Genomic DNA, 288,358 nt, shown 5'->3' on the forward strand with positions numbered 1-288,358 from the left:
AATGCTTGCATGTGATCAGTTTTGATTATTTTGATTTCTCCTTATTTAAAACACTCACAGAAGTCTGATCATGTCAGAGGCTAATCAGAACACAGGGATTTATTTTGTCCACCATATCAAGATTAGCCAAACATAAGGAAGAACCTACCCAGATTAATTTTTATGCCTAACAGAGGCATAAATATCCAGGAAGCATCCCTGCACCTTCAGCAGCTGAGCTGTTCTGTACAATCAATGACATGCATTTATTTTCTTTGTTTTTAACTCAGTGACAGAAAATCTGTCCAAACAAGGCATAGTAAGTATGTTTGGTGGGAGAGTTGGTGGGGTTTTTTTTGAGTTTGTTTTTTAGAGTGAAGGTGTTGTGGGTTTTGCGTGGTATTTTTCGGAAAGAAAGCAGAACCAACAGGAGATGCAAGTAATGAAGGTACTGGGCTGAGTTTGTTATGCCATAAAGCATAAATTACTCTGGATTTAGCTTTAAATATTCATTGGATTTGCTCATTCACTGCTGTCCATAAAAACCCATCACATTGTTTAGCACAATTAGGCCTGATTGTTTAAAGAGTCTGGACTGAAATAGCATTAATTAGCGATGTCATGCTATTATTCACTGTCCATAAACTTGCTGTTACCATTCAGATCATGCTTGGATTTACTGGCAGAGCAGAACCTGGAAAAACACAGTAGACTTTATAAAGCTGTTTTATTTTTTGCTGATTCAGTTTTCTGAGGGAGGACTTATTGCAATAATAGGAAAATGTCTTTAAACTTAAAATGGAGAGAGAGATGGAGATGGGAGTTTTATGTCTTTGTTAAAATGTAGTTTCATAATTAGGAAGCCTTTCTATTTTTCCTTTTTTAGAAGTCCATATTAAAATTTCAAGCTTGACTTTCTGGGTGCACAGAGTTGGTTGTTGCCTTTTCCAAAGATCCCATAGCAGCAATTTACAGGCACAAGATTGACTTTGCTTCTCACAGATGTTTTACATTCACTTTTCCTTTTTAGCCCTTAAAATGAGACCATATACTTAAACAACACAAAATACCTCAAATACCCAAAGATTTTAGCAGTTCATTTAAAGCAACACAAATTTAAACACACAGGAACAAGTGTGCCATGCTGTGATTCAAGCCACTTTACAAAAACCAAAGCTGAACAAAAATGCAAACATTCATTTTTATTTACAAGAACAAGTGCCTGTTTGTGTGCAGTATGCTGGGGATTTTTGAAAATTTAAATAAGAGGCAATTTTCTAGTTGTAAACCCCAGGCATTATCAGATCCCTTCTCTCATCTGATGGTAATATCTCTTTGTGCTTGGATGGAGCACCAGCTCGCTCCTTTGGTGTGAGCAATTACTGTCATAAGCCATAAATCTGCCTCAAGAAGTGACAGTTAAAGCTCAGGATTCTTAATGCTGGCTCTCTTAGAATAATGGTTGCTTAACATAACACTTGGAGCATTACCCATGTGGATCAAAAAGAGGGTTTTGAGTGAAAAAAATTGTCTTCCAGATGAGCCTTTGGCATTATGCTGCTTATAAACTGCATTTATTTCACTCAATACTGAAACTTCTACTGAGCTCACATCAGGACTTCATTTTAAGACACCAAGAGGACAAGAAAGAAGGTATGTTTGTAGTTTAAGGCAGTCTTCTCTCTCAAAATGTTTTAATATATAAAAAACAATGGAGAGGCATAATGGTAACCAGTACATTCCTCCTTTAAGAAATTAGCCTTTTGCGTTTGCTGGGAAAGCTTTCTTGTGTTGATATATTTTAAGGATGCATTAATTTCTGCTGGATTTCTCTAGTATTTCTTGAAAAAATTCAGAGGAGCCCAGTTAAAAAGCAGGCATCATTGAGAAACTTCATCAGTCCTTATGTAGATCTCAGAGCAAGGGCACATGGAGTGTTTACCGCTCTGGTTTTCTGCCAGGACTCTGGGATATGCAGATTTTTATGTAACTGTCATTATTGAATCCTGTGGAAATTCCCAGCTGACATAGTCCTCAAATTCTAGCCCCAGTTTGTTTTTTGACTTTCTGATAAGCCTGGCAACCTTCACTGTCCTTCCCTAATCACAAAGGAGAAATATTGGCCTCTTGAGAAGCTGATGGAATTAATGCCTGATGATTTCACGATTAAAGTAATCTTTATGCAGCAATTTCCACTGTTGTCCAATATCCACGATGAACCTCTTCACAGCAGCCATGAAATATGTTAGAGAAATTGTAACTTAGTGGAGAGCACGCGATACACATCTAATCAGAACTTTCTGAATGTAAATCATATTCATGCAAGGCAGGCAGATTTTATTGGTAGAAGTCAATAACACTAACGAGGAAAAATTCATTCTGTTGAACTTGTTGTACTTTTAATGTGCCCAATTTTTGCTGGGTGCTCTTAGGCTGCCTTTTCAATTTAGATTTCCAGACACTTCTAAACCACATCCTGGATGCAAACCCTACCACAGCCATATGTAATTTTAAATCAGAAAAATCCCTCACAACCATAAAGGGCTGCAAGGAGATCTTTCTTTCATTTCCCCTCAATACTATTGACATCCAACTAAGTCTCAGCAAATGTGGTTTAGTCAATAATTCCTACTGGCATTACTGGTGTGATTTAGAAGGGAGAGTGAGTCACCTACCCAACATAATGACTGTGTTAGGAAGGATGCTGTTTGTCACACTGGGCTTTGCCTGCCTACACAGCAGGAGATGAGAAGGTAACTTGCCTGATTTTTGGGATTTTTTTCCCTTCTTTTCTCTGATTTCTCTAAATCTAATTCTACTGAAGGCAGTGGAAACACTCTACTCTTCACACAGTCTTCACTTTTCACAGTTTTCTATTTTATTTCTGTATCTAAGACTTCTCTTCATTCAGGAATCTCAGAAAATATTATAAAATCGTTGGAATTTGAACTAATTTTTAAAGGAAATCCTCCAGCATCTCAAAAGCCTTCAAAGCCTGTAATTAGTATCTTAATATTATGAAGCAGACATCTCAGAAGGAGATTTTTGAAAACCTAGATCAGGACAAGGCTCAAATATTGTAAGCTTTTGTTAAGGCTGATAGGAAGAATGTGTTACTTCCTCCTCTCCACAGTTGTCCTTGCTAGTTTGGTGTGGATTAGTTTGTGCAGGCTGGCATATGAACCCACAGCTTCACCTCATTGGGAGTTAATTTTTTTATATCTCTAGGATAATTTTAAATTGGAATTCTCTAGGGTAATTTAAAATTAGAAATCAACTCTGTGCTCAAAGTCTTTTGCCCTATTTGTGCTTAAATATTCCAAATCAACCAAAAACTCTTGCTTTGGTGAATTATCCTTCACCACCTTGATGCTGGAATATAGGATGGGGTGAGATAAACAATGGATGAGCTGCCACGTTTCCACAGCTGAACATCAGTAAGATGGAGGATTTCCTGCCTCAAGGTCTCAGCATTAGCTAAAAAATAAATTTTCTTTAAAGTCACAGAGGAGTTAGAGCAGTATAAACAGTGAGGCTGCCAATTCATTGCTCTAGACTTCTGTCAGGAATCTGAGTGAGCTTGGTACTTGGTTTTGACATGCATGTTTATTTTACACCACAAGGTTTGCTTTTTCCAATCATACTTCTCCTCGGGGTTTATTTAGTTTTGCCAATACTAACAAAACTATTTGTGTGGTACCTGCTGAAATATTATTGAAGACATGTAGCAAGTCATTCTACACCCTCTTCTTAACATATTTTTAACTCTACTGCATAAACAGTTAACTTATTCCTGAAGGAACTGCCTTCCATATCTCAAGCCAATTAAGCATTCTCTGATTATGTGCTTGCTGGATGTCACTTGCTAAATTCTGTGTTCTCAACATTATTTGAGCAAAATGCTCTGGCTATCAGAACATAATAGAGGTGTTTCATGTACTGCAGTCATCCTACACTTGTCTGGGCCTTTCATCCTTCTGGCACTGCTTTTCCTTGTCAAAATGTTGGTTGAAGGCAGTCATTTGCTAAACATTTCATTTGGTAATTACATTTTTGGGATGGGGTGTGAGAGGTTGGTAATTGGCTGCTAACTTTAAAACTGAGAACTCCTGAGATGGGTAAGCAGGATGTTGTTTCTGTTGGATAAAGCAGAAACACCAGTTCAATTTGGAGGGTTGCTTCATGTTCTTTCTGCTTTAGGGTGCTCTAAATTTACCAGATCTGGAAGTTAATCTCATTTTGAGCTTAATATTCTTAACAGCTTCTACTCCCTCTGCTTTGTTTTCTTCTGGCTATCATTGGTCAGTGCTGAAAATTCCTGTAGACCCTTGTGTGCTTCAGCATTTTTCTGCCACAACTGTTGCTATGCATTGTGTTTTCCGGGGACAGATTTCACATGGGATTGGTGAATCAATGTTTTCTGCCAAATTTCATGAGTGTTTGGCAAAGTGACAGTATTAATTGAAAAAGACCTGCTGGTGGTTCAAGCCTGTTTATGTTAACAGGGGCACTTTTTCTTTCCAGCCATGTATCCCAGTAATTTTGGGGTGGGATTTTAGTTCCTGGCCACTTAAAAGCTCTCATTCTGAATGTCAGCTAAGTCTTTTTCAGGAAGAATATTAGCTCCATTCCAGGTGAAAGCATTAATCTGAAAGAGGCCAGCAGAAGTTATCACCCTTCTCAAAAAGACTCCTCTTGATTTGGGAGGAGTCTTGGAGAAAGGAGAACAGCTAAGTTTTCCCTTGAGGCAAAGTATTCTCAGGAGACTCAAGTAATTGAGGAGATAGATAATTTTTCATTACAAAAATTTCCAGATTTTTGTATTTGCATTCCAGGGTCATCTGCTTAGAGACAAGTACAGGTCTATAAAACATTTCAGGCTTAAGTGCTTTATGAGCTGTATGATAGAAAACTGTGGGTAAAATTCACTTGAGTGAGTGAAAATGGAGCCTATCTTTAAGCTGAGAAACAGGCTTCTGCTGTAAGGCTGTGCTGGTTTTTTCATGTTTTTATTTTTTCCTATTGGATAAAATATTTAAATTCAGGTTTGAAAACATCAGATGACCATTTATTGTGAGGAGCCCTGACCTTCACTCAAGAGTATTTAATTGAGATTCTGTGTAACCACTGCTGTATCTCGTTCTCATCTGTTTGCTGGGACACATATGCAGCTCCAATGGGGTTTTTCTGTCCTCTGCAGTTCTAGGAAGAAGGAATCAGATCTGGGATGAGCCCAGAATTTCCTTTTTTACCTGCTTAGGCTCTGATAACCTAAGGCCCCGATGCTTGGACTCTGTCCTCCAGCTGAGTTGGCCTCCTTGTGTTGAGCTGCAGCATTTAAATCTAAGCCACCTGGTCAGAATATTTTAATATTTAGCACTGAAAAGCTATTTCTAGTTCAGGCCATGCTTCTAATTTAAAGTAGCCCTGCTGGTTTTGATGGGACATGGCAAACACTGAAGTCCTGCATCAGTCCAGTCAGTCCAATATCAGCAAGGAGGTTCCAGCCAGAACTCATCAGGATAATTATCTGTGTATTTATTTATGTGGTGGTGGTTTATTTCCTTTTCTCTTGCCAATACCTGAGCTAAGTACCTTCAATTTATCCATGTAAGGACACCTTTGCTGCAGTCATGCTGCTGACTCTGGTGTAGGCATAGCCTGGGTCTCATTTTACATAGGAAAAAGCAAGTTTTCCTGGCATAAATAGGGTAAAAACTAATGGCTGCATCCACTTTTCTTCATTATCTTCATCATTTTGCTGCTGCTGCTCTTAGGCAACATGTCAGCATTTATTCATAAACATCTCTGTAAAAAATGTATGCTGGCGAGCATCACATTATAGTGCAAGTACACATCACATTTCTGAGCAGGCTTTTTTTGTTTTTTCCATGACTGCAGGATTTTTCATATGGGTGACATTACTTACTGATCTCTATTCTTGCTCTTTTCCAGTTTGGGCCCCTGCTTTAGAAGTAAATCAATCTGCTCAAATTTCTTTTGGGTGTAAATAGAGGGGGTGGCTGGTAAAGAAAGCTACTGTTTGTGAACTCATGTGCTCAAAAAGAAAGAAACACAAAGCTGGTGTTTTGGCTTTTTGATGGAAATAAATGTGAATACAAGTTTTCCTAAGAAAAAAGGAGGATCACAAGACTTGTCTTGTTTGTATGAAATCCCTATTTGTGGAAAAATTTTCAAAAATTTGATCCTTTTTAATTAAGCTGCAACTTGGCAATTGAAGGGGAAAAGAATGCTTTGGACTAAATTGATTAAAAACATAGAAAGGGCTCTTATGGAATTTTCCCTGAATTTAAGCCTCTTGATGTATTTGAGTCAAGTCATTATGTGCCACATTCACAATTTATACCAGCTGACTTTAAGGGTACTTCATTAGTGCAATGCCAGTGAGAATTTTCCACTTAGTGAAAACCTAATGAATGCAGGAGATTTAACAACCTTTGAAACCCCATTAATCTAAAACACGAAGAATCAAAAATAACAATGATTTTTTTCACTTATAATACAATTTATCATGTTAGTGAACACACAGGCTAGAATCATTGCATCTTTTTTGATATCTTGGAAAGAGTTAATGAAGAAAATTTATATGTAGTACCTTCCCTGCTGTAAGTAGCTATTAGTTATTGCGCACGTACTGGAATTGATCCTAAAAACAACAGCAAATTTATCTCAAATAAAATCTAGTTCTTCAATGCCTCTTTCCTTCAGGTGAGTTTTGCATGAGCTTGAATTAAATTTTGATTTATAGAGGCATGGTGTCTTTTTTAGGTAATGCTTGTAGTCAGTTGTTCTTCTGTTAAATGTGAATGGAGTCTGAGTTTTTGCCTTATTGCTGGCTCTGGTAACGAATTGTTTGTTAATGGGAGCAGTTGTGAGACTTCTCAAGCTGAAATTCTTGAGCTGGAAATTTATTTTTAACATTCCTAGATAAATGATTGTATTCTGATCTCCTACTTTTTTGTTCTTGAGTGACTCCAGTGCTCCTGCCTTGGTTTTTATGCCATCTCAAGTCATGACTTGGCTTAATGGAGAACCAAAGACCTCAAGTTTAAATAATTAGCACTAGCTGAGCTTTCTTTGGGGATCTGTAATATTTCAATTTTGTTAATCTTTATATCCAATTACTTCCATTCTACTAGGAACCTCCATGACTGCAGGAGTTGTAGTAATGCTGTTATGTGTCTGCATCCCAAGTTTAAAGCCAAGTTTAAAATCAATTCCTGTCTGCAACTTTTTTAGCAGTCAGACTGAGTTAAGATGGTTGAATAAACCCACAAATGTCAGTAAGTAATGACAGCTTACCATAATTTCTTGAAAAATCCTAATGTTGCCTATAAGGAAAGTCACATGCTGTGGACACAGAAATCACAGAAATTTGTGTACTCTTCTAAAAGCATCCCAAGTTTCTGTGTGGCTCTCACACTACAGGTCCATGAATATGTAATGCAGTTTTTCATTAACATAAATCTTTATGTATTATGATGTCAAATGAGTGAAGGTTCCAGCACAAAAATTTTAAGCATTTTGGAAGGAGAGTGATTTAAAAAGAGATGACAGAGATGGGAATCTCAGCCTCCAGTCTATGCTCCATTAATCTTAGGCAGTAAAATAATATAAATATAGTGACAGGGAGAGCCAAATTTGGATTTTAGCTCCATGAAGGAATATTGAGAATGCTTTCTGTCATAAGCTAGGCTAAAATGTAGGCGTTTTTGAGTCTACTGTGTTTGTAGAATATTGTATTGGTTTCCAATTTGTATCATTACTGATTTTGTATATATATAGGTACACACTTCAAAAAAACAAGTAGATTTTAGGGAGTGATTCAGCTGTCAAACCACACTGATTTGACATTCCTTTAGTAGCATTCAGTTGCTGCTCTGGAAGTGTGGAGTTCTGTTGAGCACCTTGGGAGCATCTAAAACAGCTTTCAATTCATTTATTTAGGCAGCTGAGCGCCATTGTGGTAATCATATGCATAACATTATTTCTATTGCTTTCCATTTGTATCTCATGTAAAGAATAAATTTTCAAGCTGTAAAATTAATTCTGTGAAGAACTTAATGAAGTAGAGCATTTAATTATTTTACTCAGTTACTTTGACTTTGTTAGCTATAGAAAATTTCTTAATTTTTAGTAGCTCTTTGTAAGATATCTAAGACAAAGAGCTTAGATATTTTACAATAAATATTTCCTATGGCAGAAAGGATACCAAGTTAGGTGGTTTAAATTGCTGGGCATGTTAATACAAGGAGTAGTTAAAGAAATTAAATTCAGACTCAGCGAGAAAAACTCATGCTTAACTGTTTTCAGATATAATTTTTAGTGCTGTAAAAAGGATACTCTGCACTGAGCAGGTAAGGTACACAGACATTTAGTTTCAAATAGGCAGGAAAATGAGGATGCTGGTGAAGAAAACTAGCCCTGAAAATTAGTAAAAATGATTAAAATGCAGTAAGTGAAAAAGATTTAGTGGAGCTGTGTTCCTAGTCCTACAAAGAAGGAAGTGTGATAAACCCTGAGGAAACCCAAGGAAGACAATCAGAACTGGTTCTCCACTGCAAGGAAGAGAAATAGTGACAGGAGGAGGTGTGGCAGCATGGCCAAGTCAGCAGTTAGCAGCCATGAGTCAAGGTATTTTCCTTAATATTTTGGGCACTAGTTTGCCCAGTTTCCTTAGTTAAAGCATTAAAACTAGAATAGAGTAAATGCAGAGCAGGTAATTGTTTGGGTATGTGTAATTGCTGTGTTTTCTCTTTGACATGGAGAACACATTCTGGTAATATTTTTGTTGAGCATTACTGACAGAAGCTGAGGCAGACAAAGCCAATAAATTTAACATGCAAATTGAGGCTCTCCTGAGTCAGCCCAGTGTCCTGTTTGCCAGTGAAGGGGAAATACAGTATGGGAGACACAAAAAATCAATGCAGCTGCAACACCTTAACCACTCAGAGATCCTAAAGGTCAGACCAGTCCCGGTTTTCTGCATTCTCTTCTGCTACAGTCCTCCCTGATGGGGTTGTCTAAAAAAAAAAGAAAATTCCTTAAATTTATATGATTTTAATTTTGCAATACTGCAGTTTATGGCAGCTCAATAAATAACTTTTCTTCAGAAATAAGTGAAGATGATTATCTCAGAGAAATTTTACCATGGGCAAGGGCATTTGGAAAGGAAGATCATGCTGCTCTAGAAAAGAGAGCCGAAGAAATGTGATGATAGCTTCCAGTTCATGTATGAGACTGGTTCCATAATGGAAAATCAGAGGAACTTTGGCTGGGAGGGACCTGTGGAGGTCCTACCATATGCTCAGTGCAGGACTGTCTCCAATGGGCAGATTAGCTCAGCTGTGGATTTTTCTAATCTCAAAAACATCTGAGATGGTTCCAACATCTTTCTGGACAGAAAAATGAAGAAAAAAGTTTTCCCATAAATGAAGCTGAAGCCAGGTTATGGGCTGCTCCTCATCAGCCATTTCTTTGTGCAGACCTGAGACAACACAGAGTTAAAAGTGATAATTTCTTTATTCTGTTTAATTTTCACAGATATGCAGATCCATATTATGTTGCTGAAGAGCTGCATTATTTCAGCACAGCCCCACTTCTTCACTGACTGATTTATCTACAGCAGCAAAAGGCACTGTCAATAAACCGCAGGTACAATTTGGGTGAGCAGGGGAAATTTTGGTAGAGAGTAATCCTTTATGCACTAAACTGCTATTTTTCAGGAAGGATTATTTTCATACCCAGCTGCACAGAGTAGATGTCAATATAGAGAAGAGAAATATGCCCATTTCCTTAACAAATGAGATTTTCCTTGTACTTTTCATCTGGACAGCAGACCTGAAGGAGCTGAGTACAGCAGGGTGTGTTCCCTATTGCAGCACTGCTGGATCACTTCCTTCTTTCTCAGTTATCTGGGTGGGTGAACCTGTGCTGGGAGTGCAGCACTAAGGTTTCAGTGATTGATGCTGTTGGGAAAAAGCTAAATGTGTCAGTTTTCTCCACACCTGCTGCAAAATAGATGCGGCATGAATGCCTCTACAGAATTTTCTTGAGGCCTTCAAAAATTGGAGTGTGAGGGATAGAATAGGAATGTGGGAAGCTATAATGTCATAAAGGAGGTATTTTCCAATCCTATGATTGCTTTTCTCTCTTGGCTTGCACAAGTCAAGCACTTGCACAAGTCAAGCACTTGCACAAACAAGCACATGCTTGTTTCTGTTTGCTGTTTCTGAATGCTGTGGGATTTTGCTGCAGAACAAGAGAGTTCATTTAAATGGTGGTTAATATTTCTGAGTAGTTGACTGCAGATTTAAAGAGCTACATGGATGCTGATTTCACATCATTGCTGTGATATGTGTGCAGTAAAAAGGTGAAGCAAAGTATTTTCATGGCTGTAAAGCAGGGTTGTTGAATCAAGTTGGTAAAGCTGAAGATTCCTGTTGTGTGAACTTTGCTTTACTTTTGTTAACTTGGAAAAATTCTTAGCCAGATGTGCATTTTGATGTTGACTAGAACAGAAACCACCTAATTTCCATAGGATTAGGATGATACACAAAGCAGGAGACCAAATTATCACTAAAATATTCAAATTCCCCCAAATTGGGGCTTCTGTGCCATTATGTATTGCAGACACTGCTAAACAAACCACTGTAATATTTAGTAGCAATCTTGCTAAAATCTGGATAAAATCATCACCAGATTATTTTAAGTTTTCTCCAATTTCTAAGTTTGTCAATACTCTCAAGACAGTTGTAAGAGGCCAGGAGAATTACTGAGTTAATGATGCTATGAACAGTAAGAAACCCCAAAATAAACAACGATTTAAAAAACCCTCCGTGTCCATGAAGGAATAAAAAATATTAATTCTGCTTTTTAGCATTTGTGTAATGTTTGGGGGTATCACAGGACATAAAAATGAGAATGCTCTGCTTTGTGGTAGTCAAGGCATCCTCGTCCCAGAGATGGAAAAAGTACAGAAGCTGCAACTTTGAACTATATTTGGGGTTTTTTAATAGCAAAGATTCAAGTCATAAGTGTATTTTGGAATTCCATTTTCAACATTTCTGGAGCTGCCTGTTTACAGTCCAAGTTATCCCTTGGTGCTTGCAAAAAGAAGGGAAAATATGTAAATGTGAGGGAATACTCACATCCCCAACTGCTTACTGACCGAAGAATTTTTAAAGAAATGTACTTTATGCAATAAAAGCTGGTGTCATTTTTACAGAATTGCTACTCTAGAGTAGTTTGAAAGTGGTAATCTATCACTGGAGTGATATTCCCAAGTTGCTTCATATTTGTCTTTGTTAATAGGATTTTCTAGAAGTGAATACTTAGAGCCCAGCCCTGTGTTTGCTTCAGGTTGGACTGAAAGTTTCACATGAAAGGAACTGGATCTTCTCATGTTTTTTTTGGGAAAAAAGAAGGCATGGTTTTGCTTCATCTGGTTGCACTTAAGTTCATTAAGCTGAAAATGAAATCTGTCAAAGAGAGTCATGTGTAGCTTTGTTTGTTTATTTGTCTTTTTCCCAAAAATGCCTGTAGCAGGAGTTTGTATTCATCTGCAACCCTCTCCAAACTGGGGTTTCTCTACAAAAGTGTGCAGAAGTTGTGGTTTTTTTCTTTCTTAGTTTTAGTTCTTCAGATTTTGCAGTGTTCTGTCTGTTTGAATAGCTGAATAGCAAAGCAGTAAGTCAGCCCTTTATAGCATGTAATCAAGCTTTTTATATGCTGAGCATTTTTCATTAGTGTAGGTGAAAATTTTTTGCTTCCTTTGCATGGTGTTTTGACAGTAAATGCAGTGAATACATTTCTTTCATTACTCCAGGCAGACTTTTGTGAAACCAACACTTGAAACAGAGATTTGCCTTTCTTTGCAAAGGATATGGGTGAAGTATAACAGAGAATTAGAGGTGTTCTCTGATGCAAGGGACGTAACCAAGATCACATTTTCCTTGCAGAAGCCGGTGTGTGACAATTTTTGACAATCAGTGCAAACCAAGCACCGTGCACCACACTGAGCCTGGAATCAGCATTCACCACAAAACCCTCAGGAGAGAAAGAGGTGCTGCTGGTGGGGATGGAAACTGATGTGAATGCAAACTCTGAAAAGGAGAAAAATAGATCCCCTGATGACAAAATCACACCTGGTGTTAAAGCCTAGGCTCTCATTAAGTAATGATTATTGCCTGCTGTGTATAAAAATAGCCAACACAAATAGCAGAGCTTAGCAGTGCTAATTTAATAGCTGACTATGCTTACGGGTGTTCAGTGGAGCAGAGAGAATAATCTGCTGAGAGTTGTATATTGAGTGATTTCAGTCCCTCTTTTCTGCTTCTGGAGTAACCCCAAACAGATCACAATTTCCTGGAGTTCATATCTTCAAATATCTTTTATTAACAACTTTTGCCAGATACAATTGACTGGGTTGATTGATCATGAATATTCTCAATTCAAACTGCTGTGTATGCTTGTGGTTAATCTGATAAGTCACATTTTATCATTTTTGTTGACTGGCTGGGTAAATTCACAACAGCTTTCAGGGAGCTGAACCCAGCCATGTGTTAAAGGAAGCAAATCTACAGAAACCCACATACATCTAAAGTATATTTATCAAAACACATTTTCATTAGTTATGTTCAAATTTGATAGAAAAAGGTCATAACAGTGTGCGTTAACTAACAGGAGAATGGGACCTGTAGATTTACACTTCATGAAAAGTTACATTTTGCTATTGCAGATGTGTATTCTAGTGGATAATGTGTATGTTATATTTCCTCCACAATTTAAGATGAAATAAAACCCATCCACTGCCTTTTCAGTGTTGGAAGGAAATGTCATGCTGGAAAGGTATAGAAGACTTAAATACTATATCTTAAAATGTTAAATGATAACCAGCTGATGCCACCAAAATATAGCACAGTCTGGGATTTTACTGATCACTCTAATGCCCTCATGTGATTTATGTATGGTCTGCATCACAGAGGAGCAAGAATTTTTAACATTTATTTTCCAGTGCTTGGACCAACTGGGAGGTGTTATCTTGTTGCAAATCCAATGTACCTCAAATATAATTGACTTGCATCTAAGCACTGATGAATTTTATCTTTTACAGCTGCTAAAACTAAAATTCAAAACTCATCAGATTCTGTGATTCTATAGGTTATCCTGTGATCATGCATTCATTTGTGGCTGCTGGAAGAAAACAAAGATGAACTAGTAAGTGAAAATAATTTGGAACATAGCTGGTATTGATTGTCTCATTTAGTCTTTTCCCAAATCTTTCTATACCTAGAAGTTGCTTTTTCCTTACAAAAAAAACTAGGAGTCAAATTAGCAATAGTTTGGAAACAGTATATGAGAAGGATTCTTGAAAAAAGAAAGGATCAGAATTTAAATACTAGTTTGTAAAACTGGTCATTCCTACTCTGAAATGAAGCTAAACACCTTTATATGGGAGCAATTTTTTATTGATAGCATTTACTTTTGCTTTTGTCTATTTGCTTTCCCTTTCTCCTTTTAAAAAGAAAACCAAAATAGATAAAATATTGCAAAAGAGCAGATGAATTTGCTGATTCAGTTTGCTGAGGCGGTAACTGTCAGCCCAAGCCCAGAACAAGCAGGAGGTAATTCTTCTGCTGGCTTAAAGTTGTTCATCAATCTTTCTCCCAAATCCATGAAACCGCAGCTCTACACCTCTGCTGTGAGGTAGCATAAGAAAGAGCACCATCAAATGAGTAATTGTGACAAAAATTGGATTTTTATACCCAGAGGTGCTAAGTGTTTTCTTCACTTGGTGATTCACTGACAAGCGTCTGCATTCCATGCTGCCTAATCCCAGGCTGCTTTTATTTGCATGTTTAAATTTCAAATTAACATTAATTTGGCTGCAGAACTAAAAATTTACCCCCAAATAGGTCTTCAGTTCCAATTATGGCAAGTGTGTCTTTAAAATGCATCTAATCAGGGCCTTCATGGCTTGGAGATTTAGTACATCAACTTTATCTTGTTGATTTAGGGAACTGATATGGTTTTCAAAATATGGATAACAAGGCATGGACACAGCTGACTTTGCTGTGACAGAAATGAAAGAGTCTTCATGTTTTTTTCTGTGTCTAAGGTAGTGTTTGATGTAAATAATAATATTCTGAGTTAAATAACAATCAGAATTACTGTATGGCCTAAAATATAACCAGAGGTAAGCCTCTGTCTCAGTGAGCTCAGTTATATTCATGCACCATCTTTTTTTTTCAGATGTCCTCCAGTAGTTCCCAGCTGGGTCTCCTTCAGCCAAAGCTGCTGGGAACTTGAGGAGTGAACTGAAAAATGCTCTTTGCTATCCACCTTAAGTGGACATGATTCAAACCTGTTTTATTCAGCACAACGCGCTCTCTCCTTTACCCCTAGGAGGAGCATGTTTCCTAAGGATGGGTGTTGGGTGACATCACTTATTTCCTGGCTTTGGTGAGATTTTTACTTTGTTTACATGGCTTTCCTTTAAAGCAGAAACACATCCAGGGCTAGGTGAGTGCCTTTCTAAGTGACTTTTGCAGAGGCAGATATTTAACACAACTGGTCCTGACTGAATTTTTTCCACTTGCTGTTTTTTCCTTGTCCTTTATACACTCCTAACATGTCCTCTACTTCACAGGTACTAAATCACCTTACTTAGTAAAATCCTAGCTCTTATCTGTCTCAGCTTTGTCTTGGCTCTTGGGACTCACATTTACCTCTGAATCTGCTGTGTTCATTGAAGACCAGAACAAACCTGCCTGATTTTCTGAACTGCACCTGTTGGCTTTATATAGGTTATGTAGATTTTACTTCTATCTTCAAATCTATTGAAGCAGTGGATTTATCCAGCAGAGTTTGTGTCTAATTCATGTACTCCTTCCACAGGAAGACAGCATCAAGGTTAAAGAGACATCTTTTAAGACTTAATTACAAGTATCAGGAGGAAGACAGAATGATCCTGCCTTGCATCTTGCCAAGTCACAGGTAAGCTGTGATATATGACAAATATTGGAGCCAGAGATGACACACAGTTAACTGAGGAAGACTTAAACATTGTAGGGTGATGTAAACACAAATGAATGTTTTCTAGATCCACAGGGGTTATTTATGAGATCTATGATTTCTAAATAAAGAAATGAGGATTTTTCATGGAAAGCTGTCTCTCTCTAATTGAGTGACAAATGGAAAGAGAGAGGTCCCCTGTCACCACAGGTAGGGGCTTGCCTGAACTTTTGCTCTGTGGACATTTAAAAAATTCCCAAACCCCTTTAATAATCTCTTAGAGTGCTTTATGGTACACTAATTATATCACTACTATTGAATTTTCCTGAGGGGAGAGATCATTGGTGAAGTTCTAAACCTCTGCTTTGTTATGTTTTCTAATTATCTATGTAGATAGCTGCTGTTATTGGCTAAAAATGAATTTTAGTATATGTTGAGGAATAATATTAACAGGAAAAAAATGGTTTTTAAGTTATAAAATTTATAGATTGGCTCAAGTGAATTAAGAAAAAAAAAATCTGAAAATAGAGCTTTCACTCATTTTATCTGATCTGAAATTATCAGTTCATCCTGCTAGGTAGACCTTTTATAATTTGACCTTGAGTGAAAGAGCTTTCATTCCTGATGGAAGCTAATTCTATGTGTGGTGTTCAGACCATAGTGTTGAAATTAAATTAGGACTGCACAGGAGGGGATCATACAAGGAAAAACACACTGTCTTAATGGGCTATAAACCTGAGTGAAGCACTGTTTTCAAACCAATGAAATAGCTATAAAGTCATCTTTGCTCTTTATGATTCAAATATACCCCTGAAAGATTATAATTTATACCTTAAATAGATAAACCACGGAGAGTGAAAAACTGCATGTTTCAGAAGCATGACAATAAGCCCTCAGCTGAGTTTTTTACCAAATATTTATGCTGAGAGTTGAAGTGAAAAGTTTTCTATATGTTCTTTGAAGGGAAGTCAGATTTCATTATATTAGAATGAGCCTTTGAGCTGTGCTTCTCTTTTTTAGGAGCACGTGTTTTAAATTAATGTGGTTTCCATCTCCCTTTTTTTGCAGCGCGCTTCACTTTCACAGTGCGCACAGAGATCTGATCTCAGCTTGTTTGCTCTGAAGATAATGTAAGTTTTGCCAGTGACTTTGACAAAGAAAAGCACTTTGCCCAGTAATTGCTTGTAATATGCAGATATAACTAGCTATAATAACACATGCTGTATTTTAAAAATGGAAGGAACAAGATATGTAAAGCCATAATATTGAAGAATTCTGGGGCATCACTATACCCTCCTTTTATACTGGTGACCTCTGGCAATGTACAGCACTCTTGAAATGGTGTAATTATGAATTTGGGTCATTTCAAGGTTGCTTTACAAAATGCAAAGAAGCCTTTGCATATCAGGGAGTTGTGCTTTGGGTATTGTCTTCAAACTCTCTTCTTTTGTAAAGAGCAATATGATATTGGCGACTCCTCCAGAAGAAACACAGCTTGTGGTTGAGGCAGTGAGTCTGTTTTTGCATCAGGCTGGCATGGTCTGTGCTGGTGTGCAATGAGCACCATGACCAACCTCATCCTCCTGTGTTTGAGCTGGGTGTCATCCTGGACAGTGCTCAATGTCAACTGATGATAAATATCTTCATAAACCACTGGAAAGAGTCTGCAAACTGAAATTCTTGTTCATTAAACCTCATCAATGAGTATGAAAGCCTTCCTTCGTGTAGACTTGGGACTAAGAACCTAAACTGATATGATCTTTGTCTTCTCCTTCCTCTGTTTTAGAAATGTTCTTCAACAGGTGAAACTTCATCATTGGAAGGTGCAGAAGCTTGTGCTTCTGGAAACAAATTTATCTGTGCAGGGTGAAGGCAGCTTTCTAGAAATGCTGAAATTCAGTCATTTCTGCTATTCTGCCTCCAAAGACATTTAGAAAGACACAAGAATTATGCCTGCTGCCCCTCCTGGGATACACATTTAGTGGGAATTCACACCCCACACACCCATTTAAAGCCACATTTCTGAGCCTGCTTGTTAAGTGGAAAAGTCTCAGCTTTTATTTAACTAAACTTCTGCCATGAGATAGAATGGTAAGCATAAAATCAAACTGAAGGGAAGAAAAACAAACTTCCTGTCTTGGCCTTTTGTGTAGTTTAGTGAAGGAGGCAATCTGCTCACCACTGATTGGTTTGGATGCCCTTTTACTTTAATCAGGTAAAATGCATTTGTTTTCTGAGAGTAAAAAAGCACACAAAGTAAACGAAAGCACTTATGCCATGACTTAAGGATATCCATGTTCACTTACAGCCGCTTTTTTAAATCAATAAAGCAGATCAGGATCCTCTTCTACTCTTGTAGTGTAATTTTGATGTTGCAAATGTATCTAAGAAAGAGCTTTGAATTAGCTTTGCTTATCAAAAAAGTCCCGATCCTGCAAATTCTTGTGAATGAACAATCACCTGATCTTCTTGGGTTTTTTATGGCTGGGTAAACGGAGTAAAAAAGGCTAGACCCACCTTAAAATCTTTGGGTTTTAACATGTTTTTAATGTATACCTTCTCATTCCTTTGGTTTTTATAGTTGAGGGGATTGCTAGAGTGATTTTGATGAAAGCTGTAAAATATTACTATTATCATACAGCATCTAACAGAAAAAATGTTACTGGAGTACAAACTGTACCCATTCACACCTCTGGCCTCTCATTTCTATTTTATTCCTTGTCAACAGAACAAAATGGGTTTGGCATCTTTGTTTGATGTTCACACCTCTTAAACTGCTGCTGTGGCTCTTTGCAGCAGGTGCTGGAGTTATGCTCCAGTGAAATTAAAGGAATTTCATTTGCCTCTGTCTTTGGCACCTGAACAAGGGAGTTGATAAGAGTTTTTGCCAGTGGTCTCCCAGCTCAGCAGTGATGCAAGGTACTGTCTGTGAGGTGCGGCTGTGAATCAGGAAATGATAGAATAGATTCTATTTGTCTGCATTAGAGGAAAACAATTTTTCATAAATTTAGTAAAATTATACAGGCCCTACTGGACAAAAATTCAATTCCATTTCTGTGTTTTTTCTGTCAGTTTACAGTGGAATGGCTGCTTTTTAGCAGTGACTAATAACTGCACAAGACAAATTCAGCGAACATAATGATATTAGCTTTCTCTTTTATTTCTCTAAAAGCAAGGCCTATTTCTTTAACTTACAGAAGCAAAAGCATCACTGTCAGTAACCAAATCATTTACATCAAAAGCCATATTTTGAAATGCCAGAAAAATCAAGCATTCTTTGTTTCAGATTGAAGGTTTTCTTGACTTTCAAAGTGCTGTAAACTGTTGTTAACTCCAGTGGGATCTGAAGATAAATTTTTGCTGTTGGTTCCTGTTTGAGAGTGTTTGAAGTGAACTGTGATCAGTGTTCATGTTGAGAGGAAAGTTGGCTGGAAGTAAGGATGTGACTGAACCACTGTATTTTCAGAATAAGTTGGGTTTTTTCCATGGTAAGTCCTGGAAGTATGTAATATTTAGTTACGTGTAAGAAATATTTTCACTTGTTCATCAGATAAGGACTACTGTGGAACCATTTAGGGGCTTGAAAAATAATATTGGCAATTTACAAAAAATATCCTTCAGGAAGCATTTGGCAAAACCCCAATCCTATTCCTTAAAAAACAAATGAGCTACAAATATTGGGTTTGATGTAAATTGACAAATCACTCCACAAGATCTGAGCATGAATACTGGTGTGGACAAACAGCTTGGCTGGATAAAAATGAAAGTGTGCATATTTTCAATTTATAATGAGGTCTAGAGAATATAGATACCCTCCAGACTGAAGTGCACGGGATGAAATCTGAAACACATTTATGGAAAAATGCAAATATTTTGCGCATGAATTATAATGTGGCTGCAACCTCGTTGTTTATAACTGAGAAGGAAGATACACAATATACCCAAAGTGAAAACACTTGTGAGTTAATGGCAAGATTTTCTTCCTTCTGCAAAAATTTAACATAAATCCTGACAGTCCTTGAATTTCCAATCCATGCCCAGAGCCATTGGCCCAATTCAGGTTTCACTGATCTGTTGTACCCTGAGCAAGGGCCATGCAAAAAGTCCTTTCCAACAAAGGTTCCCATTGTATGGCTTCAGACCAAGGGTAATGAATTGCAGCACCAAAATTAGTGATGATTTTAGTAGGATCAAATCAATTGTACTTGAATTTAAAGGTGGGATTGATGCAGCAGAGAATTCAAGTCCTGTTATTTTACACAGTTAATTTTGAAGTAGTTGAAACCTGAGGGTGGTAGCACTTTCTCAGAGACCCACAAATTGCAATGCACAGAGACGTTTTCTCCTTTTTGCTCAAACAGTGCTCTTGGCTAGAAATCTTAAAAAGAGCAGGTCTACACTTTTAACACTGTTTTTTGATTTTTTTGTTTGTTTGTTTGTGATCTGAGGCTAATCTGACCTCTAGATTGGCTTCGTGCTTTTCTATGGGCAATGTGTGATGAGAGGGGAACAGTATCTACATGATATGAGGAAAAGCAGCAAGACATCATAATAAACCACATTTATCCGCGTCAGAGAAGTAGCAATTATAATTGGCACAATGTTAACTCAGTTTCAGAGTGTAACTCAGCACATATTTTGTCTCTGTTCTTGAAGGAACAGAAAATCCTCACCAGTATTAATTTAGCACATTATGAACTTTTAGGCAGGGAAACATGTCCAGAACTTGGTGAGAGTCCTCAAAAGGGAAGTATTCATGGCAGTTCCAATTTTTTTTTTATTTAATCCTATTATGTCAAAGTGAGAGATTGCTGGAAACATTTTCCCTCTAAGAGGAAAAAATTGTAGTCACTTTCCTTTGCAGATGGGAGGTATCAGGGAAGCAGCTTTAACCATGGAAAGGGAATAGTTTTGCTGCAAGGAATAATATAAATCAGATGCATCTTCAAAATTAATTCCACTCCTTTTTTTTTTTTGCCACTAGTTTCAGAATCTAGGGAAAATAACACATAAATAAATGAAAATGTGGCTGCTTTCTACCTTAGGGATATAGAATGGATTAATTTAATTTAATTAGATGAATGTGCTGCTTAAGTGGAAAACATTTCCTTGGTGGAGTAAACACACAAGAAGGCTGAACTTCTGAAACTCTGTTAAAGTTCAAGTTAAGCTCCCTAGAATAAGTTTCCCTTTGATTCTTTTAGAAAGAAGAAGAAAACCCCAAACAACAAAAGATATTATTCATTATCAGAAATGAAGGGGTTTTTCCTAATTGTATAGAGCTGTTTCCCTGTCAGATCTTTTTGTTTTCAAGTTCAGATTGTATCCAGTTTTAGAATTGATTTTTTTCCCCCATCACAATCTCATCAACTGTTTACTCTCCTTCTTTCCAGTAAAAAACATGCAAGATGGTGATCAGTGTCATTAATGCCAATACTTCAAGTTTTTCAGAGAGGAGAAAATTCTATCACAATGTCTATTATACCCAGATCATAAAATTAGTAGTTTTTGACAAAAGCAGATGGGCAGAAATGTGAATTTACTAACAAAGACGTTGCTTTCAGTTTGTGTGGAACCTTTCTCTTCGCAAAACCTAAGTATTTCTTATTTCTGAAGTTAAGGCATCATCCAGACTCAAAGTCCCAGTTTGGCTGTGATTGTGTGGGATTGTGATTTTAAATTTCATGTTCTTTTAGTACTAATGAAAAACAAATGACAAAAAAAGTTGTGTTCTCTCACAAGCAAACAAAAAGATTTTAGCTCTGAAATAAGAATTAGGATGATATTCATTCTCTTACCTACTTTATATGTTTGGTTTGTTTATGTAGTTGATTTTTGGCTGCTCAAAGCAGCTCTAAAACAAACTTACTGTGTTCTGCTTTCCCAGTTAAATCTGGCACAGGGGATGGAATCAGTGCTGGGAAAGGTAATTTCTTGCAGGAATAATGAAGCAATAGGAACATTGCTGCTCTTTTTTTTCCTCCCCTCTTAGAGTGGATTTGGTTATACCCAGTGGTTTGAAAAATCGGTCTCTGTAATATCCCATGGGGAATGACATGCCTGTTCTTGGATTTATTTGTAAATGCAAGCTCAAGTTCTTTAGTTCAGTCTGTGGATAAGAAATCTCATCAAAGAGTAATTCCACTCAGGGCAGCAGCAACTGTCCACACCTGACTCGCTGCAGGCAACAGGAGTCACAAAAGAGAAAAGACAGGCAGAGATTCAGACTTATAATTTAGGGGTATTGATGGTACTGCCTTCTCAGGAAGAAGTTTTGAAATTTTTTTCTGAGAATCATTTCCGGTGTAGTATTCCTTGATAAATTATTCACTGTATTAGTCACAGTTTCACTCCTCTTCCTGAGTCCATTATTTAACTTCTCTTTCCCCAGTTTTTCCTCCTGTAGTTCTCTGAGCAAGTATCTCTTGGACTTGACTGTTCTAGGGAGAGTTAATTTATGTTCACAATAATTATGTGGTTATACAAGTTTATTTTAAATCACACCTGCCAAAGCCCTACCACCTCTGGCAGGGCTTACAGTTACCTGGATCTGCTTGAGGCTTTGCAGACCTCTACCCAAGACCTTATTGTGTAATTAAAAGTTACTTCTAAATTGATTATCACAGACGAGAAAGCATTGTCACTGTGGGAATGTGCAGCTCATCTGTTCTTCTGACCAAAGTGTCTAGTGGGCACAAATTGTAAATCTGAAATCAGTTATTGACCAGCTCTAGGTGACTTGCTGCCCTGTGAACCCTTCACCAGAGTTGTTAGATCATCATTATTCTAAGCTATAGGACTTATGTGGGGTTTCTGTGGTATCAGAAATGGTAATTAAATAATATTGTGATAACCTTTGCAAATGGGCTCATTTGGATTCACAGAGCAAATAGCACCACTGCAGACAGTGTTTGCATCTCACATGGCTGGTGCTTTTTCAGACTGAACCACACAGATTATCAAAATTCACTGTTTATTATACTTTGCTCAATAATTCCAAGTGGTTTTTTGTATTTATTCAAGTTAAAATTCTTGAAGTGAATTTATATTGAAAAAAAAAATTATTGATGGGAAGAAGTCTGGATACTCATGTTTGTATTTCCAGATGTGAAAAAACCCAGAGAGAGGTGTAGCAAGCTTCCACTTTTATTTATGGAAAAATTGAAAATTAGCTAAGGAGACTGTTGAACTTTTGGAAGGCGTCACTGTGGTTCAGTGAGGAACAAACCTTGCAGTTGTACAAAGCAGACAAGAAATTTTGCAAATTTGTTTAAAAAAAAGAGCAGAGTTGTACCACATAAAAAGTGTTTGATTTCTGCCTCAGAACAAAGTGAGACTTTGATTCTTCATGGTCTTCTTTGTTGGTACTATTTGGATTAAGGCAATTTTAGGAGAAGAAAGTTCCTTGGCTACTCTGTTCCTGCTCTGCATGGTGTAAAGAAGTCAGAGCTAATAACAAATGTGGTGGCTCTCTGGCAGACTCTAGGTGTGACATGTAAAATGTGGGACATAATTACCTATAGATCTCCTAAGCATATGTTTAGGATTAAAAATTAAGCATATGTTTAGAATTAAAAGGCCAAGCAGTTTGTCAGCAAGTCAGGATAAATATGACAACTCTGCCTGATTGTTTGGAGGTTAGAACTGCTCAGAGTTGCTGTTGTACTGAGCAGCAGATAGAAGAATAAGCGCAGTTGGGGGTTTGATACCTGCCTGTTCTGTCTGGGAAATGTCACAGCAGCAAAGAAGCACAGGGAGGACACTGCAGGAGCATGAAGGAGAGGCAGAAGAAGCAGAGGACCTGATAACTGGTAACTAAAGAGCCTGGCAACTGCAGATAAGCAGATGCTTATTACTTAATCTGTGAAGAAGTATCATGAGACAGGTAGTGGGGCTGACATGGTACAGAATTTATTTAATGTGTCCTTTTTTGTTTTGCTTCTCATTCCTCTTTGGAGCTTAGGGCTGTGCTTTTCCCGTTGGTACAGGAATGCACTGATTTAAGTGCAATGGTCCTACAAAGCTTCCAGACTTTAGAGTTAGTGGGTTCTGTAATATCTGCAAATCAAACTGAAGGCACAAATGCTGGTTTTTTTGGATGCTGAGCCACTACTCATGGTCCTTGTTGAACAGATGTCAAGGATGAAATTCCACTCATTTCTGCAAACCTGACATTTTTCAGGACAGCTGCAATGCGAGCTGAAATAGAAATATTTGTGCCATAAAGCCGGAATATAATGTTTTCAAAAAAGTCTCTTACAAAATCTGCTGCTCTTTAATAAATATAGTGATAACAATAAAAAAGCTTGATGTAATTATACTTGGTTCAGGTCAAAACTTCTTTCTGTTGACAGAAGCATGAAGGTCTTGGTAGCTGTAAGACTGCAGATCTTTAGAGGAGAAAGATTCAAAGACTGCAGAGAGAGAGAAGTAAGTAAATAGAAAGGAGAACACATTACACATTTCAACCACAGAAGACACACTGGAGTATTCAGCCCCAGGAAATTCTAAGAAGGGGGTATTTACTGCAAATTTAAGAACAATGTGGTTACACTGTAGTTTATATCTTGTGGCATTCAAGAAAAGTGGGTAGAAATTGTCTATTCTGTGCTTAATGAGAAAAAAAGGTTTTGCTTTGTGCTTTGTAATGTTGAAAGCATTAGGATCCATAAACAACAGCATAGTTTAATCAAGTTTTACCATTAACTCCTAGAATTATTCCATAAGTTCCCAGCGTTCTGGCAAAGTTTTCCCTCTGTCATCTGCACCCAAAATCTTCAGTTCTCATCTGATGCTCACAAGGAGTCACCAGAGAGATTGTCAATTCCCTGATCATAGTTCTGCACAGAAACTGCTTTTTAGTATGAACCAGTCTCAGCTACAGCCTTTTGATACCATCATCATTGCCCTAAAGTAGATCTGGGATGGTGTCTTTTAAACTTCTTGTAATCTTGAAATCATCCTTGTTTCTGCCTTTTATGTTTTAATTGTAAAGACAATTTGTGTTTCATATAGAAACATGCAACATTTTATTCCAGTACAGCTTATTCTCAAAATATCCACATCCTGAGGTTTGTAGTTCAGTTTAGTCATGCTTTCATTTGTTCAGTTATCTTTATCATACAGCATCTCAAGGGAGTACCTCTTCTGGAACCTTCTCAGGTAATTTAGAAATTTTGTTTGCATAATCATCAAAAGTACTATGCTAAAGAAATGCCATTTCACTCGTGAAGTGCTGACAACTGCCCAAGATGTTGATGATAATCTGTATTTTACTGATTTTATTTTTTTGGGGGGGGGAAAAATTTTCCATATATAAGTAAAAAACAGGAATGCTGGGGAGCTCACTGTCTGACTTGCAGCATTTCCTGGAACACCACAGTATCGAGGTTTGAAAAAAGTCAGTTCTGAATTCTTTATCAAAGTTCCGACGGTCCATGTAAAATTATTTGCATGTCTTTCTTGGCTGCATGATTTGATGTTTTACATTTACACATAAAACACGTATTTCTAGTTTTAAAATTTCCTGAAGATTTTGTCTACCAAAACAAACAAAAGTGGGGGGAAAAAAATAATTGTGTATTTTAAAGTAGAAAGGTTTTTTTTTTCCCCCCTCAGTGTTTGCTCTATAAAATCTCTGGTCTAGAGCAGGTGTTGTGAGAGAGTTTAATTCTTTGCTGAATGAGGATAGTAGTTATCTGCTCAACCATAGCTTTAATTTTGCTGTGAGCACTGTAGTTAAATGCTTCTTAAATGTTTTCATTCAGGGAGCAATTTAAATATTATTGTTAAAATTAGTAATTGCTTAATGTTCTTAATAGCATTATTTTTTGTATTCCTGTTTTGAAGCAGTGAATATGAGAAGATAATTTTGGACCTGACCAAGAAGTTGTATTTTATACACAGGGTCAGAATAAGTTTGCTTTTGTATTAATTCTGGGGTAGTTTCTTGGCTGGAGAGATTAAAACAAATATGATATTAAGTTATAGGAACAAAGGTTTCTAAATCAGATTACTTTAGCATATGTGTTCTTTTCATATAAAAGGGAAAATATCTGAAAATGTCATTATCCAAAACACACAGAGAAAGTTTGGATGCCTTCATTGCATCAAGCCCTTATATCTATGTCAGTGCATCCAGGAACTCCTTTCTTCCCAAATGAGCTTCCAGGCACCAGAACAAAGCAGCAAAAGCCTCCCTCTCATCTTTCTTCTTGCCCCCACTGTTTTTAATAATGTCTGTCTGACATGCCAACAATCAGGCACATGCTCTGCTGCTGCTGCTGTCACCTCTCAGCTGCCTGAGAGGGATGAGGAGTGGAATTGCACATCAAGGATCTCTTTTGTTGGTGGAGCAACCAGGAGAGCGTTTCCAATTTGCAGTTTGGCACCGGCGCTTCAGAAGTACCACGGATGTTTGATACCCTCTTGGTTGCCTGCCACCAAACTTGGGGATCAATCACTCTGTTGTGACAGGATGCAGAAGGAAAAAAAAATCCCCAAAGCACACATGCACATAAAACAAACAAAAAAAAAACATGAAAAGGAAAAAATAAAGCAGGAGAAACCTGATTTTTGTTTTGAAAATAGTAGGACATCTTACAGATTGAGAATTTTATTGTGAAATGTGAAGGCGGAGCAAGTTTGTCTGTGAGTGTGAACATACATGTCTGTATTTCTTTCATAGCATCTCACAGACAAAATATTTCATAATTTGATTCCACTGACAGTTTTTGAGTTAAACCAGGGATTGCACTGAGCCATTTTTAGGCAACCACTTCCAAGTTAGTCCAGGACTTCTTGTGGCAGATGTGCATTCTTCTTAATCACTTGCAGTCAATCAGGTTTTAATTTGTCTTTGTCTTCAGCCCTGCGAAGTTTGGGCCTGAAATTTTTTCTGCTTCAAGGATCAAAGAGTGTTTTCCCTGTGTGTGTCAGGCACACTTATGGAATGCTCTCGTATGTTTATTTAGCTTCATAATTATTCCATATTAACAAAAGCAGATTGTTTCAGGAATGTTTTTCAGAAGAGCCTGTTTGAAATCAGGCTTTGTTGGAATTATTGCACCTCCAATTCTGCAATTTTCCTTTTGAAATGCATTGTAGGAATTCACTAGAAAATCTATAATAACCCTATTCAGGGATGAATGGCTTATTCTGCTTCTTATCTTGTTAATCAATATTGTTAACTAGCTGTGATGGACATAATTAATGGAATGACCCTAGCCCCTCCTAATTAGAGATAATTGCCTTGTTCAGTCACATTCACTTTCCAAAATATGTGTGTGAGCGTAAATGTCATAATTTATTTTAGATTCTGCCATGATCATTATGTATTCTGTTTTCTTGTTAACAACTCATTTTAATTCTTGCTCACCCAACAAAGTTGAAAGCCATGAAAGGGCCCTCTTACCTCTCTGAGCTCGATGGCCAAATAACACATTATGATATTGCACACTTACAGTCAGGAGGGTAGAATGAGGAGGGTAAAACCACTGCAGAATTCCACTGCTTGGCTCTGGCTTCTATCCATTTCCCAACAGCTTTTCAGGATGAGAGATGTCTTAGCTTGAAGTTAAATGGGACTTGGATCAGAAAAAAACCTGGATTTTGGTATGCATTTCAAGTATCCTTTTATCAGCTTTATTATTTATTATGCTTTTGCTGAGCTTCCTTGAAGAAGAACAAAAGGGTACACTTATTATGCAGCTATTTCATGAGAGCTATTTAAAATAACATTTGAGGAGGAAAAAACAAATCAAAATGAATAAAAGCCTGGCAAACACATGATGAAACAGAATGAATATCAGAGCTATTAAATTAATAAGCTTGCAAAGCATTATTTATGGTATCTCAGTGGAAGTTTAGAAATTGATAGTGACTTCTCCAAATTAATGGAGTACCTTTGTTGTATTTCAGGAATACATATTCAAACTCACCGTGCCCGTTCCTTGTGGGGAAGATTGTTCCACCTGCCAAAAAACCTCAGGAGTTTAATCTGGTTTTCATCTTCTCAAGGTAAACAGTGGAGGTATTGACTCAGGATGCCATTCATTCAGCAAAGCTGTGCAGTCTCAGATTGTCTGCACACAGTTGTCCTTGCTGCCACAAGCTGCCCATTAAAGTGTTTGAAGCAGCAGCCTGAAACAGATTTGACCTCTCCATGGCCATATCTGCACCAGTGCAGACACAGAATTTGGTTTTAAGGACTGACATGTTCACAATGGGCTCAAAGCTCCTGCCAGAGGAGTTAGTCCTCTGGGGAGCATCTCAAATCCTTGGGGCTGGGGGACATCCCTCAGCTGTGTCCCTAGAGCCCTGCAGACCAGCCCAGGGTCAGGCACATCTGCACACCAGTTGGTAGGAATGGAGGGGCAGAGGATGGAATGAGTACAGATTTTTTGGCTGTTACCTTTGCTGTGTTGATCAATATTCACTGGTGCAAGTTGATTAGTATTCTGTCGTGCGAATCAGATGGAGGTCAACTTCTCCAAATAAGGGTGTCAACAGACCAGAGGTACCTGCTCAGAACAAGCTGGCTGCTTCCTGATGGCTTTGAATTGTGGTGAGTGGCTGAATTTTTTTTCCTTTTTTGCTGTGGCTGGGAATTCTCCCTGAGTGCCCACGTTTCACCATTAAAAGTACATCTGCTAATTCTTCCAGGATTAACTATTTCTGTACAACACAAGCTTTCTCCAGATTTAATAAACTTGGTTATTTCTGTTATAGCTTCTCATGGAGAAATGACAGCTGGGAAGTGAACAAGGGAGATGGAGGAGCACTGCCAGCAAGAATCCCACCCCTGACATGGTTTCACTTTGCTGTTCCATTTCTCTTCCCTCATTTTTGCTTCCCCTTTTCTCTGATCACGTTTTTCCTGGAGTTTAATTTTTTTTTCAGTGACAGCTTTTATTTTTCTTTTTCACAACAATTCTCCTCTGTTAAAAAATTTGTCTAAGCAATGTTTCCCAAGTCCCTAACAGCAAAAATTTTACAGTAAGATAAAAGTTCTATGTATAATGTGGTGAAGGTTTTAACTTTGTATTGTTTGGCTTATTATAAGGGTCCTTCTCTTGTAGTGTTCAGCTGGTGTGATTTTGCAGAGAACCAGGTCCCCCCAATGTGAGCTTTAAACAAGATATTGGATGAGAGCTCATGATTTCCAGAAAATATTCAGTGATATGGAAAAGAAGCACTAGATTGGATTGAATAATAGCAGAGGAACAAGCAGTTCGGTATTAAGTCGTTCTTGCAAATCTACTTCTGCAGGTATATTTTCAATTCTGCCAATTGCTGCAAATGATCTTTGCCAGTACCAAGCATCAGTTCATGGTAAGCAGTAAAAGTTCATCAAGCAGTTTTTTTGCCTCAGTGTCCCACTTAGGATACTGATATCTTACCAAGAAAAAGTAACATTTCCAATCAGAATTTTGAAGCTCTTCTTCTTTAGCTGGCTGTCATCACCTGCCAGGTGTTTCACACCACACAGTGAGCAAAAATTGACATCCCCCCATGTCCCCCCTGCTCAACTGCAGAACCTTGTGGGACCCTGCTATAGATAACTACCAAAGCTTTGGGCCTCATTCTTTTCTTCTGAGGTATTATCAAAGCACTGTTTTCCTTTTTTATATTGCCTGTGTTGGCATTTTTGTTTCCATTGAAACCTTGAGCTTCTGAGATGAGCACGTGTTTCATCTGTTTAGGGTTGTTCTCAGTAAGGGTGAAAGACCCAGTGATTTCTTGGGCTGAAAGAAGGGATTTTTCCTGATCCAGTTTCTATCTGTACATTAGGTTTTGCTTCTCTTGAATTCCTTGCATATCTTATTTGCTTAATACCAAGGACTTTATAGCTCAGGACTGTATTGTCATAGAGATTTAAAGGACATTGTTCTTGGCTGGTATTTCCAGACACTGTTATAATGCAAAACTAAAAAACCAAAAAGAAAAGCAAAAAAGAGTAAGATTATATGTGCTGTTTATATTCATGTTTGTACCTGTAGGGATGGGTTGATGGGGAGGTGTGGTGAAATGATAAAAATGTTATGAAAGACAGTTATTCCTTCCTGTGAAATCAGGAACTCCTAAAGGCACCACTTTAATTCTGAGAGTGAAGTGAAAAGGACCAGGATGAGGCAAAGGTAGCACAAAAAAAGGAATTGAAAAATTATAATGGAAAAATCTATATTTCAAGCACTGACAGGAATATATTTATGCATGGAGAGTATTCTGTGATTGATCTGCAATAAAACTGAGTGAGACACAGAAACAACACGGAAATGGTTGTGTCACTCTGCAACCTCCACTGGAGATACATGTGAAATACACTCATATTTCTTGGGAGATCTATTGTAAGCCTTCCTCCTTCCAATGTGCCCTTAACTTCAGTAGTGGATTTGTAACAAATTGCTTGCTTCTGATGGAGTCATGTTCATCTTCTTGACGCATGAAATGGCTTGAGAGTTCTGTCCTCAATATTTAAATGGTTACCTTAAACCAAAAAGCCTACAGTTCCCAAAATACATGATGAGAGACAAGAGTCCTGATTTCACTCAGTCAAATCTCTTTATCCCCTATTTTCTGTTACACAGAAAAACCATCTGTCACGTTGTCATTAAACTTATTTTTCTATTAACCACAAAGTAGAAAAATGCCCAGTAAATTGAAGTTGCCTCAGTCTTTCACTGAGTTTATTATTTTTTAAAATAATTGGACTTGGTGATGTTAAAGGTACTTTCCAACCTTAATGGTTCTGTGAGTGCTGGAGGAGAGGCGATGGAGAGGATTTATATATTCTCATTATTAAGGGACTTTGATTTGAATGCACAAAGAATTGACTGGAAAGAAGTACTGGAAAATATATTAAGCAAAACCACAAGGTTTCGGAAATGCAGAAACCAACAGCCAGAGCTACCATTGTGCCTCCTGAGTCTGAAACACCAAAGTCACAATCCTGGCATCAAATTTTGCATCATCTACCTTGAATTTGACATCCTATGTTACTTTAGGGAACTCTTTAAATATATTTCTTGATACAGATTTGAACTCTATATTGTTTAATTACAGTTGTTCTGACTTGCTATGAAAAAAATTTAAAAAATAATTTGAAGATATTATTTTGCTAAATTGAATTGTCTGTTCAGGCTAAGGTGGATAAGGTCCAGAAATGAGACACAGGTCAAAGAGAACTTTGCATCTCCTAATTTTCAGGGCCTTACAGTATTCTTTAGTGGGAAGAAATTAGGATAATTTTCAGCACCTGGAACAGAGAGGAGATTAAAAACCAGGAAAGAAATCTTTCCCTCCCATCTTTTGTGGCTATCTGATATATCCATAGTTCAGTAATACCAGTATTTTCTTTTTTATTTCAGAGACTATAAAAAATTAATTTAAAAACACCACAACAGAAGTGGCCAGGGGAGTTCAAGTGGGACTTGATATTTACACACAAGATTGAAAGTCCAAAATGAAGAGCTGTGTTAGGTAGTAAATGGTATCCATGATTCATTGCCCAAAATAACACCTTGCAAAGGAGATGATGTCTGAGATCCCTCAGAGATAAAAGGAAAATCTTCTGTGATATGATTGGCCTCTGCCTCTAGAAAACAGCATGATTTATAAAGTATTTTTTGCATTAAGGCAAGTGATGGAGGAATCAGGTGAAACAGTGGTAAGGCTTTATGATAGAAATCTTATTTTCTGTCCTGGCTTTTGAGATTAAGCCTCAAATTTGGTAACACTTGTGTCACAGCACCCTATAAAAACTTTCAGAGAAAACTGAGTATTTGGCAATGCGGAAGGCAAACTGAATTCCCTTCTGAGAATATGCACAAGTCATTGAGGTGTCTGCAGGCTGATAGACACAGTGAGGAGAGTCTTCAGAATGAAGAATTAGTTAAAACCCTTACATTTATTGCATCATATTCTCTAAGATTCACAGATTTGTTCAGCATTTGGAGGGAAAAAAAATCACAAATGAGATAATTGTCCTGCAATTATTGACAGAATGGGATGCTCAGCAGTAGGAAAACTAATCTGGAATTCAAGTCAGGGTAAGGGAAAGTCATTAGCTATGCTGTGTAAAGCAGACATATACAATCAATGTGTGAATGTCATGTTTGTCAGGCCAAAGTGATGGGAAAAGACTTCTACTAAAAGAGAGAAAATTGAACACATCTATAACAGTGCAGGGTAGTTCATATCCTGTTGTAATTGCAGTGCACTTTGAGCAGAATGTGAGAATAGCAAGGGGGTGAAAAAAAACCTCTCCTGAGCTTTACAGCAGCACAGGAACGTGTGACAAAGGTAAGGGCTTGGAAGGTGATGTTGTGAAGAAACCTGAGGGAAGCCAAAGAAGATCAGGAAGATGGTGTGGGGGAAGAATGCAAAGAAAATAAGCAAAAAACCAAAGCTGAATTGAGCTTTAGGCAGCCAGGGAGAAAGTATCTGTAAAAGAACCCCAGATGGTGCCAGAACGAACTGATGGTTCTGTTCCTTCTGTCTGTTAAAATGTGTCAAGTGTGCAAGATCAAAGTGCACATGGTGATTTGATGGCAAACAGAGGCATGTTAAAAAATGAAACTACTCTGGGAATTGGGATATGCATAATTGATAGGTGTTTATTGGGTAAGATAGTTAAATATTGCATATTCAGTACTGCTGCTCGGTCTGATCGTGTGAGGTGACTGATGTGCCACCAAGGGTAATCCTTCATGGAGGAAAAAGCTGAGAAAATCCTTAAAACTGAAAATGGAAATAATATTACCTCATTACCAAGCCAGGAATCCCAGATTTATTTCAGGCTGTGTCAGGTAAAAAGTCTGAAACTTCTGAGAGTGCACAGAAGAAGGAAGAAGTTTGAAGGTGTGAAATAGTTCTTGCTTGAATTCCTGAGGTATTCTAGGTGCTGCAGTCATTGTCAAAGATCCCATTATACAGTAGTAATAATGATGATAAACAAAAATTGTGAAATAAAACTCCAAATCACCAGATCACTGCATATAAGACAAGGGGGATAGCAGGTACAGTCTTGCCAGCACTGTGCAGGGCTTTTTGAGGGGACAGAGGTGGGGACAGTTTGCTCCAGTGCCACATTTCAGGCTGCTGTCCCCTCCGTCTCTGGTGCTGCTGAGGGTTAATCTAAATGCTAGAGGAGCTGGGAAGTGGTGCCAGAGAGAGGAGAATTCTGCATTCCTCTCCCTTCCATCTCACAGGGCACTCCAGAAACACAAGCAGCAGCAGCAGCTTCTGTGCGTTAAAGGGATTGAAACAGTAAATTTTACAGCACAATTCATCAGTGGCGTCAGATTTAAGAGAGAGAGAGCAGGTTTTAGCAAAGCTGTACAGATTGCTGTAGCTGAGGTCAACAGCAAGCTCCTGGTGCTTTTAAAAATTGATTTTACTGAAATCTTACTCAATTTTCTTAGTAATAAAGGCCTCCAAGGATTTAAACTGCTGTAAGCAAGAGCAATGTTTGGCTCTGTTCTCTAAGTAGGTGTGGCTTAGCTCCATTACAACTCCAACTCAAATAATAACATCCTTTAAAAATGGAGTGCCCTTCCTAACATTTTAGTGAGCGATTTTTTTTTTCTCTTGTAAAAGCTGGGAGGTCATATGCTTAAACGCCCGAAGTCTCCAAGAAACCTATTTACCTCCTTTGCAAAAAGGCTAACATGAAATCAGACAACATATGTGGAAGGAATATAAATATATTTGCTTATCTAACAAACCCAGTGCAGATTGCTTAATTAAAAAAAACCCAACAAAACAACAAAAAACCCCAAAAAATAAAAACTTGGCAAAATCAGCATGGCTTGGTTATTTAATTCCAGACAAAACATTTGAGACTGTATAAAATAATAGAAAATGCTGCCTTTATTATTCTAGAACTCACAAGAATCTTTTGTAGTCTTCTTAAGGAAAACTAAAGGGCAGGTGGCCAAGCATGATTAGGTCTGAAATTGATATAAAACTTAATCATTTAAAAGTAGGTGATAACTTGGATTTTAATTTAAAAATGAAAAAAACAGAAACAAAAATTAAAAAAACCTCACCCAAACAGCAAACAAACAAAGAACTCTCCCAACCAACCCAACAATCAGGACCCATAATATAAAAGATCTGACTCTTTTCTGCCTTCTCTGGGTCACAGAGCTCAGGCTTTTGCACTTTACTCAAGGTGTTTACAAGGTTCTCCATCCTTAAGCAGGGATGGAGGTTCTGTTCCTCCTTCCACTTCCTGTGATTTATCTCAGGGTTCTTACTTCTATAAATGCTGCAGTTTTTGTTCTCTCCTGAGCAGGGGTAATAATTCACTCAGCTGCCATCTCAAAGCAAAGTATTATTTAAAACAAAGTCCCATTAAAGGGAGCACATCCATAAACCCAGCAGAGTACCCTGGGTTTCACAGCTTGGGTTTCAGCAAAGCCGTTCCTTCCACACCCCTGACAAGCCTCTGAATTTCTTTCACAGATCCATTGCAAGGCATTTCCTTTTCTTCAGTTTTTGTAAAGGTCTCATTTTATGTCGCTTTTGATGAGTGTCCTCTTTTCTCAAGAAATGCGCTTTGATTCTAGTGAGTTTTGGATTTTTAGTTTTGTAGCTTGCCAGTAGTGTTAGTTCATTTTAGGAACTGAATGGGGACTATTTTCTACTAATGTTTTCCAGCTTTTCCAATAATTTGGGGACCTTTTTGGTTTTGTTTTATTATGGGTCTTTTTTTCTATGCATTTTCTACAGTTGCCTTTTGAGCTAGAACCTTGCATTCATTTAGCAAAATCCTGCAAACCTTTGTAATTAATTTCCTCCACCATACTGTACAAATTATTTGTTACTTCTTTCTTTTAATCCCGCTGCTACTTCCCAGTTCCAAAGCTGATGCATCCAAAGGAAATGATTGAGTACTCACTGGCTGATTTCTCTCATTAAAATCTCTAGAGAGATGACTCATTTCAATGCTGGTAAACCTTTTCCAGCAACTTTAGTTTGGTAACGCAAATGATAGAGACTTTCTTCATTTCTGGTATAAAAAAAGTAACTCACACATTCTTCCAGGTTTTGGTGACAGCTCAAAGAAATGACAGAATTTCTTTAAGAAAATGTTAAAGCCAACATTTAAGTCATGAACTGTCTGTCTCATGAAAAATAACCCCGATGAATAAAGAAGTTTTAAAGATTGAAAATTTAGTTCAGATAAACCAAATCTGATATTGCAGTGGAAAAACCTTTTTTTCATGTTCAGGAGGACAAGAAATCTTTGTAATACATTCTACTGACATAAGCAGCACATCTCCAGCTCGGAATAGGAAATGTTTGCATTTCCAACCCTCTTTGGTGAGTTAGAAAGGTTAAGGAGCTCCATCCTTCACTGCAGAGCTGCAGCTGACTGTAGGACTGGAGGGGAAAGCCTAAAATATCATAAAATATCATAAAATATCCCATTTAATGGATAAGGGCTGCTTGACCCAAGGTTGACAGAATGTCCTGCTATGGGTCAGTTGGGCTACAAGAATACTAATGAGCCAAAATTATTTATTGCATGTGTTGTCTAATAATTATAAAGAATAATATTTAGATAATGTTAGCTTAGCCTTCTGCAGAAACTGCAATTCTTCATTGCCCAAGTGGCCGAGGGGATTAATAAAAAAGCCACCTCGTGCTTTCTGGCAAAGTAATTAACTCATTACAATCAAGACGAAAACACTGGGACGCACAGGGTGTTCTCAGCACGCACAGGGTGTGCTGGGGTGATGGGTCAGGAGGATGGGGACGTTTCACAGAAGCTGAGCTCATCCAGCAGCACAGGTGTGACTGCTGAGAACTTGTTCTGGCTGCAGCTGGGGGAAAGGATGCTTTGGGGGGGCTCTAATTAGGGGCTACTTTGGCTTTTCTGGTGTATTTTTGCTGTATTGTGGTTAGAGGCTGAGAAATGTTGGTACAATGTGGGCACATGAGGAACTTGTCTGTGGAGGAACTTCTGAAGCACCTGTGTACCCTGACAAATTCTGAGCCTATATAGCTAATAGCTGATTATTATAGAGCTAATAGCTAATTATATAGCTATTATATAGCTAATTATTGCATATGATGCTGTCTTCAGTTCCCAAGCTCCCCCCAGTCCTGAAGGAAGCAGCTTTTGAAGCAAACAGGAAATTTCTGTCTCCATGCAGGTACCAGAATTGGGAACAAGCTTTTGGAACATGGTTGTCCCCTTTTGAAATCTGATTTTCCTCTTGGGTGAAAGCATTTAGTTAGGAATTAGTAACCACATGTACTACAGCCTGCAATTAAATACCCCCCTTGCCATTATGAGCAATAGTCATGAATGTAGTATGTATATTATTAGTATGAAATGATTTCATTCTTTGATGCTGGATGTGAAATTGAGGATTCTAAGATAATTCCACTTTATGGTCTTTCCCCCATCTTATTCTGTCCCCTGATGCTTCCTTGGATGTGGACAGAAGTGGTGCTGCCAGTTCCATGGGATAGAAGAGGAGGAAACTTTGGATACCAGGGAGGAGATGAGGTGATTTGAGGAAAAAGCAGCAAATGACAGAGGTTTCATTTGAAGAATCTCTTCAAATGAACAATCTCTTCATCATTTGAAGAATCCCAGGTATTCTTTACCGAGGCAAAAAAAAGAAAAAAGAAGATAATCAACAAATAAATGCAAAAAGTTCCCTGTGGAAATGAAACTGTTAAGGAGTTCTCACATGTTGTGAACACAGACTCTTCAGAGTGTTTGCATTCTGCTGTTTAAAATTGCAGTTGGCCATGAGTGTTTCTCTCTGTTTTTTAGCTGGCAAAAATAGACGACCTATTTTGCTGTCAGTGTGCAAGCCTGGCTCTGCAAAGACAAGGGAATTCTTCCAATCCAGCTCAACCAGATTACAGAATTTTGCCCGTGTGCTCTCCAAGTGCATTCCCCAGATTGGATGTTGATCCCTGGTATTACAAGTACTATCATATTTATTTTAAAATGTGTCTGCCTATTTTGTGTCCAACCCTGCCTTGCACTGAGAATAAATAATTTCAATTCTTGCTTGTCTTTTTTTCCTGGACTTACAAAAGAAATTTCTGAACATTCTTTGTGACCTGCAAGAAGAAAAGGAAACTGATCAAACTTATCATTAGGCACCTTATTGGAGGTCTGCCAGTGTCTCCATAATACAGTCTGGTTTTGCAGGATTCATGGATTTCTACTGTAAGTGCTCCATCCTAGAGCTAAAATTTGGCAAGCTCTTTCATGGTAGCAATACTCTCTCCTGCACATAAATGTTGCTTTTCTTTGAAAACTGGCAGTAACGCTGGTGAGGCTTTTCTTTTATGGCTTCTATAGATTTTTGTTTACAGATAGGTAAATTCAGTCTAAGTGCTTGGACTGTCACCTTTTTATTGCATATTTAACAAACGATTCAGGCTTTATGGGGAAAACTTGCAGCTCAAATGCATTTGCATTTTGCTTTTCTGCCCTTTTCCATCTCCACACTTTTTTTCATTATGGGATTGGTGTGCAGTTGTTTCATAATTACAAGTTCAGCTTTGTTGCTGCTCAAAGCTGAGTTTTTTATGCTGTATAGTTAATCCATTTGTCTGGATTTTCACATAATTATTATGTAAGTATTGATTGGAAAGGGCTATAGCTTAGCTTTACATGACTTATTTAAAGTAACTTTTCACACTTCATTATCATTTGTTTTTATTGCATCCTGCCTTTTATTCTTCCACATCCTGCATTTCCTCATCTGCTTGCATTTTCAGGGCGACATTGTGCATTAGGAGACCTGTGAGTTGTGCTGTAAAACCTCTCCCAAAGAATATTTAAACCAAGGAAATCTACTTGTTGGCTCATGGGAGAGTTTTTCCTCCTTGGTCACCATCTCCTAGAGTGGCTCATGTCAAATTTAGGATGAACTCAAGCATTGCTTCCATCAAGCAGCAATGCTTCCATCTATAATATTTTTTACCTGAACACTAAATAGTTAATATTAAGATGCACACGCACACACACACACACACACACATATATATATATATATATATATATATATATAAAAGAACCTGCATAAATAAATCCCAGAAATTGAGGGGGAAATGTTCTCACGCCTCCCAGCCTCCCAGCAATCCCATGGAGGCACAGGCGAGGCATCACTTGGGGACTATTGTTCTTCCTCCTCCCTGAATAAATGGGGGATTGTCCAGCCACCTTTCTTTATGAGTAGTGAACCTGTCATTAATTATTTTTGTTTGTTTTTAAGGAAAATACTTTAAATCTCTAAGATTAGAAGTTTTGTGCCATTCAATTAATTAAACGATGCCACTCAAGAGCCAAAAACATTAAAAAGCTTCTTGGAAGCAGGCTGTGGCCCAGTTCATTGGATAAATTGATTGATTACTTCTGTGGCTATTCCTAATAATCTGTAGCATTTTTTCATTAGGCAGAAAGTTGTTTTCCTATTTAGTATGCAAACGTGGGATCTGGAGCATTCTGCCCATGTGTTATGATTTCTTTTTCCATTATACAATCACAGAATGTGTCACCTCCCTGTTTACAAAAGAAAAATGTAAGAGATAAAATTTGTGTTTAGTAAGGATTTTGATCTCCAATATATTAAAGAAATTAAAGCCCAGGCTTGGCAGAAAATCATAAATCATAGTTATGTGTTTCTCCAGAAGGATTTTAGAGATGCTAGGGCAAAGATATTACCATGTGCACTCTGGTTATGTAGAAATGCTACTAGAGGCTATTTTCTTTCTTCAAAGGTGCCCTTTAAGCTCACAGAAAATGACTCTTAATAGAGTAAACATGCAATTTGCACAAAACTAACACAACGTACGTCACAGAGAAAAAAGCCTAGTGAGAAATTTGTAATGAATTTAATCTTTCTTTCCTGCTGAGAATTTTCCCAGGTTTGTGGGGTTTTTTTAGTGAGGTTTTTTAAAAATGCATTCTTTGTTTCAAATTTTTCCAAGCATTTCTGCTATTCATTTTTTCACTTGGGAGGTTTTCTTTCTGGAAAGTTTGATACTAAAATTTGTATTATATGGATTGTGTTAATAATTATAATTTTCTTCCTATATGAGATGAGTTCACTGATGCTGAGATATTTACAAATTTGGAAAGTGATTGCTATGAGTAACCTCATAAAATCCCTTCTTTGGAATTTTTTTTTTCCACTAACTGAAAACAGAAGTTTTTTGGGTTTTGGATTGATTGCCATTTTTGTTCCTCCTCACTCCCCACCCCCCATATTTGTTCCTTTTTTACCCTTTTTCTTTCACCTTTTTCTCATACCTTAAAAAAAAAAAAAAAAGAGCTGAAATCATGAATGAAAGATGCAGCTTCAGAACTAGTAGTCCTGAGAACTTAGTAGGGTTTTAAGGATGTACCTCTGTTGTATGAGAGAACTCAATGAAGAAAAAAAAGTTGTATATTATAAAAAAGTTGAGGAAAATGTTTGGGAAAAACCCCCTTCCAACTAAAGCAAAATAGTTTTTATTACAAGGGAAAGTTATATTTTGAGGAATGTGAATTTCTGACCTTTTTGCTGTGGAAAAGCATCCTTGTCCAATGAATGGAAAGGTGTGGTGAAATGAGACTTGAGAAGGATGAAGGAGGACAGGAGATGTTTTTCTCTGGGCCATACATAGTTAACTACATGACCAGAGCACCCTGCTCCTCCCTCTACCCCTGCAAGTTTCCTGCTCAAGAGCTCTGGGCATTTTTTCCATCTTTTGGAAGTCTGACCACAGAGGAAACTGGGTAGATGGTAAATATGAGTGAAAGGAAGAGCTGGAGACATGAAACAAACAGTATTAAATTTGATGATTGTTTAATTTGGTTGATTGAGTAATCAAGCCTGGAAACAGGAAAGGAGATTAATATCATGTTAATTTTCAGTGCCCATGTCCTCCCCTGTGCTCTCCTGAACCAGGAACCTGTCTGAGATGACTTCTCACAGCCTTGTCTCTGCTTTGCTTTGGTTTCCAACCCCTTCAGTGCAGTGCACAGTTAAACCAGATGTTTGGGGGGGGCCAATACTGTGCAGGAGAGACCTTGCCACAGGTCCTGGCTTGCAACCCGTCCAGCACCTCCTCTTCTGCTGCAGGGAAGCTGCATCACTGCTGAAGCAAGTTGGTGATTCTGTGTTTGATGAACCTCGAGCTCAGGTGGTAGCAGTTCCCAGCTGTCCTGCTGGCACTGGTGACCCTGAGGACACCAGGAAAATGAAGGAGGCTGTTCAGATGTTTGCCACACTAGTTTGTGAAACACTGGGGATCGGTTTCTGTGCTGTCAAAGATTTTTGATGTTGATTCTGAGATGTAGTTCCACATCTGCTGCCAGAGGCTCCTCTCCTCCCATCCTGTTCCTTGCTGCGTGTGCAGACAGCCACATGCATTCAGAGCCAGCCTCTGTACTAGGAGGATGCATAGCTTTGGTTTGGAGTGAAATATTTATTTGACCTCAGTATTATTCAGATATTTTCCCATTTTCCACAGAACCATGCTGGGTGGCTCTGGAGACCTGAGACGAGTCACTTGGGAAGAAAGTTGTCCATATTCTAAAAAAATGATCTGCAGAAGGGGAAGCTTGGGAAGCGCTGCTCTGCAGTGATTCCCCCTGAGAGCAGCAGAATAGCAGCTCTGTTTCTCTGCTCTGTGCTCTGACAGGTACTCTGGGGCCTCTGACGGGCTGCAAGGGCAGAAGGAAAGGTGCAAATATGAAGAAAAACCTCTCATTTCACGCGGCAACTTCTAGAGTAGAGCTACACACTCCTACAGAGAGCAGCTCTCGGCTGGAGGCCCCTGCTCCACTTTGCTTTAGTGATGGCAGAGCCAGCCCGCTCTTGGGGCCGGACTTGTAGCCCCGCGTGGTGCGGGCTGTCACAGCGGGCAGCCAAGGCACGAACGATGGAACTGGCGTTCGCTCCTGCACGGCTGCAGCCTGAAACTCCCGAGCTTTTACCGCTGCTTTGCCGCTGCATTCCTCCGGGGAGAGCCAGGTAATTGGACACGATCGGCTCGTAGCTGGCTGCAACCCACCCGAGGCTCCCGAGTTACGTGACTCGGGTCACCCAGCCCTACTGCCGAGCCCGGCTCCGGGTGAGGGGGCAACCTCGCGGGGCCGGGCCTGGCTCGGGGGCACCTCACGGGGCTGGGCCGGGCGGCACCTCGCGGGCGTGAGGGCAGGCTCGGGGTTATCTCCCGGGACTTGTGGCGGACTCTGGGGCATCTCCGCAAGCTGAGGGCGGGCTCGAGGTTATCTCCCGGGGCTGAGGGCAGGCCCGGGGTTATCTCCCGGGGCTAGCGGGGCACCTCCGCGGGCTGTGGGCAGGCTCCGCTGTGGGCAGGCGGGGCGGGGCGCGGGGCGGGGCGCGGAGCGGGGCGGGGGCTGCGCGGCGGCGGCGGCGGGGCCGGGCGGGGGCGGCCCCTCCCGGGCGCAGCGCGGAGGCGGGCGCGGGGCATGGTCCCGGCGCCGGGGCCGGTGGCGGCGGCGCGGAGCGGGCGCGGAGCGGTGGCATGCGGCGCGGAGACATGCGGCTCTGCCTGCGCTCTGCCCCGCCGACATGGACCGCCGCCGCCGCCTGCCGCCACCGCCGCCGCCGCTGCTGCTGCTCCTCCCGCTGCTGCTGCTGCTGCTGCTCCGCGCCGCGCTCGGCGCTGCCGGCCGTCTGAGCGCCCGCCCCGGCAACGAAGGTGAGTCGCGGCACGGCCGGGTGACCCGTTTCTTCCTCGTTCTTTTTCCGCTGTCCCCCCTTTCTCTATTGATTTTTTCTCCTTTTTAAAATTTTTGTTTTGTTTTGTTTTTTTGTTTTTTTTTTCACCCCCGTTATTCCTCCCCCGTCCCGCTGCTCCCCTTTAAGGTGGTCCCGTGCGGCAGCGGCTCCTCGCCCCGGGAGGAGCCCCTGTCACAGCGCGGCCGTGCGAGGGAGGGAGGCAGGGATGGATGGATGGATGGATGGATGGATGGATGGATGGATGGATGGATGGATGGATGGATGGATGGATGGATGGATGGATGGATGCGCGGGCAGCCGCCCTACGCTCCCCCGAGCGGAGCTGGCGAGGGCAGCGCAGCCCGTGCCACCCCGGCAGTGACGGGCAGCCGGAGGGCGGGGAAGGGGCCCGGGACCCGCAGCCCCGGCAGGTGCCCGGGGGGAGCCGCCTCTGCCCCAGCCCCCGATCGCTCTCAGCCCGGTGATAACTCCGAGCCCTTGCTCGTTTGCAGGGCTGGCGGTTGCGCTAGCCGTCGTGCCTTTCAAAACTTTTAATTAATCCGCGAAAGAAGGTTGTTGCCCTGTAAAACCTCCTCCTGGTTCCCTAGCGGGTTTGCGTCAGATCGCGTTGTCTGTATCGGATGTGTATCAACGCGTTAAAGTTGTGTTTGTGTGTGTATGCGACTGTTTGTGATTTTCCGGAAAAAAAAAAAAAGAGTGAGTAGTTTATTTTCTTTTGGTGTGTTAATTCCTAAGATGACATTTGCTGAAAACCCATGCTAGTTTCAGGGAAAAAAATAAATAGTGGCAACCAGACACTGTGAAACTGATTGAAATACTTGAAAAAAACCCTAAAAGACCCTGTCCTTTCCCTATTAAGGAAAAAAAAAAAATGAAATGGAGCTTTTGCTTGCTTGCAGTGAAGGCGCTCGGCATGACCAGGTTGTCCAGTGCAATTATCTTTCGGGATAAAATCTAGAGGGCAAAGGTTGTGAAGAACTTTTAGCACCTAACAACCATGTAAAACTCACACCTGTGCTCGAGTTGGATGTTGTGTAGAGAAGCTCTGAAACCTGTCAGAGCAGTTATTTATTTCTCCCTTATAAATAATGCTGGTTTACTAACTGATATTCTGGGTGCTTGTGTGATAAGGCAGTGAGATAACAACTTTCCATGATTTCTGGAAGGAAAAAGAAATATAGTAACAAATAACTAAGGAAAGATGCAAACTTGACAAGTCCTGGGTAATCTTTAATCAGTTGATTTCATTGCTGGCAGATAATTATAGTACCATTATACAAGAGGAGCAGTATGTCATCTGTTTGTGTGTTTTATGCAAATTTGTTTTGTATGCAGTGCTTTATAATTTTTTTTTTTCATGAGTGTGCTTTCAACAGTCACTTCTAAACCTCCAGAGAGAAACTATTTTGTAAATATTGTCATTTCTCAAAAATAATTTTCAGGAATGAAAGCCAGAGTGTGGGTAGGGGTTACTGTTGTCTGATAACCATTCCTCTTAGGGAAGGGTTGTGCTTCTGTCAGTCAGTGGAGCAGCTCTGCCTCCATGGCAGTGGAGGCACATTCTGCAAACTGAGAGTGGCTATGCCAGAAAGATATTGGAGCGTTCCAGTGTGCATAAAAACCCCACTTTTTGTGTCTTTGTTTCGAGCCACTGGCGCTGAGAATGGAGAAAGGAGGGAAAATATGGGTGTCATACGGAATGCATGTTAAGTACACTTGTCCAAGTCAGCTTTCAGCAAATGCTGCCTCCCTTCTCTCTTCCCAGCTTCAAGAGCTCGTACAAGATGAGCAATATTTGCAAAATTGGTAGTGAAAACAACAGTAAAAATGCAGTTACAGGAGAGTAACCCCATAAAGTATATGTTTGGCTATGCTTTTAAAAAAGAAATACTGTCAGTTTTCTTTAAAAAAAAGAGATCAACTTTTAAGGGCTTTTTAGTTTTTGTTTCAAACCCCATTTAGGAAAGTTCAGTAATCCTTTTATTTATTTACATTATATGGATTGATTGTGTGAGTTTAGAAATCTTAATTCTTATAATTTGCCGATCCACTAATTTGATGAACAAGTGTTAGCGTGCAGCTTTAAGTCATGTCAGAAGATGATGTTTTTCTCTATTAAATAATCTTTTTCTATCCACTTCATTTACATTTCTGGTGTTGTTCCCATAAATTTCCTCCCAAAACTAGAGATAGATATTTCTATATTTCTCTGGAGTATTTAGAAAAGTTTCCTTTTTCCACCACTGAGAATAAAAAAAGATATATTTTGGACAGCATTTGTTAATGTAGGCACATAGATAAAAATGTCTCCCTTTTTCCTTACATTTTATATTAAAGCTACTGTTGAAATTCTCCCCATAAATTGTTTTAACAGTGGATGGAACTAATTTTTGGTGTGTTTGTGTACCTTAGTCTAACTTCTAGGGGATGTAAATGTTGTAGTGAGCACGTAACAAGAGTGTGGGCAGAGAAATGGCTCCTGAATTTATTTGACTTGAAATAATATTTTTTTTTTTAAATCCAACTTCACTTAACATTTGCAATTAATATGAAAACTTACGACTGTAGGTGGTAATACTACAGTGGCAGTGGATGGGATGAAAGGAGTAAAGGATGAAGGAAGGGCTGAAGACAAACTGCTGTCTTACTGCACTTTGTGGTGCTCAGTGCTTTCCTTTTTTGTCTTTTTCTTGGGCAGCTTGAGATTTTCTTAATTTGCTTCATCCCAGAGAAATTTTATTCAGGATTTTTTCTGGATAAAAAGTAAAACTTTCCCCGAGTTTGTTTTCAAACTCTCTGCCGTGCTCGTGAGAAATTTTCCCTACTCAATCACAGGAGCTCAAGGAGGTTCTCTGAAGCTCAGATTTATCTGTGTTTGCTGGTAAAAGGTGTGTGCTGTTTTCTGCTGGGCAGGACGATGTCAGGAAGATTTAACATCCAACTTTTCCAGTTTGGAGTTTGCAGACTGAGCCCCGTAGGTGCACAGAAACCACAGGTTCTCCTGTTCCACTCTGCTGGGTATTCTCTGCTTGCTGAGGATTGTGTTTCTTTTTTCTTAGAAGGATGCATTTCTCTTTCTGAATAATTCCTGTGGTATCAAGAAATCGAGTGTGTTCTGTCATTTAATTTAATAATTTCTCCTCGGTCTCTTCTGTAACTATATTGCCTGCCTGAGGGTACCAGCCACCTTAATTTCACTGTTTTATAACCCACAACAGTTAACACTTGACCTAGGTCATTAACAGGATTATCAGCAAATTTGTTTAAGCTTTTACTGACAACCTGAATTGCTTCAATAATATTTTGACTGTGCAGACAGGAAACTTCTTGTAACCTCTCAATCTAGCATAAAATTAATTTCTTGTGAGCACAGCTACCAAAAGATCAATACGGGAAATCTGCTTACAGTACTTGGCTTCAAACAGTGCCTGTTTTGGGTTTACAGTAAGAAGGTTCCAATCAGCCTCACTTTTCAGTCTGGATTTGGAGCTGCAGCTTCATCTTTTGAGCATTGATTGCAATCTCAGAACTTTGCAGAACCACACAATTAAATGCACCATTTTTATCTGAGCTGGTCTCTGTTAACACTTAAAATTGCTAAAGACAATTTACTGTGCCTTTGTAGTAGTGACAGCTCTTGGTGTGGTTTTGAAAAATGTGCTGCTTTCACATGGAACAAAATCCTTGCCCAAGTCTTGCATGTGATTTTGGGAAAGGCTGACAATACTGGGCACTTTTCAATAGAATTAGAAGGGGGAAATGCTTTTTCCAAATCTTACTTTGCTCTATGTCATGTATCATTAGGTCAGGGTAAGTCTTCGTTTCTCGTGGCACTATTCCTGCTGCTGTCCCTGCCTTGCAATTGACTGTTTATCTGCAGAAGAAGTTAAAAGCAGGTTTAGAAGTCTCAATGTCATATCTTTTAAAATTTAGTTTCAGTAATCTCAGAGTCATGAGGGCTAGAGGACTGTTTTTCATACAGCTGTGTCGTATTCAAAGCTTCTGTGCTTAATCCTAAACTGTATCATTAGACAAATAATAAGCATGTTTTAAAATTCACACAAGGGTATGATGGTTTTAAAGCTAGGAGAAGTTGGGTAAATGCATAATTTTCTGACTACATTTTTGGTAGTAGACTGTAACATGTGGAATAACTAATTTTCTTAATTTTTTGTCACTGGGCTTTTTTCTTGACTTACTGCTATTTAAGCATAATGTATTAAAATGAAAAAAAAAATTCTCCATTTGCTATAGCAAACTTAAAGCAGGTGTTTGAAACACAGAGATGTGCAAATTGGACACAGCAATTAATTCTTATTGCGGTTAATTTGGACACAACATACTTGCTGCCCAGCAAAGCGCTCAGGGCAGAGAAATGGGTCAGAACTCTTCTGTAGCCTCAGCTTCAGCAAAAAGGCACCAGCAGATGGGCAGGCATCAAACAGATAATAGGCACACCAAGTTTAACAGTTGTTTACACAAAAGCTTTGCAAATCAGGAGTGTGTTCTAACTGAACTTACATTTTTCATTCCCAGCTGGGAGGATGTACAAATTAGTTTTAATTTTTTTAAAAAAATTATTCTCTGCTGAGGTTAGGTAAATTGCTATTACTATACTTACTTTTTGATTCTGTTGGAGAACTTGGGAGTTTTCCTCCAGGAAAATGCCTATAATTGCTCTTGTTCTTGTAATCCCCACTTGATGAAAGTTTAGAAATACAGATGCAGGTGTTCATTTTCTCGTTTTCAGAGCTCTGGATTTTATCACCAGTGAGGGTCACTACAGAGCTGTTACCAAATACCACAGTCCTGTTTGTGGAGTTTTATACAGAGCCCGAGTTAGTGCCATAAGATACCTGTAACTCCTGTAGCTTTGTAGCTGCTCTTTGATTTTTCTGGGAAAGAAAATAAAAATAAATAAGTAACTGCTGCAATAATCATGCCTGTACTTATGGTAAAGTTCAAAGCTCTGCTCAGTGGAGCTGGTATTGAAACCCAGAAGGTAATTTTGATACCTTTAGGTGCAAAACTGGATGTTTCCAAAGTTGTTAGATAAATCTCCAGAGGTGGGGCAGAGGGTTTTCCCTAATCCCCTGCCTTTCTAAAGCATAATTCCAGCATCCAAAGAGTGCTTTTTCTGGAATGGAACATTTCCTTCTTTCTTTTGCATTGTTAGATTTGTTGAAGCATTGCTGAAATATATTTTCAGTGAGGAGAAAAAGACTTGTCATAAGAAATGATAGAGTGAAATAGAAGACTTTGTAGTTTACAAAAACATCTGGCTACTGTAAAATGATTGTTTTTCCTAAAAATTCACCACAGTGGGGTAGCCTTTATTTCTGTAAACACTTTAGAGCAGTAGCTTTTTTTTTTTTTTAAAAAGAAATATTTAAACTTGTTCTAAACAAGAACTAAAAGTTTTAAACAAAAATAGGTTAATTCAGAAGATTAGATATGAGCTCCCAGGAGTGTAATTTTGGAAACAGAGTGTGGTAGCAATTTGTGGGCTCAGGATTGTATTCCCCAGCAGAAATCTTGTGTCTTTTAGTTTCCTAGGCGCTTGCTAAACCCAAGTGCAAGTTCTCATTTTGCAGCGTGAAACACATGCAAGATTAAAATTCAGTCCCTTAAACTGAAAGTTCCTTTCAAATTTCTGCAGTGAATGAATGAAAGAAATAAAGATGTAGAAATAAAGATAATCCTGCCTGAAAGAAACCTTGGGATGGTGACAGAAAAGTTCCAGTCTGCGAGAGTGAGGGGGAACCAGCACGTAAAGCCTTAAATTTGCAGAGATGTTATTAAATCAGACACATTGTAAGCAGAAACATTGGTACCACTCTCCTTTTTCTTTTTTTTTTTTGTTCATTTAACTACCGTGTCCTGCTGTTTCAGGCAAAATATGGAGGAAAATCCCATTAATCTACTGGAAAAATATTGATGAAAGAAGAATAGCAGAGCAAGCGAACAGTGGTTGAAACTTGCTAGCAATTAAGAGAACAATAGGTTGAATGTTAAGGTTCAGTCAGGGCAGTTTAGTGTAATATGGTTGGGAATGGGGCTTTTTTTTTTATTTCCAGCTGGTTTCTCATAATGTTTTTATATCTATATTTAGATAGAAAGATTTGCATGGCATTTTTTTAAACAATAATCAAACCTGCTAAAGTATAGCTGCCTCACATAAGAGGGCAGCAATTAAAATCTAAAACTTTTTAATTGGTGCCTAGGAAGGGAGGGGTTTGTAGAAAATCTAGAGTGACAAGTTACTCTTTAAATAATTTACAATTAAATCACAAAAATATCTTTTGGTCCATGATGGGCTATCCCACAAACTTTGTACAGTAACAAATAATAACAAGTGATGTGGGATTGCTTAATTTAGTTGGTGAGGAGTTACAAGGTAGCTAGAGGGGGTTTGTTCTTGATTTATTTTTTTTTTTTAAGAGGCAAGGCTTTTTGAGAGTTCCATTTTAGGGGGGGAAAAGAAAGATTAAAGGAAGAGAAAAAGTAGGCAGAGGTGAAGAAAATCGGATCTGAATATGAAAAAAAAATCCAAACTTCCCATGATTACTGACAAAGTTAGGGACCCAGAATTCAGCCCTGAAAGGGATCCAAAGAGTGAGCAAAGCACAAATTAAGAAATTCCTTGCCTCCCTGAAAGTCTGAGCTTTGTTTACATTAGTGAGCTTCGTGACTCTGATTTACCAGTGGTGAATTTCAACAGAGGCTGCAGTTAAGGAAGGGTAGAGGCATTTTTCACCATTCTATTTAATCTTGCTCTGACAGTGCTTTCTTTAAAAAAGAAAAAAAAAATAAAAGCAGGGGGAGTTATGTCTGCCCAGCCTTAATGTTCATGGAGAAAACTGACTTGAGGATTTTATCCTGAGACAGGTTCTGAGATGGTGAGGGCCTTACCCTACAAAAAACTTTTCTTCCATGATTTACCCCAGAGAACAAATGTCCTGGCAATGCCTGAGTGCTCAGCGTTCCTGGAGTACGTGGTTCCAGCTGTGGAGAATGTTCTGTGCTCACCCAAACTCTCCAAAGAAAACCCAGCTGCAGGGAAAACTCATCTGGTTCTTTATTCTCAGCTCACCTGCCCACCCTTCCTCTCATGCCTGTGCCATTTTTTTTTGTTCCTTCCCTTCCAGAAATCAACATTCAGCCAGAAAGAGTAGAAGGCAAAGATCTTTTTTTTCTTTTTATATTTCTGATTTTGAAGGATGAGTGCCCAGTCCTCTTTTTACTAAAAGCTGTTTACCAAAGGGGAGGGATGCTTTGACCCTGTAGATGCCCAGAAGAAAAAGGCAAAAGAGAAGAATGAAATGTTTAATGGCATTGCTTTTCCTGAAAGATGGGCTAGAGCTAGACATAGGGTGTTCAAGGAATTAAAACAGAGGTTTTCCATGCAAACCAAGGACAGAAACACTGGAGAAGAAGCGTGAGGAACATGCTTAGTTTATGGAATAAAATGGAAACTTGATCCCTTTGTGGTAAGGTGGTGGAAGCAGAAGAATAAGCAGAAGACAGGGGTCTGAAAGTGTCTTGTGGGTAGATGGGAATAGAGCAGTCATTTACCTTTGTTATAAATATTTGTGTTTCTCACATATGGAAATAGTGAAAAAAGATGTTAGTGGGGTTTTGGTTGCAAAGGCAGCAAATGAAGTTGGGGCAATTCCATTTTTCATACGGATAGCTCAGCACACATGTTTTGCATTAATTACCTCCATAAATTCTGTTAACCTGGCAAACAATGAAAATATCATGTTGGTGACATCACTGTATTGGAAAATAAAAATGGGTTCAGCATCTTGATTTTCTCAGCATGACACTTGAGGAGATTTCTTATGCTATTGGCATTTTACTCCTGCAATTTGCACCGTGGTGTTGAGTCATTTGCTCTGTGGGTTTATTTTGTCTTTGGGGCAGCCATGGAAGGGCCCAAGCATTCCATGCAAGCTGGGGATCTTTATTCACGGAGGTAGAGAAAAAAAGCTTGACAAAGTTATCAGGGCACACTTGAGTATGTGCCTTTCCAAATGTAGTGCTTCAGGATTCTCGGAATTGTTTTATAATTCTTGACTTCTGTGCTTTAAACTTAGAAAAACAAAACTCAACCGAGCCCAACCCAACTCTATTTATTTTGTTTTTCTGTGCCCCATGCGAGGAGTTCCTTAAAAGCCAAATTTTTTTCTGAGTTGTGGCATGCTGCCAGTTGATTCACCAGGGGGATATCACAGCCTTTTAAACAAATGAATAGCCATTTCCTGGACTTGTGCTCTGGTCCCTGTCTCAAAAATTTCTGTCCTCCAGTGGGGTATTGATCACTTGCTGTGGATTTTGTTGATTTCTGCACCTTGAATATGTTTGAACTGCAGTAAAATCTGTGGGAACCTTGGTGTTGTGTGTGCCCAAGAGTCTTTTCTGTGACACTTTCTGGTGTCTAGAATTCTAGAAACTGAGCGTGTCATAGTAGGTTTGGACCTCTCAGCTTACCTTAAGTGAACTTGGACACTGACTCAACATTTATTTTCCCCTTTAAGCTGCTAAAAGTCTTCCCAAGAGGGATCTTTGTCACGCTCCAAATCTACCAGACCTTCGGAGAGCTCAGTTCTGTAAAACCAGTGAATACTGGAAATTACTTTTTGTTTCCAAGGGAATGTAGAAGTAAAAAGAGTTAGATGTGCAGTGTGGTTAAACCTTTCTGAGAAGTGCTTTAGGACTTACTGAAATGCTTTGAGTAATGTTTGCTCTTGAGTTTTGGCTAGACATAACATGTGGTGCCATTTTATGTGCCTCAGGGTTTGGGCACCCAGTGGGACTGACAAATATGACACATCCTACAAGAGACCGACTTCTATTCTGGGCTGATAAAAGGCAGGGATTGGCAGGGTTTAGGTAACTCAATCTCATCCATACTTTCTGGATTTTTTTCTTTCCTCTGAGAGGAGGAAAATGACTTGGGTTTTAAAGGGAATTTAAACTCCCTTTCAACACAGTAGCCCCCATTTTGCATTTGCATATTTAACATGGTGCCTCAGTGGTATCAGATTTAATGCCAGAGTGGTTGGAATGGAATGAGATCTGTGGGATTTGTATCTGAATGTCAGTTCAGCTAAACTCTAATTCAGGTATCCTGAAGCTTTCTGCCTCTTGCTTTTTGTAGGAGGCACTGGAACAGGACCAATTGGAACTGTTTAAAAACAATGCAAAGAAGCCAAGGCGACAGTAATTTGGAACCCATTAGGTTAATCCATTTTTAATTTTTATATCCTTGTCTTAATGAAAAGAACTGGCACATATCAACTTACAGGAAATAGCCTAATAAAACTGAAACCTTATTAGGCCCCTTTGATAAACAGTGCATTCCAGCCCACCACCAGTCATATGTTTTTGCATACTTGGAAATTGAGCTTTGTGCCACTTTAACAATATCAAGAGAACGCTCATGTTTCAAAGTAATAAAAAAAGAAATAAAAACCTGTTTTGCCTGTGTTCATCACTGAGAATGGGTGGATGGTTGTCCCTTTTCCACAGGCAGGCTCCATACTTAGCAAAATGGGGAAGACCACTGGAGAGCTTCCACTTAGCATGGAGTGCAGGTGATGTTTTTTATTTGTAGGCATTCCTGCATTGCTGATTGCTGCCCTGCATTCCCTCCTTCATGGCAGCCTTTTGAGAGAAACCTGCAGTGAGGGGTTCCTGCTTTGGCTGCTTCTTCTTTTTCAGCTGTAGGTATCTAAATCTGGCCTCAGATGCTCTTGGGGAGTGTGTTTGGTAAGAAAAGTAAAACCTGGGAGGAGGAAAATTAAATTCTATTCAAAAACTGCAGGAAGTTGCCATGAAATTAGAATTTGCCAAATCATCCGAATTGATGGTGGAAGCTTTTATCTTCTCCAGAAGCAATAATCTCTAGGGTAATTTGACATAATTTGCTAATTTTTTTGTCTTTTCATCTGATATTTTTGACCAAATCTTGCAATTTTGGAAAGTTTTTAATGAGCACTTAAGTGAAAATAATGGAGGCTTGGGCTTTCCGGTATTCTCTGAATATTCCTGTGTTCAGTATTGCAGCAACTCTTTTTAAATTCAGTTTGGTTTCGGTTTGCTTGTTCATCCCTTGCCCTCACCCTGGTGGAGTCCTTCAGTCAGCAGTTTGACCACAGATTGAACATGACAGTTGCCAAATTTGGAATGTTCTGCACAAAATCACATTTGTGTTGTGCAGTGTCACAGCTCAGGCAAGGAGGGTTGGAAGTGCAGACCCCACAGGGCTGTGCCTCTCTCAGGGCTGCAGCCTGGCTTTGGGCTCAGCAGAAATCTCAGCTTTAGGAAAGAGTTTTTTAAGTAAATGGGCCAAACTGTTGGCATGTGTGTTGGCTAAGTCCTGAAGAGTTCTACTGGCTGTTTTTTATTTTATTTTCTTCTGAGCAGTGCTAACATCTTCACTAAAATATTTGAGGGGAAATGCAGGACCATAAAATCACAGGAGGCTTGACTTTTATTATTAAGCAAGCAGCAAATCAGGCTACTTAAAACCAGACTTCACTGCTGGGCACCCTTTTTTATTTGCTATCCCTTCCCAAAGGTTTCTTGGTCTGCCTTAGCTGGTTTCAGCATGGTTTTGGCAACATCAGTGTGATAGCTGATCCTAGTTGGAAATTAAAATTGCATCAAGGTGCAACTTTGGCCTGAGTTCTGCCTGCCTATCTGTAAATGTTTGTTCTAGCCCCAGAATAATCACAAAAGTGATGTGCTGGCAGTGCTGGGGCAATGGAGAGTTGGGAAGGCTCAGATCTGTGTTCACAGATGGATGAAAATACAGGTGCAAGCCCCCTTTGCTGGGAAGGGTTCACCATTCCAAAAATGTACATCAGGCTTTGTGCTGACTCCGCTCTGTCCCACCCCAAAACCAAGTTCTGGCTGACTTTCTGCCACAGAGTATTTTCTTTGCTGCTTGGGATTATATGGCAAATTTCAATTAGTCAGTCATCATTTTTTAGTTTTGTTTTTGTTGTTGTTGTTGCATAGCAAATTTAATTTTTCCCATTTGTTGGCATTTTTTTTTAATAACCAGCTAGGGTAAAAACTCCAAGTTTTTTGCCAGACAAGAGAAGACAACATAGTGGTGTGAGGGTTTTTTATGCATTTTTAAAATATTAATAGAAAATGTTAATTAGCTGAAGAAAAAAGATTTAAGTATCTTTTGACATTGGCTATTGCTCGGCATTTTGTATGCAAAGAAGAAAATTTGGAAATGCTTTCCACTGGTGAAGTTTGTGGGTGGCTCTCTAAATTTTGCAAGTTGCAGGATAGTGTCCCCCTAGCAGGCTTTCCTCATTTCTTCAGCAGTGGGGGGAATATCAGAGTGATTCTACCTGGCACAAGATTTGTTTGTTTATTTTTATTCTTGTGGGAGGTATTTCTACCATATTCAGCTCATTGTGGCAGTTATTACCCCATGTGTTTCTGGAAATGCTGCAGCTTTCAGACTGTGTTCAGGAATCAGTTTAGTTTTAGGGTTCTTTCCTTTCCCTGACATCCCTCCTGATGAAACATGCTGTTAGTGAGCCCTGGAGCATCACTCCCAAATCTGGAAGCAGTTTCTGGTAGTACAAGTGTCATATTCCACCCAAGCCTCCATTCATCTGCTGCTGATGCTGTGAGAGGAGGGTGAGAGAGCTTTGTGTTTCACATCCACATCCCATCTCCAGTTCTGGGGAGAGATTGGATTTACCCCCTGGAAATCCACATGGAGGGAGCTGATCATGCTTTCTCCTGTGCCTGTGCATCGGGAAGGGCAAGAGAATCAGGAAAGACTCTCTAGAAGGAGAAAATATTCTTAATTGGCATTTTAGGGGTGTGCTGTATCAGCAGAAATACTGCATTGTAGTGTGGAGAGCAGGGCTGTTGTACAGGAGGACCAAATCACTGTGAGATTGTTGGAGTCAGAAGTCATGGCTGCTAATCTTAATACCAGTAAATTCTCCCTTGGAATTACCACTAGCTTTAAATCAAGGTAATTACATGCAGGACACCAAGCTAGTTAGACAGCACTTTATTTATTTACTTAAAGTTGCTTTATGAGAGCTCCTCTGTGTCTCCTCAGCACAACCAGGAATCTTTTCCAAGGCATTCTGTTGGAAAGAATTATCACTAGCAAAGAAACTGTTCAGCTTTTTTTTAAGAGTTACCCCTGGTAACTGGCTGGTCAGCCTCAGGGATTTTTGTAGAAACCAGCTGAGTGATGGTCACACAGTTTTGCAGGAGGAGTTGGTACAAGGAGAGCACATGAGTTGTGTGAGAAACTCATAAACTTCTTTCATCTAGTAAATATATGGCTGTAGGCATTTGTAGGCTATTTAAGTATTGGCTTCCATGTAACTTTAATAGTATATGGGAAAACAAATGAGGATCACACTGAAGTGTGATCTAGCCTGCCAGTGAGGATCTAGCTGAGTACATCTTCATGAAACACTTCATTAATTGGTTCACAAAATGCACCTGACCAAGTGTTGTGTGTTGTTACACTAAAGGATCTATCAGGATTAAAAGAAGTTGTGATGAGTTAATGTAGGAATTGAGTGCTTGCATGAAGTTTTCCATTTTTACTTTTTACCTTACCATCCAAATCCATGAAGAAGAATAAATCAGACAATGAATTTCTAACCCGTTCTTTATATATTTCTTATGTCTTTGTGCATGGAAATGCCATTTTCTTCTGCAGTTTCCAGATTAATATAGAGTTTTAGGACATACAATGATGAAATTTACCATTGCTTCTCCCAGTCAGTTTTGTCTAAAGACCAGGATTTCATCTTCTAAATTCTGCATTATTGTTTCCCCTCTATTGAGATGTGCAACTCTGGAAGTCACAGAAGCTTTTAGAAGTCACTAGAAGCTTTTATCAGGAAGAAGGTGTTTTTTTCAGGTTACCACTTGAAAGGAAATATGTTTTTTGCATTTTTGATACTATTAAAGAACAGCACAATACCCATCTGAACCAGAAGTCTCCTGTAACCAGTGTGAAAACCTCCCTTGTAATGACTTCTAAAATGTTTGAGCATGGAAAAGTAATGGTTCCAGTCTGAAGGAGATGAGGAAAGTGGAATGAAGGAGAGAACTGAAAAATTATTCTTAACTTCATAGATTTGATCCTGATGATATCAGGTTGTCCCATGGCTGAGGCACCTGCCTGTTGTGGGGGACAGTGAACATTTCATTGCCACCCATGTGCTGCTGTGATGCCTGTGAGGGCAAGCTGGACCTGCAGGGCAGATCGAGAGAGGGGGAACTTCCACCAAGCTGTGGGTCCATTGCCTGCATGTGTTTTGTAGATGAAACTGGGTTTGGATTGAATTAATCAATTTCAGAGTGACTGCAGTCATGTTTTCAAGGAGCTTGTCCTGTAAGAATAAATAATATATAATTAATATAATAATATGTTATATATATTATTTATTCTGTATAAAATATATCACTTAAGTTTGCTCCTGGGTGATTTGCCTCAGCCACTTCTTGCCAAGGGATTTTCCTCAGGAGTCACACTCCCTTCAGCACCGTGCAGTGCAGGTGCATGGCAAACAGATCTGTCTCATCCCGGGAGATCCAGAATCTGTGGGAATTTCTGCTAACAAAAAATGAGAAGTGCACTTTTCCTTTTGAATTTTTATTGGTGTTTCCTTTTTATGGATGCAAACCTTGCTGCAGAGTTGCCTGCCTAGGGCCCCATGCACTCAATAAAGGACTGACTGATTTTTCTTTGTCTATGTGATTGAGGACTTGATTCAGAGCTAAGAAATATGTAGCACTGGATTATGTTCTTTCTGTAAGATTAGTAAAGATATTTTGTTTATTGATGTAGATAAAACAATGCTATTGTTTTCTTTTAAAGGGGAGTATAACTGCAGGGGGAAACATTTTTCTCATATAGATGGCAGAGCAGCTCAGTCCTGGCAGTATAGCAGTGCACATATATCCATACAGAACACAAATATGTGTGCACAAAAATGTAGAAAATATGTTTATTTATGTTTCTTTATGGCACAATCTTATTTTAGTACTGTACACCTGTGTCTCCTTCTGCACATTTTAATTAACAGTAAAAATAATGCCTTCAGAGCTGTTTTTTTTTTTTTAAAGTGGTGTCCAAAATTAAACAGCAGTTAGAGGAGGATGATGAAATAATACAAATAGCTTAACTCAGCTGATTCATAGGCACTGTCCCTCATATTTTGTTTCCTGTTCTTCTGTTTACTCAGAACACCTTTGCTCATGCCATCTGGTTCTGGCAGCAGTGACAACCCTTCAGGTTAACAAATAGAAGATGAAGCTTCTACAGTGGCTACCTCTAATAAATCTGTCATTGTCAGGTGTTAAAATGTCCTAGCATATGCTGAGATTTATTTAATTTCTCGTTATCATTATTTCCATACTGGAGGGGAAACAAAAATATAAAGGGGGTGTGGCGAACACACCCAACAAAAGTAAGCTCAGATTGCAGATAATAAATATTACAGTGTTGCTGTGAAGTATTAATACTTCATTAGTTGATATTTATATAGAGGCTATTTGTTTTTGTACAGTATTTTGTATGAATTCACTTCCTCTGCTTCAGGTTGATAAAGAAGTGGTTACTTAGGGAATTGTGTGATCAGGCACTTGGAGGCTGTATGGCCAAGATGAGGAAAAGAAATTACATTTGTGCTTGTAGGAAACAAATAAATGCCAAAAGAAGAATATCCTTTAATTTTGATGTATGTATTTATGTATTCTACTTCATGTTGATAAAGAAGTGGTTACTTAGGGAAGTGTGTGATCAAGCACTTGGAGGCTGTATGGCCAAGATGAGGGAAATAATTTATTTTTGTGCTTGTAGGAAATAAATAAATGCCAAAAGGAGAATATCCTTTTATTTTGATGTACGTATTTATTTTAAATACCCGTTGTGCTTAAAATAAGGTATAAATCCACTGAGATTTGATTGACTAGAAAATACCTGTGAAAATGTTTACAAATAAAATGTTCCTTTTCACACTGAAAATTATTGCATGACTCAAAAAAAAACCCCAAAAAAACAAACCAGCAAGATTAGCTATCAATTGATGGCCCTCTTTAAAAGCAGGTTTGTCTGAACTTGTAACATTGTAAATAATTACTCTTGTATCTAATGTGTTACACATGACATTTAGAAAACACTACTGCAAGACAATTTGAGAACAAATTAGATCAGAAGCAAGAAAGAACTGCGGGAAGGACTTTAATCAGCTTTCATTATTTATTCCTGTATTCTGAGAAGATTATAGATGCCAAATGGATGCCTTTAATCAAATAATGATTTAAATATTCAGATCTCGCCATTTCAGTTAGATGCAGTGACCCAAATTTCAAGCATCCGAGGGGAAAACGCTGTGGTTTGTGCAGCTGATAGAAGAGCTCTGTTCCCACCCCCTGCTGCAATTAATTTAGCCATGATCCCTTGTTTGTTTTTTGTCACTTTTCTGGTTTTCAGAAGTTGCCCTGTCTGCTGTTCATCTGTTCATTGTGTTTTAAGCTAAAGGAGATGATCCTTTTTATTTGTCTTTTTTTTTTTTTTTTTTTTTTTTTACAGCTTCACCGCCTGGCCACCTGAACAAATCATCTGCTCACAAATAAACACAGCTCTGGGTGTGGGTAACTGAGGTTAACTGGGCAGAGGCGAAGGGAACTCACTCCTCTTCCTTGTGTCTTCTTTTGCAGTTAATCTGCTGGATTCAAAAACAATTCAAGGGGAGCTGGGCTGGATCTCCTACCCGTCACATGGGGTGAGTCCACTGGAGTGTGAAATGCAAAGTGCTGCTGCAGACCAATGTGCTATTTAACCATTGTTTCCTCTTCAGAGGACACTGTGCAATAAGGCTGGGGCTTTGGAGATGCAGAAATAATCTGCTCTGAACTTGCAAAATATGGCTTACACAGGTGTGGGGCCTTCTCTTTAGAGCACCCATCCCACTGCAGATAAACCCTTGGAAGGGCCCATTCCTTGGGGAGAAACATGAAAGCAAGAGGTGCACTGAACAACAATAGCAAAAATTTCTCTTTAGGTACTGCTCCTTCTCTGTCATAAAGTGTATTTCTAAAAGAGATCGTGGCTCTTCTTCATGGTGTTACTTGCTAATTTGCTCAGATGGAAGTGGTGGGAGGTGAAAGCTGTGTGGACATGAGTGGCTGATGTAAGTACTTATTTGTAACTTCTGTGCTGAATTGTTGCTAAACTGTTCAAGTCATGAGTTAAAGTATTACTACAGAAATGTCTACATAATGTTCTGGAGGAGGTTGGTGGTTGTTTTATTTACCTTGTATCCAGATCTAGTGGTATTCTATTGGAAGATTTAGAAGTGCAGTCTTAAAGCACCTGTGCTTTCCAATTTGCTAACTCCATCATACCTACATGGCTTTTCCCAGCAAGACTCTTTAAAAAAAATTCTTGAATAACATCATATTGATGACTAAATGGTGCATATCTGTCTAGTGATGCTGATATGTGTTCACTCTCTCACTCCCCACCTCCATGTCTCTGTGGAATGTGTGTATGTGTGTAGGAACATCCCACCTTTTTCTTTCTGCGTTACATCATGCAGATATGCAGGATGACTCTTGCATTCCTGCATTCTGTTTCCCCCAAACACAAAAAAAAACCCCACTTGGCAGTTGAACCCCCATGTCCAGAACCCCCATACCCTTGTTCTCAGAGAAGGCTGAGCCATCAAGTTTTTGCTTTGGGCAAGCTGTTGATTCACCTTTATCACTTTTACAGAATCAGTGTTAAGAGTGCCTTTGCATCTCTGCCTCATGGGATTCCTTTGCTAATGTTTAAGTTGTGCCTTCTTGATATTAGGCATCAAGCAGGTGTTTAGCAGTATTTAAGGATGAAGGTTTGGTTCATTTTTTGAGTTTATGCATGGATCTCTCTCCGTGTCTCTGGATAAAATTGCTCCATTCTCATGGGAAAGAAGTGGGAAGAGGGTTCAGGTTTCCTCCTAGTGGCTTTTTCTGCTGACTTTTCCCAACAAGAAACATCTCTAAACAGGATGTCCAAGAGGGAACTCTCCAGCAATTTCTATTTCATCCGTGTGGTTTTCTTTTTTTCACTTGCATTTTTTTTTTATGAAGCCTTTCTCTCCCAGCTCCCACTGCTCCTCTGCTTTGCTCTCCTGCTTTGCTCAGCTCCTTGCAGCTGTGCAGATCTGCTGCTCTGCTCCCTGCAGCTGTGTCTCTCCTGCCTTGGATGCCTCAAACAGTTGGTAGGGAATGATGCAGGGTATCATGGGGGCTATAAGGAAAACAGATGTGCTGCATTACCCCACCAAAAAGGGCCCCTGGATCTGTCAAGGTCAATTTTATTGGCTGTTGCAAGTTTTCGTCAGGTAAATCCAGCCCAAGTTGTTGTTTGCGTGTGTTTGTACATGCTGTTCCTATTTACTGCCATATCCTTGGATATGGAAGCCAAAGTAAATCATGGAATTTCACTGATGTTCTTGCAAGTTAATGAAATTCCTTGTTAAAAATCGCATGGCAGTAAATTAATGTAGATCATATGCTGTGACTGTTTTTGGAAGAGAACTGAGCCTCTAGAGTGGAGTCTTCAAAATACCTTGAAATTTTAAGCTTACATATTGAAATATAAATGTAAAGTGTAGAAATAACAATGTTTATCCTATCCCAATTGGCATTTTGCTGTAAAATGGTGACAACTTGAGCATCCTGTGAGAGAGGCGCCTTCTTCTTACAGCCCTTTATTTATAGTCAATTAATTAAACCTGGTAAATATGGCTGTGTCTGTCTCTGAGCTAAAATATGAACTTAAACTTCAGTGGAAAAACATTATAATAAAGATGTCACATCATATTGAAAGATTGCTAATAGCAGAGCAGTGATTTAGAAGGTAAAGCTGATAGAGCTGCACCGGAGGCTGTGACTCACAAATGAGAATATTGGTGTCGTGCCAGGTCCTCTCGAGCGTGCAGCAGTGTTCACATAAATGTCAGGACACCAAAGCTGGTGACTTACAGAGTTTTTAAAAATAATTTAACTGAAGTGTTTAACAAACCTCTTACTAGGTTAATAATTTTGTCCTGTTGATACATGATATTGATTGATTTCTGGCAAAATGACCCGAATTGATTGGTTCTTCTTTATTTCTATAAGTTGTCTCGACTTGGGCATATATAATAATAGCTTTCCAGAAATTCCTGAATATTCATGTTAAGGTTTGTGGCTCATTGGTATTCAGGGGTTTGTGTGTCCCACATGAGCACGCTGTAATGGCAGTGATTTAGACTCTGGTGAGTAATATCACCCTGGAAGAATGTGATCTCCCCTTGAACCATCCCACACAGCCACAGCCTTGGCTCCGGGAACACTGATCTGGTCAAGCTCATTAAAACCCTGTCAGCACAAAGCACTGGCCCCTCCAGATAGCAAGGCACAAGAACTAAAAAATATAATAGCAGGTTTTGCTGATGCTTGAGCATGATTGGCAGCAGCCACAAGGCCCCTGTCCTGTGCCACCATCCCAGCACCTGCCCAGGCAACCTTTTTGTGATGCCAATCAGTCAAACCCCAGCTCCATTTCTATAGGTTTCATTAAAAGGGAAAGAAAGAAGAGCTACTTACTCGGTGCAGAGTATATTATTGATATGCTGATTAAGCATAATGCAAATGATCATTAACCGTAATTCACATAAATTACAGCAGCACAGATGTGGGGGTTGGGAGGATAAAGCAAGTCACTTTAATAATATACAATAGAAATGTGATGGATAATTCATACAGAACAAAAGGAGTACAGTCAAACCCTGCTCTGCATATTCATGGGAGGAATTTTATTGGTTTCAGCATCATTTTTTAGGGAGAAAGATGTATCTGACTCCTGCTCCATGTGTTTTTTTTTTTTTCAAACTTCACAAAAAAAATTATTCGTGACATAATCTCAATCCATCGTTCTGCAGTCACGCAGCTTATGACTCAGTCTTTACGTGTTTATCAGTCAAATTTATGGACTTGAAATTTTTGATCATGTTTTTTTCATGTAGTCAGAGAAAAGTAACAGAGAAATCACTCTTATCTTGTTTGGTTTGTAGCTAGAGAAAGGAATGCTGTGGCATTTTTTCACTGTCATGTAAAAGATAATTGTTCAAAAAAGAAACCAAGCCAAGTCAGGGAAAACAAAACATAACAAACAGCTCTAACAAAAAAAAAAAAAAAAGCCAGCCTCAATGAGTTCTGTACATGGCTAAAGTTAGTAAAATGCAGACAAAATTTAACAGGCTGATTGGAAAAATAATGATTCTATTTCTGATCTTGACAGCTTTCTGAATCCCTGGGTTTCTTCAGAAACAGTAGATTTCTTTGAGAGCTGGCCATACTCAGTACCTTAAACTTTTGGACACATAGTTGGAAATGTGGTGTGGACAACTTGGCTTTTTCTTAGTGGTCACTCTGATGGTCATTTGAACAAATCTAGCTGATCGTGTCAGTAATGGAAACTGGTGCATCAGTATTTGAGGAGAGAAGGGTAACATTCCCTGCTCCCCTAATGGCTGGTGTTGTGCCAGGCAGGCTAGAGCCTGCGTGACTGAGATTAATGAGAGTTTTTCCATCAACCAGAAATTGGGTTAGAATCAAAATAATCCTAGCAAAAGTGAGGAAAATGCCTCCTTTCTTATATTTCAAAAGCCTGAAAGTAGTTTGTCACGTTAGGCTGCATTGCTGCCTACCCAGGCTGCTGGCAGCCTCCTTGGTTTCATTTGTTCTGCTTTCAATAGTTGGCTAAAGTGTGGCCCTATAAAAACTTTTGGGTCTTTTCTTTTTGGGGGGTATCATGGACAGAGTGACTGCACAAGAGCCTGAATTATATAGGTATTTGGATGTCTCTTGTGACTAGGTGAAGGTGGAGGAGAATTTGTGCAGGGTGCAGCCTGGTTCTGATGAAGGTGCTCTCAAATAAATGTTATTCAGGAATCAGCTTCTCAGCCCACTGTGACTGGGAAGTTTCTCTGTTAATGCAGAAGACATTTTGAAGATTAATAAGTATTTCCATGAGGTTTGCTTTCCTGCAGCTTTGTGTCTTGCTGTTAATTGCATCCTGTTCTGCAGAAGGTTTGGGTTTGGTTTTTATTTTTCACTAGATCCTTAATGCCATTGGGTTTACTTGTGCCTTTCCTTCAGCCTTCCCCTCATCTGGGCACAAAAAAAACATGCAAAGTTGTTCTTCCTTGCAAAAATCTAACATTTTCACACCACTGCAGAATCTCAGGGCAGCTGAGCTGCCAAAAAACCTTGAAACTGGCCAACAAAAACACAAAAAATTATCAAATGCCTCATTTTATATTTTTTTAATGCTGATTGACATCTTAGCCTGTGTTCATTTTTTATCTGACAACAAATTTGACAATTTATAAGCAGTACTGTATATAAAGTGGGCAGTGTTGCTGAAATCACTAAGTGGTTGTCAAAATGAGTTTCAAAGGGTACCCAGTGATATCAAACAATTGGTGTGAGACAAAAGACTGAAACTTAGAGATATCTTTTTAAAATAAAAAATTAGGTCCTTGTTTTAAAAATGAAAACAATCGTGTTCTGCTGTATACTTTCTTTTTCCTATCCATTAGCAGTGGAATTTCCTTAGTACTTCTTAAAACAATGTGTTCTGGTAAAATCAAGATTTATCTGTTTTGCCTGAGCTCAGGTCTCCTTACAACCCCATGCTGTTACCCTGCCTTCCACAATTTGTGTATCATGTCTGAAATGCAGGCACACTGTTGTGACGGTTGCAAGTCAAATGAACCACTTGGGGTTCTGGTTTTGTGACTCATAGACTTTGTTTCTTCTTACAGTGAGTGCCTGATTGGAAAAATATTTTTTTTTGTTAATATGCTCATTTTTTTGCTTATTATGTGCTTTTGAGTGCACTGAAAGTGTATTTGTTTCACTAGTTTCTCCTTTTTTCAAAATAGTGAAAACTTTAAATAGTAAGAGCTTTCATAAGAGTTTTTTTTTACCCTCAGTTTTCTGTAATCAAGCATGTGCTGTTTCTCAGTTTTAGACTTGTTGTTTTCTTCCTGCTGGAATAAAACTCTCTGCATGTTCTGCTGTAAAAGGAATGATTTTTCTTTGGAGAGGGACAATTAAAAATCTGCCTGATTTCTGAATTTTTAAAGTCTCTTCATTCACAGTCAGCCTTGAATCAGAATCCAATTGTGGTTTCTTCAGTTTGTGGGTGCTGCTTTTACAAAAAATCTGAATTAGTAAAAAGAAAATTGTTTGTATGATACTTTTTTCCCCTTTCTGATAGATCTTTCTTGGAGCAACATAAAGCTGTGAGATAGGCCAGAGAGATATGTTAATTCTGTGAATGTTGTTATATTTTGACTGATTTTGAATAAATGTGAGGTTTTTTTGATATTTTCAGAGGCAGTGTGTAAGTAGTCAATGACAGTGTATTTTAACTGGTTTTGGCTTGTGTTTCTTCTGTGCACTATCTTCTGCTGCTTGCACTAAGCATGCATTTAAAAGGGAAGTTTAAATTGAAAAACTTAAGTGGAGTTGACTAAAGAAATAAGATAAATGCTTTGGGGGAAAATAACGACATTAAACATATTACTTGAGAATTTTATGCATCCCTGGTCTTGTTAGGAATTGTTACCAGACACAAATGCCTTTCTTTTTAAAATGTGGAGCACTGGAATATTCTTAAGATTTTTTTTTTATAATTGTAGTCTGCATTGCATTCAGTTGGAAAATTCATTGTGATCATAATGGTGCTGTGTTTTGGTATCTTTTTAAATTGATCTGAAGTAGAAACTGTGCTAGTTTCAGTGATTATTATTAAAGGAGGGGGGCTTTTCTTTTTTTCTACTTTTTTACTATGTTACTTCAAATTATGAGATTTCTTTTAAAGAATAATTATAACAACAAGAAGAAAAAGTACAATAAGGGCAATGTCTTTATACCACATTTTATAATGAAAAATATGCACACCCTCCCCATATTTCATTAGCCTCATCAGTCCTTTTATTTCTTGGTAATAAGGTTGTTGAAGGTTGGAGATCAGTTTTCTGTGGTTTCAAACAAAAAAGAAAAAAAGAAAGTGCATGTTTTGGCTTTTGCTCCAAGAGTTAAATAAAGATCTTATTTAAAATTGGAAATGGAGATGGTCCAGCTTTCAATTTTTCTTTTTAACTTTGAAAGTTTAGAAGCAACATCATTCTCCTCAAGGGCAGAATTTTATTTCTGTCAGCCTAAGTCCAGGCCATTTGTGAGAAGTTCTCTCAAATGGTCTCATCTCCATGAGATCTTTTTCATTTTGTGAAGAAACGCTTACTTCATAATTTTATTCTTTTGTGCTGAATTTATTTGCATAAACCAGAACAGAACAAAGTAAATACAGGAACTGTCATGAAATGCAATATTATTTATCACAGGGGCACACTGCAGTCGATTTTAAGACTGTTTTTATAACATCAAGTCCACAAGACAAGTAACTCCCATCTCCAGTTAAAAAAGCCCGTAAATATTTTCTCCTGATAGCTTTGCTGTTAGTTGAATTTATGGTGTCAATACTTTGGCTAGGTGGTTTATTCTGCATTTTCTTTCTTTTTCCCCCAAATATCTGTAAGCATTCAGTGTGAGATGACTGTAGTTCTAGAAGAGCTTTTAGAAGGTATGAAGTGACTTTAGAAGGAGTTGGTGAGTGGGCGCGAAGGGCACTGATGGGTGCAGGGTGAAGAAGCGAGACTCGCAGGGTGTTTCAAGGCAGGACACACGCGTTGTTTGATTTCCCTCTTCCCCCTGTCTTTTTAGAGTTATTTGTGAAAATAGCCTGAGGGTTGTGGCAATTAATTTCCTAATTTCTCCCGCCTGGCTGCGGGCGGGGCAGGAGGAGCGGGAGCAGCGCTCAGCGCCGGCCGGGCGGGCATTGCCGGGAGCGCTCCCCGGCCCCAAAAACATCGCCTGCCCTTCCCCTGCCTGCTCCGGCCCCAAAAACATCGCCTGCCCTTCCCCTCCCTGCTCCGGCCCCAAAAACATCGCCTGCCCTTCCCCCGCCTGCTCCGGCCCCAAAAACATCGCCTGCCCTTCCCCTGCCTGTTCCGGACACCCTCACCCCGGCCATCGCCAGCCCTGGGGACTGCGCGGCACACACCGGGACGGGCTGCGGCTCGGGCAGAGCAGTGTGCGGCGATGATGATGATGGTGATGATGATGGAGGAGGAGTGTGGTGGGAGCATGCACCGCCTCGCTGTTCCCTTGCACTGGAGGAGGGTGACGGGCTTGGTGGGGAGCTGGGACAGTGTCCCCATAACGCTGTGCCCAGCGGGGATGTTGGTGTTGGTGTCGCGCACCAGCGGGGAGCGGCGGGGACTCAGTCCGCACGGCACAGCCCGGCTCGCTCCGAGCGCAGCATCCCCGCCTCCTGTCCCCATCCCGCTCCCCAAGTCCCACTTCGTTTCCCAAGCCCTACCCCGCCTCCCATTCCCTCTCCCGCTTCCCAAGCCGTATCCTGCTTCCCGTCCCCGCTGCAGCGCCCCAAGTCCCCATCCCGTTTCCCCAGCCCTATCCCGCCTCCCTTCCTCGCTGCGGCTTCTCAAATCCCCATCCCGGCTTCCCAAGCCTCATCCCATTTCCCAAGTCCTATCCCGCCTACCTTCCTCGCTGTAGCTTCCCAAGCCCCTATCCCGGTGCCCAAGCCCCATCCCGGCTTTCCAAGCCCCATCCCGGTTCCCAAGCCCCCATCCCGCCTCCCGTCCCGCTCTGTGTCCCGGCAGACAGGTGGCGATGTCCCTCGGCGGGCACCGGGATGATGTCCCGCACCTTCCGCCCGGACAGGCTCGCCAGGCTTTAGGCAGCTGCTCTGTGTCCCTTGGTAAAGCCTCCAGCGGCAGAGCTCAGGCAGCAGCCGCTGTTTTGGTTCTCGGTGCTGTTGTTTTGGTGTTTGGAGCAGAAGGTGTTACGGTGGAACTCGTGTTTTGTGCCGATATTCTGCTTTTAATCAGCGGTGAAAGCTGTGGGCTGCTGGGGGCTCTGTGCACGGGGTGGAGATACCATCTTACACATAATAAGGTGATGAAATCTCAGAGTTTCACTCCGTGACATCTGGCCATTTCATCTGCGGCTTGGTTTCTCCTGCCTAACTGCGATTACTCAAACTTTATTTCCAGCTGTTGGGTTTCCAGAGGCCCCAGAGGGCAGCTGAGACACACAGGGTGATTTGATTGCTGGTTGTTAGCACCAGGACAGGGGGATGAGAGCTGTGCTGCGATGTGGTTTGTGTGCTCTTGCAGTAGGCAAGGAAGGGCAGTCAACACCATCCTTCCTCAAGAGCCTGACAATTGATTTTAGTTGGACTCTGGGGGGGAAAAAAAAAAAAATTGAATTGCTCTGTGTTCGTGTTTTTAAACAAAATAAAAGGCTAACCCCAAAGTGAATCTCGTAAATCTAGAGGAAAGTTTCTGTTTGCAGTAGCTGAAACTCGGTTTCTAAATTGGATGTATAGGTTTATATGCTGCACTTTGTGAGTAGAAAGGTAGGAATTAGTATCCTATATCAGTTGTTTATCTTGGAATGTTAAAGGTAGATTTTGACCACTAATCCTTTAATTAGTGCCTGTTCAGACTTCACTGATATCAACAAAAGCATTAAAGTCAATTAAGTTGGTTTAAGTTAATTCACCCAAAAGTTATGACTGATGGGATAGGGTGATAGTGTTGGTTATGAGTCAGGCTGCAGAGTGGCATAAATCAGAATCTACTTTTCACTTGGAATCTCCATTAAAATGTGGTACTGAAATATGTCTAATTTTGAGAGATGTAGATTAGCAGAGACAAATTAAAATGTTGTTTAGGAGAGTTGCCAGGAGGCCACCCAGTCTCCTGCCTGGTGCAGGATAATTGCTAAGGTTCTATCAGGCAGCAGCTCTGTTTTGGGTAGTGGAGTCTGTGGTTGGAGATGTAACAGCCCCTCCAGGCAGCCTGTTTCAGTGCTTCTAGTGGGTAGAATTCTGCCAGATACCTAACCTGAATTTCTCAAGACACATTTTGTGGCCGTTTTCTCTTCTTACACCATCTGCTGTTACTAAGGAGAGTTTGTGTTAACTCCCTTTCAAGTTGCAGTCTGTAATGAGATCATTCCTTAGCTGTTTTTTCTTTTACGAGACTGAACAATCCCTGTGTCTTTGCAATGTATTTGTCCTCCAACTTGGTATTGAACACTTCTATTAGGTGTGATGCCATACTCACTGCTATCCTGGCTTCCTTAATGGGGAGGTTAATGTGGAAAAATATCCAAGAATGGGATGAAGTAAGGATGGAGGTGCTTTGTCTGTGTAACTGATGGAGTGTTTCAGTCTAGAAACACCTCACAGCAATGCTGCAGTTCAGTTTACATTCCTTTTACAACGCAGGGATTTAACAAGTATAAGCTAAATGGGTTCTGGAGGGATTTCTTGAAAAGAAAGATAACAGCATAGTGTGGCTTATTTCTTCACAGCTTCTAAAAATAAGAAGTCTGGCCTTAAACTACACTTGTGATCAAAAAGCTCTTATAATAGGAGGCATGTTTGTCCAAAATCTGAATGTTTCCAGTCTTAATAGCTCTTTCCATGATAGCAGAAAATCCTAAGATTGTATTTTCTGCTCAGAGAGGAGATTTTGACTATTTAAGACTGAGCAAGAGAAGTGCTTTTTGGAAATTGAGTGTTTTGGGATTTATTTGTTTGTTATGGTTGGGGTGGGTTTATTTGTTTGGATTTTCGTTTATGGGGGTTTTGTTTGTTTTAAAAAACTGATCATTTTCTGTGGGTAAACAGGACACAAAAAAAAAAAGAGCTGAGGAAATAATGGCACCTGAACTGAAGGTGAGAACTTTGGGAATAGTGACATTAAACAGTCAGCTCTGTGTGGAGAGACGTCAGGTGTGAGGGTGAGTGAAGAATCCAAGAGTGGAGTGAGATTTCCAGAAAGCAACCTGGATTTAAATTGCTTATGGAGCTGTTTGTGCTGCCTTCCATCTGCAAGGCTTGGAGCTTCTTTCCCATGTGACAGTAGGGAATAAAGATGCCACAACAACCTTCATGTTCCAGAGAAAAGACAGGACCCTGTGGCTTCTTTGAGAGGGAGAGAACTTGGGTTAACTCTGGGTTTCCCCGAGACTCTGACTTCATATTTCAAAGATAGGTTCAATGACATTTGTGCCTGTCACCTGTTCAAAACTCTGCCTTTGTGCACCTCTGTAAACACTCGTAGTCCAAACAAACAGGATTCTCACTTCTCCACTTTTCACAAGAATTAAAATCCCAACCAGAGCTTCAGAAGTTAATTTTCTTCCTGCCTGTGTAGTCTGATACATCATGTTGAGTGCATTCCATCAAACCAATGGGATGTGTAACCTGGCAAAGCAAACACTGCTACTGGAACTTGAGCGTTTATGTTCCCTGATATCCTTGTGTTACCTGTTTAACTTTCACTAATATTTCTGTGACACTTTATTAATAAACATAATGTATCTGTGATGGTAATTTAATTTTACTTTGAAACCTAGTAATAAATGTTTGAACTGCAGAGCATTTCTGTAGAAGTGTTTTAGCCTGAAGAAATGTTTAGAGGAGAGGCTGAGCTGCACTTCTGCTGATGGCACCGTAATTCAGCGCTGTGTATTCAGAAGTAAATGGTTTTCAGATTAGAACATCCTCTTACAATGAAAACATCCAGAGGGTGAATGTTAATCAGATCTTGTAGAAAAGTGCTGTGTGGATGAAGGACAGGCAGAGGTGGTGAGGTAATGCACAAAATAAATGTGCAGGCCAGGTGGAAACTTTCCCTTTACCACGGGGTTGTTTTGCCAGAACCACAGAATTGTTACTCCTGTAGGCTGGAACTAACTGGAGTATCTAAAAATACTAAAGGCAGGTGTTGGTTTTAAATCACAGAGGGTGTGGTGGGATGGGCAGATCTGGGAACAAACCCCTGACTGAACATCAGCACTGTCACATTTTTAATTTAAATACTGTTTTAAGAGAAAGTTGTGTGTTGTCTGTCTTGTGCTAGAGCAAGCAGAGGGTGCATTGTGGGCTGCCCCACTGACTTCCTGAAGAGCTTGGCATTTTTGTAATAAAGTATTGATAGAGAAAATGGAAGCAGAAGCTGAGAGAATGGAAAATGTTTTGAAAACAGTAAATGTTGAATGTTGGTGTTCTTAAGATTTTTAGGAAATCTGACATATACTGCATGATACGTTTTGAAAATTCAGTTGTTGCATGTGACTGCAGTATTGCAATGTCTTGATTTAGAAGGTGGAGGGCAGCATTAAACCCATAGAGCTAATTTACTGGGGTAAACCACTATTAACAGAGACACAAAGTGGAAGGTCTGTAATCTCTGTTACCTAGGCTGAAATGTGGAGACACTGAAAACAGACCAAAGAAAATACAAAAAGTTTTACTTGACTCAGAGTTGTGTTTTAATCTGAAGAATGACAGGTTCTTACATAGAAGGTGAAAAAGAGGAATATAGTCTGCTATTAAGTATATAATTTCCATTAAATGTATAATTTTTTGTGTTTATGTCCTTTGAAAAATAAAGAGAATTCAACAGGGGAGCAAGGAAGTGTCTGAACTGAAGGTTCAGGGATTCTTGTAATGCGTGATGTGCAAAAGTTTTGCAGGGTTCTATCTGCCACCCTATTTTATATTTAACATAAAATGTATACGTAATTGCCTCTGAAATGTTTGGAAGTGAACTTTTTAAAACCATATGCCTTTTAACTGGTGCATGGTAGCGGTGTTTACAAACACTGGCCAAATGTGGTGTAGGTTTGTTTAACCTGCTTCCCTAGTTGAGTTCAAGGCAGTACTGTGACCAAAAGTAAACAGGTTTTGTCATGGCCTCTTGCAATGTGTTGTATTTAGGAATCAAGTTAATTTAGTGACTTTTGGCAGGGTTTTATTTCTCTTTGTCTATGCCATGTTCATATTAAAATTTGAATTGTGCTGAATTTCCGTTGTAGCTGGGAGTAAAATATGACTTTGTGTAGGTAATGCTTCTGCACTGAACATAGCAAAGAGATGAGTTAATGTGAAGGTTTTCAAAGAGAGGAGTTAATGTGAAGGTTTTGTGGTTTTGGGTTTTTTTCCGAAATGTGAGTAATGTTTTGTAAATGCATGAACCAAAATGAATATCAATTACATTTTGGCATCATGTACCATGCCGGACTTTGTGGAACAGTCATGGCTGGAAAGGACAGAGTGGAATGAGTGTCTGAAGAGGAATCATTGGTTCAATGTGACTGTAAATGCCTTTGTTGTGAAGAGAAGATGAATGCAGAATTGTAACAAATAACCACTGATGGCTGGTGTCAGCAATGGATATGGTATTCTGGGCAACTGGAAAGGTTAGGGAATGGCTAATGGCATTATTAAAATGATAATAAAGTAAGAATGCCAAAAGGTCAAAATAAATACTAAAGATATATTGTATTATCTGAGAGAGAATGGGCAAATAAAAAGAAGAAAAAGTGAAGAATCTTAGAAGTAACCCAGAATAATTTGATTAATTTGGAGTTTGCATAAAACCAAAATTAGGTTAAAAACATTGTTTCAGTGTCCACAAATCTCTAGAAATGTGTACACAAAGAATAATGCAAGAAAGATGGTATTGGAATAACTGATAGAGAAGAGTTTAGAATTAGGTTTTTTGGTGCCACTTGACATTTTGTGCACTGAAATGAACAGGGATATAGGGGAAGACAGGAGATCACAATATAATAGATTTTAAAAAGGAGCAAACAAAGGTGAAACTGAGGGAAAGACCAAGAGGAAATTCAGGAAGAAGGAGAAAAAAAGAAAAACAAAGGGTGCAATCTTTAAAATACATAATAATGTATGAACAAGCTGCAAACTGAGAAAGAGACATGCATGGGTTATAGGTTATTTTTTTCCTCTTGTTTATGAAACTAGGAAGAGAATCCATGTTTGCTTCCTGCTCTGGGGTCTGTAGGGAAGCATGGTCCTTTCTCTCCAGAGGATTGTGTGTTCCTGAAGCAGTGGCTCCTTCCATAGCAGCATTTCTCCCTTTTTTCTTTTTATATTTTAAGTATCTTTTTACATAATTCAGCAGATACCTTAATGGGTAAAATAAATGCAGAGTCCTGGTCAAAGATATTACAGTATAAAGCAAAATTCTAATAGTTCTTTGCTTACAATTTTAGGGACGGAGAGTACAAGTTCTCTCTGGTCCTTTTTTTTTTTTTTAATATGAAAGCAAATATCTTGATAGCCATGCACACACTCACTCTTCTCTGATAAAGAAGTTGAAAATCAAAAAGCAATACAAATTTATATACATTTAATACTGTATGCAGTGCAGTGCATTTTTCATAGCCTTTCTGTGAGTTGCATTAGGTCCTGACTGTTCAAGGGTTTTTATCAGGCCTGCTATACAAATCTTGTCTTTTCTCTATGCAAACAAGTTGGTATTTTTTAGTGTTTGCATGATAATTTTAAAAGATTCATCCAAAATAAGCTTATATTTATTAAACTAGAACTGCTGCTGCTGGTGAATCAGAGCAGCCAAATGCAATATATGTAAACACTTGTGGAAATCAGATTTTTATTTTAACCGAAGTTAAAGAAATCCCAACTCCTCACAAATCAAAGAAGCTTTGCTATTCCCAAAGCAAGCAGCCAGTATTAAAAGAATTCAGTTTAATTCAAATGAAGGCTATAGACCAGATCATTGTATTGATATCAAGTTCCTTGTGATTGATGGTACAAGAGTGAATAAGAAATTAATTTGATAGACATTGATTTTGTACTGCAGTGTATTGACAACGTGCAATGTGATATCTGCCTTACAGAACTTGACTACTTTCTTATTGCTCTTAAAGGTTATTCTTTATTTCACTACTTCCTACCTTTTTATTACTATGAAGAAATGAACATTCCAACCTTCTGTTTTGAGCAACTCATTTGGTTTCACTGGCACGGGGTGATTTGTCCTGGGACCACTCTCCTTTTGAGAAATTAAGTCTTCATTAAATCTCTTGCTTTCATGGTTTCATAACAAAATAAGATTTAATGGATGGCTACATGTACAAAAGTTTTTACTGGGTATGCAGGATTGAAGTCTAGGTGATAATTTCCTCTACCTTCTACCATTTAATTTTTTGCTATGTCTTCTTGAAACTCTATTGCCTTTACTCCACAGCTCTGAATAGTTTCAAACAGTTTCTTTGAATAGTCATCAAACTACATAAATGCAGCTTATTGCATAAACTTTGGAACTTGGAAAGCATTTGGACATTAATACTGAGGGCAATCTCAGTTTTTGATACTACGTCTGGCTTTTTGTGCTTGTTGTCATAGGAAATTTAAGAGGGTGCTGGACCTACAGTTGCAGAAGAGTTTTGGGTAAGATATGTCATTAGACCTCTCCAAAGGTCTGTCAAAAGAGTAACTTGCAGGAAAAAAATCCACATTTTTAAGTTTTTGTAACAAATTGGGGTCATTAGCTTGCTTTGCATAAGAGTGTGCCATAGAATTTGCACCACTGGGATAGGTGGAAGCTGAGGACATGAAAAATAAGTTGCAATTTTCAAAAGGCACCATTAGCAGCTGGAAGTGTAGCTGTAATTGACCTAAACCAGAGTTCCAGTTAACAAATACAATTGTTTGAGTTTGGTGAAATTATCTGAGGCAAGAGCTGGAAAAAGAAGCAAAAATTAAACATCTCAGTCAATGAGCTGGATCATTTTAGAAAGAACTGCATTTTAACATGGAGGATTACTGTGCTTTTTAAAATTTTATTACGTCACATCTCAACAAAACCTAATTTAACTTTCATTCTTACTTGTGGCAGAGGATCTATAGGCCATCCACATGACGTGTTTATGGCTGATATATTTTTCAGCAGTAACAATGTCACTTCACATTTTTGAGTTTTAGCCTTTTAATTACACATATTTGACTTGAATTGCTTATGCACCTCCTTTAATGATCAAGTCAATGTATATCATAAATCAGAAGAAATCAGACAAAGAATAATCTTTGGTATTGTGTCTTTTACGACTTAGAGTTTGAAAGTAATTTTATTCTGTTTTTAAATTTGCATGACCCAGATGTTACTTCTGTGTCAAGAACAAGTGTAAGCCTCCCTAGAATATTTCTATCAGAACAAAATAGTTACTGTTGTATTTCAATCATTTCCATAGCTGGTGAAGTTCATATCATTTGAAAAATTTATGGACAATATATTACAGAGGAGGACTGCAGTGTGATAAGACAGCACAGGATATTAAAAGAGATTAAACATCCCAAAAAAAAGGAGAGATTTACTGTACTCAGCAACTGCAGTGTGGATGGGAAAAAAATGAGAATGGAAAATTAGCTTGCAGATAAAAAACCCCAAACAGTTGAAGGCCAAACACTGACAAATTTTGCATTTGAGTGGGGCTTTGTCCCTTTGCCCACTGTTCTCCTGGCCCTGTGTTTCCTGCACAGGATAAACTCCCCCAGACCCTCCTGGGCACTCTGGAGCTACCTTGGGCCGTGGTTCATGGAGGCAGCAGAGCCCTGCAGAATGGGAATGCAATCCTAGAAAAGAGAATCTCAGTCTGTTGTGCTGCTGTGAAATAAGACAGCCGGGTGGGGTGAGGGGATAGCCTGCTTATTTGTGTCTTTTCACCCTGAATTATGTGTGTTTCGCTGTGTGTAATTGACACCACGGCTCACAGCATCTCTGAATTTGTTCCACTTTCTCATAAATACCTGATTTTTCGTTGTCCTGTGGTTTTAAGCTTCCTTCCAGTGAATAGGATTATATTTATTCTTTTTTTTCCTAGGTACTGTTTTGCTCAAAGCAGATGTTTTATGACAAGTAATTTGAGGGTGTAATATGGAAGAGATGTGAAATAAAACTCCTTGAGTGCAGCATTGTCTGGAAAAAAAAGTAGAGGCATGTGGAAGACAATGCAACAGCATCACTGTGATTGTAGTTGGAAAAATGAGTGTGTTTATTTTGATGACACTTACTGAGAGATTTTTATTTAAGATGCCCGTGATGTTATAATGCAGTTTGTCGTATAATCCGTTATATTAATTTGTTTTGTGGTAAGATTTCATTCGTTTCTAAGCAATATCTCAATGTTGTTTACCTATTCATTTTAGTTGTTGTGAAAACTGCTCATAACAAAGCTTTTGAGTTGTTCATATTAAAAATACTTCTTTGAGGAGCATTAGGCAGTCTATACCTCACATAGAAGGGGCGTGTGATGGATAGAAAAGAGCTGAAAGATGAGTTTATGCTTTTTTCTCCTTGTGGAAAATAGAAGTTGAAGAGGTCACTTGAATTCCAGAACTTAGTCCTCCATGGTAGAATTAATTCAGTCTTGAAGGACCTGGAGATATCTATTCTGGAAATAACTATTCTACAAATTGCAAAGCATTTCCTTACTCCTTAGAACAAATCCAGGCAGATTGGTAAATAACAAACTTCAGTGTAGGAGGTCCATAACCGTGAACTGACCACACGGAAGTTGGACACAGAATTGAGACATTGCTGTTATTTTTTTCTTCTCCTGTTTAGGAAACTTAGGAAACAGCAATTTAGGACGTGTTGGCTTCTTTTGTCTTCTGCCAGAAGTCTGGTGCTGGTGCAGAATTGTGTGTGTCAGCTATAGAGCTGATCACACTGTGTGTAATTCATTAATATTTTAAGAACATCTGATTTTAATAGCAGAACTATTTTGAGACTAATGTTTTAAGAAGCTATCCCGAAGACAGCTTGACTTCATCTTTTCCTGTGTGTGTTTTCTTTTTAATAACATCTTACATTTTAACTTAACTTTTTTTTTTTTTAATCTCTGCTCTGATATTTTTTATTGTCTTGCTTAAGGAAAGTCACAAAAGATCACATAAACACATCCTTACCTCCAAAGGGTTCAGAGCTTGGCTGGTCTGGTTCCTTCATGTCTTGCACTGTTTGCTGAACAGTGGAGTATTTTTGTCCCTCAGAGGTCTGATAATTGGGTGCCTGAATGGAGGAAATTGTAGATGGCTTTTCATGATTTTTAATTGTAAGTAATGTAATTATAAAAAAAAGTTATAGTTTTTTATTAATATCTCTGGCTACTCTTACACATTTTCTGTTGTCTCAAAATGCAGCATGTGCTGTGTTCCCAAACTGGAGAGTGGTTAAGAATTATCATTGGCACATGCACTTTTTTTTATGAGATGCATGTTTCTTCTATGGGAAATATTAGAGTGGGTTCTCCTTTTAGTTCAACTGTTTCTGTTTTAAACCTGTAATCTGAAAAGTTAAAGCAGCACAGGAGCATGGGAGGTATATTCATTACAATGAATGGAACAAGGCTCTGGTTCTGCAAAAGCATCTACATTTTGGATCCCACTGGAATTAATGAGTTTGCTATCTGTAAAATTAAACAGATACTTCTGAATTAGGGGAGCAAGTGTTTTCTCAATTTCCTCTGGTTGTTGTTAGATAAGTCAGTATTGTCAAAATTCTCTTCCTCCCTTAAGAAGGAATCAGAACTGTAATAGGGAAAGTTTTAGGGACTGAAAAAGCTTTAGTTTTGGAGCATCAGGATTTACTTTGAGGTTGAGGAATTGTGCTTTTCTAAGAACCTTCTCCAGCAGTCTCTTAAAGTGAGGTTGCTGACCTTGTCTCTGAAGTTTTTCCTGTTAGCAAACTTGTTGTCAGGCTGTGAAATACAAAGACATTGTTAAAAAAGAAGGAACCTTGTTGACATTTTATGGGGAGTTTTTAAAGCATCAGAAAACTTTTAATAGGTAGGTTAAATGTGGGCATTGTATTAGAAAAAAAAAAGTAATCTTGAACTAATTTAAAGTCCACAATTAGTTGGGATCACAGGTGGCAAGAAGAAGTTTTAATGATAGCCTGGCCCAGGCCTTGAGGTAAATGATGCATAATTATTCATAACTGCTATTTTTGGCTTGCTTGCATTTGTCCTAGACCTCTGCCTGAGGAAACAATTTGAAATAATTAGTGTGCTAGTGCAGTGACAATGATGAATGAATCAAATGCATCTGGTGCCAAACATGGATCTTGATAAGAAGCAGATAACTTTGGCAACTGTGGAATTTTTGTTTTTAGATTTCTGAGACTGGGAACAGTTTGTTCTTGTTGGTTTTGTTTTGTTTTTTTTTCAGACTGACATGTTCAACATAGAAAATTACCACTCACTGGGCCATGATCAAAGCGCAGGAGGAATTCCAGCACTGTGAACACGAAACAGGTCTGCACGCTGTGTGTGCAGCTATTCAGGCCTGGGAAAATGAAGGGGTTATTAAGGTGGAGCATTTTGAAAACTCAGGTCAGCAGAGCCAAAAGTTAATGTTAAATGAGCAAGATGCATTGCTTATCTCAACACAGGTTGCAGGCACATTTGATGTCAATATTCAGCGGTGTAAATACAGCTGTGTGTCATTAGCAGAGCAAAGCTAAAGCAGAAACAGAAAGATTGGGTTTAGATTCCTTCATTGTAGCGTAGTTAGTGCTTCTGAGGTCCTCAGAGGTGTTTTCTTTCTCTGGCTTGAATGCTCATTTCTGTCTATGTAATTCACTATATATGGGTTTAGGTGCGGGTAGATGTGAGGCTCTTTTGAAATTAAATGTGTTTATTGAAGAGGGAAAAGTTATTTTTAATTAATATTCCCTTATCTTCTGGACTCCCGCACATTTGTATCTTGTTGGACTAGTGAACAAATGTTTAGTAGTTTTGAATTTGTTCCTAATAAATTGATTAAAATAGGGTGCAAGGTAGTGCTCAGGTCAGTGACTCCATACCTGAGCTGTGACCAGCAGTCTCTCCATCCAGAGAATATTTGGCTTCTACTCACAGCCTTGAAATTACAGCACTGTGAGTAAAGTTCTCTGCGACAAATGTGGCTCTAAAGAAAGATTTTTTAGACTGAAATACAAGGTCAGCATATAAATAAATTTAGGGGAGAGCTGACAGCCTGAGAGTTGGTCTGTTTTTTTTCAGTTCTGTGTGTGCTTCAAGTAGAATTGTTACAATAAGGATTTAAATTTTTGAGCTTGTCAACTGCTGCTGCATGTGTTGTGTTTTAAAAGCGTTTCTTGGTGAAAGGCATTTTATGCATTTAATTGGACCTTAAACACTATGCAAACTTCAATAGAATGCATATAATAAGTTTTCTAGCTTCTAGCTGGTCTTTAACCTTCTGCTTCTACATGTAATTAATGTTTTTCTAGTGATTTTTCCAATGCCAATCCTAATATTTCACCAGAAACTTACACCTACTTGGGCAGTGAACTCTATTATGTTGAGGATGCCTTGGCAAAATACGAGTCTAGGGGAGTTTTAAGCCTATCCAAGCCAGATCTCTGTTCCTAAGAGAAGTTCTGCTGGGGTAACAAGTTTGTATGATCAGATACTTTTTCTTGTAAACATCTCTATGAGCTGTGTCCAAATCACCTAAAATCACTGAAGGTTTTTGTTTGTGTGTTATTTCATCTCCGTGGTCTCTGGAGTTGCTGCTTTGTATTGATGTGGGATGAGGCTGGAGAAAGAAAACATGGGGAATCACTCTATGTTCAGAGCCTTTAGTCCAGAAACTTAAATAAAAGTAAATTCTAGTATTAAATGCTGATTCACTGCCTATGCACCTTGTTCACTCAGGCAAAATATTTACCTAGCATGGGTTATTTTTATCTTAAATGCCAAAGATGGCAGAAGTAAAAGGTGAAATGAATGAAAGCCTGAGCAATTCAGAGTCCCTTTAATTGCGGCTCAGATCCTCTCTTGTTGTCTTCTTCATTCTGGATTCTGCCGTTTCTCACGACTGCTGAGCTCCTACAGCTGACCCTGGTGTTCTCTCTGCAGAACAGCTGTCCTAAGAGAGAGCTAAGAGGATGCTGCATTCCTCTCTAGAAAATCAAGGGGATCCTTGACCTGTGGCCTGAATTTGGATTACCATGTTCAAAATCTTTCCAGAAGTATTAGAATCCAGAGCAGATCTTGCCATTCATCAGGATTTCCCACTCTTCTAGAACTCAAGGGTCCTGTGGTAAGGAGGAATAATCACTGAATTAGGTGGTATCACCATGTCTGTGCACCCTGGAGCACAGGTGGATTTCCACACCTCAGTGTCATGAAATGAAAAGCTTACCAGATTTATTTAGGTAAATAATTCAGTCTGAAAAGACTCTTCAGTGGTCCTGAAACTAACTAGATTTTTAGGTGGTCATAGGAACAAGAGTAATTTACTCTTTACTTATAAAATTACTCTTCACAAATCACTTCAATATATTTAATGTGGTTTTTGGGTTTTTTTGTGATATAAACTAATCAGGGTGAATGATGTCTTCTGAGGGAAAAAAGTGCTCTTATGCCAAGTAAGAAGAGGAAGAATGTTTGTTGGGGTTTTTTGTATGTTCTTTGAACAGTGTTTCATGTGGGCTTTTCTTTGTGATGGGAAAATCTTGGTGGTAGATTTTCATGTAATTTGCAGTTATTGGTTTTATTTTTTTTTTTTTTTTGCAGTGTACTCCTTTCCCATAAAAAAACAAACTGAAAATGATAATTTCTCTGAGGCAATAGGATTAAACCATGTACTGGTTTTACCCAGATGGAAGCAGAGTGCAATAAGGTTTTTTGAGGAGAACATATTCTTTGAAGCAAATAAACTTATTTACTGTTAGTATCTCAATCTGTCACACATGGACTGAGCATGAGGATAGCTGCCTCAAAGGTTATCTTTTGCATTCCAACATTTGCACAGAGTGTGGGGTGTGTGGAGAGGGTTAGGTAATAGATTTTGGTTTGGTTTGGCTCTTTTGTTTTCTGGGTTGGATTTTTTTTTTTGTTTGGTTTTAGTTTTTTGTTTGTTTTGGTTTGGGGGCGTTTTGTTTGTTTGTTTTTGGGGAGCTTTTGGGCTGAGCTTTTTGGTGGTTTTTAATGGTTTTTTTTGTATGACCTTAAATAGAAAAACCAGGTTGTTCATCGTGTCTCCCTCCTGTTCAGTGCTGTGCCACCAGCTCCTTCTGTTCTTACCCATCTTCAGATGTTTTCAGTTTCCTGCTGGGCAAGAGGGGACGCGGACAGAGGTATTCAGGTGCTGTTGATCCCCAGGGAAACAAAATGGAATTATTTAATCTAACTCAGTGCTGGTCCTCAAGCCTGGACACCAAAAATCACTCTTGTGTCCTTGCTAAAGTTTCATTAACAGAGCAGAGTGCTGCTTTGACACATTAATTGGTTGCCATGCTTTCTTTTTCTCCAAGTCAACCTTTCCTTTGGTCACTTGATTGAAATTACTGATAATTGCAGGGCTGTTTGGAATCTGTTTGTGCAGAATGGACATAAAGGGGCTTTGCTGTCCAAGGGAGCAGGCGAATGGTTCCTATCACCTGGGAGCTGCTGGGTTGTGCTTGTCCCACACTCCTCCCCTTAAAGAAAAAGGGCAACCAAGCAGAAAAAAACCAAAGATAACCCCAACAGAATACCACAAGTTACTTTTAAGGAAACCAGTTCTTCCTCATTGGAAAATAAATGGAAGAGTGAGAGTGGGCTGGCACAAAATTAGTATAGGGAATATTTCTTTGCCTCATTTCTGCATTGTAGAACAATTTTTTGTGTTCAGCAGTTAGCAACTTTCAGGAAGATAAATGTGTTTTTAATTTTTTTAAATGACTGCTGAATAATGTATTGTACTCCTGCAAGAAAAGAGTAGGATTTTGGGTTGTTTGAGATTGTCTGGTTAAGTGAAACGAAAAAATTGCACAGGGTAATTTAAATTGGTATAGCTTCCTGGATCTCAGGGGGTTTTGTATACATGTTTCACATTGTGCCATATTTAATATTTTCCTTTCCGGGTGTAAGACAAAGAATCAAATTAATTTTTTTCCCAACAGACTTCTTTGGTTTTTTGTTTCTTAGCCAATGAAAGCCAACAATGCTTTCCACTAAATCTTCTTATGACACTTTGTTTCAACTTTTCTTCACTATTTCAGTCAAATTTCTGTATAGTTTTGATTGCCCTTTTCTTAGCTCAGGCCTCTATTTTCAGAAAATAATATCATTAAAAGATGACTCACTCCATTTGTGTGCTCAGACGTTTGTATTCGACTGTTACAGAAAAGTCCACTTGAATTTTCTGGCTTGTAGTTATTTTAAACCAGGACATTACAGATACTGTTTAGTCTGATGAAACATGAACTTCTGTTTTGAGAAATGTTCTATTCTTTCTGCTGTGATAATTCACTGTGGAGAGGCATGGGGCCCTCTCTCTCAAATCTGTGCTATAAAATAGCATCTACCATTCAAACAAAACTTCTTATGGACAGAGATGAGTCATTCTTACATGTTCCTATTATGCCTTTCACAATGGAATTGGTCCTTCTCAGTACTACCACTTTTCAAGTAATAAAGGTAGCGGCAAAAATACTTTCCCGTACTTGTCTGCTACAAAAAAAAATGCCATTATGTCACTTTCAGGAACATTAAACTTTTTTTTTCTTCAGGTGACCTACTTTTTAGGGTAGATATTTCTGAGATCTGTTCCTTTTTCCACAGCTAATCTGCCTTTATTGTGCAAATCTCAGTTTATTTGTAATTTAGTGCATCCTAAAAAATTTCAATTCTATCTAAATTTTCAATTTTAAGTTTTGTATTTTGTGATCATAAACCAGAAACACTTGCATGGATTTTAGGTTGTTTCTATGGCATAGGTTTGTTTGATTCCTTCCTTGGAACACGCATGTGCAGTCACCCCAGAATTCCTGTTTGTGCCTCAGTATTTTAGCTTTTATATTTTTCAGATTCTCTGCTGCTTTACTGTGTACTTTTGAGCTTCATATTAGGGGATGGTAAATTCTCTTCACAGAGTAGGGAGACAAAACAATTCCTTCTCCAAATCTCAAGCCCAAGAGCACAAACACCATGGGGCTGAAGAGAGAAAAACAAGGATGGGACTTCATGGGCTAAAGCTGTAATTGGACAATTATCTCCAATATGCAAATATGGAGGAGAACTGATCAAAGTAAGAGACCCCGTGACTGCTCGGGCATTTTGGGACCATTTGGGTTCATCTTGGGTGTGGCCCTGGCAGGACTCTCGTGCTGCCCAAGGTGCATCCATTGAGGCCTTTTAATAAATCCCTACTTTATTCTTTAACTCTGTCTAACCTGTGTTCTAGGGCAGCCTTCACAAGGCATCACTGTCATGATTGAATTACAATTATTTAAATAAGTGGCTGCTCAGTATAGCCTGGAAATAGTTGACAGAGATGGTGTTCCTGCTGTGGAGTGAGGATACCTTCCCTGCTGATGGAGGAGACAGGGCCCATAGGTTCCAGGAACAGAAAATTCTCATTGGGTCTGAGGAATCACAGAAGGTGTCTGGGAAAGTGCTTTTATGTAGGAACAAAAGGCCTTGCACAGGTATTCAGGGCACACTCTGTTTTCTCATGCTTGGCTGGAATGGGAGTCCTCTCATCATCATTTAATGAAGCAACTTGGTGACCTGGTGCATGCATAGCTGCTGAGTTACTGGTTTAACCTTAAATCACCTGCAGGGCTGGACTGTTTCACTGCTGTTTGTGCTGTGCTTTGCTGCTGCTGAGATGGACAATTCACCTGCACGGTCCAATGCTTTGTGACACACTCGGGGGCTCTCCTGACAATCACCATGAGGTGGCTGTGAATTATGCAGGACAGCAGCAGTGCTGGATCCTTGCTGCAGTGCATTGAGTGTTGCCATCCTGGGAGGGTGTCCTGGTTTAGGGCAAATTTGGGACAAAACCTCTAAAGGGGTTCCTCTAGAACACAAATTCAAGCGGCCTCTCCGCCAGATGGTACAGCAAAATATTTCCTTGGAGAAAGGTGGAAAAAGCTGTTTAACAAGCAATTCATTCACAAGCATAAAAAATGAATAATATTAAACAGGAAAACCTCTCACTGTTCTGGAGAGATGGCAAACTCAGCAAGTCCCCTTTGTGGGCTGTAGTTTGCTCAATTTGTTATCAGTCTCTCTGGTGCTGCACATGCTGCGGCCCAGGCCTGACCTGCTGGTCCTCAGGGGTGAGCTCCTGGTGTTTTTCTGGGTTTTCAGTCCAGAGTGGGACTGATCAGTTCCAAGGAAATGAAAAACCACAGTCCAGTGAAATTCTCTTCCTCAGCTAGCTAAAAACTAACTAAAAGCAAAGGAGAGCTCTGTCCTGCTGTCTGTCCATGCTGCAGACAACATAGCAACGGGGAGGAGTGAGTGCAGTTTCTGAAAACAAACTCCGCACTTCTGCTCGCTACCTTCACTCTCAGAACCAATCTTAAAGGTGCAAAACTTATTTCTGGGCTAAACAGATGAGTGGGGATACAACTCAGCATCATAAAGTCACCTCAGGACAGAGGGGAAACTAGAAAGCAATTTTGTGGCTCTAGATGTCTCTACCAAAGTGCACATCTTCTGTTTGGGTCATGGTGAGCTAATGATGTGGCAAAGGAATCCAGTTTTGCCAAGGGAAAGTTCTGAGTATTTTGTTCCTCCTATGCTTCAGAACTTGGCACTTCCCTTGCTGAACCTTTTGCAGTTCCTCTGAGCCCATCTCTCCAGCCTGTCAATGTCCCCTGAGTAGCAGCATGACCCTCTGGCGTTTTGGCCGCTCGTCCGAATTTTGTGTCACCAGCAAACTGCTGAGGGTGCTCCCAGCCCCATCACCCAGACCGTTGATGAAGATGTTGAACAGGATTAGACTCTTGGGGTGTCTCCATACAGACTTTGTGATCACAGCCTCCTAAACTTGGCTATTCAGTTTCAGTTCACCTCCCTGTCTGCTCAACTGTGTTTTCTCAGATTCTCTGTCAGCTTGTTATGGGAGAAAGTGGTGAAACTCTGCTGATTTCTCCTGATGGTTTCCTTGTCCTTTGTATGCTTGGAAGTGATTCCTAGGATTGCTTTTTCAATTATTTTCACAGGAATGGAGGCTGATTCCTCAGGATTTCTCTACTCTCCAGCCCTCTCTTCCTGTCCCAGCCTAGGAACTGGAATTAACACTTGGTGATTGTTGATCATAGCAGCCATTTCTGTGTCTTTATTTAAGGCTGTTTGGTTGGTTTGTTTCCCTGTGTTCTGTTTCTGGTGTGTTTTTGCTAGGTTGACATGTAGACAGATTTTTCCTCATATCAGCTCCCAGAATGGACATTTTAGGAACAGGACTGAGCAGAATCAGCAGTTAAGCTGTGTAGGGCCATGACTTCCCTTACTGTGCAAGTTCAGTTTTCCATGTGGTGCTTAGAGGTCAGATGCACATTTCTATACTCTTCACAGGAAAAAGACATCAGAGAGAGAGTGTATTTTAGCCAGGTATTTTATTTGTGTTGTTTTATTTTGCCTTACCCAGACAGTGGTTATTTCTTAAGGGCAGTGAATTTTAATTTATGCTTTATAACATTGTATTAGGCCGTCTTGAGAAATACAAGCTTGTATCCAAAATGTCCCAGACAGTGTAATACAAACAATTTATCCTTTTTATTGAGGTCAAAAATGCTTTAATTACAGACAGAAATTACAATACAAAATAAATATATGTGGTATATAGAATATGGCCTTTATAACAGAAAGTTATGCCTTACTATTTTTAAAAAAAGAGTTCTTATATTTTTAACTTCTTGGACTCTCTGCCCACGTAATTATGTTTAGTAGAAGTTCTAAGTCTAAGCAATTTCTTCTAAAACTGTGGTATCAGTAAGCATATAAATAGTATTTTATTATTTTCTTTCCCAAATATCTGTATATAGTGAATGAAATGTTAAATGTGTTTAAATTATTTTTAGGCATGTGAAAAATTATTTTGCAGCTTTTTCACTGACTTTTTGTACTCAATTTAAGTAAATAACAGTCTTACCAATAATGGCAACAAAATTATTTTTCTGTTGGAAGTGTTCTTATTTATGTAGTGAAATAAGTACAGTGTGATTACAGTAAACACAATTTCTCACTTACTAGAAAATAATATTGCATCTAAAATTAGCAGATTGGAATATTCCAGAATGTTTAATGCATAAATTATGAAACTCCCAGGTATAAAGTGTGTGTTTAACAACACCTGCATAAAATACTCCTTTGTGTTCAAAGGTATGTTTTGGGTTTTTAGTTTGATTTTTCTTGTTTTTTCTGACAATTGAAATGGATAAACAAATTTTGGTATGCTTGGGGCACAAATTGCTTTTTCATGACAATTTTAGTTTTTACACTTGAAATTTTGGTATATGGAATATGAAGCTTGGTGTAGTCCAAGATAATGTTTATTTGATGGTTTATTTGTTTGCATGACTCCTTTGCTTTTGGATGCAGCACCACTGAGGCTCATCAGCAATATTTCATTCAGTATCACTTAAAAATAGAACTTCTCTTGTTATGGTTATCAGCTTCCTATGTTCTCCATCTCTTTTTCTGCTACTCTAAGTGGCATGTGGGTTCAGTTCAAGCTGGAGTTCTCATTTCCCAAAACATTCCCAGTTGGGATGTTGGCTCTGGGACATGTGAATATGAAACAACTCTGAAATGCACTTCTGGACTTCATTGCCTATCAGTAAATCTGTGTTCCTGCCCATGTTTCATGGGTTATAAATCAGCAGTGATACTCGATTTTTCCTGTTTCCTGTGGCTTGAAGCACATTCCAAATGTTTTCATGTCCTGGTTTTCTCACTAGGTCCCATCCATCTTCTAGGGGAGAATTCTGATGCCAGCAATGGAAGGAACTCCTGACAGCTCAGGTTCTTTGTGGGTTTTGATTTTCACTCTTACAATGGTTCAGTGGGACCCTGGGAAGAACGGTCTGAAGCTGAAGTTCTGAAAGAGTGTTGCATACATGTGGTAGCTTGTCTAATCAAGTATATTAAAATGTAATTTTTATCTCTGGTTTATGGGACTTCAAAGACTTAACTCACCCAGAGAGGCTGTGATGGCCTTATCTCAGAGCCTTGAAATTGATTCTTTATCAGAAACATAAATCATTTGACACAGTCCGTGACCTTGGGGCAGGAAAAGACCAGAGACAGGGAGAAGGTTGGTTTGTCTGTCCTCCTTTGGGTTGTGATTCACCCATTCCTCTGGAGGTCATCAGCACATCCTGGAAGGCCATGTGGTTACTTCTGCAAGGCTACCTGGATGGCAAATACAGGGGCTCATTGTATTCTGGTTCTGAGTAAACTTTCACCTCTGGAGTACAATCCAGCAAAGTAAATAAAACACTGAAATCTTTGTCTGATTTTTTTTTTCCTCTCTGAAGTCCCAAATGCAGAGAACCGAGTCAAACACGCATTTATTGATGCACATTCCCAGCAGACTTCCATATATTTAGTGTATTTTGTGTTAAAAAATAACAAACCTCTCTCCTGTGCAGTTGTTTTCATTTTGAGCTTTTCACGTGCATGTAATCAGTGTCTTACTGAGAGCAGTGAAAACTTAACTTTATTTTCTAACAGCCGGACCTAGAAGTGAGGCAATTTTGAGTGTTTGAATACCAAACTTGCAGTGCAGTACTATTGAGTGTTTTCATATCCAACATTATGACAAAGAAATGAAGCTTGAGGAAATTAAAGGTAATATATGGAACTATTTTTGGCATTACTCCTAATGAACACTCTTCATCTTTAGGGTAATTCTCTGAACCATGCTTAATCTCTGCAGTAAAGTATTGGTGCCACTGATAATTACTGCAGTGCATTTCTGGAAGCATTCTGTGCTCCACTGTAAGGTAGAAAATGAAATTTAAGCCTCATATTTACATGCAAGGCCTAATGGAAGAATTTGGTGAGTAGGATTATAGCTCAGGAGTTTCTGTTCCTGTTGATGTCTCTCAACCTCCCACAGAGCAAGTACACAAATATCTCTATTTGATGACCTTTGAATTTGAAGTTCTTGTGAGCCTACTCTAAAACATAACAATACCTTTTAGTATTGGATGTGTCCTATTCCTAGAGACATTTGGCTCTTCCTTGGGCTTTCAATGACCTGTTACCAGATTTTTTTTTTTCCTAAGTATTTGTTTGTGTATTTGTCAGCTGTTTTGTCTAATGAGCTTCTGTTTACCCAAGATTGGATTTGAACGCACCTGTAAGCTGTTAAAGTATGATGAACTTTCGGAGGTTTTTATGGTTGGTTGACTTTGAGCGTTTATTTTTTGTTCTGTTTTGTTTTGTTTCTACAGGTAAAACTACATATTTTTTGGCATGCTATTTTGTAGTTCCCAGTGTGGACAATTTATCAAGTAACAAACAGAATTTTTAGGAAACGATCTATCTCCAATTTACTGCTACACTATAGAACTGTGAACATCAGCTAATGCCATTGCTCCTCAAGAGTCTTTGGTTAAAATCCTGGTTGAGTTACTTCTGTTTATTCATCTCATATTAAATTAGGCATGAGTTCTTCTCTCATCCCTAGCCTGACACAGGGAAGGTAATTGTTTAATAATGCTTTAGAGCCTTGAGAAATCAAGAGTGTCTCAGCCAGAGGTTGAGAAGATATCTGGACTATCTCCAGAATTCCCAGTCTAATTACTTTCTTCTTGTTCAGCTGAAACAAATTTATCTTTAGAAAATATGAAATGTCAATGAAATATGAGTTCCTGTATTAAGCATATTTTTCAATTAGAATAACTGGAAATATGTGCACAGAACTAACTTTTCCTAATTGTATGGTGAGGAAATTAATTTCCATAGAGTCACAGTAAAAAATATAATAATTACCATCTCTCTTTTGACTCAGCAGTTGACAAAAGAATAATTACCTTTTTGGAGGTATTTTTAACTTAGCCTTTTAAGCATAATGACTCTTGTCTGATTTTAGCATGTGTTTAATTTTCAAGACCCTATATGATAGCTATATTTAAAAAATAGTACGTGTGCTATTTTTATTTATTGCCTTTTTTTGCAGTACTTCCCAAGCAAGGGATTGGAGGAAACAATATGAATATTATGCTTTTCAGTTATATACATAACTATTTTTGGCTTGTGCTCATTAAAGGGGAGGTATGATGGCTGAGACAGGATTTCAGATGCTCTTTTCTTTAAGGTGTGTTGCCTTCTACAGGAATAAAGAGGCAACTTCAGAAGGAAAAATGTATTTTATTGACAACTCAGAAGAATATCATAGTATAATTTAAATGCCTCTACTGAAGAATGCAATTTTCAATGAAAGGATAAACTCATGAATGAAAAGGAAGCCTCCTCAAGTAGTTATTAAGAAATTATTCTAAAGATGGAAACATGGAGATATGTGAATGTGTAATTGCCCAGCTGAAAAGATATAAATAGAGATAAAGAGAACATATATAAAGGATAAGGATAATATATCCTTTATAAAGGATATAAAAAGAACATTGCCATATGAACAAAGTTAAAACCAAAATAACCCAAATACCTTTAAATTATGGTAATTACTCTGAGCAGCCTTTTATGGGATTCATTGTGGGCTCCAGCTGTCATGGAAGTTGTTTGAGTTTCAGATTAAATTGTTGCCTCACGTGGACCTATGAAGTGTTAGCTATGTGTCACTCACCCAAATTAAAGGTTTCCATTTCTAGATTAGCTCCCCATCTGGGTTGTGCCAGGGAGTTGAAGATTTCTGTGGAATCAAGATCTTTCAGAAGGGGCAGAGTCACAGTTCTTGCCTTTATGCGCAGGATTACATCCCGTGTTGAGATTTTAAAGCTTTTATTGTGTTGGAGGCCAGAGATCCTGGGGCTTTTCCTCAGTTTTCATGTGAACATGGCTGTGCAAAATTCCAGCTCCTTGGAATTGGAGATCCTCTGGAGCTTGAGGGAAACTGCTGCACTGAGCAGGAACCTTTGCAGTGTCACTTTGGGGTGACACCATGCTGGGGTGGCTTTGCCACCATCAAATCTGCTGCAAATCTGGAAATAGGGACACAAAGTTTTCAGCATACAACTCTTCCATTTCCATTCTTGGCTGTGTTCTGCTCACCTCCTGCTCAGTATAGGGTTAATCTGCTCCTGCGAGAGGGGTAAAATTTTCCTGCACAAAATTGGGAATAAGTCTCACCTCTGGACTGGTTGGTGTGGTGTGACTATTTTCTGGATCCAACATTGCTGTTTCTTGTCTTTCTGCATTGCCAGTTTACTTATTTATGCCCTGTGTAAGGCACTGGTGGAAGGACACTTTGCTCCAGGAGCAGCTGGAGTAAGGATGCCTGGTTTGCCTTTTTTTTTTTTCTGTTCAGTTTTGCACTTTGAAAACAAGCAAATATTATTTGGATTAAAGGGGGAAAAAAGTCTGCTATGTAAAATTTGCTCAGAACTCTGTATCCTTCTTTGGTTTAATCATCTAAGAACAAATGAGATTTTCTGTAGGGAAGTAGTTTTATATGGATTTGTGTTCCTTGCCCTTGTGCAGTAGTACTGCCAATTATATTTATTAGCCCTAAATATTAAACAGCTGGAAGGATTCCATTGTATATAAATAAGACATTTGAGACCTGGAAGGTTGCCATTTCTAATGCAGCCAGCTGGTGCTTTTTACAGTTACATTCAGCACAACACTACTGAATTTCACTTCCATTGAGTGTTGTGTTAATGACAATAGGAGAATGTGGGGTGGTTTGGGATTTCTCTAGGAAATGCCATTGTGTAAAAATACATTTTTCTGAAAGACTGGCTAGCAGGGAAATGCTATATTATGCACCTGTTTTGTGCATTTTGATGTAAATATTTTTTTTGTTTATGTGTTTTGCTGGCAAATCCAAAACAAGAAACTGCAGGGGCTTTTCAAATGTGAATTTTTAAGTGTTCTTGTGCCACAGATGTTTTTCACTTTCTCTGTTGTGGTGTTGTTTTCCCGTTTAAGTAATGGTTTCATTTTTAAAAAATCCTGCTTGCTGATGCTTCTGCATTTGCTCATTCTTTGATTATTTTTTTTTAATGCTGGCATCATTATTATGGTTCCAGAAATAGCTGAAATAGTACCAAAATTATCGCCCCATTGTTAAATTGTTCCTAATTTATTTCTTAGAAAACTGAGGCATGAATGTGGATGAAGGATATATTCCTGTTTAGCTAGCCAGCAAACACTTTGGAGAAGTGGATTCTTCCCACTTTTGATTGACTGTGTCCTGATTATTTCTTTGTAATTACTGCCTGTGTGGGTGGCCACATACAGTTTTTGGTGCTGGGTAGTGCATTAGGTAAAGCAGAGGATGGTGCTGAACAACCTGATACTGTTTATATGTGTTAGTATTGAAAATTTAGAGGAGCTGATTGTTATGAGCTAAATGTCATATCTAACATTGTGTGAAATAATTCTTTGAAGACACTTTTTTCACTTCAGACTGCCACATCCACAGCTTTGTGTGAGATCTGTCTTGGATAAATTTCCATCTCTGAAACAGCCACACTTAGAGGCTGAATCTAACCTAGTTTATTCAATGCTTGTGGAGAAAGGTGCTTTTATAAAAATTATTGTTCAGTACAGATTTCAGCTATGGGGACTGTTGTGTTGAGAACTTGCCAGAAAATCTGCTTAACCTGTGAGATAAATAAGATTAAAACCTGCTTCTCCAGGAGATATATAGCTTAGGGGGAAGAAATGAAGCTGTAAATACTTTTTTTTGTCTGAAGGGGTGTTTGAATGCTGGATTCAGATGTCTGTTAGGAAGTCAGATGTTTTCCTCCTTGTGGTGACCTTTTTACCTCACTGTGATTAAGAGGCTTTTGCTTGCTGATGGGTGAGAATCAGCTGTCCTTACAAATTTGATGATGAAGTACTCTTCTGTCTGCCAATTAGAGATGGGGGAGAAAAGATGGTCTTCCTCATCTTTCTGCAGTTTGGTTTGATTATTAGTTGAGCAGTCCAATGATAAGGTATGCACTCATGCTTTCTCAATATTGTTTATGTGTGTTTAGATTCTGTAAGACAGTTACTTATTTTAATTTTTATTTTATTTCACAGTTCTTTAAAAGTTCAGAAGCATAACTGTATGGAACACAGATCTGACTGGCTTGGATAATTTAGGATAAATTTGGGGCTAGGTGTATGGTAAAATGCTAAACCTCAGTTTTTCTTAGGGAAGTGTAGTATCTGGGTACTCTAAATGAGCTTCTCATGTCACCTGAGCACTCAACAGACAAGATATTAATATTTTGTCTTGGTTGCAATTCTGAAACTCTTTTGCTTAGCTATGAAGAAACCAAGTTTTAGGTTGAAGCTATGAGTGTACCCACAGTCTGTGTCTTATGAAGGTTTATGTGATGGAAATGATAATTTCACTGTGTGTATAACTTAATCAGAAAGCTCTTGCAATGCAATTTATTCTTCCATTTACCACTTAGAAAAAACTAAAAACCTCTGGCTAGAGCCAGTGGCCTGAGGTAGTTTCATTGATTTTGAATGTCAAATGAGAAAAAAATTTTCCATGGTACTTTTAAAGTTTCTTAAAATCCCAAATCAGATCATTCTCTGTCCTCTGATCTCAGTTGGTTGGTATTTATGGGCCTTGAATCAGCATCTTTGGTGATGTTATCAGGAAAGTTTCCATACTGATGAGCTGGCCTGGAATGCATTCTCCTATAATATGGTCATCACAGGGTTTTTGTTAATAGCAACCTTTCAGAGCTCTTGCATCCTGCTACTATTTTGTTAAGCTTTTAAACAGCATGTGGAGAGGTTCTTTTTTTTATTTAGACTTGAATTATTCTAATGCTCATCTCAATTTGCAGTTTTATACTTTGTAGTTAAAGAGTTTGATGGCAATGTGATGCTGACTGAAAAATGGGGATTTTTTTGCAATCACACAGTTGCATATATGTTGTATTGTAAATCACAAAATATCCCTCTGTTTCTTATTGTAATTCAGATTTTTTTTTAAACTATGATGAATAAAAAGACACAAAAAGTGATGTCACAGGCAGGATGCAAGAATTGAGATCACTCATGTCCTAGATTCCCACATTGAGAGGGAGCTTTTCATTGAGGCTGCTCATGGCATCCCAGAAACATCCTACATTCACTTCTGTACATTTCCTTTTGTAAAGAAATTGCATTTCCTTTTGCAAAGAAATTGCAAGAAATAAACCAAAGTCTTAAGTCCAGCACAGTGCCAGATCTTGGAGAAGAAAATCCTTCTTGGCTCAACTTTGTCACTCAGAGACATGAGTTAGACCCTCTCACTGGAGATCTGGACATTTTTCTCCACCACTGAAAGCAATCTCTTGTTTGCTGTCATTAACAGTATCCAAAGAAGATTTTAAATAGTGAAAAGTAAAAAGAACATTTTCCAAAAGCCAGATTACATGCTGGGAAGGGAGTGGTGCTATGGCACTTTTGGAAATGCTTCAAAAGTATTGAAAACGCCTGAAGGCATCAGAGGAATATGACATAAATACTGTGTAATAATATGAATTCAGAAATTGTGGCCCACATCATTCTCTCATAGTGTCACTGAGACTCTTTTATAAACATCTTCCTAAAAAATTTTGAATTTATCATTCCTATTGGGCTTGGAGGAGGATAGTCCCATCATTTCATCATTCCAGAATTTAGGACTTGCCTATTAATTTCCTCTCTAGCAATTTTGGTACTTGCAATTCATGTGTTCAGTTTGCTCTGTAAAGTTATAATAGTTACAAAAATTCTTTTAAAAAATTTAAAAAAATAAGTAGAGATAAATTCCTATTCCAGGGATGAAATTAAGAAGGGAAAATAATAAAACAGACGGACATGGGAGGTACCAAAATAAAATTAAAATAAATGGGAATACAGGTGTTTGAGAAACCTTACTTAGTAAAAAACCCTCAATGTCCTTGATTATCTGTTTAACATTAGGATCCCTTTAAATGGCAATACAGAGGTTTAATGGGAACAGTTGCAATGTATGAACAATGCAAATGTACTGCTTGCTTTTTACTTAGATAATGATAATTATTGAATTCCCAAAAGTACATGTTGGGATTTGAATGCTCTTCCTGTAGTTTTGGTGAGTTATTTAATCTTTTTCTAATGAAATAGCTGCAATCTCCACAATTTTATAACTGTTAAAGTATTTTAGTCAAATTAGCACTGAGAGAGTGACATTTCCCTTCAGCAATGCTTCATCATTTAAGTGATCAATCTAAAATTTTGTTGTTGATGTAAGTGGACTAACACAGACTTCCAGGCAATTTGATCTTCATTGAAAATTACTGAAATTATAATTGCATTAAATTAATAATTGAAACTTTTGGATTAACAACATAGTAGTGATACTGCCTTTGTTATGCAAGTCCTATATCTACATGCAAAAGTCTGTTGGATAAGAAGCTTCTGGCAAAAAAATTTATCATGAGACTTGTTCATAAAACTAACATCTTCCTGTGGAGATGTTTTAAACTGTGCCAGTTCCTGGTTTTGGCTCTATCTCCCTCTGGACATTTTAAATAGAACTGATTAGAAATTATATGGAAATGATAACCGCTGAATGACTTCTGAATCAGTGCGAGCTGCTTAAAATGTCTCTAAAATTTGGTCTCATTATATAATCCTATCTAGTTTCATCCAGGTGTTGTTACTCAGTATTTATTTGTCCAGGTAAGAGCTGCAGATGAATCAGTGCATCCAGCTTCACTGAGGCAATTATGGCTCTTTGAGGCAGGGTTGGATCGCTGGCTCAGGGCCTGTGCTTGTGCAAGGACATCTGTCAGAGGAGGGTCCTTCACTCACTTTTGGGAAGCTGGCAGAGGTTGGGAGCCAGGGTCCAGCTGTCTCTTCTGCGGGCAGCAGCTCATCCTTGTGTGGCTGGTGCCGAGCTCTCAAGTGGCCATGGGCTCCAGTGTGGTAATTTTGATTTAAAAAGTCCCTGCGCTGCTGGCTCTTTTTGGAAATATATTCTGTTATGGCATGCTGTAGCATATCAGCTGCTGTAAACACATCCAAGATTGTGTTTTAAAGTCTGTTGAACTAGTCAGGAAGAGATAAAACTTGTGTATAGTCAGGTCTGTAAAGTGAATTGCAGTAAACTTGGTTTCAATTAAAGGAAAGAGTATTTACACCGTTTTTATCTGCTGGTTTAATGACATGGTTTAAAATCACATCTTCAGTGCTGTGTGGACAATTTCATTGTGCAGACCAGCTCTTAGTCAGATCAAAACTTCCTTAAATTAGTGGGTTGAGACTGAGAACTCTCAGATGCTACTCTGATATGTCCATGGTTTTTTTCCTTCCTTTGTATATGTGTGTGATATACCCGCATTGTAAACCCAAGAAACTGTAAGCACTTCTGCACCATGGTTTTTGTCTCTATAGTGGGAATACTTCTTTCCTCTCCTACTGTCTGCACTACAGTAAAGTCCTGTAACAAAAGGTGCTTATATAAAACAAGTTATTACCAGACTGAGATCTTAAATAGGAAGTTGATATGACTTGATTTTTGAGGGAAGATGTTTTTCTGGTAGAAATTCTTCTTTGTCTCCATTCCTCAAGAGTGGCAGTGACTTCTGACATTGATTCTCCAGTTTTTGTTGTGAGTTTTTTTTTTTTATTTTTTCTTGTGAGTGATAAATATTCCTCTTTCTTAAGTGTGACTTTGGAAACCAGGTAGGACTGGTATGTGAGTAATTCTCAAGTAGGAAACCCCTTCCTTCATGTTTGGGTCAAGAGAGTTTGTTAGCTGAGGACTGCTGTAAAAACAAATCATAACCCTGTGTTCTTCCAAAATCGTTCCTATGTCAAACCCTATGTAGTGCACTGAAAAACCACCTAATCAAGATATGGTGAAGTGGTAGTATGTCTTAGACCAACTCAACCCAGTTTCCAGAGTTATTGTTTGTCCAGAGTACATTTATCCCAAGGAAAATCAATTGTCATGCTTTGAATAAATATAGAAATGTAACATTTTTATTGCAACTGTATGAAATTTCAGTTGGAGCCATTGGTTTTTGTTTAATCTTAGATATAAAGCTGGTTCTAACAGTGCAAATATGTGTGGTCCTTGAGGATCTCCTCCATCTGAGCTGAGTGTAGTTGTTGTAAAGGCATGGAATTGTGGGTGAAAGGACAGCACTGCTTATTGTTTAGGAAATCACAGGTTTTTAGTAATGCAAAACAGCTGTAGCATCTCTTTCATCCACCTTGAAGTAACTTGGTAAAAACTGACTTATTAATGGGGAATTCTGTGATCATTTAAGATGTTTTTAGTTTTTATTTAGAAAAAAAGTAAGAGAAGGTTGAACCAGACCTGATTGTTTATTTTATAGATATGCCCAAGCAAAGTTATTTTTGCTTTTTCACAGCTTTTGGTCTAAACATTATTTTTGTTGGTATAATAATTGATCTTAAAACATTTCTTTTTCTTCTTATTTTGTTGATGCAGTGGGAAGAGATCAGCGGTGTTGACGAGCATTACACTCCGATCAGGACTTACCAAGTGTGCAATGTCATGGATCACAGCCAGAACAATTGGCTGCGGACGAACTGGATCCCGCGCAACTCGGCTCAGAAGATCTACGTGGAGCTCAAGTTCACCCTGAGGGACTGCAACAGCATCCCCCTGGTGCTGGGCACCTGCAAAGAGACCTTCAACCTTTATTACATGGAGTCTGACGACGACCACTCGGTCAAGTTCAAGGAGCACCAGTTTACAAAGATCGACACCATCGCGGCTGACGAGAGCTTCACCCAGATGGACCTGGGTGACCGAATCCTCAAGCTGAACACGGAGATCCGTGAGGTGGGGCCCATCAGCAGGAAGGGCTTCTACCTGGCTTTCCAGGACGTGGGCGCCTGCGTTGCCTTAGTGTCGGTGCGGGTCTACTTCAAGAAGTGCCCTTTCACCGTCAAGAACCTGGCCATGTTCCCAGACACGGTGCCCATGGACTCCCAGTCGCTGGTGGAGGTGAGGGGCTCCTGTGTCAACCACTCCAAGGAGGAGGAGCCCCCCAAGATGTACTGCAGCACGGAGGGAGAGTGGCTGGTGCCCATCGGGAAGTGCTTGTGCAACGCTGGCTACGAGGAGAGAGGCTTTGCCTGCCAAGGTAACCGTGCCCTGCGTGCCCGTAGCTCTGCTCTGAGCTGGGGCTCGCCCTGCTCCCTTTGCTGTGCTCCTTTTCTCCAGGTTCTGAATCCCTGCAGAAATATCAGTTAGGTGGGAAAATTGCTGTGCAAATGGGGTTTGGTCAAGCTGTGCTAATAACGTTATCTGCTAAAAATATTTGGTAAGAGTCAACAGCTGATTTTTAGTAGCGCATTGTGCAGCAAATCTAGCCTCTCTTATCACTCTTGGACCTTCTTCCATTTTCTTAAATGTTTGTGTCAAAAAAGTGATTTTTTTGCAGTGTCTTCTTGTCTTTTATACTTTGTGTCTTGACATATGATTTCTGCCAATGAGCTGTGTTGATTAATTGGAATTGGTTGGTAAAAAAGATATGGTATTGCTCCTGTAGCATAAATATTAAATGCAGATACATTTGGAAGATTAATAGTTCAAGTTTATTCATAAGTACTCATGTATTTTAACTCTATCTTCTCCAAATTTTTGGTTTCTGCTAACTGTGGTTATGTGAATGCTCCCAAGAAAAGAGTACACTGGGGATTTGGATATTTTACAGAAATGGTCCTTCTTAGAAATCTTAGAGAAATGCATGTTGTATTTACTAGTTTTAGTATCAAGCAAGATGGTAGTAGCTAATATTTTTATTCTTTTTATAAAATTACATTTTGAAGCTTTGTGCTGAATCAGTCTTTTCACAGTGTGCCTCGAAGGGTGCTGGCTGTAGCAAAGGGTCTTCTGTTAAATATACAAGTAAAAATTAAACAGTAATGTCTGGAAATCACATGGTTGGAAGCACAATAGCTGAAATGTTTACTGTGGGGTGTGTGTATGTGTAGAACATTAAATTTAAAGTATTCTGAGCCTGGCTGGGACAGTGCCTGCTCCTTTTTAATTAGTCCTACAGCAATGCATATATCAAGCAAGTCCTGGAGAGTTACTGAGAACCCAACAAACCATAGCCATGACTTTTTCTCAGAAAATGACAGGTGGACATCTGGGGGAAGGGGTAAGAGTGTTCTTCCTTTGATTTTTGTTTTAAATAGATTTTAAATAATCTTTTGCCCTTGAATAAATTGAGTAGCCAGGTACAAGGATGCTTTTCTGGGGTTAGATTCTGTTATTTATAAAAAACAAAGTAAGCTCTTCTGTTAAGAGCTGAATTCAGGGGAGGATTTTATTGTTCAGAAATCCTTTCTCCAGGGCCTCCTACAGCTGCACTTAGAAATGCTAAAACATGAGTGAATCTTTTATCCACTGTATAAATTCTTGCTTGCTGGAGAGCCTGTGTTCCTGTAAATGGTTGGAAGCTGTTGGTTTAGTTTCAGTCACACGTGAGCACAGACTACAACTGAGCAAAAGTAAAGCTAAATAAATTAAACTAAACTTTTATTAAAAACAAGTTCTCAAATGCTTGAGACAGGCAAAGCAGCTCCTACTGAGTTCTGCAGAGAGAATCAGACCATAGAATTAATACATTTTTCTGGTTTGGTTTTTTTCTTCCTCACTCATTGTTGATCAAGGGGATTTTAAATGATGAAGCCATTAACAATAGCAACAGGTCCTTCTGGTTTATTCTGGTGTAACATAGAATGTTCTGCTAACCTTTATTGGAAGTCATATTGATCAGATCCTTTCAGTGTGCTGTGATTGAAGTGATGTTTTAAAAGTGATGTTTTAAAAGCACTCAAAACTTCACATTTTTTGGTATCAATGGTGCAGCAGGAGTTGGAAAACTCAGAAAACCAGTTCAGCTTTGACTTCAAGATCAAGGCTGCTCCTGCATTTTTCCTTTTCTTTTTCTCCTCTTCTTCTCTTGCTCCATCTTGTAGGGTGTTTAAAGATTTTTGTGTTTGTTTAAGGATTTTTGTGTTTATTTGAGTTTTTTTGGTTTGGTTTTTTTGTCATTGAGAGGGCAGTAGCATCAGGATTGTGGTAATGTAACCCCAGAATGTTGTTACAGGCATGGGCTGGAATGAAGACATAACTTAGGAAAAATAAGTTTTAGTTGAAATCTGAAGCAATAATTAGTAGTAGAAGTTATTGTCTTCCCAGTGGCTGAAAACATTTAAGAGCTTCTCAAGCTCAAGATCTTAAGAAATCACTACTTGATCCTGTGTTCAGATGGTTTCTGATTTTGTTTGTTTCCATAATGCAGGTTTCATAAACAATATCATTTTGCATTAGCAGAAGATTATCACTGAGAATTAAAAGGAAGGACCTTAATAGTGTAAGATGAGCCTATTTAAATTCCATTCAGAACAGCTTTTCTTTGTACTTGGAAAATTAGACACAGTCATGGCCTCCCAAATAACAAAAATGTCACCAGTTTCCTTAACTGCTTTCTTTTCTCTGCATAACCAGGAAAAGTCAACATAAAGTCAGACCAGTTTTTCTTATTAGTGCACATTTTTATAACACATTTATGGGTAAGCTATGAAAGCCAGCTCAGCTGATGGGTTCTTTCTGGGTGGAATATTGTTCTGCTGTGGATCCTGTTGAGTGATTTTTCCTGTACAGCAGCAACATCCCTACCTGTCAGTCAGCAAAAGAATTTCACTGTGACCATCTTTGTCCTCCTTATTGTGTGTTTGTAGAGCAAAGATTTCCCAAAAATGATACACTTGAGGTTAACGGTTTAAGATTTAATTCCTCCTCTAGCAAAGGCTTGTGCACCTGCTCGGTGTTTTGGAAGAATTAGAGTTTGAAGTAAAGTAAGATGTGTTGGGGAGCAAGTTGGAAAAAGCACCCTTTCATACCCATTTTTTACCTTAATTAATATATTTATTAGTTAATTAAAATGGTATATATCATACACTGTAGTCTGTTTGTTATTACAGGTTTTTAGCATCACAAGGATCCTCTCTATTTAATCTTATTTAAATATTACATGGTTGAACGGACCTTCTTCCTCACAATATCTTTTATAAATTGTGTTTTCCTGTCACTTTGACCAAACTACCTTTTCCTGGCATCTTCTCTTTTATTAGTGGGTTTTAATTAGGGGGAAAAACCCCCAACTGGCTGTAACTACACACTAAGCTTGATGCTTTCTAATGATCTCCATCCTGATCCTCAGCCAACCAAGGAAAAAATAATCTTTTAATTTGTTTCCCATCAAACAGGACAAATAGATCAGGTTAGATCTGTCTTACTATTCTTGCTCTGACAGTGACTAGTGGCACCCTCCTAAGGAAACTAAGGGAAAGTGTAAGATATTATATAAAAATGCTGCTTTCCTGGGCAAAGCTTCTGCCAATCTACTGCTGACCTTTGAAGATTTAAGACGCATTTTGTAAGAAAGACTATGTACAATAGGAGTCAGTGACCAGTCTCTTGGTAATTTGTCTATATTTTGACTCATTTATATTTTTAATCTCTTAATTTTTGTGGCAATGAATGCCATATCTTGCCTTGTGTGGAAACCATAACTTCTTGCTGTGTTTAACCCTTCTCTTTTAGAGTCACTGGGATAAGGTTTAGCATATCCCTGTATGGTAAGGAGATAACTGCTTCCTTTCAGCTTCCATATGGACAAATTTCAAGACCTCTTTCATGTCTAATGTCTCTTGTCTGAGCTTTTCCCCTCTACTGGTGCCTTCTTTTTTAAAGGACAGACTGGTTGCTCTGTACCTCATCTTTTTTGACTGCCTCTGTACATATTCAAGGTAAACATGGTTTTTATGATGGCAATGAATCTTGTGTGCACTATTTAAGTTTCAAGTGCAGGAGGAGATTAGACAGTGGCTTAGAGTTTGGAACAGCCCAGACATTTGAGTTAAAAAAAGGGGCATTCACATCACCTTCCCAGTGAGGGATTTGTACATGGAAAAGCTTGACTCAGTTTTATTTTGAACACTATAGAAGAACTAGATCTCACTCTCTGAAGGTTGATTAGTTGGGGTATTGATACCAAAATAAATGGAAAAATGTAAGATAAATGGCAGAAAAACTATCTGTAGTTCTGTAATGATCTGGAAGGCTCCTCAGGGAAATAATGGAAGCCTCATTTCAGGAGTTGTTTTTTAAAAAATTGCAGGAACCAGATGATAAAGAAAATCCTGCACTGGCAGGTTTGGACTACTAAATCTTTTCCATCCTGAATGTGTCTATTCTGTTGGTTTCATGCACTTCAGAAAGACCAGTTGGACATGAAAATTGTCATTTTTCATTGCAGTATATTTAATTAGCAAGCCTGCAGTGGGCAATTGTTTATCCATGTGGGACTATGAGCTTGAATCCTCTTTTGAAGGCTTCCGACAGGTGACCCTCTAGACCAAAATCAAATTTTCTGTCTCCAGTTATCAAATGAAAAATTTAAATTGGTGGGCCTGAACATAATGACCCAAAAAGCACAGAATAACATTTTCTGCATGGTGTTGTTTCAAGGTATAGTTCTAAATTTTAGTTGCTGGAATTGAGTAAATCTGAACTGTAAATTTCCTATGTAATGCTATGTAATATAGTTGTAAGTTTTAATCATGAGTGACTGATACATTTTCTATAACAAAGACAGAAGGAAAAAGAATGTAACCCAACAGTTCCTCCTTATGTGTTTAACTTTTAGCTATTAATCAGGTGCATTGAATGGGAGAAAAGGGAGTGAGGGGTAAAGGAGGGAGAGGATAAGTTCACCCACTGTGCCTGGTTATTGCAAAAATGACTTCAGAAAATTTCCCCTAACACTAAATTTTTCAGTGTTTCAAGTTGTGCAGTGAGCATCTCCTAAATCATATTTCTTTCTCTGAGTTTCTGGAGATATGAAAGGAATGCCATCTGTGGCTGCTAAATCTGAACCATCACATCCATTGCCTAATTCTTTAGTGGAATGACTGCTGCACTTGTGGTAAAAATATGTACAACATCATTAATACCAAGGAAGCAAATTTCTCCAGACTCCTTTTTTTCCTCTGTGCTTTAAATAACCATTTTGTCTCTGCATAAGTAAATCTAATTTTTACTTTTCTAGATCAGTAAGAAAAAAAAATATGACTTTGCATGTAAAGAGAAGAAGATACTGTGAGGAACTACTCAATTTTGTGCAAATGAAAACGGAATGAAGGCACAAATCTTTTTTGCAACTGCAAAGTTTTTCTTGGAATTAATTGAGTGGCTTGAATGTGTTAGACTGCAAATATGTGTGGCCTTAACTCAGACTCTGCACAGGAGTAATATTTAATATAATTATATTAATATAAATATATTTAATAAAATAAAGGCACTGATCATATGGAGATCATACAATATAATAATGAAACTATCAAAAAGTTTCCCTTTACCTGAAATCTGAGAAAACTGGAGGTTCAGAGTTTTTAAGCAGAGGTCTGAGGTGTGTTTTTATTCCTTTGGTTTGTATTGTTTTGATTTTAAAAAGCAGGAGAGATGCTTTTTAAAAGGACTCTTAGTCTTTCAAGCTGGCAAACTAAAATGACAGCAGCTATAAATTATGAATCACTTTATTTGTAAAATATTCATTGTTTTGATCCACTTTGTAGTCTGTAAGTACATAAACAGAGCACAAAAGTCAAGGATTTACCTTCCAGCTTAGAATTTATTTAACTCTTACAAAAGTTGTGTTGAAAATGTCCAGATGATTTTTATGGGAGAAGAATTACGTTGTATTCAATACTTGCTAAAGATCCCAGCCAACTTTTTATGTAACATATTCTGACCATTACAAATTTGGAAAATACTCTCGAATTTTTTCCTAGTAGATATAAAAATGCAAGTTTTTTAGGCAAAATTTATTTGGCACAATGTTGTGGTTTTTTGAACACATTTTCACATATCCTGAAGAAAAAAATCTGAAATTATTGGAAAAGAGGGGTTTTTTGATACAATACTATGCACATTGTTCATACATGTAAGAAAACTGTTCTTTTAGCCCTTTTTAGTTTCTTGGAAAAGCCTTTACTAAATTTCTTGGAGATGGTGATAGAAGTATTTAAAAACATGATTAAATATTGCTATAAAGTTTTTAACATTCAGTGATCAGAAGCTCAAATGTAACATTACTGTTAAGTGTTCTTAGAGAACTTAGTAATACATCTCTGCAAGTTGTTCAGCACTACAGTGTCAATATATGGCAGGACTAGATAATTTAAAATTGAATTTTTGTATTTGAAACAAGGTGGGAAATAGAAAGGCTTACTCAGAAATAATGGAAATATTTGCAAAAGTGTTAATTACTTAGAAAATGCAACATAATACAGTTGTATGTTTGTTTGATCCAGATATGTTACCACTTTATAAGTGTTTGTTCTGCCACTTTGTGGGTGTGTTGGCAGTTTTTTCCTTGTCTCCCTTACCTGCTTTTCAAGCAACACAATGACCACCCCACTCCAAACTCTGACAAGGAAACTCCTCAAACACCCCATTGGAACCCAGGCTTTCTCCAATTTAATAAGTTTGTGAAACATTTACTTGTTCTTATCCACACAGAAATATTTGCCTTTATTCTCTGACACTCACCTGTTCAAGGGCTCTACCACTGGATTTATGGGCAGGGTTTTGCTGCAAGAATCCTCTGGATGTCTGTCACTGAGAATCCTAAAGGATCTTGCCGGTATTTCCTTAACCTTTTCACTGGAATGGGTTCCCTTCTTTGGAGGCTTTCAAAAGATTAAAGACTAAATAATGAGTATCATCCTCAGCACGTTTTGTTCACTGTGCCTTGGGTGATTTTTCAGTCTTGGAGTTGCATGAAGGTTGCATTGTCAGTGGGAATTGAGGGAACTTTTTCCATTGAGAACTTTTTCCATTGATTTCCCTGCCACTGGCAGAGTTTATAGAGCCATTTGACAATCCCTTATTAGTTCCAGAGCGGGACTTATAAAGGCTAACAGGGTTTTGCAGTACCCCTGTCAGCTGGCAGTAGGCTTTAAATAGAGAGCAATTGCAGCAAGAGCTGTGAGTCCTGATAACACTCAGCTCTGAAAACGCTCTCAGAGTAAGGACCATCTTGAAAGATGAGTACAAGATGAGGAGAATCTTCTCTGAGTCTGCTGCTCCTCAGCGTGAAGCTCAAGATGTTGTCAAAACACGCTGTTGGCAGACATCTAAATAACCAGCAATTGATAGCAGACTTTATTGAAACACTCAGACTGTGGGAGAAGTAGCAGCATTTGCTGTTTCTTGGATGACAAACTCAATAACATTCAGTTCATTTGTAGTGTCTCATCCTCTTTGCGTTTGAAATTCTGTTATTCTGTCTGAAATTCAGTGTTATTCTTTACAGGAAAATAATGACTTGGACTTCACACAGCTTGTTTAGGGAGGGGAAGTACAAAGTTCACTGCCTAGAATTTGTTTGTGGCTTCAGCTTTAAGTATCAGATACCCCGGCAATTAGTGTAGGTGTTCTGAGGCAGGGATAGCCCTGAAAGATGGCAAATCCTACCCAGGTCAAGGAGGTGAACTATTTCACCGTCATGGCTCTGTGGGTTCAGTGCCTGTCTACTGTAAGGTTAAAATTTGATGTGATAATTTAGAACAGCTGCTCTTTGACAGGAAGATTCACTTTCCGCAAGGGAAGGAGAAGCCATATGGTAAAAGCTGATGCTGTGCCAGGCCTGAATAGCTGCAGAAGTGATACAGGACAGTTCTCTTCAACAATATGCTTGAAATAAGGCATTTTACTTGCTATTGGTGTTTCCAATCCATGTGCTTTTTTGAATTGTAACTTAACTTTTGAAACTTTTTATAAATGCTTTTTTTCTAGCTATTTTTATATACTAATTTTTATTAATAATGACGGTTAATTGACAGAAGGGGTGAGGGGCTTTAAAAATACACCATTTATTCATAGCCGTATCCAGACCGCTCTTCGTACTCTAAATACATATCAAAGTTTTATAGAATGATTGCTTCAAAATTTTCAAGTATATTACCATGTATTTTTAGAGGCTGTATCCCACACTTAACTTGAGATGCTTTTAGCAGAGTAATTCACTTAAGTGACACTGCTTTGGTTCACATACTTAAATTTCAGTAAATTGAGCATGAGAAATAGCCTGAAACCTCATGAAATTAGTAATTCCCTGTGCTCATCCTAAACAGTAGTGGTCAGTAGGAATAAGGTGGTCATAAGGAGTTCAAAATCTTAGGGAGAATTCATCCAATTTGGAGGAGGGGAATAATTTGTCAGAACAATTACGTAAAAAAATACCACCAATTCTTTTTGATGTGGCAGAGATTTTTAAGGTAAGGAGAATAACAGAATCAAATACTTAGAGTGCCTAGCTCTTAGCTTGAAAAAATGCCACTAAACAAGTGACTAAAAATCTTCCCCCAGCAGTGCACTCCCATTTAGAAATAAAATTTTTTTTGGTGTGTCCTATTTCCCTGCCTCCCCCCATAGTGAGGATGGGACAAAAACCTGTTGCTTAAAGAAGAACAAAATTTTCTTTCCTTCTCCTAGAAGAAAAAAAAAAAAAAAAGAAGAAAAAATAGAATCTCTGAGGTGATTCTAGTAAAGCAGTAAAATATGTTGAAATGGTCATCTGTTACCCAGCTGAGCTAAGAAAAGACCTAAAGTGTGGCAAACATATTAAAGTCAAATATGAAACTTGTTCTTTGATGTTTTGCAACCCTATACAGAGGTCACTTAGGCAGAATTTGACCTAACCTGACCAGCCCCTTTATCTCTGTAAGAGGTAATTCTGAGATTTAGGTATGCGCATATAGAATTTTTTATTTATAAATGTCTTCTGTAGCATTTTTTAATGCCACATTAATATTAAGATGGTGTAGAATCCAGTAAGTAAAAATTCCTCCTTTGTTTTCCTAATGAAGGGCATAATGTATTCCTTATTAGTATTATAAAACGAAATACAAGCAAGTTATTCAATAATATATAATTCAGATTTAAAAGGAGCATCTTCAGCTGCTGCAATGTGCCTCTTTAGATGCCAGAACAACTTGAACTCTCTGAAGGTCTAACAGGATTTTTTTTTCCTGATTTTGGTAATGTGATCCTAATACTGAGATGATGGCTCTGGGCAGTTTATTTTAAGAAGCTACTCTTCAAATATGTTCTAGGAATTTTCAGGTTTTGCTCCCAAAAGGATAAAATGGAAAACTGAAACAGGGCTGGGGGACTGTGACTTGAAGTGGAGTCAAGGTGTATTTAACCACGAGCATGAGATCACTGCTGCTACTGCAAAAGTGGAGTTATTCTGGGCCGGAGGAGGAGGAGGAGGAGGCTGGGTGGGAAGCAGGACATTGTAGCTGAAGTAGCTCCTTTGAAATCTCAGGTAACCACAGCTAATGAACCTTCATCTTCATTAATCAATCAACCATTCCTTCAGCTGCTACTTTTGTGCAGTGTATAATGTCTCTGGCTTTTTTGATTTTGAGTGTCCAGAGCTTTCACCTCGAGCTCATAGGAGTATTTGTAAATGCAAAGGATGGAATTAGGAAAACATGAAATTTTTAAGTGTGTATGGCATTTAACAAGCAATGCCATTCTTGTTTCTCACCCTGTGTGAGGGGGTGAACTGGCAGTGAAATTAGCAGTGAAAGGGGAATCAGCTTCTGTATCTTTTCTCTGCCCACACCAGCCACAGCAGATGGTGGAAGACAGCTAAAAGCATTTTTGTAAGAGAGTAGGAATAAGAAAGACAATGTGAGGAAAGAGACCAGAGGGAAAAAAAAATCACCATAATAAATAAAATATACTTATTTCACTTAAACCTAAATGCTGACATTAGTATTCTCAAAAAAGTTACTAAGTAAGAGGCTCTCCTGAGATAAGGAATACTGATTTTAGTTCAGACAGGAGTATGAGTCAATGGTGTCTTTAAAGGAGGATTTAAATCTCTATGGTAGTTTAGTCTGTGCCCAATTACTAAAGATATTCATGTTTCTGGGGAAAAAAATGTGGTGACTGCTTCAAGTCCATGTTTGGGTGGGTCTCTGTCACAGTCTCACATGGAATTGGTCTGCAAATAATAATATTAGAATTGCCATAATGATAGTGCTACATTGAGAGATTTAAAGCTGATGTGAGGTGCAGTAAATAGTGACATATCTGTGTTTCAGGGACCCCTGTCTAAATGAAGCTGCACTAGAAAAGGTTTGCTGTTTTCTCAAGAGCCTTCCTCTCAGAGGAAGGCATAAATTGTCTCTCTGAATTTTGTCTGGCCAACATTTTAATAATCTTTCTCTGATTTTTCTTTGTGTCACTGAATTTCTAAAGGCTCTTGGGTGTGTACCTAGCAGTTTCTCACAAATTATGGAAATTACTTGGGGGTGGACTGGGAGATCTCCAGAGGTTGTTTCCAACCCTGGCAATTCTGTGATTCTGTGAACTTGAAAGCCAAGTGACTGTGCCTTGTTCTGAACTCAATGGACTGGGTTTTTTTGGGTTTTTTTTTTGAGCTTGAAAAGCCTCTGTCCAGTGAATTTATCACTGCTCTTCAACGTCCTTAGTAGAGGGACATGAAATAAAGCACTTGTCAGTGATGTGACATAGAAACCATGGTCACATCCATGGCTTCCCTTTGTAGGGATGACTCAGAGGTGCAGTTTATCATCCTCATCCTTTGGGAACTGCTGCTTCATGCCATATTCATGGGCAAGCAGCTGCTGTGGCCAGGGAGGAGCTGTGTGTGTGCAGCAGAGCTCAGAGTCCTCTTCTCCTGCTTTCTTTGGCCACTTCTGGAAGGTGAGAGGAGGTATCAGATGATGGATCCCTCAGAGGCTTGGAGGAAGAGGGTAGCAGAGCTTTTTGGGCTGGGTAAAAGTTAATCCTTGTTTGCCCTCACACTGAAGCCATGGTCCTGATCTGTTCTAATCCACAGCAAATCTGAAATGTGATGGCAATATCACAGCTCACAGGAGTTTTCACTCAATTTGATTTTGAGTTTTGCCTCTGATCCACAGCTGCAGTGTGATAACAACCTAACCTTTTAATTTTTAATCTCTTCCCTGAACAAGTAGGCCCTGCTTCCCCCCAAAAGTTAAATACTAGTCTTTAATTGAAAAATACACAAAGCACTGCCAAATCCTGTGGTAAAAGCAGGTGTTCAGGCACAAGCCTGTTTAGTAAAGAGCTTATTTAAACATGGATTAGAGGCTTCTTTGGAATTGAATGCGTTGGTTTTTTTTCTGTGCAATAATTACTTTCCAGAGCCTGTGTGTTTAAATGACTGCCTTAAAACCTAGCATGCCCTCGATCCCAAATTCTCTCATAATTAGGGATTATTTTGTAGCTTGTCAGTTATCCATCTGCTGGGAAGCTTCCTTGTCTGACTTCCACAGATTGCAGTCATTCAACCTACAGGTGTTTTCTTGGTTTTGTATGGTTTGGAGGAAAGAAGCTCAGGGGAGACTTTTACTCTACCTGAAAGGAGGCTGTGGCAAGGTGTGACCTCTTCTCCAGGGAACTGCAGGACAAGAGGAGACAGCCCCAGGAAGGTTCAGGAAGAGTTTTTCCCTGAAAAGGTGAGCAGGCATTGGACTGGGCTGCCCAGGAAGGTGGTAGAGTCCCCATCCCTGGCAGTGCTCCTGAAACACCTGGACAGGGCAGTGCCATGGTTTGGTTGGGCTGGATGGTGTTTGGTCAAAGGTTGGACTGGATGATGCTGGAGGTCTTCTCCAACCTTAGTGATTCTGTGATTCTGTGCTCCTCTGAGTTATTTTTCTTAGGCACATTGGATTCTGTGTTGTGCTCTTGTCTCCTGCATTCATCTTTTTGCTAGATTAGAAGTTTGAAGGTGGCAGGAAGGGGATTTTATCCTGGGTCAGTTTGGTCAAGTCTATCAGATTCTCAACCCCCCTGCCCAAACACATGTGAACACAAGGTTATGCATTCATAATCTTGCTGTGGGATTCAGCTGATTTTGTGGGATCACATGGGAAACTTTGCAAAAAGTTTCTGGGAGTTAGGACTTAGGAAATTCTCTTGACATCTTAGAGGTGTTGTGTTTTGATACACTTTTGGTCTTTCCTTGCAGATTGTAAATCTGCTTTGGGGCATTTCACTTTGTTTTGTGGTGTTTGATGATGTGTTTGTTGACTTTCTATAGACTGTTTCCATTACTTGAAAATCTGTCTGTGTCCAAAGGTTGACTTAGAAACAACTGGAGGAATAAACAGTGTTATATATTCTCTCTGCAAACAATTTAGAAACACTTACTGGTTTTGGATAACAGTCACATCCTGCAGTAATTTGAGAAGGCTTCTATTTGAGGGAAAAAAGAAAATGTATCATTTTTCCTTCCACCAGTAATTGTGAAGATTTTTGGAGTGAGATGTACTTGACTGGAGACTCTTGGATGTGAGCAGAATCATTCACACCAGGTCCTAATTCACATTAGGAGTCCCCTTTATGTCAAGTTGAACACATGAAGAGATGTGACAACTGCAATTTAGTGTAAAGACTGAACAAAAAAAAAAAAAGATATTTATGAAGAGAACTGTTGGTAGATGTATTAAGCATTCCCATTGGAGAGTCATCAAAAGCGTGCCTGCAGGGCTTTGACTATGAGGCAGGGAAAGGTTTCCTAACAAATAAAGGCTTGTTCATTCTGGAGGAAATGAAATTAAGAGAAATGAGTAAAAATGACCAGTGGCACTGGGGGTGCTTTTCCCTGAGGAGCAGGAGCAGGTTCTCTGCATCAGAACCCATCCATAGTCTCAGAGCATTCATCCCTCCCTTCATGGCTGTTAACATACCTTTCCACCTCACCTTGTCACGCTGTGATGGGCCCAAGGCGCCCTGCCCAGGCTGCTTTTCCTGCCTGTGTGTAAGAGGCAGTGCGTAGTGGGAAGGCAGCTCTCCCAGCTCAGAGCTGGCAAGCCCTCGGGCTCAGGATTGATGCTCGTGGCTGGCTCGCAGTGGGAGCCACTGGAAGCAGTGACAGAGACTGATGATGGCACACCAGAGCTGCCAGCTGAAAATGGCAGGGGCCCCAATGAGCAGGAATGCTTTCCTCATCAGCAGAGCTTGATTTTTGCCTCCTGTGAAGGTGGGACATTAGGGAATGGCTGCCTGGTGGAGGATGTAGTTTCTTTTGTCTTTACATTTTAGATGTGAAGTCTCTAACCACATGTCAGGGTTGCTGCTTGTGCTGTCATTGAAATCAGTGGTGAAGTTCCCATTGGTTTAATTGGAAGAAGTCAAGAATTTCAGCCAGTTAGCTCTTGGATGGATGAGAATGTGTGGCTTTTTGATAAAATGCGATTCCTCTTAAATAACATATCTCTCTACAGTCAGGCATGCAATACATTAGTGAATAAATTTTTGTATGTGTGAAATACAAAATCAAATGCAAATCAGATCATGGAATTTGCAAAATTATGAATTAATCGTTCAGCTAATTTACCAAGCAAAGATTTTTAGCTTTGTCAGTAACTCAAAATCACTTCTTTGTATTGTATTTTAAAGTACAAGACAGTTGGTGTGCTAATAATATTAATCAAATGGGATTCTTTTAGATTCCAGCCTCTATAACTAACATCAACATGGACTTTGAAATATTTCAATGAAATATGTACCATTTGTGTGCTATTAATTCTGGTGAATGTTATACAATTAGAAAACAAAAGCATTTGGCTGTGTGACTTGACTAATAGCTAGAGTCCAACTTTCAAAAGATCAATTTAATAAACAAATATGTAATTAAAGAGATGCTTTAGCACATACTTAATCTAAAAATAGTATCTCCCAAAACAATAAAAAGGCAGCAGCTGAGCTTCACCAGCAAGCATTTGCAATAATTTTCTGTGTTCAAATGTAATTTTGTCCAGCTCAAATTTAGGTTAGAGTGTAGAAAGCCATGTACACCCTGGTGTTTTTACAACTCTCATTATTCTGGATACAGCCCTGCCCTTGAGAAATTTAATGCAATGTTTGTACATCAAGGCTTTATAAAAAAAATAAATAAATGTTTTTTATCAGTTACAAAAAATATTCACCAGTGGCCCACACATGTTTTGTTACAGAAGTATTATGATAACCTGAAGGCTTTGTTTTTATTGCTTTTGGGTTTGTATTTTACGGAGTCTTCGTGGTCCCAGTTTCATTACAGCTAAATGCATGAAAAATGCTCCAATTAGCAATATATGGAAATGGTTTGCAAATGGTTTGCTCATTCCCTGTAATTTAGGAGTTTGCATAAATTACTGCATTCACAGGACTGAACTTCCAGCATGCCTGAGGGCTTTGGGTCTGGGTTTCTGGTTCAAATCAGTCTATGCAATACCTTAAGAGAAAACCTGTCTTTTTCTGCCTTGTTTTTTGACCTTGAAGTATATTTTCTTTCTGTCATACCTATATCTCTGTACAGATATAGATATATAGAGAGAGAGAGAAGAACTGGAGGTCTGTTCTCTTTGCATGCCTTGAGAGAGCAATTTGCGAAACACAGAACAGGGAGATTTATTTGAAAACATATGGAAACCATGGGGGTGAAGCCTGAAGAGGCCACTTGGCCCAGCATGGGATGCTCCACCTCAACCTGAACAGAAGCTGCTGCATCAGCCTGGGTGACCCCACGCTGGGGCTGGCAGGAGCTCAGTTTAGTGACCAGGGAAATCTGGCTCTCAGTCCACAGGCCATAAAGCCAAAACTTGCCAGAACATAGAAGAATTTTGATGGATGCTAGTTACGTAATCAATAAATAACAAAACAAAAAGCAATGAATAACAGTTACACATTTAATCTAAAAAAACATATATTAAAGAAAAAAAAAGGCATGCAGGTGAATTTAATTGAATTGATGAATTGATTTGTTGGCATAAATAATAATTGATGTTTTAAATGTAGGAGGTCTGTTTTAAAACTGTTTTGAAGAACAAGCTACCAAGGCATGTGCAGTGAAGAGAAAGCTTGGTGCATAAATAAAGTATTAGAATTATGTAAAACCCCTAGAAGCTCTTGTGTCTGTAGCCAAAAAAAATGTTTGTTTGCTGGGCTTAAGCTGAACTGTGATTAGAATACTTAAATTTTAGCTTTTCTTAGGCTGGTTTTCCATGAATAAAGCTCAAAATTAAGTTATAGCTTAAAAGTAATTATTCAAATAATGCAGTAAATTACTATGATCTGAATGGGTGGGTTTTTAAAAATACTTTATAGTTTGTGTCATCTTAGTTCATAAGTGTTATGTATTTTTTATGAGAGCTGAAGTGTTCTCTTTTTAAGTGGCAGCCTCTTGCTCACTCTCTTTAATTCTGAATTATGACTTGTTTTAATCAGATGCCAGTTCCTGGCAGATTTGTTGAGCTGAGGTGCTCAGTGTTGTCCTCTGCAGTTGTGTTTGTAGCTGTGTCCCTCCAGTCCCCATCTCTTTATTCTTTTTTAGTGTCCAGTGGTTGCATAGCTCACCCATACTCCTATTTTTTCTTCCCCCTTGTTATGATCTTTTCTTATCACCTGCATTCAGCTGAGCTCAGGACCTGTCTGGGTGTAGCTCATGCTCCTCACTTGTAGAATTTCTGATAAATACCTCTCAGGGCCTTTTCTGGGGGAAGGTGACTCTCTGAGAATAGTATTGATTACTACTTCCTGACCTTCTTCAACCTATTCCTGATTTAAGTGAGTTGAAAGGATCGCTGTTAGAGAATCAGCCAATCTGCTGTGTTTCAGACCTGATAGCTGCAGACTAGAGAAGCCATTTCCCAATTTTGGAGCTATTTTATGATGTGCTGCCCTCTTGCCCTGTCTGAGTTGAGCTTGCCTTAGTCCAGGCATGCTGGGGACAGGGCTGGGGACAGTGGTGCCACCAGTGTGACCACAGGACAGGGCAGGCAGCACCAGCACTGGACAGGTGCTGCTAAAGCAGAGCCATCTGTGAGCTCAAAGGATTTGGGGTACTTAGCACAGTGCACCCCAAAAGGGTTAAAAAGGTTAAACTTCTGTAAGGGCTCAAGTTATTTCTATGTCTTCTCTTTTGTGTCTCTACTTTGTAAAATTTGCCTGCCATATAAGGTCCACAGAATCTGGTGGTGGTTGTTGAAAATGTATTTTTAGTGAAGATCGACCAAGCCACAGCTCTGTGTTATGGAAATACTTTAGCTTTGTTAAATGAGATATTTTCTGCTCCCCCTGCATCTCAGTGGAGAGTGTCTCATTCATATTTCATCGTGCTGATGATTGCGTTTGCGAAGAAGTCTCTTTGTTTAATGATCAATCAGGGAATTTAATTCATTAATCTGAAAGCACTCTGAAGCACAATAAAACATCATCTACATTTTACAAATAGAGTACTAAAATAGGAAAAGCTGCAGTTGCTTGGTCACATAAATCTGTGAGCAGCAGAACTCAGATTTCTTGAGTCTCATCTCTCTGCTTGCTTCATGAACCGTGGCCACCTCATCACTGTTTGGGAATGATAAATGCCTCCCATTTATAGGCACATATGCATGTTCTGGTCATGCAGTAAACAAAGGGGCCTTTCAGTATTAATGAAAGTATTCGCAAGAGGCCAAGCCTGTGGTCCTCGTGCAGACAAAACTCTTGTGGGCTTGTGTCAGAATTCTGCTCTGAGTGATTGCTAGACCAAGCTCATAATGTGTGTTTAAACCTTCTCAGGGGAGGAAAAGAGCTAGCATGAAACAAAGCAGAAGTGAGGGTTTGGTTTGGTTTTTTCTTTCACAATGAAAAAGAATAAATGTAGCATCACTATGGATGAGATCATATGAGGAAGCCCCTTGCAAGAGAAGTGAGGTGACTTTTGCTGTTCCTAAAATGGTTTTCCTTTAGGTCACCGAATAAGTTTTAACTTTCATAACTCAACTTCCCAGTGGCTTTTATTTGCTCAAATATTGATGTAAGAATATAATGGGTGCTATTTCTCATGATTATCCTTAAGAAAGAAGTTTAGTGAAGGCTCCCACATTCTGTGTTTCTGCAGACACATTCACTGTGCTTTGGTTTTAAAATTTTAAGTTCCAAATCAAATTTCTCAAAGATCTTTACCAAAGTAAAACGAGCTATTCAATAGGAAACAGAATAAAATAAAATATATTTGAAAATAAAAAATAGGCCGTGTATCATAAAGTACTATCAAAGAGGATGTAGGGAAAGTTATTCCATATCTCTAGATTTTGGGTTTAGTTTGATTTGTTGGTTGGTTGCTTGGGGTTTTTTGGTAATTTAAACACACTACAAAAAATTAGCATTTTTGAAATACCAGGTGGTAAACTTCCAATAACCTGATTTTTTAGGATGACATTCATGGATGTGTGTGCTCCAGCATAGGTGGTTCATTGACTTTCTCAGTCACCCAGATATTTATGCACAGGCACACATCCTGTCACTTTTGAGGAGGGATTTCAGTCTTGATGGACCTGTACTTTTAAACAAAAAATTGTTTGGTGAAGGATTTTCCAATCAGGTTCTAATCTTGCATGTCTGAGTAGCTTTGAAGTCACTCTGGTTTTGGAAAAGAAATGCCTGTCCTGTTTAACTATTGAATGCTCCTACTGAAACCATCTCTGTCCAAAAAGGAATGGGAGCCAAATTCAAGCAGGGATGACTTCCCTGTTCCTAAAGTTATCATAGTTTTAAATTGGCATCATTATTCCATTAGTAAAGGTGTCAACTTTTAAATTAACTACTAGTGCCAACAAAGTCTTGAGGTATGAGTTTTATCTCCTGGGAAAGAGAAAACTCCCACCTTTCCATTCCCATTTCTATCCTAAGAGTACCAGGATTAAGGATGTACTCCTCCTACTTCCTATACTACCAACTAATGTAAGTTATCCACAATATGTTAGGGTGTGAGATAATGGTTTTATCCTCACATTTTTAGAGGACATTTGTAGTTATTTCCTTACTTAAACCTGACTAATTGTTGTCTAATTGCACTTTAAGGTGTAGTGCTGGCAGCCTTGAGACACTGGACATGCTGAGAATGCTGTCAAAGATTATTAAATACAAAGGCACCTTCTCTGGCTCAAGAAGTCCCTTTACCACAAATACCTGGAGTGAAGGGAAATATTCTGAGGAAGCATCAAAACCCATTTGTCTTCTTGCTGTACTCTTTTCAGGCACAGGCAGTTACAACAATAGTTTCAAGTAACAATAGAATCTCTGTGGATGTCTGCTCTTATTTTATGAAATACATCTTGTAGTAGTTGTTACACTTGTAAAGGTATTGGCTATGAAATATTATCCATGAAGAAGAAAAATAGCTTTGCTTCAAAGTGGCATTGAGAGTAAGCAGATGTAAATGCAAAATGGGTGTTGAGTAGAGAAAGAAAAGTAGCACCAGAGGTGTCAAGTCCCAGTTTGTCTCTAAAATTAACTGGAATTTTACGTGTTCAGTGCCATGGTTCTTATACTAGCCACTGGTGGGGCCCAATATATGAATATTAATAGGGCAATACTGAACCAGCTCAGGTTTATTATGTGAGTTACTCTTCCATTTAAACCAGTGGAGTCTAACCCAGGTGTGAATTCATACTTCCAACATAATAAATCTGAACTTTAAAACTGGAGACCAAAGGGTCTCCTCCCATCCCCATCTTTTCTGATGACTGAAGGTTGTGGATCTCGCAAGAGCCTTGATTTTGGTGGAACTGAAACCTGCTCCTGCTGGATAAATGTGTTTGATAAATGACTCTCATGCTAATCAAGCACCAGGAGGCAGGAAGGAGGATATCAAGTGAGTCTTTATCAAACCTGCCAATATGTCAGAGTGAGATTTTTGCTTTTCCCTGGAGCTATAGCAGAGAAGTCTGAGGACAGTGAGAGAAACATCTACGAGGAGACTAGATTTTTCTTTCATAGATACAGATACAGTAATATTGTATATTATTTTTCATTGTTTTTATTGTGTAAAATGAGTTTTACTCCTTCATTTTTAAACAAACAAAAAATTCCAAATGGTTAAATTAAATAAGAAATGGATTTTCCAGATGGTTAAACCATTCAACTAGCTGGAATACCAGATCCAGACTTACAGAGCTCAGTACTGGTATAGCATCTTTTTCTTTTTGTGCCCTTTCTGAAACAGCATAACTAATCAAGGCACTATTTTCTAATAATTTCTGTGCAGAGTAATTTGCTTTGTTCTTGTCTCTCAAGTGACAGATTGCTGAAGTTGAACTTCTGCTCAAGCACTTCTTCCACAGACAGTTTCATATTTCAGTGAACGTTTCCCTGGCCTGGTTGACTTGATTTATAATAGCTGAGGTTAGTGGGAAATTAAAAATTAATTAATTTCAATGAATGTGTAATCAAGCAGAGTGGCCTGAGCTGTGGAGGTGCTAATAGGTCTCTCCTGGGTGTCCCTCTCCAGCTCAGCTTTTAAGGTGTGGAACATCCCAATATAGGCAGAGGGTCAGGGTTTTGGGGCAAGGTCTTCTTCTGGTGCTGCAGGTTGAGGAAGGAAATTTGACAGCTTTTTAAATATATTGGTGGGACTTGGACATCTCAGTGAGTTATTTGAGTTAATTTTTGGTACCTGATTTTGGTCTCTGGGATGCTGGGGAGTGCTCACTTCTATCCCATGCAAGCTACAACCTCTTTCATGGGAAAAAATGAGCATGTGGCTCATGCAGCAGTTCAAAGGACCCCCTTAATGCTCAGGGATTTGAAGTAGTTTTGGAGGAATACATCATAAATTTGAATCTGTTGTCTAAAAAAAATGAAAGTCCCCTTCATATCAATTTTTATATGGTAGGGAGATAATTTTCTGTTAACTGCTCCTTTCAAAAGGGAACATGGGAGAAATTAAACATCTCTCTGTTTTTGTTGTGAGAGAAGGAATTGATAGAAACAATAACTCCAGTGCATTACTGTTATGAGATTAATTTTAACCCTTTTTCAACTGTAATAGTGCAATGACTCAGTGATTTTAGCAGCAGAGTTCCAGAGTGTATTTGTGATCCAAATTGAAGTGGGAAGAGTAGCTCTCACTCAGAGTGATGCTGGGCTTTCATTATTGGAGCTGTGGCTGGTGGGAATCCAACCACAGCCCCACCTGATCAGCTTTGAAGGTCACTGAACCTTTGAAGGCTCAGAACAAATGAGTGCATTATTAAATATCTCTCCTGTCCTCACACTACACTGCATTTGGTTATTTATTTAAGAATCTCGCCGGAGTGAGAAAAGCAGAGAAGTAGTCTCATGTAGCATCCCTTCAAAATTCTCTTTAGTTGCCAAAATAATATTTTTGTGTGCATGTGTGTGATTGCACGTATGTAAATATTTATATGTATGCACACGCAAAATCTCTCTAAAAAAGTTGAGGGATTTCCTTTCTGTTGAAGGAAGGTAGGTTAGTTGGAGCAAAGCTGTGAACAAAGATATTTTACCTTTGCCAGAGCAGTTGCATAAAAACCATAAGTAGCATTTTTTAGAATATCAGTGTGAAGTATTTTCTAGTATGTTGCACCCTAAACACTGATTCAGCTATAAAAAAACATGGCAAATATAAATCTGTGCATTTGAAATTTTACTGGAACTAAATACTTGATACTTAAATTTCACAGAGTATCTTAGAAGTAGTCCAAGAGCTATAGTTGGGAAACAAAATGCATAAAATATATAATATTTTTTTTTTTCATTTTGGTCCCTTATTTCCAAAGGTTTATGGCTGACACTTAAATTGTGACACCCTTTGATTTTTACTGAATGTTTGTCATATATTCCTGAAAACAGAAATGTATGATATTTTAAATAAACTATGCTAAGGAGTGAGAGGAATTTAAATAACCAGGATTTTTGCAATGATTTCTCTGTATATGGTCACTAGTGAAATATTCAGACCATATTAATTACAGAACTATGGTGATTAACTGCAGGGCAGGGACAATTTTATCTCTTATTCCATTTCAAGAATGCTCTGAACATAAAATGAGTATATTTAACCATAATGGTTTGGATAAACCTCTCAAATTCATCTGTTTTGAGGAAATGTGACAGTCTGTAGGGTGTTTTTTCATCTCCAGTGCTGTTCCCAGGTGTCATTCAGTTATTCCCAGCGATAATGAAAGATTTATGCATCAACAAGTGTGGAGGTGAAATTGTGGTTAAAGCAGTGCTGCAAGTGATACTCCTGATCCCAGCAGGAGCTGCTGCCATGCTTGCATTTTTTGGAAGGTTTTGCAAAGTTTCCCCTTGTGAATAACCATAAATTACTGCAGTGAGGCCTTTCTTGTGGAAGCTAATGTCACCTCTTCTGGCCTGGAGATTTCTGAGCTGCATAATAGAAGTTAATCCAGTACATTTTTTGCTCAGAGGATCTGAAAGGCTTTTATTATATGGAAGAAAAAGAGGATTTGCAGGCTTATGAAATAAGAACAATTACCATCAATTAATAGTTTGAGTGCTTCTTATTCCTTTCTCCCACAACTTTTTTAACAAAGAAAGGAATGAAAAACCCTACCTAAACAAAGAAAGAGAGGCAAAAAAAAAAAAACCCCGAAACTCCGAAACTTTTCAGGAGTCAAAGTAAGCCTTAGTTGTGTGATTGTGCTGTAACAGCAGTTAATCTCTTGAGAGCTGTAACATGGATTGAATTCATCAAAAAGAGAATGTGTGTCAGAAATGACCCCGTGTATAATGGGCAGAGATCAGGTCCTGGTTTCATGGTGTATTAAAAACTAAAGACCCACAGTTTCAGGTCCCACATATAAAGAAAAGGGGGGAGATTACTGAGTCAAGCAGGGATGTTATAAATAAGCACTTGCCTTGATTAGCCCAGCACAGGCTGCACTTCCAAATATTTGGGGCTTCAAAAGCCTTTACTGGGAGATTCTCAGAAGAAAAAAAATCAAAAGACAAAGTGCAGCTCATAAAATTTGGTCTGTCTTTGCAGGGATTGAGGACATAGTGGTAGCTGTAAGAAATAGTTGAATTTCAGCTGTTTTTTTCAGTAGCACTTAAAAAGCAATGGCTATCATCCTATACTGGTCTCAGTTGTTTCCAAGGCAGGACTTTGCTCAGAGTGTCTGCACACAGTGCATGTATCTTTGGTTTTACCAGGTGGGCAAATGGAATTTATGATAATCTGAACTGCATAGGAACTTTCATCCACAGATTACATTGACCAAAACAAACAAACAAAAAAACACCAAAAACCCCCCCAAAACAACCAAACAAAAAAAACAAAACAAAACAAAACAAAAAACACTTAAAAAAAGTGAGGAAATTTGTTGATGTATGCAAGGGTGATTAAGATGCATTCAGGATATCTCTGAGGTATCAAAGTAGTTTATTAATGTGATTGTAAATAAGATTTTTATTTTTTCTTAACCTGTCACTGGTGTGTATACAAAACTATACACACAGCACTTTTTTTGCTTAGAAATATGACCAAGAGATAGGTGAGTCAATATTTGTTCTTCTTTCAGTCTTTTTGGGTAAATTTTGAATACAACCCAAATTTACTGTTGGCTGTTTCTCCTTTGGAGATATAAAGGGTGCAGTAGAGGACACAGTCGGTAAAAAGCAGACAAGTTAACAAAGGGAGGTGCTTCTTTTGGGGATTATCCTAAGAGAACGGTTGAGGAGAGGCCTTTTCCCAACATTACAGGAGCTGGTCCCTGAATCTACAGTCAGCCACCCTGCTGTTGCCTTCCCCCTGTTGTGTTGTGATTTGTTTTACACTAATTTTATCTCATGGGGATTAATGAGTTCATAGATGAAAGAAATTGAGCAGAGAATGAAAGATGCCTTCTCCAGAGCATTCTGGTTCCTTGTGGAGTCCCTCAGGGTGCTGGACCATGAGGAGCTTCCCCAAGTCATCTTCATTTCCTCAGAAGATGAAACTGCAGAATGAATGGAAGGTGAAATGGGAGAGAGGATGAGGTGGGTATGAAATCTTTAAACTCTTTCATATCCTTCACTTCACCTTTTTGCTTTTTTGCTGCCTGAGAGTTAGGTTTACTGGTGTGGAGGCAAAGGCTGTCAGAGCAAATTGTGGGAGAGAGACAAGGAGTGGAAGGATAATTGTGGATTCCCCATTAGCTGCAGTCATTAACAGCTCAAGGTCAGCACTAATGAATGCTTCCCCAAGGCTGCAATGAAAATTGCCCAAACCACTGAAAAGCTTCTCTATGGCCATAAGCAGGGCCTGGGCACACGTGGTTGGACATGGAAGAATGAGTTGAAGGAAGTTTGGGTCTTCTGGGGTCACCAGGCAATGCCTTCACTGAGCACAGCCTGCTGAAATCACAGGGCACAGGTAGAGGTTGCTGGTTTGCCTCATTTTGCAGTTGCTCTGTTCTACCTCTGAGAGGAAAAGCTGCCTCTTTCAAGAAAGCTGGGGGTACCTTTGGCAGACAGAAATGTACTATGGCTTTGGTATTCCTGATGTATGGGGTGGGGGTGACTGTGTGTGGAGCAGCAACACAAACATGAGAAAACTTGTGTGCTTTTTGTGATCTGGAGTGTAACTAGCAAGTGCAGAAAAGAAGGAGGCGAAGTATGATAATTATTGACCTTGTAATTTGTCAAACTCCCCATCCACAACATTTTTGCACTGCTTTACTGCCTTGTGGAGATTATATTTTGTTCAGATACCGAGATCTTCCTGCTCAACCTTTAAAGTCCTTCAAGAGTAGTTGACCTTTAAAAAAATATTTAAAACAAAATGCCAGATGAGAGTTTTGTTAAGTGAAACTCTTGCTTAGATCCTTTTCCTCAGATATTATTCATTGCTTAGACATAGTTTTTATTCTCCCTTGCTACTACAACACAGCCAGGTTTGTTGGTAGAAACTGAGGAGAAGAGGGAAAAAAATATAATCCAGACCCCAAGACTGCTCTTTTTCTGTGGTAACTAAATTGCAAATGGAACTGAATAAAACATGTAGCAGAAAATTAGTAGAAATCAAAGAGTATCAGTGGGAAAAAGTAACCTTATCCTCAGAATGCCAAATTCTGAGTTACAGAAAATGTTTCAAGGCCTCCAGAAGTAATTTAAGGAGCTGGTGAGCAGCGTTATTGTTTGCTTTGTAAATGAATTCAGTTGGCTGTTTGCTGGTGTGGGAGCTGGAGTTATGGGTAAGGCAGTGTGCTGAGCATTGATTGAAAATGTGTCATTAATTATCTGTGCTTGATTTCATACTGTGGATCAATCAGAAGGGAAGAAATACATTTCCTACAGAATTGGAGGAAACAATCACAAACTGGACAAATGGGGAAGGAAGGAGGGAGGGGAAGCAAAGGCCTGCATGACCTAGGGCTTTTCCATCTCCAGCTTCTATGAATTCGGAACTAGGCTTACTGGGGCCTTGAGATATTAAAAAAGAAAAAGAGGAGTCAGCAAATCCTCCATGAGCAACCACACTGCAATTCCCAATGGAAATCATGGAGGAGGAATGATAGGGGAGGAAATAAATGTCAGGAACTGCTGGGCTCAGGCCTTGGTGTGCCACTCACAGGGAGGGGATCAGCAGGACACTTCCAAAGATTTCTGTGACAAATAATAGGAAAATACACTACACTTGTGATGTGGTGCCACAGCCTGAAAATCTGCTTTGGGACTGACATCTGTGTCCAGCGAGAACATCCTGGTCTGTTTGGCTCTGCCTGTTTTTATGGGCTCTGGTTCATGTTTAGGCAGTTTGGTGAAACTTGGCTTGCTGTTACCTGGTGCTTTACAGGAGGTTTTTTTTAGTACCTGTTCTATCTTCTTCGATCTGACCTGTGATGTGGGTTTTGTACCCATTTCTGAGCAGGGAATGTTCTAAAATAGAGCAAAGCAAAGCAGGCACCACATTGTGCTGGGGTGTTTGTTGTCCTTTCTGTCCCTTTTGCGTCAGCCTTGGCTGCCTTTGGTCTCCCTCCCTTTTCTGGGACACAGAGCCATCCCTAACCCTTTTTCTATCCCTCTGGGGGCCTCCTGGCTGCAGGGAGAAGGAGACATCCTGCCCATCCACAGGCAGCCTCCAGGTTACCTCTTGGACTGTGGCGCCTATGGATGAGGAAGGAGGGACTCAAGTGCAAAACCCAGGGGTTTTCTGGCTGCCAGCTGGTTTCTTTTTACAGATAAACTGGATTGCCCAAAGCCTCATCAGTCAGGAACGTGAAAAATCAAAGCGTTCAGGTTTCACTGCTTGTACGCATCGATTCTGCACCTCTTCTTAGTCTTCAGTGGTTTGCAGGAGCGTTGGTGTGAATGCAGTGCATAATTCTGGTATGAAGTCATTGATTACACCAGTTTGAAGATATTTTATAAGGCTGATTCAAATCCTTGAATAAAACCAGAAATGAGGTTGGAGAAAATCTCTGATGGCTTGAGAGTTATGTGACAGAAGAATTTTATCCCCACCTTGTTTCTCACAGCTACTCAGGGCTGAATCCACACCCTCCAAATATCAGCCTGTCTTTGTTAAAATAGGTGAGGAATGTTCTTCAAATGGATTTATTTATTTTACTCTGCAAAGAATTTTTTAAGAACTATTCTCAGTATTTTATTTTGGTTATATGCATCTGTAGAGGTTGTTTAGACATTTTATTGATTTCCTACGTGGAGTGAAGCTATGAAGTCCATTCAAAAGCAGACCAGCATGGCATTAAATATTTAATTTCAATTGCCTCATTGTCATTCTAATAATAAAAAAAAAGAAGAAGGAAATCCATAGCAAAAAATTCTAATGACAAATTTAAGAGTGTCTAAGGTAGAGATGAAGCAAGACCTATTTGTTTTGTCTTTCTCAGTGTTTATTGCTCCTACTTCCAGTGAGTTCCTGTGGAATTCATACACCTGAGGCTGGGATGGGGCAGCTTTAAGGCAGGAAGTTGTCTTCCTGCCTTTCTCTGCATCTAGAGCTTGGCAAAAATGCCAACGTTTCTGCCAGCAAAATCACTGGAAGGCAAACACTTGAATCCCTTCCCACTGCTGGTATTAACTAGGCTGAGTCAGAAAAAGCCCTGCCAAGCCCTGCTGTCTTTCACTCCCAGAATGGCACAGAATTACCCGGTTTTATCTTGTGCTGAAATGCTAATGGCCAAGCTGCTGTTGTTTCAGAAGAAAAGTGCTTTATTGTCAAGGGCTTGAGCAGCTCTACCAAATCCCCTTCCCATATTCTACAGATGGTTTTGGTGACTTTTTTTTGGCCCTGAGTATTCCATCCCCACAAAGGAGCTAATGTTCCCCATTGTGGTGGGAGCACTGCAGTTGCAATTTAGTTTCTGGTTGTGATGCCCAAAAACACGATGGGCTCACATAGGGGTAGAAAGAGGAAGGAGCTCCATCAGGCCTCAGTGAGGATGCTGTGCCTTGCATCATAACTTCTGCTGGTCCCTTTTGCAGCTGTTTTCTCCCTGGTTCATAGAATGTCTGTCTGCTGCTCCTTTTCCCTTTCTTTTTCCTGTAGAAATATTTCGGTTTTAAGCATATCTCTAAGTTAATCGTGACTGAGATAACAGGGAAAGCTGTGTAATGCCTTGAATTCAAGAGAGAAAACCTATTTTTAGTATTTTTGCAGGTGACTCCTTTCACTCTAACAAGTGAACCTTCCTCTGGAAGAGTTACTTTGCTAAAATTATGTTTTTAAAAGGATCCACAAAGCTCACAAATAGGCTTTGGCTATCTGTGGGTAGTAACTTACCAATATTTTCTTTGTTCACACAGCCACATTTTCTCTTCCTAAAAGCACTGTAATCTGTTTTGGGGGGTGTGTGAGCAGAGGAGAAGTGTGGAATAAATAATCAGGTTCCTTCTTTGTGAACATGATGTTCTAAAGGAAAATTTGTTCAGTCATTGATACTGAACAATGAAAGCTTTGGCTCTGTCCAAGGTTTTCAGGAAACTTTTTTTTGGAGTGAGAAGGAGAAAAAAACCATAAACAAATGTTTAGCATAAACAAATGAATTGCATTTTCTTTGCTGTTTTTCTCCACAGTTTTCATAGAGCAATCCTTGATATTACTAAGTGAAATGGGAATATGAAAATCATGGAATATGACAATTCTTCTAGATAGCTTTAGCCTTTGTACAGTGATGCTTGCATGTAACTTGAAAATCTGCTGTTTGAAGTCCCAACAGGGCTTCCCAAGGGCTAATAGGATACTTTCACTATTGCAAATGGCATATAGTCTTACATGTACTCACATGGAAATTCCCTTGAGAACCATTGGACATGGGAAGAAATGTCTCTTTTTCTTTCTTTTCATGGCCTCTCTTTGTTTTGGGTATTGTTCATAATGAGTTCTAGATTACCTTTTTATTGAAGGGATTTGAGAAGCACAGCAAGGCTACAGACTCTGCTTTGTGCCTAATTTAGGGAGGATTAAATGTAGCACTGGAAATTTGTTCTTGTGCATCTCTTGCAGCACTGAGCTGTGCTCAGGAGGCTGCCACTGGCTCATGGGCTCTGTCATTGTTTTGAGCAAAATCAGTTTGAACCCTCTGAAAGGAAAAGAGCTCTCTGAAGCTCTCACACGTTTTCTCCGCTCGCACTGCAGTGTGCTTTTGAATTGCTGAGCAGCACTCTCAGCTGGCTGCCATAAATTTCTTTCCTAATCCAGCCTCACTCCTGCAAATTCAAAGTCGAGATCTGGCCACTTGTTTGAACTACAAGTGAGGAACAATGGGGTTTTGTGATGGAAATGCTGACCCATGCCGACCCACAGCCATGAGCATCCTGCGCTGCTGGAAGGGCTCTTGGACAGCGCTCAGCTGAGCCACGTGCCACCCACCCCTCCTGCATTATTGATCAATTATTGATCATCCTACCTGCCCTGAGCTGGTGCTTACAGGGAGGGCAAAAGGGGAATAAATGGAAGAGTTTGGTTTTTTTGATGGTTGCCTGCCAGTGCTGTTGTATGTCTTTTATACCATGTGATTAAAGCCTGAATAGCAGCACATGCAAAGGTAACTTGTGCTCTTCTATTTTTGACACAGTGGTTTCACATGTAAATTAAAAAAAAAGAGCAAGAGCTGAAAGCAGCAGTGAAGGGTAGGGACCCCGCTGAACTGCTTGGATGTTGTTTTAAAAAAGCCTTATATTATAAGTTTGATTAAGTAAGAGTGAATTTTCCTGAGCTTTCTGTGTTTGGTGGGAAGATTTATGAGAATGAGCTAAATGGTGCCTCAGGAAGCCAAAGTTCCCACAGAATTCAGGAAATCATGTATTTTTTTTCTGCAACACTAAAAAGAGCGTTCTGCATTAAAAGGCATATCTGTAAGTCACTGATGCTCTGAGGGAGTGCAGCTGTGGTACTAATCCAGACCACTGTAATTTTACTCCCTGTTAGATAAATAAAATAACCAAAGATGGATTTACATATATCTGGCAAATACTTTGCAATAATTTTATTTCTTTTAAACTGAAGAGTCAATCAAAATTCATTTTAATCTGTAATCTTTAAAAGCTCCCCCTGTTGCTTCCCCACATATTGTTTCCCAAAAAAGTGTTACAGTTCACATCCACTATGAATATTTCAAAAGCCTTGTTGTTCTTCTGTCATCTGACAGGTCTTTGTTTCTTTCCTTTTTTTTTTCAGTCTGAAGTAAAGTATTTGGTCTGAAATTTATTCCTTTCCTCAAGCAATTACAGCTGAGTTTTTACTGGGTACACTTGTGATGTTGCTGCAGTTAATGGCCACGCTCTGTCCCTGACATTTAACAAAGTGCAAGCACTTAAGTGAAATGGAAACGCTGATTTAAGATACGTTATTTCAAGCTTGTTTTCATAGTTACTGTTTCATTTGCAAAATGTGAGCATGGATTGCTACAGGGATTCCAGGAGATCATGTTTTGGTTAAAGCTGTAACAGCAGCTTTTTTTCTATTATGTGCTTTCTCTGCTTATATTTAGTGAGCATTGCATTGAAGGATTAAAGTTGCAGCTTTTCAGGCAGTAACATTTTTTAAGTGGTTGTCCTATGAACTGACCTTTCTTCCTTTGGAATTTTATAGGCTAGAATTTGTTGTACAGCAGGATATCAGCAGGCTTGGCAGCTGAGGGTCATCCCTGCCTGGGAAAAGCAGCCCCTTGTGCTAAAGGGAAGGTCCCACTGTGAGTTTTCTAGCTGAGGTATTTTTGTCATTGAATGGGAGGCTAAAAATTGAAATAATCTCTTAAGAAAGTGGATAGAAAATCAGGGGTGAGTTCAGGAACCACAAAACTGGACTGTGTTTTTATTCCAGCTATGCAAGTAATGCATGTACACAAAAAAACACCCAAACTTTTCAAAGTTTCAGGCTGCTTATTTTTGAACAAACAAACAAAACCTAATTAATTTAGAAAGACACAGAAATTAACATCTTTAAAATATGCAGACTCATCATTTGTAGATGAGTATCCTTTGCTTCAGCAGGAAGGACAGGAGGAGCTGTTGAAAGTGGCATTGAACTCATGTCAGAGGACCAAAGCAGTTGTCTGGGGGTTAGTATTTTCCTTAGCAGTGAGGTAATGATTAGATGATGAAATAAGAATATGAGCCAACAATTTCTCAAAGCAAGTGTTTGCATTAATGTGCCTGTCAGGGTTCCAAGATTGTGGTTACATCTCAGAAAGTGATAATATTGCTGGCAAATAGCTGCATTTAAAATTATCACCTTCTCCTGACTCTTTTTAAATTATGGAAGCATTTTCACTTACCTTGTAGCTTTTCACACTGAACTTCTTACTGTTTTGCAGTAATGAGCTGTCAGCTTTTTACAATTTCTTACCACTTCATGTTTCAAATATGGATCTTTATTTCTCCAGATTCTAAGGAGCTAAGATCAAAAGGGGCTTCCTTTTTAATTTTATTCTGTGAACAGCTACAGTTCAGTCCTGCTTGCCTTTTTCTTCCAACTGTGTAAGACCAGAAATTAAATACCTGTTTAGTTCATCTACATTTAATACTAATTTGCAGTCGCAACATGATAAAAGACAGAAGTTTTTAAGCAGCAGGGGGTTTAGAATTTTCTTGATCCCGTCTGAATAAATCCTAAATTAGTGGGATTAACACAATTGGATCTGTGTTTTACCTGGTAAAGACCCTCCAGGGGATAAAAATGGTAGAGAGGAGGGAAAAAGGCATTCATCTAGAATAGCACTTAAATATACGCCTTGCCCCTTAGGATATAGGTATGTGCTTAAATTTGAGTATATTTTAAACACACTTCCTGAATCAGAGCTGTAGAGAGCAAGAGCTCCTGGAGTACATAAATAAAGGTTGAAAAACCAGGAGACAATGAAGTCAGGCAAGAAAGAGAGGAGAACTTAGAATTTTTTAGAACTATGAATAGTATCTGTTATAGAAAGAGCAACCAGTCACCCCAGTTCACATTTGCAGAGCTTTGATCTCATTTCAGGGCATGACACCTCTGTCTGTCCTTTTCTAATGGGAAGAAAGTGACTTGTCAGTGAAAAATGGTTTGGCATTGAGGAGAAGGTTATGAACCTGAACTTTTGGTAAAGCTAAACACAAATTGGAGAAAGGAATTCACAGCACCATTATTTTATTTGATAGCCAAATACAATTTATATTCAAATGTTGATATTCTGTAAGTTTAGCTCAGTTCACCAAGTTTTTTGGGGTTTTTTTTTGGTTTTTTTTTTTATGTGAAGCATAGTACCACCTTTCTTTTCTAGGTAGCTGTTCAAACTGTACAGACTGTACAAACAACAACAACAAAAATATTTACAAAAAGATACTTGTTTTTGCTTTTAGAAGCTTCATGCTGGGCTTAACCTTTTTGTAGTGTGTCTTTGTATCAGCACCCTTTAATTCCCCTGAAGCTTTTTAAACTGGACTCTGTCAGTTTTGCTGCTGAATGAAGATCACCCTGAAGACAGATTTGTGGTAACTTTTCTTGGCCATCTTTCCCATTTTCAAGGTGTGTTTCTAATCCCAAGCACACTGGAGCATGATTCAAGACATATTGCCTGATTTTATTCCAGTGCTCTGCTGGTTCCCCAGCAGTATCCAGGCATGCCATATCTCTGGAATAAAGGCAGCAGTGAGCATGTGGTGGGCTCTGTAGGTGGTTTCAGGTTGAAGAAGCTGCCTTCTTTCAGGTGGGAAGTCAGCCTGTCAGGCTGAGTTATGGGAACATGATTAGTGTACCAAGTTCATTAAATGAAAACTTTTGCAGCTCTGTGTTCCCATTGCTCCCTGTTTGTTCCAGTGAAACAATCCAGTTTTTCATTCACTGAGTGGATTACCATGTGTAGGCCCAGCAGGAGGACATTCCAGATTCCCCATTGATTTCCTCTGCCAGAAAGTGTTTTCTGTGATTCTGGTTGGTGTCACGTATAGAATCTGTATTATCTGCTGTCTTTTGCCATGGTGGATATGAGCAAACTTGTGTTTGGATAAAATGTGGAATAACAGCATGTAATGACATGGATATCTCATGTAATGACATGAATATCTCAACCAAGCTATTACAATTGCCCTTAAAATATTCTGCTCAGTACATTTAAATATGGTATATTTGTAACCCAAAAGGTTAGGCCCCATCAAGTTATCTTTTAGTACGGTATGTGATTAAGATTTGATAAAGAAGGGATGCCCTAACTCCAGATGTTGCTGTCATTTGCTATTTTGAGCAGCTAAGGAGCTTCCCAGGTGAGACACAGAGGTAAATTTCACTTTGTGTCAGCCAGAAGCTGAAATGTGGTGCCTGTTCATTTTATCGTTGCTGTTTTCTGCCCTCATTCATAAACAAATCTTTCTTTCCTCAGTGATTGCAGTTACTTAGAGATAGAAAAGGCTGCAGGATCTGGAATCAGCTTTTGTGGGGCTCTGTGATGCAGAAAACATGGTCTGAGAGGTCATTCCTCCCACAAGTGCTGTCTGGAGTAGTTTTCAGATTTCCTTTTTTTTTAATAAGCAGTTTTATTAAAACTAAAGCCAAACTAAGTTAAACTATTTATGCAGGCTTTCAAGGGCACTTTGAAGATGTTTATCTGGCATCAATATTCATTAGGAGTGAGTTGCCTTCAGTCCATTTTGTGCCTCTTAAAAGTCAAAGCCTAAAAGGTTTTTGACGAGGGGCAAGATGCTTTCTGTTGTTATTTATTTATATGTTTGTAACTGGGAAGAGTGACCTTCTTCCTAATGAAATGTATCCTTTTCTGCTAAGATAAAAGTGGCCATTTCTGACTAAAAAGCAAACTGTTATCAGTCAGGTATGGATTCTTCTCCAAGCAGTGAGCAATGTCCTTAAAAGGTTGTGCAGACCTGTCTGCTACAACAGCTCCACTCTGCTTGTCTTTCAGGGACAAGATGGAAAAGGTCAATGAGGTACAATTGCTGTGCTGTAATATTTACAGATAAAGTACCAGATATGCCTAATTTAGAAAAGAAATGTTGTGAGCTTTGCATCATTAATTCATTTTATACTCTCCTTTTAAGCAGATCTCCATAGATGATTGGTAGGGGGCTTAGAGATTAGTTTAATAAATGCCTAGGCTAAATGGAGCTGAAAATTCAGAGGAATGGTTCAATTTGCTCAGTGTTCAGTGAAATAAGCTGGTGTGTCAGCCAGTTGTACACATAGGATTTTTGCTAATTGATCACAAGTCACATCCCACTGTTTCTTAAATGAGGGCATTCATCTTCAGGAGTGTCCTGCAGAAGTGCAGAGTTTTATGTGCAAAAGGAACCTCCTGTACAGCACACCTGAGGGGTGTATTTTGCCTTTTAGGTGCTACTGGCTGTTCTCATTCATTTTTAGCTTGATCTACATATAAAGCCTTTTAAAACCAGACAAGATGCCCACACATAAATACTGAGTACAAACTAAGAGAAATCTAAAAGTTCCCCTAGATCTGTAAATGCATGAAGTGGCATTAAATGCATAATAAATAGCATTACTTATGCTATTTATTACTCAGTCTCTGAAAATGCTTTTGGAATTCTTTCAGTACAACATTATATTTCACAAAAAATATGTCTAGAGAGTTGAGACCTGAGTAGAGGGGTGAGTGTTGCATTAGACAGCAGGTCTGCATCTTCACAACAGCAGTGCAGGGAGCGCTGCTCAGATTTAATTCCAGATCAATAAGAAAGCTGCCAGGGTCTGCTGAAGCAGACCAGGGACACATTGTCATCTTGTCTCTGCTGCCTGTTGTACAGCTCACACAAATCAAAGCACTGCAGCAGAGACAAGCCGTGTTTCTGTGCCCATCGATCAGGGAGCTGTCCTGGGGGCACTGGTGTTTGCCAGTGTCAGGTGTCTTTGATTTGGTTTCACATGGATTCTGAGTGCCATCAGAGCAGCTGTTAGGAATGGCTGGAGTTCACCTCCCTACCTTGCAAGACACCAAGTGGCAGAAAGCTCATAGTGTGGTTTTGATCCTTTTGATGAACACTCTGAAAGAGGAACCAAGTAAAATTATGTGAGAATTATTGGAAACCACACATGTATTTGCAGTGTTGGTGAACGTGACCCCTTGGTTCTTCTTCATGCCATGGGCATCCAGCAGAACCAAATTTTAGAGTTTAGCCTCAAAAGCAGCACATGCAAGTTGAGGACAAAAATTAAAGGTGGGAAACAGTGAAAATGTGATGGTTTTGGAAAAAGCATCATGCTCTGCTTTTTCAGTAAAGGTTTTCTGTCTTATCATGGTCTTCCACACCACTTAAAAGACTCTTTCAGATATTAAATAAGTGAGTACACCTCCTGCAGAACTTCTCCCAGAAGGAGGATGAACTGCAGGAGATCAGCCTCCAGGGATAAGCTGTTTGGAGAATTTAGGCATTGCTTTTTTTTTCCCAACTATGAAATAGCGAACCTAACCAAACATCACTTCAGATGATTTTTCTCTCAATAAAAATTGAATTAAAGCAGCCTAAGTAAAGTGGAGGTTAAACCAAAACTGAATCAAAAACGTATTGTAACAGTTATCTGTTCTCAGCCCTCCAAAGCAGTTTATTTTTATTGAGATTCAGATTTTACTGTTGCAAATCTTCAGCACACAATGAAGGCAGCTAAGCCTTCACCTTGAGTTTCATCACTGAGTTAATAACTCACAGAATAAAAAAGTCTATAATTGAATATTTACCTGCTGTCTTAATATTTTTTATGTTCAAATTACTACCTGCTATGTTGATGGTCAGTTTCTTGTGTTTTCACTAGGAAAAATATTGAGTGTTGTAATGTGCTGGTAAGGGAAAAGGGGAAAAAATATTATGAACCTATAGAGATCCAGGTGGGACTGTGATATTCACATGCTATGCATTTTATATCATCATAAACCCCAGGAAGGAGAGAGAGAGAGAGAAGGGTGTGACACTGGTAATATTTTATAAGCTGCTTTGCATTCATTTTGCACTGTTTCCAATAGCTACGTGTCAAAGAGCACAAGAAATCCAGCTGAGACCCCAGGAGCACGAGGCAGGAATCCTGCAGCATAGAGTTTGGGAACTGATCTCTAGGAAACTGATATTCATATGCTGTGCAAGTTTTACAATAGCTGGAACAGAGGGTTTGATTGACACTGTTTCTTCTTCACTCCTTATCGTTGGAATTGCATGTAGGAACTGTTGGATTTTGAAGTGTGTGAGGACATCTGTCATGGTAAATTTATTTTTGAACAAAGCCTCTGTGCCAAAACTCTACAAAAATCTGTCAAAGTATATTTCTTTTAAGTTATGTGGTCTGTACCATTAATAATGACTATTTTGGTGGGCAAATGTTGCCTTCAGGACACAGATACCAATGCTGTTGTGCTGGCATTGTTTTTTGGGGTTTTTTTTTTTTGTTCTGTTTTGGTTTTTGTTATTTGTTTGGGGCTTTTTTGTACTGCCTTCCAAGGTTACAATTCCAGCCAGAATGAAGAGCCATTTACAGATTTTCTGCGAGCACTTAAATTCTCCTGGAGTCTGGCATTAAATATTCCTTGGGTATTTCCTGTTTGCAGCCAGCTGATTTTTGTGAGCTATTCAAACGTCTGAAGCTAGGCTGCTGGCAGTGGTTAGTGCAGCCAGCTTAGAGTGCCTCCAGAAACCCAGTTTTAGCTCTACCATGTAGAAGTGCTAAAAAGGAGGAGGAGGTGAAAAGAGCAGTTGCAGCTGGCAAGTGGAAATAGAGGTTTCTTGGATCCTTTGCTCCATCCTTGACTGAATGCATAACCTTAACTGCATTTTTGATCCATGAGGTGAGGAGATACACAACAAAGCAATGCCCTCTTTCGCAAATGTCCCTGAAAGAGTGACAGAAAATGCAAAGTGGCTTTGTTGCAGGTTTTAAAGCCTCATCCCAGCCCCAGAGTTCTTACCCAAGCAGCCTTGCTGCTGCCTTGGTGAGCAGATTGGTTTTGGTGCCAAAGTGTTTATCAATGGCTTGCGCTTGTCAATTCACAAGGAACAAAAAATGTCCCTTCTCCACTGATGGTCTGCAATGACAACTCCAGAAATTCTATTCAGCCTTCCACGTACAATGATTTCCCTTCAGATGTCTGCGGAGGCAGTGGAATTATTTTTTTTTCAAATGCTGAAGATAAAAATGCCTCTGTTGCCACAGATTTGAGAGGGACAGTGTTTGGTTTTTGCAGCATGTCCTGCATGGCACAAACGCAGAGGGCCTCAGAGGGAGCAGTGGGGGTTCTGTGGAGCTGGAGATGCCCAGGGATGCTGCTGAGGGTGTTCAAACCTTCTCTCCTGGCTGTTCCACAGTCCCAAGGGTCTGAGCATCACTCTCGTGCAGGTATTCGTAACCACGGGCCACAGATGCTGGTAAGGTGATATTTAGGCAGTGAAATACACTGTTTAATCTTTCTTAAATAAAGAGCATGAAAAACTTCTTTAAACTGTAAGTGGCACTGGAACAGGTTGCCCAGAGAGGCTGTGTGTCCCTCACTGGGGATATTCCAGAACCTTCTGGATGGAACCTGTGCCTTGTGCTCTGGCATGGCCCTGCCTGAGCAGGAAGGCTGGACCCCATGCCCCACTGTGGTCCTCTCCAACCTGACCCGCTCTGGGGTTAATTTAGTAATAAATGGAGCTTCTATTACACTTTTTAAAAAAAATGTTTTAACAGAAAATGTCTACTCCAATGTTATACATGAAATTCAGTACTCGGTACAAGTTATTTATTTTAAGCTCTTTCCAAATTTATTTCTTAGTTATGCAATAAGATGCATTAAGATTTCAATGTCCTAATAAAATTTTCACTTATGTCTTGTGAAGAGCAAATTAGACTGACAAGTAATTGATGCTTCATTTTAAAATTAGAGGCTTACAAAGCTTAATTTGAGGACAATTTCCATTTTTGTAGCCAATATACCATTTTGAGAGAGAAGTTTCTGGATGGAGTGTCAGTCTGACTTTGGTTTTGGTTTTTTTTTTTTGCCTCTTATAAAGAGCAGGGTTGCATTGGCTTGTGTCGTCTTGCATCAGAGTTGTTCTGCCTTATAGGAAGTTTGATGAAAATTCAGGAGAAAGAGAGAGAGAGAACAGAATTGTTGCATTTTATGGGTGGCTTGTAGCTTAGTGTGCCAACTTTAGAATTCCTTTTGTATTCTGTTTTCCAGATTACCAATAAAAGGGGAGTTTCTTGTTCCTAAATCTCTAATTAGGCTTGATTTTACAAATTCTGTTTCTTAGATAAAAGCTGTGAGATGATTCACAAGGACATGAGAAGAATTGTTATAGACATGAGATAATCCACAGTCTGCAGAAATCCTCAGGGATTTCTGATTGCCTAGTGTATCTCCTTTATAGATAATCCTCCCACTACCTTAACCAGTGATGTTCAGCAGGCTGTGATGGTTCAAAATTGAAAACTTAATTTACATAAATGCTATTAAAATGGTTTTTAAAGTTACAACTGTATTTGTAAACAGGGCATCTAAAACTAGTTGGGAAATTTTAAACTCTAGTTCTTGGGAAAGTTTCCTGTTATCAGTGAGTCACAACACTGATAAAATACTGCAAAAGAGTGAAGAATGGTGTTTATTTTTCTAATCAAGTCCTGGGTTTAGTTTTGTAATGGCTAAACCACTACAATAGCAAATAACTTGAGTAAAACAATAATAATTTTAATTGAATGGAAAGCCTCAGTATAGTTTATTTTCAACATGCATCCCAGAGTTTTCTCAATTTAGTTCCCATTTTATGGGTTATCCTGCAGGAGAGCAGAGAGAAAGGTTTTTGCTGTTGTCTAATTGTAAACTTCTCAATGGATTTTTTGATATGTGGGAAAGTTTTTTACCATCTCCCTAGGCATTTTTATGATCATTTAAAATATTTGGTTCTGGCATCCTTCTTGATGAGCATCCTTTGTGATTTACTATGGTTGAGATGAGAATCTTCCACTCATCAAAGAGTAAAATCTTTTGTGTTTTGTTTCTCTGAAGTGGGGAGTATAAGATTCTAATGTGAAGTGTGTTATAAGTGATGGTTTGGGGGGAAATTTTTTTTTTAATTATGAATGTCTAGGTTATCTGTTTAATAATGACTTTATGGTGTTTTTATTTTTTTCCCTTTATTTTATTCTTCATTTAAAAGGTGAGAAGTAGTAGTCTCATGCATGAATCCTTTGTGTGGTTGAGTTTCTGGCTCCCTGGGATCCTTTGGAGAGCTGAATCCCTCTGGCTCTTTCCCAGTTCCCTGACAGTGGTACCAAGCTCTTATGTGGCTGCATATCAGTGGCTTGGACATTTATAGTGGTGTGACTGGATGCCATTTCATGTGATCTGTACTGATGAGTTGCTTCTTTTCTCTCTTCCTGGTTTTGTTTGTTTTTTTTTTTTTTTTTATTTTTTATTTTTTAGTGTGGGAGCATGTTCTTAGCACAAGTAATTTGTATGAAATGCAAATGTGCCAGTTGTCCTGGCACTGGTTACCTTACATAACTCCACCAAATGGCCATGATTCAAGAAAAAGCTCTGTTTGTGCAGGTGCTAAGTGCATTTTCAGAAGCCAAAATGTGAAAGTGTTTGTTGTACTGTCAAGAAATCATTCTTTGCACTCGCTACTGAGATGAATTATAGATTTCCAAACTATGCTTGTGCTATTTGTGATGCACCATCTGCATTCTTCACAGCAACTTTGGCATGACCCTGGTACTGGTTAGTAGAGGTTAAAAGGCTCTACCTGTGGTAGCTGGGCTTCAAACAGGGATGATTTTTGTGTGCCTTACAAGATGTCAGGATCTGGAATTGACAGCTTCCATGCTTTGGCTCTGACAGGAGCAGCTAAGCTGGTTTTTTGGGTTTTTTTCCTTGACCTGATAATTATAAATAGAAGATGTCAGATCACCAGTGAGGGAGTGACCCCTCAGATGAAGTAATTTGGTGTGGATCTAGTTTTAACAGGATGGTACCTGTGTGGAGCCGGGTTTGTGGCTTGCTGGGGATGGTGTGCTGGACATATCCAGCTGGAACCATGCAGAGTTGATGCTCTGTGACACCTGGAGAGCACATCTTTGTCCAACCTTGGCCAGAAACCATAGTGGGGCATGCCAGGGTCCTTCCCTTTGCTCCCTGAGCTAAGAAACAACACAGAATCTCTGCCCTTCAAGAGGCAAACCCCCCAGTATTGATGTGGTTTTGTAGATCCCCATTCTTAGGAAGGAGACAATACTCAAGAGCTGGACAAAGATCCCAGACTTTCCTTGTGTAATTTACAGTGATCAGACAGCTTTCTAAGCCACTCCTAACCATAAATATGATGATAACCACTGCAGCATTCCCATATGCTTGCATGAATGCCAAAAGTCTTAACAAAACCAGTGCTTAGCAGCAAAGTCTGGGACATTATTTCAGACTTGTGACACTGGAGCTTTGTTCCACTCCTTGCCACTGTAACTGCATCAAGTGCAAGATTTTGTTTGTCTCCCAGTTCCTTGCAGAATAAATATTGCTGGTGCAGGCATTCAAGAATGTAATCCTGAAAAAAATGGTGCTCATCATACAAAGATCACTGTGTTTGCCTGCTCTGTACATTGCATTTCATATTTTCTCTACAGCTTTTGAAGGTGGCCAATGGAAAGAGCTGTAAATGCCAAATGGCACAGCACCACAGTGCCTCATTTCTGTCACAGAAGGCATTTTATCAGTTAAATACTGAACATACCCAGAATTGTGTTTGGCGTCCATTTAGGCAGATGTTTAGAATGGAAAGCATGTTATGAATGAGATGCCTCTCACTCCATGACTGCCTATGAAAAATATATTAGTCATTAATGGAGGAAAAATGCTATTGTTTTATAAATCTGACAAAGTTAGGATGATGTTTTGGGATTAGGGTATGTACATGTCAGTGTATGTGTGTGCATGGTATAATTTTAAGATCTGTGGCAGTGCAGTGGTAATAGAGATCTGAGGGGAAAAAAGAAAAAAAAAAGAAACTTCTTGGGTAGTCTTTTTTTTTTTCCTAATATATTTTGTAATTCCTTAGAGCACTGAAGCCTTTTTCCTTTTTCTTCAGTGTCAGAGGCTGAAACGTCACTGTTTGATTTATTGGATTGGCAGCCTTGCTGCTGTCACAGGTAGAGGAGTAGCAGTGCAGGGCATTTTATCTGCTCACTGGACTACATCAATATGGAGTGGATCTCTCCAGCTTTTCAGTTTAGTGTAATTCCCTCAGAGTGATCTAACTGGGTGAAAATTCTGGTTTAATAGATGAGAATTACTTGGAAACATTGATGTGTTTTCCATGAGGTTGTCACCGTGTACCTTTTCTCAGGAAGATGTTTTTTATGAAGAAAATTAATTTCCAAAAAGCAGAATGCCATGTAATAGGTGATTTTTAAAGCAATGTTTCTGCAGCAGAGTTGTTGTTCTGGTTTTTCTGTGGATGCTCACAACCACACACAGGAGTGGTATCACACCCCAAGGAAAAACCTGTGAATATTTCTTGACTCAGAAATGAAAGTGTGATGTTCCAGAAGCCTTTGAATGTGTGTTTTACGTGGCTTTGCTCCAGCTGACCCTTCAGAGAGCCATGGGCTCTTTCTGGTGTAAATACTTGGTGGAAAATTAAGACCTCAGCTTAAACATCAGAAAACTTGTCATTATGTCAGATGTAAAGTATGTGGTGTCAAGAGGTCTGCAGGAGTTTCTACCATTGGCTATGAACTGGGGACAAGCTTTTAACCTCCTCTTTTATTTTAAACCATTTACACAAATATAGTGACAGCTCACAGCTGTCATCTTAGGAAGGTCCTTAGAAAGAATTTTAAGGGTTTTGATCAGTTCTTTATAAAAAGACATGAAAAAATAAAAAGTTGTGCCTGTGCTGAACTGCGAGTCTTGTTGAGTTTGCTGGTAAGGTTTGTATTTTAATACAGGAAAGCTCTGCCTTTCCCCAAGCAAAGCTGAATGCAGGAGTTGAATGAACTGGTCATGTCATTTTTGAAGTTATTTCTTGGGCAAAAGGGTGGTAGGTTTTCTTTTTTGTACTTGAGTATAATTTACAATTCATTTAATCTGTAATTTTTTTTTAAAAAGCATTTCATCTTATTTTTGGAATATGTGTATTGAGTGGGTTTCATTATAATTATTCTTATAAAAGGACAAATGACATCTCTCAAAGTTCAACTCTGGCCACATGAAGTTTATCATGCTTTTGGTGCAGGTAGCAAACCAACCCCTTAGGTGCTGTGTTGTGAGGAGATACATTTAGCAGTTTATATCTAATGTTCAACTGTTGGCAATTGTCACTTCTGGGAGCTCCAATCCTCACCTTTCCCCAAGGAGAGAGCATTTGCAGACATCCCAATTCCACAACAAACTGTTTCCTTCAGCATCCCTCAGGCACTCAAGGGATGCCTGGCTTGGAGAAAAATCATGATTTTCTAAACCCACAGAGCTTATTATGCAGAACATTTATGGTGCATATTCAGAGATGGTAATAAATGCACTTTTAGCCCTGAACAAAAGCCCAAGACTGGAGCAAAGGGGAGGAAACAATAGAATTTTTCACAGAATATTTGAATAATGAGATCAGTACAAGATTGCACGTTGCAGACACCTTTTAGGCAATTTAGGTACTTAGGCTGAAGAGCTATTACTAAACCACTGAGGACCTAGAAGTGCAATGTTGCATGAGATGATGTGCAAGGATCATTTCCTGCACTTCATAACTCTGTCACCCACAGGCAGCAAAGAGAAAGGAACTTCCTTGTGCATGGCTCAAAGTTTTGGGCTGATTTATGTGACATGGGTGCCCAGCTGGCATGATAGATGAAAATATCTGTTCTCTTGATGAACTTCTTGTTGTTTGACAAGGGCTTTGATGTATTTTGAGCAGGTTTTCAACCTGCCCTGTCACAGTTTCAGTGCCCAGTCAGTGGAGACAAATTGGTGATGCTTGGCAATGAAATCTTAAAAAATGTGCTGACATCCCAGCTGAACCACAGACATATGATTTGATTGATTTTGTTTTGGATGGGGTTTTTCTTGTTTTGGGGATTTTTTGCTGGGTTTTGTTTTTGTTCCTTGGTGGATGTAAAGAGTTTCTGTCCCTTGAGGTCCCTCTGCTCTGTTATTCTCAGGAGATGGGGGTTTTAATTGATGTATGAAGAAATAAATCAGAGTCCCTTTTTCACTCAGCACTAATGCTTCTGTTACAAAGTTTGCTGGTTTTCTCTTGCTGGGCAGCTCTTTTGGTGTGGTGTGATCTCAGATGCTGGAATATGCAGTCAGCACTTTCTCATTTGTCTCTCTCTGGTGTTAATTACAAAGCCTTTGCAGCCTGCACCATTGCTTCTTTTCAACTGTGTTTAGTCAGGCTTATTTCTGAAACTAAATAAAGGAGAAGGAACTGAAGAATTAATACTGGCACCTGCCAGTGCTTGAGTTAATGAGCTATATGAAGGAAAGCCTTGAGAAATTTTCCTTTTTTTTCCTGTTTTAATTACTCTGGTTGTCCTATAGCAGCAGTCAGCACTCCAAGTAGTGTTAATTTCTTTGCCACAAGAAATCCCATAAAAAGAGCTACTTCTCTGTGTAGTTTTAACCCTTATATTTGTCATAACCTCTGATGCAAAGAAGAAGAAAACCTAAGCATTTCTGCTCCTTGGAAATGCAGGGTTGCACCATGAGATATTCCTCCACTGTATGCTGAGCATGTAGGCACCAACTCACCTTCACTTTTCAACTAAATTTTGAAATTTGAAAAGTTTTTCTTTGGTTTTGGTAATTTTTTAAATAGATATATGACTTATATTTGAGATATAAGAGTGGTTAAATGACGCACAGCAAGTTGAGCTGCATTCCTGTCTTGCTGGTCACTCACACTGAGTTTTTGTGCAAGCTGGACAGTAATAGGCAGCAACTCATTACTGCTGCATGCAAGTGAGTGTCTCCCTTCAAAACATCTCTTGCCTGGTACATGTAAGCAGCTTTTTGAAAGCCAGAGGCCAGCACTGTGCCTGTGAAGCCTTTGATCTTAGATTAAAATAATGCTCAGCGTGGGAGGGTGGAACTCAGAATGGTGGTCGGAGTTTGGGAAAGGTGACACAGGAAAAAAGAAATATCAAACGAGTATTTGGGCCAGATACTCATCAAATAGGGGCTTCATCAACCCAAAAGCCATAAAGAGAGTGAAACAGCAGTCACAGGAGGATGGTAGTTAGGAGAAAAACACCGAATTATTGGAAGGTATTAGTATATCAGAGTGCCAAAAGGGCTGTTTATCTGAATTGCCAGCAGATCCCTGCTAACTCTTCATAAGTGTAAAAAACTCCCTTCCAACTGTAGAATATTTGCCCAATATTCCCTTTATAGGGGCAGAAAGTGCAACTTCCACACTCCCTGTTCCTAAAGGTTTAGTCTAACTATGGTGTGAGTATAGTAAGATGCTCCTTTTCCCATGCTTGCAAAGTAAAATGCCTCAAATTTTTGGAACATTTTGTAGTGTCACAAAAAACCCACACTGCATAATTTCATAGGAAAAGAGGTTTTTTGACACTTTATTTTTAAAATGGGAATTGCATCTTCTGCTTTCTAATAATTGGTTTTTATTTAATCACTGAAGATTGCCCTTCTCTCCTTGGGGAATAATTGAGGTTTAATCTTTTTTTTTTTTTTTTGCGCTGACACTGCTTCTTCTCCTGTTTATAAGAGTTAGACACAAGGTTCTTATACATTAGTGGTTTAAAAGTAAATCTAATTAGTAGTGTCATCATAGCAGCCTCTTTCTAAAGTACAGTGGGCATGTAATAAGGAATTACTGCATCAAAAAAGAAATTAATTTTCTCTGTCTTTGCTGAGAGTGCTTAATTAAAAGGAAGGTATTTAACTGGTAAAGATTGGATTGTTTGTGATATAGCTCTAAATAAAGGGTTTGGGGTTGCTTGTGCTTCTACCTTGACAGCTTTCTTTAGGATAACCAAACACACACAAAATAAATAAATCAGAGGAAGGGAGAGAATTTCTACTAACTGCCCACAGCCAGATAAAATACTTCTGCTATAATTCACCTGACTCTTTCACAGCATTTACTTGTTTTGTTCTTGTTAATTTTTTTTCTCTTGTTTTTTCTTTAATTTAATATTGGTAGTTAAGACTGAAGCATCTCACTGTCCTGTCTGAAAATAAGAATAGTGGATTCTTATTTAATAGTGGATGAAAATAAGAATAGTAGATAAAGTATTGGTCAATTTGAAATCTACCTTTAAAATATTTCTCTTTTTTTTCTATGCGTTAATTTTTTTTTACAAGGATCTCAAGTATCTTATTTATGACAATATTAGGATTAAGGGACATAATTAAAGGATATTAACTGTCAGTGGAGTTGCATCACTGGGGCAAAAGGAGGGCCCCTTATCTCTGTGTGGATGCATGAATAGCACCAGTTCAGCATCTGCCACGTCTATTTAAAATAATAATGAATTTAGTCCTTAGGAAAGCAGAAGATTAACAACAACAGCAGCTCTTGCCAGGATTAGAGTAGGGAAGTGCTGCAGCAGCATTTCTCAGCCACTCTGCCAAGACACTTGAGTTGTAGCTGGTGAGAACAAAGCTGTTTGAGCCATTTAAATCCCCGTTTGCCAGAGGAGCCTCCCAGGTCCCAGAGCACGTGTGCTCAAGATGTGGGTCCTCACCATGGCTCACTGCTTGCTGCTCACACCCCTGGCCGACAGGCAGCAAAGCCTTTGTGCCTCTGTGTTTGTAATAAATTCACGTCGTGACGAGGCTTGAAAGTGAGATTCAGAGATATTAAAGGCTTAAAAAGAGCTTCTGGAGTCATTTTGCACTTGGGTTTGTGTTATTGCATGACAGTGCTGCTGGTTTGCCACAGTGGTTCTTTGTCACAGCCAGCCCTGAGCCCTCTGCTTGAAATGATCTCAGCATCTCCTTTGCCAAATCATTACACTATTTGTTTTTAGTAGTTTCCTTTTCATCTTTTAAGATGTTAGCTTTAATTTCTTGACTACAGGCATGTTTCTCTTGCACTTGCCTCACTTTTTTTATGAACACTTCTTAGGCTCTTACAAATAATGCTAAATTTCAGCAGTGTTTTTCCTCTGGGTGGCTGTTGGGACCACTTTTAAAAATTGAGATTGTACACAGGTACAGCATTTTGTTTAGTGGCATTTTCTGGAGGCTATTCTGGACAGAGTTGGTGGCATTTTTAATATAAACACTGCACATGCACTTCACCACCAGGTAGGTGGACCAAATTCTCCCACTGAATGAAAGACTGGACATATCTGGCAACAATTTTTGTGATTTCCTAAAGACTTAACTATATATATATATATATATATATATATATATATATATATATATATATACACACACATACAAGTGTGTGAATATATATATATATATATGGAGAAATGTATAAAAACTAACAAATAAAATAATAAAACTAATCTTCAACTCAAACGTTTCAAAACCGGAAATGTCACCATCTTTTCCCTAAGTCAATGGTACTTTTTAAGTTTGGAATGTGAGATGTTCAGGTTGTAACTTCACTATTTCTGTTTCATGAATCAGTTTATAATTTTATTATTTTAACTGATTGTCTTTCTTTCTCTTTTCCCTCTCTTTTTAAAATTATTTTTTTAAATTCTCTCATCCATTATGAATCCCAAAGTTCAACAGCAAAATAAACCAGGGAGTACTGTTACTGTCTTTCTTCTGTACTGGGTCTTAATTTTGGAGGTAGAAAATTAGTGGTAAACATAATGAAGGGATTTCATTGCTTCTTTAGCTTAATTAAACAGCAGATAGCTAAAGAAAATCAACAGACTAATGCTGGAAAAGATTGTGGTAACTTTTTCATTGTTTTAGGCTTATAAAACAGTAAATAATGGAATATGTGCAGTTTTCTCCCAAATAAACTCCCGCAAATAATTGGAATTAATGCATTAATTTATTAGTTTTTATAAATTTTAATTATACTATTTTATACATTTAAATTAAGCTTTTTTAAAAATTAGTGCATTCATTTATTTTTTCAGTTTTCTCCATATATACACACACATATATACATGTGTGTGTATATATATATATATATGTATACGTATATGTATACATATGGTTAATAAGTCTTTAGGAAATCACAGAAATCATAGAAACTCCTGGAACTCTCTTGTGGAAAGACAATGAGAATGGAAAATTGGGACAAGATGGGAGTCAACAGTGCTGTCCTAAAATTTAGAAGTGAAATAATCAAACTACTTCTGTAGGGTTTGTATGGTTTTGGCCTCTCTCCAGGGTGTGTTGGGATTTTCCCACAGAAATGTTAGAAATGCCAGAATCAGTCATTTTGCAATAGAGATTTTTATCTGTGTTTATCAGGAAATCCTGTTGGCTCGTGTCAGTTTTTTCTCTTAGCTCTGCTGCCGTCCCAGTCAGTGAGAACAGCTTTATTAGATAATTGCAAACACATATGGGGACATTATTCTGATTTAAGAAACTCTTGCTTGGATTCAATGCTTATACTCTTGTTCAGCACATCAGCAAGCTGTCTAGCTTCAGATGAGGTTGTTGTTTGATATTGATTTATTTAAGTTTCTCCTAGTCTTGTATAGATCCTGGCTTCATTTCAAGCTAATTTGGTTTTAACTGAAATTGATGAAGCAGCTATTTAATATAAGCTGATAGAAATGACTGCTAAGCTAGAGATGTGCAAACCTCCAAAAAACAAACAAAGAAAAGCCTCAAAAAGCTGCTTCTTGTGTGTGCATTTGAAGTAATCGTTTGAGCTGCTGCAAAGGGGGGGGTGATTTTTTCTTATTGCCAATTATAAAAATACAGAGCTTCAGATTAAATTGTGAAGGTATAGCTAAGAAAAATATCAGTGCACAGAGATTTTTTTTGCAGAAAGATAAAAATAGACCATGTCTAGTTATGTTGGTGTAATTCTGTGAAATGTAGGCACTCCTACAGATGGGGATCCTGCCAGGGGTAGAATGGGGACAAGTGTTTTTCTAGTCCTGTGTTCTCTTTCTGGCAGTGAAGAATCCCAGGTGCTTGTTGTCTGTGGTTTGCTTTTCTATTTGTGAATATTTAATAATTCAAAATATTTTTAATGGGTTTTAAAGGCTCATCTAAGAAGTTCCTGGCCCCTGAGGTGGCCCTTGAGGAAGGACCTTAGCGCAGAACTGCTGGAGTGGGCAGGGGGGATCTGGAGGGGACTCGCACTCTCTCCCCAGAGCCAAGACCATTTTTAACTGCTTTTCTCATGCTGCCTCGTTATTTTTTTCTAATGTATAATCTGATCATGCTCCTTTTCACCCCTGCAAACAACCTTTTAAATGTTCCAGAGTAGATTTTATTTTCCCCACTTATTCTTTTATATTTTCTGTTCTCTTTATCCCTGAACTTAGTCACTGCTTCAGTAGCTGAGGATCTCTTGGAGTCAGATTTGAATCCCATTTTCCATATGTAGGGAAGAAAAATGGCCTGTTCAGCAACTTTTTAATAACTTTTTCCATTATTCTGTATACTAATTTTACCAGTCTCAAATATATAATTAGATAGATAAAGTCTACAGATAAAGCCAAGCCCCCTACTAATCTCTTTTCACCACTCAAAATTCCTGCAGTCAAAAGCAGGCTACATAGAAGCAAATGTAACTCCAATTTATTTTAATGGGAATTCAGGATTTTCAGATTGTGGCTGATTAGAACTGCTCCTGATACCAATTTGTTGTAAATTATTCTTGTTTTGCATAACCCCCAAACATAATAATTTGCTACTTAAAACTGCTGCTGCCTGCTGCTAACAATTAGATAACCAGGCTGTCAGTCCAAGTTTTTCCCCATTGAACTTGGCAGGGTTTGAGTGGCCCTTTTCTGCCTCACCTCTGGGAGTCCATCCTCAAAGAGCCAATATTAAATTTAGCAAAAATGAGGACTGAATAATCACATGGATTCTGAACTGCTCATCCAGGCCAACTCTGCTCCTGCCTGAGTTGGAACTGTTTCAGGAGCACTTATGAAACTGAGTTATTTTAGTAGGCTGGAATGTTTGGCTGTGAAAATAACACACTCATTTTTTCCTCTATATTGGAAAGGACATCACTTAGGTATTGCACTCAGCTTCTGCTTTTTACTTGGACTGTGGCATCTTAGTGCAAGTGAATGTTGAGGTATTAGACTTATGTGAAAAGAAAAGGAATTAGATGACAAAATGCTAATTAAAAAATTTTAGACTCTCCTCTTATTGTTGTTTCATGATTGTTTTCTACTGTTTCCTTTATATCCTTAAATATCTCCTTCCCTCTGTTGATGGTCCTAGAGTTAATTCAACTTGGTATTTGTTTACAGGCTTAATTTTCAAATTATTTTGGTTGTACAAAACTCTTCTGGGGCAGAAATTACCTAATCAAAAAAAGCCCTTGGAAGGGCCATGAGTTTCTGTTTTAGACCTTTTTTCAGAGAAATTTCTCTGTAAAAACACCTGAAGAAGTCAAAGGGTAAAAAAAAATGGAGAGGGAATTCCACTGTACCCTTTCCCACATGTTTCAGATGCAAGGGGAAAATGGGTTGGGTTTATTTGGTGATTGCTGCCATTATAGCTGCCTTAAAATTGTTGATTATTAGCTATACACAAGGAATCCTCCATGGATAAGCATTCCTAATTTCTGAGAGATTTATTTTCCTTCTTCTGCTACTTTGGAGGTTTTGTGATACTGATGCAGAGGCTTGGGATCATTGCCTAAACCTTGTGAGGTGATCCCTTTGTAAACCAGCAGTTTTAGAAGAAAGGAGGTTTTGTTAATAGAAAGAAGTTTGGGTTTTTTTAAAATAGAACGCTGTCCTTTATTACTACATGAGCTCTAACTCCTATCCTGATTTTGTTGTGCCACAGATGTAAAATATGCAGAAATGAATGTGATAAGATTGAGGTAAAAATATCTATATATTACTGGAAGCTTTGGAGAGTGCATGGAGCAGGGGGCAGGAAGAGATTTTCAGTGTTATATGCAAAGAGTTTTGATGGAAGGTTTACAAAGTTATACATAGTGTGAGAAGAAAGATGACTCTACTTATTGTCATTAAAAAATGCCCAACAGATGAAGCACAAGGAGGGTGCCACCAAGGAGGCAGAGCAGAAATATTTCCCACTTGCAGGGTAACAGGGAGGAATAATCTGATTCAAGCCAAATTTACAAGCATTGCCTCACTCTTTTCTAAACTGGGGTTGTTGGCAGCTGTTAAATCAATTGTGAGCATTACAGCTCTTAAGTTACATTATTCATCAAGAATAACAAGTCTGCTTGCTGCTTGCCTCTTCCAAATGCTTGCTGCACACACATTTAATGGGAATTCACATTTAACCCAGTCTTCACTGCAGCCAGGAGAAGAAGTGGAAAAAGAGCAAAATGTTCTTTAAGAATGAATCCTAATGCAGGAGGAAAGTTTTCCTTGTTAGGGAACAGTTAGGAATTGCAATTAATATTCCAGTTCACAGCTATTCAGAATTCCTGTCCCAAGGGGCACAGAGCAGCAGAGACAATGGTGATGGTGCTGGAGGAAGCTCCCTGTCCCTTGCACTTCTGGCCATGCCTTGCCCAGACAGGGATATTCAGGATTTATTTAGCAGTGCTGAGAGAGGGTCACTGCACAGATTATAATTTATAATTATAAATTAGTAATTAATTTATAATTTATAATTATAAATTAATTTATAAGGGGGAGCAAGACAAAGTGAAGGGCTGAATGTGCCATGTCCTTGGCACCAGGTGGGGATGTGAGGTGCTGGATCTGCAGGGCCAGGTTTGTGGCTGTGGGAAGCTGTCACAGCCTCACTTTGTGCTGTCAGGGCAGCAGAACACAGCACTGATGGCATTTGTGTTAGTGGGAGATCATTTCAGATTGCTTGGGCTGTAATGGGACATTTTGCTAATGGATTTTGACAGCACCTTCAAAATACAGTTACACTTGCCTATCATAATCACTTGTTGTATGTTTCTAATCTGACACACAGGAAGGCAGAAAGGAGAGGAGGAAGGGAAAAAAAAGTAGAAATGCTTTAGTGACTTACATGGACATTATTATTATTACACTTTAACTGGATTCCTGTCTGAAGCACAGAGCCTTTTATAGAAGAAAAACTTTCCATGGGATGCTCCCAGCTGACATACACCCTTCTGAGGGTTTGGTGGGGAAATGAGGGCTCATGAGCTGCTGAACCATGGCTTTGCAGAAAAACACAGTTTAAGGAACCTCTTCCAGGGTTATCTTCTAGTCCAGGGTTATCCCAAGCTGAACCCTTGCCTGCCTGTGGTACACATTTTGTCCCAGGACAAGGCTGGGAGCTCCATTTGTGGCTGCAAAGCTTATGTGGGATCTCACGAGTCTGCAAGGCTTTTGTGTCAGGTGTAGAGATTCACCCATCAGCCCTGGGCTCTCAGAAATGCACCTGGTTAGTAGTGAATGTGAGATGTGTAACTGCTTAGCCAAGGACAAACCTTTTTCCTGTTCTGCTCTCTGCACTGGCTTTTCAAATGTAGTATTTAGTGAAAAAAGGTTTCAACGACATGTATGCTGGAAACCAGTTGTCCCAGTCAAAGTTACATCAATAAGCAGGTAATTATTTCTGTTATAACTTTTGTTTTCAATAACAGATTTTCTTGACATAATTGCTTAAAATTGTTTGGGTTTTTATGTGCTATTCTGTACCATTTGTACCAGTTTAATGTGTACAGCATTCTTTTTTCTGGATTCTTTCTTGTTCTTCAAAATTAGCCTACAAAAAAGAAAACCTTTTCTATTGTCTTGAGATTTGTTCAGAAAAAGTAAAATAGATATTTTGGAAACAGACCTGTGATCTGAGCTTTGCTAAGCAAAGTAACCAGATGGAATTTGACTTCCCCATTACCTCTTAGTAAGCACCAAAGAATTCTAAAGGGAGTAGTTGAGAATATTCCTAGTAGGGAAAAAACCCCACCCTATTCTGCATCAGTTGGTCCTGATAGATACAGAATGTCAAATCTCATGGTGGATTCCCTAAATGCTTCCATCTTTTGAGGGTTTTAGATGTCCTTTCAGCCTTCTTGGTTTCTGCTTTTGACTGTTAAAGTAAGAAGTGGGAAAAAATTAATATAAAACCAATGTTGTAGTTAAATCCATGGTGTTTGCTATATAGTTCCTTCACTCAGAAAATGGCATGGTGTCTATATAGAAAAACCTTTCTTATAAAACAATGCAGAGTCATGAAAGGCATTGTAATTCTGTTTTGTGATTCTTTTCCCCATAAATTTCAGTGGAATTGCAAGCTGTTAATTGAACATGTGGCATTGGATATCAGCACAAAGTATTATTTGTTAGAAAAAGTACTGAGCAGAACAATGCAAACTTGGTTTCCTATCCCTTCTGCTGAATTTCCTGTATTGGGAAGTGAATGCTGTTGGAGAATATTGAGTTTTTGTTTCTGTTGCTGATTGTAAGGAAGGATTTCATTCTGTAGCAAATACCCTGTAAAATGCAATACATCACATTCTTTGTTTTCTAAATAGCTGAGGTTCTGCCCCCCTTGGATTCACACAGGTAGCAGGCAAGTGAATAAAAATGCTGAACTGTGAGATTTTTTTAAAAATTTACATTTAATTGGATTTTTGTTCAGCAGATAATTGCTTACCCTGCAAACCAGACATTTTTAACACATGCACACAAAATGCATGTTAGGTAATTAAGAAATTTCTTTTTAAAAGGAAAAATACCAAGGAAGAAGAAGCAGAAACTAAAGCACACACTGCAGAAATGCACTTGAGTGTTCAGATAGTTTTGCAAAAGCCTTTCTTTTCCGCTGTGAGAAGATTGTCAGCTCACAGATGTCCCCAGGGGCTGGAACTGTTTAATTTTCAGGCTTTCTGCTGGAAGGATGAAAATGCAGTTGATGCAAAAGAAACACAAAGAGAGGAGGATGTTCTGACAATGATGAAGCTGTAATGTTTTGGGTCTTCTGTTTAAAGCTTTTCTTTAGAAACCTCTCTGCACATGACTATGTCTGTTTATATGTTTAATGGCTTTAGATTAAATCATCCTCCTTTTGCCAGATTCTGACAGCTCAGAGATATTTGAAGGCTGGTGCTCATGGCTTAAGTCTACATTAACAAGGAGTGTGGCCAAATAGGAGCAGATCAGTGGCACTCAGCAATTTGAATTAAGGATCCTGTGCCCACACCATGACAATTTTGAAGCATTTAATTTTCACTTGAGAAAATCTCTATCAGATCCTACAGACTTCCTGTAGCAGGGAGAACCTCTTCCAGTATACCTGAAATATATGTATTTGTGTGGTCTGGGCACACTTTATGTTGTGAATCATAATACAAAAGGGGGAGAAATGGGATTTTGCTTTAAAAGTGTGGCTAAAATACTTATATGGACGCAGCCATTAAGTGGCATTAACAGCATCACTAGCAAAGCAATGGCTGTTTCCTGTATACTGCTGCAAATTACAATCATTTTTTGATACCCTAAATTATATCAGGTTTAATGAGAGTGGCTTAAACCTTAGGGATTTTTTTTCCTACAGATTTAAGTGCTTTCCATTGCAGCAGCATTTCTCTTCTTAAGAGCTTCCCTTTCCCAGCACCAGCTCTCAGTGAATTCAAGAAATAATGAGTCAGTGGTTGGCAGTGAAAGTAGCACTGAACAAGGCATAGGCACAACATTTCAGCTTCTCAGCTCCTGTTCACATCAGTGCTGAAAAATGTGAACTTTGGTTTTGATTTGGGTTTCATTTTGGTTGGTTGGTTGGTTGTGTTTTGGAAGGGAGGACAGTGTAGTATCTCCAGTGTTTGCTTCCTAAACTTAATGTGCCTCTGGCCATGTCTTGCCTCCAGTGGTTGAATTCAAAAATATGGTGGAATTGGGAAAAAGAACTAATTTTGAGGTATGAGAATTTGTGGGAAATGAGTGTACAGACATTCTAGTCACTGGCCATTAACTGAGCCATTCTATTTTTATTTTATCAGTATCTGGTATATTTAGTGTTGTGAGATTGTCATGTTTAAGCCCAGCTGACAACCAAGCTACTCACTCCCTCTCCCCTCATGGGATGTGGGAGGGAATCAAAGTGAAGAAACCTGTGAGTTGAGAGAAAGACAGTTTAGTAGGGAAAACAAATGCTACATACAAGGAAAAGAAAAGAAAGAATTGATTCCCCACTCTCCATTAGCAGGCAGGTGTTCAGCCATCCCCAGGAAAGGGGATGGAACATCCCTTTGGCCAAACTGGGTCAGCTGTCCCAGATGTGTCCCCTCCCAAAACCTTGTGCACCCCCAGCCCGCTCAGAAAAGACCTTGGCACTGTGTGAGCAGTGTTCAGCAGTAAAAAATAAAAACTTGGTTGAATTATCAACACTATTTACAGCACAAATGCAAAACACAGCCCCATAGCAGCTGCTATGAAAAAAAATTAATCCTATTCTAGCCAAAAGCAGCATTAGAAATAGATTGTCTTTTTTTATGTCAGTGACAGGTAATGAATTAACAGCTCAAGAAACCAAAATCCTCTCTTTTTTACCAACAAAATAAGTTCAGCAAGGGTGTGAAGAACACAAGCTTCCCCCACACTGCTCGAACAATGTGCCTCAACCCTGACCTGAGAGCAAATCTCTGAGGGGAAAGGCGTTTGTTAAATTTCTTTTCCAATTAATTTGACAGCTCTGCTGAGACTCCTAACAAAAGTACTAATTCATGCAAATTGCAGTAGTGGACCTGTGTCATCAGGGAGCTGGGCTGGGCTCTCTGAAACATCACACAGGCCACCAGGCAGCATTTTGATTAGAAGGTGACACTGGGTTTGGAGCCTGTTCTGCATTAATTTTCTCCCAGGGACACCAAAAGATTCCTGAATGTGCTAACAGAGGTGGGAAGTTGCAAGAGAATATTCAGCCTCAGTAAATGCATCATCATCTTCCCTCCATCCCTGAGAGAAAATTTATCCCTTTTATATGTCTGAATTAACTCTTCTGACTTGGAATCTGTGCATTGACACACTGGGAGTGATGTTCCATGGGTTGCTCAAAATAAAAAACAAAACCCAAAACAAAGCAAAGGCCCAAATGTGTTAGAGAGCAAGATGTAATCTGTGGTCCAATATATAAATCAATTGGTTTCATCAGACATGTCATGGGGAAAATAAGAACATTTTCCACTGTATAAATGACAGTGTAGAAACAGAGATGGGTATGATCAAAGGATCAGAAGATATTCCTATAAAAGCTGATGGAAAAGTTTGTCTTTGTTCATCACAGAGAAGATAAGCTCATGATAGATCTTTGTAAAATGAGGAATGGCTTTGAGAGGACACGTCAAGAGCAGCTGGTCTTCCTGGCATGTAATAAAAACCAACAGTACATTGATTTGGTGAAAAAAGTAACAAATTTGACGGTAAATTGAAGGAAAGATGAATTTTTGTACTTCACATCAACTACCTAAACTGGAGCAGAATACATTGCAACTAATAATTTGCAAAAAAACCCCCAAATATTGGATAGTCTGCATGAAGGGTAGTACAATGATGATTAACATAACGATCTTTGTTAAAAAAATAAATTGACAGATATCTCTATATTTCCAGGGTTTTGAAATAGTATTTGAGTTTTAGGTATGAGGGTGCCATAATTTATATAGCAATTTATAAACATGAGTTTATTAAATTCCTGTTTAAGGAATACCTGTTTAAATGATACCTGTTTTAAAGGTTTAAATACGTGTTTAATTGATCCACTAAGATTTCTTTCCCCCAAAACTGGCTGCAGAGAGGACACAATGCCTGACACATTTTGAAACCAGGTGTTTTTATGCCCACAAGTGAGAACCTCTTTGCTGTAAAGAGGTTTTAGGTCTGTTTTAGGTCTGCAATCTTTGACATTGCACTTTAAACAAAGCTGCTGGCAGCAATCCTGGCTGAAATGCACTGCACAAAAAGAGACACAGAAGCCCTGCAAGGCACAACGTGCAGCTATTACAGACTTTGGGTTTTTTGTGCTTGAAAGGTGCAGTGTTGTTCCCTCAGGACAGCACTATCTCTTATGTACATATAATTAATATGTCTGCCAGTAACAGTTATTAAACAAAGGAACAGGAATTGTTGCTGCTCAATGGCTTGACCTGGGAGTAAAGCCAATTTCAGAAGCATCTGATTAAAATATGTTAAGGTCACAGATCACTATAAAATATGAAGCGGGGAGGAAAAAGGCAGAAATTTACTCATGAGGAAGATTAAATACTACTGATTTTTTTTTTTTTTTTGTGCTAGCAGAAGCTTTCAGATTTAAAAAAATGAAAAGTGCTCATTCTGAGGAGTGTTTTCCTAAAGACATTTCAGTGTCACATTGCACTGAATACTTGCTCCATGCATATCTCATGGAAGATGCAAGAATACACACACTAAGATCATTTGTGAATTTTAATTTCTTCAACGGGCAGAATGGAATCCTACAGGCAAGGAGAGAAGGTCAATATCCTTAGCTCTTATTTTCTGGGGATATTCTTACAGTAGTGGTAATGGGGTCCAATCACAAGGAGAGCTTTTATCCCTCATTAGAGCCTTTCTCAATCTTACTTTTCTCTTCCCTCAGGTGCCAGCAGCACAGCCCATCACAGAGAAAGCCTGTTCTGCATGTACAGCAATAGCCCTTGGTTTTAGAGCTGCTCACTTAAGTGATGTCTTTTTATTCAGGTCTGATGACAAAAAGTGTGCCTGCAGTTCAGTGGAAGTATGAATCAAAAGTACAGTCTAATTTTTAGAAGCCTTTTTGGGCTGAGTTGGTGTTCAAGAAGTTCATGGAGGCTCAGGATAGAGAGAGAGAGGATGCTACATACATATAGAATGGTATAGAATTTATGGCTTTTGAAATAGTGATGAACAACCAGAGCTGCTGAAGGTGGTTTCATTGCTCTGAGGAGTTTTGAAGGAAATCTACTTTATAAAGTTTGCTGGTGAATGGGGTGCCATAGTGGGGAAAATAAAGAAAAATATGTGTAAACACTTTGAAAAGGAACTGGAGAAAAGTTCAAAGATGCAAGGCTGTCTGCAGGCATTGGGAGTCAGTAGCATTTTAAGGAAAGACTGGACACATCCCAGTGCTATGGTTTCATTGGCATGGTGGTGGGGGTGGTGGGAGGTTACAAGCTGGACTTGATGGTCTCAGAGTTCTTTTCCCACCTATTCTGTGATTTCCTTCTCAGTACACCTGGCCAGCCAAAGGTCATCCATGATGACCAGGTCCAGTTTCAGGACTTTGTACCTGTTAAAACGCAAGCAAATCTATGTCCCTGCAGGGACTGGAGGATTTTCTCAAAATCCTGGAAGTGAAGAATGGGTTCTGATATCAGAATTAAAATATTGATTAGTTCAATTAACTCACCTGCTCAGGTGACAGTGGGAATGGTTTGCAAAGCCCCTCTAAGAGTGGCCACTTCCATGGGGAATGCTTCCCTGTCCTGGGACAGGAGGTTTGTCCTGAGATGCTCTGATTTGTCTTGTTAGTGCACACTCTGAGGGTGTGTTATCTGTGAGCTGCACAGGTTTGTGACTGAATTCCCTTCTTTGTGGAGGCTGTGCCTTAAAGCCTCAATGACATTTCACCCCTGGGCCGTTTTAATGAGGAGCAGAGGAACAAAGACAGGAAACAATCAATGGGTGGGTGCTGGTCAGCCATGCCATGGATGTGTAATCCACTTCCAGCCTGTTGTGATGCTCCAGCCCTGCCTAAAAAGCACAAAAAGCAGAGCTCCTGCAGGGCTGGGCCGTGCCAGGCAGTTTCTAAATGAAGTTTCCCTGACCTTGTGCAGGAGATGGGCCCTGTCAAGCCTGGAGTGCTGGGGCTGGGGCATCCCCAGTGCAGGCTCCACTTGTTCCTTGGTGTTTACAGCTGGGAATTGCTGAGATTGCTCTGTGTGCAGGGGGCTGCAGGACCTGAATGCTAAAATGCTCATATTTGCTAACAGATTTATGTTTTAATTTAAAATTAATTCCAGTTTAAATTAATAATTTAACCCTTAATTAGCACTCCAAGCAGATTAGTCAGGCTGAGGCAAAATTCACTTTGCTGCAGAAAAGGGAACCACATTCCTTTAATCGGTACCTAGCACAGATTGTTGCATGCATTTGTTTTCCTCTCACTGAATTAACTTTCCCTGCTCTCTGTTTCTGAGACAAACTCATCAGTTAGAGCTCAAGGAAGTTCATTTTCACACAGTAACAAGGACAACCAGAGTCCTGAAATTCTGACTAACAGGTGACTCAATAAAGTCATCCTGACATCACACCCAAACAAAAGAGACTGAGATCAGAATAAATGCAGTTTTAGAGTGCTGCAGATGGAAGTTACCACAGGAGTCACCAGAGCCAGCTGGCTTGAGGAGATGTTCCTAAAAAAGCAAAACCAGCCAGCCTGGCTGTACTGTTTATATCACATATGTAGAAGCTCCCAAAGTTTCCTTGACTCACTTTTAGTGTGCTAACAGGTTTTTTCTTCCTGGTCCATTGCATCTACTTCCTCCTGCATTGTTCCCCATTGTGAGGGAAAGAAAAAGTGCTTAGTTTTTGCAAGAAATTGTTGAGTAAAAGCAACTGCTGTTCACAGCTGGTTTCCATGCTAAAATTAGAGATTCTGTGAAGACTTCCTATGCTAATTCCTATGATTTTTTTCAACCTAATTGAAACCAAAGCCATGGTGCTTGCCTCAAAAAGCCAAAGCTTCTTTTATCAGTACATGTAATCCAATTTGTCTGACAGAGAAATTAATGCCTTTTGAAGTAACAACTTTTTTTTTTCTCTCTTATATATCAGAATTTAAAAAAAATATTAGGAAAGGAATGATTATACTAAGTACTTTGACAATATTTTTCATTGGCACCTCCAGTTCTGAGCTTCAGTTTCAAGTGTAAATGCATTTTTTTTTTTCTCCTTTGGGCTGCAGTTGTGAGTAATCTGAAATTGGTCTGACAGACAAAGACAGAAAGTGCAAGACAGCCTGAGGGGAAGACATGAGATTGGGATGCCCTTGCTAGGGCACATGGGGACAGCAGGAATCTGACTGGCTCACCCCCCCACTGACCATCACCACCTTTTCTTAAATGAGGTCCATGAGTTTTCACCTGGGGGATGAAAGAGACATTGATTAATGGGCAGTTTTTCTTCTTTATCCCTCTGAATACGTCTTCTTCTAATACAAGCTTGTTTACTTCTGTTAAATTTATTGCTTTTATTATAATACTGGTGGTAGGGTCTTTCTTTTTTGGTCCTTGCATTAAACTAGCATATATATTTATTTTAAAATTCTGCTGTATAGAGTCATAAATACATCATTGTCTCATAAATGTAAAAGTGTCCCTCCAAGCTGGTTAAGCAAAACCATTGGAGTTTAATATCTGGTAGAAGTTTCCATGAGAAGTTTTAGTGGAAGTTATCTATATTAATGAAGGAACTGAAGCGTGATGTTTATTCCTTATTGTGTTTGCTTAGTTAATATTGCTGGTAAGAAGGGGATTGGCCTCTTTTCTGCCTGGCTTGCTGTCTCAGGGCTGGGAACAGAAGCAGCAAAGTCACTGGAGGTTCCTCTGTCACCCAGAGCTGGGTTTGCTCCAGGTGCCTCATGGGGCATCACATGGGAGGGGATGGCATTTGAGTTGTGAAAGGCTGCAAAAATAACAGCTACACAAAAAAACAACCCAAACCCAGTTGTTTCCTGCTGCTTTTCCTCCTAGTGGAGGGGTGTAAGAAGGACTTAGGTTTCCTTTATTTCCTCCAGTTAAATGGGAATCCCCAAGCCCCTTGGGCAGCCTTTGAGGAGAGGGGAACACCAGAAGTGCCAGCTGGATGGGCTGTGCCAGGTTGGGCAGGTTTGTGCTGCTCACACAAGGTCATTTGTAGCAGTTCTGCTTTTCTTTAGCAATTCTTACAGTTCTGCTGTAGCAGATTGTCTGCTGGGGCTGTGACTCAGAGGCTCAGAGTCTGGGATGTTTCCTCAGGGCTTGCAGGAGAGAACTTGGAGCAGGAGCTGTCTTTGGCAGCTGCTTTGCTGCAGTCTGGAAGTTGGAGGGAGCAGCTGCAGCCAAGCACTGCCATTTGCCAGGGCTGGGAAGAGCTGGAGGAAGGCTGAGATTGGCATTTCCCTGTGAAACCCTTTGTGCTCCTCCCGCTGTCCCTTGTTGGAGGAGGCTGTCCCTTTTTAGGATGTTTCAGAGGAGAGCAGAGTAGTTTTCTCTCACCATTCACCAGAGCATTTCACTCAGGTGTGCAGCATCAGGAGCTAAGCAACAAATCTGTCTTGCCCAGGTGTTTATTTAGGTTTTGGGGATAGACAATAACAACCCCTTCCTCCTCCATCACTTGAAAAGCTGCTGGGATGTCTGTTCAGAGCTTTTTCCCACCTCAGGCTGCCCATCTAAAGACTGCTAATCCAAAAAAGAAATCTTTTACACAGGTAATACACGCAGCTCATTGACATGATCATTTAAAAATGGAAAAGATCTTTCTCTGTTCAGGTTATTTTCTTGGTTTTGGCTCGCTTGCTCCTGACCTGATGAACTGAAGAGATGTAGTTTACAATCAGTGTGCCCTTGTAAGAAAATGTTAGCAGCAGAGGGAGGATAAGTTAGCTTCTTATGCAGGGCCACAGTTTTGGTAAATGAAGCAGAAGAGAAGGAAAAGGAGTGAAGGTCTCAAAATGAAGCGTAGAAAATGTTTCTTCTTAGTGGTGCAATACCCTGTTTTGTTTTCCAGGAAAAATTAAATGCAAATCCAGGCTGATGCATGAACTCCATGCTACCAAGACATTTTATTTCTGTCAGCTCTGATTATGAGAAAAATCTGTAATTTTAGACCATAAATGTCTGCAAACTGTGATCCCCATATGGGTAGGTTCCAGGGCAGTAGTCACATGTCAGAATTAAGATGCCCAAGGAATTTAAAACTCTATCCCTGTTACTTTGCAGCCTGTCGAGCTGGGTTCTACAAAGCCTCTGCTGGCAATGTGAAGTGTGCCAAATGCCCCCCTCACAGCTCCACCTACGAAGATGCATCTCTGAACTGCAGGTGTGAAAAGAATTACTTTCGCTCTGAGAAAGACCCTCCATCCATGGCTTGCACCAGTGAGTAGCTCATTCTGCTCGGGGCTGTCATTCTTGCTGCTCCATCTGTCCCTCCACAACAGCTCGCCTGCTTGCTTCCTCTCATGTCCTACTGCAGTCAGCCATCCACTCCCTCTCGTGTCTTCTTGAGTGTTGGACAGGCTGCTGGAAATTGGTGGGCTGGGTTTGTGCCTTTTCTGATTTCATTTTCTCCTTGTTGTACCCTGTCAGACTTGAGAAGGAGAAGTAGGATTTTTTTATTGCTACCAGTACTCAGCCCTCAATCCTGAACTGCACCCTGAGGGAACTCTCTATTTATAAGAAAACGTGGTTCTTGTTAGCCTAGGTCTGTAATCTAGTGAAATATTGCAGGAGTCTCCACAGGAAATAACCAGAAGAGTTTGGTTAATAATGGTTTTTTTTTTTTTTACTTTTATATTTCTGTGCTCTCGTTACTCCCATTTTGGAGCACCCTTAGGGAGAAAATCTCACTCCCTGCTTTCCCTTTCCCAGGACCACCCTCCGCCCCGAGAAACGTCATCTCCAACATCAACGAGACGTCGGTGATCCTGGACTGGAGCTGGCCCCTGGACACGGGGGGCAGGAAGGACGTCACCTTCAACATCGTCTGCAAGAAGTGCTCGGGGGGCGGGCGGCTGTGCGAGCCCTGCAGCGACAACGTGCGCTTCCTGCCGCGCCAGAGCGGCCTCACCAACACCACCGTCACCGTGGTGGACCTGCTGGCACACACCAACTACACCTTCGAGATCGATGCGCTCAACGGCGTCTCCGACCTGAGCACCCTGTCCAGGCAGTTCGCTGCTGTCAGCATCACCACCAACCAGGCTGGTGAGTCTCCCTCGGATTTCCTTTCCTTTGAAGCTGCTGGGGTTTGTGCACCTGTTGTGTTTGTGGGGCTCCCAGATGAAGGAAGGAATGATGAATCTGACTCTGTGTGGTATTTCTGGGGTCCCCTGTTGTGGTGAGGAAAGATGAATCTGACTCCATGTTCTTAGAAGGCTAATTTATTATTATATGACATGACATGATCTGACATGACGTGATGTGATATGAATTATATTATATTATGCTATTCTAAAACTACACTAAAGAATAGAGAAAGAATATTTACAGAAGGCTTAACAATATACGAATTAAAAACTCGTGACTCCTTTCAGAATCTGACAGTGATTGGTCATTAAGTGTAAAACAATTCACATGGATCCAACTGAACAACCACCTGTTGGATAAACAATGTCCAAACCACAATCCAAAGCAGCAAAACAGAGGAGGAGCAAATGAGATGTATTGTTTTCCTTTTTCTCTGAAGCTTCTAAGCTTCCCAGGAGAAGGGATTTTTCCAGAAAATCTGACAGTGACAACTCCATGTTCTCAGAAGGCTAATTTATTATTTTATGATACTATATTATATTAAGGAATACTATACTGAACTATACTAAAGAATACATAAAGGATACTTACAGAATGCTAAAAATTATAATAATGTAAACTCGTGACTCTTTCCAGAGTCCTGACACAGCTTGGCACTGATTGGCCAAAGAGTGAAAACAACTCACACCAGAATAAAATGAAACAATCTCCAAACACCTTCCACATGACAACAACACAGGAGAAGCAAATGAGATAAGGATTGTTTTCCTTTTTCTCTGAGGCTTCTCAGCTTCCCAGGGGAAAATCCTGGGCGAAGAGATTTTTCAGAGAATGTGAATGCCACATGCACCTTTGTTTCCTCTCCCTGATTTGCAGGATTTGCTCTGTGCCAGGGTGACTAATTGTCTTGGATATTCCTGTAAAAGTAGAAACAAACCCAGTGTGTGTTTCTGTCAAAGAACCTGGCAGCATGACTGTTATGATTAACTCCCAGTTCCCAGTTGATAGTCTCTAATAGCAGGCACACATGATTCCTGAGCCAGAATGTGTTTTATTAATAAAACCAGATTTTAATAAAACACTCATTTCAATAATCTCCAACGTAAATTGCTTTAGTAATCTTAGTGATTAATTTTGATTAAATAGAAGTGAAAAAGGGCTTTGATGTTAGATGCATAAAAAGCTAACATTAAATAATTAGAGAGATTGAAAACATGGCTTTTTTTTTCCTTTTTTTTTTACTCCTTTACAAGTTGTCTCACCAACTGTGCATTATTGCCAACATGATGGGGGTGTGGAGCTGAATACTGAATTAGATCGTGGTGTCACAGTTGATGGGGTACAAAAGGGCTGCTCTCCTTCTTGGAGACTTTTTAAAGCCTTTGAGGCCCTGCCTGAGCACGGCAGTGTGCCCTGGCTGTTGGATCAGAGCCTTTGTCATCACTGCTCTGTTCTGCCATTTGCTTCTCATTTGGCATGGCTCCATTTATCTGAAAGTTGTGAAGAATCTAGAGTCTTCCCTGGCATTTGGTTGGGTGTGAAATTTTTAGGAGCAATGTGTGCCAGTGAAGAGAGAGAACTAGATGCTGCAATTTCTGTGCTTGTGCTCCATGCAGCTTCCATCAGGAGGCTTTGTACAGAAAACATGCATGTGTTCAGCAAGCTTCCTCCCACGTCCTCCCATCCCACACCATGTCCCCAAAATACTTCCAGTTCTGTCTTCCTGAAGCCACAGACAAGTTCACATTGTTCTGGGTAGGCATCCTCCTGGTGGGCTGTGTTATTGCAATGTTTTTCACTGTAGAGGGTGTATGTTTGCTCCTTAAATCACAGATCAGCGGTAGTGGGAGGCATAAAAATGTGAGAACAGGCTATTTCCTGACCCCAGTCACTACATTTCCCAGTGCTTTGGGGCGCTAACTGTGCAGTAGGCAGACAGAGGTGAATCCACCCAGTTCAGCCCTGGAACCTGCATTTTATGTCCATTCAATTTGTTGCTGTTATAGTTCATTGTTTTGGATTTTCGGATCAGTGACTTGGAGCATCCTTGTTGAGTTGTCCTCTTTTCTCCTGTTTCTCTGATCAAAGGTGTTGCCTTTCAGCTTGTTCATCAGCACAGCAGTTAGAAGTCACCTGAGGACAGTCCACAAAAAAAAAACTGTGCAGGATCAGGGAAGTTCTTTCCCTCTTGCTTTACAGTGTGCTTCCCTAGGGCCCAGAGCTGCTGCCTTTGCTCTGCAAGGTGGATTTTGATTTTGGAGTGGAACACACAGTACCTGGGATGTGGCAAAGTCAAAAGCATTTTTGGCAGTAGCAGCTCTGTTCACTGTAACCCACAGGCTGCTTAAGCAGTTTATTTTCTGCTTTTATGCATGGCCCATTTTTTCTCTAAGTACATTTAGGTGATGTGGGTTAGTACAGGCTTAATTGTGCTATCTCTTGATCATGACAATTGGTTCACTATATTAGAATTCCCTTAGAAACTCTGCAAGTTGTTAAAATTAGACCTTAAGTATGTATATAAGCAGTCTCTTAAAGTATAATTACAAAAACATAATTGCATTCCCTCACTGGTCAGATCACAAAAGGGATATATCAGAAGCACATTGTTAGCTCTGTAAGGTCTAGAATGCTGTCCCAAGAGAGCTTTTCTACAGCTTTATCCAGCTTTATTCTACAGTTTAATTTCCATGTACCATGTCCAAATGGGTCTGGGTTGCCATGAAGGGTCACAAATCCAGGTTAGACCAGAGGGGCTGTGGGGCAGAGCAAGCAGAAGGAGCAAAATGAAAACCCTGTAGAGGGTAGATGGGAACAAGAGGGTCAAGTCTATGACCTTTTTTTGCAACAGCATTTTCCTGGCAGCTGCTCCACATCAATCTGAATGTTCTGTCTCAAAACATCAACTTTGCATGTGCATCTTCCTGAACTCTTACCCCTTCCATTATTTAGTGATGATTCAGTGTTCATGCTTCCAGCAAAATTATTATTAACATCAGAGTTTTGTGAAAATAATTAAATTTTCTGTATTTTCCCAATCTACTCATGCCAATCCCCAAATATTTTCCTTTCCCCCCCCTTATATCTCAGTTCTTTATTACATTGATGACAAAATAGATTGGGGTTTTTTTGATCATTGTAACAGCTTTAAATGGAGCTTAATTCTTAAGGACTTTAAGGCCTTTTAACCCAAGGTCTCAACGGTGCAGCTGAAAAAGGTGGTAGCAACTAAATTCAGCTACAATAAGGCAGTGTCAGCACTAAACCAATTCCAAAGAGTTTTGTGCTGTCACATCTCCTGGCACCAGCAGAGGAAGAAATGGGATGTGTTGTAACAAGAGACTTCTTCCATTTCTGTCCTCAGCTCACCACAGCTCTTCCACAAAATTCAGGCAGGATGCAGATAGGTGCCAAAAGTAAATAAACTGGAGAATGAAGAGGAATCCCTGCAGAGGAAACATAGAAGGCTTTTTGTGGGCTAAATTTCAGCTAGAAATGTCAGTTTTTTGCTAATTGTAGGAAGTGATTAGGCTTCTCAATTGAAAGACTAAAAGTGCCTAACCCTGAGGTTAGGCCTCCCCACAGATCAGTTGTGCACCCACAAAACTTTGATTCCTTTCTCTGTCAGAGACTTTTCCTAGAGGAAGCTTAGAGAGCAACCACCCCTGCATCCAAACTGAAGCATCCTATGCAAAGCTACATTATAAATAATAACAAAACCCCCGATCTACTTTATATCACCTCAAGCTTCCCTTGACAAGCAGTAGTTTGATTATCTAGAATCTCTTATCTTTTATACTTCTAAAAGCCAGGAGGCAGAACAAGGCATGTAACTTGTTTAATTATCTTGCCTAATCATTGAACCCAGGCATGAAAAGCCATAGGAAATCAGTTTGTTTAATGAGAAAGTAACCAGTAAGGCACTGCAGAGTTTTACAAGAGGCCAGAACGAAAATTATTTTTAAAATAACCTTTTGAACAAAAGTAAGGTAGAGATAAAGAAATTAGGATCATTAGGAGTGTTGAAGGGTTTGCAGTATCTTGATCTCCCTGTGCCATTTAAAATTCCAAGCCATGTGTTAATTTCAGCTTGGAGGGATAAACATTTACAATGGAGAAAGAACCAGTCAATTTTTCAGTCCTGTTTTAAGTAGAGACTTCTGTGGCTCCTTGGAAGGCTTGTTAAAACCTTCTCAGAACCAGAATTTTATTTGCCTGAAATCTCTGGCTTCAAGGGAATAAGTTCAGCCCCAAGCTTTGTTTCAGTGTATGTATTTGATTATTTGCAGGTACTTTGATGCTGTTTATGTGCTCAGCCTGCGCTGCACTGTCTTCAGCAGCTCACAAATGATGTGTGATGCTCCCTGTTTAAATAAAATCCATATTTAGAGAGGGTTGTGTGCACTTTACAACCTATATCCCAAGGCAACTCCCTTAAGTAGATCTGTCTTCTAAGAGAGACAATTTGAGTGAGGCACAGATGTTTGGGGGATGATATATTTCTTTCTTTCCCTATGGCCCTTATAAAAAGGACAAGAAGATAGACTTATTAAAAGTGAGCTAATGACATGATGTAGGGAGTCTCTGGTTCACTGACTGTTATTACAGCTGTGCCCCATTACGTTCTGAATACCTAGGACATGCTTGTTTTCCTGAATGACATTTATCTTTTGAGTTTCAAACATTCCTGGCATAAATAAAGATTTTACGCTCTTCAAATGTGTTTTACAGTTCAGCCCAGAGGCTATTCGAGGATCATTTTAACTCAATAAAACTCCTTTAGGGATATAAAAGGGAAGTGTTTTTAACAATGTCACTCCATGCATAGCCTGTTATTAGCTGGAGATGTTCTGCCTGCAAAGTCTTTGATCCCTCTTCCCCCTGAACGTCAAGGAAGCTCTGCCAAGGCTTCACAGTCTGTGACACACACACACTGGGCTCTTCAGTCCTCATGTGAACGCTCCTGACCTGACAGAAAGTTCACAGGTGAAGTTTGTGGCTCAGACAGTTTTGCCTCTTTCAGAGCTTTTACTTGGTTTTTCCACAGATCACAGTGAGATTTTGTTCAGCAGTCACTGGATAATGGTTTTCTTTGTTTGCTTCTGTTAGTCTTCCTCATTTAATATCTTAGTTTGATACAAGAGTAAAAATGAAGGAATGCAGGTAAGCAGGATGCGTAGTCCTCTGTTAAATAATAAACCTTAGGCTTGTGTCTCTCTCTGTTATCTGTGCTGGCATTCTCAGTAATCATTGAGGGAAATTGTGTTACTCTTGATTGGAAACACAACTACCAATTTGCTTTCTGAAGCAATTCCCTCTAGGCAATTTGCAAGCTGGGGAGAGATGGGAAAAATTGTTCCTTTGGGTTTGGGGACTGTTCCTGCAATGGGAATTATGAACATACTAAGTGTCAGCTTAAAAGCAAAAGATTATTTTTTTAGTATTTCCTTTTAGTAAACTAAATGTCTGTGTATATGAAAAAATGTTTTAAATCAAACAAAATTATTAAATCACCCTCAAATGCAAAAGCATGTGAAAGATGTCAACACCTTTCAAGTCTTTTCTGTTAGAGGTTCTTCTTTTCTGATGAACCTCCACAGAAGCAGCTGCTCCAAATGACAGGGCAAGAAGTTTGAGAATTTTGTTTCTTTTCTTGTTCTGAGCAGGTGGAAAATACTTACGGACAAACCAGTTAAGGAGCACTTGGTGATTACATAGAAGGAGAGAAAGTATTTTGTATCATAAATTACTTATTTGAGGGCAATTGTCTTCTCCAGTTTTGGATAATGGCTTTTTCAGAGATAGTTCTTAAGTATATTCTTACATTGTGCATGGGGTTTCTCTGGTTGAGGAAATACTCAAATTATCACAGAAAGGGAAAGCCTGCTCAGCACCTGAATGTTGATGTTGTGAGCATGGTGAATAAATTCTTCTTTCTGAACACTTCACTCCAGGAAACGTGAGGCTCTAAAATCCTCTAAGGTAATGTAACAAAGGGGTAGGGAAGGCACAGAAAAACTGTTTATTTAAACTGATAGGGTCTTAACACATTCAGTGAAAAAGATGAACTATTGCAAAGCTCCCACCATCACCACCTCAACAGAGAGCAGAAAGAATAACATTTGTGTTGTGAGTACCTTTGGGATGAATCCTTATGAAAGCACATGCAGCATTTGTCTCCTCTCTGAAATAACAGCTGGGAATGCCACAGCACCATAATTTCCAGTTTCTGAAGCGAGTGCCTTGTGCAGCCTGATCCTCCCCAAATGGACATGGCATTTCCATGACTTATTATACATGTGTTTAGCACATGAGCAAATCAAACCTTTTGTTTGCTCTGGGGAAGGCATTTGCTATCTCTTTTAATAAAAAGAGGGAGAAGCAAGAACACAATTGTGCTATGCTTAATGATGTTTTCTTTTAATTTAGAATTTATTTGTAAAAGTGACAAATGATCTCTGATAATCACTTGTCCAGTGACAGCTGCTGCCCAGAAGGTTGCCTTTCTGTGCACTTGAGAGGGAAATCAAGCAGCTGCCTTTTGGTGTAATTCCTGCTGAAGCTGCTTGTTTCCCCCCTTCCAGTTCCCTGCAGTCTTTCTTCCTCAGCACCTGTGAAATGCCTGCAGCCGCTCTGGAGCCTGTAACCACAGGCTGGAGCCTTTCACAGATGCATTTGGGCACTTCTGCCATAATGCAGGCAGTCATCCATCAGAACAGCCATGAACAAACCACTTTTTAATTTTTTTCTGTTTCTGGGAGAAATATGCCCAGCTTTGTTCCATCCAATGGCAACCTGCTTGAGTTTGCCTTTGAAGTTTCCTCCTGTTTCTTTCCTTCCACATTTTGGCGTGTGTAAATGTCATCTTGATAGTCCTTCTCCCAGAAACTGTGAGCCTTTTCACCCCCTTCCTTATGATGGAATCCTACCAGGATCCAGCCTGGGGCTGGTGTGAGGGGCTTTTTGGTGGTGTGGGATGAGAGGAAGGAATGTCACCTTCAGGCTGATGGTCACCCAGTGATGTTGCAGATTCAGGTGACATTTTACAGCCCAGGTCATAAAAACAGATGGAGCCTGCTCCAGCTCAAGGAAAAGGTGCAGGAGGACAAACACAGGCACTGTGCTGGTTTAACTACGTGTCCTGGAGATTAAAGGGCGAAGGGCTGTGCCTGCACGTGCCTTGAAGCTGTGGGGAGTTGTACCTGGAGGAGCAGCGTGGAGGGTTTAGCAGGTTTCCAAAGAGTTGTTAAAGTGGGACTGTTTCCTCCTCCTCCTGCCTCCTGGGAGGCACCTGGGGACCTTCTTGGAATGTGCCCCTGGGATGGGGCTTGCTTGCTTCAGCACAAGCCTGTAGCAGTGCTTAACAGAGAAAGTGAGTAGGAGTGCAGCCAGAGGAGGCTGAAAACGGGGCAGGTGCTGTTTTCTGTGAGCAGCCTCCTCTCATAAACCCCTTCCACACTAATCCACAGAATAGATGCTGGAGGTGTTAAAGATTCCAAGTTAAAGCACAGCTGTTCACAGACTTCGTGTTAGTGTGATCATGTCATGGAGGTGTGACATCATTACATGGATTTATGAGTCAGTGCTTGGGACTCTTACAAATTGAGTAGTGGAATTAGATGGATAAACCTAGAGAGAAAATGTTGGTTCCCAAAAAACCCAGATGCTGGGTGGTTGTGTGTTAATCCTAATCCAAATGCGTGTGTGGAGCATTATGAGCAGTGCCAGAGCCAGCACCATGGTGAGTTCTCTCCTGTCGTGATGCGGATGTGGCTCCAGTGTCCCAGAGAGAAACTGTCTTCAAGGGAGAGATCAGTTTGTTCATTCAAACACTGCTATTTCTACTTTAAATTGCATGATAGTTTTGTGGTTTGGATGCTGGTCCTCTAAGACTGGCAGATTTAGGTTGGAGTCCCAGCAGATCCTACTTTGGATCAGAGAATGCAGATTTAATTTTCAGGTTATGATCTTTATTTACTGCTCTTGTTCCACATTACCTCCTGGGGGTATCATAGACATTAAAGAAAATTTATGGGTTATATCAGATTACAGTATTATGATTTGATAATAAAAGCATCAATTTTCTAAGGAAAGGAAAAGGAAAAAGCCTTCCATTTTTTCAGCAGGGCAGAAGTTGAAAATGAGTAGAATAGTCAATTCTGCTTGGTCACCATCTTTCAGCATAGTTTGAAATATCCTAGGCAAAGCATATTTTGTTTGCAAGCAAAAGCTGGAAGTGAGCTGTGAGTCATTTTAGAATTAAATCCTTTACTAAAATTAAATTTGTGACCTAGAAACCTAAGCCAGAAACAATAGGACTAAATGTTTCAGCAGTTGTACACATGTGCCTTCGCAGAGTTAATACTGAGTTCTCCCTGTCACAGGACAGGGAATTTTCTTTCAGTGCATTTGTACATCTGTAAGCCAGTCACATATGAAAACAATAACCAAGGAATAAGGAAAAAGTCAATAAAGAAATTTATATATAGCTGCTATTAAACTGGAGGAAAACAAATCATCTGTTGGGGTCAGTTTCAGTGGGAAATCAATTTGAGCAGAGTTTTATTGTCGTCTCTGCAGATCCTTCATGTTATTTGCTTGCACCTTTAATAGTCATGACTGAGGAGGTTTTTACACTTGAGCCTGAGCTCCCTGAATCATTGTGTTTGTTACCTTTTCAACATCCACATTCCCAGTTGTCACAAATGCTACCTAACAACAGCGAGCGCTCAAAGTACATTTCCCCTCTTAGCTCCAGGGAGTTTTCAGGGTTCCTGTTAAGTGCTCAGAGCAGTTAGGCTGCAGTACCAGACAAATTCGAACCATGTGAAGTGTAAAAATGCCTCTCTGTGCATTGCATGGGGCTGCTGAGACTGAAACTCTTCATATATGTCCACACAAGCCTAAAGTTAGTCAGAAAAATCCAGTTCCTATTCAAGTGAAGAAGTTGAATGCTAATACATAAATCAAAATATTTATAAAAAGGTAAATACCTGTGAGCATACAAGACATGGGATTAATTAAAAAATCACTGAAACCTCTTAGTCTAAAAAAATACTCTCCTTAAGTTTTACCTTTAGGTGCAAGTTTTCTTAATGGTGAAGTAATTTAAACTTTGCATTCCTGTTGATACTTCTGTATAGTTTTAAAATTTCAATCCAAAAAAGTTTGATAATATCTCATTATTTGTTATTTTGTCAGTGAGAGCTGCAGATTTAAGATAGAAATTTCAAATTTTATTTTCAATTTAAGTTAGAAAAATAATGGGAATTCAATGAAAAATGGCTGTTCTAAATATTATGTATTTCTCTTCCTTTTTGTAGCCTGATTTTTAATTCTATCTCATCCTGTTGTGGTTATTTAATTCACTTTACCAAACTCTTGATTCTCTCATATGGAAGACTAAAGTCTAAGCATTGTTGCACACGGTGATGCCTTCACTGTTTATTGGTTTATAATGTTAACTGCCTTTACTTTGATTTTTCTCTTTGCTGCATTTTCAGACACTTTTAATGAAATAGTGAAATACAGTAACTGAGCTGCTCTGATGTTACAAAATGGAAATAAAGGCTGACTTCTGTTTAGACAGTATTTAGAACAGAGCTTATTAAGTTTTACATTGTATTCTGAGCATTTGTACAACAAGAAATTAATTAAATGGTCCAAATGTCAGGTTATTTCTCCAAATTATAGCCCAGCCTTGGGTTGGGGCTATATTCAGTTTACCTTAACTCTTATTGTATTTTAAATTCATTGATTGTAGTAGATTTAAGCATAAAGTTAGCAGTTATCTGAACAAGGTATTTTCTTTAATTGGGTTCAAGCCTTCTAGCACTTTTTAAACACATCTATCTAACAGGTATACCAAAAAAAATCCAAAAGAATGCATTCAAATGTAAAACGGTGACAGTCCAGCTTGTCACTAACCTGCAAAGAAAGGTTTTGTGCTGGGAATTTTTTCCATTTTGTCTCACCTTGGTGTGAGATTAAAGGTGGTTGAAACATGATGTTCCCTTGATTATTTATCTCCCCTCGCTGAGCCCATGCAGTGGGATTCTGAATGTCTCATTTCTGAGCAGCTTTGGGAACCCTAGGGATTAGGGAAGGTATATGAATGTTTTATGATGTTATTGATAACTGCAGAGCAGATGTTTTCTAATAAACTGCTGTGAGATAAGTTACTGGTAGCATCTGCAGAGATGTGTGCAAATGAGCTCAAAATAATTAATACTGTGTTACGAGAAAGCTTGTTTTTAAAAGTTTGTCTGAATTGCAGCATGCAACATTGTTTCATCCTGCCCTGAGAATCTTTTAGAGCAAAATTACCATAATTTATTAGGGGAAAAGCCATTTCTGTTAATCATATATTAATTATTCATAACATCAGTACTAATTTTACCTTAATGGGAAGTGTTAACAGCTGGGTACTGGGTTTGATAATCTATCCACATACCAAAAAAAAAAAGAAAAAAAGAGGGATAAATAGCTTGACTTAAAAAGAAGACATAAAAATGACTTAAGAGAGCATAAAAGCAGCAAGTATGGATATATGAGTTCCCATGGAGCTGGCTACAGCAGGGAAGTTCAGCCTGCTAAGCACTTTGTGTTTTGGCTCTGGCACTGGTTTGCGGGATTCAAGTAGAATTGCTGAAGGATGTTTGTTGCACACAAATCGTGTGTCTGCTTCTCCCAAATTGATTTTAGGAATTTAAATTCAGGATAAATTCCTCCTGCTGGAAGAAAAGAAAAAAAAATTGCCACTTTTTAAAATTTTGTGAACTGTGTGAAATGTGAAAATGCTGTTCAGAGGACGTGTTCAGCCTGGAATGAATATGAAAAAGTGGATCCTCCACTCTGTTAAAGGAGGATTTCAATACTTAGATTATGACTCACGACTAGAAAGTATATTTTGCTGGAAGTTCAGCAAAATCAAAAGCAGAATGAATTGTCAAGATTTTATTTTAATTAAAACTTTTCTTTCTCTTTAATTTTCTTCTCTTTTAAATTTTTTTCTCCTGACTATTGAAAAGTTCTTTTGCAAAAATGAAAACCCACTTAGAAAGGGCATTGGCTGAAGCATGCAAATATGTAATGGCTATAAAGTGCAGCTAGTTTTATATGAACAATAAAAGCTTCAGAGGATTCAGCCGATACTAAATTGTTGAGGTCAGCTCTAGAGCCTTTTTATTAGGATAGCAAATGTTGAACTTATAAACAGATTTTATTTACATGTTAAGATAAAAGACTGTTTATTAGTAAAAGATTTTTTTTTTAAATGACAGTTACAACCTCCAGTGTGTGATCTGTAAAATACAATCTGATGAATTTTAGCCAAAGCCATGGAAAAGAAGCATTTGGAGTGGGAAGTCAACCCAAAAGAAACAAAACAAAATAATTTTTATAAATTGCACAGCTTTCATTGAGTCCAGGAAACCCAGACCGGGTCTTGGAACAACTTATGGATCTGGGTGGTCTAAAATTGAACCAATGTTCAAGAATCTTAAGTAATTATTATTTTTTATGTGTGTGTTTAACATTGATACTATTTCCACGTTGTGGGTGGTGTATGAACCTATGGTATGCAATCAGTTGTCATGCCTAACCCTGATCAATGCACATAAAAAAATTATGTTATTTTGCAGTTTAGATTTTCCCTTTTTATTCATTTTCATTTTCAAAGAAATGTGGTGAAAAGTGAAGTGTGTATGGGAGCAATTTTCATCTGGAGAACTTCACCAAATAATGATGCCAAAGAGGCTGAATTGTGCTGATGGTTATTCCCAGCCATGAGTACCAGGAGCTCCTTGTACTTTAATGCATCCCAGCCCCCTTTTAGACTTTCTTATCAAAATGTTAGGAAAGTCCTAAGTCAGAGTTCTGCAGAGTCTGGTAATGATAATACCTCAGCATTATAACAAACAGGTACTGCCGCTATTTTGTTCTGTATTTCCCACTGAATATATTTCATTGCTAACACTGTAGTAGCAGATCAAAACCATCTGCTGCCTTGCCACCAGTCCTCCTCCAGTGGAGGAAAAAATCTCAGCTGGTTTTCCATGAGGCCAGGGTGCTCCAAGGCAGGAGTACCACGGCTGCAATCCAGCTGCTGCTGTCGGTGAGGGGCCAGACCCTTGCTGGATTAAATGAAAACCTCACTCTTTGCCAAGAGCTGGAACACAGATAAACTCAGTTTGCTTCTCTCCCTCCCCTCTCCCCCTGCCCCCTCTGCAGCTCCGTCCCCCATCACAGTCATAAGGAAGGACAGGACATCCAGGAACAGCGTGTCCCTCTCCTGGCAGGAGCCCGAGCATCCCAACGGGATCATCTTGGACTACGAGGTCAAATACTACGAAAAGGTGGGAAGGTCAAAGGGGAGGGGTTTGCTCAGCACTGCTGGGATGAAATCATTGCATCTTGCCTGTGTTAGGGGTTCAGAAACACTCAGATTTGTACAGCCTCCCTCAACAGCACTGAGTGTTGGAACTGCTCGGTTTTTGGTGATGAGAACATCTGGAAATACAAAGTGAAATCAATGTGTTGTCTACCAAGTTCGCAGAATGACTAGGTTAAAGGAGACCTTCATCTCTTGATCCTTGACTCTTGATCTCTTCAAGCTCATCGAGTCCAACCCAGCCCCAAGCCCTCAACTAAACCCTGGCACCCAGTGCCACATCCAGGCTTTGTTAAACACACCCAGGGATGGGGATTCCACCACCTCCCTAGGCAGAACATTGCAGAACTTTATCAATCTTTCTGTAAAAAACTTTTCACTAATATCCAACCTATATTTCCCTTGGTGCAGCTTGAGGCTGTGTGCTCTGCTTATGTCAGTGCTGCTGGAGAAAGAGCCCAGCCCCAGGTGAGCACAGGCACCTTTCAGGAGCTCAGAGAGTGATAAGGTCACCTCTGAGTCTCCTTTTCTCCAGACTGAGCACCCCCAGCTCCCTCATAGGGAATCCCCAAGCACATAAAACAAACAAAGTAATGCAGTCAATATATAGTTCCTTTATTTTCTTATTTTCTCTAACTAAAATTTCCTTATTATGCTGTTCTATATGCTGTCAGTGCCCATACATTTCGTCACATGCTGGTGGCACTTTTGTGCAGCATGAGCATCTTTTACATGAAAATTATTTGGAAAATGTTGGCTGGCCTACTGGGCTGGTTGCACTGTGAATGTTGTTTCTATGAATAACTGAATTATTCATAAATTGCAAGCAAATTACTACAAATGAAAGAAAATCTACCTTCTGCTTTTTATTGACATTTTCTTTTATTTACAACTGTTCATTTAGACATCCTATAGAGATCTATACTTACAAAAAAAAATCTTTGTAGTAGTATGTTTTTAGCAGGTCTTACTGGTAGAATTGAAAATATCATAAATTGCCATGGAGATTGAGGAGTGTGGTTTAGCCAATTTTTTATAGATCTATTGATAGCTCTGTTTTATATATTGCTCCTGGAATTAACAAACATTGAAAAAAATGCCAGATTTCTTGTTAGCTAATTGAGCATTAGCTAACAGTCTTCATACCTAATAATCAGGCTTATATTTCATATATACCAGTGAAGATGTAGTGATAATATCCTCTAAAAAAATGCTTTTAAAAATACTCCATGAGTATTCAGTTAATCTTTAGAAATTTTTTTCCATGAAGTTTTGGAGGGGGACAATGTGGTGTTGGTAGCTCATGCCTGATCTTCACATGAAGAAAGAGGATCAGAAGGCTGGATGCTTGAAAGATTTCTCCCAAATTTATGTAATCTGATTTTGGGAAGAGTTTTTTTGCTGAGCACTTGAACCTTCAAAGACTTTGGTAAAAATCTAAACATACCATGTGCTGGTGATAAGGGGGGAAAAAAGAAATCATCAAAAACATTTCAACTCAGTCTCACTTAAGTGAGCAGCATCTGTGGGCTTCCACATTGTTTTCTTTTTTTAATTTCAATTGGGACAAGATCAATTTCAGTCATCCCAAGGAAAGCAGGGCTTGGGAAGACAAATGCCAACACTCCAAATATCCCCTTCTTCCTTCTTCTATCCCAGCCTTACAAGCTGAGCATGGTGCCATGTGGGATGGGATATCCATGTGCTCAGCTGGGATCAGCTGTCCTGGCTCTGTCACCTCCCAAATCCTTGCTCACCCCCAGCCTCCTCTTTGGAAAGGTGTAAGAGGCCTTGACACTGCAACCACTGCTCAGCAATAACAAAAATATCTCTCTATTATCAAACCTATCTGTTTTCAGTGCAATTCCCAAAGCTACAGCTGGATATTTTGAGGAAAATTAATTCCACCCCAGCCAAAAACAGCACAGGTGATCTCTTGGGTTTTACTTGCCCCAAAGGGAGAGATTTTTCCCCTGCTGTGCACATTCAGTTAATTTTAATTAAATCACCTATAAGTTTTATTTGTTTTGGTTTGGGATGTTTTGATCATCTTTCTGCACCAAAATTGGGGTTTTCTGTTCAAGAAAATTGCCATGCAGTGCTGTTTTATGCACAGACAGAGCACACAGCTCCTATTCCCACCGGGTGTATCCACTCTGAGGGAGCACTTGGTTGTCAGAAGACAGCTTTATAAGACAACCCACCAGTCTTAGGGGGCTGATCTTGCACATGTGTTTTTCCCCTTTGAAGTCTGTGATCAAGAGTTCATATGCACCAGACAGTTTTCTTAAACCAGGGAGCCAAGTGCTTGACAATGGGAGCCAGACCATTTAGAGCAAAAGGCTTTTAAAAAGCCAACCTTTCTGGCACCAGCATTTTTAATGTGTGTTCTGCAGGCCCTTGGGGAGTCAGAAGCCTATTCCTCAGGGTTTATGAGGGGGAAAAAAAAAAGTAAAAAGCAAATCTGTTGTCAGGAGACTTGAATCTATGTATTTTTAAGCTTTGCAAATAGGTTCAAAACTAATTCTCTGATAAACTTACTTGAGGCCAGAGCAGCTCATGCAGAATTGTTACTCTTCATTCCTCCACAAAACGCCTTTGAAAGATGCTGCTTTTCAGTCTGGGATCTCTGTGCATGCTTCCTTCCCTCCTCTTTTAAGAGGAGAGGTTTCTTTTCAAACTGGTCCAGTGCATTTGATTTTTCTGCTTCAGAAATCATCTTGGTTGTGCTCATCAGAAAATCCGCTGCTGTTAAGTGGAAATAAACCCTTCAGAGTTACCAAATCTGGGTGTTTCTCCTGACAACTCACACCTGATTGCTGGTAAATGGTTTGTGTTGAGCCATCCTTTTTCATCCTGCTTGTTTTCACTTGATATGTCTTTTGTCATCTCTTAGAAATTAAAAAACAGAGCATTAATAGAGCAATGCAGGTCAGCCCAATTCTGTCATACATCTTGTTCGTGGCATTATGTTGCTAAGCTGGTCTTAAGGATTTAGGATCTTACAAGAGATTCGGAATAAAAAATACAATGTCATGTATATAAATTATAATATCTTGTAGTTTTTTTCTCATGGATTATTGTCATAAAATATGTGAAATATATTCAGTTTCTCAAGGGCAGTTAATTACCCTGCTCATTTGGGGTTTTTTCATCAGTTATTGCTTTTGTGTAGCTGAAACAGCAGAGCTTTATATGTGTCTAAAGAAATTTTAATTTCCTACAGCTTTAGGAAACTATTTCAACTCCTTGGAATTAATCAGAATGGCCTGGGTTGGAAAGGAACTTTGAGATCATCCGTGACCCTCTGCTATAGGCAGGGATAATTTCCACTATCTCAGGTGTCCAAAGCTGCATCCAACCAGGCTTTGAGCATTTCATAGCATGATGAACTGAGTGGCAGTTTTTCAGCAGCAGTATTTGGAATAGAATTGTATTTTTGCAAAAAAATACAATTTAGAGCTTTATTATGAAGCCCCCGTCAGTATTTATTCAAAACATTTAAAAGAAACAAAATCTCTCAGAGGGAGACCATATGGAATTTTTAGGCATTTACTTTATGGTAAGGCATAACATTTTATGTTAAGGTAATAGTACTAAATGACACCTCAGTTTAGTTCATCCATATAATGCTGTGCTGAATTTTAAGTGTCTCATCCATCAAAATGCATAAATAACAAAGCCATGTTTTCCCTTGCACAAGCCCTATTCTTGTTTCCTCCTTGTCCTTATTCACATAATCATGTTCTCTTGAAGGAGTATCTTGTCATGTGAAGGTACAGAAGAAAGCCATCTCTTAAAAACCACTCATAAACTATTAATTGTTTCAACTAAATATGTGGCTTACAATTAAATCACATACTCTTTATTAAGATGGAGTCTTCTACAAACAATGAATGAAATTCAGCTGCAGGCTCAGGTTACTGAAATAGATTTGCTTTTGCCATCATAGGAATTGTGTGATCAGTGGTTACAGCCAATACAGATCTCTGCACTTGGAGATTGAAAAAGTGCATTATATTCAAATGCACTTTGTTGCTTTTGAACTCTAATTATTCTGGCTTTAAGTGCAGGTAGACCATGAGTGCTCCACAAGACTTGTAGGAAATGTCATATCCATGCAGAGCTCACTTCTGGCAATAAGGGAAGCTGTATCAGGACTGTGGCCTCCTCCTAGAAATGTGTATGCAGGTTTTGGCCTCTCAAGTGCATGTGAAGCTGATGGAAAAAATATTTTTCCTTCTATAATATAAGCACTTTCTGTGCTTATCTGGAAAAGGGCAAACCATTCATCCTTCCTGGTATCAATTTAAAATGTCTCCAATATATGATTTTTGTAAAACAAAGTGTAAAATTATAAAATGTCACTTGCAAATGAGACCCTAACAGCAGTAGGATTTGCTTCCCAGCAAAGGTTGTGTCTGATAAACTATACAGAAATATTCAGGAAGAAATTGCTTTGTGCATCCAAGTTCAAATTTATCCTCAGAGTGTTTGGTTGAAGTTCTGCTTGGCAAGGACTGAGTCTTCTTTTTGTGTATTCCTCCTGCTTATGGGAGCTCTAGTGCTGTATCTCTGAAGTTTTGCTTTATCCACAGGAAAGATAAACTTGGGCTTTTATGTGGTGTTGCGCTGATTTGATTACTACGAACATAAAAAATGACTTACAAAATATGTGTGTAAAAAGCTTCCCATAAACTGAGATACCATGACATCCTCCATACCATTGTTTTAAAGGTTTATTTTCCAAGTTCCAATGTGGATTATTAACAGACAGGGCCATGACTGTGTTTTCCCTTGCACGTATGTATCTGCACCAGAAGGAAATGTTTGCATTTCATAAAAGCAGCCTGAAGCGAGATCAAAATGAATGTCCAGTCATAGCATACACAAAAGATGTTGTGTTTTAAAGACAAGATTATTATGTCTTTGAAATTAAAATAGTTGCCTATATCCAACTGAATGATGAGATAAGGAAAGCCTGCAAATTATAATACTAGGCCTTTGTTAGTTCAAAAATAAATAATTTAACACAAGCCTGTTAGCTCTTTACAGTGTGCTCCTGTAAATTTGCCCCCCTGAATTTAGAACAGAGGACTTTTTAGAGAAGTGTTGGGAAACTCTGAGGAGGTCCAATGCTGATTTCCTTTTTATTTTTACTGTGCAAAGAAAATGGGCCATGGTCAACATTTTTATAGTCATTCTTTGAAGACTGGGTCCAGCTCCCCCTATCTGAGGTTTCGATTCTGGATGGTAACTTTTAGGCACTTAGCTGCTTTTTCTGTTTTCTTTATTTTTTTTTCCTTTCATTGTGATTTCTCACAAACATAATGTTGAGTACTACATGGAGATTCTGGCAATTTTCCTAACCATGGTGTAAATGTTTCTGTTTCTGTATATCAAAGTAATGCCAAGAACAGGGCACTTAGTCTTCTTTAGCACCAAAGTGAGCAGTTTCTGATGTTCACCTACTAACCTAGAATATCCTGACTCTATTCCTGCAGACAGCAGAGCAAACACACTAAAACAACTCCAGTCACTTGAACTTTACACCTGGAGGTGAAATGGCAATGAGTGTGTTGGGTGCTTTCCAGCCCCTGAGCTCGTGCACTGGCACTGCAGAGCTGTCAGAGTGAAAATGTCAGCCCCTGAGCAGCTAATGCAATGCCATAGACACGATGAGGGTTGGGTGAGATGCTCTGCATCCGACATGCCCGCGCTGGGCTGCCGCTCTCAGCCCGGCAGGATTCAATGGCCGCAGTGTTCTGCACGGGGCTCAAAGCAAAAGGACATCACATGAAATCCCCACCACCTCCAGAATAAAAAAAGTTCATGCTGGGGATCCTGAACAATTGAGATTCTCACAGTTTCCCACATGTGTGGCTGCTGGCCAAGAGCATTTTTTTTTCCTGACACAGTTCCAGCTGCCATATTTAGGAAGCCAAAAATGCTCTTTTGGTACAAGATGGCTTTAGTAAAATAAGCAGTACCTCAGGCCCAAAATGCATGCTTAGATGTTAAGATTATGTGCTTACAGTGAGACAGAGACATGCTTTTATCAGGATTAGCTTTTTACACAGTGTGAAGTGTATCCAAATTTACCAAATTATAAACCAGTCCGCCTCTTATTTTGTATAAAGAACATTATGTCAGACATAGGTGACTCTTAAGCAGAGAAGGGTTTATGAACATAGTCCAGGACTGAGTTCAGTGTGGTTTTGTCCAAATGAGGATGGACACAACTATCTCATAGTTTTTATGGCATAATAGAAAACCAGCTAAATCTGCTTTTTTGCCGAGCTGAGGAGCCTGAGTGGGGTTTCCCTTCTGACTGTTACAGAGGTAACCACTGTCTTGTAAAATGTGAGGCAGTAAAAACTGCATCCTGCAACAGCTCTGCAGGGCCCTAAAATGTCTAAGTTGGCCTGTTACAACTTCCAGATCAGTGCAGTAGGCAAATCTGATTTATGTTTTTTAAATAATCTTTTAATAATTTTCTTGTTGTATTACAGACCACTGACAAAATGATGCAAAACCATTTAGTAAAATGTCATAAACTCAGCATGTCTAGTGTTCAATTTACAGCACAATACCATGGCAAATCTGATGATTTAAGATATCATGTTAAAAGATGATTGAAAATGAATGTTTGCACAAGTGTTTGTTAGGCTATAAATATTCAAAAATACACCAGTGGTCTCCAGGACTTTTGTAGTAATTTAGAGCCAACCACCTTTTTTTTTTTTTTTTTTTTTTTAGGGTGTGGTTTTAATCTGATGTCTTTTTTCAAAAGCAGGAACAAGAGACAAGCTATACAATTCTGAGAGCCAGGGGCACCAATGTGACCATCAGTGGCCTCAAGCCTGACACCACCTACGTCTTCCAAATCCGAGCCAGGACCGCAGCTGGATACGGCACCAGCAGCCGCAAGTTTGAGTTTGAGACCAGCCCAGACTGTATGTATCTGTTCACAAGGTTTTTGCTGACATCCTGCCCAGTTCCTGACTGATCTCAATGGCTGCTTTCACTCCTGCTCTAGCTGAGGAAATGTGTCTCATAGCTATTTATGATGTGTCTTTCTTGGTAGCACTGCTGGATAACTTTATGTTTTATCATTAAACTTGAAACAGGCTGTAAGGAAAGTTCTATCCCAGAACTATCACAGGTGGTGTTTTCTTCCATTCCCTACCCTACTTTTTTCTCAGACCAGAACTGATACCTTGCTAGACTGTGGCTCTTGCTGAGGGAGGAGGTGTCATAGAAAACAAAGAGTAGTGTCAAGCTAAATCTTTCACCCTGATTCTGTGTATATTTGAGATACGTCATGTATTTCATCCCCACTTCTTCCTTCTCCACCCCAGCTCTTATTCTGAAAGGCAAATAAGTTTCATGTTTAGGAAAAAGAGTTAAAAATTGCTGTTATGGTGACTTGCAGTTTTGGTGTTCTTGTTGAAACTAGAACCCAAGTTAGGACAATTACAATAAGGAGGAAAAAATAGTTGCAGAGATTAAAAGCCTAACAGTTTAGAGGTTAATGAGTTTTCTCTGCAAAGTAATGCCGCCAAAAGAAGGGGAAATTGAAGAAATAGAAATGTGGAAGGAGACAGGGGTGCACATCTCAATAAGAAGCATACAAATACCCAGATGACCAACAAATGGCATGAGTTTGTTGCTGTGTTACCCAGTTATCATAAATAGGTGCAGCTGTGGCTAACAGGCACAAATGGGAATGCTATGACCCTAAACAGAGGCTCTCTAACCTATCTAGGTCAGAAATGGTAGCTGGACACTGGTCCTCACACCAAAGGTCTGAAGCCATCCTGTCATTTTATAACAGTTAATTTTGTAAAGTTCCATGCTCAGGCACCACAGGGAGATACCCAAAATAAGGCAGAAAATTCCCCTGTTTTCCCTGTAGACATCTGTGCCTGCATGCCCTGGCCTTCCACAACCTTCATGTGGATATTGTCAGGCTTTACTGGGAAACTTAGCTCCTAAGAACACTTTCCATCATACCGAAGGGGAAGTGAAGGTGATGATTATGGGATTTCTTGCCAAGGAAGTGTTCCTTACTGAGCACGACATAAAGTATGTATGGCATACATGACATGTATCTTTGTATTTATGTATATGTTTTTATATTAGCATCAGTTTGCCAGCAGTTGCTACAATTAGCCAAAGTACCAACTGAGAGTAGCAGAAACAGCTTTGATAAATAGGCAAAGGTTTCTGGAGTTTAAAGTTTTCTTTCCTTGTATTTATTTGTTTGATGAAAAATTATGTCTTGGATTCAATATCTGGCAGGAGACCAAATGCTATATAATGATGCCTGTCCCCTATGTGCATGTAAATTCTGATGTCACCAATGAGGGGTGTGTGTGTGAGGTTACTTACATGCTTTTGTGTTGCCATTGCAGCCTTCTCCATCTCCAGTGAGAACAGCCAGGTGGTGCTGATTGCCATTTCAGCAGCAGTGGCCATCATCCTCCTCACCGTGGTGGTGTATGTCCTGATTGGGAGGTGAGTCTGGGGTCTGATTTGCACATTTTCTCCTGTTGCCACATCCCAGGGGGGACCTGGTGACAGTGGCACATGGGGTGTCATGGTGTGGTTGTTTTTTAATCCTTTGTCTGCTGCCCAGGAGCTCCAAGCACTGCTCACAGTCAGTAATGAGCCCGCTCATGTTAGCAGCCCAAATCATGCAGCAGTTGTTAAAAAATGCTATAAACACATTCTCAGGCAATTGTAAAATTAAACTGTAGGGGTCAAAAATCAACAAATCCTCTCATTAGCCAATTTCCTCAAATTCCCTGAGAACATCACATGCCTCTATAGGGCACAGAGAATGTAAATATCATTAAACTTTCAAACAGGCTTTTAATTGTGCAGGGAAAACTGCACAGTTCTGTTTCCACCTGCAGTTAACACATAAAATTCTCTGTATTAATTTTTTTTTTCTCTTTGCTTGTAGATTCTGTGGATACAAAAAGTCTAAACATGGCACTGATGAGAAAAGGCTGCATTTTGGGAATGGACACTGTAAGTTACTGAAGCCTTTTAATGCTTCCAGATCTGTTGAATTCCTCCCCTAGGAAACTGATATTTTTCAATTAAAAAAAAAAAGAACCATACCTCACTTAAACCAAGGTGAAATTAGGAAGAGAATTATCCCCTCTCTTGTGGGTAAGGGGATTTTCCCCAAACAATTATTCTTTGTTTCAACTTCTTTAATCTGTGTTCAGGTTAGTAATGAGCAAAACATCTCTGTCTATGTTCAAACAATGCATGTGTTTGGAATTGTAATATTTATCCTGCTGTGCAGCACTGAAATCCAGAGTACAAGTGCATCTTCCTCATTATATAAAGTCTGAGAAACATATTTTCCTTTCCCAAAGCAAAATATGCATAAATTAAACGCATCTTGATGAACACCAAAGCTGCTGTGAAAATTGCTTGCTTGAAAAAGTTCACCTACAAATAATTGTAATAATCTGATTCTGGTTCCCCTTTGCAATGTGTGTAATTTTGTTACACTTTTCCATGAATCCTAAAGGTTGTTGCTGTGAATCCTAAAGGTTGTTTCACAGGCAAAGCTCCATCCATACACCCTTTAAACAGGAAAAAAATTAGTTTTGGAGCAGGAGAAGCTGAGGGGAAAAGAAGGTGATAGCCTAATTTGCGATCAGGAATGGGAGGATTACTTGGTTGGTTTTTCATTTAATCACTGTACTTTGGATTTTTAAATCCTTACAGGCAAAGTTAAGGCCCCTAATAGACACCAAGACAAGAAAATATTTTTTTTCACCTACATAATTATTGATATCTAATGAGGCTTTGTTTAATAAGAAGCAGTAGTTCATCTTTGAAACTGTTTCAGCTCCAGATGAGTGTCCTGCTACACCATGTAAACCATGGCTGAGCCATGTATTTCTGTTGTTTAGCATGTTGTAACATTAATATCTGTTGGGTTTTTTGCACACAACATTGGCACTCTGCTGTTTGCAAGAACAGAGCTGCTGGTACCATAATCAGGTTGCCCCTCCCCAAATATAAGCGAATTAACATTTTAATGAGGGATTTACCTGCAGTAGCTGGAAATTAAAGCTGCTTCCCAATCCTTGTGACAATGGAATAACTATGCTCTGACTGTTCAAATTATTATTCTTTAAAGTTTCCTGCCTCTCCTTATCTCCAGAGAGCCAAGAGCAGGAATATCCACAATTTCTGTCTCCTTCCCCAGCACTGTCAGGGGATACACAAGCTGCAGCCCAACAACTGCTAACCAACTATTCTCAAAAAAATCTCTATGGTTACATGTGGCCTGTAGAATTAATGCTTCATCATCCAAATTTAATGAGGTTATAAAATAAAAGCAGCCAGTAAAATAAGTGTCACAGACAAATAACAGGTCAGAATTTGCTCTCCCTACTCCCACACAATGGAAAGTTGCAATCACTATTCTTAAACATGGCAGTGCTGTTAAATTCCTGTGGATTAAATTGCTTTTAATTTGGCTTTAGATATTTATGTACTGTTTTCTGAGTAGTGCCATGCTGATTCACTATGCAATAAGACCAGAGCCAATCATGGGTCTGGTATGTCTGTTAGAAGTTCTTGAAAATTATTTATTATGGATTTTGCAGATATTTATCTGTTACAATTTGGAAGTATGTACCTGTGTGGCTGTTGAAATTTTCAATCTACCAAATTACAGTCATTCCCAAAAAGTAAGAAAATTGCTCTCATGAACTGAAAATGACAAAGTAACTTCCATGGCTGTCGTAAACTTTCAGCATCTTATACACAGCAGCTGGTTTATTTCAGTCAGTTTACTCTGAATTACTTTTAAAAAGGCTCCAGCCATGAGCTATTCCCTGCAGCCTTATTACAAATCCTATAATATTACTTCAAAGGAACAAAAATGTTTCACCTCCTCAGATCCTCTCCCTTTGCCTCCTCTGGCTGGGCCTTTTTATTTTTTTGCTACCTTTAGGGCAATTTGTGCCGTTAAAATGAAAATGTAAATTATTATGTTTGCACAGAATGAGCTGTAAAGTAGTGCAGCTTAACACATGTGCACGTGTTTATTATCTGTATTTCATGACAGAACCCAGTTACTGCACAGGCTGCCCTTAATTATTGGTGTGAGGGGATTATTCTCCTTGCAGCCACCATCACCTGATCTTGGGAACCTCTGGGGTCAGCATTAAAAATCCCAAGCCAAAAACCCCACAGTGCAGAAGCTTTTAATTGTTATTTTTATTGGGGATGTGAGGGGGCCTGTAATGTACATTCAGCATGGACGGGAAGGAGCATTTACAAGATTTTTAACCAACAGCAATATACAGCCAATTACTTTTTGTTTTACTTGCAGGTAATTCTGTAATCATCAGGCTCTTGAAGGAAACACGGTTGGCTTTTAAGGCTGTGCACATGCAGCCCTTGTGTTGGGAGCATGGCTCTTACTTTGCTTTGTTTTCAAGACAATTAGCTTGGGAACTCAGTTTTATAATTTTTTTGTTTGTTGCTGTGTTACCCAGTTGTCATAACTGGTATGATTATATTCTTAGACCAATAAAGCCTCATAAAATTGAGGGTTTTCTTCTTTTTATTCATACACTTTGCATTGTTTGATAAAACAATTTTGTGCTCTCACTGTCCAATGATTTTTTTTCCCACATCTTCAGCAGTGAAAAAGTTGCTGCAGTATAATAATGCTAAGCTGGAAAGGATATTACTGAGTGGGTCAGAGCAGTGTTTGTTGAAGGAGTTAATATCTTTTACAAGACCTACTGGTACAGTTAAGGAAAGCTGGAATACATGTCTGGGAATGAAGGGTTTGTGTCAGAAGCAGAAAACTTCAAGCTGAGTATTTCACTTTTTGTTAATAAAACATATTCCTGTTGTAAAAAGAGTACAACAGAGGCAGGCACAGAAGGGATTGTGTGCAAGGCTTTGAGCTGGGCAGGGGGAATGAGCCTGTGCTTTGCTTTCAGCATTTTTGTTGGAGGCAAAGGTTGACAATGATCTCTTCCAGCAATCCCTAGCCAAGAAACTCTAGAGGTGCCCAAAATAATAACATGGATTTATGGGGAACAAAGCGCTAGAACCAGCCTTTATTCAGAACAATTGTCTGCCATCCTTGAATGTTCTGGCAGAGAGATTGAGGCAGGGGTGCATTTTTTAATGTATAAGTTTCTTATTATGCATCTTGTTGATGGACTTAGGAAAAAAAAAAGCTGGAGTTAATCTGATTTCTTAATATATTCCTAAGAACTTGTCAGGTTGACTGTAGCAACACACTTTGTTCCTTGCCCCTTTTTTGTTACTTTGGAAGGGTCAATTTAAGGCAGCATCTAAATGTTGCCTTAAATTGCAGATATTTGAAATAGGTTATCACACTTCTCTGCATTAGTGTCTGGTTTCACACTGTACAAAGAATCTGAGGACCCACAGAAACCAGTTTGGTTTGAAGAATTTACTTCTTCAAAGGAAATTCTTTCCTTCTCCTTCCTTCCTTCTATTGATTTGGTTTCTGTTGTCTCATGAGTTTTATTTCAAGTCTAAGTAACATTTTCTCTCTGAATTTGTTTTTACACAGTAAAACTCCCAGGTCTGAGAACTTATGTAGATCCACACACATATGAGGATCCCAACCAAGCTGTGCATGAGTTTGCCAAGGAACTGGATGCTTCCAATATATCCATTGATAAAGTAGTTGGAGCAGGTAATGACCACCATCTATACTGAATTAAAGACATATTTTTGCTGTGTATATACTGTTTTATGTCTTTAGGTTCATAGTTGTTACTGGAAAGAAAATGTTCTAGGAAGTCTTCAAATTAGCAGGTTACATTTGCAGCTGATTTTAGTGCAAAGTTAAGGGCACACAATTTTCTACTTCTTTTTTTTCCTGAAAGAAAGGAGACAGCAAGACAGCTTCTCAAAGGACACCAAGCCCATACTTGAGTGCACCACTGTTGTAAGGGAAAAGATCATTCTGCCTTACTTCTATCTTTCTCTTTAAAATCTGTCAGCACAGGAAATGTTATCAACTGTGAAGATGTTTTCTTTTTTTTTTTTCTCTTTCCCCATAAAAGGACTCTTGACTATTATGCCTTGAGTGAAACCACAAACTCATTTCATAGCAGTCACCAGGCATCCATCAGGCTGCAGTGACCTTTGGCTATTGGATTGATTTTGGTCACTGCTTGGGATTTGAATTATTGATTTAGGAGGAAAGGGTTGTCTGTCCAATAACTGGTTGTCTGAGCCATAAAGATGCCACAGGTTGTTGGATTTACAGGAAACAAGTTGGTGAAATGATCAGATTTTGTATCTGGAGCCAGATTACAGAAATTCTCATTACAACAAGTGTTGCAATGGAGCATGTAGCTCCTGATGGAATGTGAGCTTGCTCCTTGAAGTGAAGTGGCAGATTGTCTCATTGAGCCAGGAGATCATGGAGTGTTGCCTTTCCTCCTATATTAAAGCATTTATGAGGAGTACTATTGATTTTTAATCCATTGAAAAATACTTGTTCCTTTACTATTGATTTTTTTGGCTTCTCTCTAAGTATATGGTTTGAATTAAAACCATGAGATGTAAGAGACAGACTCTGAGTGCACAGCAAAAGATTTTCAGCTGGAAAATGTGCAGAATCCAAGGTACTGCACTCAGTGCATCTCCTGAATCACCCAGCAAACAAAAGGAACAGTTTTCATATTCTCTTACTGAAGCTACTCAACTGTTGTTATTTGAAGGTATTTTATGGAAAGATGGAATCCATGTTCCTTGCTGGTTTTAATTTTGCCCCACAAGAGTGCACTGTTCTCCATTATCTTCAGTCAAGGCAGCAAAGCTCTGCTTACTGCACATAGCAGGGAATTTGTGTGGGGATGGAGAAGGAGGGATACTCTAAATTAAAGTCCAGGAGCAGTGTGTTTCCTTGCAAGACTTTCAGGAGCCTCACAAATGCAAAGTTTGTAAATTTGGGCTGTGTGCAATATATGAATCTAGAAAAGGAGTTCCTAGGATCATGCCATGTTTTACAGCTTGGTTGTTCTGACCTGTTTTTAGTCAGGATGCACAGCAGAATAAGAAGTAAATCAAAATTTGTCAAATATGGCCTCTGCAAACAGAGGAAAAATTTTGTAGGGTCAGATGTTTTAAAAGCCTCCCTGCTCCACTGCAGTGAGAATCACAGTTTATTCTGGGTTGGAAGGGACCCCCAGGGATTGTGGAGCCCAACTCTCAAATGAATCCCCCCACAGGGATTGAATCTGGACCTTGGCATTACCAGCACCCTGCTCAAACCAACTGAGCCAAGTGCCAGAGGGTTCCTGCAAACTTTTTACATTAAAACTTGTGCTGAAGCTGTAATAACACCTTTTTTTGGGCACCATAACTCAGTTAATGTAGTCTGGAGCACATAAGGCATTATAGTTAACATTTCCTCTTAGCATTTGCTTGAGATGCCATCAGGAAGAGCCAGGAAGGGAAGAACAGATGAAAATCAGGCCACAGAGGGCTGGGAGCACCCAAAATGAGTTTGTGGCATCACTTTACACTGCTATCACCCTCAGCACGTGGTAGCTTTCACATTCAGAGTGCTCTGAGGCAACTTCTTCAGGAACACTTCTCCCCAAAACCATAAAGGCATTTCCTGCCTCTTACTGAGTCAATGCCTTGTTTGAGTGAATGACTTGGTCTCTTCCTGCCCTTGTCCTTTGCAAGGCAAGTGTGGATGAAATTATTAAAAAAAAAAAAAAAAGACAGGGATTTGAGAAGAAGGGATTCATTTAACTGCCCTGGAGTGTGACGTAAGTAATGAGACCTTCAAGGCAGGCAGGCAATCTTGACATTCTGAAGTGCTCCAAGCAGTTTTTCACAGCTTTAGCCAGAAGTCTCTGAGAAGAGAGGGCTTTCAGAGCTTACATAGCTTTGAAAACATACACAAATGCAATAAGGAAATATTCTTATCCAAAAGAACCTCAAGAAAAACACAAGGGATTTTAGTGGGAGGCTAAGCATAAGAAAATTGAGGTCAGAAGCCACTTTTTCAGACTTTTCTTTACAGTAATTTTTTCTTTTAAAATACCTCACTTATTTTTATGGATTCAGTTCAACAAACCACTTCAGAAGTTTAAATCCAACTGGGCAGTAGGAGAATACTGAAGAAAGTACTTTATTGATTTGGGGTGGATTTAACTATGTGCTTTGCTGAACAAGAAAACAAGCATTTGCTTTTCTTCCAAAGAGGAAATATACTTATAGCATAACATCTTGTTAATCAAATTATTCACAAAATTCAGGTGCTACCTGTCTATAAACTTACTGTGAAGGTTTGCAGTGTCCCAATGAATGTGGCTGATGTTCCCAAGGTTTATGAAATGTTGAACTTTGGTGCCTCTCCAAATCTGAGGGAGTTCTCTGCACAGATTTAAAATGCAGCAGAGTGAAGGGAGTAGCTTATTTCACAGAATCTTCATTTACTGTTCCCCCGAGTCTAAATGCACAGCAAACACTATCCTCTGATGTATTAATAACCTCTTTTAAAAGAAATTAAAATATCCTGAAGAGAGATCTTTGTGCCATGAACAGCCCTCCTAAATAATCCCTATCAGCTTCCCACATGTAAATAGACACACCAGTCAGCAGGGCAGGTTGTTCAATCTTTATGTGTGGGATGTAATTAAAAATAAACACCTCAGGAAGGCTTTGTATGAAAAGCCATCATTCTCACATCTTACAGTCAGTGCCAGTTTTTCCACTCAAGCAGAATCCCTTGTTTCTCTTAAGCAGTGTCTGGTGAAACCCAGTCCATTTCTTAGTGGGGTCATGTAATAATAATAATATGCAGGAAAAATTGTAGTGTAACTGCATGGGTCACTATGGTGTTGACCAGATAAATGTATTTAGCATCCATGCTGTGCTGGAGGTAAAAAATCATAGGTTAATGTAGTTGGGCTGCCTGGGGAGCTCTTTCCAATGAAATAATTTTCCAACAAAGTGAACCTGCTTTATATCCATAGACAAATAGGAAGGGCCCATCTTTTATTCTCTTGCAGCATCTGCTGGCCTTGAGGTACTTTTGGAATCTGATTAATCACTCAAGCTCTGGATCATTCAGCCATGGCTGAATGGGACTGTGTTGATGGACATTACCCATAACCTTTTCCTTCCCAGAAGTTAAACAAATATCAGATTCACGATTCCAGCTTTAAAATGAAGGATTGGTTGCTGGGCTGCTGGCTGAAATCATAGCTAAAGTCTCCATTGACAGTAACTGTAAAATAGTTCTAAGACCTTAGCTTGTTACAGCTTTTTGGACCATTAAAACATCAAGAAAATGGACTTGGAAGCAGGGTGCTACAAGATTTATTTCAAGCATTTTCCCCCCTTTCTTCTGTTTTCAAGATGTGCTTTGGTCTTCCTATTTTGTGGTGCTCTGACAGTATTGAGCTGGGGTTAGTGTTTGAACTCCTGGTAAAGTATAATGGTCATTTGGGCTTGCAGAAGTTGAATGCTTTTAATTAGGTCTGAAAAAAACTCAACTCCCTTTAGTTACTAGTAACAGCTTTTAAAATTTGTTTTCTGAGCTGCTGCCTGTCTTGGCAGCCTGAAACACAAAGAGTGTTAGAATCAAAGGATGTAATGTCAGTGCTTTTTAGCAATATATATGTACATAAAAATGGATCTTCCTTTGACTGGTTATTATCTTGATAGTACAGTTCTATGCCTAGAGGATGAAGCAGCTGGTGGTAAGATATGGTAACATGAATTTCTATGTTGTTGACTCAAATCTAACCTGGGTTAGCAACAGAGGAAGGTCATTGCCCTACCACACATTTTTTCGGGTCTTTTTTGATTAACTTGGCTGTCTAAAAAATAAAAATATTCAGAAAAGAAAAGCTGAAAAGGGGCATTGAAATCAGTTGCTGCTCAAATAATAATATATTGAAACTTCCTTATGTGATCTGTGTAAAAATTATTCAACAGAAAAAAAATTTCAAGTAAAGTGTCTTCTTCCAACAGTTTTCTATATATTTAATACTTCCTCTTCTGAATGCTAAGATAATTTTCCTTGTGCTCTGCTCTTACATGTTGCAAAAGGGTAAACCAGTGTACACCACATTGCAGGGGCTTGAGTGCTGATTGTTCTTCCTTGAATCCCTACGGAGTAACCACATTTCAGCTTTCATCACTTTTCCACTCTCTTTTTTTAGGAGAATTTGGAGAAGTGTGCAGTGGACGCCTGAAGCTGCCTTCTAAGAAGGAAATTTCAGTGGCCATCAAAACCCTGAAAGTTGGCTACACAGAGAAGCAGAGGAGGGACTTCCTGGGAGAAGCCAGCATCATGGGCCAGTTTGACCACCCCAACATCATCCGGCTGGAGGGAGTCGTCACTAAAAGTAAGCAATTCCAGCCTGAATAATTCTCTCATTTGCTGATCAGTCAAAGGAGAGAAAAAGTGAATTATGAATTAAGTCAGCCAGGTATATGCTCTGCAAAAAGCTCAGTAATAAATTGGCAGGTTTAATAAACTCTGGAGTTAGGAATTGCTCCAAAATTGCTCCAAAAGGGCCAGGAGGGACTGGGTGATGATCTGCTAAGGAGTCATGGAGACTGATGAGGCTTCGTAATTGCACTGAACTTCCCTGTGTTCTGCTTTCAGCTAAGTCATTAGATTTGTCATTAGCACTAATTAATGAACAGCCTACCTGGTACAGCAACAGGTTCTAGTGAATCATTAAATAAGGCGAAACTTTTTTCCTAGATGGTTTTCATGCAGGGGAAATAATCCATAAGATATTCAATAGGTACCAGCACAAGGCATGTTCAAGCTCCAGAATTCACACATCATGGTGTGTGTGAATCTCAAAGAAGAAGTCTTGAGGATTTAATCTGTCAGTAGTAAAATTAATTTTATCTCTGTCCTTATATATCTATTTACTTAAATGCCTTTTCTAAATCTGCTTTTGTGTGCTTATGTGTTTGCTTGGGATATTTTTGTTAAAGCATATTCTTCGTCTTTGTTTGTGATTACAAATCACCTTCTCTTTTGGAGAGCAAAAAATTTAACTGAAGCCTCCATGTACATGTGGTATCTTCTTGGAAAAGTAATATATTTCAACAACCTTCTTCAGCCACATTTTCTATATTTCCACTACAGAATGAAGAGATACATTTAGAAATCAAATTTATCTACCTACATTAGTTATTAAGGGGGAGATCAATAAGCTTTTATATGAGGCAATCTTTAAAAAAAAGAAGAAGAAAAAGGAGTCCTCCAAGATTTTTCAGGAAGCAGAAAAAATTGGTGGGATATTTTCTTGTTCATTCCAGAGGACCCTGCTGGCGAAGCAACTCTTTGCCATTTCAGTGCTCAGCTTGGAATTTGCTGAGGATGTTTCTAGTTTAACTGACCAGAAACATGCCAAACACTTTGGGTTTAAGTAGATGGTTTTATTAGTTTGAAGAAAATTTTGGTTTTTAATTGTGTAACTCAAAGTTTCACAAGAATAGGCATGAAAAAATTTCATAGCATACTGCTGAAAAGTATAAGAAATGAAAACCCCACCAGAATATGTCTAAAAGTCTCTAGTGAAAGGTATGTAAAACACTACATGTTATGAAGAGTCACAATTATAATAATAATAATGCCTTCTCTATGTATGATTCATGAAATTCTATTTTGCTGATTTCAATAACAAAGAAATTATTGTTTATCTTAGGTCTCACAGTCCTATTAGGAAAGGTCTGCCTGCATAAATTGAGGTTTATCTCCCGCTTTGTAGTGACACACATTTTGTACAGTCAGAATAAGATTTGCAGTCACAAAATCACTTGAAACGCCAGCATCAGCCTGCACACAGCTGAGCTAAAATCTCTTTTGTTACATTTTGTATTCCTGGAGCACTTGAGACAATAATTTAATTGCTGTACAGGCAGGAATTTATGCATTGCTCTTGAATGTGCATTACTAATTCTCTCTGTACTCTGTGTGAGTGACTTTTAGTGAGTTTGCCACTCAGGTGCATTCACAGCACTGCTGTCTGGTTTGGGGGGCAGGGGAAGGACATCAGGAGTGCCAGCTGCCCATCACGTCCATGTGTGAGAGAGCAACTCTGAATATTCCCTGCTGAAGCCAATAAAACCTCAGGGGTACAACACCCTCTGCAGATAGCTCCAGAACAGGAGCTGAGAAATCTGCTCTGGAGCTGCTTTTTACTGGGCAAAAGTATATGGCACAAACTAAACATAACAATATAATTATTTGTTCTATTGGACATTCTGCAGGGTGATAGAAGAACAAGCTTGGGAGTTTGGAGGGTTTTTTTTGTTTGGGTTTTTTTTTTAACAAATCAATCACTATATCAGGCTTCCAGCCTTGCCTCCAGCACAGAATTTTTCCTCTGCTCCTTGTGGATTTCTGCATTTCCCAGCTGCTGCCCTGCACTCCTGGGCACACTGCAGGCAGCAGTCTTAATAGCCAGCACACATGTTCTGCTTAGTTTACTAATAATTTACAGCAATTTGCAGCCTGCTATTCTAATAAACCTGGGCAATACTGTTGACACAACTTGTTATCATTTATAAACGGCTGAGCTTTGATAAATGGATGCAGAGGGTTCTTTTAAAACTTCAGAGCATGTGATTCTTATTATGGGCACATTTCCAACTGAATGAGGGTGAAACCCTGCACTTAGATTTTTGAGTGTGGGTGAGCAAGGCAGGAAGATGCTCCTGTAATAATTTGGAAGATATATTTCTTACTCTAATTTAAGTTCTTCTGATAAAGTCTCATAAAATTGCCTGAGTTTGTACAGAAACCAGGCACCTGTCTCCTGGCTTCAAAGTGCAGGGCAAAGTAAATCAATTTATCATAGAAAGTTTTGGATAGCCCTGTACTTGAAAGGTCCAACAGCATATTCTGGGTGTTATCAGAAATCCCTTTGAATTCATGTTACACACAGAGTGCAAGTTAAGTGCTTTTTCTTTTCTTTCTAAGCTAGCAAGACTAAATATAAATAGATTTTTTTTTGAGCTTTTACATTGCTAGATCTCTTATCTGTATCATCTCTTATATCATTCACGATTAATATTTTGCATACAGTATTTCCTACTGGTGAATGGATGAGAGTCAATTAATTACTCATTAGTGTGACTCCCACAGTATAACACATCATTTGTACCGCAGAAAGAAGATATTTGAACCCATTAATTCATAATGTTCTTGTGTTAAATTCATTCTTTGAAATGACTATTTCTCTTCTAAAGTTTCTACTTAGTAGAAGCTGTATTTTTTGAAAAACAAACAGAAAAAAAGTTGTTACCATTGACTTAGCTTTTTGATGGCTTTCTTCTTCTTAATTAAGCTGGGTACCTTTTTCAAGCCTCACGCTGTTCAGTTTTAAAAGCTAAAATTTCACCATGCTCATATACAATATGCAGGCCTTTTGTCCTACTTTTATGGTCAGATGCCTTCCTGTATTTTATGTGCAATAATAATTCATCTCCTTAAATAACTTCATGGTCTTACCCAGCCTTCTCTCTACCACAAAGAGAAAATAAGCAAAGCATTAGTAAATATTATGAAATAATAAAATCCATATGATGGTAAAATTAGCAGGGCAATGACCTTGGTCTGAAAACTTCCCTGTCATCACATGAATTTTTGGATTACTTTCTCTCCAGCTTGTCAGAGCTGCATAGAAAATCTTGGTTGTGTCACAGAATGCCCTAGGGTGGAGGGAATGGTTTCAAAAACTGGTCTGAATATATCTGGATGAGTTTTGGGGGAACAAAAAAGGCTTTTCAAGGGCTGTTTTCTTAGAGTTTGCCAATGCATGTTCAGGTCCCAGCTACGTCCACGGGATCAGGGATTTTTTGTGGTCAGGGATCCCAGCACAGAGAAAAGGAGCTCCTGCAAGGAGGGAATGCCCATCTTACAGTTCTGCTTCTCTTTCCTGTGCCCTGTGTTTTACTGAGCACTTTGCTTTCCATCTGTATCTGCACCCAGCCTCAGTTTGCCCACACATCTTTTGCTTCCTTTCTAAATGTAAAGGAATAATGTAAAAATTATCCTTGGGGCTAGGAAGATTTGGACACAATCCTGAAATGTTTGGGTTTGCTGATGGTGTTCTAATGTGTTCCTTTGAAAGGCCTGACCCCTGTGCTCTATTTCCAGGTAAGCCAGTTATGATTGTTACTGAATATATGGAAAATGGATCCTTGGACAGCTTCCTACGAGTAAGTGCAACAGGAAACTAAATGGGGCAGAAGTGCCTCTTGTTCTGGACCTGTTAGGTGTCTGCTGCCACTCTGCACTGATTCATCAGCAGCTCTTGTTGCTTGATATTTTTTTTATTTTCATTTAGGTTTGTGAGTATCATGATGTGCTCAGAAAGCCACTTAGGGATCTGCTGGTCCATTTGCAGTAAGCATTATTCCAAAATTAAGGCAATTTTGGTTGCATTAGTGTGTCATATCTATTAAAAATGAACAAAACAAAGCAGCATTCTGGCACACAAAAAATGAGAACTGTTTTTCTGGAGGCTGAATTATGACTGTAGTGCAGTTATGCTTATTGGTTGGCAGTCTCTTTGTCTAAGCAAGAGATTTTCAAAATTAATAGATTTGTGGAAATTTTATCAGTAATGAAAAGTTGAGAGAATAGCCCCATACCTGAGGATGTTAGAAATGTTTAACTAGCAACGTTTACTGGCCTGTTTTCTTTTTCCAACCTTAGACACACTAATGCTGTTGCTGATTTATCTTTGTTTTCTGTCAAAGTTGGTAGTGAGCCTAAAAAAATTCAAATGCTCCCTGCGTCACCAAGATTTACTTGTGGCAAAACAAGGAGTGCAGGAGAAGTGAAATCCCATCTGAGGGGAAACACTGGTTTAATTTTAATTTGTTAGGGCAAATTCAGCTTTGGCTGGGAGACTGCTTTGGTTCTGCCACGGCTGAATGACATTATCCCCCAAATTCATAACATTGAACTAGACGTTTAACCCCAGAAGGGGATAGATTGTCAACCTTAGTTTCTCTATGTACTATATATGTTATGGTGTCCACTGGAGCATGTAAAATACATATAAATAATGTGTCAGTATAGCTGAATGAAATATCTCTGTACTGAACTATATATATATTTTTTTAGACTTGAAATCCTTGAAGAGAGCCCTGAGGAAGGGAGAATAATTTCTGACTGCACAGAACAGTTGTTCAGCTTGTTCTTTCATTTTAGTGTGATTTTTTTTTTTTTACTACTGTTATGTGGAAGCATAGATAAGAACCTTGTGACTCATTAATATCACAGGCAACTCAGGCCCTCTAACCTTTTTATAAATGCCTTTTGGAACTACTTAGTTTGCTTTCCTCATTGCCATTGAGAGGCTCTCTGAGCATCTGATTCTGTTCATGCTTAGAAACCTTCTGGTTTTTAGCGAAATCTTTTCCAGAGTCTATATTAAATTCTCTTGTGTTGGCTCTGATAAAAAAGGGACAGACAACAGCTAAGAATCTTTTAAAATATTAATTTCTTCATGAAGGGGAGTTCTGAGAGACTCTTTAAGTATTCACTGTGTCTTATATTTGCCTAATGTTTCCAGTGCTAATATTACCCCCAAGTACACTAACCAAAAATGAAAAATAGATGCAATCAGTCTGGCAGACTGATTCATGTCAGATCACCTCATGTGACAGAGCCAACTCCCTTGTATTTAATAAAATTCCAGAAGCAGCAGCATGAGGAGCTGGAGAGCTGCCCATGAGGTTACATTTACAGCACTGGGGAATTCATCTGAGAGCTGCACTACAGCAAATGCTGTCCTATTGTCTATGTATCCATATATCAATATCAAAAGTAGCAAACAGGATTAGTAAGAGTTGGGAGATTTTAATTATGCCCAGAAGTAGATGATTTGAAATATATCCAAGCAATGCTTTCTAGGCTAAGTCATAATATGTTTCAGTAATTTCTGAATTTTTGAAATTAGTTTAAAACTAACAGAATTTGAAAGCCGCTGACTCACATCAGCATTTGCTTTTGTTAAATGAATTCCTGTGTAATAGAAAACTTTCATTAGGCCATTGGGGAAGGCTTGGATTTTCACTAGAAAATCCTGTGGCCTTGCAGGGAAGTTGGACATCTGTTTCTGTAATGTTCTGACACTCCAGTCTCAGGAGCACGCACGACTTAGATTTATGTGCTGCTTTCACACGTGCCCCATCTAGGAAATTAAAACTCTGATGACAGCAAAAAGGGGAAAAATGAATTTTTATTTGAATTGCAAATCTGTCCTCTTCCCTCAGCTGATTGGGAGACCAACATGTGGCATTTAAATCACAACGCCTGACTCATGAGCTCTTCATTTGAGGAGCTTCCAGGTGATTTATGAAAAAAATCTGTGCAAGAAGGAGCATGAGCAATCCCTGAGATGACATTTCCAATGTTTTCCAGAAGCATGATGCCCAGTTCACAGTCATCCAGCTGGTGGGCATGCTTCGAGGGATCGCATCTGGCATGAAGTACCTGTCAGATATGGGCTACGTCCATCGGGATTTGGCTGCTCGTAACATCCTCATCAACAGCAACCTGGTCTGCAAAGTCTCAGATTTTGGTCTCTCTCGTGTGCTGGAGGATGACCCAGAAGCTGCTTACACCACAAGGGTGAGTTCCTGTGTTCCTTTACCTTTTTTAAATTCTTGTTGGTTGTGGCAAAGACTCAAATCTGATGGAAATCTGAAATCTGAGGCTGTGTTGCAGAGGGCAGTCAGTCTGTCTGCCCAGAGATGCTCAATAAACCAGGAGCTCATCACAATTATTTTTAAATTCATGTCTGGAGAAAATAAAAAATGTGCATGCAAAAAGTATGGCTTGTGTTGGTAGATTACTTTCCTTAGACTATTCAAAATTCTTGGATCTGTTTCTTTCTCCTGGCTGTGTAAAGGAGTGAATATTACAATTAAAGCCTGAGTTCTTTTGGCACACAATAATTTACGCCTTCATGTGTGCTTTGAGAAGTTTTAGTTACACTGCGTATTTATCTCCCACACAGTAAAAAAAAATCCTACCCATTGAATTTTTTTGTGCTTTCTAGCATTATAAAACATATTTCTGACTGGGGCATACTGCAATCATGTTCTTCAAGTGTGTGTCATTATACCTGCTCTTGTACTCCTAACTGAGTAAAACAAAAATTGCACATCTGATTATGACCTTGAATAACACTTCCCTTTTTTTATGGGAGCCTTTAGCTTTATGTATATAGCTGTACTATACTTGGATATCTGGTTGTTCATTTTAATGCTATTTAAAGTGGATTTTGTAGGCTTTACAAAAAGTGACATTGACATCCAGTATCTTAGTCAAGTGTAATTTGCATTGCTCACAGTGATCACCTCATCTTCACTGTACAAACAAAATTACAATGTATCAACATAACCTTAATGTGGGTTTTATGAGGTTTCTTTCATTCCTGAACACTGACAGGAGCAATCAATAATTTTAGTAGTTTACATGCTGCCTTCTTCATGATTGAAATAAAATAACATGAGAAATGAGTAATGACAGATTTCTTACACATTATATACTCATACATTAATAGATACATTTATCATACCTTCATAACTTAGCAGGCATAAAGACTCTATTCTTTACTTGACCTTTCAGTGTTTTCTTTGCCCTCTGATAAACTTTGCCAAGGAGTTAGAAATATGCAATATATAGCACTTTAGAAAACTGTCTGCAGAGATCTGGCATGGTTAATACAGAGAGACATTAGCAGGAGAAAGCAGTGTTCATTCTCAGTAGTGTTACAGCACTAATATATAAATATTATAAATATATTATTATTAATAATAATAGTAATTATTATTATAAATAAATAGGTGTATTGCTGTGTCAGATACTTGTTTGCTCTCCTAAAATCAAGCTGAAAATGAAGCATTGGATGAAGCTGTCACATCAGTGACGTGTCTGTAGGTGGCTTGGACAAATCAGGCTGCACAAGTTGTCAGTGTTTTCAGCCAGTGTTCTATGTGAATTTCCTCTTCCTCTCCCCCTGCCACCTATTTTCTGAGTCTACCTGCTTATTTGCAATTAGATAGTGAAATCAGATGGAAAGAAACTATTTTGTGAAGTGTAATCATCTGTGTTCAGTAAACTCCTTCTGGCATTCATGGTGTGTGTGCAAACTGCTGCAGGAAGAAGCTCAGGTAATTAAAACCTTCAAATACAACTTAGGACAAATCTAATTTATTTTTTCAAGAGTTGTTGCTGTGAATATACCTGTGCCACATGTTGGCTCTGAGAGAAGAACAAGGCTATTTGATATTCATCTTTTTTGCTCACATTTCCCTTTGAAGTGAGTCTTATGTTGATGTCAGGGGAGTGTTTCCAGGTGGGATGTTTGATCCCCAGCTGAAAAAATGGGGATCACAGATGTGAAACAGAGTTTCACTCCACTGGCAGAGAGATGAACAGTTTGTGTTCCTGCTGCTTGGATATTTCACAAAACACAGGACCATTTCCTAGGCTTAGCACATTTTGCAACCACTAATTATAGGACAAAAATAGTGCCACTTTTTAAAAATAATGGTATCATCTCAAATTATTTCATGCCTAATAATAGAATTGTCCCAAAACAAATGTCTTTAAAACTAAAGGATGACAAGAAGATATTTTAAAAAGCAACAAAAAAAATCTAAATTATAACTCAAATTTCAAACATTACAGAGTGTGTATTATATTGATGTCCCCCTGTCTTCCAGTTCTTCCTATTCCCAGTTGTCCATTTAGTATCAGTGGTCCTAGAAATTTATAGAGTTAGTTGCAAAGATGGATGCTTTATCTATTTAGGCTTCTTATCTACCCCTATTTTCCACCTGTAAATGTCAAAGCCTGAGAATTATTTCACTGCTTTAATTCATAATTGCAAGTCAGGATTGATCTACCCCCAAGAAGCCCAGCCAGGCTTTCAATACTCAGCACTGCCTGGGTGAAATTTTATGTTGTGCTGTTCTCAGAAGCCATGTCTGAAGCTTTGCATTAAGGCTATGAACATGTATTCTTTTATACATCAATAATTTATGTATTCCTTTATATATCAATGCACAATCTGTGATATTCATGCTATTGTACCGGAAGCCTGAAGGACAATGCAAAGATCACAAGTGCACGTGTGAATTACAGGGAATCAGGAGTTGTAAGGAACTTTCCTAACTGAGAGGGTCATTTTTTACCTCCTGAATTATTGTCACTGCCTTGATACCACAAAAGGCCTTTGGCAGCCTGGGGTCTGCCTGCTTACAGAAGCAGAAGCCAGCATGTGAACCAGGCTGACTGTTTGGATTTTTTAATTTTTTCACAGAGTCTTTGTGCCTGAGGGGATGTGCTGTAATTATCCACATTCTCCATATCTATTCACTTTTAATTGAAACACTGAGATTGTATTAAAATTGTCATTTCAAATGGATCTGGTTTATCCTTATTATTTTTCAGATGTCTGTATGACAAGTGGGTGGACTAATCACACACTATGAAGTGGAAGGGAATTTAAGCCATCACAGTTGCAGAGGGACTGTAATTATGTCTCTCAAAGACAATATTTTTGGGTAATCTGTAGGTGAACTTTGACTATTTAAGCACATAGATACATCACCAGTATTCATGGCATTTTAATGTAAATACAGCCCATGTTGGACAGAAATCAGTTGTGTTTTCCCTATATATGCAAAATCACAGTGATACAGTCTGAATGTATTGAAGGGTGTGGTAAAAAAGGAACCAAAACCCCATAAATTCTCTTGCCCCAAAGCACAGAGGAGAGGAGCAGTGCTCCGTCATCACTGACTACTCAAGGAGGAGATGATTTCAATATAAAACATGCATTAGTAAGGGACTGACAAGCAGAATCTGATAATGTCAGGTGTGTAAAAAGGTAAAACTGGCTCATCTCACTCACATGAATCTCTCTTGTTCTGTGCCATTAAGATATCTCCTGGCCTCTCCTAAGTCCTGGTATAATGAATGAATGCCAGGCTTTTACTTTCAGCTCTTTCTGCAAACTCCTTCTAGTAATTCAGTTAGAATCCATTTTTCTTGATTCACTCCTCCCCAGGCCTGTGGCTTAGGTGCCTGTGCCTGTCACCCTGTAACAGATTATAAATCAGAATATTGGAATGGGTTCTGAAGCCCTGGAAACAGCTGCCTTGTGCTGGAGTGCCAGACGTGCTCGAAATAAATTGAGGACTTCATTGACTTTAGATGAATTACATTGGAGAGACAGATACTGCAGGAATAGCAGCTCCATCTACAGAAGATAAAACTTTTGGTTACTGCTGGCTCTCTGATTTCCAACCCTGAGAGAGGTTCTCTGACCCAGAGTGCCTGGGATTTTGAGCTGAAGTAACAAACTCCTACAATTTCTAACACCAAAACTGTCTTTCTACTCAAATTTAGGGAGCTGAGCTTGATGATGAGCATGTCCTTAAAGGCAGACCATGACAAAAATATATAAAAACTGTACTTATCTTCAGAAAATAATCAGTAAATATATTGCTGCTCTTGTTCTTAAATTATTCCAAAAAAAGTCAGCAAAATCTCTTTTTAAAAATAATTATGACATTTATATGACAAATTGGGGAACAGAAGAGCAAAATTACACTTTTAGACTCTGTTCACTGGCAGTTGATTTCTTTTTTTAACTACATTTTAATTAATATTTTTGAGTTATTTTGGCAATGCTGTGTGGATCTGCAGGTTTGTATAGAATTACAGCTGAGACTTAGCAAAGAGAATTTGAAAGTCACTTACTCACACTCATTGCAAGAAGAATCGGGGGTAGATACACCTTCTTTTTTCAGTAAAGCAAAGCCAGAAGTTGTTTCATTGAGTTTTTAATCTTTCTGCAATAAAGCAGTCCCAAAATGTGAGGAGACTAATTAATGCTGCCTTTTTTTTCCTTTTTTTTGTAAAAGTGTTTCTCCAATTTCATAGATAACTTTTTACATAAGATTATAAAGACCTTCTGTCCAATATGAAATTCCTGCCCCCGTCTATTGGGAGATGTCCGATTCTCTTTGTGGTGGTGGGGTCTTTGTTGATGTAAATTTAGGATGTGGCTTTCCCCCAAGATTCATGTTCTTTATTGAAAACCAGGGCTCACTTCTAGCATAGAAAACAGAGAGATTGATTTCTTTATCAGCCTCACATCTAAAACTGTAAGTGGATTTCTTGTGAAAACACGAGGCTACAGGAGAGCTTTCCTTGTTTCTTGGCTGGGCCTTGTGCTCACTGAGGGCCCCTGGACACTTGTAAAGGGAGCTTATTAATTGAGTATGATAAAAACAAAGTCATTTTTATGTTCTTGGTACTGTTCTGGAGCAGCACTGGGAATTGCGAATAAAGTTATAAAGCATGGAAAATACAATGTACTTTTTGTGACTAAAGACCATCATCCAATAGATTAATTTCCAAGAGAGAGAGAGATCAGGCTCTTCATCTGGCTTCAGTGATAAAACAGTGGTTTCAAACACTCCAGTTTATCTTCTGTGTCCTGTTTTTGCTGTGTAAATTTGGTGATCACCTGATTTTAAGGGTTGTGTGGGAAATGAAGATTTCTCTTTTGGTAGGGAGCTCTGCTAAACAGAATGGTATCCATGAAAACCATGTGCCAAGACAATCCCCTCCCTGACCTTTGCCAAGCCTCTAAGGCCTATCCAGTGACATTTTGGAGTCTGAGTCAGGACTGCCTGTGTTGTTTGTACTTAATTTAATTTATGCAATATTAGCCATGAAAATGAAGATGCTTCAGTGTAGTTAGACTGTATTTAGGTTTCTCATTAACACTAATGCCTGCATTTCTATTCTTAATCAAGCCAGTGATTCTAAAGCTAGTGATTGTACAGCTACCCTCAGTGCAGGTACAGTTCGTGGGAGTGTAGGCAAAGCAGTAAAATATTTGAATCTCTTTTTTTCTAGCTGGTTACTCAGTGGAAGTCAGAGCACTCTCTCCTCACAGAAGTTGTGAGGAGAGGTGTGTGACTGGAATATAATGGAGGTGTCAGAAGCACTGCAAAGAGCTGGTCTGGTGTGAAATCTTCAGAATATATTCTGTGCACGTTATGCAGAACTGGAAATAACTTTAAACTCTCACAGTTTTCTGTACTAAAACACATTCACTCCAGAATTGCCTTCAGGAACAAGTTCTGCACTGCTATCATTTAGAACTTAATTTTCTCATGTGTGACTCTCAAAAAGCTCTGTCGAAGCTGGCATCACCAGGAATTGTCTTTCCTCTAATTCTCACATTTTAGAAACTCAGCCTGAGATTCCTTATGTGCATTTTATTAACTTGACCTACAGCACCAAGTGGTGGCCATGACCAGAGAGAGATGTTCCCCTACCTACCATGTTAATTGTACTGGAAGCTTCAATTCTCTTCAAGTTTGGCATTTAATGGTGACTTGCTTCTCTTATGACTGTAAAAAATGTCCAAAGCCACTCTCCCAGCTGACATTTTTTCACTCTTCCCACTGCACAAGTGACTCCATCTGAATCTGACTTTCTGTCTCAGCTGGAGGCTTGGCTTTAGTGTAGTGAAGCAACATCATGGCCCCTTATTTTCTTGAATGTCCCAGAAAACCTGGTGAAGCCATGCAGGGAATTCACTTCAATGCCTTTAAATTAGCCAAATCCAGCTCTCCTGGGCTGTGCAAAAGAACCTGGGTTATAAGCAAGGACCTTGGAGTGGTTTTTTCACCTTTAATGATGTATGTGGCAGTTCCCAACATTTCATAACTGAAAATCAACCAGACTTGGTTTACCATTTACTTTTATCTGTGTGAATTATGCTACACACTCATACATGCATATATATATATATGAAATATGTATATATATGTGTGTCTATAAAGTATGTATGCTGTAATGTACTATAAATCTATATTGTAGATAGATAAATCTATGGTAAATCTAGATATCAGTAGATTTTGCACTGAAATGTGTTTTACTCTCTCTTTTGCTCTTATAGCAAATGGCAGCAGCGTTTTCCAGCTTGCACTAGTTTTTCTTACACCAATATCACGATTACTGAGAATCTCAGAGATAAAATAATCAACCACATGAAATCATATTTGTGGCAGGACAGTCAGATGGACTCTCTGGTTTTGTTTTGCTCCTAGGGGGGCAAGATTCCCATCCGATGGACGTCTCCAGAAGCCATCGCCTATCGGAAGTTCACGTCAGCCAGCGACGCCTGGAGCTATGGGATTGTCCTCTGGGAGGTGATGTCTTACGGGGAGAGACCCTACTGGGAGATGTCCAACCAGGATGTGAGTAAATTGTTGGCTTTTTGTGTTCTCAGATAAGGGATCAAGCTGTGAAAGGAGGCCAAGAGCAGGTGGCTCTGAGTTTTTGATGGTGACATGCAGTAAGGTGTGGAGATGTAAACTTGATCTCCCCGGTGAAGTAAAAGTTCCTTAGAACTTTAAAAACCCACCATATTTATTGCAGACTGTTTTGGACCTCTGAAGGAGCAGAATGGAGTATTTTATCCCATTGGTGGTTTTCTGTAAGATGATGCAAATAATTCCACTGCAATGAGGTCATTGCATTTCACATTCTTTAGCTCATTGTTAGAAAACCCTCCTAAATTTCTGTTGATCCCCTTTTGGTTCCACTCGTATAATATCCTATAGAAGTTTTCTGCAAATGTCAAATGCACAGAATAAATTGCTCTTGGCACTTGTGAAAAAGAGAAGCAAAGCATTTCTGCTAAGAGTTTAATGGAACCAAAATGCTTCTGGAAGTAATCAATGGATAAAATAGAGAAGGAGAGTGATCTGATTAGACTTCCAATACAGGTTTCTTTGTAACATTAGTAAACTGTCCAAGCCTGCAATCCAAATGATTAATGGAGCTCTCCCAGTATTTTTTAAAGATGCGTAACATTTCCCCAAAGAAGATTTTTTACTATGTCTATTTTGAGTTCTTTTTCTGTTGTTTTATTAATTTTAGATTTATTCCACAGGAGTTTCTTATGGACAAAATTTTATGGAGTGCAGTCACTCACACAAACAGATTTTCCAAGGAGATTATATATATTGTTACTAGTTCTAAGTTAAAATAAATAAGTCAGTTACATAGTTGTAGTCAAACATTTTTCTGTACTACTTTGTTAAACAAGGAAAAAGAGAAGAAAATTCCTTTTAAATGGGTACCCTTGCAACCCAAATCTCTGCAGAAAATGATGCATTTCTTTTAATTGGTAATGATTGTTTTTGTGGAGATTAATGTATCCTGTTCCGCAGACTGATATATTAGTGGAATGTCTTTAATAATATCCCATTGAAATCTAAAATTGAAGGATTAACCTATTTATGTACCTCTCCTTCATGGCTGCTTAAAGCATTAACTGTTCTCTTGTCCTTGTTCTGATTTAGAATAGTTTCTTCTGCTTCTCAATTAATTGATACAGATGAAAAGGAAAGATTAACAGACTATGGCTTTATCATTTTCTACATTGAAGTTTCTACATTGGGTTTTTTTGTTTATGGGGCAATAGATGCTGTAGGCCTGATCAAGAAGTGTTGGATTCTAGGAAAAAGGCTGGATTAAAAATCTTATGGACAACATAAATTCTAAAGTAATCTTAGTTTTGCATGTGTCCATCTGGAAAAAATACAGAAAATCTAGACAAAATTTATTAGCCTAGGCAAATTATAAGGAATTGGGCTTGCACTGCCTAGTAGAAAATGTATAGCTGAGGTAAGTTTTAAAAACATTTTGTGGCCCTGTGACATCATCCACAAGACCTTTTGTCTGTTGGTTGAGGATGGCAGTGAGGGGCATGTTGATTTTTCAGCAGGGTAGGCTGTTTTTCTTGTTGGTGTTTTGAGTTCTGCACCCACTGGAGGATGCGGAAAGGTTGTTTTTCTAAGTGTAATCAGAGGAGAGATATCCAGGACCTTTTGAAGTTTTGTATACTTAAGCAAGCTCTTGCTAACTGCGGCTTTTGTTTATGGATTTATTTCAAGTGAGTGTGAGTTTCTGAGATCCTTTCCACACACTCACCTTCTTCAAAGTCACACACTGTATCTTAACTTCCCCCTTCTGCATGCCTAATCGACTGCCTGGTTTACTTTGCAGATAAGGAGAGACAATTAGTGAATAAACACGTTTGTTTAAACACACAATGTCCACGTTAACGTTCTCACAGCTGATAAAAACCCAAGTTGCTGTAAAGTGCCTTTAAGTTTGCACAAACTTTTCTCCTTGTGCAGGTGATTAAGGCTGTGGATGAAGGGTACCGCTTGCCACCTCCCATGGACTGCCCAGCTGCCTTGTATCAGCTGATGCTGGACTGCTGGCAGAAGGACAGAAACAACAGACCCAAGTTTGAGCAGATTGTCAGCATCCTGGATAAACTGATCCGTAATCCCAGCAGTCTGAAAATAATCACCAACGCGGCGGCAAGGTGACACACTAGATCTTGCATTGCTCATGAACCTCTTTGATTCCTTCATCTCCTGTAATTAGAATTTGTTTGCACTCTTTACCACCTTCTCTCTTGAGAGAAGGATTTAATATTATTATTTTTATCATTGCTGTGGTTATTTTATTAGTGATTTGCTATTATTCATCCAATTTGTGAAAGATTTTTGTGCTAAGGATATGAAACCTACTGTAAGACTGAGCAGAGTTTTTTTTTTGAGAAAAACACAGCTGGCAGATTTGGCCATTGTGGGATTTTCCTTTTCCTTCTGCCCTTTGGTGGTGTTGTAAGTGCTTAGTATTTCATAGGTTACAGACAGCCATGTTCCTAAGTATCTTTCTGAATTGGGTCCAAATACACTTAGGCTCTTCTCTGACAAGTCATGTTAACTTTAATCATCTGAGTAATGTCTCTTTTTTTTTTTTTTTTTAGTAGTGCTCACAGACCTAAAAATGCACTTACACTCCCTCTTAGATCAATGTGTGAACTAGGAATTAATTTTCAACCTGTGCAGTGTTCGTAATTGCATTTGAAACATTCATTTTTAATCCTGGGTTTTCAACACACTCTGGAACATCATCACTATGATGAGATAAGAATTATCTCATTGAGAGAGAGCAGCTGAAGAGTGTGTTGACACCTAAGGGCATAATGAAGACGTGGTGAAAGAAGAGCTTTAGTTAAGTAGTGTTAAAGAGACTCGGTTGTACAATGCACAAAATGTCATACTCTTACTGAAGGAGTGTAAAATAATTTTTAGCATGAATGGTAGTGCCAAATCCTCTGTCAGCAAAGCAGGCAGAGTCAGAGAGAAAAGCACTCTGCTCCTCTGCTGCTTCAGAGCCGGGCCCTGGAGGGTGTTCTGTGTGTCACTGGGCAAGAGACCAGAGCCTGACACGAGGCAGGTTTCAAAAGGGAGCACAGAAAACCTTTCTGTCAGACCTCTCCTTGTGGTGCAGCACACTTCCCACCAGGGCAATTGGATGGGAAGGCTGAGGGAAATGGAGCAAAGGCAGAGGGGAGAGCTGCATTGATCCTGCAGCCTGCTGTGCGACTGCCATGGACCTTGCCTCCTCCTTCCTGGCCCGGGCTTTGTGCTGCATCCTCAGCATCACACTGGCCACTCTAATTGCCTTCTGCTGCCATGCCAGAGGGCAGAAATAGAAAAACTGGGAGGAGAAAGGCAGGCATGCTAATGGGCTCTGCTTTTAAATTTATATATTGAGAGAAGATGGCTCACACAAAATTGTGTTTGGAAAATTTTGCTTGGTGAGTGTTTAACTTGTAGGAAACTAACATGCTTACAGAAGCAATTATTTCTAGGAGGTAACAGAAAAAAACAACCAAACAAACAAAAAACAGCAACACATTTTTGGGAAAAACTCCAAACTGTTTAAACAGCATTTTCTCAGTCAAGTACATTTCTTCCAAAGACCTTGCACCACTATGTGGCAAATCACTGGTGCAAAGAATGATTTTATAGGGATGTGCTGCAGCAATCTGATGACTAAGGGAGTTGGAAATCATAACTATCTTGTTTGGGTTTGGAGACCTGATTGCAGAAACCAGGGCTGCATGTTTTTCATTCCAAACAGAAGCAAAATGTCTGTGGTCCGTCCAGCAGCAGATTTGAACTGCAACAGAGATAAAAACAGTGTGGAACCATAATTTCCAGTTGCTTGTTCATAGCCAGTAGAAGCTGATATCCTCTAGAGGGGACCAAATTCAGGCTGAGCACTGTTTCCACCTTCTGGGTTCTGTGCAGGGCCTCCACAGGGGGATATTTATTGTTCCCTTTTGTCTCTCCTGTTCCATTCTGTGCTTTGTGGCACAGAGGGTGGCAGAGGCTGCACATCCCTAGCACAGTGCCATGCTCTCAGCTCATGAGGAAGCAAGGAGGGGAGGAAGGAGGCTGCCTGCAAGGTAGGGAACCTCTCACAGCTGCTTTAGGAGAGCTCTTAGTGAAATGCTCCTCCTGCTGCTGCTTGGCTTTGATACTGAGAGGATTCCTGAGGAGGGCAACATCAAAGGTGATTTTATTCCTACTTTCCTTCCCAGTTACCCCTCCACTGCCACATCCCTGCACATTGCTAGGCAGTGCAGTGTCTCTCCATCACTGCCTGGTGACACACAGGGCACTGTGGGGTCCCAGCATGGGAGTTCCCTCTGTGGAGGAGCTTCTTGCAGCTCAGGGAATGATCTGTGATCTCTCCATCTCCTCTGTCAGTGTCTGCAGGCCAGCCCAGCCTATCCTTAAACACAGCCACAAATAAACACCAGTGAGGGGTGCTGGGCAGCCCTGTGCCATGAAATCATTGTCAAAGCAGCCTAATCTCAAACCTTAGATAGGAGCGAAAATCTGCAGCCAGCTGCACAGCCCTGTGGTGTCCTGCACCGGTGGCAGGTGACAGCCCCTGGTGCTGGTGCCAGGGACTGAGCCTGGAGGTTCAGCAGCGCTTTTTGACAGCCTGACAGAGAAAAATGAGACAGAAAAATGAGAAGTGAGGCTTAAAATGGGCTGGGGCCTTGCCATAGCCTTGTGTGCAGGAATGTGTAAGTGATACTGGAGGGCTGTGGGTCAGGGCAGCTCCTGGAGAAGGGGACACAGTGGGATCCCAGAGAGGGACAGACATCAGAGCAGGGGGAAGCACTCAGGGACTCAGCCCTGAGGGCTCTGGACAGTGCCTTGGCTGCTCTCAGTTGTTATTTGAGGCCGCAGCACTCCCACACTGCCTCTCCTCCTACCCATAATAAGCAATTAATCTAAGTTATAGAGGTCCCAGCTCTCCTCTGGCTGTGTCTGTGGTGCTACTGGAGGAATGCTAAAGCTTCATGCCCTCCATATGCTTGTAGGTGTTCAGAATATCCTCGGTCAGGGGAAAAATATTTAACCTGACGACGTCTGGTGCAGATGCAAAACCTGTCTCTTCTTACAGATTTTAGGGCTGATGTTTGTTTAAAGCAGTCACAGCACCGTTGTATCTGTTTAAAAAACATATTTCTGGAGGTGCATAGGATATCCCTGTCCTCTGGGTGCTGGTTGCTGTTAAGTGACCTCCACTGGAGGATGTGCTTGGCTGAACATCTGATTCCAGGCCACAGCCCAGGCACGTTCTGCACTAATACCTCACAGAAGAGGAGTCAGAGCCTTCAATTCCCTCCTCCCTTTAAAGTTTTCTATCCCTTCAGGCCACTCGATGGTATCTAATAATTTCTTGATTCCCGAGGGGATGTTTTTATCCTTATTGATCATGGTTTTGCAGACCATTCTACGTGCCTTTGAACCTCACACTGACAAAAGGTTTTTGTAGCCTCAGCCCAGCAAACGTTTCATAATACCTTTCCTGGTGTTGTGTTTCATCTCAGGTTCATGTACAAATTCCATTTCTATTCCTTCTAAAGTACAGAGTATGGCTGATTTCTTTCTTACCTGTCTAAATTCACTTTTTAATCAGGTGGCCACCCCGAGCTCTTGCTAATAAGACCTGCACTGGTTTTGGACACATGGGGTTTTTGTGTCCCTTAGGCAGCTCTGCAAGGGGCTGTAGGAACAGAACTCAGTGCAGCCCATGTGGTTTTCTAAAGCACAATCTCATGATATTTTTATTTGATTTATGTCTTGCTGTTCTTTCCTGTTTTCTGAACACAATGTTCATTTTTCGAACAGAGTCCTTTGGTTGTTTGGATATCTTTAGGGTGGGAGTGAGTTCATCGTTCTTCCAGTTTTGATCAATTCATTATTTTTCCTCTTGAGCTTATTGTTTTTTCAGCCCACTGTGTATTACTTCACATTTGTGAGCATTTCATACAGATACAAAGCAGATGGAAACTTTTCTCAGCTTGGGCTGGGGAGTCAGAATCACTTCACCCACCTGCAAGTGAGTTGGTGAGGCTGAAATGGCTCTTAAGCTGTTGTTTCATTCGTGTGGGGAAAAAATTGTAACTTGAGTCATGCAACTGGAAGTACTTTGTGTACACTGCAAATATGAAATGGACTCTTGAAATATTTTTTAATCCACTTAACTTTTTTCACTGATTTATATTTGTCATTTTTTTTAGATTTATGGGTTTTTAATTCTTAAATTTATGATTCTCCATTTATATGTATACATATATACATGAATATATATATATATATTTACAATGTATATTACCATTTTATGCATATGAATCTTAATCTTACATGACCATTTGAAAAAATATATTTAAAGCATAGTGTGTCATATAATATATTTAAAGCCTTTATGTGTCCCAAAGATGTCATAGTACAGTGTGATCTTGAGGTATAAGGGTTGTGACACAGGATTCAGGCAGCTCAAATGTTGGGGCTGCTTTCCCATATCTGCTTTGTGTGTTCACATCTGTGATGTAGGGGGGACTGAAGTCATTTAGTCTTCATGAAGCTATGGAACAGAGTTCCTCATTTGAAAGAAAATTGAAATTTGCTTTTAATTCCTTTAGAAATTCTGGATTTCTGCCAGGTCTCTGATTGATTGCAGAACTGACACGGAATCTGCACCAAAAAAATCCCAACCTGCTTCTGTGTTTGCTCTTGGTAGTGTGAAAGTCAGTGTCAGGTATTGCTGTTGTTGTTTTTCTTTACTGCAAGCACATATTTAGGAGAAGAGGAAATAATTGTATGGCAAGGAAGAGGAGAAGAACACCTGAAAATTCAGGATATTTCAGAAAAATCATAGCTGAAATTATTTTCATAAAGCCCAGAAAATTTAGGGGGTCAGGGTCAGTTGTTCTTCCTGATGAAAAAACATGTATGAATAATTAGTTCCTCCTATATTCATTTTCATGGTAGCAAGTTCTTTGCTACCCTGCCTTGATTTGCTTAAATTTGATGTGTAGTTTGAAACACTGGCTGGGAAATTTCCTTGAGCAATCTTTGGGAGGGCTGTTATTTGTGAGCAATTGTTTGCAAGGGTTCACTGCTAAACACCTTCAGCTTTGCTGTCTCTCATTGTGCTGCTCTCACTGCTGTCATTCTCGGACATCCAGGGGCAGCACTTACAATTTAAAATTTGCATTTAAAACTTTGCTCCTCACAAAGTTTATTTCCATTTAAAGTTTGGTAATTCAGTGGAAACACACTGCATTCTAGCTTGTTAGGATTTTTATGAAAATCAAACTCAAAAGGAGCAGTGAATAGGGCAAATAAAAAATTCAGACTTGCTTCTTTTTGTACTATAATTCAAGCCTTGTTTTTACAAAAATATTTGCAATGAAATTACTGTTTAGATTGGCTGGACACTTTGTTGAGAAGTCCCTTTTTTTCACCATTCAGGTCAGAAGGCTTCAGATGCTTGACATATAGTGCTGACCTGCTGTAATATTGTTTGTTTGCTTCTCCCTGTTAGGAACTTGCAGGATGGAAGAGAGGAGGAGATTTCAGTTTTCCTTGGATGTTGTCAGGGTCTTAACAATGGGGTTTGAGTCTGGCCAAAAGCTCTGTAGGGCAAAATTCTGTGAGGACTTTAAGCTTCATTTAAAATCCAGCAACAATCTAATCTGTGTCCTAAACCCAGACTGTTCGCTCTAAAAGAATTCAAGTAATGTAAACTTAAAACTCCAGCTCTCTCTCCGAAGCCTGCTAAACATAAAATTGTGAATATATGGAAGGAGGGGGAAAAAAAGAAACTTAACTGCAAATCACAAAATGGAATGCAGTAAATCCAACTCCTCGGTGTCTAAGCACAGTTTGGATTGAGGGGTTAGACTGAGGAGATTTTAGGGACTTCATTCAGCTTTTCAGACAGAAAAGCCCTGTCTCCACCTGATTTTCCTAGGGATCATTATTACTCACTCAGCCATTGTCCCTTCAGAGTGAGGGGTTGGAAGTGAGCAGGGCTGGCTGTTAACAGGGACAGTAAAACATCTATTTGCACTTTCACACCTCTAATTTGGTGAAATCGGGACAAGAATTTACTGGGTTGGGATTGGGTGCTCTGTAATTTACATAGAAATGCAGCTGGACCAGCGGGTGGCCTGGTGGGGAGGGGAGCTTTTGCTGTTTATTGGAATTTCCCAGGAGTTTTTAGAGCCCTCGTTAGTTGTGGTGGCAATTCCACACTGGGAATGCTGGAAAGAGGTGACAGAAGTAGAAATGCACAGTGATGCCTAAGCTTTTTATATATTTCTCGCATATTTGTAGCTTGGCAGATTGCTAATCCATGGCTGTAGTACTTTTCCTGCCCTTTCCCCCTAGATTTTGGATCACATCCCTGAAATATTGTTTAGATTAATAAAAAATCTTTATTCCAAGTAGGGGACCTACAATAAGAAGTGGGGAAACTCCAAGGGGCTGACCCAGGAGTGGGTTGCTGGGGCAGCTGAATCTCTTGTTGGATGTAGCTGTTAAATATTTAACCTTAAATTAATTAACCCCATAAAATCTTAGAAAATTGATTCTGGGTGTGCCCATCCCCACTGGGACACCTGGAAGCTTCCAGATAAAGATCTACTTTTTACTTTACTATTCCAACACTGATGCAAGGGGTTTTTCTCTTTTGATTATAGGCAACAGCAGTGCAGCCAACAGTGAGATGTAAAGGGAAGCTCTCCACAGCAAATGGTAGATTTTTAAGCATTTTGAGAGCTTTATAAAGCTATTTTCTCTGCCTGTTCTGAGGAGCTTATAGACTGTCCTAACAATAATGAGTGGTTGGCATTGAGGGTCTGTCAGCCAGCCACACATCCCAGGAAATGGCCATGTGCCTGTATTTCCTTAAAAGCACAGTTTAGGCTGGGTTATGAGGGGGAAAAAACCAAAATTCAGCAACATGCTGGGGGCTTTTTTTGCCTTTAGTGGTTTGCTGTTGGGAAGAAGTAAATGAAGGAGCATGAATACACTCAGGCATGTGATTCATTATCCCACCAAGATGCTGAAAAATAAGAGCACATTGAAAATCATGTTCTGAGGGGCAGCTGAAGGAATAGGGAAGACTGAAGGATTGACCTTTGGGGCAGTTAATTTTTTATTTGGTTATTATCCCAGTGGAAGCTGTGGTAAGTTAGGTTGTTTTGGGTTTTTTTGTATTTGGTTGTTTGGGGTTTTTTTGGGTTTGGTTTGGTTGTTTTGCCAACAATGGAGCTAGAAAACCAAAAATATTGATATTTAGAGAGGTGTACCATTTTTGCAGCCTCAACAGCATTGTTTTTTCCCTTTGGTTATTTGTGTTGCCCCTTTTGATTTCTCCAGCTCTCCTTTCACTCCAAGGAACAGCCCACAACATGATTATTTGGAGAGTATGAAAACAACCCTGGAAGGCCCTTGGGAAAAGCCCGTGTGCCCCCTTTAAGGAGTGAATTGTAATTTAGGGACTAAATTACCAATTCTGCTCAGAGCATGTTAAAAATGGGCATGAAGAGATGGAACTCCAAAGATTTTTATCTTTAAGGTCCAGGGATAATCAAGTAAACAGAATAACTCTACTTCTCCTTGGCATGTCATTTATTTACTAGTTTTCTGTTGATACACATGCATGCATATGACTCTGATTGCTACAGAAGATAAAACTGAAATTTGCTTTCTGTGCCACCTTTGGTTTTGGGGTTATTTTTCTCTTGAAATAAAATTCTTGTTAGACCCCAACTCTGTGCTTCAGCTCACCGTAGTCATAAAGCCTGTAGGATCTGAGTTCCAACCAGGCTCATTGGGAGCAATTTCACTATACTAAATCAGCTTTTAATTACCTAAAATTTGCCACAGGAAATTACTTTATGTTTTTGGGGACTTTTTAAAAATCCTTTCCTCTTTAAAAGAAATTGACTGTGGAAAGGAAAGTCCAGATTTAAAAAACTGAAGGTTGGTTGTGCTGTTTGGAGGAAAGGATGGATAGAGAGAGGCTCCTACAGTACAAAGTCTGGCATTGTGTGTGCACAGCTCCTCTGTGTATTTGCAGAAGAAGTGGCAGGACATTTTCATTTTCTTTGTCTCAGTTCCTGGATTTTACAAGTTAGTTTGTCTCTTTTTCTCCCCAGACAGCGGCCAACCAGAGGTGAGATTTTCATGCTGTATTGGGAAGGGTTCTGATGATGTTTTCTGTGTTTTTTCTTGCTAGCGCAGCAAAATTTTCCCTCTGTTGTTTCAAAAAGCTGTGCTAATGGCAATACACCATAGTGCAGATGGCTCAAAGGTTAATTCCAACTGTTAGACTAATGGACACATCCAGAGAAAGCCTCCAGCCACGGGATGTTTTGTAACTGGCATCTCACTGTTCAATTTGTCTCTCCAAACTGAGTCTTGCTGTTTGTTGGGGTTTTTTTAGGGCACCACATGTCAGTAAATACAACTTTGTAGGTGTAGTAGATACGACAACAGTCAGGGTGAACAGGACAGAAAATCTCGCCATGACTGTCAAAAGATGATATGAGAGGGTGTATCATAGTTAGTCAGAGCAACAAAGTGAAAAGAGTTAAAGAAAGGAAAAAGAAAATAAAAAAGGAGGGGAGAGAACAAAAGATGGAGAGAAATGTTCTATTTCACTTCCCCTGAGCAAACATGTAATTTCCATGATTTCTTTTTAATGACTCTCTCCTGAAGCTGGTAGGTACTGATTTATGAAAAGCTGTAGAGGATCAGGTGGAGCCCTGCAGGACGTCGTTTACAGCTGCACGGACTGCAGCCCGTCTAATTTGTCTGCTAAAGTGTGAGCTCATGGCACACATCACCCAGACCATAAATTCCCTGGTCAGCCCTTCTGTCTAGGGGCTGGGGCAGGGGGAAAAGCCTGCCAGGGTGTGCAGATGCTCTGCAAGCCCAGCTTTCCCCTGGTGCACACGAGGAGACAGCGCAGGCTCTTCGCAGCGAGGCGAATTCCTGCTCATTGATAAACAGTCCAGATGTCCTCTCTGAGGAGGAAAGTAACTAATTTCTGTTTGGAGTCCTGCAAGAAGAAAAATGATGCTTTACAGTGCTGGTTACTCTGAGGTCACTCGCATTAAAATTAGGTCATATTTTTTGTCATGATGATACTTTGATCCAAGTAATAAACATAAAGGCTCTTTTGGGCCACTCTAATTCCTAATCCTAGAGACCTGTTCTATTTCAACTTGTTTATACTTTTTCTTTTTTTCATTAGTGATTCTTGAGTCAGACCTTGTTTTATTAGACTTAAGTTAAAAAGGTGTACTAAGCTGGGGAAAAAAAATCTGTGCTTTATCACTAAGAACACTTCATAAATACTCTTAATTAATATCTTGGGATTCCAGCCACTGTACCCAGAAAACTATAAATAAAAAACCATTGGCTCTTCACAGGACAAACAGTAGTCAGTGAAATTCAGGCCTTACAGCTACTGATTAAAACTATCTTGGGCCTGATTATCAAACTGAGCCTTTAAAGCTGGGTGTCATGTAGGTGTCTAAGATTTGGTTTCACCATGGCACCAGCACATGAAGTGAGCTGCTGTTCTGGGGGCAGAGCAGGTTTCTGTGTCTTCTGTTGCTTTTCTTTCCATGGGTGGTTGTTCCCAGCCTGTGAAGTCCAGAGTTGGTGCCAGTGGTCACAGTCCTGGCTGGGCTCTGAGGGAAGGGAGCCAGGCAAAAGCTGGGACATCTCAGCTCCTCTGGGACCTGGTGAAAACTGATTGTGTGTGTTTGGAGTTAAGATTTTCAAGCATCCAAGTAGCTCTTTAATTATGCCTAGCATTCCCAGAAGGGAAAAAATACTATATTAACTTTCTGAGCCTGAGAGAAATCAGCTGATTGATAACAATCAAAGTGAAAGGAGCTGTTTAAGATGTGGCCAATACTAAAAATCATTGCTCTTTTTTTTCAAAAGTGAAAGGTAAAAGTCTCGATGTAACTACTGTTACTTATGTAACTGATGTGGTATCCCCTGACTCCAGGGCAAGTCAGGTGTACTGCAAGGACGTGATGTTGTAGTGCTGCTGATTTTGGTGAAATTTAAGACATATTGGAATTGAGAAGGATTTGGAATTTCTAGGCTTCTTATGAGGTTAAAATCATTATGTTTAAATATGTGGTTCTCTTGGTGCCTTTAGAATCTCCTCCTATTTATGTTGGTTCCATTGATGAACAGAGATGACTTGGGTTTGGAGAGAAGAGTGTTTTTACAGCCCAGTTCAGTTCTCCAGTTCCAGCAGCTGTCACCTACCTGTTACACTGTGCAATCACTGCCTTTAAATTATGCTGTCAGTCCAGCCACCTCTCATTTTCACTGCTTTCAGGGACAAAAGTCACTTCAAATGGGCTCAGCAGCAGTAGTCAGACTCCTGTGCAGGTTGCTAGAGAGAAAAAAAATCCTGGGGCAGAAAATAGACTGTGAAGTTGCAGAGATAACTGCTTTGAACATTCTCTAGTTCAGTCTCAGGCACAGCACAGCCAAGCACATGCTTGGCTTTAAGCCTGAAATAAAACAAGAAAAATAAGGTACTTTGCATGTTGTTAAAGCTTCTAATGTAGTAGGATTTTTCAGTGGGCCACAATATTCTGAACATTTGATATGACCAAATTCTACCAACACACTCAGCTTGGAGCCTGGAGTGTGCATTGTCCATGTGATGTTTGGGACTAGGTGAATCACATAAATGTAATCTAATTTAGTCTTTGTTAACATTAATTTGGGAGGTGGCAATGCACTTTGTGAATGTTGCAGTGATTTAAACACAGGCATGGGAAGCTGGTGCTGTTCAGCAGGATGATTGCACAGCATTTGTCAGAGCTGCCAGCTCCAGTTTCTTGGTGGCCCCAGCAGCTGAGAACTCCCACAGATAAACAGCAAAGCCACATCCAGCCTGGATGCTCCTGCCACTGCTGAGTTTAGACACAAAATAAAGCTGTGTTTCTCCCTGCTCCCTAAATTCCATTGCATGATTCTTTCATTTCAGGCCATCAAATCTCCTCCTGGACCAAAGCAGCGTTGACATCTCAGCCTTCCGCACTGCGAGTGATTGGCTCAATGGATTCCGGACAGGGCAGTGCAAGGACATCTTCACTGGGGTGGAGTACAGCTCCTGTGACACCATAGCCAAGATTTCCACTGAGTAAGTTGCAGCCTGATGTGGGTTTTCATCACAGCTACAAGTTCAAACATAAGCACTTTTATATGGTGTTCCCAATTCTTAGCTAAAAATTTCTTACATTTAAAGAGACAAATGGGAGTTATTTGTTGTAGTTGAAATGGCCTTGAAGGAAATCTGTGTCTGGTGACTGTGTGAAGGCCACGGTCCCACAGCTTTTTCTCACTAAATACAAGGAAATTCCCAATTTCTTCCAATAGAGTAGCACCATGCATCATCTGGTACACTAGCATCACTTCCTTTCACTGAAGTTTCTCTGTTGATTCTTTAAATTCTGTATTTTACATGGGAGTTTCTCTACAGCTGGCACATTACCAATCTTTCCCTTTATTGCCCATCCCATATTCCACCAAACCAGGTAAAGGGGCAAATTCTTTGTAGCTGTTTTCCTCCTCCATGCTAATAATTACTCAGGAGCTGAACTCCCTCCTGCTGTGCTTGGAAGTGAGCAAATGGCAAGTTTATTACATTCTAAATGCAATCCATCTTTGTTCTAGTGACAAGTAAGAGTAGGGTTATGTTCTTTCTGCACCTGAAAAGGCATCAAGTACAGTTAAAATTTTAATGCCAAAGGAAATCTTAATTCCCAGTTTGGCTGGCTGGATGCACAACAAGTTATGGAGAAGTATGCGGTAGCTGTGCTACCAACAATTAAACACATCAATGCCATTAATTAGTGTATTACTGCATCTATTAAAAGGGTGCTAATTGCTTTGTGTAACAATTACCCTTTGGGGACAGTGTAGAAATCCCCTAGGAATGCCCAATTTCCTGTGAGCCCCTAGTTAATTAGCCCTGCACAGGTGTTAAAGCACCTCTGTGTTGCACAAGGAACAATGAGGCTGAGATCCTGGACAGACAGGAGGGGAGAACCAGGGGAGGAAAGCTTGGCCATGGATTCCTTCACCTCAGTGCTGATAGCAGAGCTCAGAGGACCTTTCACAGGCCAGTGATGTGTGAGCACTGCCCAGGAAGAGACATTGGTGGGGATGGAGGTGTTAGAGAGGCTCAGCTGATCCAGCAGTGACCCCCTTGCCCCAAAACCCCAAACCCCAGTGCTTGCATCACTGGAGAACGATTTCATTGCCTTTTCTTCCATGTTTTCCTCCACAACAAGGCTAAATGAGCTTTGACTAATTTTTTGCAGGCCACTCATGTTTTCAGGCAGTTGCTCTATGTTTCTTTGCAGCAGGGCTTGTGTTTCAGCATTATCCCTGTACCTGGAGGTTCCTGAAGTGCAGCACTGTGAGATGGGCAGGTTCATTGTGTTTGCTGGGATCAGAGCTGTGAAATTCAGTGTCCTCACTCACACACCTCCTCTTTTTTCTAGTGACATGAAGAAAGTTGGTGTTACAGTGGTGGGCCCTCAAAAGAAGATTGTCAGCAGTATCAAAGCTCTAGAAACTCATACAAAGAACAGCCCTGTTCCTGTGTAAGGTACCAAAATGATGTTGCTCAGGAGAGGAAAACAAAAAAGGAGCAAAGTTGCATCACAGGTGAAAAGTGATGGCTGACAAACGGCAGAATTTAAAGGAGATCTTGGCAACAGCTTGGGAAACACAATGTTGAAATTTCAAACCCACAAGACACTCAAATACTGAGTATAAATGCCTTAAAAATAGGAGCAAACTTGTTTTCTATCTGTTAATCCTAAAGGGTGGGTGCTCTTGACTGACTGTTAATGCAGATAGTAAATATCAAAAGAAAAAAAAAACACATATGAAAAATCCTTCCAAGTAAAAACCAGTGTTACTAAAACTTAGAGCCATTTGAATATTAAGTGACTGAATAACAGAAAAAAACCATGGACATAAAAGCTGTGTATTTGATCTATACAGCAAACAAGAAGAAAGAAAGACTTGCAGTATTTTTATACAGAAGAGATCTGTAACAGGTATTTTATTTCTTTAAAAGCAAGGAAAATAGAGGACTATACCTCACAACCTGTCTGGCCATATTTACTATAATGTCATTGTAACATGCTATTTCAGCTTCAGGAAGGAACACAGAAATAAAGTTTGTAGTGACTTTGAGTTAGTTGACAAAAAATTTTCACCATTATGTTAGCTTCCCTGTGTTCATTTAAATAGAAACAAGTCTTAATTTTTAAAAGGCTTATTTATTTTCTTGGTTTGTTTTTTTCCATTATTGTTTATATTTATGCTTATGTACCTTAACCTGGCTGTATTATTGCCAAGTGCCAAATTTTATCCAAACTTCATTGGTTCAACCTGAGAAATTGTCTGAGGGTTAGTTACTAGATGATTTTATACTCATAGCATCATGCATGAAATACAGAAGGAAAGAAAGGTGGTTTTTTTCCAGCACTGACACTATGAAAAGCATCTGGACTTTTTTTGGCAAATGAGATTTCTTCCATTTGCTGTGAGTGGTGTTTTCATCCAGGCTGGGGTTTTGTCAGTGGTGTGTGCATTGATCTTTAGATCAGGATCTGCCCCAAACAGGACATCCCATTTCTTACCCCAGGGCTGCTTTCCTGTCACAATAATTTCCTTTTTCTGGGATGGTGTTCAGGTGAGAGATCTGCCAAGAAAATAGAAAAGAGGGCCAGGGTTTATTGCATCCTGCTTTAACTGATGATGCTTTTTTGAGTTCCCTGGGAACTTGTTTAAAGGGATGACTTGAGCTGTGAGGGGAGGCTTTGGTGTGGAAGTTTACACATGCCTGAGCTAGAAACCCCCCTGCAGAGGCACTGCCATCCTGTAGGGGACCTGAATTTTTGGCACAGCTTCAGTGGGTACCTGTCCTTTGAAAGAAAGCAAAAGGGAGCCCAAGTCCAGGAGAACATTGACATCTCCCATTGGAAAAAGGAGACTGGAAGGTGGATTTTGGGGGCCCTCCACCATTTTTAGCATCTTCCAAAGAGCTTCCCAACTCCTAAGTTTTTGCTCTGGAGCACATCAGTCCCAGTTCTGAGCAGACACCACTCTTTGCTCTGAAAACGAGTGGTTTAAAACATAGTGGGAGCCATTTCTTGTGCTTCTTAATGCTGTAGGTGTGATGCCAGGCACACAGAGAGCAGGCCTTGGTCACTAGGGGAAACCATTCTGCTTCCCAACTTGACATTCTGGAATACAGACTTGATTCTGATGACGATGAATCCCTAAAAATTCAAGACTGTGTGAGAGGCAGATGAAAAAATGGCTCATTGTGTTTTCTCTGTGCATGCAAAAGCAGGTGACCACTTGTGCTTCCTTCTGCTGGCTTGGGTTTGGAAGCTCCTTGGTATGTAAGTGAGGAAAGAATCACTTTCTAGGATTTGTGGGACTGGAACTGTTCTGCATGAATCCAGGACTTAAAAAATGTCCAGGCACAGCATTTATCACACATTGCTAGAAGAAGTGTTAGAGGCTTTTTCATGAGTGCTGGTAGTGAGCATGCTGTAAAGGACTGGGTTTGAAACACACAGCATAATAATTAGTAATTCTCTCTGAAAGAGAAGTGAATGGGTTTTAAAATTGAAATTTGAAAATGGAAGAAAGGTGAAGTGAAGCACTTAAGCAGTAAAGAACACTTCCCCTTATCTGCCCCAATCTATCATGGAATGCAGCAAGCTGGACAGAAAAGCTGTTTTGTGTTGCTTAGTTCATTCAGAATCCATCTTTACTTCGGGTTGAGATTGCTCTAAATCAGACACTGTTGGTGAATTTAAGCCACCAAAACCCAGTGGCAAACAATGTCTGTGTGGGGACAGCTTTTTGTGGCATTTCTCCTCAGCTTCACCCTGCTGCTGGAGTGTGGGGATGAGGGGCTGGGGTGGGGAGCTGACCTCTGGGAGATGCTCCTGGAGACACAGACCCAGTCCTTAGAGTTTTAGACACTTGAAAACTTTGCACCAACCACCCTCAGTTTCCTCCTGTCGTGTTCTTGCCCACTGTTCAGGCATGCTCAGCATAAAAGATCCAATCTCACCGAGGGGAAACAAAATGAAGCAGCTGGGTTTTGCTTTTCTTTGCTGTTAGGAGCTGAGAGTTTTTAAAGCCCATTTGGTTTTCTCTCCCTGTCAGAAGTTGATTTGTACTGTAAGTGGCCTCTGTTGCAAGCATCCTGTACTCCCTGTCCCCCTGTACATATGTAAACATAGCAGTGTACAATTCTTCAGTGTGGAGTAGAGAAATAGAGGTCGTGTGGCCATCTGCCTGTACAGGTTATGGACATCCAGCAAAATGCAAACTGCTCATAAAATGACACGCCATATTATTGGGTTTGTATCTTTCAATATAGTTTCCATTTTATTTATTTCTGTTAACATAATCTAGTTTTTGTGCTGTAACTTAGCATCCAATAAGCAATTGTATAGATGTGATTTGATTGGCAATATGTATTTACTTTAACTTGTATTTCAAAAGCATTACTTACTTATTTAGATTATATATTGTGCAATTGTAGATGGCCTCTTACTAATGTAAAATGATTTGTAGTGGAAACATTTATATTTTTATAATAAACATAATGAAAGTATTTTTTACATACTGAAATACTGAGGTGATTGCTTGGAGGACAAAGTAAATTTATTTGATTAGTGTGATAAAATTGTAATTAAATATGGATAAATTCTGAGTGTTAAAGCATGGGTCTGGAGTGAAAGCTAGATATTACCTATATTATCTATTGAAAGAAACAAGCAGTGCAGGTTTTAACTAAACAGACCAGCATTTGTGCAAAACTGACTTACATCAGTCAAAGACTTTACTTTCTCCATGGATACTGGAAAACATCATCTTCTACAGCCTGCCTATGGGATATTGAAAAAAGCTGTCACTTATTTTATTTTTGTGTCAAGTATTTCCAAACTTTTGCTTTCTTTCCTCCCTCGCCAGTGGACCTATTTTCATCTTATTAATATGTTGAATCCAGTCAAAGATGTACTTTTCAACAAAATAAAATAGCCCACCACGTACTGTAACTTCACCCCATGATCATTTCTTGCCTCTGAGTACCTGTATTAGATAATATTTTGCCCCTGTTTTGTTATGTCCCTGCCATGTTGTTTCTGTGTGCTTCACCCAAGTACAGGGTCTTTGGAAATGCCAACATACACAACTCAGGAATCCTCTTCCTAGGAAAATAGGAATGGTTTTGATGCTTGCCAGTTTCTTGAATTTTGCAGGTTCTTTCTGTACCATAACTGATTTTGCATGCTTTTGTATACTACTCTGCTTACTGGTGCAAAACAATGAATGATATACCTGTCCTGGAGTCTGTAAGTTGATAAAATTTATGAATGTGGATGTAGCATACTTCTTTTTTGGGGTGGGGGTGGCATTCCGTCTTGGTGTGTTCAACAGAAAGGGGAATCACAGAAAAAGTCACCCAGAGCTGGATTTGTCCTTAAATGACCACAGCTGGACTGGAAGCCCCTTGTCCTTCCTGCCGCCAGAATGCTTCATGCTGTGGTGGATCAATAGTGTCATTTTACCTTCCAAACAGGGGGTTTGATGCTGTGCTCGAGCACCAGGGCTCTGATGGGATCTACTCCATGCAGGTAATGGCGCAAACCATTTTCTCTGTGAATAGGTTTCACCTCAGCAGTTGTGTCAGCCCAGCTTGTGTCTATCCCTGTGGCATTGCTGGTACATTATATTTGCTCTGGAGCCTAGAGGTGGCTATTGGTGTTTTTATTGCTTTTACCGTGAAATGGTATTCATTTGATTAATGAATGTAGCCAGCTCTGGAAGGGCAGCAGGATGCACTCACTTAACAACAGCAGGACAAGGAACTGCCTGGCAGCCCCCAGAATCCCAGAATGTGCTGATTTGGAAGGGACCCATCAGGATCGTCGAGTCTGGAGAGGTAAATTGCTGATAATCACTTCCATAAATTCAATATGCCTGCCAGGGTTTTTTAGTGCTGCCCAAGTGGTGTTTTTCCAGGAGGATGCCCAGACCCAGATATCTGCGCCATTAAAAGCCCAAGCAGTGCCAAGTGAAATCAGAGCATTATTTCTGCTGTCTCACACGTGCCACTCCTGTTAATTCATGTGGATATCCATGCTATTGGCTTCCTTTCATTTTCTGAGCTGCTCTAATGCCTCAGTTCCTTTCCCAACCACCACTGCCTGGTCAGTAATTCCCTGTTTAATGGGTGTGCACTCAGTTCCTTTTTCAGTCCTTGGTTCAGTCCTTTGGGATTCCTTAATGAATTTTTCTTTCCCAATTAAAAAAAAAAATATTTATTTTAGAGATATTTCCCTCAGCTTTGATTTATTCCCATATACAAACAGGCACATGGTGTTCATGAAGGTTACTCATGCAAAGGTGAACAGCACAAAACACAAAGAGCAGCTTTCCCTTGGCTTCCTCATGATCCTTTTCAGATGGCCAGAGAACCTCTGGTAAATGAAGAGTACTCAGTACATGGGATTTTTCAGCTCTCTCTGCTTTCACATTAAAATGATTTCATAATAGCCCATATTTCCCCAGTTAGCTCATGAGAATGTCAAGGGGGACAGCACCAGAAGTCTTAGTAAAGACAAGATAAATCACATCCACTACTTTTTAGATTATCCTGCCACAGAAATAAATTAGATGAGTTTGACAGGATTTGTTTATTCTTGACAAATCTGAGTTGGTTTCTTAAGACCTTGAATCCTCCAGCTGCTATATATATATATATATATATATATATATATGTAAAATCTTTCTGGGTATTTGAGGTAAGCATACCTGCTCTGGAATTGCCGGGCTCTGCTTTTCTCCTCTATTTAAAGCTCAGGATGATCTTGGCTCCAGGATTTCGCCAAGAGAATAGCCAGTACTTGGACCAGTCCCTTTTTGCTATAATCTATGCTATAAATAAACAATAAATATAAAATATATAAATATAAAATATAAATACATAATAAATGCTATAAATTCCACAGACTCTGAAATCCTGAACGCATCAATCACTTTTGACTGTTAAGATTTCTAATTATGAAACAGAAATTAAATGCATCCGGAAAAATATTTTAGTGCATGACCAGATTCTGCTTTGAATTTTTGCCATCAAGCAATGACTTAGAGTCATCATTAAGGGATGATTTGGTTAGCAAATTTCATTATGTACTTTTAATTAGATTCAGCAACTAAGGTTCATCACTGATATATCAATTTGAAGGTAGTTGAGGTTTATTAGAAATCTTTCAATTCACTCTATTGCTCTCCATGTAAGGGGAGAAATATCCTTTATCTCCTCTCCTCTTTTATCCAGTAGTCTTAGAAAGCTCAGATTTTAAGTTTCTTCAGTAAAGTGAGTGTCTATTCATCATGGATTTGTAATTAATACTGAGTTTAGCTTCTAGCCCTTTAAAGAAGTGTATGTTTGCAAGAGAATGTGAAATAACCAGAGCTTTTTATTCTTAATTTTTGGGGATTTAGGGAAGCAGGCTTCTTTGGCTTCTCCTGCCTCAGGGCATGTAAGGACCAAAAAAAAAAGTGTGTTTAGTCTCAATGTGTTCATGGGAGCGTAGAGTAAAACATTTTATTTTAAGGCACTGAGATGAAATGAAGCCAGTAAAAAACATATAAATACTAAACCCTATTTGTTTAAATGAAAAACTAAAAATTAAAAAACCATGAAGGTCTGGTAGTTTTGCACCGTAGTCTGACCAGGGATTCAAATAAACATCTCTGATGTCAATTTTCTTGTCCTTCCCCCTCCCCACCCAGCAGGAAATTGTCCTTATGTGTTGTTTACATTTTATTTGAAATTTATTTTCATTTTATCGGAAGGATTTTATTTTCACGGGCTGGTTGGCTCTTTTCACCTTCATTGCTCTCAGAGCTCGTGCAGGCGAAAAGGCCGAAAGCGGGCTCAGAGCAGAGGGGCTTTGTGTGGCAGAGCCCCCTCCTGCTGCCGGCTTTCCCTGGTACCTGCTGTCCCCTGCTGTCCCCACCAAGCATCGCCCTGAGCCCTCTCTGCTGCCGGCCTACAGCCCAGCCTCCCAGAAATCCCAAAATCAAGGACGGGAGATGACCTGGGGAGATGTTTTAGAGTCAAAGCAGTGTTTCTGTCCTTGCACTGTTCGTTGCTTGCCTTGCTGCACTTTCCCTTTCTCTGCCATCCAAGTTTAACTCTGTGAATCCCAGTTTGATTTGTCTGGGATTCTTTTCCCCATAAATCACCTCCAGTGTAGACATTTTGTCCCCACCTTTTCTGCATTATCTGGGTGGCTTTTTGCAGGTCCAAGCTGAATATTTGCTGCCAGGTTTTTGACCTGCAGCTTCCCCTCGGGCTGGTTGTCAGCTAATTACCAATAATTATTCCCATTTTCAGTGTGCCCCTTTAAAGTTGCATCACCTTTTATTATTTAGCTATTTTTGATCTCTTTCTTTCACTCTCATAAAGCTTTTTTGGGGGGGGGGGGCTGTAGTTGAGGACTAAGTCACAATTCCCACTTGTGGGAATTTGGATATACTTTATAAAAAATTGTGCCTCATTTAACTGAGTTAATAGTGGCCTAATTGTACTAGCAAAGCAATAAAATCCAATCCCTACAACAATTTGGTGCTCTAACTTCCTTTCCTCTCACTGATGGAGCACTGGGCTACCTGCCAAGGAAGTCAAACGAAAATAGGAAACAATATGAACAAATAAAATCTATTTCTGAGATTTGGATATAGATATTTTCTAGAGGTTTTTGCATGGTTTTAGTTGTTGAGGTTTTGGGGGGGTTTTTTTGGTTTTGGTTTTTTTTTTAAATTTAATATTCAGTTATTACTTGGTTCCATTTTTTACTTTCTGTTCCAAATTTCTCTCATTGTGCATGTGGATTTTTGGAGACAGAGGAAATTTCACTGGCCCACAGAGAAATTTCTTTTCTGCCTTTTTACCTGTTCCTCATATAAAAGTTGTCCTCTTCATATAAGGTTTTAGAGGGTTTTTGTGAAAAAAACCAAGTATATCAGATACCACCAAAAATCTGTAAGGGAACACCTCCCCAGCAGGGACTATATAAATAACTGTAATTAAGCCATTCTAACAAATATAAAATAAAGATTTTCAAACAAATATAAAATAAAGATTAAATTGAAGTAAACCTCTGTCCCTGGCACCAGCCAGCCTTCAGAGGTGTAACACAGCTTTATCGATTTCCTGCTGCAAGGTAAGAGATCCCATTAGAAAGAGGACAGAAGGCAGACACTGAATCACAGAGCTGAAGAAATCAGAGACCTTTGCTACTCCTAACACCCAAAGCTGAGTGTATTCTTTCTCCCTTCTCTTGTAATTTCTATGCAATATATCCTGTGCTGAACAAGTACCATAACCAGCTAAACTAATGCATTTAGACAGTAAAAAAAGATATTTAATAGCACCCACACACTAAGCAGCTCCTCCATGATTAAGGTAATGTTGGGTGATTGTGATCCAGCTCTCTACAGTGTATAGACCAGGCTCCATCATCTCAACATGTGTTTTGAGGCATAATCTCTATAAATTTATATTATTATAAACATTATGGACACAAGCAGCTCTTTGGCCTGTTCTGTCTGGCTGCCACAACACCTCCTGCTAGTGTGGGTTTCAAGCACTCTATCTGAGCTGTATTTTTTTTTATCTAGTCTGTTTTTAACCATGACAAGCACAGCACCAAAAAAACCCTTTCCCCCCACTCTGCCTGGTTCAATGTTTTCACTGGGATCCGTTGGGTGCCTTTCCAGAAACCCCTTTCACAGGATTCCTTCTCCAGCCCAAGTCTTTACCTTTAGTAAAGATCACCTTTAGCACAGGTGAGCACTGGCTGTTCAATGCTCTCCCAAGGCCTTGCAATGATTTTGGCTATGGCCTTTTGTTGCTAAGTGCCTTCCAGAAGGGTGCCAGAATTACAGATTAAATATAAATTTAAATAATTAAATATAAATTAAATAATTAAATCTCCTGCTCTCAACAGGAGATCCTGTGGATCACAGTCAATAGGGCTCCTTGAGAAGACAGAACAAAAGTTTTCCATCTCGTGGGAAACCAGTGGAACAACTAGCTTGGATATTTTGCTCCTAATCCTTTGGAATTTACAATCTGAAATTTAGATCACATCGTTCTTTCATCTGTGTCTTTGTGTCTGCAGCATCTGACTAAAAATGCACTAAGCCAAGTGAATCAATGGTCAAAAATGTCTCAGTGGCTTCCCAAAAGGGAAAACTTATCAAACTTATCTGCTGCTCTTCTATCATTTTATCAACAGCACTTCTTTCTCCAAGTAACTATTCTTGTCATGCTGTAAAACATTGAGTTTGCTATGACAGGTCTGGCTGTGTGTAGTTACTGTGATACTGAAGCTATAAAACTTTTGAAATATTCTTGAAATATTTTTGAAACATTTAACAATTAAAAGTTTTATGGGCTTGGATCACAGGTATACGAAATCTGCTTGATGTTTTAGGCTAAATGTTAGTCCTGTATCTTGAGGGAGTGGTTGCCATTACTACGCAGACAAAAACTATATCTTCCAGTACAAAGGAATCTGAAAAAGCTCAGAAGGCTTGTCAGAGATTTCACCTACAGTTTGTGAAAAGCTGATTAATTTTCCAGTGGGAGAGTGAGAGGGAGGAAAAAAAAAAGAAAAAAAGATCTGGTTTAGTCCCTGAAATACCAAGCTCAGTAATATCAGAGGCAGGAGCAGAGGACTCAGGGGAAGCATTCCTGTTTCCTTCATTTAGCCTTAGCAGGGTTTGGACACAGGGCTAAAGTTACCCCTCTCTCCAGAGATGCTGTGCAGGGGCTTGGATGTGGAATGGGAGCAGTGCATTATAAATCTCTTTGCAGAACATGAGAGTGTAAGGTTCTTGGAAGAAAAATACCTCGGCTCTTGTGTCATTTGAGGGTTGTGGCACTTCCAACCTCTCAGTAATTGCCTAGCTCTTTGCATTTGTGAGAAAGCAGAATGAGATGCCTTAAAAGGGGGTTCTGCATATTGTAAAAGTCCAACTGCAACTCGGAGAAGCACCCCTGAGACTTATTGCTACCATTAGAAGCTTAGAGTAATGTGCACATATTTTTCTTTTTAGGCCATGCACGCTTTATCCAACCCTCAGAGGTAAAAGGAAAAAAAAAAAAAGAAAATGAAAGAAAAATGAAAAAATTGAAAAAATGTTTTGTAAAGTATGGGGTGGATTTTTTCCTTTGCTTTGATCTTGCCACCACATCCCTGGCATCACACCCCGTGGTGCCACAGTCCCTGGGGATGTCCTGAAGGCCACAATTTCCCTGTGGTGCTGTGATTTCCAGCACTGCTTCCCAGCTGCAGAAGGGGGTGAAGCAGCAGCTATGGGTGAGGGAGGGGATTTCATTCTGGCTGGAGACCCCAAAATCAGCTCCAGGCTTCCCTGGGGGATACCAGCACCTGGCACAGCCACTGCCCAGCCCTTGCTGGGGCACTGCCAGATTTGGCAAGGCTAAATGATGGTGGAATTAAGGAAAATGCTCATCATTGGAAATTCATTGCATTTCATTCTCTGTGTGTATCTGTTGTGCCTCAGCAGCAGGGGAGAGCCAAGGTAGAAGTCTGACTTTTTTTAGTGCCTCGTTTGCTTTTCTTGTTGGGTTTGTCATTGCATTTTAGAAACTCTCAGGTCTACTTTGTAACCTTAAAACTGGAAATTTTCTCCTTTCTGCTGAAACTTCTTTCTGTGCCTTATACAAAACAGTGGGAATTATTAAATCACAGCAAAGAGGAAAACAAATACAATGAGGAGTGTAGCTGTGAAATAATTGAGAAGTTTTCACTTGGACACTAGCTGTGCTCCAAAATCAGCAGCAAAAGCAGGTTTGAAACCTTTGTCAGCAAAGGCTTTCAAGAAAATAATCTGGTCTGGTGTCTCACAGAAATCATTTGGAATGGCCTGAGGCAGAGAAACCTCTCAGTCTTTTCGGCTTCAGAGTTCATGATTCACGTGGACTCACACAGCTCTTCCCTTCCCTATGATGCCTCTGGTTTTAGCTTTTCTATTTTTCACATTCTGTGCTGCTTTAGTGTGCAGTTCTGGGCTTCATATTGTGGGACGCTGAGCTCTGTGCACAGTGCAGGGAGACAGAACAATTCCTGCTCCAGCTGGGCACCAAGGACAAATGCCCCAAATCTCAGCCCCAGAGCACAAACACCGTGGGCTGGAGAGAGAAAAACAAGCAGGGTGGGACTGCAGGGGCTAAAGCTGGAATGGGACAATGAACTGCAAGGTGCAAATGGAGCAGAGCTGATGCCAGGGACAGAGCCCGTGCCCGGCCGTGCATTTTGGGGCCATTTTGGTTCATCTTGGGTGCAGCCCTGGCTGGGCTCTGGTGCTGCCCAAGGTGGATCCATGGAGGAGATTCTTTCCATAAATCCCTGCTTTATTCTTTAACTCAGTTTAACCTCTGTTCTAGGTCAGCCCTCACAAGGCACCACCCACTCCTGAAAAATCTTTGTCCTAAAAGACAAATCCCACTTTTCCCCTCTCCCTGGTGTGCTGGGCACAGAGAGATGACAGCACAGTTAATATTGCTGCTGCCTCCATCAGGGCTGGTCCCCACCCAGCGTGGTCCCTCTGCCCAGCCTGTTCATTGTCACAAAGCCCTGACACACTGGGAGAGCCACAAAATGGGGGAAAAACCCCAAACTGATCCCCTGCTGCTCCTCACCCCCTGGCTTTTCCCTAACTCGGCACTGCTCCTCCTCCTCAGCGCTTGAGGAGCAAGGGAACAACCTGTGCAATCTGCTCCGTGGGACAACAGCTCGCACAAGGACAATTTCCCCTCTGCTGTTGGATGTGACCTCCCCTGGGTAGGTGGGATTTTGGCAGCCTGCACAAGGGCTGACAGAGCTGCAATAGAGCTGTTATGGCTTGACAGCCCTGTTTGTAATGCACGGGGGGCCTTTGTTACAAGTCAATTGCAGCTTCAAGCAATTTAGGAGTATGGCAGCAGCTTGTATGGTTTTTATTTTTTTTTAATGTTTAATACATGAAATGGCAGTAGATTTTAACGTGGAGATTATGGCTGTAGGAGGCCTGGATGACTTAATAAAAACTGAAATCAGTCAAAGAACTTGATTTTGTTGGCGAGATTTTGCTCTGTAAGTGGAAAAAAATGTTTTTGCAACCCTGATAATTTCACTCTCATTTTTTCAGGCAGTGCCAAAACACTGGGTTTATATTGTTTGCTGAGTGGATTTTTTTATTTCTTTTCTGATTTTGTATTTAAAGAGCACACTGTCAAAGACCATTTAATGTAACCTTTGTCACTACAGTGTCTATCAATGATGACCAAAAGCATGAAGGAATCCTGTGGCTTGAGAAAAGACTTTTCACCTCCCCACTCTCTGTAACCTTTATTTTTCTTGAATTAACTAACTAAGGGACATGATGAAGGCAATTAAAGCTTCAGATCACTGACTCCATGTGGTCACAGTAGAGCTTATTTTTATTGTAAGATAATGATTCACAGAGAGGGAAGGAGAAGGGGTAAGATTTTGAACAAAAAGATGCAAGGAAGGGATTTTAATTTGATTTTAGTGGGAGCATGGTGAATAAAATTACAGAAATTATATAAAGCTACATGGTGTTTACTCCTTTGACCAATAGGAAGTAACCAATGACTTATAATTGGAAGAATATTCAGTTTACATCTACACTCAGCACGTCTTTGGGCTGAAAGACCCCATCCTTCAAAACCAGGTAGTTACAGCATCCATTATAATCTCATTTTAGTGCTGCATGTTGAACTCTGTACCTTACTATGCTCCCTGAATTTGGCTTAGTCCCCAAGCAGGGATTGGTACCTATGTCCTCATAGAACTTCTTACATTTCCATTCAAAAATCTCAAAAAAAAAAAAGAAAAAGAAAAAAGCAAAGAAAGTGTTTCATTTTAATTATCCTGCACAGCTGGAAGGCACAACTGCCCCACCAAGGATGCTGCAGAGGCTAAAGGGAAGTGAAATCCCAGCCTCCTGTCTTTTTTCCATTCTTCAATGAATGGTTACATCTAGCTGTGGAATCCACAGCACTACCCCTGGAGGATTTTTTTGGACAATCCTGATTCTCAAGGCTTTGGGGGTTTTCTGGTCCATGGAGCATAAAATCCTGAGGAGGCCAGAAAAAAGAACAGGATTTACAATCCTGCTGAAGGTTTGGAAAGACCTTCTGGGATGGCTGCCCCTGCACACGACTCCCAGGAGCCCAAAAGAGGAGTCTGGATATCCATGCCCACCTGCCAAGAAATGGGAAATTGCTAGGCTCAAGCCAGATGTGTAGCTGGAGTTTATGTGACTTCCTGTGCTCTCTCAAATCCTAGCTTTCTGCTCTGAGACAGTCCTCACAGCACAAAAACTGAGCCCAGCACATCTGTAGACTTATTAGCTGCTTACTGTGTTGCTTTGGGGATAAATATTTTTAGATTTTTTTATAGAATAACTGGAATTTCCACAAATGAGCATTTTTCTACCTAGAAAGTGTTCTCTCAATGCCAGCAGGCCTGAGCAGTGCAGACAGTGGAAAACTGATATTCTTAAAGAATTTTTGAACGGGTCAGGTAACAAACCCAACAAAACCAATCCATTTTCCTAGGTGGGCATCTTAGGGAGGAATTTGTTCTCTCCTGGGTGCAGTGTGCAGAAAAATATTGTTCTTGTTAAAGCCTCTTGCTGGACAGAAGGGCACGAAGGTTTTTATGTCACCTCTGCAAGCTTTGATGTGGTGCCCTGACCCATTTTGTACAAACAAGGAATTTCATGAGCTACAAAAATTATAGAACCTATGCAGAGGCAGAACATTTCTCATGTAGCCTTGAACTCCTTTCCTGCTCATTAGTTTTTTGACAAAGAAGCCATGAAACCTTCTCTTCTGGTGCAGAATCAGCATCCTGTTTGTCACCTGTGAGGGGCTGGTGCACTGCACAGCCACGGGGGTGCTGAGAGCATCAGCTCCTGTTTATGGACTGAGTGATACCACATGTGGAGCCACTGCATGTTTACACAACTGCCTGGGTGGGTTGATCAAAAAAGCAGGGATTTTCCTTTGGTTTAATTCCTGTTAACTGATGAGAGTGGAAAAAACGCCAACAAATCAGATCAAAACTAACTGAGCTGCATCCCAACAAAAAACAAAAAATAAAACAAACAAAAAAAAAAAAAAAAAGGAAAGAAAGATGATCAAATTGTATTGTGCTTTAATCTTGTTTTTTTGAGGCTTGAATTGGGAGACGCTTGTCCCCTTCCTTGCTATTCCAAGCCTGGAAGGAGCAGTGCTTTCAGCTTGGCAAAGCTGGAAGCCTGTGTCCCCTGGAGACACCAAGTGACTTGGGGGTTTATCCCACAGCAGTTAAGGGATTTCCCTCCTTCCAGAAACTGCTGAGGAAATGACCATCTGATACTGAAGAACTGGTTTAATGTAATGACATGCAAGAGAGAAATCTGTCATAGCCTCAGGGGCCCAAAATGCATCTCCCAGATGGATATTCCCTGGTGTGGGATGTGCTCTTGTCCCGGACCCTGTGGTCATCAGGGAACAACACTGGAGACACAGAAACTTGTCCTACTGTCACAGGAACCTCTATTTTTGTTGTAGGAGCTTAACATTTGGCCGGTGCAGCTTCAGCTTTTCCCTTTTAGCATGCACAGATCTTTAGGGGAAACTGTGTGCCTGAGTTTCTGAATGGGATCAGTAGCAACTACCTGCACCTGCATGCATCTGCAGTGAGTTAATAAAGACAGCTTGCATTTAGATATAAAAGTGTGTATTTTCCCATGCTGTAACTTGATTGTCTTCCACAGATTTACACAAGGGGCAGATTTGGATAAAGTAAATCCAGTCCAACCTTTTACTCAGGGCAAAACTTATATTGGGATTAATAGGCTATTCTGGTGTTCTGTCCTGCAGAATCAATTAAAAACGTTTATAAAGGAAAAAACAGACCACCCCTGGGGTTAGTGCACCTATTTTTTTATGGTCTTTTATCATGCATAGTCCTCAGCACCTGTGTAAAATGCTGTGTAATCTGAAGAGAGCTTCATTGCTGGGGTGTAAATGGAGGTTCCCCTGTCACAGCTGTGCATACTTAAAGCAGTGCTTAAAGCAACTCAGGGCGAGTGTGTCTGGTTCTTGCTGATGGCCAAGCACGCCAGGACTTCCTGAGGGCTGCAGACTGCTGGCTGGCAAAAGGTAAAATAACCCTTGATATTGTTGTTTTCTGTGCTCTCAAATTTGAGGTAAACCTAGAGCTGTCTTCGGTTGGTTTGTAGATCCTTACAGGTTAAAATCTGGCTTGGAAGAGATTTTTTTTGTCAGCTAGAGGGGGTTCCTGGTGTGGCTGCTCTGCTACAGGTGACCTGCAAGGCCCTGAGAGAGGGAAGGAATTTATTTTCATGGAGAGCCCCTTGTTGTGGGTGCCCTGTGACCTTGGATGCTGCATGGGCTGAGAGCTCTGCTGTGCCTTGGCCTTGCCTTGGGGTGATGCTGAGGTTTTTTTTTGTGGCTTGAGAAGTGAAAGTTGGTGGACTGAAACCAGGACTGATGGTAACCTTGGTTTGTGCCTTTTTTGCCTCTGCTCTTGTGTGTCTTGCCCACCTGGGCAGATATGCCCTAAGATAGATGCTTGGCTCTTCTCTAGTGTTAGCTAGACCCAAGGCTCCTGCTTTTATGATATGCTTTATAAACTGTGAAATTTTCAAGTGTGATGGCATGAGTGCCTCTGAAAGAGTGATAAACCTCCCTGCTACATTTAATAACTGTCTGGTGGAAATAGAGCTACTTTCTTTCCTTCAATTCCAGGCTTCCTCTTACCACCCTTTCCTGGACAGATGGATACTGGGCTAATTTACTATGAAGATGCTTCCTAAATGAAAGCTTTATGTGATGGGGAGGAGGGAAATAATTTTATGCCTAGGCACAGGTTAAGTTTTAGAGGCATTTAAGAGACTAAACTGAGCTTGGGGAGTTTAGGGAGATCAGCTTGTTTTGCGTATTTTGAGCTGAAAATCTTTTGCCAAATAAGAAATTTTTGATACAGATTGATTTATTTTTATTCTATTTTGGTTTTTTACTCAGGGTTGGGGAAAGGGGGTGATTGAGGTGGGAAGGAAGTGATGCCCATTGCTCTGCTGAAGCAGCACTCTACCCAAACCACCGCTGTGAGCAGGGAGCATCGTCTGCTTTGTGCTGCACGCCCTGTGTGTGCCAGAGCTGTGGCTGCCAGGCCCAGGGATGAGTGAGGAGCTCACCCATGAATGGTGCTGGCAGACAAAGGAGCAGCTCTGTGGTGCTCAGGCACAGGAGGCAATCCCAGGGCAGGGTGTGTGGGATAACCGCGCCGAGGGTCGCGATGCCCAGGGCACGGGCGCCGCTCTTGGCAGGACCCTGAAATGGGAATCCCATCCCAGGCCTGAAACTCAGCCTCCCACCCTGACAAATTGGCTGTGAGCTGGGCATGGTGTGAGGCTCTCCAGGGCAGCCTGGCTGGGTGTCACCCCTTGGTGCCCTGTTAATGGGATGTGTGAGCATCAGGCAGCTCAGCTGAAGGGCAGATGCTGCAGAGCTCACGGCCACGCTGTCTCCTTGGTGGTAAAGAGATGGTGAATAATTGAATAATGCTGTAATAGGGGAGGAAGATCTGCCTAACATAAGGCACAAATTATGCTTCTCTGTCTCTCTCTCTGCCCCAGCTCAAATGTTTCAGAATCCTTTTTCTTTGCCATAATTGGACGTAATCAGTAACACGGTCAGTGACTAAAGGCTGTCTGGTACCAATTCCCGTATCCAGCAACCACATCTAGATTTTGAGAGAGTTAATGTTCTCTATTAGTTGATTAGTTCAGTTAATTTGTTGTGTCCCATGGTGATTGTAAAGTAAATACAAAAGGGAACTCTGTTTTAAATGTCTTCCTGCAGCTCTGTGTGTGTGATGTATGCATCTGTGTTTATCTGCAAGTTATATCTGCTTGAAGGTGTGGAGAAACTGCAGCTTTCCCTGGCTTCAGAGGAAGCTTCTGGCTTAGCATCTCCTAAAGAAAAGTTGTCCAAGAGTATTTGGACAAAGGCTTGTTCCATGGAGCAACTCAGAAAGAGAAACGTCTGTGTGGCTTAGAGGAATTTATCTCAATTTTACTTCTAGATATATCCTGTGTGTCTTGTTTTCTAATGAAAATTCTTTGGGCAGAACTCTTCTTCAGGAATGTGACATTGTGATTAATTAGTAAGCTTAATACAAATCATTCTTCCTAGACAAAGCTCATTTCTGCTACTGCAAATGTGACTTTAAAGTATAAACCATGGGTAGACATTTACTTGTGTATTTTCCTGTGATCTAGCAGATTAGTTATGGATTTCTGAAGTAGTTCTTCATGTCCATCCATGAAAGACACTGCATCTCACTGCACAAATGCTTCTGTTACCTTTGACAAACTGGTGATGCTGGAAAGAAAGCAGAGAGGTTTTTGCAGAGGCAAACTCGATGGATGTGGCAGGTAGGAAGGTATCCTGTTGACAAACAGCTTCCTAGGGTAACATTTTATTTTTCTGAGGAATCAGAGTGAACTGGAGAGAGCACTTGGTACCACTTTGGCTTTGTACGATGGAGATCTCCATGCCAGCAGTTCTGCACCTTCAGAGCAAGCTGAAACCCTCATGTTGGGAAGTTGCTTGGATCCCTGTGTTCCAGGACCATTTCCTTCCCCCTCTGTCCTGCCAGGCACCAGCAACTTCTCTTGCCTTCTGTATTAATCTTGATCCCTGAAAGCAGGCAGAGATGGCATTTCCCACCCTGTGACACCTGGGATGGGGCTCATGATGATGGGCCCAAGTGCAGAAGACGTTTTCAGCTTGGTGGGGATCAGGAGCTTGTAACAGTGCCATGATTAAAGTTTCAGGTTTCTGCTCTTTTGTCTGGTAGATGCAGACTGCCAAAGATTAATGCAGGGTGATTTATCTTCTGTGGGATTTGCGTGACAGTGAATGAGGCTGTGACCAATGTGCCTGAGTAGGGCAGCTCAGAGCAAACCCTGGAGGTTTAGGGGGTGGCCATGACAGCCCTCTGTGCCCTTCCTTGTCTTGGGGCACTCACTTATGGAGACCTGCAGCATTATGAGGTCACTTGAACTCTTGAACCTGAGTGTTTGGAAGCTTCAAATCACCTTTTCCACAAAGCAGAATTTCCCCCAAACCAGCAGGTCCCAGACCAGACTTCAGTTTGCACACACTCCTGCAACTCCCCTGTTGCCTGCATTTATTTATCATTGAAAGATTTCTGAACGAAAAAATAATTTTGGGTTGGTTTTTTTGGTTTTTTTTTTTTTTTCTGTTTGGAGTTGGTTTTGGTGGGCTTTTTTGGGTTTTTGTTGTTGTTTTGTGGGGTTTTTTTGGCTTTGGATTTTCTTTTTTGGCTTTGGTAATTTTTTTTTTTGCTTTGGTATTTTTTTTTGCTTTGTTTTTTTTTTTTTTTTGCTTTGGTTTTTTTTTTTTGCTTTGGTTTTTTTTTGCTTTGGTTTATTTTGCTTTGGTTTTTTATTTTTGCTTTGGTTTTTTTTTTTTGCTTTGGTTTTTCTTTGCTTTGGGGGTTTTTTGTGTTTTTTTTTCTGGTTTTGTTTTTTTTTCTGTTTTGGGGGGGTTGTTTTGTTTTGGGGGTTTTTGGGGGGTTTTTTGTTGGTTTTTTTTTATTAGTTTTGTTTTCTGTTTGTGAGTTTTTTGGCCCTTGGTCTCAAATTTGCCCTTAATCCTATGAGGTGTGGACTGTCATGGGAATTTTGCTCCTTGTGGTCCCTTGCAGTCCCTGGCACTGCTGGGGGAAGCATCCCAGCCCTGGCTGGTGAGCAGGCTGTGAGCACTGCTGCCTGCCTGCTGCGCTTATTTTGTGCTCCTGGCTGTCAAATTGGGCTGTACAAATTTATCTGCTGAGTGGGGAAGCGCTGCTGATTGAGAAGCAGCATTAGCCCAAAGGTCAGTGCTAATTACTCTGGTTTGCATGAGGAGCTCTGAAAGGTGGAGGAGAAAGTGTCTGTGGCATTTTCTGCCGAGGAATTACAGGCTGACAGGAGGGTGTCCGTGCTCATCAGTGATGATGGACTGAGAGGTGGTACTTGTGCAATTAGGCAGGGTAGAAATCTTGCCTCAGAGAGTTAACTTTCTGCAGTAATTACTGTAGGTATCAACACACGCCCGTGAAAAGGAAGAGGATGTATTTACCAAGTACAAGAATCCAGATTATGAGTGATCAGTCAGTTGTTTGAGATGATGGCCTCTGTGTCCAGCCTGTCCTTCCCTCCTCTTGTTTCTGCATGTTTTCACTGCCAATTACACCAGGGAAGGACAGAGGGCCACATCTACGCTGATTAGGCTCTGCTGATCAGGGTTTTGACTGCTTTTCATCTAATTGAACCTTGTGAGCTTCAGTGTGAAAGATTAAGGTGTTTCTTAAGCCTCGCTGCACAGACATAGCCTGCGGTTCTGGTGAAGAACTGAGCAGGGCTGAGGCTGAAGCAACTGGAACAGGAACACAAGGGAGGTCTGGAGGAGCCAAAGGAAAATGTGACTTTTGGAAGAAATCTGAAGGCAGGAGCCCCTTAATTAACAAGAACAGTGGCTTTGAATGACTTGGGTTCTGCATGTCAAATTTCCATTACCAGAATTTCAGTGGGGGCAAGGAAAATGGGCTGTGGAAACAAAATCCCTTAGGAGTGTCTGCTGATTACCTGAAGGTGAAGTCGATCAGGACCAATTTTAGGTTGTAAAAACATTACTTCAAATGAAAGCTTTTATTCAACAGTATTGGTAGCATGATGGGGCTTGGCTCCAGCAATTAAAATATTGCCAGAGATACGTCCTAGAACATGCCAGGTCTGGTCTATGTCTGCGTCACCTCTGTGTATCTGTGGCTCTGGGAAACACTGCTGAGCCTTTGCTGTTGAAGAGCCAGCATTTCCTTTGGTGTGAATTGGGCAAATTCAGTTCTTTAAATCTAAATGCTCTTTTTATTTTTCCCAAAATAAATCAAAATAGAAAATAGCAGTAGCTCCTTGAGTTTGTCAGTTGAGCTGACATGTTTTTTCCAACTCTGTCCCTTGCTTTTCTTTGTTATTGTTGCACATTTAAACTGGGTTCAAACCGCCTGCCTACCTAGTTATTGAGTTACAGAGACTTCAAGTTCTGCAGAAGCCAAGTGCCCAAGCCCTGCTGTCACTGAGGGACAGACAAATGTGAGTCCTTTGTGCTTTTTTGAACTTCACCACCTTTGTGCTTTTTTGAACTTCACCACCTTTGTGCTCATGTACAGGACACCAACACCAAGTCTAAAAACAGAACAAAATCCCTCTCACAGAGTGGAGCAATGGCTGTAGCCTCACATAAATCAGGGCTTTGACTTTGCATAACAGAAAAGCACCAAGAGACAAAGGGCTGCGTGTGGTCCTGGGAGACAGAGCAATTTGTCACGGCTTAGGATCCTGTGTGTGGCCAAAGGCAAAGCTCAGCAGATCAGGGTGATAAAAACACCTCTTCTGGCACCTCTGTGCCATGGATTGGGATTGCTCTGTGGGTTTTTACCTTCTCCTTCTGAGTGTGATGGGGCAGGTGTGTCATCTCCTCCAGAGATGTTTTGGGGCCATGGCATGAGAAGGGTTTGCTGCGCCTCAGACCCTGCACCTTTTTCTGGCACAGCAGCAGCACTGTCCCTTGTCACCAAACCAGACAGAAGCCAAGGTGCACCTCTTGCTTCTTTGTAGGCGTTTTCACAGCTGATTTAAATCCTATTTCAAAGCTGCCTTCTGAGAGGAGCGAGGCAAAAGTTGCTGTCCCCTGCAAACCATCCTTAGCTTGGTTGTGTAAACCTTGTTGAATGTTTTGTTTCATAGTTGCGCTTTTCAGACACTGCTTGTGTTTAGAAATTGAATTCATGCAAGGTTTGAATTGTAGGGCAATGGGGTGGTCTGAATGGTTAAGTCAAAGTAAGAAAATTCTCAAATTGTTGAGGGTAAATAATGGGAGACTTGAGATTAAAGCCTAGAGCTGGGTCAGAAGTAGGAGAGCACAGTTATTGTCCCCAGAATGGGATGATAAACTGTGAGTAAATAAAATGGCAGAAAGAGGAGGCTGAGGACAAGCCTTGAAATAGGCACTAGGGATAGAGAGGAATACCTTGATACAGTGTTTTACACCCATAGTTTACACAGCATTTTTGACTTTGAGTATGCTAAGGCTTGCTAAAGATTTCCAAAAATCCCCTGTTTAGGATTTTATGTTTGGTTTTCTGATAAACATAAAGGTGAAAGAGAGAAGTTTACAGCAAGAGATAATTTCCAGATGGAAAACCTTCCTGGCTCAACTGCCCAAGAGGTCTGTGGGGTTTTAGTTCAAGTCCCTCCATAAACTAAAAGGTGCTGCTTACAGTATGCTTATTTTCATATTTGATTAGTAAGCACACTAAAAATGTAGCAAAGAGCAGGACTCTGCAGGGAGGCCATTTCTCCCCACTCCATGCTATCATTTGTCACTCAGTGCTGTTAAATTAAAAGCAGCGTGGCTGCAGCTCAGCTATTACCTACAGCCACTTAAAGGGCAGCAGTTTAAATTTTAAAATGTTTTGCATTTCTGTGAGTCTCAGTAACACATCTTCATCCATGACTGCTCAGCTTTTTATTGACTCTGAATGAAAGAGAAATGTGAAACCACTTTTGCTGTGTGCCTTGAAGTGCTCCCAGGAAAAGGGAATATGTGTGTCAGGTTTGGGTCTGGTTTTTTGGGGTTTGGGGTGTTTATGGTTTTTCATTTTCTTTGGAGTAGAAGTGGGGATGTAGTAGTGCCTTGAGTGTACAGCAAATTGTTCCCTGGTGGAAATGTGGTGCTGGAAGGTGCCTGAGGTGTCTGCTACAGCTGCTTGTGTTATCATGAAACCACTTTGATTCCTTTGCCTCTAAATGAGGTGATACCTTTGATTACCTGAACTAATAAAATTAGTGTGCTGGTAGGGACATAAAAAGCTTCATTAAAGGGATATCTATAGAAGGTTGATATCACTCTTTATCTTACCTTTTCTATTTTCCAGGTTATGTAATAATTCTTAATTCTAAACAGCAACAGCTGATGGGGTCTGTGGGTGGGAGGTTGTCTCCCCAAAACCTTGGTTACCTGTATTCAATGAGGTCTAGAGAAGGGAGAAAATATCAAAATCCTGCTGGGTTACTTTTCCCCATTCTCGCATATGTCTTTAGTCTCTCATGGCTCCCACTGAACAAGCACAAACCAACAGAATAATTCTTTATTGAGCAGAACCAATTGCATTTGAAATGTCTCCTGGCATGGCCTATTTTAACGTGCCACAATGAAACTTATGGAGAGCCCATTACACTGGCAGCTGAGAGGATACAACGAGGAAATATTTGATATTTATATGTTTGAGGACAGAAAGCAGTTTGCAGACACATGACTTACAGGAACTGATATTCCTGGACAAGGAAATCTCCCTCAGTTTTACACTTCCAGTGACCTCACAAGGTAAACAATTCTCATTAATTATCAAGTCATATATTGTAATACTGACAGACATAAATCTCAGCTGAGGATAGAATAATCCATCTGGCCTTCAGGTGATTGTGCAGTGATGCATAACTTTTCTATTAAGAGCAAATAAGCCTTTTAAGTAGGGGTACTGGCAACACTTGTTGGCAGAATTGGGGAAAGTAGAAAGACACAGTTGATGGAAACAGTTGTGCAGCCCAATGTTCTGATATAAGGCTTTAATATTTTTTTTTCCTGAGGTGTGTTTTATGAGAACAAGAAAAATGATCTAAAAAACCCCCAAAAACTCATATTAAAGCAATCATCTGGGGATGGATATGTTTACCTAACCAGTAAAGGAGTGCCTGGGAGCTGCTGCTACATCCTACTTCCTGGCCTTGAAGGTTTGCTCTGTAAAGAAAAATTCTTTGCTGTTTCTTGTGTGCTTTGCTCAGTTTGAAAGATGATCCAGCTGATCTCTGAATCTGACCATTGGCTGGTTGCAATGAGAACTGATCCTGGGGCAGGAGAAATACCTGAGGACACTCAAGGTCTTCAGGAATTTAGACAGAAGTCTCAACATTAATGTTTACATCTCCCCCTGCCAGGAATATGTCTCTGAAGGAGACTGTTGTCGTCCTGTACCACTGATTTTGTCCTTACTAAAATATTAGAAGAGCATCCACCCTGACAGGGAAAGGGGAGCTTGAGGGTAACTTCATAACTCAGCAAATTCCATCAGAGACAAAAATTAACGTTATGTATTAAATTATTAATTAACCATGCATTGGAGAAAAGGCCCATCTAGATGCTGAGGCTGTGATCACTGACAGCAGACACCTGGCAGCTGAAATGCTGGAACAAAGATTTCCAAACCCCTTTGATTCATTTGTACTGTGCTGGTATCCAGAGCTCCCAGCCTGCTGAGGGGGTTTCTGCAGGGTTCTGACATCTCCTGGAGTTAATGTTGCCTTTCTGGGGCTGGTGCCTGCCCAGCCTGGAGCCCATCCCTCAGACAGAGAGCTAGAAACAGGAATTGTACAAGTGCCAATTTCTATTTGAATGGGGAAGAAAGGTTAATATAATTGTGAGGCTGGTTCAGCACAACCTCAGACAATCTAGAGCTGCACTGCTCTCAGTTAAGAAGAGCTCCTGCACTGTAAAATAGTAAAAATGAAAATCAGTCAAAGGCTACTTTGGTTTTATTTGGTTTTGGGTTTTTTTTTTTAGTTGATTGGTTGTTTGTGTTGATTTTTTAAATTTGTGGTCAGTTTTTTGTTTGTTTTGTTGGTTTTGGGGTTTTTTTTTAGTTGAAATGTCAGTGATGTGGAAACAAGTCAGGGAAACTAAAAGGGTCTCTTGGCCCTCCTTGCCATGAAAGGGATCTCCCCAGGAGTCCAAACCTGGGAGCAGAGCCTCTCAAAGGTGACACAAGGCACTGAATTTCCTTTGAAATAGGCATTTCATGGTCCAAAGTGTGTGTTTGACGGAGGAGGAGCAATGAGGACTTCTGATCTGAGAGAGAATTCATGTTGTTTTTGTAAACCACTGGGCTGACAAATCTGAAATGGTTGCAGAGGTTCCCGAATTGCCTTTAAATTGGAATTTAATGTCACTATGTTCAAAAATACCAGCTTCCTTTTTTTCTTTCTTTCTTTTGTTTTCCCCAACCTCAGAGTTTGATTTCCTGAATGTTTTCTGTATCAGTTTGAGCTTTTGTGCTTTTGGCTTTGCTGCCTCTGAGGCTGCAGAAATCTCTCTCACTGTGGGGAACGCAAAGCCCTGAGTATTGTGGTGGGTCAGAGCTGCCTCAGACTTTGTGATAAAACAGGAAAAGCCATTAAAAACAACCCTAAACCCACAAAAAAAGAGAAATTCTAATGCAGAATTCTCTTTTGTTTTAAGTAGTGGTGGTAATGATCAGCTTTCTTTAAATCAATATATAAGTAGTGCAGCCAAAGTTAGTTGAGGGTTGCTGATGACTGTGGAAGGAGCCTCTGTAAGCCACATTCTGCTTTCTCACATCACCTTCCCCCAAGGAAACCACCTGAAAAATCTTTCTCAGTGCTTCCTCCTCCTGTGAGATTTATTTTTGCTGACCTTGGATCATTCAGGCTAAAGCTCCACCACTCACTAATGTTTCAAAGCATATTCAAACCTCTAATTAGCTGGAAAAAAAGAAGATATTTAGCTCATTATTCTGTTTCAAAATTCTAATGGAATGGCACTGCTGCTACTGTGATACATTCCATATTCAGAGAAAAAGTGAATTTCTGAGACATGAGAAATGTAACATCCTGGCACCCTTTGCAGGGCAAGAATCTGATGTTAACACATCCTTGCTGTAGAAACCAAAGGGGTTGAAAAATTCTTTTGGCAGCTTTGCAGTGATGCAAGCACTTTTGCTTCTTTCAGCCTGATATTGTCAAACCCTACAATATTCAGGGAAAAAAAACTCAAAGCCCAATAAAACTCCCCAAAAAACCTGGAAAATCCAGATTCAAATATTATCAGTAAAAATAATTATTAGTGAACTTCCATATAAATATCCATATAAGTATACACACATATATATATATATATATATATATATATACACTCTGAGAACATGGGCAGGGAACTTGAATTTCCTACTAAAAGCTTGTGTCCTTGTAATTACTTCAAAGACCTGTACTCCCTTTTTAACACTTCTTGCAAGGCCTGTTAGGGCAATGCCTTTAAAATAGGCACACTGCAACTTAAAACTGCTTTTTTTTATATACTGGGGAGGGGCAAAAGAGAGTGATAATTCTGCTGCTACAAAAGAATGTTGGGTGGGAATGCATATTTAATCTTAGAGGAGTGCAATTCTTTTGTGGTGCTTTGGTTTTTGGGAAAACTGAGCTAGAATCCAAATGGCAACATTTTGAGTTATGTGATGAAAAACACAAAGCAGAGATTAAGAATAGTGAATATTTACAACACTGATGCCCTCAGTATAGCTCCAGGCAGTTATTAAGTAGCAGTTCTTTCTCAAAATTAAAAAAAAAAAAAAAAGATTGTTTTCATCTGTGGGATAATACTGTAAGCAATGGATTTTAGCCTACAGGACTTCAGTGTTTAATGCAACATTTTCATTGGGTTTAATAAAATGTGTTTGTGTCCTGTGTGTGACTGACAGCATTTAGTGAGATAAACAAAGGAATCTCACATTGTCACATCCCCACATCACATTCAGGTGGGGATGCTGGAGGAGCCTGGATGATTAAATCCAACATCCAGAGGCCCCAGTGCACCTTCAGAGAATATTGGAGCAACCTATGGATTTTGTGCCCTGTAATCACACTTTGGTTCTTTGGGAACAAAGTGGGAAGTGTTTCAATTCTCTGCAAAGCCAAAAACAACAGAAAAGATGATGAAATCATAGGATCCATGTACAGTGACTTCCTCCAGACATCATTTTGGTGCCACTCACCTGGAAAAGGTTCTGCCAGCATTCAGTCTTTCCCAAGGACAAGGTCTGATCCAAATGCTGGAAATCAAGGGTTCCATTGACTGAAGCAGGAGTCTGTGACCAAATCAGTCAGCTATCAGCAATCTCTTCCTGATGAGTTCACAACCACCTTAATTGTGCGTTTTTAGACACATGTGTTTGATAAATATGGAACTTTATAAAATAAATGAGCTTTTTGATCAGGTTACACATCAGCATAATGCAAATACAAGCCCTGAAAGAGCAGCATTTAAACATTTCAGTTTTGAAGGATGAGAGTATGTAAGTACCCTCCCTGAAGATTTTTTTCCTTTTTTTTGCCCCATGATTAATTCTCTTTCATTTTCTTTAATCTGTTGCCATGTGCAGCAAAAAGACAAATTGTGTTTACATTACCTTGGTCCTTCCCTTCATTTCCAAAACAACTGCTTTTATGCCCTTCATGCAGCTCAAATCAGGCCTAATTACCAAGCCCTACATCTGCTTTCAATCTGGGGGCTAGCACACAAAGTTGCTCTTGTTTTGAGGCTTGCACGGTGGTTCCCCTTGTTTATGTTTTGCTTTAGGAATGTCTATCTCTAAACATCCACAAGGACAGCAGCATCCCCATATTTGACATCCATCATGCAGCAGCAAGGGAGGATTTCTATTTGGGTGCTTTGCTGGCTCCTCAGGACAAGCACAATGCTCTAGACCATCCAAACTCACCGAGTCCATGTTGGGGCTCATTATTATCCTCTTTTTGCTCCTTTTCCATCAGCTGCCTTTGCTGAACAAGCTTCTTAAAGACTTACGTAAAAATTTCCATCTCCACCATTTGGGTTGTTTCCCTCCACGATGGAGAAAGTTTTGCTGAAATTAAAATCTTTTCTAAAGGCCATAGGGAGGAAAGAGATCCATTCTGCTTTGTGTTGTATTCATCTTAATTTTCCTTGGAATGGTTGTGCATGAAACAGTAGAAAGCTGGTTCTGAGAATTTCTGTATTAAACTTTAGAATAGGTGAATGGCAGAATAAGCTTGAAAGGAAACAATTACTTAGAAGGTCATTCTTGCTGCAAGCAACAGCTTGTGAATCCATGATAAGTTCACTTTGTGTGTGAGAGCAAATGCGAAATTTATTTAATAGAAAACCAGGATTGTGTGATATACATTGTATAGCAGATGGTGGTGGGAAAGTCCAGGAAAATACCAAGAATACGAACCAACAAAATCTCAAATTCCGCATATGATCCAGACCATGATATGGAACTACTGTTGATTTTTTGAAAAACTATTTCCTTTGCTGGAGTACCAGAAATGATGTGGGATGAATCTGGGTTGAAATATTTTATTTCATCTCGTACACACAGAGGAGAAAAGAGCAAGCAGCAAGTCTAAGATGAGATTTCTGTCATAAAATGCTGTCAGGATTTTGTGTTTTATCCTGCCCATATCCAAACCAGTTGTATGCCTAATGGAATAGATATACATTGCATGCAGGTGCCCTCTCAAACTCTAAACGGGCCTCCACTTGTGTGTTAAATGTTCTAATACTTTTTCTCTCTTTACCCCTGAAGGTGTAAAGCCTTTTAGAGCATTTGCATGTTTGGTTTGACCTCATTTGATTCTTTGATGTATTTGTGAGCAGCAATGCCAGTATTCCTTCACTTTAGTGAGCCATTTGTGCTTGTTTGTTTTTTTAAGTGCACATAATTATTGATGATATTATTACAGAGTGCATCTGCTATAGAATAGCTCTCCCATATCTGTTTTATCTTGTGTAGTATCTTTTACTGTGTAATAAGACTGAATAGAATTGCTCTCTGTCTTGACATCACATTCTTCATTTCCTTCATTTCCTCAATGACTTAATAAGTACTTAAATTAAACAAGAGAGGTGTTCTAACACAGAGGTGAGGAAATCCAGAGTTAAATCTGCTGCTCTGCTCTTAATTCACCCAGTGGTGCAGAGGCACTCTATTAAGAAAGCCACAGAGCAGCAGGTGAGCTTTTATCTCCTGTTTCTGCAATGTACATTCCATATGTGCTGCACAGGTCACTGCAGATGCTGTGTATGGTCACCCACTGCTCTGGACCCCTGCTGCCCCAGCCTGCAGCCAGGTGATGTAAGAGGATGAGGAATGACTGCCTGATTAATGTATCCCTGTTTGGCTTGATGATCTCTCTGCTCACAGCACATTCTTTTATTGGCGTGGGACCCAAAACCGTCTTTTCCCTCTGTGGCCTCCTGTTCTGTCTTTCACTGCTTAACTTGTGTAATGTGTGGAACCTCTTGTTGTGGTCTTCAGCTTGTTAGAAGCAGAGGCCCTTTCCTTGAGTGATAAAAGCTCAGGAGCCTTTTTGAGTTTCCCAAATTAATCTTATGAGTCAAGAAGTGAGTCCTGGTATATGCCAGCTTTGATATTGCAGAATGTTCCTGCAGTGGCATGGACAGGGAATGCCCAGAGCTGCCTCACTTCTCCTTTTACCACGTGCATTTTACACTCTGGGTGAAGCTGATGCGTTCCATGAAATACCTTCTGTAAATTACTACACACCTAAAGTTAGTTGTTGGTTAGGGCAGCAGGGCCTTCATCTTCAGTAATGCCCTCTTAAAACTCTTATTTAGACCACAAATGTTTTATGGGAGGCTGGTTTAGCCTGATTCTCCAGCCTTGGCTCCCCATGAGCCTGGACCAGCCAGGAGCAGCTGAGCAAATGTTCTCTCTCCTGCTGCTCCATCCCCAGGCTGTGAAATGCCACGAGGCACAGAGGCAAGGCTGACTCCCTGCTGCATGCAGGGCACCAGCAAAGCTGCTGAGCATCTGTGCTGCTCCTCGCTGCTCATTCCTAAGGCCCTGCCTGTCTTCTGAGGCAGCAAAAGCCAAGGGGAGAGCAGGGTGAAGTCAGAGCAATCGCTGTGCCTGCACGCCTTGGGAGCTGGCTGTGAAATCCGTGTAGGCGCCCTGCGAGCTGCAGTTCCCCTCGCTGTGGAAATGCACTGATCAAAGGCACTCTGTCAGTATCTGATTAAGAGCCATGTAAGAGTGCTGAAGACATTTCCTTCTGGCTAACAGCTCTGATTACAGGGGCTCCTGGAGTGAATTTCCCTGCTAGCAGACAGCCCTGTCTCCAGGCTCCACCTGACGCTCTAGGGTTTCTCAATGCCGTGGCTTCCTGTTGTTGAAGGCTACTATTCATTCACAGCTTGTAAATCAGTGCCTTGTAAATCAATGGATGAAAAAAACTACTGTTGGAGAAATGTTCCTCAGCAAATTCCTCTCCCTCCCCCAGATATTTGTTTTCCCAGGGTGTACAGTCCATGATCACGGAAAAATATTTTAAAATTCAACATCTGTAACTAATGATAGAGGTGGAAATGAAGGACCATACCTTCTTCATTACCTAGGAAATTTGCTGTAACTACCTTAATGTGATTTTTATTTTATATTTTTTTTATGTAGGATTAGGTTTATTTTATAGCAGAGCCAAATTAACTTTTTATTGCTAACAAGCAATAGACTCTCATCTTTACAGTAACCTTCAGAATGGCTCAAAGTTTAATGTAAGCAAGAAGCAGAGGAGAGGTTTGGGGTTGCTTAGCACTGATTTTCCTGCAAAAATGATTGAAATAGTGTTAAGGAGCTCTACCCTGATGAATGCATCCAGGTGAGCACCAGCAGCTGCTCCTACTGCAAAGAGCACAATACATCCAGTGAGGATCTCTCTGAGGGGCTGCAGAGCTCCAGGAAGCAGTGATAATTAGAGGATAACATTTGGTAGCCAAACCTCAAGGAGCACATACCCTCAGAAACAGAGCAGGCTCAAACTGAATTACTGCCAGACAGGCTGCTTATCTGGTGTAACAGTGAGAAATGTGCTGTGCATGTCATTTTTTAGCGTTAGCTGCTTTCTGTGTCAGCAGGCAGAGTTGTGTGGCTGGGGGTGTTGTGCCTGCAGAAACTTTACTGGGGCAGATTTGGGGAGATCTCAGTATTTAATCCCAGCTACAAAACTGAGCTTAGGGCCTCCCTGCCCCTCAGCACAATGTGCTCCCATCCTTACCCCAACAAAAATTGGGGTGCTCCTTTCTTCTCAGACCTCTGTGCTGTGCTCACCTCAGGCACGGTGCAGATGCAATCCTCTGAATCTTGAATAAGCTCTGCAGCTGCCGTTCCCAGCTTCCCTTTGCTTTTTAACCAGAGTGGCCCATCCCAGCCACAGGAAAAAAAGAGTAGTTTTCAATTTAAGCTCATGTAACATGTACCAGATGGGGTTTCTTTGGTACTGAGCCCTAGAACAAGGTGATGACTGGAGGAGGGCCATGAGAGAGAGATAAAGAGAGATCTGCTGCAGCCACAGCTCTGAAAGAATCCATGGGATAAAGATGCCACAGAGGTCTAGTGAAGGAGCTGAGGCAAGATTTCAGGGAACATATGAGAAGTAGTAAGAACTGATGTAAGAAAAGAGAAAAGTTTGAAAAGAAATATAATTTCCCATTCACTGAAAAGGTAAAATATGTGACTTCTTAAAGGGCAGGGGAGCAAACTTTTTCTATCAAACTAGATGATACACCAGCCAAGGAAATAGCTGAAACGTGTAGGGCAGGAGTAAAAAGTTATGGTCAAGAGATTAATTTAAAAAAAAAAAAAACAACCTAATTCTGCTTTTATTTTGACTCTAATCATCACACCATCAACTCTGAATTTAGAAAATCCTTGCTGTGCTATTACTCTTAGCTGGTTATGCACGTTATGTTACTTGTTGCCATGAGAAAAATCTGGGAGTGTGCTTTGAAGTAAGAGCTGAGATGCAAGAAAATGTGTTTCCTAAAATGTACTGACAGCTTACAGAGGAGACTGGGCTAGCAAGAAAACCTCAGCTATGGAAAGAATAATGTGCTTAATTTCACAGTTCCTGGAAGTGCTGTCTCTGAAAGAATTCTGTCTGTGCACAAGGATAGCCTATATGGGGAGTGCATAAATCTATTTCAATTCATGCTCCTAATAAAAATTTTCTTAAGTGAAATCAGAATTGAATTTGATGTATAAAGTAGTTGCATGAGGTTTTGGTGTTCTCTGTAACTCCTAATTTTTATGGTCATTTCCATTTCTTGGTTTTGATGGAGAGTAATACAAAAATGCTGAAATGTCTTAAATTAAGGGTTGCATTTGCAGTGTTCCCATTAGAAAAAGATAGAAATCTGGTGGCCTATCCAGCTCTGTGTAACCAAGAGGGTACCTTGGCTTCTGGGTCTCTACACATACAAAATTCTCAGACTCTGAGGTTTTCCAACACTACAAATTGATGGAGATGATTTGTTTTCTAGTTTTGTCCTCTTAGCTTCTCAGAACTTCTGTAAACAATTCATTTCATTGCTTTCACATTTAGGAGTAAAATTTCCTTAAGTTGGGTGTTTTAAAATGAATTTTTAGAAGAGGTAACCATAAATTCTGTGCAATTCTGCTCAGATGAGCTCAGACTGTGACTCCTGACCCTTCAAACTCTGCTGATTCACCTGAAAATGCTGACTTGGACCCAAGCCCTTTTTTCTGTGTTTTGCTGTCCCAGTGAAATGCTTTGCTCTTCTCAGGAATGCTGCAACTTCTACATGGAGCTTCTGTTACTTTTCAAAATTGTACCTCTGCACATAAATTCACATAGAAGTAATTTATTTTGAAGCCATTTTAATAGGCTTAGGTACTAATTAGTTTAGATTTCTTGATTACGGTCTTTAATCATTTTGTGGCTGGTCACTTGACCCTAATGACTCAATCTTTCTAATTTGGTTAGGAAACTATGGGCACTGCTAGGATGAGTTGTCTGGATATAAACTGTTTCTGGAAGAACCTTTAGCAGAAATGTCAAAAGAATCGCTGCTCAGATCCATCATTTCTCCCTTATTTGTGCTTGGCTATTTCCTAATTTTGTAACCAAGGGCTTGAAAGGAGACCTGATGGATGCTCCTTCCTTTTTGATGTTGTCTGGGCATGGCTGGAACTTCATCACAGAGAAGGAGACCTGCCTGTAATTACTGGTTCTGTCCTTGTGATGAAATTGTGCCTAAAATGTGAATTTAAAACAAAAAAGACAAACTTAATATCAGTGAGCAATTCTGGTGTGTCTATTCTATTCTGAGAGTCATGATGCAAACTTCATTCTGCTCTGTGTGACTGGGGAAGAATTCAGCATTATAATTTTCCCCTGGTTCCTGCTGCATCTCTTATTTGTGTAAATAAAAGGCACAAAAGAGCATAGTAAGATTTTTTTTGTTTCAAGTGAACTGATTTTTGTGTGTTTCCTTCAATTTTTTCAGTTTCCTCTTGTATGTGTCTCTTGCTTTTTGATGCCTCTGCTTTTTCCTTCTGTCAAGCACCAGTTTTTTGATTTGTGTCACATTTCCTTCTCCCTCCTTTCCCGCCCTCTGAAGTCTTCACTGCTTTTAACCAGGGTCTTGTTTCATCATTGCATTAATCTCTGCTAGGACTTGCATCAGCAGAGATGATCAGCAGCATTAATGGCAAACAAATCCTGTGATGTATCTCACTCTCCTTTTCTTTTGCTATCGGAGCTTGGACGTGCAAGGGTTAGAAGGATTTACCCCAGAACATCTTGTGCTGACCTTGCAGAAGTTTGATGAACTTTAAATGTATTAGCAAGTGTTTAAATCCAGGGAAGGCTGTGGAATCTAAGCACTTGTTAGGGACAAAGATCCTTAAATTCTTTAAGAAATTGCTGCTTTTTTAAAATATTATCTCTGGAATGTGATTGATTAGAGTCTCAATAATTATTTCATAAGTAATTTCTAAGCCTTAAGTGGCTCAAGATTTTTTTTCAGGGGTACCAATTGCCTTAATTTTGTCCAAATCTCTATTTAAAATGTTAGTGAAGAACCTGAAAGCTGCAGATGAAGACATTGGATTTCTTTTCTCCTAGCAGGTGTGGAGGCAGTGATCTCTGAAAGCAGGGTTGAGGAATTATTCCACACTATAGCAAAGCTTAACATCTCCCCAGTGCTATAAGGAGAGAAAGAGATACAACCATTAATTGGCCAGTGGTCTCTGTGGTGTGATAGCCAAGATGAAAAACTGATTATAACTGGAAATTGGTGTTGGGAGCCACTGGGAGGTATAAAACACATCACAGGTTTTCCAAGGTGCATAAACATGTTTGGGCAAGGTGTGTGTGTATATCTATTTATCCACAGATTTTCCCCTCTATCTTTTTCTTCCTGTCTGAAGCTGAATCAGAAATGGTGATGAGAATGAAAAGAAGAAAATTGATCAGTGTTCACAGAAAGAATTCAGATCATTGGGACTCTGTGCACTGGGTTTTAATTTTGGTTAAATGCAGCACCAGTTGGAACAGACTTGTGGGTCCCATAGGAAGCTTTAGGAAAGGTTTTGATAGGGAAAAATTGCTAAATAATTGGTCTATGATAATGGATGTCTCTACAAATCTCTGCTGTGCACTAGAGAGAAAACCTCTGAGGGGAGGAGGGACACTCTGTCACCTTGGATGTGTGAAATAATAATGCCTGATATATAAAGGACACCATAAATGTTGATAAGAATTCATGAAGGCAATAAGTTTTCCTTTTCAATCTTATTCTATCTAGAGAAAGAAAAAATACTGTCACACTGATAGCAGTGTTTCCTCTATAGGTTCCTCATGCTCTTTTCAGTGCACAATGCTTATTTATCTCTGCAGTTGCTTGAGCAACAATCTCTTGGCTGCATCAGGAAGGGTTCTCCCATCTCTGGAGCCTGCAGGTCCCTGCACAGCAATATTTGTTCTTCAGGTGCATTCCTTTCACACCCCTTCTTCCTGTCCCCAAAGGATTCTTGGCCTTTTTCTTCCTCACCTGCTCCCCTGAATCCCCTCATGAGCTGTCTATACCTTCCAATAGTTGATTGTTTTGGTTTTTTTTTTTAAGTGGGAACAAAACTCTTATTTAACAGATTTCTAAATTAGATCATTGAGGGAGGAGGAGCAGGAATTTCCAGCTACTTATTCCAAACTGAAGTGCCTTTTCATTTGGTGTATGTGTGTAAATTTAAATGTCATTTATCTATAGGGAATTACAAGAAATTTCTTTTGAGATGGCAGCTCCACCTCCAGGGATTAAAACAAAGATTTAAAGTATTTTCTATTTTTTATTTTTGCATGACTTATATATATATTTTTGCATAAATTAATATATTTATATTTGTTCTACATTTTATTGATCATTTGAGGATCTTATAATGAGACAGTGAAGAAATCACTAGAGTTAGGTCTTGGTATGTGAAGTTTCCTGGCTTGGCTATAACTTGTTGTGTGGCTTCTCACAATTTGTTTTTCTTCCTTGTGCATGTTAGAATCATCATTTCACAGTCTTTTAAGGTTTCTCTCTGCAAGTAGTATCGAACACCTGCATGTTGTCATAGGAGAAAGAGAGGGAGGGACAAAGCTGAAAAAGTCCTTCAGTGTTGGGAGCAATGTGGGTCAGCATCCTCTTTTCACAGAAGGATGGGGCAGCTATTTGTATGATTTTTTTTTTGTGCTTTTTTTTTTTTCTGTGTATGCATGTTGTCCATTCTATATTGCCAAATTTAAAATTTACCCTCAGCCTTGTTTCTGAAGGCACTGATAGCAGCGCTTTCAGTTGTGGTTTGTTTGTTTGACTTGTGGGTGAAACAACAGGGAGCCCACAGATGGCATCTAATATTTAGGCAGGAAGAAGTCAGCACCAATGTCACAGAGAAAAGTGTTATAAATAGAAAATGTGTCTGCAGAAGGGCTAATTAATTTACAGTGAAGACGCTAAGCAAGATAACTGGTGCCAAATTCACGCAGGAATATTTTAAACTGACATTTTTCTCAGCCTCCAGAATAACTTGCATGCTGCTCCAGCATGAGGGGGTGTGAGGAAGCTGTGGGAAGCCTGGCGGTGTGTTTCCAGCTTTTCTGAGCACAGGCCCTGCCAAGTGGGGCTCTGCCTCAGTGGCACAGCCTGTGCTGGCAGGGGACAGAACATGTTCAGCTATCTCACAGCTTTTGGTGGCAGAAAGCATCCCCCTCACCCTGGGGGAAAAGCAGGGATGCAGCCCTGGTGAGAAGTGCAGCACACTGTGATTCCCTCAGTGCTGAGGTGGGGCTGCAGTCGAGTTAAGCTGCAACAACAGATGGGTTTGTTCACTTCTTGGTTGGCTTTTTGTGTTGTTGTGGGGTTTTTTTTTTTTTTTCCCTTGGCACGCTTTAAGACCTGGATTTAACATCTCTGGTTAAATGATACTTCACCTTCCCTCCCACATCTGGCCTTCCCTTTTGTGCCCTGGTGCAGATGAATGCCTTGTCTGTTCCCTGTGCCTCACCCTGAGCCTCAGATCTGTGGCACAATTTGGCTCCAGTTTGATAAGATGCAGACACGAATTCAATTTGCTGTAACTAAACCTCAGCATTTATAAATCTCTTGATGATACTGAGGCTTTAAGCAATTTTTCCTCTCTCTCTGGTAGATGGGGCAGAGGCAGATCTGGTGTCAATGCCAGCCAAACTGTGAGAATGCAGCACAATACTTGGGTCAGTTATTTTTTTATATTTAAGTTAAATCAGCACAAATTTCTTTCACTTTGCCAGCGCTCTTCATTTTTATGCAGTTAAATGTTTCTTTTTCATGTTGACTTCAAGTACCCAGCTTTAATATCTAGAATTTTTTAATTCCCTATTTGGTAGTGGGAGGCTCTCAACACTTTTTCAGGGTATAGGTTACATGACTTTGGAATATCTAGGGAAACTTTCCAGAGCAATAAATCTCTTTCTGCTTGGAATAAAATCTCTTATGGTCTATTGTCCTGGGTCTTGCAACAATACAGTCTGGTAGCTCTTGAAAAATAGCTGTGTGAAATATACAAATAAAGAGACTAAAAGAGCTTGAAATACAATCGTCCCAATTTGGCCTGTAAGGATTTTTTTCTTGTTTAATTTGTTTGGTCACCTGGCTTCTCCAGCCACTGTAGTGAGCACAGTAAATGCAGTATCAGTACTACTTTCTCTCTTTTAGTCCTTGACAAAGTTGCTGTCTATCTAGAAATATCATTCAGGCCTCCTTATGCAATAGTCTTGTTAAATATACATTTTGTCTCAGTTTTTGGCTGAAATTTTCTCTTTTCTTCCCCCTCCTTTGCCTGTTCCCCACCTCCAGCTCCAGTCTAAAGCCATATGGACTCCTTTACTCTGAGCACTAACCTTTGATGAATATGCCCTTCATTGCTGCTCACTCCCAGAGACTGCAAGGAGCAAGACTGATTTTGCAACTGGTTTATTTCATATCCTAAAATCATCCTGGGCAAGGAGGGATCACAGAAGTTCTGCATCTGAAAGTTGTTTTTCACCCCATGAACAAGTTCAGCAGAGTTAATCTCTTCATAAAGCCCAAACCATTCCTTACTAATGAGAACCACGTGCACATCAAATAGCACAGGTCCTGGAGAAAAATACTTTGATGCTCCAAATACAGAACATCTTCAGGTTAAATGCTCCAGGAGACCCCAGGCTGGTGGGAGAAAGTGGAGGTGCAGGATGGAAATGGGGTTTTGGGGATCAGCACCAAGGTTGTGTGTGGGGACACAGGAGCAGGTGGCAGCTCAGGTCATTGGGCAGGGCCTTTGTGCTGAATACAGCCCCAAGCTATTTCCAGAACTCATCTGAAGTGTATCTTTTCTTGCAATTGTAGGCTGGAAAAAATACCAGGGGTTTGGGGAATTGTTGAAGAAATGTTTCATGCGTAATCTGAGTTTTGAGGCGCTATTAAAGCTGATGTCATCACTTGTGGTGTCATTCAGCTCTATTTTCCATTCGGAGTGTAAAGCAGAAAAAAAAAATGTGCCTTCAAACTGGAAATGACTGGAAACTCCTTCTGTTTGGAGGAGTTCAAGCACCTATCTGTGTTTGAGGGATGGAGGAAGGATGGAAAAAAATCCATTGTGACCAGGAGCACAGGAGGAGAAACCATCACTGCAAGCAGACCATGGGCTGTGGCTTGGGGTAAATGTTCAGGCTTTTTGTGCATTTCCAACCAAGATTGATTACATCTGGTCTACTACTCTCTGTGGCATTGCAATGAGCACACAGCTTCACAAGTTCACCATTTGTGCATCTGTGTGTTTACATGACACGTTTCAGCTTTATTTCTTGCAATAATTATTCTTTCACTTCTAAGGATGGCTCTGACACTTATGTCTGTGTAAGAGCATGCACTTCCAGTTTCTTTCACTTCTACTAGTTAGTTAGACCAGGAGCTAATCTGTGCCAAATAGTTCCCTGCAAATGGATCACTTTTCTGCTTGTGTCCTTAGCTTTGCACAGGGTGACTTGTAAATTTCTTGTCCTCACGTGTCAAAGAAAAAAACTGTGTGGGTAAAAATTAAGTATTAGTGCTGGATTCTCAGGTATATTAAAATAGAAGGTGTACATAGGATTTTAAAGGTGCCTTTCCACTCTTGCAGGTATTGAGAAGCCATTAGACCCCTGCATAAATGTTGCTGGGGGTTTTGTTTCTGAAAGGCTCTGTCTGTCTGGCTCAGCTGTGTCTCATTCTGCAGAGGGGGATGAGGGTGTGGATGTGGGGAACATGTGCAGTGCTGGTATTTTGGACTATATTCACCTTGGAGTTGCTTTTTTGCTGCAAGGTTGCAATGTGCACTTAGCCCAGGTCAGGGCATGGCTGATGCTGCTCCTGTGAGTCCCTTCCACCTTCCTCTGCCACTATCAGTCCACCTAAGGGAAAGAATTCTGTGAGCTGCAGGATCCTAATCAGAACCTGCCTTTTGATTGTCATAGCTCTTATTTGTAATTGTGCTGTGTGCATCTGTAGTTTTTCTTTTTGTTTTGATCAATAACCAGGGGGTGTTGTCCCCTCCCAATCCCTTGCTGTGCCCCATCCTGGGCTGGATTCAGCTCAGGCTCCAGAAGCTCCACCTGGAAGCCATCCTGCTGCTGCTCCCCCTGCCTGCCCCGCAGGGAGTGATAGCCTAATGGCTTACTCGTGTATTTCAATTATCTCCTCCCTGCTTTCCAGCTCTGCTACCTGCCCTGCATCCATCACTGAGCAGCAGCAGCTTTGGGTGCAGCACCCAGGCTGCATTAAAGCCCTGCTTTAATGATGGATTCCTTACAAAGATTAAGGCTGCTGACATTTTTGTGCCCCAGCTCAGATGGAGCACGCTGGCTTTGATTATTCTCTGTTCCACCCCAATATAAATCTGAGTCAGTGGAGTTATGCAGATGCAAGGGGAAAATCAGATGTGCTGCCCAGGCCTTTTGATGTCACCAGCTGCCTGCTCTGATTTGCATCCATTGCTGCAGAAGGAAAACAGGAGCTCACCTTGTAAGCAATCACCCCAAATTCAATAATGAATCTAAGAGTGCGCAGTCTATGTCATAGCTGGAATTATTGTGCCAGATTTCATCACGCTGCCTTCCTTTGTATCTCTCTGGTAACTGGCTGTGACAGGGGAAACAATCCATTGGTTTCCTTAACCAAAATGTTCAAATGGGAAACACATTAAGCTCTAGGTGCTAAAAGGGTTTCTGGGGTGAGATGGGGAGGAGGAAGGGTTTGGAGTCCTTGAAGCGCTGATGGTCACTTTGACAACACTGTTTTTATGCAAGCAAAGCCCTCCCAAACTAATTTAATATTTTTGTCTTCCTGCTACTACAAATAATCAATTTCTTTTTCTGTCACTGCCCTGTGCTGTATAGAAGGGCTTGTTCTCCAGCCATTTCTTTTCTCTTTGCAAGAAAGCAAAGCTTATTTCATTGAGCACCTCAGTTCAAACCTCTGCAGTGCCACTCTGGCTGTGGATCCCAGGCCTGGTGTTTTCCCCTCAAAAGATAAAGGAGAGCACCTTGCTTCCCTTTTGTGGCCCAAGGAAGATCTTAAGGAGCCAAAGAAGGTGAGGGTTTGAGCCACAGGGAACTTTGGGCACTGAGAGTCCTGGTTTGAGCCCTGGGGTGGCTGTCATGTCTCATGGGGACTTGCAGAGAGGTCTAAAATGACCCTGTGGTCTAAAGAGGAGCAATACTGTTAAAAGTTTGGAGAAAATAGGTGAAGGTCTGGTCTAGGACCCAGTGTTTTTGGTCCACATCAGTTAATTCAAATGTTCCCCTTTTAAATGAAAAAAGAAAACCCAGTATCTATATCATGGTTTTTTGTTTGGTAGTTTTTGCTGGGCTTTTTGGTCAGTTTTATTCTGTTGTTTTTTGTTTTTTTTTTCAATAAAGAAGTAGCAAGGAACCAACTTCTGTAAGGAGTGGGACATCTCTGTATGTGTCTGAAGGTATAAACATGAGCCTTTATAGGATTTTTCACTCTAAAACCAGAAAAGGCTAGGGAACTGAAACTCTGTTGTTTGAGCCACAGATAACTATGACATTTTAGGTCCCTAAGTTAAATTTGGTTTGTGGGCATTTAGAAAATGACTTATTTGAAACCTGGCTCCTGAGGGCTGCAGGAGCCGATGATATTGTGACTGAAAAGTGAGCAAAATGTGTCTGTTTGCTCAGCTCTCCCCCATCATCTACCTTTCCCCTCTGTCTTTTCTGATTCATGTTTCAAAACACAAATCATACAGAAAGATGCCCTCTGTAGGTCACTTTATAGAGCAGTGATTTACTTGCAGATGCTGCCCCAGGTACTTTTCTGTCAGTGTGTCTTAAATCTCAAGCTTGTGTAGGAGCTTGCAGCTCACCAGTTCCTGCCATGGGCACATCTGTGCCTTCTGATTATAAACCTGCATTACCATATTCTGTGTAATAGTTGCTTTTCATTATCTCTGCAATTTTCCAGCCCTCTACCCACCAAGAAAAAAAATAAAAAAATCAGGTCTTCATAAATTGTGAATAAGCTCCTGTCACTTGTGATCCATTGGTTTGCAGAAAACCATTAATTGTGATTCCTCCTCATTAATTCTGGCTATGAAGATCATGCAGAGCCCAGTGTTGCATTAAGCTTTTTATTGTTGAGAGACAGCAGTAAGCCATGACCTTATGAAGCCTAGCAGGCAGTATTTTTATTAGTATATAAGATATGATGCATTACACCTGCCATTTCTGGGATTTTCATGGATGGTTCATAGCTCTTAGGAACTCGGTACTTGACATTTAAGATGGATACAGCACCAATTAATTAAAAAACACAAACTTCCTGGCTATTCTCATTATTGAATTAGCACAGAATTGTGAACCACTTGCCTCCTGTGTGTGAGGAGCAATTCATGAACAGGACATCAATGTTAATGCTGTTTTAACCTTTGCTGGTCTGTTTAGGGATGGAACACTTGATGAGATGCTTGAATCTTCTAGAAAAAGAAAAGTGCTCATTTCAGCCAGCCAAACTGGCCTGCTTATTGGTAAAGTGATGGGGAAAATGTGCTTTGGGTACAGGTTGTAACCTGGACATTGTGGGATTCAGATTTGCTTGGACAAATCAGGAATCTGGTAGCTGGAATGGGACAGGGTAAAATTGACTCCTAGCCCCAGCAGCTGGAGGTTACTGTCAATGAAAAAAATTATCCTGTTGCTTAGAGAACATACTTGGAAATGTATTTAAAACTCTCAGCTGAGCTGGCATAGCCCAGCCATTCTTTAAAAATCACTTTTCTTCCAGTTTTGCCCCAAACTCTGCAGGAATCTGTTATTGTTCTCACTCATGTCTGGATATGAAAAGTTCTCAGTACTGAATTATGTCCTCTCAGAGAGGACAAGCAGCTGCATGAGATACCAAACAGCCAAGAAGTTTTACCCCTGTGTACTGTGCCAGAGAGAAAACAGCTTTGACACACAATAGATAAGAGAGAGATTGGTTATTTTAGTGCCTGTATTCATCTTTGAGGCTGTATCAGCAGCCCAAGAAAAGTTGACTCTGCTCTCAGAGTGAGCCCTGCAGCTGCAGCTTCATCCTTGGAAACCATTATAGGCTTTACCTTCTCTGTAGCTGCTTGTTTGAACTTCCTAGAAATGTCTGAAGGTATTGGAAGGGGGAGCTGGTGCAGAATGTCACAAACTGACCTCAGAAAGCTGCCTGGAGCTGGAGCAGCAGCAGCAGCAAAGTTTTCAGACCTATGTTTAAGTGCGTTTACTTTGTGATATCTTTATCAAGAATGAGACCCATTTTAAAGAATGAAGCCCCCTTATCAATCATTTGGATGAAGTTTTCAGGGTCAGTAAAGTAGTTCAGATTTGGATAACAAAAACACAAATTGTTGTGGAAGTTGTCAGGTTTAAACTGATCAGGATTCAAACACTGTTAGTTTGAAAACTAAATAAAGGTTAAAAAAGTGCATGCTAAGCCACCAAGCAGGAATGACAATCATAAAGTGGCATTCAAACAGCTCTGCTGGGGCCAGCTGCTAATTGTTCCTCTTGGGTAAATAGGTAAAGGAAGATAGGAGCCTCAGGCTAAAGAATTACAGCCTTAAGCCAGATAGAAAGAGACCTTCTGGGTGTCTCAGCAGCTGCTGGAGGTTTGGGTCCAGCAGTGCCAGAAGGACAGGGGGGTGAAGGGAGATGCCTTGAGGAGAAGCACTCTGGGCAAGAGACAATCCTGATGGCCTTAAACTACAAATAGCTTGAGAGATCCTGCTCCTTGACAGCAGGCAGCCCCTTAAAATTGGCAAATAAATTAACTTTATCAGGCTAGAATGTAAGCTTTCTGTCATCTTTTGGTGTCTCAAGACACTTGTTGCTTTTATTTTAAAAGGAAGACAAGGGGAGAAATAACTTCTAGGAGAGTTAGCACTGTCTGTGCCGAGCAATGTGAAAGCGCAAGATCTGTTATATCAACACTGTAAAGTTTGGCCTGCTATGTCTCTGCCTTAAAATTCAGTCTAATCTGGTGTGATGTATTCCCTAGATGCCATATGAAAAATGAAGAATTTGCCTCTTTAGAAACTGCTTCAGCCCTAAGCCAAAATATCCATAAAAGCAGCAGCTACTGTTTATCCACTTGCACAGAAACCTCCACAATGTTTTACACTTTTTGGATCCAGTTACAACAAATGTCACAAGCTGAATAACAAACCTAATTCCCAGAGCTCTGCCTTCATTATTGATGGTGCCTTTAACAAACAGGAAAAGAAGTGCAGAGGGTGGGAGTCTGACTGCACTTTGATCTCAATGTTCGGTGAGAAAAGGCATCAGCCAAGCAGAGGGATGGATGGAGGAGGACATTGGCGAGACAGCTTCTGACCTCGTGTCCAAAGACTGCCAAAACTCCACAGGTTTTTTGTTGTTGATAAATGAAATGGCTTTTAAATGCACTGCTATTGCCATTTATTCCCCTTGCTGTTGCCTCACACCAGAATTGTGGCAGCTTCCAGGTGATTCCTCTCAAACACTGGAGGGAAACTCTCTGCTGACGGGGAAATCTCTGCACTGATTCATTCACTGTAATATTCATGCCCTTCTGATCTTCAGGACTTACATCAGCCTTTGCTGACTCTTCAGTCACAGTAAATTGTGTTAATCTATCAATCTAATTAGTGCTTTATATGGAGGTTGTGTTTGGGAATGAGGAATTGAGCTGGGAGGTGAAGTGGGAGTTGGACACAAAGCTCGTTCAGACAGCAGAAACCAAACTTTGTCTGTTCAGGGAATGCCCGAAAACTCCCCAAGATGTGTATGTGGGACTTGGTTCATGTCAAACAACCAAACTGCTCTGGCCTGGAGAGCAGCAGGTGCAGGGATTGCTACTCCTGGAGAACTTGATGAAAATGTAGGTTATTCTGGTTTCATCTGAGGAGCTGATGCCTGACCCTGTGGAGGTTGCTCTGCAGATCTATTTCTTTCCTCTGCTAGGAGGAAAGAAAGTTTTCTTTTCTCCTGTAAATGTGTGGTGTTGGCTTAGCACTATGTGCTCCTACCCTTCTGGGCCATCTCTGTGTAGTACTTGAACCTTTTGGGTTGGGAAATGTTGCAAAAGCCACACAGATATTTATGGCATACAGTGAGCTGCTGATTTGTCTCTTCTGTCTCAGCTAGAGCTGTCTCCATGGCGCTTACCCTGAATATTGGAACATAAAAGAGATGTTTCTTCTATTTGTTGCAGCAACAGGCCATTGAAAGACTAAAATAAATGTAATATTCTTAAAATAAATCTAGTGAAAACCAACAGCCTATCTTCAGCATTCTAGCAGCCAGTGTTGTATTTGTTTTTCTTTGCTCTGAGTCAAACTGTGACTTCTCTCAGCAGAAGGAAGCCAAAAGCTTATAGTGGGGTGGTTCTGTGAATAGCTGAAGCATTGGTGGCATTCAAATAAGTGTGCATTGCCCAGCTGTTTAGGAGAATGTGCTGCATAATTGGTGTACCATAAACAAAGTGATTATTGGTGAGCACAGCTGTCATTTCTATAGTCAGACTTGATGGAGAATCTGGGAGTCGCAAGTTGTGAAAATCTGCTGGGTCTGTTTTGTCTTTATTAATTTGTAGGCTTCCAGAAGAATCTAGAAGACTTCTCAAAGAAACATAATGTGCTTGTCTTTTGTGCAGGAAAAGCTGCAATCTCTTTCCTCATTGAGATACAGCACTGTTTCTTTGTGGGTGTAAAGGGAAGTAATCAAAGCAAAGTTAATCAGGGCTTTTGAATGCAGGCTGGGGATTTTTGTGTGGTTTTTTTGTTTGTTTGTTTTGTTGGTTTATTTGTTTTAAATGATGATAGAAAATAATTTTTAAAACAAGCAAGTAGCTTTTAAAAAAATCATATTAAGTAATCACATTTTGAAAACTTAATGTGCTGAAAGGACCAGAAATAACTTCTTGGTCAGAAATAACTTCACTGGTAGATATGAGCTGCTTTGCTGAGGCTGTGAAATAATAAGAAACTGGCTCAGGGTAGGAATCTATCCAGTTGCAGGAGCTCCCTAAGCAGATATGCTATAGAAATGATAATGCACTGCTTCTGCTGGTGCTGTGATCTTCCAGCCAGAGAAAAAGGGAGAGAATTTCTTGACAGATAAACATTTCATCAGGGAATGGGTGGAGGAGAACTGACTTTAATGGTATGAGGGGTCTTCTATCTTCAATAAGGTCTGTACCACTAATATATCTGGTCTCTTCAAGAGTCTCCTAGTTAGACAGGTTTAATTTTTGGGTAAGTGTAGCTTGAGCTCTGTTAGCTGGATGTGCTCAGGTGCTCTCCTGTTCTGAGCTCCCCAGGGGAATTAAAGGCTTCCAAAAGTGCAGAGGAAAAGATAAGGCTTAACAGTTTGTAACTCCTTACCACAGTCCCTTTGTGTCCATCTGAGAACTCTGCTGGCCCAAAACTACAAATAAGTGATGGGGAAGAGGGCAAAAGGTTCTTCTCCCTATCTTTCTGTCTAGGGAGGGAATGTCTCTCTATTATAAGCACCATGTAACAGAAATAGGAGCAGAACAACACCTGACACTGTCCAGCACAGTAAGAAATCCTGATTAAGGAGTGTCTTCAGTTTGGAGGCTTTTGTTGGTTTTGTTTTGTTTTTTAAATCAAAGAGTAGGAGAGCTTGCAATATGAAGCTAAGCTATGACTTTTTGTTAAAAAAAGAAAAAGAAAACAAAAAACCACACACCCCCACCGAGCCCCCTGAAAATTTGGAATGGGACTGTGAAGAATTTTAATGAGTTAGACTTCCCCTGCAAGCCCACAGGCAGCATCCCAGGTAGCTGTGGAGGAGACCTGATGAGAAACACGTGAGGTGAAGCTCTCTGAATAATGATGCCATCTGCAGGAGTTTCCCAGCCATCAGCCCTTGTCCCAGAAGACCATTTGTACTTCTCAGCATTAATATTCATTAGGTGTAACACCATATGTTGCGCAGCAGGATGCATTGCCAGCAGACTGTTTGTCATAAAGCCAGATTTAATAAAGCATTGTAAAACAAACATTATGATGATAAATACAAAATGACAGGCTAATTAAGAGAATCTTAATTGCCATTTTTCCGTAATAACATTTGTTTAGTGTGTATCTGTCTTGTGCTGGTACCTTCCTTGTTCAGCTTTTCACTTTGTATTATTTCCATAAGGGAATCTGTGCCCTGGATGTTTTAAGGTATTTTAATGTTCTGTTGCAAGAAATAAATTCAAGATTAATGAATTATTGCTAGACTATAGACGTGCATAACCATGGACCTCCAATCTTGACGAGTGCAGAGAAATCCAGCCCTGAAATGTAGATTTCAGAGGGGTGTGAGCTTGTGGGGACAACTTAATGCCCCCTCTTGAGGGAATAATTTGGCAATGCAGCAGTTGCATTTCTCCAGACAGGCACCGTGCAATCCTTTACAGGAATGCTTTTCAGGGAACAGCTTAGGTGTCCATGGCAATTGTCACATTTCATTGTGCAGACTGAAAGGCCTCCTTTTTCCCTCCTTCACTAGAGTAGAATTTCATTGTTGCTCCACTGCCCTACACCGGTGACTTCATGGGAGAGGAAGGGATTTAAAGGATGTGAAACGAAATTGTGAATTAATGCAGGGAAGCGACACCTATTTTTCTTCTTGCTATTGCCTTTTTATCACAGCAGTTGCTGCCAGAGTGTCAGGAAATTAATAGATCCATCTTCAAAACTGTCAAGGTGGTGAGTTAGAAAACTTTCAGAAACTCTTGGAAAAGGAGGATGGAGAAATAAAATCCTGTACCATACAATGTGTATATTCAGACAGGTGCCTGATTCTGTTATATGATAAAGGTAAACTTATATGGGGGGTTTGCCCATCATAGATGAGCTTATAATTGGATTTTAGTGTTTATCTTAGTGAGCTCTTCTCTTCCAGGGATGTAATTTTTACTGTAATGTAGATTTGGGTTTTGCCTCTGTGTACTATTTTGTTGTTACCATAACCAAAAACTGGAAGGTACAAAACTGAAAGCCAGGGGAAGGAACCCCCAACTCTTTGATTATAGTGACATATTTTGAATTTTACCACTGCATCTTTCTGCATGGATACCTTAAACATGTCACTCGTTTCACAAAACAAATTATCCATAGGGGAAAAAAAAAAGAGTGAAAAGTGTCCAAAAGATGATAATTCATTAATTAGAAATATTTATCTTGCTATTGTACCTTGGATGGAATTTTTAATGTACTTTAATGTGTAGATTTTGAAACAGTAGTGTTTCAGAAGCTGGATGACACTTTTTTGCTTGAGGTTCGGTTTGGAGTGGTTTTTGCCTGTGTTGTTAACCTTTTTATTCTATTTAATTAGTGTTTAAATTGCAACTGAAGCACAGAATAAGTGTGACAAGTCTTGAGCAATAAAAAAGGTTTTTTTGTTGTTGTTTGTTTTTGGTGGTTTTTTTTTTTTGTTTGGTTGGTTTGGAGATTTTCTTATATAAGAATAGGTTTTTATTCCTTGTTTTTTGGTGTTGTTTTTGGTTGGTTAGTTTGGAGGTTTTCTTCAATAAGAATAGGTGAAAAGGGTTTTATCCCTTCTGTGAACATTTCCTGGATGGTTATTTACAGTCCTCTCCAGTCTCCCACCTGGATCATCTCTCAGCAGTACCTTATATAGTGCTTTACTCTTGGTTTTCTCACTGAGTTCTGCTTCTTTCTGTGCCCTTGGGTTTTGACAACACTGCTCAGGTTTCAATGAGCTCTCCTTAGCACACATAAATTATCAGTGAAGGATTTTCTAGATTTATTCTGTTTTGGGGGGATTTTTAAACTTTTTTCTCTCTAGGTTTTAACTTTATTACAATTATTACTCCTACTCTTTACTTGCTGTGCTATCCTCAGGTGGTTCTTGGGTGTTTGACATTGCTTGTGATGACAAATTCACTTTACACCTTCCAGAGTATGAGGTGAGCAAAGTGTCCACCTCTACCTTGTGTAGCTTAATAGATCTCATCACAAGAGAAGAAAAAGGCTCAAAAATGTTATTAAAAAACCCAAAAGCCACTGGATGTAGAATTTATACTACTAGGGAAAAATGTGCCTAAGCTTTACTTGAAGCTTTTCTGCAAGAGGCACTGAATGGGAAAGAACAAATCATGGTATTTAAGTCATCCAGGGGTTGAGGAGAGGAGCGGGATGGCCAGGACAAGTTAATAATTAATGAGTGCTTTCCCTTCCTTTAAAGGATGGCCAGGACAGTCATACTCTGGGGCAGGGAAGATGAGGTAACTGCAGTGAGGTGCTGAAGCAGAGGGATTTTTAGGAAACTGGAGATGGAATCTCAAGGCACATAATGAGCCACCTGATCCTGCTCAGAAATGCTGAATGCTGTGTTTAAAATCTGCATCTTCATCTGACAGTTGTAAAGACTTTAAAATATTTGTGTTGCAATGCTTTTACAAACATATTTTATCCTTTATGACATGGAAATTTTATGGCCAAGGGGCAAAAATGATCGATTCACAGACTCTGGTTTAGGAAAGTGGTTCAGCACCTTGGGAGTTGAGTGGTGAATAAATACACTGAGTTCCGCATGTGTTTTGTGCAGTTCTGCTACTCTAATTTATTCCAAGTAGCAGCCATACTTTTTTCTGTCCTCACAGTTTCCTCTAGTGATGTGATCAGAAATTGAGAGGAAATGTTGGATTTAAGGTGCTCTTCTGGCCCTCCTGACATCAGTGGGAGTTTTTATTCAGAGGAGGGAATGTGCACTCATATATTGTGGGTTGAAAACTTGTTTGTGGTTGTGGCCCATTTGTGCTTTGTATGTGTTTTTAGTAGTTTCACATTGAGAAATCCCAGTGTGAGTTTCCTCTATACAAAAGATTATCTGTCTGTGAGTGGTGAGTTACCAAAATCTCAATTCTGACCCTGTTCAGTAGTACCACATTAAGAAGAGACATGTGGTATATGCCAAGAATGGATTCCTGAGAGCTTTTAGACAAAACATTTTCTGTAGATCAGTGTTTCTTGTTTGTTTTGAGACTTTTGTCATCCTAATATCTTGAATAAGGAACAGCAAGCATAGCTAAATTTTTCATACTTTAACCCACCAGAGATGACAAAAGAAAATAAAAAGTTGTTTGCCTTTCCATAACAGGCAAGTAAAGTTGTGCTCCATTGCTGAATCTGTCTTTGGCAAAAAGATTTTTGACAGAGTGACTGAGAGTAATTTAAAAATTAACAACTGAGTACATGCAAGCATATAGGGCCTGGGCAATAAATAGCAGTAAAGAAATAAGGGAGGACCACAGCAGCAGTGATCCTGTTCTTTGATTTGTGGCCTCAAAGTTCAATAGATATGATTTAAAAAAACAAAAAAATCCAGACAAATAAAAACCTAGATAAAGATCAGAGCTGAATACTATTGAAGGACTGTGCATGTCTTTCAAAAGGAGTTAACCTTATTTCCCTCATAATGCTGATGTGTGTTTGTCATCTGGGCAGCTCTGAAGATCACAGAAATGTCACCTCTCTCCCCCTTTGCCTCTGCAGTGTCTGTGACACCCAGGCTGCACACCAGCACAGGCCTCACTTCCAGAGGATGTGGAAGCGTTCACTTGTCATAAGGCATCCAGGAAAATTGATATAAAATGCAATTGGTGAAGTCAGGCTCAGAAAGTCTGAGTTGCAAACAGGTGGAAGCTGCAGGTATTATTGGGCAGACAGGAGTGGTGCTGGACCCTTATTTTGACTTGATGCTGCTGCTCTGACACAGATTGATGGTATTGGGAGCTGTTGGATGGCCATGGCTGGCTGGGCTGGTGGTTCAAAAGCTCATTTTCCTCCTAACTGGAGTTTTGGAATGGAGGAAGAGTGGTCCTTGCTCAGCAGCCCCTCAGGGAGGGATGCCCTGACCTCTGGCCAGGCCTTGTTGGCAGAGGGGAGCCCCTTCCACCTTTCACTGCCCGCTTTTGGCTCAGCACAGCTTCTCAAACACCTGACAGCAAAGCAGGCAGAGAACAAGCTCCAGCTTGGTATTTCCAAGGGCTCAAAATATAAATCACCTTTGCCAAATGAGATCAAAGTGAAGCATGATCAAATGGAGCAGGTATCTGAAAAGATTTTATAAAGATCTTTGGGTTATTTATTTTCAGGCCAGCGGAGGAGGCTGAGAATGAAGCATCCAGCTGGGAAGGCTAAGAGAATAAAGCATGCAGAAGTCAGATTTAGGGTTCATAAACATGTTCTGCTGTGATGAGTTTAATCCTAAAAAAATTATCTTCAACATTAGTGAGGGATTTGTGCCCAGAAAAGAGAAGCAGTGCTGTAAGAAAGCTTTTCTGAGTTTCGCTAAACACCTCTTACCACCAGGAAGCAATGCCATCAGTTAGTGACTAGTTTTCTAAATTATTCAGGAACAGCCATGGGGATTTGGATTCAGGTTTATACACAATGACATTCTGTGCTAAGTTTCAATCTTGGAGGGACTGATGTTAAAATCAAGCACTGTGTCATGTGGTTATAGGACATGAAGATGTGTGCTGGAAAAGGAATGAGAGGCAGAAAGATAAAAATCATTATTAACTTTAGGAAATAACTGTGAGCTTCAGTGTCTGCATGCAAGAAATGAGGTTAGGAAGGAACTAAGAGGAGAGGCATAAAATGGTTAGATGCAATTATAAATTAATGTTAAATGAAAACATTTAGGATGTCAAACACTACCAGTGAGATCCAGACTATCCTGTTTCCTCACTCTAAAATTATTTATATTTTATACACAGCAGACACTTGCTTCATTGTGAATTTCATCTGATCTTGTAGCATTCTGCAGCAAGAAAACAGCAAGTCTGTGTTCTAAGCAGATCAGTAAACAATAAATTCATTAGAAACAAAAAATTCAGCTTAGAATAAAATAGCCTAAATCCTAAATGGACATTATTCTTAAATTTGTCTCAGCATCCTCTTGTGCATTTGTTGGAGAATGTCTGGCTAGGTGTTTTCACATCTGTCAGCAGAGCCAGCCCCTAAATGCGGAGTGCAGCCCTTGGGAACACTTTGCAATGATCCCCAGAGGACCTTTGGCCTGCAAAAAGCAAAGAAAGGATTAGATGGACCCACAAATGCATTATTTTATTTTCATCTGCAAGGGGAACAGCTTTGCTCCAGCTTGGTCCCACATGGTCCATCACTCTGGACAATGATCTTTCCAGGCTGTAACTACTGCTGTGTTTGAGAGGTAGAAGTGTTATATTTAGAAATCCTCAAGGCAAAGTCAGAACTTGAAGGATATATTGTGAATTACTTTAGTAAATATTTTTCTTCTGTTGTAATAAATGGAAAAAAAAAAAAACACCAAACAAAAAAAAATCATTTAATAACTGGCTTGGAAGAAAATTAAAAAAATGCACTGCAGAAAAGATTAGCATGGGTGGTGCTGCAAGGGATGGAGGGAGATTTAGCAAAACTGGACAGGCAAGGAGACCTCTGGTAACAAACACCCCAAAATAATCATTGTATGACATTATATGTGGGAACCTTTAGGACTTGTTTCTAATAATTTTGCCAATAGCTATATCTAGTTGGTGCTGCATGAGAGAAGAATTTCTTTCAGTGTAACATTTTTAGTTTTCACTGTTAAAAATATCAAGCGGCTTAGATCAGAGTCAGGTCCTCAGTAGGTAATTAAGTCTTTCAGAATTTAAATATGATCATGAAAATGAAGAAGTCTCCAAACTGCACTTTCAGTTGGAGATTGGTTCTTTTTTTTCCCCACTCTGGATGTCTTCAGAGGCTTCCAGACAAAAGTTCAGTGTCCTGCCTGGACAATTGTTTCTTAAACAAGTTATTGATGATACTTTGTTTTGAAAACTGCTGAAACTGTGATGCACATGTGTGATTTTAAACAGAAAAGTTAGTAAATATGAGCTTAGTGTGACGGCAGGAACTGGGGGAAGCTTTTGACTTGCTGAGCTACAATACTTATTCTTTATTTACTCATTCATATAAATATTTTGTTTAATGTCTACTTTGAAAATGCAGAGTTAGTCTGAAATAAAGCTGAAATATTTTTAAGGCCTGTGTAGTTCTCCATAGTCAAAATAAAAAGTTTTGGGGTTGATTTTTAATGGGAGGAAGGGGAATCTTCAGAAACTCCCCCACATTTGCACACTGAGTTCCTGGTGGAGAGATGAGATTTAAGGGAATTTGGAATAGGGGAAGCATTTGATTGGCTGATTGCTTTTCTGTAAACTCTGGCCTAATTGCTCTCATTTGCTATTTTTAGTTGTGAATTCTTCATCTATTCGTTGCCACTAAAGGCCAGGTCTATCATTTTATTGGAGGCATGAGAGCACCTTTTTAACCAAAAAGAGAAAATTTTGGACTTGCCTCTTTTTTTTGTCTTGTTTTGGTTTCATTGTTCTTGTTTTGGGGGTTTGTTTTTGTTTTTTGCCTTTTTAGGGTTTTTTCATTGGGTGTTTTGTGTGCGTGTGTGAGATTTGTTTTGTTGTGGGGCTTTTTTTCCCCTTCTTTTTTGTGTATTACTGAAAAATTGCACCACTTAAAAGCACCCCTGGTAATTATAAATTTCAGCCTCTTCCTTCCTGAGGCAGACAAGAATGAAATAAAAGTCCACAGGTAACAAAACATGCCAGTAACTTGTCGGTGCACCATGCTTAAAGAGTTTTCATTGGATATCCATCTTCAAAGTGCCTTGTAAACAGTGGCAGGCAGAGTGGCTGAATGAATTCATCACTGCTGAGCAGCATTGGCTTGATTAGATAATCATCTAGTTTCTTTTATACTACAGGGCAATTCACCTTTAGTCTTCAGCTGTTGGCTTCTGGAGAGAAATATAAATTACTGGACCGTGATTTTTTCCCACATATATTCAGTGTGGTCCCTGATAAATTTTCTGAACCTCCTTAGTTCCCTATCTGGCCTCAGGTATGCTTCTTTTCCATTAAAATCTTCAAAGATATCTTTTTTGGTTTGGTTTTTTTTTGTTTTTTTTTCTTTGTGGAAAGGAGAGGGAGAGGCAGAATGAGTAGCAGTGCTGCAGCATCACCTTCTCTCCAGGTGTGTCGGAGGCACCAATGCAGCCTGGGCACAGCATTTGTCCCCTGTTCCCAAGGTGCCTCTGCACCACCTGAAGCTGAGATTTATTGCTGAAAGGGTGGACTCTGGTCCCGGGGCTCAGCTTGGAGAGTGACTTACCCAGGAATAAATATCTTATCCCAGTGCTTAGGGAGCAGGGCTGTTTTCCCAAGCTTGACCCTTTTGGCCACAAAGCCAGGCCCAAGGGGGATTTGTTCCTCTCATATCTTGTGCTAAGACTCTGGAAAGTTTGCCAGAAAACAGAGGTAATATTTTTTTTTTTTTCTGTGAGAGCTGCCTGGAGACATTGCTCTTTATTTCTGCTCTGCACCCCTCTGAGCAAAGCAAATCAGTGGGAGGAAGAGACTTCTGCTGTTCAAAGCCTTCCTGCTCCTGGCTTTATCCTTAGGCTGATTTTGCCAGGAAAAGAGCCAGGGAGTGCAATCCCACATCTGCACTGGGGACAGTGACTTGGAACCCCTTTAAAAGAAGTGCTGCTGCCACAGAGGGTAGAGCCCTAGGGAAAGAGTGATTTCCAAAAAATATTGGTTTTGGGAGAAAGTGCTGCTCTGTCCCTGCATTCCTGGAGGCTCTCACATCATCTCTTGCCATCCATGTGGGCTCTACTGGCTTCCAGCAGTAGGAATTACAGTTCCTCTAAGTTTGCTCTTTGGGACTGCTTTGCCATCAATAGATTTCCTCTAAAGTTCTCCCAGTTGCGGACTTGTCTATCTCTCCTCCTGTCTGTAGTGAGTTTGGCAAATGAAGTCTGTGCCTCCAGTTTCCAGTAAAACCTGATGTGGCAATAAATAATGATTTGTCCCTGAAGCCAGTTAAAATAAATACATCTTAAAATGTCTAATTAAAATTCAATCTAACAGCTCATACCTGCGTTTATTTCCTTCCAATAGATCCAGAATTAATCTCTAGAGCATAAATAATCTTTTCTCTGATGATATTTAGGGTAGGGCAGTATGTATCTTTTCTATGAACTATATTTGAAATATCAATGCCCATCCCAATATCCAAATATCGTGTGGTTGTATCATCAGCAAAGGTAGCAGCAAGCATAATTTATATATTTAGAGAAGTAATTTTAGGGTTTATTCCTTCTAAATGTAATTCACATTGTCCAATATTAGTAAAACAAATGGGCTATAACTCCTCACAAAGGGGCATGTTTTTACCATTTGGCTTTCGGGGAGGTTCCCAAGCGCTTTCACATGGAGTCAGCATCTCACCCTCAGCTTTACAGATGGAAAAGCTGGGATCCAGGATGGGAAGTGCCTGGCCTAAGGTTCCTCCACAACCCTTGGAAAGCCCCTCAGCTCCCCTCCAGCCCATTAATTTCAGGCAGCTGCCAAGCACCAGATCCTTGTTTGTGTTGCAGCAGCACTTAGCAACCTGGGCTGGGCTCGGGGCTGTGGGGCTGCAGTGACCGTCCCTGTTTGTGAGCCTTGAACCCACACAGCTGCAGCCAGCAGCCAAGAGAGGATGCAGAAGTGTTGAAGTGACGTGTCTAAAACCAGACCTCAGGGAAGCAAGCAACTTCCCCAGGAAGTTATTGAATTTCAGCCACTGGACGATGATTTCTGCTTTGGTGTTATGAAAATATCCCTCAGCTCCCAGGGGTGAGCCTGCAGCTCTCAGGGGGCCGGGGGAGGCAGAACAAACTCAGGGTGTGCTGCTGGCAAGAGGCTGCTTGTTCTGGCCATGAATTGCCTCAGGAATTGGGTGTCATGTTCCAATTTATCACAGAATATTGGGGTATTTTGCTTTCTTTCAATGTATTGTATGTGCTGAGGTAAAATATTTTCCTTGGAAGAAATGCAGCAACACAACAGGCACTACATGTTGTCTATAAAAGAGAAACTCCCTGATTTTTTTCCATCTCACCATTTCTAGCAACTGTTTTGTTTTCTTTCTACTCTCACAAGACAGTAACTTATTTACCCTGGAAATTTATGTCAGCTCGGTGGTTACAATCCTTTCCTTGTAATTTTTGAACAGTAACTGATCCAGTTTGATAAAAATTCTCCATGTTCTAATCAGTCAAAAATAGTCCTCTCATCAGCCATGTATTTTTGGATAGCTCTAATCATGACTGACTTGGTCAGATGCCTAACTGCTAATTTAAATAGAACCATGTCCTTTCAACATCCAAAGTGCAGTAAGTCACTAAGAGGAAGAAAAGAATCTGTCTTGAGTGCTTTGCAGTAAAAATAAAAATTTGGAAAATTTAAGAACCTTCCATTCCCTCATGGAGTCAGACAGCAAAATCCTCAAAATGTCCGGCATTAATAAGGGTTTTTTTCTTTATTTGTATACATTTTCTTGAAATCACCTGTAGTTGTGTTCTCCCTGGACTGATGACCATCACTTGAAGTTAACAAGAAAACAGACATGTTGGACAGGTTTTATGTGACTCTGATGTGGATTTGCAGTGGAAATGAAATAATGAATACTCTGCTCAGGCATAATTCCATCATTTGATGAGAGTCCTTGCTTTACTGCTTTGTCAGGTTGCTTTAACACAGCAAGGAGGCTGGCCAGGAGCAGGATGGTGTTTGCCAGGTGATGTTCAAGCTGGACATTCCCCTCCTGGCAAGGTGCAATCACCGCTCTGGTGCATGTTTGTAGCAACAAGAAGTGCAGGTCAGGCAATAGGAGGTGTCAGAAGGAAGAAAAAAGGTTATTTTCTGTCTCTGTGACTGAGGAGAGCCTGTCCTTTACAGATCTCCCTCTCCCCACCTGAATTCCCCCACAGCACTCAATTTTCCATTAAGGTTTTGAAGAGAAGCAGAATGGCAATTAAGCTCAGTACAGCAGTGAGAAAGCAGTGGAAACTGTGGGCTTGCTGAGAAATCTATCCATAAATGAGTTAACTGCACAAATAATTCCAGCTAATTAGAGGTGTGCATTCCCCAAATAACTCAATTCTCTCATTTACTTAATTGAGTTGATGGTTGCTCTGGGATGGAACAGCAAACTGTGCAGTGGCTTATACAAGAAGTATCACTTTGACTAAATCTGTTCTAACAGTCCAGACTTTTTCTGTTAACTTGGAATTTGCAGCAGAATCAAGAAAACTGTTGCTTTGGATTTATTTTTTTTAAAAAATCCATTATTGTGTTTAATATTTTAGAAGATTAAGGTAAATTCCATTTACAATTCCAAGTTTAGCTGAAAAGTGAGGGCTATAAATAAGGATTGTTGATCAGAGAAGTGGAGTCTTTGTTTCACACTTCAGAGAAACGCTGACAGGACTGACAGCTTTCCAAATGATGACACAGATGAAATTGCCATGCTTGGATAACAAACTCAGATAGTGCCTGGGGTCTAATCAACTTCTTTGGGATTTACATAATTTAGGATCTTTCCCTAGATAGAAAAATGAAAGAACACCAGCAAGCTTTGCTGGTGAGATGATTTTCCCCTAAATGATGAGAGAGAGGCTTCAAACAGCCTCAGATTTTTCAGCTTGTTTGACCTTGTCCCTCCTCTTTTTTAAATGACCATTCGGTCTCAGCATCTAACTTTATGTTGCATGTTCTAACAACCTGAAAAGGGCCACACCAACCACTGGGCATCAGTAAAACATCTTTCTTTTCTGTTTATTTGCCTTGCTTTCTTAAATATATAAAAGAATAGGCATAAAAATACTGCTGGTACTGAAAGCATCACTTTTCAAGAAGAATAAAATTTCAATTCCTGCTTTGTGTTAGGACCGACTGAGAGGAGACTTGACCAAGATTTTTGTTCTCTAGTGTAATGCTTGCTGATCAAACATTTCCATTTTGGCACTCAAGGATTTGGGATGTTAATGAACACTTAATGAAAACGTTAAAAAATGAACACTTAAAAAGAGGAGAGAAATTAAAATATGAGTAGCAAACCTGAAAGAAAGAGTCAGTAGACCCCTTTTTCTTTAGGAGACGTAAAGTTGGAAACATGCTCCTGTTCTCTGTTTTCTTGGAATCATTAAATGTACTGATCTTTTGCTAAGGAAATAATTTAAGCACAAGGTAATAGCCACAGTGCTGTTTGTCATTAGCTTGTACCTGCTAATAAACAGGGAAATTCATCTGTTATGGAGTCACTTTCCTAATGGACCTTCAAAGACCCCATGTCAGTGTTCACAGGGAAAATAGGGAGATTACCAGGCCACCCAAGCCCTTTGCAAACAGAAAATTTGTGCAAGGAAACCTCAAAAAGGCCCAACACAGTTTCTCTCTTTTGTGTTATTACTTCACCAGCAAAACCTTTCCTCTGTTATTTTGATTCTCACCCTCTCCCAGCCTTACATCCTCGTGGGAATTCCATTTCTGCTCAGTCCTGCACTAATTTTTCTTCCCCTTGTTGTTCTTCTGCTGTTTATTTTTCTTTTCACTGTTGTATTGCCTACTGGCACTGGTGATGCAGATCAGTGGGTGGGTTTGTGGCAGGGCCATTTTGTGTTCTCGTGGACATGGGAACATTTCTCTTCAAGCAGAAGAGCAGTGTCGCTAATTTGGCACATTGCTGAGACTTTAGTTAGCTTTTAGATGTATTTTTTTTTAATTGGATTTGAGATTCAGCAGATGTTGGAAAGCAAATAAACCATATGCAATGGTTGTTAGACGTTACTCATGGTGTAATCCCTTTATCCAAATACAAAAGCTAAACATGTGAAACCATATCCTTAGATAACTGCACAAGTTCAGCTCATACTCAGCCACCACCACGTCATTCCCTTCGTTATTTGGGGCAGCACATCCTCTCTGAAGGAAGGTGGGCAGACAGGGGGAAGATGGATTCATGACTGTGCTTTAAAATAAATGTCAGCTAACCACAAAGGGTCAAATTAATTGCTGATGTAACACTGCTGACTTCAGTGGGTTTACACTGGGGATTAATGCAGTCCTTTCTCTAATATACGCGTTCAGGGGGGAGGAAGATGGTTTTTATATAGATTCAGCACAAGATCTGCTGGCATAAAAACAACCCAAACAGAATTGTTCCCTTCTCAAACATCTGTTAGCATGAACGTCCAAATCCTGCGTATCTGCCACAGGTTGTTATAATCGAGCTGCGTTACATTAACAAAAATACAATAACCATTTGGTCTCTACTTTAAACAAGAGCTTATGAAAATGGCTTTCAGGTGGAGGGAGTGGTGATTTGGCAGCCTTCTCTTGGCAGGGCTGTGGATTGCACATGAGGGAAAGTTGTTTGGTGGTAGAGCAGACAAATTGCTTAACAATTAATAAAAATAATGCCTTGTGTTTCTGCACGACAAGGTGCTGTGTAGGAATTTTCCTCTCCCCAGCTGCTCTCCACTAATAAAACATAGTCAGCCCTGTAGGTTTTTAAATCACACACAATGAAGTGGAACAGAGTTTTAAAATGGGGTAACACTGGATGTTTGCACAAGCAAAACTGGATTTGTAACATGGGTTAATTTCTCTAGACTGCCCTGCTTTTAAAAGTCTTCGCAACCCCACATCAGTCAGCATGGTTGCTTTTGGGTTTTTTTCTGTTTAAGTTTCTAAGAGTTTTTTTCCCAAGTAATTAACCAATATAATAAAGTGTGTAAAAAATTATGACAGAAATCAGCTGCATCCTTTTAGGAAGTGTATGGGGATGTTTTCATCTGAATCAGAGCAGATTTAATATCTTAAATCTTATTTTACAAGGCAACTGAGACTCCACAAGCCAAAGTGTGATGCAAAGTGATAAAAGGCTCAAGAATATCTTAAAATCAGAGGTGTGTTTGGAAATGTTCTTTTTGTTTTGAGCATATAATGGGATCTTAATTCTGTAGCTTCTTTTGGAAGATACAAACTTTGTCAGCCAGGCTGCAAACCGGATGGGGAAAATTTTGCCTTGTTTTCTGTAAAGCAGGGTTTGGGTTTATTCTGCTGAAAGTTCCACAACCAAATCTCCTTCGGTGAGAATGTCACATCAGCTGCTCTGGCCTTGTTTGCTCTTCATGCTCTTGGCTCCACTGGGCCTCTACAATGTCCCCTCTGAAGTACCACAAACCGGGTTTATTCTCTTGCTGAGAACACTTCCTATGTTTTACTGTGTTCTGGAAGTTTTCCTTCTTGAATCTTTTTTTGCACTCCGTTTTGAAAGTAGAAATTGTTTTCCTTGGGAGAAAAGAGAAATTTCTTGGAATTACTCTACTGTTGGCAGATGTCAACATTTTAGAAAAGAAATCCAGATTCCTGGAGGTAATTTTCCTCCTTAGTGTAGAGTGTGTTTCTCATAGCACTGATGATGTTTTATCAGTGGTAATTAGAAGCAAGATACTGTGTGAGGATTTCCTCTTTTTGGGACGATATAATTGAGTGTGTGTAAAACACGCTCAGCATTTTCCTGGTATTAATCTCCAGTGTTTCACATTTGAGATTATCTTCTTCAAATAGCTACTTTTAACTTTACCACATGGGTTTGGGGCAATATCTGTTACTTTGCTCAGAGTGCAAAACCAGCTCAGACTAAAGCTCTAAATATGTGCTGGAAATCTGAGATTGGACTCAGCTAAGAACAGAAGATTATGAGACTTTTGGTTTGGGCTAGGATTTTGTCTTTTGTACCACTTTTGAAATCAATAGGACCGAGATGATAAATTCTCCTATTGCTGCATAAACATAAAATAATTACTTTGGGTTCTACTTTTTTCATATACTCATTGGTTGTCTTGATTAAAATTATTACCTTGAGTTTGCTAAATGGAATGATTTTAATCATTACTTTAAAAGATGACTTATCTGTACCTATATCAGCAAAGACTGAATACTTCAATTTGGAGCTCACAGAAGCTCCTTATTCCTGCAAATTTTTTTCTGGTTGTAGAGAAAACATGGTCAGGCAGATCTTGGATGATGATCTAGTAAAGCCCACGTAAATTATTTCTGGAAAACTTTGAAGGAAAAATTAACAAAATAACTTTCAGGATGTTGATTAAGGTAGGAATTAATATGTCTCCAATTAGTTAACAGATTTGTGTCCAGAAAGGATGAATTACATCTTGTTGAAGTGATTTTTTAAAATATATATGTGTATATATGTTGATTTTGGAGAAGTTTTTGTGTTTTAACGCAATACTAATAAACACAAGTTTGCTGGTAAGGATTTAGACAGTCAGAAGTTGTCAGTGTGGTCTTGATTTCCTACTGCTGGTTCGACACGGTGTACTCAGGTGATGTGTTAAAAAAACCTGTGTAGTTTGATTTGTTTTTCAAAATTAAATTAAAGTTTTATTCTACTTAAATGCTTCCTTATTAAGGTTCTTGTAAATGAAAACATTTAGGTGTCTACTAATCACCAATAGCAGCCAATATATTTCTCAATTAATCAAGTAAAGCCTGTTAAATGCAGTTTAAGGACCATTTTATGGGGATTCTCAGTGACACCTCTGCAAATGTACTTGAGTAAACTTTATTTGAGCCCTTACCAGGGCTCTTGGGCAAACAAAGCTTTACTCCTCCAATGAGTAACTGCCTGCATTGAGGCTGTGTAGGATTCAGGAGCAGAGAACTTGTAAACCTATTACATTTATTTTGTTCTGCAACAGAGAATATCCTTGTTTTCAGTTGTTTCCTAACTGGTCATAGGGAAATGCAGAGAGGTTGAGTGGAGGGGCACTACTTCCAATCCCCACTCCTAAATATCTGTGGAGACACTCAGATCAAAAGGGTGATACCATTTATTTTAGTTAATTCTTCTTTAATGCAGTCCTTAACCAAAATACTTATGTTGCTGAGCATAGCAGAAACTTAAAGAAAGTCCATCTTTCACAAGGATGAGATTGCCCAGTTCTGTGGCCCAGAGGTATTCACATGAGATGCTCTCTCTGCAGTCAGTGTGTATTCTTTTTTGGGGGCTATAAATCCTCAGCAGTGTTTTTAATGGTGTATTAGCTCTGACTTATGGAAGGGACCTGGATTTCATTTGCCTAGGAGCTTTCATTACAGGTGCCTTTGGAAGGTTGATGGCTGGAGATAGAATCAAAAATAGAGGTGAAAAGGAGTTATTACTTGTCAGAGACCCTTATTTTCCCTGCTACTCTGCGGGGCTCTGTGAAATGGCCCAGACTACAGATCGATAATGGAGTGCTTGCACTCAGCTAAAACCAAAACCCCATAAACTTTAAAACACAGAGTCAGTGCTGGGCTGGGAGCTCGCTGAGAGCTGAGCTTCACTGCTTAGCTCATCCAGCTGAGATCTGGGGAATATTTATCTTCTCAGTGGTGTCAGTAGAGGCTGAGCTGCCATTCTCCTGCAGTGACATCAGTTAAAATGCTCCAAAAGACTCTGCAATTCACTGCCTTCCTACCAACTGCTGGAGCTGCTGCACGATTGAGCAGTGTCTTCCAAGGGAATAATAACACTTCACAAAATGTGATTCTCTCTAATGCTTGCCTTACCTTTTTGAACTCTGCTGAGGACACATTTTTTTGTTGGTGAGATTAGCACCGTGTCTGGACAGCAGTGTACATCCATTTTTTTTTTAATTATGCTTTTACTTGAGTGGCTTTAAGTGTGGCAGATGTTTCAGGTTTTGATACACAGCTCTAGGGGTGGGTTCTGAGGAGTCCATGTGTGGTTGTTCTTCTGGAGACATGTTATTCTCCTGATGGTTCTCCATAGCTGTTTAGGAAATCTGCATCCATGAGGCAGCACAAGCCAGAAACAGGAGTGTCCCAGCACAGTCTGTGCCCTCCCCAGCCTGGATGAGTGCTGGGTGGGCAGAGTGTGGTGATAGGGATGGGGTCCACCAACAGCTCCTGGTGCAGTAAGTTAAGACTTGCTGGTGTCCCAGAAGCCCAAAATGCTACATCACACAGAAATCTTGTCCTGTACACTCCTTTCTGCAGTATTTATTCTTTTTTTATCATAGCTTTACATTCTATTTTCGCTCCTATTGCTTCTCTGTATTTATTAGGCTTGACTGAATATTATTATTATATAAATAATACCTTTTCTTAGCCCTTTTTAAGTGCACCCTTTTTCCTGTCTCTGATTGACCCTGCAGGTGTATTAACACAGAATTTGTACCTTGATGCTTTCTCGCTGCAAGGTGTCTGTGAAAATCTCACAAGATAGCTGATGATCTCTTTTGCATTGCTAAGTGGTGACAGCAGGACTGCAGGATCATAGGGGAATGGGCAAGAGTCCACTGGAATATTTATAATAATCTCTTAAAAGCTCTGTGGAGCTTGAAAAAGTCAGGAGAGAAACACCTGTGGGGCAAGCATGAATTTTCATGGGATCAGAGGGCATCTGGGTTTGCAAGGGAGCTTGAGAAGCCTCTAATCCAAATTCCTGCTCAGAGCAGGGTCAGCCACGGGTTCAGCCCAGGTTGCTCAGGGCCTGATCCAGCCAGGGTTTGAAATTCCTCAAGGCTGGAGACTGCACTGGGCAGGAACTGCTCCACTGCCTCACTGATCTTATGGGGGAAAAGATGTTGTATCTTTCCAGTGTGAATTGCTGGTTTCAGCTTCTGCCATGGCCCTGCTGTGCAGGCCTGGCTCTGCCCTGCCCTGGGCAGTGGGGACAGCTGCTGGGTCACCTCAAAGCCACCCACTGTCCAGCCTGAAGGAGCCCCAGTCCCTCAGCCTTTCCTTTTAGAACTCATCCTTCAGCCCCTGCTCATCCGGGCTCCTGCAGTATGAACTTTATCAAAGCCTGGTTTTGTATTGAGGGCTCAGGAGGTGGGGATGGGATGCAGTGCTCCAGGCTCAACCTCACAAGTGTTGGGTGTGAGGGATTTCTTCACCACCTTCCTCCACTTTGTTCCTGCTCCTCTTGGCCCTTTCCTGCTTCACACCTTTCCTTTCAAATTTCAATGCACTTAGACTAGAGATTCCCTTGCCTTCATTCTTTGAAAGATTTTCACCTCTTCAAGGTTCATTTCCACTCAAAACAGGTTAAAAACTGTCTGGGAGTTGTTCATTTTCCCCAAATACTCCCAAAATCATGGTGTGTCTGGAGCACCACAGAGCACTTGCAGCACATCTCCAGATAGGAGGTGGATAATACTGAAGGAAGATGGAAAAAAAAATAAGACTGAAAAATCAAAGCTCAGTGAAATTCTGGACATAAGATTCAGGAAAAGTGTTTACTGATAAAACGAATTTGTCAGAATAAGAAGAGTTTTTAGACAGAGCCTTAGTTTACTTTTAATATACATGTATTAGTTCTGCTCTGAAAAAGATTTCTAGAGAGAATTCCTATCAGAGAGTAACTGCTTCCAGCTTTGGTGTTTCTAAAAGTTGAAAGTTTATTTTTGGGCAGATGAATAGGCCACAAACATCATACCCACTGTTAGGCTAAAAATTAGGCAGCTGTGAACCCATAAAAACAGGTGAGTCTTCATCAGTCATCTGAGCTATTTTGATTCATTTTGCTGCAGATTGAAGTTTTAAGGGGATCTTTGCAGCGTGAGCACAAAGCGGGTGAGGTTTCTTTATGAAGGGATGAGGTGCTAATCCTTCCAAACTGATAACAGCCATGTATTTAGGGCCATGTAATACCTTGGCATTACTTTTTTATGTACAGAGGATTTCTGCAAATGGAAGCAACTGGAAATAGTTATCATATTTCAGGTCTCCCAAGCGAGAGTTAAAGCTGCAGGTGATGTTTCAATAGCTCTGAATTAGAGAGCTCCATTTAATTCATTTCAGGTCGTGATGAACTCGTAGCTTTTGGTAAGAGGACTTGAGCCAGCCAGAAAAAGATTGAATTACTTGTCCCATGGGGGGCTTTTCTCTGTTGCTGGAGAATTCAGGCACTTGGGGGTCAATGTGGAACAGCTTGGACAATGTCCTCTTGGCTGAGCCCCAAACCATCAAACCCTTCTCACTGGTTTTCTTTGCCAGCACTTGCTTCACCTTCACCAGTCCCAAGATAAGCAAAGCCAAATTGAAAAAAAAAAAAAAAGAAAAAAAGGGTCCAGATGGGAAAAGATGACCAGATGTTTTGGTGAGGTTGGGATGATCCATTACAAAAGAATTCTGTTTTGTTGCCACAAACATAAAGACTGTTCTTGTGCATTGAAATACAGAGCGTTCATTATCCCAGGCCTTTGTTCTTCCCTTTCAGACAGATATTTCTGCATCTGCACTCTACTTGCCTCTGCATCATGGGTATAATGGAAAAGAAATGGCTTTTTCACCTGCCTGTAGCAATCATTTCTAGAAAATACTTTCCTAAGGAGCAGCAAGCCTTGCTGCAGCATTCCTCTGAAAGGATTCAGCCACTGTAGGGCTGCTGCCAGGTGATCTGAACTGCAGTTCTCGCAGAACTCCTGACCTCAACATGCTTGTTCACACTTTCTCAGCAAATGTTTGTGCAAACTATAGTTTCTTTCTAATAAATTAAAACCTGTAAATAAGCTGGGGAATCCCTAACCCTTGGACATTTGTGGTTTTAACTCAGATAATATGAGGTACGGCTGTGGTGTTCAGTGAGAATGGGCGTCTCAGACTATGAAAATATGTAGACACAAAGAAGCACCAAGAAAACAAAAAGGTTCTTTAGGAGTCATAACCTTCAATATCACTGTTGTTAATAAATGATAATTCAGCCTGACAGAAAAAGAAAGGTGTGTAATTTGTAAAGTCTTTTATTCTGAGCTGTCAGGCCCCCAAAATACAAAGTTAACAATGTACCAAATAATTTAAGAAAACAGGCAGGCTATGTTTGCATCTAGGGTACCCAAATATGCCTGAAGAGCAAACAAGGCTTCAGTTAATTAATAATTAATTAATAAAAAATTAAAGGTGAAGAGACTAATTTGTAAAATAAAATAAATTGGCTTCCCTGGGACTACTTTCTGATTCCACTGATCTGTTGAGGAACCTTTCCTGAATTGTGGTGGCTGTACAAATTTAAAAGCAATGTGTGGAAAAAACAGGTTCTTGAAATAGATTACTGACTGAAATTGTGGCCTGACACTCTCAGCTCCACTGTGTTCCACCCCGCAAGGTAAAGAACCCATGTGTGGTTTGTGTACTTTGGTTTTTCTGAATGCTTGTGTAAGTTCACCAAATTAGAGTTTTGGTTACATTTTCAATTCCACCGATAATGTTAAGCTTTTAATTCTTACTTTAACAAAAGCTTTGCCTATCTGTCATCAGAACCTTATTATTTCCACGAGGTTTTGGCCTTTTCCATAAATAATTGCATATTCTAATACCTGCCCTGCTGCCAGAGCAGTGTGGAGGGCTCTGAGCTCAGATCACCAGGACTTCACAGAGCCCTGGGTGTGTTCCAGCTATCAGAGATTTACAGGTCTGGGAGTTTTAAAAGGTTCATGGTCACAGGCAAAATGCTGTTCTCATGATTGAAACTTGCTGTGAATCTCAAGAAAAAGTGTGACCTGAGTGTGTTTTATTGATTCGCTTAAATATTGAGTGAGTGCGATTTCAGGTTTTTTTAAACCATCCCACACCAAAAGAAAGTGGAATAACTGAAAACCACCTTGTTCATATTTTAGTTTGAACAGGAGCCTAGTGGCTTCTTAATGCATCCATCCATTTCTGGGGCCAAAAAAAAAAAATCCATCCTGTAGATCAAGGGTGTAGCAGATGTGCTCAGTCTTTTGCCTTCAAGGATTGTTCTCAGAATTCTTGTGGTAGTTTTATCTCAAATGGAACAGCTCAGTTTTTCCGTGAAATAATTAATTTCTCAGATGAAGTACTCTATTTAGTTTGCTGTAGAGAGGTTTACAAGCTGGGTGTCTGCAGAAATGTAAGTGTTCAAGCTGCTCATAATCTTTATGAGTGATATTAAAAAATTGGCCTTATTTCCACAAACAGACATTTTTGTGCATCATCAAGGCAGGAAAAATTACAAACAGAAAATTCAAATGCAAGCAGATAAAGTATATATCCCTTCTCTCGGACTGTTTAATTTATTTAAAGTAACTAGAATTTTCAAAACTAAGTGAATTTTTGGGTTGGTGACAAGCTTGGCACAGTTAATTTTAAAATCTAGTTTAAACAAAAGAGTTGGCTGGTTAAGACTCTTAGGCTGCCTGTGTTTTGAAGGCAGCTAAAACATCATAATCTCAGTGTGATAAGGGGAAGTAGCAGATTTGTGTAGGAAAATGTTCTTTGTTCCGTTCTGGAATTACTTTTTTAAAAAATACCTTGCTATTTTATGCTTGTCTGAAGGAGTTTTAGAAAAATTATATATTATATGTTGAAATGGAGAGAAGATTCCCCCCCTTCCTTTATGAAGACAGGATTGTTTGAGTTACACAGGTGCGACTCCCTTTTTTTTTTTTATTTTTTAAATGGCAGAGTTTGGCCCCTTACACCCTTCCAAGCAATCCGACAGCAGCATTTCCCTCCTGGTTTGGAAGGCTGAATCAAGTTATATATTTCCCATTTCTTGACTGTTCTGGCATTCCTCCCTGAAAGGGAGGAAAAGCCTTACACAGTTTCCTTTGGCCCAAGCCCCAAAACATCTGCTGCAGCTGGGGGAGCCAGCTCTGGCTGTGGTGGTGCCCACAGGGGGGCTGGGGGTGGCAGCAGCCCCCAGGGCCATCCTGGGGAGGGGAGATGCTGAGCTCCTCAGGGGGATGGATGCTGGCACTCTGAGGCTGATAAAACTAGGAAGGCTTTGGGAACAAAAGCAATAATGTGGAATTATAGCATGGTTTGGGTTGGGAGGGACCCTGAAGTTCATTTAGTTCTGACCTGGACACTAGATCTGAGTCTACACCCCCCTTGTGCCTTAGAAAGTTTTGTGAATTTATTCTGAGTTCAGTCTTATCAAATTTTTTTTCCTGAAATAACAGCCTGTAGAGCAAGCTGAAGGGCTGCAAAATATTTTTAAGGCTTATGGGAATTTGAGAGGGCCGTGGTTTTTCAAAAACAAAATAATTGCCTTGTCACGTTCAGGCTGCACTGTTCAGATATAGACCTACACAACCTTAATACTCATATGTATATTTACTATTAGCAGCTGCTATTCTGAAGGCACTTATTGGCAATACTGCTTTGAGAAAACCTAATGTCTGTTCACTCTCCCTCTACAAAGTAAAATCTGAGTGAAAGAAACGCACTTACATCACTGATTTTCATGGTGTTCACACAGTTCTTTCCAACCTGGTCCGTGCTGACAGTTTCAAACTTTTTGCAGTACACTGCATTTTCAACCTGTTAAAATTCTGGTTTGTACAATTTTGTAATTTGTTGCTTATTTCAACCTCCCCAAAAAAACCCAAACCAACATCCCCCCCAACTCAGCCACAAAATTAACTATATGTTATACATATATGTGTGTATATATATATATGTATATATATATATATGTGTATATATATATATGTATATATATATACATACACACATATATACATATATATGCGTATGTATTTGCTACATATATGTACTAAATATACATATAAATAATGGTAATATATATTTTCATATATTATGTATATGAAATATTGATATATTAAATATATGTAGTAAATACATTGTTATATTAATAATATATATAATACATATTATTAATAGTATTAAATATGTTTTTATATTAAATATTCCTATTGATATATATTAAATTATAGTAAAAAAGAGACACAGTTTAAGGAGACTGGATTTATAATCCCCAGATGTTGGTGCCATGTAGGTGAAAGGCAGGAGGTAGAGAATTGAAAACAGGCATCGACCTACAGTCAGGGAAACTACAGCCAAATATTATGATGACACCTCTGTCCTTCAGTCAGCATGTGTTAAATTAAAATAACAGTTGATAACGCCCTTCAGAAAGGGCATCTTTTCATTCCCTGAGGCTGTAAGATACCTGACACCACCAGTGATGAATTCCTGGGGCCACAGGAGAACAGACTGCCCTTGAATCCCCTCTTCTCCAGTGTCTGACGACACCTCTTGGTTTTCTTTAAGAATTTCAATGGCAAATGGAACATCCAGCAATTCCCCAGCTCCAGATGTGGATCTGTATTTGACAGCAGGATGCAGATGTGTAGGGCTGTGCCTAGAATGGCACAGCTTCACCCATTTATCAAGGAAAGCTCCTTGATCAAATAAAAATCCCCACAGGTCCTGACAACCACCTGGTGCTGTGTGTGCCACAGCCAAAATTGCCAACACATCAAGTGGAACAGCAGATCACAGCTACAGCCTGAATCCTGCACAGAATGAGGAGCTGTCTCTCACATCCCATTTTGAAGGGTTTGCTTTTTATTGCTAAACAGCAGAATTCCAGAGTTCAGGCCACAATTACAGCTGCGCTGGCACTGCCTGCCTGCTTTCCTGGTTATGGCATTCATGGACATCTTCCATGCAAAGCAGAAATGCATTCCCAGTCTTGGTGGGAATGGAGGAGTCTGGGAAGAATTTTTGGTTTTGAGGAAGGTGCAGGCTACATTTTATCAGTATTTCTGCCTCAGCTTAAGGCTAAGTGTCCTTTATGGGCCACATGTACCTGGATTCGCACCCATGCCATCAGTAATAAAGCAAACACAAAATATTCAATGGTTCTGTTCAGTGACAGCTTCTGGAAATGCTGAGCCTCACCCAAAATTCTTTGCCGTAAAAAGTAAGTGAAAACATAGGTTATATAAATGAATTGTTTGAGTATTTCCAATAATTAGCAAACTGTCTTAAACAATTGGATTTTAAGTGAAAATTTCAACTCCAAAAAGATCCAGTTCACATTCTTTGTGTGTTTCATTCTGTGGCTTGGTTACATTGTTTTATTTGAAATTATTTATCTGCCTGAATGTGGTTTCATTGCAGTTTATTATTTCAAATGTATTTTTCCTTCAAGTTTTTTTTCCTGTGGCAGTTTTAACTCCCTTCAGCAGAGATGTGCAGTCTCTCTTAGATTCAGTGTATGAAAATATATATTCATTATTTATTATTAGAATTTATAATAATAAAATAAATAGCTAGAAATTTTTACATTATTACACTTACAAGAGAAAATAAAAAAGGCAACTCAGTCAGGGATCTTTATTTGCAAACTAAACCACAAGCAGATCTCAGTGACTGTTTTGGACTGATATGTCAGCACTTTGGAGGTGATAGAGGGTCTTTTTTTCTTATTGTGTGGATCATTTGAGCTGCTTGTCACCCACAACACTGAGGTGTGTGGTCAGGCAATGCTTTGACCCCAGGGGAAAGTGGAATCTCAACACTCCACAAATTTATTTCCTCAATTCATGAAACAGTGATGCAGAAGACACTTCTGCAAAAGCAAATCTTTGGGACTTCTGTCTCAAGCACCTATGAAAGTTCTCCAATATCTAGGAAGTCTAAGATGTAACATTCCAGGGGATATTTCCACAGAATGGTAGAAAGGTATTTGTGGAAGAGGGAAAGAAATGTATTGCTTGAGAAAGGAACACTCAAAATGTTTTTCCTCCACCTGTGGATCACAAAGAGTTGTGGAGGTTGCTCATGTCATGGCTCTGTGCAAAGGCTGAAATAGGTGCTGTGAAATAAAGAAAATGAGATGATAAAATGAAATACAGAATATTTCATGTGCTGTGAAATGGTGAAAATGTCCTGAGCAGCAGAGTGAGCCAGAGCAGTGGTCCTGGCACGGTGGCTTAGGGGCAAAGTGTGGGAAGCTGCCACTGATTTAGCTCAGGTTTTCAGGAAAAAGTGTGATGTCCAAAGGATGTTATTTGCCAGTATTGCTGCTGGGAACACTGGGCTGCTCTCTGTCACTCCTGCTGATGATGACATTTCAGAAAAAGTTGGATAAAATTCCGGAAAATGCTCTGTCAGGGACCCTTTTGACCAGGAATGGGGAAAAACATTAAGCAGTAGGAATCACAGCCAAATAGTCCCATCTCATTTTATTTGATCATTTTAATGATTTACCATTTCCTTGACTGACTTCTATGACAACTTTGTCTTGGGTGTTAAAGTGGTTTTAATTTATTTTTAAATTATTTTTACATGTGGCACGATTTCCCTTTCAGATGGCTTCTGAGTAGGGGTGGCTTTTCCTGGTGCTCACTTTGTCAAATCAGCAGAAACAATTGAACAAAGGAAGTTTCCTTTGATAATTTATGATAATTTAATTTATGATCATTTTCCTTTGATAATTTAGGATAATCTTCCTGAGCAAGCCAATGAAGGAAAGCATGATGTGATTCATTGCAGCTCAGAGGCATTTCTGAAAATCATGGTGATGGCAAAGGGTGGCAAAACATGTCTTAAAGTCCCAAAAATTGAAGCTGGGCTTTCTGGTTGGCCTTCTTATTATCCTTACCAGTCCTCTCACTCAATCTTTTACTGTTACCTTACCTCTTTATTTGTTTTTAATGTTAATATTTTGATAAGTAAAAAATATGAGAAGCTCTCTGTATGTTTTGGGCGATTTCAGAATTTTTTTTTTTGTATTTTTTGCTAGCCCAAGTGACAGGACACAGAAGTCAAAACTGGAGGCAGCATTCAGGATGTTGTGACTGTTGTTTTTGTTTACTTGTCTGTAAAATAAGGGTTATTTTCTGATTATTTTGCAATTGAACGTCATGGCTCTGTCTAAAAGACTTGAGGACATGGTTAGAATATTTTTGTGTTCAATAAATGCAAAAGATTTATCTGTTCACAGGGTTGCAGGCTGACAGTGGATGAAAATATCTGAAACAGAGGTTTAGGAAATAATTTCATTAATTTTAAGATTAAAAGCTATTTGGAACTTTGTCCAACTTGGCTCTTGGAAGTTCAAGAGGGCAAAGGGGGTTTTAATTTTTTTTTATTTTTTTGAATGCCTCATGAGGGAGAAATCAAAGGGAAGTATAAAAGGTCAGTACTTTCAAAAAATAAAAATTCTTCAAGATCAGCTGTCCAAATTTCTTGTTTAAAAAGAGCACTTTGCAATTTTGGTTTATAAATTTTTCCCAATATTAAATATTTGAGAACTGGGCTTTTTCCTGATTACAGGAGAGTAATACTGGTTACCCTAAGGGGGAAATCAGTGAAGGTTAGGAGTTGGATCCAGTGGAGAGTCAGGAATGGGTGACGGCAGCAGAATTTCAAGGCAGGGAATTTTGAGTATGAAGAACAAGGAGGCAGCAAAACAGACTCACAAAAAAAAAAAAAAATCAAGGATGGAAGAAGGACAAAAGATCTCAAACAGCAATGAGAAAACTTTGAAGTTCTTCTGAAAGCAACCAAGTTGAAAAGTCTAACCAGCATGGGTGCTCCTTATCAAGAGGGCTTTTTTCCATTTCTCTTCTGCGGCCCTCCTGGCATGAAGGGCCATTCCAACCTTGCCTTGCTAATGCAGAATCTGGGCTGGGAGCAGTGTGGGCCACGAGTCTGGCTTGCATCACTGTTTATTCCATGTGCTGACAGGTTGCCATGTGCCCTGAGGCTTTTTTCTCCCATCTCTTCTTTTCTTCCCCAGCTGAACAATTTTTTTTTTACTTCTACTTCTATGTGAGAAATCCCTGTGCTCACCAATATGAATACTGTGTCAGGGAAGGGAAGAAAATGTTAGTTTTATGAAGAGAAGATATTTCTAATTTTTGTGTAGCTTCAAGATCTTTTCTGTAGTGAAGCTACTCTTATTTCTGCATCCCATCTGATCAGTTATTCACCTGATAAAATCTTTATGGTGTTTATATATTTGTTTTACAGCAATAACTTGCCCGGGACAGACCTCTTGGTGTGTGGTGGATAAGCACATTGTTCACTTTTAATTGGGTGACAGTAGATTTTAGACTGCTAATTCCAAAGGGATGGATGAAAGTGGAGGAAAACAACAGGCATGGAGACACAAGAGGACACTGGTGAAAATGTAGAGAAAAAATTATACATTTTGAACTGAAAATGGGGACACATTTTGTGCCAAGAAGGCAAACACAGAAACCAGAGCAGCTGCTGAGACTGAACTAAAGAATTTCTGGAGAAGAAATTGATTATTCCACTCAGCAGGACTATCTGGATGTTTGGTCCAGGGGTGAATTTGACAACACAGCTGATAGCCATGAAGGGAAATGCTCTCTTTTCTCACAACGCTTAGCTCATCCCTGGGAATTCATGTCTGAGCAGAGTCTCTTCCAACAGAAAATTGAGGCATCCCTTAAAGAATCACTCACAGAAAGATAAAAGATGTATTAGGGATGTAAGATTTTCTTGCAACAAAAGTCTTTATTTACTGGTTGAATTGTAAATCTACAGTAATTTGGATGGCTTGTCAAGTGTGATTTCTTCTTTGCAACTCAGTTAAAAACTGCAAACTCCCATGTGATAAAGGAAAATTTATTTCTTTGGCAAGCAAAGGATGCTTTGATTGCTGACTCTGTTCATTTTCAAAAATTAATGCTTTGGAAAGAAGACAAAAAATTTTATTCTCACTGAGAAAGATAAAGAATGACTTTGCTTATTGCCCTGATCCCTTTATAATTCATAGCCCAAAACATAGCTGATCCTAAATAATATAAACTACAGCACTGCTGCTGGCACATGAGAAAAAAATTTACTCTGAAAAGCTTATTATTTTATAAACAAAATAATCAGCAGCACAATAGGCAAAAGAACGCTTGAATGCACATGAATGCAGAACAAATTATTCTTCTTCCTGGAAACTAACTCAGAAATAAGATTAAGTATAAAAGTAATGCCAAAATATATGTGTGTGTAGCTACTCATATCTTGGACTCTGTCTCAAAATCGCTGCTTGTGGGTCTTACATGGGCCTCAGCAAAGGTAATTGACACCAAATTATTCAATATAACATTGAGTTGACTTTTAGGTTTTTTAGTAACTGGCCTTGGACACCTGGATTTCTTTCCCTGTTACTTCTCTTTTTTTTTTGTTTCCATTTTGTCTCTGAAGCCTTGTATTATTTTAGATTAGGCCAGAATGAATGATGCTTGTTTACCGCATAAAGTCACATCCTTTGCTTGCAAAATCAGTAATTTTCCAACCCCAGAGCAATTTACACGAAGTTTTGCAGTTTTATTGGTCTCCAATGGCAGGATATAATTTCAGAAACAGAGAAGCCCTCAAGAAAACATGGATTTTCATATGCCTCGCTCTCTAGGACTAAGTAGTCAGCTGGGGAAGGAGGAAGGGAAGGAGGAAGTAAGCACTTGATATTAATCCAAGTAGATGATTTTGCCAAAACTACCCATGAGACAGCAGTGACTTTTTCTTGAGAGATGAATCAATCTTTCTTTGTGATATTTCAACAGCTTTTTTTCTTTCTTTTTTTTTTTTTTTTCCAAAGGAAATGCTTTTCAAATTCTACAGTACTTGATAGCCCTGACAATAATGCGTCCCAATTCCTGAAAAGTAGGCAGTGGAGTAGAGGGAAAAATCAGTGTGTTACTTCTTTTCAAGCAAGAGTTGCAGGGCTACTAATTCAAAGAAATTTCAAGGTAAGCTCCAGATTTGAAGTGTGTTGTATGCCCTGATTTTGTAGTGTGTATTGGGCAGCACTGCAGAAAGGAAGGTAATTTGTTAAAGGTGAGAAAATTAAAACAAAAATGAAAGATTTTGTTGTCTGCACTGGAAGGGGATATTTGGCTCTGTTAAGGGCAGAGTGAAAATAACTGGGAATTGGATGAATCTGAAAGAGAGGAAAATACTCCAATACTGTGCTTTATTTGTGACAGCAGCAGCAGAGTAGAAAAGTTTGGCCCTTTCCGAATACGTTGGGGAGAGGAGAAAAGCGGTGGAGAAGCCGTGCTGGGAGTCATCACCAGGAGACAGCAGAAGAACCCGTGAGCAGTGAGATTCCATCACCTCCAGTCATGTAAGCAGCAGGGGGCTGGCAGAAAATATGGGAACTTTGACTGCTGCAGGATGGGGAGGTGGGAAAACACCACAACTCGTGGTGCAAGGCTGCACCAAGGGGAAAATAAACATGATTCAGGAGTAAGGCTGCTTGAGAGGGTTTTGACAGGATCATTTTAGGGCTCTTGCTTCTAATGGGAGTTTTCAGTATGGACAAACAATTATCAGGAAAGAATCCTTTTGACCAAAATCAGAGCAACCCCAGGGACTAATCTCAAGATATCTTGCGTGATTCCATAGGAAATGCTGACTGGAGATGGGTGAGGATATCAGAACAGGAAAACTGTGTGATATTCACTTTTCCACACATGTAAGCCTCAAGTTTAGTGTGGAAACACGAAAAAAATAATGTGCCTATTAAGGAGTTCAAAAAGCACAAAAACACTGAAGATAAGAATACTTCTGTCTTGTTACTTCCTTATTTGGTGCTCCAAATTAGCTTGTGACTGTTTGTGGTTTTTGTTTCATTTTTATGGGTTTCTTCAGTGAGATTTGTGTAATACTATTAGAGTTTTCAGGCTTTATGTTTCTTATTTACTCTGCTAAACAATTCAATTTTTATATGTCCGATTTTTAATCACAAACTGAATGTACAACTGAACCTCAGATAAAACTGCTCTCATGGCAGAGATACTTGTTAGCACTCCAGGGAAAAGAACAGAAAGAGATGTAAAATATTGATTATTAAATTTAGTATTTGCAGAACATTTAGTAAGTTTTAGGGTTTTTAAACCATCTGTCTGACCCAGTTTCAAATGTCCAGATTGCTAAGAATGGTAGTTTAAACACATAGAATTTTAAACTATTTTTCTTTGTTTTTTAACTTCATAATATGTTATGCTATCTCTTTATTAGTATATCTGTTTTACCTTTGCATAGATGCTGGAGAGAGTTGTTACTATTTTAAAAGAGGTGTATTTTTTCTACCCAAAACACCTCAGGTGACTCCACCTTATTGTCACTGACCAAATTTTATGGAAATAACTGAAAGGTGGAGGATAATTCTGTAAATGGTTTCACCTCTCTGTTCTCATGACCACAGCAGAGTTTATTCTTCCAGAGGGAAAGAGCAAAAGGAGGAAAGACAGAAGCTGGTACCAGTAAATAAATATTACTGAACTTCAGTTATATGAATCCAAGATCAAGATTAGCTTTGTACAAAAATAAATTGATAGGCCTTAAATGCTACACAAGTAATTGATTGTTAACTTGGCTTCTGCAAGGTAGGTGTTTACCATCAGTAAGAAACTCCCCAAACTTGTCAGGATTGAGAAAAATAAGCTCCTGATGTACTTTTATCACATTAAATATACGATTTTACAGCCTGTTCCAAAGATTAGGTGGATGTTCCACTCTAATTCATGGATTAGAAAGGAACATGGGCATTAATGGGGGAAAAAAGGGGGTTAGACAGCTGTGGTGCCTGCTCCCTGGAATGTGAAACGCTGCATTATATTGTTTCTGTTGCAGCCAGCTCCAGTTTGCAGTAGATAGCTGTTGATACAATGGCAGAGCTGAGGCAGAAAGCAGCACAGCAACACTCTGAGGCCACAGGTTTAGTTCTTGCCCTCCCTCCTTCCAAACAGCACAGGAACATCAAACCCCTGGTGCTGCACCGGGTACCGGAGCCCGTTTGTTTTCAGTGCTCTGGGGCCACAGTTTCACTGCAGGCACTGCTGACATTCAAAGATCAGCCAGATGTGGTTGTGATTTCACTCCTGACTCCAGCAGCCAAGCTGTGTGAGCCACCCCCTGCTGAAGGGGTTCGTGCAGATTGCTGGGGGAACCTTCCGGGCAAAAATTGTCGGCCTGTTGTGATCTCCTTCCTACCTGTCCCCAGTGATCCCATGTATGTGCATCCTGCTTTACAAAGGAAATCAAAGTTGCTAACTCTAATTAATTCCATTCCAAAATTCTGCAGTAAACTGCAATCAGCTTAGATATACTGAAGGAAGAATTCTTTTTCCTGTCTTGAAAATAGTAAAGGCTTTAATCGGAGCCTCTACCCATTTATTTTGAGGTTTTTTCCACACAATATTCAGAATCTCCACTCTCAGGATATCTTGTCACAGCCTGTGCCATCTCTGCCTTTTCTGCCTGTGTATAACTTGACACAAGGTCTGTGTAACAGCTCTGCCTTGGAAATTCTCAGCCAAAATATCAAAACAGAAAGACAAGGAGCTACAGGAGAGGCTCCAGCAGACCAAAATCCAACCACAAAAATGAGGAGGGAGCACCTCTCTTTTGAGGAGAGACTGAGGGAGCTGGGATTATTCACACCAGAGAAGGGCAGACTGAGAGGGGATCTCATTATTGCATTTAAATATCTCAAAGGCAATGCCAAGAGGATGATGGTCAGTTACAGGATGAGGAGCAAGGGCCATAAATTAAAGCACAACAAAGTGAGGAAGAATTTCTTCACCCTGGGGGTGGCAGAGCACTGGAAGAGGTTGTGGAGTCTCCCTCTCTGGAGACATTCAAACCTCACCTGGGTGTGTTCCTGTGTCACCTGCTCCAGGTGATCCTGCCCTGGGTGGCCTCCAGAGATCCCTTCCAGCCCTGAGGATTCTGTGGTTCTGTGATATTGCAGTCCCAGTTAGCAGGGACAGAAGAGACAAATTATTTTGCCCTCACTGAAGGTAAAGTTTAAAGCAGCTACAATGCTGTATTTAAAATTGCAGAACTAGTCAAACAGTTCATATAAATCTTATATCTTTGGTTTGTGCTGTTTATACAATACTTTTTTAGCCTTAATGACATGATAACTCTGTATTTTATTCTTATTATTATTCATAATTCTAGTCACAGAGGAAAGACGGATACTTTCAGTCCCTTTTCCAATTAGCTCCATGACAGACCCACCAAATGTTAAAAAGTGAGTACAAATCCATTCATTTAAGGTAGAAGATTTGCTTTCTGAGGCTCTCCTCCAGTTATTCTTCTGGATCCACATCCTTGTCTCCTTTCCTTGCCTCTGTAGGATGCAGAAGCTGATCCTGGCATTTTGTTGGTTTTTAATTTTTTACCTCTTTTTTTCCTTCTCTGCTTTCCCAGACAAGAGCAGAGAGTTTGAGGATAATAAAGAGTGCTGTGATTATTTCAAGAAAGCCCCAATGCCCTTTTTGAGGCTCCTTGCTCTGTTTGGGGCCCCCTAAAATGCAATTAACCCCAGCAGGCCATGCTGAGCCTTCCAGAGTTGCTTCAGTCAATTCACCCCTTTACCTGTTAGAAATTCTCCTTTTTTTCTCCCCTCCTGCCTTGATATCTTCAGTTTTGGTGCTTCAAAACACCCCATGAAGTGCTGAACAGCATGCTGACCCCAGCAAGATTGATTTCAGGATGCCAAATAACTGATGCAGGGCTGGGGTTTTACCCCTGCTGGGAAATGAATAGAATTGGGACATCAGGTAAATGAGAAAGGGAAATCTCATCATTTTCTCCAGCACTCATAAGTGGATTCACACCACAAGTAAGGCTTTGAACAAAATGGCTCTTCATCAATTTTCGGCCGGAAATTATCACACTGATGCAAGTGCTCAAAGGATTTCATTTTTCAATGTGAGATAAGCAGTCTTTTGCAAACTAGGCCACGTCTCTTTATCTAGAAAAAAAATACCAAATTTTACCGTGATTTTGATTTATAAAACTCTAATTTCACTGTGGTATGATTTAGGCAAATTTCAATCTTAGATTGTATATAGCTTAAAAATGTGATGAAGTGGATGTCTTTGGGTATTCTTATATTAATGAACTTATTCTCCATGCAGAGGAAATGAAAATATAACTTTTTGGGGTGACCAGTAACTCCTGCCTGCGCTGGGCAGGTCAAAATGTCTGTATCTCCTCTTCACAGCACTGAGGTATTGTTACTTTCTTCCTCTCCTGCTGCAGACAAAGGGGAATGAGAACATGTTTCTGAAAAATGAACATTTCCTCTATTTAATATCTATGTTTTACTTTTTAATGAGTGATCAGCGAAAGAGAATTGAAAAGTTTCAATCTTAGTGAATCATATATATTTTTCTATATCTAGGAGCTTCCTGAAGTGGGAGTTTCTGGGCAGAGAGAAGCAAAGCAGTACCTTGGAACACCTTAATCATCAAGACCCAACAAAAACCATCTTGGACCTTTCTGCTGTCTGAGAGAGGGGAAATCTCTGGCCAAATGAGTCCTCCCCTGTACCTACCACCATATGGAAGTGCTTTTCAAGAAACTGTTCCTTGAGGGTTTGGAAAGCAGAGGAAATGATTTTCATGATTGTTTTAGGACTTCATAAGGATGGAGATAAATTCTCTGCCTCACCCACAACTGACAGCTAGTGCAAGAGCCCATGCCGACAGGAAATTCAAATTTTCTGCTGGATCTCAACGTCATCCCTGCTTAACTCTGGAAAGTGGGGTTAAAGGACGAGCTGTGGTTACAGTCTATGGAAACTAAAAGCATTGTTGCCTGAGATGCTGTTGGGAAGAGCTGAGGTTTTCTAGGCACAGAGCCAGCATTTCTTCCCCCTTATTTAAGAAACTGGACTCCAGAGATGTTAATAATTTCAAGTGGCAGATTACAGTATGCAGCGGTGGTGAGGCTATTTAGGTGGGTTTATTTTAAGTAGTTGGGGAGGGTGTTCTTTTCTTCCCAACATTTTTCAGGCCCTGATTTGAATTCCCAGGGTTTTAATCCAAAAGGGACTGTTACATCAATTTGATGGAACTCCTGTTTTCCACAGGCTG

General features: G+C 39.7%; 1 protein-coding gene across 2 annotated transcripts; it reads left to right on the plus strand.

Moving 5' to 3' along the window:
- The first annotated feature begins 40,496 nt into the window (after positions 1-40,496).
- EPHA3 (EPH receptor A3) lies at positions 40,497-214,922 on the plus strand. 2 transcript variants are annotated; one of them, XM_058800095.1, is made up of 17 exons: positions 40,497-40,710; positions 56,487-56,551; positions 93,136-93,796; positions 153,016-153,171; positions 153,664-153,999; positions 166,273-166,397; positions 173,229-173,388; positions 174,850-174,952; positions 175,404-175,471; positions 179,034-179,159; positions 183,661-183,846; positions 187,626-187,687; positions 189,903-190,112; positions 196,628-196,777; positions 198,728-198,921; positions 209,799-209,954; positions 211,321-214,922. In XM_058800095.1, exons 1-17 carry the CDS (start codon positions 40,581-40,583, stop codon positions 211,424-211,426), a joined length of 2,994 nt encoding a protein of 997 aa, XP_058656078.1. In that variant the 5' UTR covers positions 40,497-40,580; the 3' UTR covers positions 211,427-214,922. The 2 variants fall into 2 exon arrangements, with proteins under 2 accessions (XP_058656078.1, XP_058656079.1); XM_058800096.1 differs by lacking the exons at positions 40,497-40,710; positions 56,487-56,551 and having other exon boundaries at positions 93,130-93,796; positions 173,226-173,388.
- The last annotated feature ends 73,436 nt before the right edge of the window (positions 214,923-288,358 follow it).

The sequence above is a fragment of the Ammospiza caudacuta genome, chromosome 2 (assembly GCF_027887145.1).
Source record: "Ammospiza caudacuta isolate bAmmCau1 chromosome 2, bAmmCau1.pri, whole genome shotgun sequence".
NCBI lineage: Eukaryota > Metazoa > Chordata > Aves > Passeriformes > Passerellidae > Ammospiza > Ammospiza caudacuta.

What these genes read in the sequence shown, in the direction of transcription:
- EPHA3 (XM_058800095.1), top strand. Translation starts at nt 40,581, where the DNA reads ATGGACCGCCGCCGCCGCCTGCCGCCACCGCCGCCGCCGCTGCTGCTG. An exon ending in GAGAGGCTTTGCCTGCCAAG is followed by an intron (nt 93,797 to 153,015) that starts GTAACCGTGCCC and finishes GTTACTTTGCAG; the next exon opens with CCTGTCGAGCTGGGTTCTAC. An exon ending in AAGCTGCTTACACCACAAGG is followed by an intron (nt 190,113 to 196,627) that starts GTGAGTTCCTGT and finishes TTTTGCTCCTAG; the next exon opens with GGGGGCAAGATTCCCATCCG.